Below are 288,358 nucleotides of genomic sequence, written 5' to 3' on the forward strand. Positions count from 1 at the left end.
TATGTTTATCATGCATGTATATATATATATATATATATATATATATATATATATATATATAGTGACCTTTACTGACTATAGTACAATATAGTAAACAAAATTAGATTCTTTTTCAATTCTTAAACGAATTACCGATACATGCAATTTTCACTTAATGTTTATAATTATTTAATTATTATAGCATTTTCTATATACCATAAAATGTTCAATATATTTTGATTTATTTTAAGTTATTCGCGGACACTTACAATTTTAAATTATTTTATTTTTTTATGTTCTAAAAATATCAATATAACGCTATTCATTGGGACTAAAGCTCTGAAATTTATTACAAGGCTCCTAATAAGTCCAAATTATTTTGATTTAGAAATTCATAAAAATGTATCTATATAAAATTTAAGATTTGAAAATTCAATGCAAGATTCTTCATAAGTTTGTCAACTTTTATAAAATAAAAATATCCTAGACTGACAAATCACCTCCGCTCAGAATCTTTATTCGTATACAATGATATTAGATCATTAAATTCAAATGTAATCCCATCCATTACAGTAACCTACTGTACAGCAGAGTGACATCCACCACTTACCCGCTTTATTATATTATATTATGTTACTGATGCTACACAATATTATATCAATTTGATAAATTAAAAAGGACCAAGAGGTCAATACTCAGGAACTTTATACTTTATTAAATAATTACTTGTAATAGCACTATGTGTGCTGAAATATTTTATGATTTTAATAAAAAAGCGGGTAAGTTGTGGATGTCGCTCTGCTGTACAGTAGGTTAGTTACTGTAATGAATGGAACTAAATTTGAATCCAATGATATTAGATCATTGTATACGAAAAACGATTTTGATCGTAGACAGTTTATCTGTCTAGGATATAATATTATATAGATTATTAAAAATATTCAAATCTTAGATATTAAAAACGAAAATTTTATGAATTTCTAGCTAAAAATAATTTGCGAATTTACGAATTTCTACGTATGTTGTCAAAATTCAAACATTGAATGCTTATAAAAAAAATTTTACCATGTTTAGGTAAAGCTAATATAAGTAAACGACCCAAATTTCAAGTTTTTACGAATTTTTTTAACCGAATTACAGCAAAAAACTCCCAAAATTAAAAGTCTATAAATACCTCAAAAATTGCTAAAATTTTTCGAACTTTAAACCATATGGAACAAAATCCAAAATACAACAATTAAGATCTTTTGTCATTTTTCATTTGAAGCAATATTTTTGATAAAAAACGTCGTCCATAATTATTTAATATTATAAAATTGTGACATCGTACGTTTTTTTCTCTTTTAACCGCTTTTATTTCGAGTGCCGTTTCGAAAATCAAAAAATTACTTCTCTAAAGTACCAGCTCAAAAACATTACTTTTCAGAAAAGATGCTACACTACCTATTGATACTTTTGTGCAAGTTTAGAGGGATAAAAAGTGTTGACAGAATAAAAAAGAAAAAGAAAAAGATATAATAATATCATTGTAAAATGGAAAACCAATAAATTCCTCGCTCCGCTCAGAATCTAAAAAATAAAAATAAAAATAATTTATTAAACATACAAATACTCATAAAAATAAACGGCGCATTCGAATTGCGTTTCTAATTGATATTTTGTCCGAGTTGCGTCCGCGATTTTGTCACGACACATCCGAGTTGTGTCCGCGGTTTTCTCGTCACATATATAAGAGTTGCGTCAACAGGTTTTTCAGCGACTAAGAATAATGTTAAGTGATAAACTCGTAGATGGTATAGATATCTCAATAATCGATACCTTATATGTCCTGGAAATTATAAATACACCCTTACAATTTATTGTTGGAAATGAATTCTGTCATGTTAGCATCAGTCACACTTCGACAAATCAACACAAATTTAACAGGTCTTAGTTCGTTCAAAAATCGGCATACACAAATTTACCCATTTTATAAAATAATATGCAATTACAGTTTTTAACTACACCATTTCATAAAATTAACATTTCATTTTAGAACAATAAATAATTTAATATATATGTATAATCATTAATAACAATACATCATTAAACCACACCATTTATACAAATGGCAGTCCTCAGTCTGTAAAAGCGGGAAGGAAAATATGTATATGGCGTATGGATATGTACCTATACTATTAACCAATTAATCAATTATTAACCAGGACGCAACTCGTACTTGTCGCGAAAAAATTGCGGACGAAACTCAGATGTGTTGTGCAAAAACCACGGACGCAACTCGGATGTCGCTATAAATACTATTTTCGTATTTTGGGACGCAATTCGTATGCAACCAAAATAAATGATTAAATATCCACTAAAACAAAAATGTATTTGTATAATTATATTAGTTCTATAGCAATGCCATCTGATCCTTAAATAAAAACAAAGCTAAGTTATTAGGTATATTTTGATGGTAATCGGCGTCGAGTGGTGCAAAGATATTATATCATCGCGAAAAAGGCACATAATGTTGCTAATTATAATGTTATATTTATATTTTTTAAATAGATCTCTATGAATGATATTATTATTTTTGGCAGAATACTTTGAAAAAAAAATCTATAAAAACTTATATACGAAAATATGTTCAAATAAATAAAACCATAAAATATGCTAAGTAACATTTTATATTTATATTTTTTATATTTCAATACTTCTATAATTGACCCTGCTATTTATTAGATTATCAAACATAAACATACAAGTACTAAAAATCCATAACACTACCTACAGTAAAAACTAATAAGTATCAAGTAATCAACTAAATATTTGATAAAAATACCATATACCTATCATAACATTTTGCGATAATAATGACTAATGAATATTTATAATAGTTTTTTAGAATTTTTTTGATTTTCACAAACTTAAAAATTTATGTTTCATTAAACATTGTAAATTTAAAATTAAATCTCTGAAAAAGGTCATCAATATCCAAAATGTAATAATATTTCGATATTTCCAATATACAAATAAATTTGTGTTTATACATAAAGTCCAGACAATCTCAATCTTTCTGACTTACGATGCCTGAAGATCAAGAAAATTCAGTTATAGGTTTCATAAATATACTTATAAAGTTATAAAGCCATAAAACTGAAAACAAATTCTGATTGAGATCCAACATTCAGTTTTCATATAAATACAACTGAAAAATATGTCCTTATAATGGGGGAAAAGCCATGTTATCCGACACTCTGAAATTCTATACCGTATAACGTAACTCAGTTCATATGCACAAGTCTTGATTAAAATGAAATATCAACTATTAAAAAAGCTGGTAAGTCGTGGATGTCACTCTGCTGTACAGTAGGTTACTGTAATGGATGGGATTAAATTTGAATGCAATGATAGGTATCATTGTATACGAAAAACGATTCTGAACGGAGATGATTTGTCAGTCTAGGATATATTATATTTAAATATTGTCATATATTCTATTTTGAAACAAATATTTTATTTTTCAATTAAGACGCATTTTGCATAAGGCACGGTTAATCAATTAGTGTAGTTATCATATAGTTATCATAATTCATAATATCTTATATTATCATAGATATACGAATACCTGGTTTGAGGATAAATCGTTATATCATTACGCGATTTCATAAAAATTTAAAACTCAAACGCTTGAAACATTTTTCCTATAATGACACTTCAAATTTTCTCTATAGCTATTTGAAGCAAAACTTATGGAAAACTTGGTGTTAAATTGTATAACCTTAGATATAAATACAAACAATATTATGAATTTTGAACTACAAAATAATTTGCAAATATTCATGGTTTTGACGAATTTTAGTCAATATTTGAAATTCAAATGCTAATAAAAATTTAATTTGAATTTCCGGTGGACATTTTTTTTGTGATAAAGATTGAAAAACTTGTAAGGAGCCTTGTATTAAATTTCCAAATCTTAGGTATAAAAGGAAATTTTTTTATGAATTTCTAGAATAAAATAATTTACGAATTTTCATGATTTTTACGTATGTTGTCAAAATTAAAATTTGAATGCATGTAAAAAAAAATGTAGCTATATATATCTTTTATTTTTCAACTGCTTTCGCAAAACTATATTATGAGCCTTGTATTAAATTTTCAAATCTTAGAATTAAAAAGAAAAACTTTTATGAATTTCGATCTAAGATATTTTGAAAATTTCTGTAATTTTTACGTATTAAGTCAATATTTGAACTTCTAATACTAATAATAAAAATTGTGCCTATGTATTCTTATAATTTTTTAATCACTATAATAATAACTTATGAGGAACTTTGTATTAAATTTTCAAGTATTTTGATAGGGGCAAAAAATTTTTTCGACACTTCAAAAAAAAATTTTCAGACAAATTGCAAATTTCAGTCGTCTATAAATATCTTAAAAAAAGTCAAAATATTTTTGTATGCCAATCCTAATAACTGGTAAAATTTTCAAGTATCTAGGACTTATACTTTTTGAATAATAACAAATATTTAAAATCGTTTCAGGATAAATCGTTATCGGTACGCTATTTCGTAAAAATTTAAAATTCAAACGCACTTAAAATTTTTCCTATAATGATGCTTCGAGTTTTCTCTATAGCTACTTGAAGGAAAACTTATGGAAAACTTAGTTTTGTATTTTTAATCCTTAGTTATTAACGCAAAAATTTTTATGATTTTTCAACTTCAAAATTAGTTGCAAATTTTCGCGTTTTTGACAGATTTCGTAAAAATTTGAACTATAAACGCTTATAAAAAAAAAATTGTGACTAACGATTTTTAATTTCGTTTCATTAAAATGAATTAAAATGAAAATTTTTAGTCGTCCAACATTTTTTTACCGACTAAGTCGAAAATTTCAGTGGTCTATAAATCACTCAAAAAACGTCAAAAATTTTTAATTTAACTGTATATAGATAGCACTATCATAAACATTTGGTGAAAATTTCAAGTATTTACAGTGATTAGTTTTTGAATTACAACCATATAAAAAAATCGATTTCGTCGAAAACTGATTTTGCGTAAAAATTCCCGTTTTTCTGTCATTTTTTTTTTTGTTTTTCTCGATTTTTTTGAAAACTGTTGGAAAATGTTTACTTTTGACCTCTATAATGCACCAAGGATCTTCACTTTTACATCGGAAACCAGCCCCAAAGTTTGAAATCGAAGCATTATTTCGACTAGTTATGCTGTACACAGACACAAGAACAAACAAAAAAAAAAAAAACACACATCATTGTAAAATCAATACATTCATCACTTCGGTCAGAATCTAAAATAAATTATGAAACGACGAGTAGTTAACAATACTTTTACGAATATTATGTTTCTAAAAGTCGAATCACATCAAATTTTACATATAAGTATTTAATTAGTACCTAATATTACTAAAGTGAGGATGTTATTTATATATTTTTCGATATATTTTGTCTAATAATTTAAAATATATAGCCACATATACTACAAATAATAATTTTATCAAATAAAAATATTATTTTAATTTTAAATTAATTAACTTTTGTTCCTCTAATTAGATACCTAATTAATTGCATTATGACGTGGAATTATGTACAATTTAATTAAAAGTTTAATTATTAGTTAGAACATAATATACAATAATTATTATAAGTTAGTAAATTTAAAATAATAATTATTGTATTAAATCAAATTATCAACGAGAAAACAGCGTGAATTAATAATAATTTTTCAGTAGATTTAGTACGAATAATCTAAGTTTTTAATCTAATTAATACCTTGAAATACGAGACTTGATGAAGCATTTAAAAATAATTTAATGTTAAAGCGGTGATTTCATAAAATAAGAATAACCAACGGCTAAGTAATCATAATATTAATAATCGAAACTTGTTAAGAAACTAGAAATATATAGTGATATATAGTGATATATCTAACAGAAACAGTTTTTACAACGATATATTGTGGACAACATATTATTGATAGGTACGGCGTGTGCTTGCAGTTTACCACTTGACCAACAACTCTCTATAATCTATCACCCACTGATAATGTCAGAATTATTCATTTTTCATAATTCAAAAGTTTTTTTTAGGAGTGTCTAATTAAAAAAAAATATTTAATTACCATTAATAAAATTAATTTTAATTTGTAAATAAAGTTAATACCTAGTTAATTTTATCAAAAAACAAATTCCGGCCGACATTGTCTTGACCCTTCCATATTCCATTTTTCATCGGTCATTGGTAGTGGGTATTACCTGTACCTAATTAAACTTATTATTACGCTAAAGAAAGGTTACCTCCTCCGCAACCTTCTGACTTACTATCATATTATCATGTATAATATTATGTTATTAATTTATGACAATATTGGTACACGATTTTTGTTTAAAACGCGATTGCTTTATCTAAAAATTCGTCGTTAAAACCGTCGCGTCGTCGGCAACGGGCACAAAATATAATTCAGGTTATGGCCAAACAGTGTATCATAATCGCGTTCGTCTCGTTATCTACACAGATTACGACAAAATTATATCGTCCGTCTCGTTCGCCCCAACTCCCGAACACGGCAAACCGTATTTTATTGTTGTCAAGATAATATTATTATTGTCATGTATTATTAATAGCCCCACGAATGTTATTGCACAACTGTCTATCGTCGTCCCTCTCACGTTTTTCGGTGAATTGCGCGATACGCAGGTAATACAGTGCGTACCTCCACCGCGGACGTCGACGCTTCGATCGTTCGATCCGTTTCTGTCATTTCCGCTCGTTCATCCGCCGTCACCGCCGCTTTCCCTATATGATATAGTAATAATATTTATAACAATCAAAATATCATCAGATGATATTATTTTGCCGAACGTCGTTTTGTAATAGTCACTTGTCGCGCATTGGTCTCATAAAACTATTTATTTTTTTCACGTTTTTCGGCCGCCGATTTAACCATAATAATACGCGTCTAGTATAATATTCTGCCTTTTAATAATCATAATATCAAAAAAATATTATAATATTATTTTACTAGTAGACCACAACTATCGTCAACGCGTCCCACTCGGTTGCTCATCCGCCCGCCAGCGATTCCGCGAGTAAAATAATATATTATAATAAGAATATTAATTACTTGACACGACGATTTCGGACGAACATGGCCGACCAAGGATGCATCGATTTCTTGGAAAAGGTACGTGCATTTGTTGCATAATATTATATATTATTATAGTGGATAAAACGATTTAATTAGTTAATCAGAATAGATTGTCATTTTTTGTGTCCACACACTTTTTAGTAGAATACTTACATGCTATGCATACATCGCATTAAACACGTGAGGCTTCGCACATTTTATTTAATAAACATTTCACCGAAAATAAATCATCTATATTCATTTTACACTCTAAATTGTGGGTATACTACTCTAGAAATCTACCAATAATAAATTTTCAAGTACACATAGACTAGCAGTGAGACGTATTACTGACAAAAATAAGCCATGTCACTTCTATGGATAGATAATTAGACGGTTAATTATGTTGTATAATAAAACCATCGATCACAGTATATTGTAATTCCTACTAAAATAAAGCTCGCGATAATATTATTATAATATTATTGCCCCTTGTTCTGACTTTCTTCAGACATATTTTTATGCCGTAGGTACTAGGTACCTTAAAAGAATAATATATTATACGGTTTTTATCCGTACTGAACACGTGGTTTGTTGCGTTAATTGTTTATTATTTTTATTTTTTTATTTACTATCAATAAAATTATATTAATATTATATTATAATTAAATCATTTCGATAAATACAAAAAACAAACTACTTCGATACATCGACTAATGTAATGCGTAATGTCATAAATCATAACTATTATAGTGATCACTGAAAAATAAAATATTGTTTAAAGGTATTGGTGCTCGTATAGTCTAATGACGTGTTGAACTATTGACGTCACCCAACGTAGGTACTAGAATCAAACTTTTGACTGTGGTGTATTGGAATTGAGAGGACACTGCTGTGTGCATTTGACCATTGGCTCGACATTATAAGTATAGTCTATTATAGTTTTCGTAATTATCGACTTATCGTTTCGACTGTTTCGATCACGATTAAAGATATACTGGTTGCCGAACGAAGAATGATAAGAAGACCGTAAAATGTTCTTATCAAAAGTACTGTGTACTTTGTCGCTATCTAGTGTATATTTTCGATTTTTTTTGTAGATACCTACTCAAGATATTATAAATAATATATTAAAATAAAATAATATAAAACCATTAAAACCAATGGTAAATACTAAATAGTAATTAATAATAATAACTAATAACTAATAAGTAATAATTAGTAATACTCCGTTCAATAATTTAAGTTATAAATTATGATGAATAGAAGTCAACTCTCAACAGGCTACAAGGTATTGTCAGTTGAACAGAAAAAAAACTACAATGTACAAAATACAGTATTACAGTAAGCTTTCTGGGTTTACAGAGTACAAGCACAAACACTTAATTTAAATTTTAAATATTTCAGTCAAACAGAAAAAAAAAAATAGAAAATACGATAAAAGTTAATTTATTTTTAAAGGTTTATAGGTTTTATTTTATAAATTATGAATAATAATATCTAGGTACTTATGTAACTACTAATTTAGCAATTTTTTTTTTTGTTTTATTCATTTTTTTTGTCTCTTGGTTTTTTATCCAACTATACTGCCTCATTCTCATTGTAATGTACATAACACATATATCAGTTAAAACTTCAGTTTTATGATCTACACATGGAAAACACAACTTTAAATTTTCGGTGCTGAAGAATTCTTCAAATGTGTCATCAAATGGATTCGCTGAGCCTGCATGTTTCAGAAAACATAGTTCCAAAGCTTGAATAATTTGGAACAATTTTGGATTTACGTGAGTTAAGAATCCTCTAGTTTTTAAATTGACTAAATCTGCTGCTGGATTGGATGATTTACCTTTAACTACTTGCAAAATGGATTTACAAACTTCACATTTAGTATGTTTCAATTGTCTCTTTGTTATATACCTATGACACATATAAAAACAATAGGTAGATACTGTAGATAATAATCTAAAATTATTATTCAAGTAACAGTAGTAACACTGTTACAGTTAATTTGATTTACCCAGCTAAGAAATAAACTATACATTCAAATACTGTTGAATCTAAATTACTATAGCTATGCTCTTTAAAAATGTCATCTAAAGTCCAATAACCCTCTTCAACAATATCATCAATTTTTTTTTCTAGATTCTTAACTTTTTCCTTTCTTTCATTTGTACCATTTGGATCATTTATTATACTTTTTAAATCACTTATGGTGATAACTGGGACATTTTCTATAAATAAAAATAAGTTACTAGGTATGTATATTAATGATTTTTCTTTTCAGATGTAAAACATTTGCTACCTTCCAATATACTACAATTCCCCATTTTAGGTGGTTTGATAATTGAATACATTGAAAGCATACGGTATAATTGCAAGAAAGTCGGAGTCTTTTAAATTATTTACTTCTAGACAATCTTGATTTAATTTACTAGTTAAAACATAAGCAAAACCACAATCATTAAGAAGATAATTGACTAAATCTATTGTTGACCTCAGAGTCACTCTTAAACCTTCTGCTGTTTGTTTTGTCAAAAATTCTTCTTCCTTTATTAAATTATTATTTAAATTATTTTCCCAGTTGTCCAACCATTCTAATGCATCATTCAACACCTTAAAAATTACATGTTTGTAAATATACAACATAAATAAATATAATTCAATAAACCTACAAAATTATAATATGAATTACAGAACTATAAAAGAATTTTTTGTTTAATAATTTAGAAAATTGTGTTAATCTTTAAATAAAAAACTAAAATAAGCATTTATATAACTGGAATTAAATAGAGATGAACAAAACATAAAACATGCAACACATAGGACACATATATATTTATAAACCTTGATATCCTGACTATTTTTTTTAATTCCTTCTGCACTAAATTTTCGATTAAGAGCATCAAAAATACTATTTAATAATAATGTAAATTTTACGGTTTCTTCACTTTCATCAAGTCCTGAATAGTTCTTGCTCTTAAAAAATACAATCCCATCAGCCATAGACTTACTGAAGATCTATAAAATAAATAAATGTTAGAAATAATACCAAATAGTGATATAGTAATAACTTACATGTGAAGCAAATTTAACCTTCATTTTTGTAAAATTATTCAGTTGAAAATGACTTTTGGTGAGTTTTGGACATACTTTTAAATATGATTTAGAATCATGTTCAAAAACAGTTTCATATATTTTCCATTTAATTGAAGCTTTTTTAGGATGAATCTAAAAATTATAATTTTTGTTTAAATTAATAATTTGTCTTAATTTTAATATTTTTAGTCTTTAACATACTTTAAGTTCTTTCTTTGTAAATAACCGATTTCTTATGGTTTTGAGTAAATGTGGTGCATCAGCAAACACATATACTCTTCTACTACTGTCAGCTGGGTTTTGAAAATAATTTTGAAGTTTGTCTACTTTTCCACTAATACCCAAACTAGCCCACATTGTTCGATTTGTCGATGCTCCATCACTTGTTAATCCAACCACTTCAACTCCTGCATTTTCTAACAGTAGTATTGCTTTCACAACAATTTTAGCCAAATCGATTCCTTTTTCAAATTAAAATAATATTTTACGACCAGATGCATCAATATTTATGTGATTAAAGTAAATAATCAATATATTATTATTTATTAGAAAATAATAACTTTTAATATATTCATTATTCATTATGTATAAATACATATCATATTAATATTTACCTTTTATAGGTCCTTTGGATGCAAATACTGCAATAGGCTGGTGTAAATTTTCTGCTAAGCTTTGTATCATCAACACCAAAGCATGATTGGCCAATTCAGCCTTATTATCAAAATCGTCCCCCAAGTCTTCCAATCCCAAATATGTCAAATTTTTTGTATTGACGCTTAAACTTTCTCTGAGAAAAATTTCATCCAATACCAAGGTCACTTTTTTTGCATATGATGTCTTGTTCACAAACTTTTTTTTCAGTATTTTGAAAAAATTTTCATCAAAGCCACATCCAATCTTAACGGCCATTAAGTGTCTTCTTAGTGTATCTACACAAGGAAGTGGTAAAAGATTCTGCTCTCGTAGAAATTTATACCCACTAGGAGATCTAAATAGTAAATATTATGAAAACAAAACTTAAATATAGGTATCAATGATAATATTATGTTTTACCTTATTTGAAACAACAAGCATAAAAGCATCCAATTTTCACTATATTTTCGATTTCTTGGATTTTTTACCTTAGCAGCTGAAATTATTTCAGTTATCAATTGATATTGACTGTGAGAAATACTTGAATTTTCCAATAGTTGTTCAAGTTGCTGTGTCTCTATATTTTTATGTTCATTTTGAACCCGATTCAAACGATTTTGCAACCGATCAATTAATCTCATTGCACAACTATGTTTTTGTCTAATAATATTTGCAGATTTTAATAGCTTTTGGTGGGCTCTTTTTTTATTTGGTGAATAATATGTCCTAATTTGTTTATTTTTATTTAATTTAGTAATTTTTTTACGAATTGAAAATAATAATCTTTTACACCAAATGCATAAATTACAGTCACTAAAAAATATAAAAAGTGAAAAATTAAAAACTGAGGAGTGATTGGCATTAAGCATTTTATTTTTAACCTGTCATCATCTTGTAGAACTATTAGACATTTTGAATGTCTCCATTGTCCATTGTATTCAACATACTGAGTTCCAAACGACTGTCTAATATCAGGATAATCGTAACTAGAAACTGCACCACGGCAACATTTAATTTTATCATATAAATTTAATTCTGTTTCTAAATGCTTAATATTTTGAAAATAAATTTCCGACTTGATTACCTTACCATTAACATGCATTATTGTAGTGTCTAAAGAAAAAATTCCAAATGATCCAATTTGTTTAATAAAAAACATACATTCAACCTACCTTTTGTAATTACTAGCTGTTTTTCAACATATCTCATACTATTAAGTACAAACGGGCATAGTTTATGAAAAAAAATAACAGAATTATTGCTTTTATCTTTTTCAATATTTACAAACCAATTAATTGGAATAGTAATTTTTTTAATATTTTGAAGTACCAACTGATAAAATTCCAATAAGCCTGGTTGATTTACTAAATCAATCTAAAAATAATAATAAGTTTATTATATAAAGAAATTTATGTTTGAAACATTTTACTGTAATGTAAAATAGAACTAACCTTTATTTTTTTAGGGGCAGGAGGCTCTTCTAAGAAAGAAATCAGATGCTGTTTATTATTTTCTGGAGTGCTCGAAGAAAATGAACTATATGAAATATTGTTCAATGAAAGTGAATTTGAGTTTTCAGAAATGGTAGATTTATCCATTGTCAAATCAGAAAATTCAATTGAAGTTGATGTTGATGTATCATTATATGAATAAGACTATAGTATAATTTATTTTTTAATAGTTTTTATTTTCAATGTATAATTTTTGAATGTAAACCTAACAAATAGATTAAAACAAACCTCTGTGTCTGTAGATTCTTCATTTGTATTAACATATGGTATTGGTATGGCATCTTTTTTAAGTTGTAATCTTTTCAAACATACCTTAATAGGTAATAATATATTTAATATAATCGAAATTTTTATTTGTAAATTAATAAATTTTAACATGTTTGAAAATTGAAATAAACATATATTATTATTAAGTGTAGTACTTACAGTGTACTTGTTTGATCCTTCGCCAGATTCCCAAGTGCTTTTAACGTCACACATTTTAAAATGGTTTGCACAAATGTGATTATTTTTCTTAAGTGATATTCCTAAAGAATTTTCCCACATTTTCTTTTTTACCTCATCTTTAGGTATTCCAAAAAGAGTTTTTGAAACCAAATGAGGGGTTTTTACACAACAGCACCTCGGCATTTTTAAATAAGGATAGTTTGTATAGTATAAATATTTAAATTAAATGAGGTAATAAATAAAAACAATTTATAAATGTAAATTCAGTTTATTTAAAAAAATAAATAAATACAATGTTAGATATTCACATATCACATAGTTAATAATAATATTTTACTATAATATACAATCATGATATATGGTAAATCATGTATACATAAGACATAACATATACAATATACCTAAGCTATTAATATTATATTATTTATATTTATATTCATATTAATATTTATTTTTGTATAATTTAAAATGTTCAACACCGGATGCGCTAGTAGTCAGAGTACTTTGATAAGAACTTATAAATGTCAATAAATATCGAATTATTATTACTCGTTCGGCAACCAGTATATCTTTAATCGTGGTTTCGATTAAGCGCCTACAAGACTATCAATTATTATTTTTAGTATAGGTAGAGTAATACTAACGATGTATTTTCGAGGAATAGGATGTGATACCCGTATGTGTTGTCTCCGTCTTACAAATGCGTAACATCCCAAATTTTACGCTCGGCAGATCACGCTTTGCTCAATTAGTTTAAAAATTAAAGGGAAATCACCTTTTATAAAATTTAAAGGTAAGAATATTATTTGAACGACCTCGTGGGTTTTTTACTATATTTTAATTTTGAAGTGAGTTTCAAGTATTTTCTCAATAGCAAATTTTTTGTACATCTTAAATAACTTATAACTCGCTTTCAAAATATAGTAAAAAGCCCATGAGATCGTCCAAATAATATTCTTACCTTTAAATTTTATAAGAGGTCGATTCATTTTAACTTTTGAACTAATAGAGCCTTACGCACTTGTAGGACACCGACAACACATGCGGGTATCACGTCCTCTTAAGAACTTAAGACAATGTAATAAGATGTATTAACCAAGAGTATAAGAATAGTATGTTCAAAGAGGTATAAAATATTGTTGTTTCGGATTTCATGCGACCTATTTATACTACTTATTAACTTATTAATCAGTAATCACCAATCTGTGTTACAGTCAAAATATTTTAAACTAAACGTCCACTCTTCCCACGGTTGTTTGAAAATATTTGGAGTGTTTTTGTCTTTTATTTTATTACCTACTATTGTGGTCTGGCACTGACAGATAACATAAATTCGGTCTATGCAATTATTATGTCTATACGGTCGTCCACCACTTGTGACCTGCCATACGCACGGTGTCAACAAACGCAAGCACGTGATTATATTTTAGCCCTTCCTTAAGCTCTTTGCAGTTGTCAGTGTTACAGAATCGTACTTACACTTTATAAGCTTATTTTAAATATTACTTTTACCCATCACTGCAGCGATTGTACCCGTCAATGCCGCGGCCCGTGACAAGATAAACTGGAAATCGTGTAGAAACTATATTAAGCAAAAAACTTTGATGTATTGTTAAAAATACACTTGAGTACACAATGCAGTGACATGTATAAAAAGTATATTCAGTGTAAGCTAATTACATTTATTTAAATAAAAGGATAAGTAGTTGGAGACTCTCAGTGGAGAGGGAGGGCATGATTATGTGTTACTACATCTACGTAGAGCTATAAATTTGAATGAATATGTTATGGGATTTCGCTATATATGGACCAGAAACGTATTTAGGAATTTTGCGCCCCAAGTAAGAAAAAGAAACGCCTCCTTTCAACCTACATTTCTCTAGTAATAGGTACGTTTGTAAAAAAAAAAAAACCATGATAGTTTATTAGTATCTCGGTGCTTTTACTTTTTTTTTCGCCCAAATGACCTAGGTATCGTATTATATCAAAATGCTCTCCAAAATGTAACGTCCCTAAAAATCTACTGCCCGTGGCTCAAGCCCCTCTTGCACCCCTCCTAAATACGTCACTGCTATGGACCATAGCCCTGGTGAACCACCAACTACCTCCCTATACAGAATATAACCGGTCTATTTGAATAGTGGTGGTGGTAGGTATGTATCACGTGGTCATTGGTCATGTTAAAAGGGATGTTAAATAATGATAAAATATATGTATTTGATTAGCAAGAAATAAATTTTAATTTTAATAAACTTTGAAAATTGTTTAAAAATCAATGGCATAACCGAATTAAAAGTTTTAAACGCTAAAACTGCTTATAAATACTTATTTATAAAACAGCTAACTTGGATTATAAGAAAAAATTTAAAGTATTTAATTTTAGTTTTAAAAATAAAATAAAATATAGGTAACAAATTATGATGCAGAGCTTTAGAAATCATAAAAAACAAAAATTAAAAATGTTGTATAAAAAAAAAAGTTGTAGCATTAGTCAAATAGCCCTGTTACACTCTATACTATATGCAACTAAGTGCCATATATAGCCATATATATAGTATGTTATATCTAGGGCCCGGAACTTGATGACCTAAAAATCTTTAAAAAATGCACAAAAAAAAACTATTAAAATGACTTAAAAACATCAAAAAATGACTCAAAAAAATGACCCTAAAAATACCAAAAAATATTATAATTTTCAAAAATTTTGTTTTTTAACAATAAATCATCGTTTTAAAATCATTTATTAATTATAATTTTATTCATCTAAATAATGTTAATATTTTTATACATGTCATATCTTTTTAGTACTTAATCATTAAATATTATGTAAATATTTTTAAACAATACTTGTGTTACATTGAACTATCAAACTGTGTTTAATATTTTCGAAAAGGAAAGATCACCGATTGTCCGATAATAGAGTTTTGTAACTAGAAAAACTTCTTTCCACTTCCACAGATGTGATTGGCGCATACTTGAAAAAAGTGATGTCATCTATATTCAAATCTTCTGGCAAGCCTTCTGTTGTCACTTCTTCTCCTTCTAACATTTTTGAAATAATCTGCATATTTTTGTAACCACTATTTTTTTCTAAAACATTATTGAATTTATTTTGAATTTCAGTGTCTAATAACGCGGTCTAAATTTAAAACGGAGATAAGAAATAATGTCAGTAATACAATATGCTGCACAATATGTTAGTTTTTACAAATATTTAGTTTTGTCAAAATAATATATTATAAGAAAAATGTAAAAAATGTAAATATATCTACAAAAATGCAAAGAATGCTCCAAAATTACTATAAAATGACCGTATAATCAAAAATTGATGAAAAATGTAAAAAATGCAAAATAAAAATGGTTCCATTGAACTATACATAACATAAATCACATTTATGTACAGACAAGCCTCGTATAAACGCATTAGTTATAACTAACGGGCCCTAGTTATATCTTATTATAATAGGGGCAGCCCATAATTAGTATAGTTATTTCTAAAAGTCATAGATGCCTATTCTAATCTAATTTAGTAAAAATAAATTAAGTTGTGAATACGCTATACAGGGCCGTATTTAGGGGGGGGAGCCATAGGGTACTGTTGCCCCAGTTGGCTGAGTAGGAGAGGGCAGCTAATTTTTTTATAACTTAAATTTGTATTTTGTATTTTTTTGTTGCCCCTTGGTGTCAAAATTCCTAATTACGGCCCTGACGCTTACCGTATTTGTTATAGACAATATTTTTTTCACTTTACGAATCAAATTACAATAACATTTTTCTATGGTGAACTTGACTTCATGTTGAAAATCAATGGTAAATTAACATTCTGCCCCCTCCCCAACTTTTTTTGGTGTTGTAGGGACATCTTTCCTGCACATTTTTTAATAATTCAGAAATCCAAACATTTTTATTAATTATTATTTATAGTACCTACTCGAGTACCTATTATAAATAAAATATTATTATCACTATTTATTTAGAAAATCTTTTAGCTATCTTATTTATTTAACATTTTGCTTCATTTTTTTAAACATTTTTTTTTTATTTACTGTGTCAAATAGATATTGTGCATTATAATACTTGTTTTGAACATTACTTATTATTTTAATATTAAATTTATATGATATAAATATGTTTATATCGTTTTAAGTAAACAATGATTGAAAACACACATCTATAATTATTATTATATTTATGAAAATACAATTTGAAAATGTATTCTATACTCGGACAAAATTAGACAATAAGCAAAAAAAAATTCATATTACATGATAAATAATATGATATTATTAAATAGTAAACTTTAAAAAAAAAAATGGGGGAAAATGTCTTTATCAAAAAATATGGCGGGGAAGATGATCACTACACCAAAAAGAGCCGGGAAAAATGTTCACTATTCAAATCTAATACCAAATAAAGTCAATCAATATGGGTACCACTATAGGAACATTAATTCCTTATTAACGAAAAAAAAGCAATCTAGTAACCATCACAAAAATATTCTTTGTACGCGTCCTTATAAAATATTTAAATAGAACCATAATAGGAAATCCGATGAAACTTTTTTAACTCAAAATATTTCTTTTTTTCTTTTAATCATTCATAATTTCTATAGGTAAAGGTAATACCTGATCAAAAACAATATTTTGAATTTTTCATCTATTTATTAAATATTTTTATTTTGAATTAAAATCCACGCCGATCAAATTTCTTTTCAATTAAAATTATATTTTTTTAAATGAACCCAATGAATATTATTCAAATAAAAAAAAACTATAATTACAATTTTGTATTGTGGTTAAGTATGAGGTGCATAAAGAGTGTTTATTAAAATCGGACGATAAGAACGACGATTTTATTGTTTCTTTCGTAGAAAATGTGGTAAGATAATAATATATTATTTATATATTAAGTTATAACCATATTATATTTATATGATCCGATCATCGTCGAACTGTATATTTGTATATTATTTTACCGGGGATACCTTATAGCTGATATTGTAATAGCATAATGTGTGTCTGTCAAATTAAACTACCCCATTAGTAAAATAATTATTGAATATAAATGATGTAACTAATAATTTGTATTTGTGTAGGTCAATAATTATAGTTATGGTGGGGAAGAGCTCTTCGCCAAACTTTTTTCAAAATCAATATTACAGGCGAATTAAATCGCCGTAAAGAAATTGTCCTATAGCACGTATAGCACTTGACTCTTTCCTTTTTTGTTTTCTAACGGTCAGTGTTATTAGTTATAAGAGGTTCAGTCGCTTATACAATTATTTATATAATATAATATATATTTTGTCATGTATACGATAATAATCGTACCTGCCCTTACTCGTCACTTCGTCAGTGTGCGAAAGTTCCACGGCAGTACGGCACCACCCCTCAAACCCGTCAACTACGACTTTAGCGCCCAATTATCATATTATTGTATTTTTAATTATTAATTATATCACTGCAGAATTTTCACCTCTTCAACGGACGACGGCTTCCTTTTCCGTCCTCGCTTTCTTTCTCTACCGCTCACGGAGAAACAACTGGACAACAGAATTGTATCCTTTTGTATATGCGAGACCACTGGATTTATTTGTTTATACAATTTATAACGGTACCGGCTGAATGAATTTTCGCAATTTCGTGAAAAAAAAAAGTCTACTGGTTAATTACTATATATTACGGCTGTGTGATACGTATTTTAGTGCATATCTATATTCTATACTAATGTATTGTCATGTTTTAATGAAATCAGTTTTACCTTCGTCTACGGAAAATAAGATTTGACATTTGACGCTGGTGGCGTGTACCTATGCTTTTACAATTTTAACCCTTTTTCTTTATAATTGAATTTGTTGTCAAATTCACCATATAAAGCGTCACGATTTATTATTCTGTGACACAACACTATTATAATATTATCACCTCGATTGTAACCTTAACTCTTAATTCCATTATACTAGTCGCGAAGACGACTCTCCACACATATAGATTGATCGTAAAAACCGTTTCACTCCATCCTAACCACTTAATCCTCGACTTCATCTAAGCTATCATAGTTGTAAAACATTAATGTATATACCAAACGTCCAAGCAGAATATTTGAATAATATTTACTGTGTAATAGTATTTTTTGTTTAAACATAAATTTTATTAAAAAATGTAAATATATGTAATAAAAATGTATTTTTTTAAATTTAAAATTTTTATATTTTTTAATTTCAAAAGAATCGACACACACATTGTTTTAAAGAGGTATACATATTATATGCAATTTTCTATATGCGAACATACATGTTGTGTAAATGTTTCAGAGTAAGTTATACCACTTATACCTACATTAGTACATTACCTTTAATAGTCTATTATAGTGTGTGAATTTTAATTTTTTCTTTTCTAAAAATTTAAATTTTCACAATTAAATCTTTGAAGCATAAGGTTTTTCTGGATGCAAATATAATTTTAATGTTATATAACGTTTTTACTGTTTATAAGATAATTATTTTCGATTTTTAATTGTTCTATCATCTAGCAGATAATTTTAACCAACATATATACCTATAAAACCAGATATAAAGATACTAGTAAATAATATATATATATATATATATATATATATATATATATATATATATATATACCACCGTGAATGAATATAGTAGATTAGTAAAAAAAAATTAATAAGTGATATTTGTGTAATACAAATATCACTTATTAATCATATTAATCATGCTCAAAGGGAACAAATCAATAAAGCACATACAATTTTTAGAATCATATTTTAATTCGTTATGAAGTTAACTTGAAAACAAATTCCTTAAATTTTTGATTATTTTTTTATCAATAAATAAAAAGTAGATTTTAAGTACAAAAAATCTTAATATTCAATATAAAAATGAAATTTTAAAAGGTTTAATAAGAGTCATCCCAAATTCAAATATTTATTCACCAATAATCTTATCCAATTTCTAGGATTGTCACAGTATGTGTATTTGATATAATACATCTAGATTTATTTTGGTAGAAAATCCACCCGAGATAAAATAACATTTGTTTGTACAGCTTTTTTTTTATTTGACAAGTTTTTTTTTTACTTGTTTTGAGTTGCTTGTGCTATTGAATAAAAATGTATCTTATTGTTATTACCTACGTGCGTATAAATAACAACATTTGAATGTTAATAAACATTTAATTTTAAGCTATTGTCAATTTATTCCAACAACCTAATAATCACTATATTATGATAGTTAAATATTAATTGTACGATAAATGCGACGTATTAAAAAAATTAATTCAACCTACCGTATTAAGAGAACGTAACTCAGGCATTTGCGGTCCACGTCTTACAAGTGCGTAAGATAGTAAATTAATGCTCAGCACATCACGTGTAGATTCGTCAGTTTAAAAATGAGATTAAACCGACTTCTTATGAAACTTAATGGCTAAGACATTATCTGTGTTTGTGTGTAGGTTTTTTTACAATAGTATAATTTTTAGCAAGTTTTGCGTGTTATTAAAAAATAGCATAAATTGAATGCTCATTAAGTTTTAACTCACTGTAAAACTGGACTATTGTAAAAAAAACCACTTACAAACATAGATAATTTTCTTGCCATCAGGTTTGAAAAGAAGTCGATGCACTCTAATTTTTAAACTAACGAATCTACCGATATGCCGAGCGTTAATTTACTATGTTACACACTTGCAAGAGAGAGATGCAAACAAATACCAGTATTACGTCCTCTTAACAACAGTAAAATAAATTACTATAATAGCAATACGATTTTATCATAATATAAACTTGGCAATATTTGCTGACATACCGTCAGAATAGATTTTGATGTGTAATTTATCATTGAATTCAAATTTGATACATAAATTACAATAACTTTTCAATGACATGGTACACTTCACACTTGATACCTTCTGTATAGACGTATAGTAGATGAGCGGTTATATTCTTTCACCATTTTTCTTCCTTTAAATCGATAAGGTATCTAACTATCGACATGGAATCATATTTTGTAATTTATTTTGTATTAAATATATTTAAAATATTTAATTTATATTTTTCTCAATATATCATTAAAATTGTATATGAACCACTCTAAAAAATTATGGAAGAGTGCGTACTGGTGTGATAATTATTCCTACATCACTATCGTTATAGTCGTGTAGTCGTGTATCAGCGTTCTTGATAATGTACATACCTTATTCATCACAATTCGATAGCCTCTCTCTCGGCCTCTCCTCTCAATGAAAGTGCATAAAGATTTATTTAACAGTGCTCGAATCGAAAAAAACTGCAGCCTTCCAAGTAAATAGTCTTGGCTACCTACACGAAGTTAGGATACGATGATCGAAAAAATTTACGACTCAATAAAATTAACCAAACGATAATAAATAAAAATAATGGAAATCGAAAAACCTGTGCAGTACCCTAATATTGTATTATCGATCGACATATTTCATTATGAACTTCGTGAAAACAAAATACCTTCCCATACATACCAATTATTGCTATTATTTTTATACCGGTTATAAACCTCGATATTTGTTGTGTCACAAACATCGAACATATTTTTCCAAGAGAGCTGTTTTTAATTATTTAATTTGTTAAAATATTATGGGAAATTTTGTTAATTATACTGTCAGAGATCAATCGCCTTATTTCAATATTTTGGTAAAATTAAACGTAAGAAAATCTATGGCAACCATTAAAATACCTACTTAGATATTTTTGACTTCGTATTTTTTTACAGAATATACTAAAAATAATTAATTTTTTGCTACAAAATATACACAATAATATGTACAAATTTCAGGGTTTTAATCATAAATATAATATAAAAATAACATGCCTGGTCGTATTATTATTACGATTATTAGGTCGTAAGACATTTTATTTCCCTCAAACATAACAGCCAACAGGTCCAAAATTGGTTGTTATGAGCGTTTTATACTTACGTCGAGGTAAATATTTAATAAAATGTACTTTGTACGTTGGCTTATTCTATTTGTACGCGTGTCAAAAAATATAAGCATAGAAAATACACTGGGAAGTCATCACCGTGGTGTATTATAGTATGTGTCAAGACGTCGGTGTACCTCGGTCGTCATTGAGTAAATCACTGTGTAATGGTTGTGTTAAGTGTAAAATTGAAATTAAAAATCATTGCGTACAAAAAAAAACATTCCATAGCAGAGACGGTGATGTCAAATTACTGCTATTATTGCTATATATTTTTTTCATCGGTTATAGCAGGTACAACATTTTAAACTAATTTCAGTAAAAATACCAAATTATTATAGGTACTTATAAGTCAATATTTCGTTGAATAATATGTCGATGTAAAACCGATAATTGTTTAATTAATCTAAAAATATTGAAGCTTTTCGCTTAATTTTTTTTTAATTCCAGAAAGAAAAGCGTTTGAAGAATATTGTTATAATAGTATTATACGAGGTATTATATGTATATTAAATTTAAAATTTAATACATTTTCAACAGCATAATAATTTGAAAATTGTCATGATTTTAGCGAATTTTGAGAAAAGGAATTTTATACTTTGTATACTATTAATAGCTCAAAGTACAAATCCGGTATATTTTACAACCAAAAACACCCTTTACATATAGAATATTTTTCCTTTATAATTAATGTCTTCAAACCCAAGAAAAAAATACACGCATATCATTGTACCTAAATCCAATACACTTATCGTTGCGTTCAAAATCTAAGAGTAGAAGATACTAAAATAATAGTTTTAGACATACTATTTTATCGAGCGACAAAATCAACCAATTCAATTACGTCTAATACATAATTTTAGATAAAACAAAAAAACAATTTCGTGCAAAAAATGTAAGAACCTACAATCAGTGACGTATTTATAGGCACTTACCTACAGTGGCAATTATTTTCGATATTGACTCAGTGAGACTTATAAGTTATAAATTATATTCGTTTTCTGTTATTGTAAAATACTCTAATAACCACAACAGCCTACCAGATTATTTTTAATCATTGAAAACAATAGCTTTGGTTTCAAATTAAATTTAAATTTATCAACGCTTTAACGCTGTCTATCGAGAATATAATATAATATAATAATATATAATATAATAATATATAATATAATATTATATAATATAATATATTATGTAATATAATATAATTGTATAATAATCAAATAATCTAATAATATATTGAAATATTTCCTAATATTGATACAGCGTTGAGAATTTTTGTAAGTGTATCAGAGTCCAATTATAGTATCAAGAGATTGTTTTCATGCTTCAAATAATGCGTATAAAAAGCAAGAATCAAATGTATTGACGTAAATCGATCGTTTAAGAAGACGTGATACCCGTATGTGTTGTCTCTGTCTTACAAGTGCATTATATAGTAAATTTTACGTTCAGCAGAACACGTGTAGCTCCGTTTGCTTAAAAATTAGAGTGAATTGACCTCTTATAAAATTTAAAGATAAGATTATTATCTAGACAACCTCGTATGCTTTTTATTTTATATTAAATTTAAAGCGAGTTATGAGTATTTTAAAATTGTAAATTTTTTGTGCATCTTAAAATACTCATAACTTCCTTTAAAATTTAAATAAAATAAAAAGCATATGAGATTGTCTAGATAATAATCTTATCTTTAAATTTTATAAGAGGTCAATTCACTCTAATTTTTAAGCAAACGGAGCTACACGTGTTCTGCTGAGCGAAAAATGTACCATGTTACGCATTTGTAAGACTGAGACAACATATGCGGGTATCACGTCCTCTTAATAAGTAATTAATTACGTAAGACATTTAGAATGTATCCAATGTGTATTTTGTTACTCTTTATTTTTTTTCTGTTTTTCAACTCCAATAATTATTGTATTTTTGTATTTAAGACACAAATAAATTTTATTTAGCATATACCTACCTAATTAAATTTTATTTTATCGTAATCGAGGCCTCAAGGGTGGCAATTTTCCACAGACCTTACAAGTGATAAATTTATAAAAACGTCTCTGCCTACAATACTATAAGCTAACCTTCAAATTATTGAAGTACTTAATGAAAAACACTAAGAACTCCGATCGTCAGGTTCCACTCTCAGTGTTTTATTTCATTTAGTAAAAATTGATAAGAAGTCATAAATGTGTAAACATTTTTTTTGCTGAAAATTTGGAAAGTTGGTAATGCAAAATGTACTAATAGTGATTTGGATTTCGGCACGGATAAAACTTCGAGGCCGTCGTTATTTTAAAATATGTAATCTAGACATTATGTCATACAAACTTTTCATAAAAATTCAAATAAATAAATATAATAATAATAAGTACACAAAATGAGAATATTATGATTTGTAATGCGCGTAGTGTACGTTTTTAATGAATTATTAACAAAGTTTGGTACTTTGAATTCTTAATTTCTTTGCAGACATCATTTTAGATTTACTTACTCAAAACATGATCTGATGATTTATCAGGCAACTTTTTATTAGTTTAAAACAAAAATTTAATTCCATTATAATACTATTTAAAGCTTATTATTTTGCGTTTTCTGTTGTTCTAAATTCAGTAACTTGGTAGGTAAGTAGGTACCTATATGATATTTATCAAACAGTTGTTTTAACAAATTTTAAACTGCTACAAAAGCTTAAGTGTTATACATACAATATTCGTGTATGATACAAAGTTGTTTGAAAAATATAACACGCGTCTTGTCAAACAGAAAATTTGGTTTGAAATGTTGAATACATTTTAACTTTATTTTCGTAATTTCATAATCGTATCAGCCATAGTAACATTTTTCATAAGTCGAGTGAATATTTCTATAATTAATTACCTCTTTTTCTGTTAAAAAATACAATGATCATACACGCGTATTAAAAGGGGCTTGATGAGCGCTATGGCTTTTACACCTATCTGGCTTAATTTTACGTTTGAATGACGAACATCCATTTTGTCAAATTTGAACTTCAAATGTTCATAAAACTATTCTGGCTTTACGTTTAACTCTTTTTAAAGCTCCAGTAATTGTTACTTCCGAGTAATGGAAGCAATTCTACTAATATGTAGCCAATGTAGGTATTTTCATTTTTCACATAATTGTAGAAAATCATATAATCGCTCCGCTAAATCTGATGCTCTTAGTAATGTTTATATTGTACCTATAGGTCCAAATCATAGTGATTGTTTATTTCTTATAATTATCATAGGTATTATTAATCGAATTTATTTAATCTTAAATGAATTCCAACATAATTTTAAAATACATAAATAATAATATAATATATTTGAGTAATACATTATACTCTTACCTTTTGTATGAGATTTTATCAATTTACATAACATTAATTGTTGTTTATGCAAATGTTTTTTTCTTAATAATGTTATGTTGGAATTAAGACTTGTAGGTTTGTACCCTAAAAGCATAAAATAATTACTAAAATAGTACATTTATGAGTTAATGACTCAAAACACACGAAGAATATGGTCTAAACTTCTAAACATATCACAGTCTATACTTATTACATTGCGAAAAAAGGAAATGTCACTACAGTAGAGGTTGATCAATGTAATTATTTTATTATAATTTATTAGGTATAGTTTTGATATTAAAGTTTACTTGGTTACGCAACGAAATTTAGAAATATTTACAATATATTATTTCCTGTAGTCGCTATAAGTAATGATGTACATAATATTTTTTAAACAAGATAACTTTTAAATAGCCTATATACGAGTAGATACCTGCAACTTACATATACAATATTACATTTCATAACAGCATCAAAGAAAAATTGTACCGGTGTGTAATGTTGAACTTATATTTGTATCGCAATATACCTACATTTTTAATTATTTATTGGTTCTGTTGCAGGAAAGGATTTCAAAAGAACTTAGAGTTAGCATGAACGAATGGAGAGAAATTATTGTATTGTTGAATGCAATAATGTCGTGGCAGAAAAATTGGTTTCCCGCGATTACGGTTTTATGTGTAACGAGTTTATACCTGTAAGTATATTATATGATACATATACTTACCCACTCATTCGTGTGCTCAATTTTTTAGTGATCTATCAGCTATTATCTTTTCAAAATAATAACCTCGTATCATTCGAAATACAAACGTTTAAGAGTGCACCACTGACATGTGTGGTCTTCGTTTAACAAACTTACAACATAGAAAAACTGAAGTTTTCCGCCGAAAAGAACCGAGAAGACTACAGTCATACAATAACTATATTGAACGAAATTTTCATCACTATAAAGAGGAGAAAATTTACTGTACAACATCGTTTTTTTTATTTTTAAACAATAAGAATTTTTTTCATATTATTTTGTGATATCGAACAAATAAAAACGGTGTTACACAGAAGTGTTCTCCTCTTTATAGTGTGAACATGTCGTCTCTTAAATATGATGACTGCAACCTTTTCGGTTCTTTCCTGCGGAAAACAGTTTTTGCTATGTTGTACGTTTGTAAGACAGAGACAATTCAATATGCGGATGTGGCATATTCTTAAAATGGTGTAAAATAATGATAGGTACCTAAATACCTAATTGTTATTTATAATATAGAAGTAGATACGTACAAGATAACGCACGATGTTAATACTGCTATGAAAGTACTTACCTATTAAAAGTTAGATCTAAAGACTAAAATTAATATTAGGTACCTATACGAGTGTGATTTGACTTGGCTGATTAAAATTACACGAATATCCGGTATAATACTCAATATCCATGTCTATTCGAAGGCATTCGTCTCTGTTGATTTCTTTTGATTTAAATGATATACGAGTAATACCAGCCGCTTCTATAGATACAAAAATAATAAAATAATTTTCACTTAATCAAAGCATTTAACCGAATTACTGCACCGATGTTGTATATTACCGCTTAACTTTAAATCACAGTGGAGAGACATTAATATTCTAGAAGCTTGTATAATATTTCTCGTGACATGATTATAATTTTATAATGTTCTATTAACGTCCATTTATTTTTCCCGGAACGTGTACGGATTTTAAATTACAAATTATATGTCCTAGGTTGACTATATTATGATGTTTTATAAAGTCACCCGATCAATTATTACTTATTATTATACACATTTACATTTATAAATATTATTATTTTTTATTACTTTACCACAATAGAAAACTTAAGCATCAGTAGCCCTTCAACCCTTATAGACTACTAAAGTCTAAAGTCCTTCTATTTTTATATACAAATTTATACATAAAAGCGTTACTGAAGAGAAAAAATGTATTTTAAAGTGTACGAAGTCGGTTCACTTGGCAAAAATACGACGAGTAAATATTTTCGATTTTCAAGAGACGAATAAAAAGTTTCAATTAGTTTTTTCTTTTTGAGTATTTTACATTTTGATATAGGTATATTAAATTATACCATTTTGAAATCGCTATTTCCAAGAGTTAATAAGTTTTAGTTTTGATTGAAATTTATCAATTTATCATTGGATCTTCTTTAAATAGTAAAAACTTATGGTTTTCAAAGTAGTATGACATTTAAGTAAACTTCAAAAATCATAATTTGAATAAATGTATTATAAAATAAAAAAGTGGTGTTAGCATGTTTTGCATAACATTTATATAAAATACTTCATGGTTTTATACTTTTCTTTAATTATATATTAAAATATTCGTTCGCTTAACATTGAGAGGAAGGGAATCCTAAAAGGGACGGAATTTATAAGTGCTGTTAATAATGTTATTGACCCGACTCCGACTATTCATTAGGTATTTTAAATATGCCACTGCGAGATATTATACCTATAGGTACTGCAAGTGATCAAAAATTGATTGTTTGCACACTAATTATTGCATATTAGTTAATACTTACGGTATAATAACTGAGATAATAACCTCAAACGTTAAATAGTAGCTTTCGTACAGATTACAGCTGATAATAAGTATACTACTCCGACATATAGAGTTATTAATTTGTTTCTATGGGCAGACCCCGTTTGGACGTTATATGGTTTTTTTAGGTTTTTATAAATTGCACACCAAATTTGGATCAAAATTAAAAATCAATTTCATTAAAAAAAATTTGAAAAATCATATACATATATATTTGCATTATTTTAAAATACATTTCTGCAGCTTTTTATTTGTATTAATTTAAATTCAAATCATTTTATTTTCTCGGTGAACTAGCTCTTTTTTAAATTTTGAATCGGATTTCGATACATTATTTTACTGATTCAATTAAATAGATATTATAATATTAATTATCACTCGGATTTTAGGTACGTGTGGCTGGTCAACTGTTCGATACTAAACATGATATGGATGGCCGGCCTATGCGCGGCTCTGTTGGATTGCATCGTGTGTGGTCCATTTCAAAGAATCTTGCCACCTAGCAGTTGGGATCAGGATAAGGAGCGCACGTTCACGGATATCTCTGATTGGGCAGCAGATTGTTGGGTGACGACAAAGCTGTACATGAGCCGATTTTTCAATCTCAGACAAACACATCCAAAACTGGTAAACGTTTCGAACATCACGGATTTCTATATTTTTATACCAATTCAATGTAATATACAATATACTAATATATCGTAACGCTTCAGTGAAGATATATTTTAGGGAAGGCGATAACATGATGCCATCTCCCTGGAAGTGGGCTTTAGGTTTTTTTCAATCTCTATATCATATAAATAATAATAATTATTATTATTATATAATTATAATAATTCATTTAAAAAAAAAAAACGGAAATCTCAATTTACTCACTACTGTACTGTAAGTTATTTTAATTAACTAGTTATAATCAGAATATATAGATTATTAATCAGTGATTCCCAATTAGCATTGAGCCACGGACTCTTAGCTAAAACTTAAACTAACATACATAAAATACATGAATTGTCGACCTTTTTCGTGATAATCAAGATTCAATAGTGATTGGCGATTGCCAAAAATACCTGAAATTTCAAACCACTACGCGCGTGTTTCATAATTCCACTACATTTTTTTTTTTATATAATAGAATATATACAATCTGTAAATTGGATTTTTTACAATAAGAATATGAGCTATAGTATATTCCACTAAAATAAAATAAAAATATCTCTTTAGTATTACAATATAACCATCACGAGCCCCCTAACATCAACACGTGGACACTTGGGGTCGGCAGACCATATATTAGGAACCAATGGATTGTTTTATTATTGTTATTATTATTATTATTTTCAATATTTTCTTAGTTTCGTAATTCAATTTTTTTTTTTTTAATCATTACCATAAACCATTACTGAAAAACCCGAGTAGAACGTAGTATAAATACCTCAAAGCCTTAAAATAAGTCTAAATATTTTGAAAATTGTGTATAAAAACAATAATATACGTAAAAGTAAAAAGTTTCATTACGGCTTATAATATTTTAAATACAAATTTTCAAATATTCTTAATTTGGACAAATTATGTTAACATTTAAACTTCAAATATTTATAAAACAGTATCGTGCAAATGTATCTTTAATATTAATTAAATCTTATTATAACAACTTATTATAAATATTGTTTTAAATTTTCAAGCGTTTGTACATCATGCAAATATTTTTATCGACATTTAGACTCAGAATAACTATAAAAAAGAAATAGAAAATTTAAAATATCTGTAAAATAATCCAAAATTTAAAAGTTTTGAAAATTATATCATGTATAGAAAATATTTATATAAATATAAGATGAATATTTCAAGACAAAATCTCTACGGTTATTCTTTTCTAAATCAACAAAAAAACTAAATTTGATTTGATCGAAATCTTATGTTGTGTATTTCGTATTTCACTGTTATAAGAACGCTGCCCAAATCGTTGACAGAAAAACATCATTGTAAAGCCGAATTTGTGTTAGGCTCTCCGTAAAGAAAATAATTCAATAACTTGATTAATGTTGGGCGTGGAGGGCGTGTCGCTGAATCAAAAGTCCTATGTGAAAGTAGCTTAAGTGATATGCTGATTGTTGATATTTAAACACCAGGAAGGGTCTGAATTTCATATTAAAATTGTTTAGCTTCAAAATACTTCGGTGACAATAATTTCTGTTGTTTTTTATTTTATCCGGCAGTGCATAACTCTGAGTGAATAAAAAAATTATATTTATTTTTTTATTTTCGCATAACCCACATTATATAAAAAAACTCGTCTGAGTCGGGCTAATAATTTATACGTATATTCCTAATGCTTTTTTAGTTTCTATTAAGTATTCGCATATAATAAATTTTTATTGTTAGGTAAATATAAAAGTTTTGGCTGCAAAAGGCGGGCGTATAATATAAAAGCATAATATGATATATAGGTATGTCGTATGTAAGTGAATGTATGAATTGGATCGGAAAAAAAACAAACACTAAGAGACACATATGCCTATATCATATGCTATAATAACTATTTTATCTAATAGGCATTTTTCGATAAATGTAATTGTCTTAGAAATTATTGTTTTTAAGTCATTACAATAATCTTTAAAGGTTCAAGTGTTTTACTGTCTTATAAAAGAGCATTCACTTCAGAACCATTTTTCCAAAAAATTCTATGTATACAACTATAATATCTTACAGTCCAATCAACTCAAATATTAGTTTGTTCAACAGCAAAGTATCTAACTGCAGCTATTATTATACATGGAATTGAGTTTTTGAATTTTTATGACAGGTCAGCAGACCCTTAAATCAAACTAAGCACCTCTAGCCCTTGACGTTTGAAACGAAAAATGCGTTATCGGCCATGTTCGCGTATGTTAAACGGAGATAAACTACAACAGACGCTCCCTGTAATATGCATAGAAGTTCTCTTAAAAATGTTAAATATACCTATCACGTCTTTATATTATAGTTTTCAATAACTATATATTTTTTAATTACCGTAGTCCGTATATGGGATAAGTGGGTGAGTGCCTACATTGACTACTGTGTATAATTGCTTTTTTTATACGCAGCAGCAATCACCATTTGCATTTAAAAAAATTAAATTCTTTATTCTCTTAATACGGTTTGAATGTTATTAAATTGTTATAATCGTTCATAAAATAAAAATAAAAACTGCGCCTACATACTTTAATACAGTGTAGGCTTTTGCGACATTTTATCTTTACATTCCACAATTAATAACCCAGTTCGTAATAAATGTATTAAAAATTTAATAACCGCCCTCTCCTGCACTCTCATTACGCGCATGCGTAAAATGTTAGGCATTTATGTTGATCTTTGTGATGACGTGCAACAGTGCAAGTACAAAATTATACAAGCACTATACCACTGTAGCGATCCGTCAATGTGAATTAAACGTTCACAATGAATCTCATCCGCATTGCAGAATATTATTATTGTTTATTTATTTCCATAAATCCTTTTTTTGCTTGCATACTAAAACGTGATGCAGTGTGATGACGTTGCAGTGCAGTGAGAAAAATTTTGAAAAATACGCACATGCGCTTCAAATATAATGCGGGTGTACACATGCAGTTTGTCGGTTTAGGTTTTGTCGAAATAATTCGAATAAATAAGTTCAAAACTATTTATAAACAACCTTTGCAGAACATTTTATAACATTATATTATTTATAGTGCCTACCTAATATAATTTATCTCTAATTAAAAAAATATAAACAAAATATTGATTCGTTGTAACCGGGATTATTTACCCCCGTGAAATTTTACCCCCCCCCCCCCCCCGGTAAATATTCACTAGTGAAATTTTACTCTCCCGGTAATATTTCACTAGAGAATATTTACCTCCCGGCAAAAAATTCTGGGGGTAAAATATCACTAGTGAATATTTACCCACCGGTAAAATTTTCCTAGAAAATATTTACCTCCCCCCCCCCCCCTTCGGTAAAATGTTCGGGGGTAAAATTTCACTAAATATATTATTTTAATAGTTTTACATGAATATTTGTACAGATTGCAGGTTAATTTATTATTAGCAGGAATTATGTTAAATTTGTTTATTTATTTCTCAAATTAACTATACTAATTAACTATATTAATTAGTTTTTTTTAAGTTTTGACACGTGTATAAAATATAAAAAAAAATTAAATTATATAAATAATAATAAAGTATTTTGTATAAAAAGAAAAAAAATGTTGAATTATATAAATAATCAAAATAATCAAAACAATGAAAAATACAAAGTAAAAATAATAAACATATAAATTAATAATTTGTGATTGTCAGGTAAATATCATCATCCTGGAAGCAAATAATATTATTAGATAACTGAAATGTAGTAATAGTGTTCTTATAAGTTTAAAATACTTTACTTGTTTATCAAAACCAGCTATTTTTTTCACTTTCAACACAACTTGAAAGTGGTTAGAATTTTTATGGTTGAGGTATATTGCCATTTTGTTGTAGTCTGGTTTAGTTGATAATTGCAACGAATGTGAAAATCCAGCCAAATTAGGTTAGGCCATTAGGCCAAAACATACGCGATTCTATTAAAGATATACACGCATCTCTGCCACGGTGAGCAGATAAGGATATTGATTCTACACTAGATTCTGTACCTCGATGAGTCATTGATATTAGTTCATTTTGTTTATTTTTGTCTAAAATAACTGGTAAAAACCAGGTATCAGATCGCCTTCATGTATTCACTGGTACAAAACAGCGACTGACATCAGCTTACCACCCTCAAAGCAATGGGCTTGTCGAACGACAGAACCGAACAATAAAGAACATGATCTTAAAAACATTAGGTATATAATGAAAATTATGTTTCTAGATGGCCAGACATAATTGACGGTGTTCTTTTTGCTCACCGTACAGTTCGTCACGAAAGTACAAAATATTCACCATTTTTTTTGTTATATAATCGAGAACCAACATTACCCATGGACATTACTTTGGAAGAAATCACTTCAAATGAAATGAAGGAAGATGGAATTTTAAAAGAAGGAGATACAAATATTTTATGCAATGAAGTTGATCAAAATTTGTTTGAAAAACGATTAGCACAAATTTTGCAAATTAAAAATTCTGTTTTTACTCAAGCAGCAAATAACATTAAAAAAAGTCAAATAAAACAAAAAGAAGCATATGACACACGTCATTCTAATAAACCAAATTTTAAAATTGGTAACTTAGTACTGCTTCGTAATTGTATCAGAGACGATCGAAAAGGTGGGTGGTCTAAAGCTCCTTTTACAGGACCATACACAATTATAAAAATTCAAAAAAATAACAACTGCATTTTAAAAACAATGAAAGGAAAATTAATTCAAAAGCAACATCCTATTTCAAATTTAAAACATTATTCGACTAAAGGATCCATGAAAAAACTTTAAAAAAAAAAAAAGATAGATACACATCGGATGCAGATAAACCAATAGTGGCAATAGAAGAACCGAATTTACAAATATCTGCAGAAACAATACAACTACAAGACAACAAAATACGTAATTTTTTTTCAGATGGATCAAAATTTCGTTTTCATCCTATAAATAATAAGTGGCAAAAAGAACAGTGCAAAATAATGAACCTGGCTTATGTTCAAAGCGATGATTTTAAAACGACAAGAAATAGTATTCTTCATTTTCCCAATGTATGTGCTTCAACTATACCTGATGGTAATTGTTTTTTCAGAGCAATTTCGTTGTGTCTCACAGGAACTGAAGTGCAACACTCTGAAATTAGGAAACTAATAATACAGTTTATGAAAAATCATAACAAAAAAGTAGATGATTTTTCCAACACCCAGAATTATATAACTAAAAGTAACATGGAAAGTGACAAAGTTTGGGCAACTGAAGTAGAAATGCACTTTACTGCTGCATTTCTTAGTGCAGATATATATTCCTTCACGGCAAATCAATGGTTACGATTTTCACATTCGTTGCAATTATCAACTAAACCAGACTACAACAAAATGGCAATATACCTCAACCATAAAAATTCTAACCACTTTCAAGTTGTGTTGAAAGTGAAAAAAATAGCTGGTTTTGATAAACAAGTAAAGTATTTTAAACTTATAAGAACACTATTACTACATTTCAGTTATCTAATAATATTATTTGCTTCCAGGATGATGATATTTACCTGACAATCACAAATTATTAATTTATATGTTTATTACTTTTACTTTGTATTTTTCATTGTTTTGATTATTTTGATTATTTATATAATTCAACATTTTTTTTCTTTTTATACAAAATACTTTATTATTTATATAATTTAATTTTTTTTTATATTTTATACACGTGTCAAAACTTAAAAAAAACTAATTAATATAGTTAATTAGTATAGTTAATTTGAGAAATAAATAAACAAATTTAACATAATTCCTGCTAATAATAAATTAACCTGCAATCTGTACAAATATTCATGTAAAACTATTAAAATAATATATCTAATGAAATTTTACCCCCGAACATTTTACCGAAGGGGGGGGGGGGGTTAAATATTTTCTAGGAAAATTTTACCGGTGGGTAAATATTCACTAGTGATATTTTACCTCCAGAATTTTTTGCCGGGAGGTAAATATTCTCTAGTGAAATATTACCGGGAGAGTAAAATTTCACTAGTGAATATTTACCGGGGGGGTAAAATTTCACGGGGGTAAATAATCCCGGTTACATCGTAAAAGTGAGTTACAAGGTGTTATCTTTTAAAACAATAACAACTTTCGTACCTATCATTTTATTATATCTTTTTATTTCATGTTTTATTTGGAGTTATACAGCATTACTATAAAAAATTCATTTCATTCAATCGATTGTAGTATAGAGAATGTAAAAAAGGTCTATTTGAAACTTTTAACTTGGTTTCGGCATTCGGCATTGGTTTTTAAACTATTTTCAAAGTTTGTTAAAATTCAAATTTATTTCTTGCCAATCAGTGTATTTTTATCATTAAAAGGTAAGTAATCAATAATATATACATATATTTTATCATTGTTTAATATGACCTTGAGATATGCATACCATGACGTACTGATTGGCCCAACAAATCAATTCACCGACACAATAATATTTTGCCGAAATCCAATTTGTATTCATTGAAAATCAATTACTTATATGTATTTAAAAAAATAATTTTTTTACTGTTTTAAATTTGTATAAATCACGAACATTGTTCAAGTCAACTACCAAATTATATTTAATTCAAAATGAGCTTCTGTTTTCTAAATGAAAATGAAACATTATTGCGTCCAAGTACTCCAAAATACAAATCGTATCATTTTGTAACCTAAAATCATATTTTAAAACGTCATTAAAAAAAAAAAAAAATGAACTATTATAATATGTCATAAATGCTTTATCTTTCTTTTGCAAATGATAACCTTTCTTCTAATTTTCTATATAATTGTCAATACATTTATAATAGTGGTTAGAATCTCTTATTCTATCAACTCATCGGTACATAAATTTATCCGCAACTAAAAGTTGACTATCACGCTCAGAATTTATTATAAACCACGATATTTCAAATTTAATATTATTAAATAATTGACGATGCAACTGTCGTTGCAATGGTTAGGTACTATAACTATATCAACTGACAAATGCCGTAGTATGCCATAATATCGTAGTATAATAGTTTTATCAACATTTTGATTGAAGATTGTAATATTTCCACTTAAAAATTATTTTAATATTTTATAAAATTACGTTTGTCGGACCTGAATCGTGCATACCGCCACCACCATTATTCAAATAGACCTATTTCACCCTGTATTAGTGACCGGTCACAATTATCTTTGGACGGACCAGCAATAAAAATGGAGATAAAATAAAGAAAACTTAGATAAACTAGATTATTTAGTTAATGCACACGTTTTCAGGGTATAATTGTCAAATCATATGTTACTAAAAATATAAATTTATACATAGATAACGGTAGTCATATATAAATAGAATAATTTTTTCTTAGTTTTTAACTTTTTTTTTTTAATGTACTCATTTCCCTTACATTAATTATTATTTGTTAGTATATTTAATTTAACATATCTAATACAATATAATGTGATGATTTTAGTTATAATATAATTTTATTTTTTTTTTCAGTTTCATTCTGTCTTGTCGGTATCGTTCTTCAGCCTTTTGTACATTGGAACCACATTCAACAATTTGTTCATGTCATATATTACAAGTATGTCATCTCGCGATCATGGAGTGTGATTTAAATATTCGGTAGACGTACTGATAGCATTTCTGTCATTTAAATATAAATTAATAATATTATGAATACATACAAAATATATGAGTAGTACGGATTTTTGGTAGTCGCGAGTCGTAATAATAATCCCTTCCAAAAATTTATTTTTGGCTAGTTCTAAATTATTTACACTATTTGTATAATTTTTAATTACTTTCCAATCATCTACAAGTGTAATGTAAGTATGATTAAAACAAAAAAAATGTGGTAGCAATCAAAATAAAAACATAAGATAAAAATTACGTAAAAATGTATAGGTTATAGGCTAAAATTGAAAAGGAATTCGTTTCATTTTTTATTATTTTTTTTTTTCTAAAGAATTTATTATTAGTCAATTAGGTATTTTAGTACCTTTCTTAATTCCGAAGTCTGTTATAATCTATGTATTAAAATAATTGTGAGAATAATAAATATAAGCTTTCTCATCATTAATTTATACTGGTTTTGTATAAATTAGTTGATGATATAACATTTTTTAATATTTGAAACTTTTATTCTTGAGTCTTATAAATATATTCTACCCTAATTATGTGTTTACCAACTTTGGGTTTAATGTTTTATGTTAAGTACCTGTAGAGTGCACTCACGAGAAGATCAAATTTAGATACACTTAAGCTCTGACACTGGAAATTATTTTATCACAATAATGTCGGATTTCTACTATACCATCTGTCGTGTAAGGTTGAAATGTTGAATATATTAAACTTATAAGTAATATGTTACTGAAATTTTGTTACCTGCATATTAAATAGGTATACGGAAAATTACACTACCTGGTGTATAGTTTAAATTTGACTTAACAGTAAAATTCCGTTTTTTGTGGATAAAAGAATTTAGTTCCATTTTTTATATTTTTACTATGAAAATTAATTATTCCAAAATGTACTGTTCTTTTAAAAAAATCTTGGTTTCAGGAATTTATTTCTCTCGAAACTCGATCCTTCCAAAGTTCCAAACTCTTTTAATCCGCATAGTTGCATCAACTCTTTAGATACCAACAGCTATAGATAGTCTATTTAAACTATATAATATTATAAAGCTCTTTGCCTACACCTATATCTAAATTACCATTCAAAATAATTGGTTTTTTGTTTCTATAATTTTATTCTAAATCCAGTATATTCCATCCTTTACAGGAATTATTAATTGGTCTATTCTGAAAACTCAATTGTATATTGGTATATACCTAGATTACATTAGTGTGGAAAAAATACCGAACTCCTAGACTTCCCGCTAACATAATAAAAACGTTGTCGAAATATTTTAATACTGGCAACTGTTGTCGAGGTGTCATTGTATATAATTGCATTATTATATACATGATATATTAATATATTCCATTAATTACTGGATTGTGATTACTGGTAGTTGATTCTAAAATTGATGTTACATCTATATAGAAATCGAATTGCTAAACTTAACGCAACTTAGATTGACATAATACCTACAAGAAAAAAAAAACCTTAATTTACAAGCTGTCGCGGAATACTTAATTTGTCGCACACATAGTAGCAATTTTTAAATACATAATTATATATTTTAGTTTGGAATTTTGAGAAACTTGATAACATTTAACGATAATCAATAACCTGTTAAAAACAAAATATTTTTAACTGATTAGTAATTTATAAACATGATATTATATAGGTACTAGGTAGTGCATTCATAAAACAAGACTTTATTTTTATATCCTTCTCATATTACGTAAAGTTGTTGATAACTATTTGTCTAACATTTAAATGCAGGTACCATATTTTAAATTTAATTATGTACCTACGACAAATCTTCACCAAAATTCTAAATTTTTAAATGAGTTTATTTTTATTTATAATTATTCAAATAACTTGTGTATTGAAATGCGGGCAATACCTCTTTATTTTATTAGTAAATATAAATAAAAATGTAATATGGAAAAAATAATATTAAAACTTACAGGTTTAATCAAATTAGTAGTTTTTTCCACGAACATTTTAAAATTTTCTTGTAGCATTTTCATTATTTCTAAAAATTCCATTAAAATATTTACCATAATACTTTAAACTCACTGCTCATTGACTTTCAAAAGTTTCCACTATATTTATTACAGATATTCGATATCGTTTTATTAAATTAGAATATATAGAACTTTAATTAGAAATAGTCTAGCTGTTACCTATTACCTAACTACTCGTAGAATATCGGATTTCATACCGATGGAGTAAGAGATTTTAAATAATGCTTTTTATCCTTTTCATCTTACCTGAAGATATTTGTTATAAATTATAATTAACACTTCTGATTGTTAGATCTCCAAAAACACATAGATTACTTTCATGACTAGTGCATAAATAATAACTTAGTAATTAATAATAATAAATGTAATTAATAATTAGGTATACTTGTACATCATTTTCTCGAGCACGTTTGCATATAAACTGTCATAATTCTATTAATTCTATGCTGTATAAAAGATTTTCGTGTTATTTTTCTACTGGCCTATTGTTTAATGATCATATTAATTATATTAATTGTAATAAATCAATGAAAATGTTTGGGTTTGCAAATACTATAGGTTTCTCTAACTCAACTAATGTATGCATTAAACACCCTTTATATGTCATTAGTCTGATGCTCGACGCTCGAATACGCTACTATTATTTGGTCTCCTCTTAAAATATCTTATATTAATCGATAAAATAAAGTACAAAACAAATTCTTAAAAAATGAGCTTATTTCGTTGTGGTGCAAGCCCATATAAATTAAAATCTTTAACTGAAAGGCGATTTAAATTTAATATAAACTTTAATTATAATCTATTAAATAACGAAATTGATACTTCAGATTTACATTCTAAATTATTATCAGCTGTTTTTTCTATTTATTCAAATCTTTAAACTTTAAAACGAAATTTCATTCCACTAACTATGGAATCGACGCAGCCCCTCTTGATCGCGCTTGCCGCACTATTAATAATTTGTCAAGTATTGATATTTTTTACGATACTTCGCCATCTATAATAATTTAAAAGTTGTATTAATTCATAATTATCTTAACTTTTTCTTGTTACCTAGTTTTATCTCTTTCTACCTTGTTTTCGAATGCATTATTAGAATCTGTACTGTACCTACTTGCACTTTTAATGCGATGATATTTACTCAAATAAATTTATTATTATTGTATAACATATATAACTTTAAAAAAAATCCACCCATATAATCGATACCAAGTAAATAACGTATGCTGAATTGGAAATTATAATAAAATAACTAAAACTGATTATTGAATATTATACGGTTAAGAGTTTCAACATTATATACTAATACTACCTATACCTATTCGATAATAGTTTTTATTTATAATCGATTTTTTTAACGCATACCTAGCATGTTGAGTATTTGGTAAAATATAATATTTCTGTGTATGTTATAAATTATAAAAATAAAACGTAACTGTAACTGTTGGCATATAGGTTAAGAAAAATATAATTATCATATTGTTGTAGGTACCTATATATACTTATCCCGGACTGAACATCTATATATATTTAATAACTGATAATTTATTTTCAAACATATTTCATAATACGAATATGAATTTAATTAAAAATGACAATAAACTAAAATTCAAATAAATTATTAATAAATAAATATTTAAAAAATTGTCTGTTGTCTTTTTTACATTTAATTTAAAAACATATTTTATAGTAATAATATTCTAAGTTTAATAACTAATAACAAGACATTTATTAAATACAGTTTTTTTTTAATATTTAATATCAGAACTAGCAACTGCTCTAAACAAAAAATACGTTTGTGATGTTATTGATTTTGAACTATATTAACTTTAAAATATTCATTAATTTTTTTTTTAAATAGCTGTGTTTTTGGGTTGAGTATAACTCTTTTTCTAACCGATTTTCAATAATTCCTAACAAAATATAGTGCTACTTAATAATTTTCCAATATACTTTATCTAAAAATATATCTGCGATTCTTCGATTTTGCTTACGAAGGAAAAATATCTAGTAGCATGTTATAACTATCATGTATACGAACGACATATTTATTACTGTATTTAAATACCAATTATTTGATTTTATAGCTTTATTTATGAAAAATTAGATATATGTGATAACAACAACTGATACATTTTGTTATACTAGCTGTCTTAAAATGTATCCTTGGCTTATTACTTCCGTTCTATAACATAAGTTTTCTCGTATTGTTATATTCCATAATAACATGTGTTTTCTCACACCTGTGTATTACAAATGTCGTGTTTTTAGAACTTGACTTTCCAAGACAAATCCGTAGACAGGACACACGCCGACGACCGATATACCATACGTTCATGTATTATACCTGTGATAAATTAATAATAGTTCTAAAACAAAATGCGACCGTGTAATAAACATAATAAATAATAATATATTATTATTCAGATATAGTAATAACTAACAAGTAACCATTTGTGTTTTTATTTTTAAGTTTTGGGAATTTTGCTGTTTCCCGGATTCAAAACAAAATCGGAATACATCGAAGATAGTCTACAGAGGTACGCTCATCAGATGCTGTCGGGCCACGACGACGAGACGTCTTCATAAGGCAAACTCCTCAAATCCAATTATATCTATTTAACCAGCTCATTTAACGTTTCAGTGTAAAATAGATTGGTGTATAGAGTTCATTAAATAATTTTTTCGCCTCTTAATTTCCATAGATAAATATAGTTTGGCATATACCCCTACCATTTACAGTAGGTAATATTTTTGTGTGTACGTGTACCTATGTTATGTTAATTATTATAATAATCGTTAACTGCAAAAGAACAATTTGTGAATCATAGAAATCGTGGTTTATAGTGATGATAAACAGATTAAACATTTAAATAATTATATTAATATAATTTTGTAATATAACTACGATAATAATATAGTAATGGAGATAATAGTTTTTTTTTTTTTTTTAATAATTATTTATGTTTTACATGCAGTGTTTTTCGCGTTCATGATACAAACTTAACAATAGGACGGTCGTTGTTTAATAAATACAAACGACTAACGAGATATTATATATCTATTTTGCAGCGTGTTTTTATTTTTATTTATTGAAGAGATTCGAACTGAACTGTTGTTAGTAAATTAAGTACAATGGCTTGAGTGACTTGTGGGAAGAACCAGCCAGTGAAAGCACTTCTTCGAGAATTTACGAATTGTCAGGTTTATTCATATGTTTAATTTATAAGATGCACGGGGCCACTGTCACTCGAGTCTTCTGGATAAATTTCATGGAATGAAGCTAGAGTAGTTTTTATACTATAAAGTAGCTTTTTAACATGAGGATTGATATGATTTTGAAAGCTATTTCTAAATTTAAAATAGTATAGCTTATAGCTGTATCGAACTTTAAGAATGTGAAGAGTGTGATTTGAGATAAAGGAAGAGCCATTAGTTATGAGTCTGAGGGTTTTTGATCGGAGCATTTGTTTTTTTTGTGTATTTGATATTTTGGCAGTGTTTCTGAGCTGAATACCGTACAGCCAGATAGGCTAAAGAAGAAAGTTATAGAATTTTGGTTTTGAAGGATAGTTTTGAGAACTTACTGAGAATGGGTCTGAGAGTATAGAATCATTGGTTTCATTTTAATTCCGTTATGTAAATACTAAATGTGTTTAACCCATATTATGGACGTTTGTCGAAGGTTAGACCTTGATATTTGTCTGTGTCGAAGTTTAGTATAGGTTTGTTGTTTATATGTACCGTGAGAAGTTGTCTGAGGGCAAAGGTAGTGTGTACAAATTTGTTGTTTTCACTAATTTTGACGCGCCAGAGGGAGTACCAAAGTGATAGATCATTCAGGTAGCTTTGGAGGGAAGATTGAACCAAGTCAGGATCGGTGAGGGTGGAATAAATTGCTTTTTCGTTGGCGTACTCGGCTATTTTAATATTCGGATTGGGAGTTGGTCAGACGAGTAGAACTGCAGAACATTTTTTATACAAATCTTACATTATAACTACGTGATATGGATTTTAAAAAAGGGTTTGGATTCCTATAGTCGTGTTGTCTTCTTTTCATACGAACGGCTTTCAAACAAATTTTGTACAAATGCTTGTACCTATACCCACATTTGTTTATTCTATGTACACGCTTCTTCAGACGAATCAATGAAAAAAGTTGAATAGTATGATTTGGGGCATTCAGCAGCTCCTCTTCCTTAAATTTTACATGTAAAATCATAGGGTCCTCGTTAGGCAATTCGTTGTACAGATCCTCTCAAACTTGTATGAATTACTCAATATAGGCAACCATTGGCGTAGCCAGGGGGCTGAGGGGGCTGCAGCCCCCCCCCCCCGAAATGTTAATAAAATTTAAAAATTATTTCAATGGTCTACAATATTCACTCAAAAAGTCTTAAATTGTATTTTACTAATTTTAAATTGTCATCTTTATTTTGTTAGTTTTCTATAGCTTCGGCCGTGCTAATAGGTATTTAATGCACCGCTGTGTAAAAAATTGATCAGCCCCCCCACCCGAAAAAAAATCTTGGCTACGCCGCTGTAAGCAAACCGCAACATACATTAACCTAACTGAATTATTATCATTAATTTTAGAATCAATTGATAATATACATTTTAAAAATTTTTACTCGCGTATTAATATAGTAGACACACACAAGCGTATAAAAATAGATCACCTAATCTATATATAATATTTCTTTACATACAATACATACCCCTTATCACACGCATATTATTATACAATTTACATTTATACTTACATAGCAATAAGATAGACGAAGTTACATATTATAGTTTTACCCAAACATATAAATATCATGGCCATTAATTTACAGGCAACAAATAGATACGTATTATGCACATTAGTTTTCCATTTAGTACATTATAGGTAGTTAACCAGTCCTTTGTTCGTTCGTGGCATACACACACACACAAACTCGCACATAGTCACAATTATAACAATAAAACATTCCAATCCAACAGAGTACCAGCCTAGCCTAAATTATATTTTACACTCTGCCACACGTCCTAACAACATCATCATCTGACTACAGACCTGTTTAGACCTATAGAGACATGTTCGAATATTGGTGGTGATTACTAGCAAGAAATTAATGCATAAAGCAAAATTTAATTAGTCCGTATACTGCCGTCTATGTGTATTGTTGTGTTTTGTCGTCCGAGTTCTAAAGTGTTTTCAAGTGTATTCGAATATTTTAAAAGTATTATAAAAATCAAATTATTTATTTTACTTTAATGAACACCGTCGTTCATTTTTCTACTGATATTTTTAGTATTGTGCGCATGCGCTAATAAATCGCTTAAATAAAATCATTTCACACTGATATTTAAAGAACAAGATATTTTACACTATATTTCATTACATATCTATCCGTTGAAGGATAAAGTCTTATTTTGCGAGTTCAACTAGTGTTTTTCATCATGTTCTCATGTAGTATTTGTGATAAAACCTTTACAATGATTAATAATCTACGTAGACACGCCAAGTCGCATGATGTACCTAATAAAATTTCATGTAGTATTATTATGCTCAGAAATATTCACACGGAGAGATGACCTTATCAGACATAGCAAGGAAAAACATCGTAAGTATTTAACAATTTAATATATTCGTAAACTAGACGACTAGTGTATCTTAGTAAAACTTAGTTTCATTACACTATCTAAATGTAATATTATTTCAAATTATCTAACTCTTAACATCATTTCTATGCTTAAATATTGTAATTCAACAAGAACCAACCATAACCAAGCAAGAAATTCAAGATTTTTTTAAACCAGCTAAACACATTTACGATTTAATGGTAAATAATAAATATCTTATTAATATGTTTATTAACCTCCTATGATATAACAATAATATAAATATATATAATACAATAATATTATGAACACCACTCATATATACATATAACATATTTACTAGTACTATTATTTAATGGTATACATAAGTATGTATATATCTAAAATAATCTGATAATATTTCAAATAAACATATTTAAAGGTATAATTAGTTATTAATATTATTACACAAAAGAATAATGTGTATTATTGCTATAACTGAGAGCTCTATATAATTTTTGTTTTTACTTTTACATATATAATATATTTACATAACATATGCATGTATGTAATACTATAGCTTCACAACTATCTCTTTTTATTAATATATATTTTTAAAAACCGTGTTTTCTATATGTTAATTACCAACGGAGATAAAAGCCACTACACATATATATCAAATTTCTCTCGACTAATACGCTCACAGAAAACTGCTCATCATGATAGTATCATTTTTTACAAACGGTGCTTCACATCATTTGACACTCGGCCTCGAAAAAATACGCTATGCTGACAAGCAGCACTAGAACAACACAAAATGATATGTGGAACACACAAACCTATCCTACCTCAGATGCCTGCGCCCGGTACAATATTAGAGTTCGATGGCTGGAAAAGAACTCAACGACACCCGATAGTTATATATGCCGACTTGGAGGCGCTTCTCATTAAATGTAACGAGAAAAAAGGAAAAAATACAACTGTAATTCAAAATCACGAGTTATGGGTTTTTCGTAAAGGCCAATGACCACATACCAAAAGAACTGCTTGAAGAATTTGAAATACCAACATCACCAGTTATATACCACGGAAGTAATGAAAATAAAGAGGTAGCAAAACATTTTGTACAAAGTATTGTGGAAATAGCAGAAAAAATAGACAAACTGCTCAAAACCAACACGCCAATTATATGACACCGGAACAGCGATGCACACGTGAATTATGTAAGTAATTTATGCAAAAAGGGATTTTCTAAAGAAAACCATAAAGTAGCTGATCATTGCCATCTATCAGGAAAATTTAGAAAAACTTTATGTAACTCTTGTAATCTCAAGCTTCAACAACCAAATTTTTTACCGGTTTTTCACAATTTAACCAACTATGAAGCTCACTTTTTGGTAACTGAGCTTGGATATGACACGAGCTCAATTTCTGTAATACCAAACAGCGAAGAGAAATTTATTTCGTTTTCGATATATATCAACAACTCTTTCACAATAAGATTTATAGATACATTTAGATTTATGGCCTCCAGCTTATCGACGTTAGCCAAAAATTTAATAACGTCCGAGTTTGAGAAGTTCAGAGAAACCACAAAAGCATTCAAACATAATGATATGAACCTTATCACACGTAAAGATGTATATCCTTACGAGTTTACCAATAGTTGGAGCAAGTTGGAGGAGACCCATTTACCGAAGAAATCGGATTTTTATAGTACGTTGACTGAAGAACATATATGCGATAGTGAAACGAACATGCAATCTCAGTATGGAACCATTTCAAATGCAAAAACTTGGGAGAATATTCGGACATATATCTTAAAATCGACATAATGCTGTTAGCTGATGTGTTTGAGAACTTCCGAGACCTTTGTTTAGCAACATACGCCCTAGATCCAGCATTCTACTACACTTGTACAGGGTTCTCTTTTGATGCGATGTTAAAACATACTTCAATGAAGCTCGAACTACTTCATGACTATGATATGTTGATGATAATCGAAAACGGTAATGATATAATATTTTATAATATAATGTTATTATTTAATAATATATGATTTATTTTAGGTATACGTGGTGGTCTTACGCAAGCAAGTTTGAGATACGCCAAACTGAACCACAAAAAGAATCCAGATTATGACCAGGCATATCCAAAATCATGGTTGATATACCAAGACTGTAAGTATTTTTTATAATTTTAATTTATTCAGTTAAATATATTTTTCTTGATTTAAGGTAATAACTTGTATGGATGGGCCATGTCACAAATACATGCCTTACGGTGGGTTCAAATGGGTTCCCCAATGAAAAGTTTGAAGCCAATAGCGAGTATGAATATGATTCTGATGATGGAGAAATTTGTAATTATATTAATCATGTTAATATAATATTTTAATAAAGTGTATTTATTTATTTTATTTTTAATAGATATGATGGTATAGAACATGTATGGAACATGTTAAATCTCATGCCGATCTATCTTACTACTCGCAGCTAAATCTGAACGAGCGTAATATGATGGTTACGAAACTATGGCAAGAAATCATGTTGCATTTCGAAGAAATGAACTTGGAACAGACAGTAGGTCTTCTTCTGTTCCGCGGATCCAATTACATCGAATATATAGATTGCGATATTGAAGGCGATGTCGGAATGATTTTAAGGGCCGAAAGTGTTGTAAGTATTGAAAATAACATTTAATTTATATTATTTCTGAAACAAATAATTGCATAGGCGTACTTAACTGGATCATCATCAGAAATGGAAATTAGAGATGTGGTTATGGCTTATACACAAGCTGAAGTTTTACTTCTGCTTAAATTTGAAAATAAATTATTAGCTCAGGACGAGGACGAAGTAGAAGAATTTCATATTAAAGTTCGAAAGATAACCTCAGTTTGGGGATTATCCGATGTGGTTTCATATGGTATAGGTAGTAAGCAAATTGTTTAACTCATAATATATTATATATATATTTTAACTGAGGTATGGTGGTACATTTAGCGAAAGTAATTATTGAAAATATAGAAGTAGTATCAGTAATATTATATTATTTTATCAAATTCATGATGTTTTTTTTTTTTTTTTTTTGAAACTATGATATACCTATTTTTATTTTTACATATTTAGACTAAAATATATAATAAATAATTATAAAACTGATTACTCAATGATTAAAAAAAAATAAAAATATTTACAATGTATTTAAATAAAAAATAAATAAATTTTATTATAAAAACAAACAAAGTAAAACATCTATTATACAAATATTTTAACACATATAAAGTTATTTTACATGTACACACATCGCTCCCACCTCGACTCTAACCCGTTGAACAATATAGTCATACAAGTATTCTAAGCAAAGAAAAAAAATCTTGGTGATTTTAGTTGTAATTAAATTGGAGACATTTATTTTCATTAGGAGATATTAACTAATTGATTTTCGACAATCAAACATCAATTTTGAAATTCGTATACTGTGTTCAAGCTTCTCGACAAAAATCCAAGATCTCCGGTTTATACTTGTTCTTTATCATTCCTATACAATTCAAAAATATTACAAAATAAATAATTTTAAAAACATAAATTGTATTAACTTACTCTAAACTATAATGCCCATGAGCTAAGGTACCTATGGATTTTGTCCTCTAGAATAACTCTCTTACCATCAACGTTATTGTAGGTTAATTTGTTCGATATTATAGTCCTGAGCTGGTGTTTGAATGATCGGATGGATACATTTTGACTGAAAACGTCTAAATCACTGTCATCAAACAGACACTTCTTATGGTCATTGAATGTCATGTGGTTCTTTACCACATGCCCACGGATTCCCTTGGCTTTGATTTTTTCCGTCCCATTAAGCTTGTATGCATATGATTTTGACTGTAACGCACAAGACTCTGTCATAACGAGTCCATCCGTCTCGTCGGAAAACAAACCTGGGATCTTCTTACGGTCGGGAATGTAACACGGATGGTCTTTCGGGAGATTTGCTGTATCCATCTTGTCTAGAAAGTTTGCGTTATTTGCCAAGTCCTGGTAAAAGTCGTCCGTAATAATATAGTGAATCTAAAAAATGAATGTTTTAAAATATTTACCTGCATCTGTATAGGTACATGAGTTCTATTTTTTTACCATAATGTAGTATAACGTTTCTTAAAATGTATATGTTTACCTCTCGTGAATTTAAAAAAAATGCAGTGAAAAGCTACATCAATTCATTATGAGTGTACAACGTCATACTTTAACGAAATTCGTGAAAAATCACCAATTATACCTATCGTAGACATCATTTACCCGGCACCACAACCAATCTGATCAGCTACCTATAAAATAAACGTTTGTTCTTGTATGATTTATTATTGAACTTAAATTTACCAAATTTGTATTATTTGTAATCATAATCTGAAATCTGTAATCTATAATCGGATTGATTTTCAACAGCAGTTGAATACCGATTTAAAAAAGATTCTACATTCACTGAAGTCAACTAATCTATGACAAATTCAGAATATAGATAGAGTTATTATTATAATTATAAATTAAAAATGTTTAATGAAATCATGTCTTAAGTGTTACAGAAGTTAAGGACATATAACATACTGTATAATTATGCATTATCATAAGTTATAGTATTGTTTATTAAATCAAGTAAACAATTATTTGCTTAGTAAAAATCTTAAAAATTGAACGTTTCTTTAAACCTCGTAAATTGTTATTACTATATATTTAATAATTAGATTAGAATATAAACATCCGCACAATTTTTTTTTAAGAAATTTTAACTACCAATAGAATTAAATTATTTTATTGTAATTCAAAATTATATTTTGCAGAACTTGAAAACTTTTAACATTATATATCATTATATCTTATACAAACAATTACATTTTCAAAACAGTCAAGCTGATTTTAAGCCAATTAAATTAATTAAGCCTACTAAGAAATGTTGAAATATATTACTTTAAAAGCAGTATTATCATTGAATTGTTAAATATGAGGTACCTGCCTACTTATAGTATTAGGTATATAGGCCAGGTCTTTGCTCAGAATCGCTTTTGTATGCAATAATTTTTAATTGACTTCAAATAGGTACCTACATATTACAGTTAGGTACTTATTACTCAAAGACTAATTACTCTTGACATACAATTATAATATAATTTATTTGAGTTGAAATTATTATTGTGAAAAACACATTTTACAATAAAGATCATGTGAGAATTAGTGAGATGTAAAACAAAACTTATGATTTAATTATTCCTAAAACATAGCTATTTATTACTGTTCACGGCAAGAAAATAATAGGTAAGTACTTCATAAATTATACCTATTTATTAGATTTTCTATTTTTTGCAGTGAATATTTGATACATTTATAAGAGCAGTCGGTTATGATACATGAAAGTTTTTTTTTAATTTCTTATCTAATTAGTAATTTATATGTGGCTAAAAAGCGAAGTATTGCTGTGAAAAAAAAATTATTATATTATTTTTTTTTTGATTTTATGAACATACATACTGATTATATACTTTATTTATTTAATTTGGGTACAATACTTGATTTAAATTATAGAGAACTCAATTTATTGAACAATCAAAAATTAATAGAATAAATAAAAGTTTTATTATAAATTTATAAATATATGTGCTTCTTAATAAGACCAATATACCTAATATACATAATATACATTGGTTATTCATAAATTATGGTGACTTATCAACAACTGTTGCACTATAAATTTGGCTTATAAATACTTTATCGACAGGCGTCAAATAAACTCAATTTCAGTTTTTAAATAAAATATATTTATTGACATGGATCAATATAGCTGGAATAAAATCTATAGTGTATTTTTCCTTAGGTATCTAACTTCATCCATTCAAATACAGTAAATTCATACTATTGTCTATTATATAATTAATTAACTTTTTTTCTTGTGATATCGCCATATGTGGATGAACAGTTTGCATAATTCTTACCTTGGAATTACAATTAGTTACTAATTCGTACCAACATCAAAAATGATTTATCTTAATAGTTTGTTAAACATGAATACTGAACACTTTCATTTTACTTTTGGATTTTAACAAAATATTATGGTATTCAACAAATAATAATATATGGAATTGAATCTAAAGATTGTCTAATATTAAATAATGATTTGTTTAAATTTTAGATTAGTTTACTTGATATATTTGGTTAATAAAAATAATATATTTTTAAATATTTTATCCACAAGGCGACTGGCGACTAAAATATTCAGATTAATATGCGATAATTGTTTTGCCTAGTATATCTACTATTAAAAATATCCATTGCAATATATCAGTACTTACCTATCCATGATGATCTTTTGGATTTGGATAATCACTAACCATACACAACTTTATAGCCCATTAGGCGCAGAAGGACATAACAACTAAGCATTTAATGTGGTTTTGCTGATCACGCTACGAAAAATAGGCATAATATTTTTAAGAGTATTAAATTATAATTAACAGTAATTACACTTTGAAATTGCTTAGGAACGTCCAAAGGGGCCTATTCAGACATACATTAAATCGCAATTTAATTATTTATTGCCTACCAACAATAAAATAACGAAATTTGTTCAAAGAAAAATTATCATTCTTTGATTAAATCTCATCTTGTAGATAATATAATTTCAAACACCTTTAAACAAATTTAATATTTTTTTTTTAAGTTAAAATATAATATATTCAATATAGCAGCACTTACCAAAAAGTTTAAAATTTAATATTATTGGTGAATAGTAAATAGGTAGCAGTCATTCCTATTTGCACCATTATTTTCTGAGTGCCTGAGCAATAACAGTTGTGAAATGTGATATCTAGAATGCTAATTTAAAAAAATTGAAATTCCCTAACATTATATTAACACACAATAGTTCCTTATAAAACTATAAATTGCTTAAACATTCAATATACCTATAAAGCCTTTTTAGACAACTATCTGGCTACCTATGCTTTAAATAACTCATTTTAAGGTATAAATCATTATAAATCTAGGTATATGCATATTGCATAATTTATTTTATTTAAATTTCTAAAACATGCAGATTTAGAACAAAATACAACTCTATGTTTAACTTTATTTAGTTTTGTTTATAATTATGGATTTTTTATACATGACATAATAATTTGAATTAATAATATTATGCAATAATGTTTTAAATTTGATTTAACGCATTACTTTAGCAAAATAAAACCAAATTTAATAAATTCTTCAAAAAAAATACATGCATTGTTTTTCCATTGGCATCCTGAGTATTAGTTACAAAAGTAACTTTCGACCTAAAGTAAACTAAGTTATATTTACATACAAATTTGTAACTTCACTTAGTTACTCAATTTCATTTATATATTTGAATATTTTAAAAGATGATATTATTAGTTAACTTTTTTTGGATGATTAACAAAAACTAGTTTTTAAAAAATTGTCTGCATAATAAATTTCCCAGCTGGAGCTTTGGGCATTTGCCTACTACATAAAGACATTAGAGTCAATAAGGTAAATATTTATTATTATTTAAAAATATAGGTATTTAAGAATTATTATTAAAAAAAAAAGTATATACAGTAGAATCTTATTAATCCAGACTAATAAGGGCTCTAGGTTGTACAATTTAATGAAAGTCCGGATTAGACAAAATAACCAAAAAAACATGTCTCTATTATAGATTTAAGAATATTATATTAAACTAATTACTTTATATGATATATTGCAACAATGCAACATAATATTAGATCCAGCAAAAACATTACATATCAATGTAATGCATATAATCATAATTATTATATATTTAGGCACACTTTCATTATCTGGTTTGAAAAAACTGGTAGTCTTTTGTTGTCTTCCTTTCGCATTTATTTATCATATTAATAATTCACGCAGATGTCTCAAATGTTCGTAACATACAGATATATTTTCATCGTTGTTATTTCAACATATTAAAGGCCAATAATTAGATGGTCTTTAATTCACCAAGTTTTAGCTTAGACTTGATACTATAATCTACTTCATCTTGTTCGTATATTCACCCGTTTCAGAGTTTTCTGCAGTGGTGAGGCTTTCAAAAATCTCTTCTTCTGTTAAAATGTGATAACTATTATGTTTATTTTAATCTACGGCATATACTGCGTATTTTTCGTAATATTAGAAAACTGTCCGGATTAAGCGAAGTCCGGACTAATGGGGTCCAGATTAATAAGGTTCTACTGTACATCAAAAAGGATCTAAATAACAAAATTCAAACAGAAATATGGAAATATGATTAACAATAATAGTTATATATATATATATGTAGGTACAGTATATTACTTATATTATATTATGTATATGAATATTATTACACTTATGTTGTTTGATACATTTTGAATCTACTCAATACACATGCAGCTTAATATAAATATGCTTACATAGTTTATATTATAATAAAATAACCATAGTTGACAATAATAATTAAATATGTAAATTAATCAATAGAGTACAGCATAATAAAAAATTTGAAATTACTGATATATCACAATATGTTAACATTGATAGGTAAGGTTTTGATAAATACAATTCAAATAATCATTTATACAAAATATTATTACAATATACTATGGTAAGAGAATAAATAAATAGCGTAAAAAACTATCAATAGATTATTATATAATATTTTGTAAGATTAAATGGTTAATATAAATAAATACTTAATACTGATGATGTTATGTTCACTTGGAAGACTTCTTTTTTCCCTGAAAAAACGTATTTATTTATTTAAATGTAATTTTATAAAATTGTTGATAAAACTGTTTAGTCTGGTTGTTGAAATAAGTTAAGAGGGCGATGGGAATACATCCCTCCAAGAGTTTTTTTTTTTTTAATGTTTAATGTATTGACTTATACTTTATATAAGATTGGACATATTATGTTATAAATTGTAATCATGGATATAATCCATCACCTCCGTATCTATGCTTTCAAATTATATCTACCCCTTATCACAGTATTAAACAAATCCAATAAATTATATCCCCCTCCCCCCAGAACAAAATCATAAATATGCCACTGTACAATAAAACTATTATTTTACTCAAAATTATCAAGATTTTAGTTTGATTTTACAATTTTTTTCTCATTTACAAGTTGAAATATTTTAGTAGTAAATACTCCAAGAATTATTGCCCATGTTCTCAATTACTAATCGATTAATAGACTAATGAATAATGTAATGGTTTTAAAGTGGTTCATGAAAAAAATGTTTTTTGATTAGGTCACAGTAATGAATGAGTTTAATTTGGATTTACTTACAATAATATAAATTTGTTTTTAATTACACTGATGACAACTTATGAAGAACCTTGTATTAATTCAAGTTTTTTTTACTGAATAAAAAAATTCTCATACATGGACAATGGTTATAAATACAATTGTAAGTATCTACAATCATTCTTTTTTCAGTTACACCAGAAAAATAAATTAAATTTTATCAAATCCTCTGTTTTTTTCCCATAAGCATTAGAAAATTACTTGGATTTTGACCCTCCCAATTTCCAACTAAATTCACTTTTCAAACATTAAAGATGCTTAAATAGAAAATTGAAGCATTTTTACTGTTTCAAGAGGTAATGACATACAAAAAAAGCACATTTTAAATCAATACATCAAGTTCAGAAGCTTATACATACAAAATATGCAATAAGTATTTATTTACATTTTAAATTCAGAATTATGAAACAAATTTGCATCAAATCAAATTTTCATCATAAATTGCTAGTATGTAAGTCTCAAAACCCTTACAATTACACCAATGATTAAATGATTTTTAATTTAACTCACTGCTTTTATTTTCAACTGACTGTTAAGATCATCTATATGCCGCCGCTCTAACACAACGGTCTCATTTAAACTAGCCAAATGTTCGGTCATTGCTCTGAGTTGAGTCTCGTAATTGGTAGATGTTAAATGAAATTCTTCTTTCAAATCATCAATATGCTCTGATGCTTCATGTAACTTTATTTCTAGATTGTTACGCACAAATATGCTGTGGTCCAGTCGAGTTTTCAAAGCAGTGATCTATGCAATTTTAAATTTTAAAGTTTATCAAAAACACATTAAATTTTGGTCGACAAAGAACAATTGACATATAAACAGAATAATAATATACATAATCTAACCTCCATAGCATACGCATTCCTTTGGCTAGATAATTCTTTGTTTGTGGAAATTAAATCGTTAATCTTTTTTTCATAATAACATTTCAGTTCCTTTTCTCTTGCCAATATTTCATCATTAAGCTGTAAACTCGACTGGCATTTTCCCAACTGAAAACAAACGACATATAATATTGATTTAGATATAACATAAAACATTTATAAAAAATTTAATGAGTAAAAACTAAAAGTTTCATATTATCAATTAATGTAATATTTTTCACCGCGACAAATATATACAATACTTTCACGGTCTATGATATTAATAAATTATTAATATAAATCTACCAATATAAATAAAAGAATATTTTAAAAATCAAAGTAGTTACTAGTAGGTCATCTAAGTAATATACAGTTGAAAATATTTGAATACTCTGAACTCTGAACAATGAAATAAAATATGAATAATAGAAAGTAATTAAGTAATAATATATTATGTCTTATTACTCTCAGGTCGGTTCTTATAATGTTCAATTAAGCGTCTGTTAACAACTAACCAACAGTTAGTGGGATTTTTACAGGTAAAATTCTGCCGGTTAAGTGTCCGTAACTTTAACCAGACATTGTAAGAACGGCCCTTATTGAAGAATGGACTGATCATTTCTTTAGGACTGGTTAAAATTCAAACACTTAGTAGGCCGATATCCTAGTGTGTATCTTGTCACATTAAGCACCCGCGCTAATAAAAAAGTAAAATTTAAAATTCAATGATAAATCATTTTACATAAAAAATGGTTCCAGATAGATACAATATCAGCTCATTGACTGGTAGTATAAGTAAAATATAAATACAATGTTTGAAATTTTAGATTTGTTAAAATGTAAAGGATTGGAGAAGTTTCCAGAAAACGTCATCTTTTGGTATGCCTGTGGACTGTTACATAATCACACACCTATGATCATTGCAATACTAAAATGTGATAAGAAAAAATAATTATCATTATTTTGATTAGAACTGTTAAAACAAGAATTTGTAAATTTGTAAAAACATAATATAAACTGTTTAACTTTAGAATGCAATTATTGCATTGTTTAACTTTAGAATGCAATTATTGCATTCGTACTTAATGTTATTTTAATGGATCAATACATATAAAAATATAAGCAGAAATCCAATTATTAAATACATCAATATGTAAATATTAATACTTCTCATTTCTCAATTGGTCTGTTGGGAACTGGGCAAGGCTGGACATTAATAAGTTAGAAAGTAAAACTTTTCACTAATTTACAAAACAAGTTACTAATAACAGTAAATTCAAAGAGCTGAAATAATGATTTTCTATGTAGTTCTTTATCGCCAATCATTTGATTAAGTACAGTCACGCCGAGGTAATTTTTTTCTTAACATGAAAAACATATTTGGTTTTGAAAAAAATATTGTTTTAAAAGATATTTATAAATATTAAACACTAGAATGCCGAGGTTATGAATATTTAAATACACTGTAATCAAATCTTCATATAAATTATAAAATACACACCCTTGTAAGATCTATCATTGGCTACTCTTTCTATTATTTATTCTGTTTATTACTCTTTTATGTATTGTATAAGTTTATATACTTCTATAAAATTAACTTTTTTCAAATTGTAAATATTCAACTAAACAAATTTAATTGACTTTTAAATTTTAACTAAATTAAGTTACTTTTATCTTTATACGTTAGATAGAAAAAAATTACTATTTGCACTAAATTTGGCACACATTTTTTTTATTAAAATTTATTTAATTAGAAAAAAAAGTCAATTTTCCCAGCCTTACAATTAGATTATATTAAACCTAATATTTTTTTTTTGAAATTTATTGCATAGCATTATATCATTTCAGTTATAAAGGTAATAATGGGGAATTGTTATAGTCACATGTTGAAATTATTGTACAACAATGAAAATAGCTAAAATTTGTAATTAAGAGGACACTATACACACATTTGTTACCTCTGTCTTACAATTGGAAAACATACCAAATTTAAGCTCAGTAAATCACAACCTATAATGAAACTTGATGGTAAAAACATTATCTGTGTTTGCATGAGGGTTTTTAAAATTTAAAACTACTATTTTATACTAAAACAAATATTATTGGGAAAAAAAGATTTATACTATATACTTAGTTTGTGCATGAGTCACTTATACTTTGTACGCCATAAAATTATATACCTTATAAAGGTGCTTTAAGTATAAAACTACTCTAAAGAAGTATATAATTTATATGCATAATTATTACACATAATATAATTATAGATTTATTGATGCTTACTTCATTTTCTACTGTAAATGCTCCCGAACATGAAGAATATTTGTCATTTGATACCTATCAAAATATTTAGGAAATTAGAAAGATAAAATATCAATTTTAATTTCTTATAGAAAATTGTTATTTATACTTACAATTTCTTTTTTTTTACATAAAAGTTTATATTCATTTTCCCAGTGCATTTTTTCTTGTTCCAATGATAATGACCGGTTTATCTCTTCATTTAATTTTTCATTATAAACATGAATAATACTTTCATAGCTATTTTGAGAAATTGAAGTTGAATTTAATTCCTCTTTAGCCTGAAAATAGTTTTATGATAATGAAAACTTTATCTTAAAAACTTAAACTAAATGTTAATTGTAACTGTTACTTGTTTTGAATGTTTTACGTGTAACTGGGGATTTCTCATATGCCAATGCATATCCTCTTGGCTATATTTATATAAATATTCAAACTCCAATATATTTATGGCTCGTAACAGCTATAAAATGTAAACAGCCTAATTAATAATTCAAGATTTAAAATCATAATTAAAACATACATTGAAGGAATTCAATATAATGTATTTTTATATTTGATTTATCTTCATATAGTAATATTTTTTTACTTACAGTGTGTACTGTATCATAAGCTCCATTTAGTTTTTTGATTATGTTGGCCGAATCTAAACATTCATCAGAGTTTACTAACTCTGCAAATTAAATTAAATTACATAAAATATACAATGATATATTTTATAAATATTTAAATACCTCCAATAGGAAACTTTAATGCCATGAACGATATTATATTTTGACGTAAAGCTGAACAATCAATGTTAACAGTATTATCTATAAAATAAAAAATAAATAATTTATATACAATTAATTATAAGTACAATATAAACATTTAATTGTAAATTTTAAAAATTCAAGTTGGATACATTACCTGATTTTATGAACTCTTTAATAAAATTAACACATTCAATATATTTATTTGATATGAATAGCAAAATATTTTCCATAACAATGTGTTGAGAATCAAATCTAAAAAAAACACAATACTATATTGTTATATAACATTTTTTTTTTTATTGTTTCAAATGACATCGGCATCCAAGAACATTAATTTGAATTATATTTATATTTAAATTACAGTGCGCATTTATTTTAAAACTTAAATTAAGTTGTTTGATTTTTTTTGGGGGAAGTTGATTAATTATGTTTTTATGTTATTTATTATTTGTATGCTTATAAGCAATGATGTATATAATATAATGGGCAAAATTTGAAAACAGGCAAACCTCAGTACTGTCTACAAATCCTTGGGAAAAATATCATATTTCTGCCTTTGCCTCTTTGCCTAGGGAAACATAGTTGTGACCAACCTCATTTGGGCAAAACTGTACAGTGGCTTTAATCGTAAGTGAAAAACCATAGTGTTCACTAATATTAAATATAAATAATACTTTTATCTAACAATTTTATTACAATTATTAATTTAATTAGTTATTAATTATTATTATTATTTATTTTATTGCATGTATCTTGTTAATTTATCATTGTTATACACTTTATCTAATTGGTATAATATTTTAAATAAATATATTTATTATAAAAGTCACTATTTATATTTTAAATAATAGTGAACGCTAGGATATTTCAATTACGATTTTTGAGCTTTACAGCCATGCTGCTGTACAGTTTTACCAGGTTAAAAATCAAAATATGACATTTTACCCAAAGATTGTGAACAGTTCACGTTTTACCCGGAGAGTTCTGAGGTTAGCCTGATTTCAACTTTTGCTAGTAACATATATACTATAATTGATATATTTTATGTTGAGTGTATTTGATCTGACTAAATTTAAAATCATGGAAAAATATTCAGCACAATGTGGCACATTTTATTATTTCTATAAAAATTCAAAATACTTTGTTTATCACTATGAGTAATAGTTTATACTTACTTAAATGTTTTTAAATCAGCACTGTAAATTAGAATTTTTTCCAATACCAGAGAATTACTATGTAATTTATTTATCAATGGTTTAATACTTCTTTGCAAGACAAGGGAAGCCTGCAAATGTTTTTAAACTAATTAAATATTTGTAGATTATGATCAATGTAATAGTTCAAAACTATATAATGCATTAAACTATGTCTAACAATCCATAACAAATGTAAATACAAACATCTTTTTGGTTAATATTTTTTAGCAAATCTTCCAAGACATCATTGAGATTTATAATAAAAGAAAGAAAAAAATGGAGAACCAATGACACAAAAACTTTTTGCAATCTGTCTTCATCAGATTTATAGTTACTGTCCAAACAATCTAGAAATACAAAAATGTACAAATTAAAAAACTAAAATTTAATTAGATTTTATATTTAGTAATAAATATTTTATGAATAGAATATAAAAAATTGTTTATACCAATACTGCTTGGATTTAGTTTAAGGGGAGACAAATCAAAATTTTATTACGGTAATAAGTGTAAATTTTTTTCTGCAAAAAATAATAATATAAAAATCGTACATATTTATTATAATATTTAGAGTATATATTGTTCACATTTTTACTGATAAAGAGAATGTGTTTAAAATTGTACAAATTCCATGAAGAAAAGTAATCTTCTAGAAATATAAACAAACTTTTCATAATATTAAGAACGTACTACACCTGAATGTGCTGTCTTCGTCTAAAAAATTTAAATAATAGCAAAAATTATTTTGTGCAGTAAAGAAGCAAGAAGACTACAGACATAACCAAGAAACAAAATTTCTACCACATAAAGAGGAGAATTTCGACTGTAAAATATCGTTTATAATTTTTCAATGTTGAAACAACAAAAAAAGTTATTCAAGTTTGAAAAACACAAAAACAATGGATTTTGAAACAATAAGAAACTTTTATGGTATAGTCTGCCGTCGTAAGCAAAAACGCTGGAAGTTCCTAAAAATATAAAAATGAGGTAAAAACAAACAAATAATTGTGAAGTTCGGCCTATGCAGAAGAAAATGACATATATCTGAAATATTACTCCAAAAGTATAATAATAAGCAATAGTAAAATAACTAAAATGCCGTAAATCATACTATCTAGTTTATATAAAAACACTTTTTCCTCAAAATAGTTCCATGGTGACTTACGGTGTTTTCGCTTACAACGGCAGTAGTGACATCAAAAAATAAAACAATATTTCACAAATAATGTTCTCAACTATATTGTTATGTTGTATATCAATTTGTAGTCCCCGCTATCACTACGGCCTGAGTGGTTATATTCTGCGCAAAACAATTGTTGGACGGAGACAACACATACTTGTGTAGCGTTCTCTTAAATGTTTGTGATACATGTGTCTTTTACATCCTTACTGTGCCCTTATTTTCAGGTACCAACCATAAAACATGTTATCTAGTATAAGACTAAATTCATTGTCACAGCTGGCAATGTCTTGGTTGGTTTTGTCTCGTCACAATTAAGTTAGACTGATAATCTGTTTATCTATATTATGCATATAAATATAATATATATATAATATAATATATATTATATAAATTTTAAATAATATACAAACACAATAACTTAGATAGAAAATATCTATTCCTACCATTGTTAATTTTGCAACTGCATTAATATTATTTTAAACAAAATAAAGATTTTATTTTATTTTTTTATACTTATAAATTATAACACTTTTGGCTGTAAACATACTTACGATGATTAGGATAAATAACGAGGCGAGAATCTTCAGTGCTTATTTTAGTTCTAGATTCAAGTTTGTTATATAATATGTTATACAAGCAAGCAGTAATTGAACATTTTAATGCCGTCAATTCTTCATTGAGCTCTTCACAAAAATTATTCGGACAACTATTTTGTATACCTTTACAATGCTCAATTTCTGTCATAATGAGCTAAACATAAATAAAATAATATGGTTACAGATACTACTAAAAAAAGATTAAATTAGGTTAAATAAAAAAATGCACAAACATTGTAATTAATTTGGTTTGAATTTGTGGAGTCTAATACACGACGTATATATTGATGCATTGAGTTGATATCTTGTCTCAAGAACTGGACATCTTTGGATTTGAATTCATCTATTCCTTTTATCTTTAAAATAATTAATTATAAATATAAATCAAAAAATAAATGTGTAATGCAAATAATGTAAAATACAAAAAAACAATTTATTTTTATTTTTACAGCAGTAGAATTTAATAGAAGCATAAATGTGATCTACAGCAAAAAAAGAAATATTTAGTCATAATGATGTAACTTTAACCTTCCAAATTATTATCTATATTATTTTATAACATAATGCATTAAATATTTTATACACAAACATATTTATTACACCCTGCATCTGTGATTCTAATCTAAATAAATTGTAATTAATGTAAAAACACCTACTGATATTATTTTATTTTTTGTTAATATATAACAGTGGTAAAAACTTTTAGCTAGAAATTGCTACAAAGTATTATTAAAAATATTCATACCATTTTAAGAACCAGAAATTGATCACAATTAACCAATAGTTAAAGACCTATTAATATTAATCATTACTAATTTATGTTTTTCAGTGTAAAATATTAACATAACTTTGAATATACTAATGAATACAAATGCTTTTACAACGAACTGTATTGTATCATATTGATTATATTTAATAGGTTAATAAGATCTTATTTTAAGTTGAATTTATAGGAATGTATAACATTATAATACTGAAAGTTGTGAATGCCCCTTCACTCAAAAAATTATGATCCATTATCCATGTCTAATTTAGACTAGAAAAAATATATAACACAACAATATGTACAAAAAAATGTACAAAAAAATGTATAAAAATTAAAATAATATAATATAATTTATGATAAATAAGAAAATAAAACTTACTTTAGAATTTACTTGACTTATTTTGTTAAAATTATCTTGGATTTCTGAACTATTTGTTGACATAGTATCATATTTACAGTTTTCAAACTAATTATAATAGGAAAAATTGATAATTTAATATCATATTAAAATGTATTTAAAACAAATTGCATACTTGGTCCAGGGATTCAATACTCCTTTGATCCAATTTTGAAGTTTTTGCAGTATAAGCTTTTTTCAATACATTCAATTGCATTCTGGCCTATAAATCCATAGTTTCAAATAAATAAAATTATAATCTATTGAAGCTAAATATATTATTTATTTAATACCTAATGTTTTTGTATAAATTATTTTTTATTATATACCGATTATATTGAGAGGGAACTTGTACGGGAGTTTATAATATGTTACATACAAATGACAGCTAGGTACAATATAAAAATATTAAAAACTACAAAATTGTATTATTATATTTTTTATAAAATAATATTTCACCATTAAAATATAAACATAAGTACATAACAAATATATTACATCAAATTTTGTCACTATAGTTTCTCCACCATAATCGTTAATAGGTATAGGTATAGCGTTGTACATTGAACACTGATAAAACAGTCTAGTCCAGAAAATCAAAAACATAACAACAGAACAAGTAAGATAAGCACCAAATGACTATTTAAAAAGGAAGGAAAATAAATAAATAAAATTTATAATGTCAATTGGCAATATTTCATGTTATAATATAGATACTTAATTTTATATATAATGCATTCCATTATCTGTATTAACCTATTATATTAAAAATTAGAAAAATTATTGTTATTTAGGTAAGCGATATAGGTATTGACAGAAGCACTCTCGTTTTCAATTACCCTGCTCGTATTATTAGAGTAGTTATAGGTAGTCAAGTGTGGTTAGACGGGCTGACCACGGTTTTATGCAGCAATTAGAAACACTGCTTCGAGAAATTATAAATCCTTTATAATATAATAATGTTAATATTGTCGACACAAAACATAAGCTTCTATTACAATTAAACATCATCTATGCATTAACATTTTTTTTTTTGGGCGGCTTAGCAAGTTTTTACCACTGCACGCCACTGATACATAACCTCTTTCAAACACACTAATTAATTTTTAGTTTGTCAAACACATTAATATATTTACTTTGGCAAACTCCATGGCCAATTTATCATACTTCTGCTGCAGATCTGATTGAGATTTATCGGTTTTGATGGAATCCGTGTCCGACATTATGTGGCTTGTGGCTTCTAAATGAAAAAAATTTACATTAATAGGTACTGCACGTCGAAAAAGAAGGAAACACACAAATGGTACCCGATGTAGAGTGCCCAATAGAGCCGCACAACAACAGTTTAGTTACGTGTCAACCTATCAATAGTGTACAAAATACGGTTTCAGCTAACACTGAATCCCTGGAGTTTTGCAGTAATCGAGACAGCGCTTACAAACCATGTTATTACCTATGAACGACGAGTGATCGTGAAGGATTGCTCTAAAAGCTGCGAGCAAGCATACACCGCAACTACCGGGTAGACTATCGATAAACAAACAATTTCATGAGGCAGCTGACTGGACAACCCAAACCAGGCGGTCTAACGATCGTTAAGATTTATCGCGATGAACCCGGTCGAACCTGACGTGTGATAATTCATGAATTTGACAAGAACAATACAATTTAAACACTAAATAATTATAATAACTTTAAACATCACGGTTCAACTAATTAGGCAGTAAGTACTTAGTATTTACATCACTAAACAATACATATTAAACCCGTAAGCCGTCGCTTATCGTTACAAATTAATTGTCGTTATCAAAAACGGAAGAAAAATTACAAACAATTTTAGATAGTCGTATCAGCGCTGTAGTTTTTTTAAAGCCTTATCATACATGGCTGACGTCGCACGGTGATCGGTAGGCGTTTTTAAATGGGCGAGAACAGCGAAACGGTGACACAGTATCTACTCACCTTTTCGACCGACTTATATGATTAACACTAACTATTTTAAAACGCGTTTGTCAATAATAGTCACTAGTTCTCACTGTCTATCCAAATAGATTTATTAACCTATTAAAAACTTCAAAATTATAATGTCATTGGTGGGTTTCAAAATAATAATCAGACAATTTTTAAATAGATATTTTTATATGAGGCATGAACCTAAATCATAAGAATTTAGAAAATAGTACACCACTTATAGGCCGTATCCTGTAGCAGTATAGTATTTAAAAAATGTCTAAGGGATAGGGGAGGAGCCGGAGGGGGGTATATGCGTTTATCCAGAACTTGCTTACTTCAGTGAAATTTTCTATTGAACTTCATATTTTATAAGCTATAGGTAGGCATCTACTGTGTCTGGTCGTGTTTAGTTCAGTGGATTGGATTCCACATGGCTTATAGCAAAAAATCTTAATTTTGTATTTTTAATTATTTTTAAATCCTCTTACTATAAGAACAACTTGTATGAAATATTGTATTACATTTTAAACCTTTTTTACCAAGCCTACACATTTATACCAACACTTAAAAATATTAACAATAACATTTAAAATGCTTATAAGGATCTTAAAATTAGTGTAAAATATTAAATATATGCAGGGATGTAGTGGAGGGTATGCGTGAGTATGCGGCGCATACCCACTTTTCAAATTTTTAAAAGAGAGCATACTAAAGAAAAAAACTTTAGACCGGAAGTATGTGCTGAAGAACATGCGTATTCCCACTTCACAAAAATTGTTTTAAACTAGCTGACAGATTATTATTATATTATGTATTAGATAAATAAATATACTTTATAATAATATTAGGTAATTACATTGTTAAAGTTATTATAATTTAAAATCAACTGAATAAAATAATAACTAATTAAATATGTTATTAATTTATATAACTGAAAGGATGTGGAGGTGGAGGGGTTGATGCAGGCCGTAGCCAGACCAAATTTTCTGGTGGGGCAAAGCAAGCTTTAGGGGGGGGGGCGTTATATATAAAACAATGTCTGTCTAATATTTTTAAGGTGGCAACGCCCTTTCCCACCGTGGCTACGGGTCTGGTTAATGACAAAAGCTGCCACATATGTAGCATACTCACAAATAACTTTAGGACTACATGCCTGAATATATGTTCAAATTTGATTACTTATATAAAATAATTATTGAAGTGAAGTGAAGTGTTTAAAATTCGTGTGCCATTGTAAATTATGTAAAAATTATAATTTTAATACAACTTTACCCTTGAAAAAGGGCATTGTGCACAGCGCCCGGACATTGTGCATAATGCCCGACTTCCTACTTTACCTGTAACATATAGGTACAAGATAACTCTAGATTACTTTTTTGTGTCCTGTACCTAGATGGCTTGATACCCACGTCTTAAAAAAAAAATCATCTTTTTTAAATATGTATTTAAAATGTTGTGCATCAGTGCATCTTAATAGAAGTATTTGAGATACGTTTTAAAATTTAAAATACACCAATTATTATTGTCACATACAGTATGTGACAGACACTTGGTTACCAGCATTCGCGGCATTTCCTATATACCGATAATTTATTATTTTATTATATTACCCAAATATTTATATGGAAAGGTAGGTATGCCGTATGTGTCGTCTATCAGCTGCTGTCTATAGCTGCAATTATACATTATCTATAGCATTAATAATTTTTTTTTCCTATCTAAGTGAAATTCTATTAATAAAAAGAAGTTTTAAAATAGCGATTCATATTTGCTGCAGCATATACTGCATGGTGACTAGTCATTAGTGGTTTCCATCTAAATCCGGTTAGAAAAGGAATCTAGTTAGTGCATAGGGGAAGTTAGATTAAGTTAGGTTTGAAATTTCCAGTAATTTTTAAAAGCACCGATAAAACAAAAAAAAAAATTAAGGGAAAACGGTAAATTTTAAGCAAAATCAGTTTTTTAGATATTGTTGTAACTCTTAACTACCGTAGACACTAGAAATTTTCACTAGATGTTTATATTGACATTTTATATACTTGATAAAATTTTCAAAATATTTCAGATATTTTTAAGTTATCATAGACATTTGAAATGTTCAATATTTTTAGTTTTTTTTTATGAATGATTATACAATTTTATTCGTTGGGTAAAAAAGTTTTATAATTTAATACAAGGCTCCTAATATATTTTCACAATGATAGTAAAAAAATATTAAAAATACAGTCACAATTTTTTTTTAGTAAGCATTGAATGTTTGAATTTTGACAAAATACGTAAAAATCACGAACATTTTCAATTTGTTTTGAGTTATAAATTCATAAAAATTCAACTTTTTAAACCTAAGATTTGAAAATCCTGTACAAAATTCTTCATGAGTTTGCCTACTGTTATCAAATAAAAAACTTCTAGCGAAAAGTTCAATTAAATTTTTATGAGTATTTGACAACATTGATTATAATATTATTATTCAACATTCATTAAATTCCTCTTGTACCGATATTCTTATATTTTTTTAATTCAAAAACGAATAATCCAAAAAAATTGCAGAAACATACTGCACCATATGTTTATTTTGTCAATTCCTATACTTGATAAATTTTTTTAAATATTTCAACGATTATTAAGTTATTTATAGACATTTGAAATTTTTCGTTTTTTTCGTTTTTTATTTTATAAATGTGAATACAATTTTATTCATCGCATTGTGTCAAAGATCTTGAAAATATAATACAAGATTCAAATCGTTTATTATTATTTAAATTATTTACTCATGTAAAACCCTAATCAAACTAAAATCCTGCGTACGCTACTGAATAAAATATCCTAAACTGAGGCAAACCGTCTCCGATAAGAATCGTTTTTCATAATATAAAATGATATTATATCATTAAATTCAAATTTAAAACCATCCATTAGTTATTACAGTAACTCATTTGTAATCTACACTGGACAGCAAAGTGACATCCATTTACCGAATACACTAACCTACCGAATTTTTATTATTCAAATTGAATATTTTTTTTAAACTATTTTGAAATGTATGTAAAATATAAATACATTTCATGATAAACATTTTTCGAAAAAATCGTATTCTAAAATATTAGTTTTTCGTGGATGTTCTATTCATGACATAAATTAACCATTGGAAAATATTAAATGCATTGAAAATTAAAATTTCAAATAATAAACGCAAGCTTTTATATCAAAATTTACGGACCCGTGTGAATTTAAAAAGATTATAAAGATTTAAAAATATTTTTACACGTTAAATAGACAATAATTAGAGACCTCTATTTTATACGTGCATTGTACGTATCGAAACACTATAGATAAAAAGATGCCTTTGCATTAAAATCCCAAGCCTAATTATGGAAAAATTATTATTGCGTAAGGGTCCATTATTTTCATTTTTCATGAGTATCAAAAATAAATATTTTATTTAATCTTCGATATAATTTTGTCACTGGTTCATAAAATAATTCAATCGACTAATATTTGGTCGAACTTTTTTTAAGAAATTATATTAATTTTTTTAATCTTCTAGACTTGATTTTAATCGAAAAATATTTTAGTCGAATGCGATGATAAATAATAATCATGATTCTAGAATACCGATGACTATTTGATGAAACGAAGCCGGTGGTACTAGGGTCGCATGAATCGCACGCGCCGGCCGCTTCAAAATAAAATTTACATTGCCTCCACGCGGCACACATTAGTGGCGACGAATGCACTCACCGACAACACGAATACATCATAAATTCCTGTTACATATATTCCTTTGTTTCGCGTTATAAACGTTAATTCAACGTTTAATACACGTTTCTTAAATGTCTTCACAACGCTGTTTCGCTATTGATTTTAATGCTTCTGAAAACTGATCCAACATTTAAATATTATGCTTATTATAAGTTAATATTTTACATACATTCTATGTATATATTTCTTTATCAGTCATAACTAATAGTATCTATTTCGACTAACAAACTATATTATAAATATTATGTAAATGAAAAACGGAGATAAATATAAAAATAAATTTAGGTAGCGGATAATTAATATTCCTGTTTTTACAATTATTTTTACATTGTATACAATTGTTTTCAAATTAAAATGCTTATCCAATTTGAAAAATCATGAAAATCAGAAAATTATTTGTTAATTAAAAATTCATAAAATGTTCAATTGTTATAGATTATGTTTGGCAGTTCAATAAAAGGTTCCTCATAAGACGTCTAGTTCATACTGGGACCAAAAATATGTTACATTAAAATTACATTATGTTATGCAATTTTTTCCGAAATTAAATCATCTACATACCATAATACGAATTGTAAAATAAATTACTAATGGACAATGACAATATAAATATATAATACAAAATATTCTATGCTAAATAATACGATCAAATATACTTAGTAGTTAGAAAATATTGCCTCATATTGGCAGTCTCCCCTCAGAATTGATTTTCGTATAATATGATATATCATAAATAATTAAATTTTAGTTTAACACATTCATTATTACAGTGATCCATTTGACACCTCTGTGGTTTTGTATAGCAGTTGGAACTTAATTTACCACCTTTTTATTTTTGAACCCCTATCCGTATGACCCAACAAGATCCAAGTTTAGTACTCAAAATCAGAGCCACTCTTTCAATGGAATATTGAATAATTTTTACTGGTCCTTGCTTAAGGTGACCATAAACAAAACAAAAACAGTTTATGGTGAATACAGTACACAGTATCAATTATTACTTCATAAATGATTTGTCTGCAGCATGATAATTGATCGTAAATAATTGATCGAATAACACAAAACATTTCGTTTGTTATTTATATATTTTGTAATGTTGAAATTCAAAAAAACTAGTTGTCACCCATCACTAGTACTTATTCAAACTTTCTTGTTCATAATCAATTACACTAAAATATTATTTATTTTACATTTATCAAACTTTTAAGCTGTTAAATAGTTAAATTTGTTTCAAGTTATCGTTATCAAAAAGTCGATTTAACAATTTACATTTTTTTTTTTTATTAGGTTTTCTTTTTAAAACTTTTTTAATTTTTATGTATTTGTAACATATTTCCACGATTTTTATTGCATACTATGTGGCATATTGTGATATTTTTTCTAGTATAAAAATCTAAGCTTTCTTATAAGACATTAAATGTGTTCAGTGTTCAGATTTATAAAAATATAACAATCAATTTATTTTTTTAATACATTTTTTTTTTTATATTTATACAACTACAATCTATTTTTTAGTACAGGGATTCTCAAACCGTGGTACGCGTACCCCTTGGGGGTACTCGAAATTTTTTAAGGGGTATGAGTCTGGCTAACAAACTGAATGAAATAAAAATGTATGTAATTCTTTAAATTTAATATACATATATATCTTAGTTTAGTAACTAAGAACGCCAGAAGGAATAGGTACCCAAAACAATTAATTGATAAAAAAAAGGTAGAGTGTTCATAAAAGTTTGAGTATCCATATCTAGTACCTATAATATATTATAAATTATATTATAATAATATTATGTTCTACAACTATAGGATATTATTTTTAGGACTTGGGAGGAAAACAAAAAGTAAAACACTTTCATAAGCCCGTATCAAATCATTGGCTTACAACAATTCATTTTTTTGTAGAGAGATAAGAGAGATAAAAGACTATTGAACGGGAAAATTAAGCAAGTACTAAACAGAACGTACATAACTTAGTTATACCTGCAATATATCTAGACACCTAATTCAGTATCTACTGTCATATGACATAAATACGAAAGCTATTTTAAAAATTATTTTTAGTAGCAACATTTAGATATAATTCCTGAATATGAGGAAAATAAATCAAAGAGATGTATCAAAGTAAATTTGGTAAACGATAGAAAATTACAGACGAAATTCAATTTTAAAAATTCGTTTTGATTCAATTAAACAAGAAAGTCCAATGCAAATAAATGTGAATAATATTTTTTAAAGTACCCTCTATTAACACATTCAATGCCGTCAACGAATTTACGCATTAATTTCTAATGTGAAATACATTAGAAATGTCATCATTAAACAAAATAATTAATTATTAAAAAATCAATAAGTCTTAACTGTTAGACCAGCTAGATATTCTTTATAATCGTACTATAACGTATCTATAGTACTAACATTCGCATTTTAGAAATACTTATTTTCTTTTAGAAGTACTGAATTTCAGTACTGTAAATAAGAGAGTTCAGATGATAATATGTTGTACCAGTCCCAAACGTTTTAAGGGCTCGAAAGCAACACTAATTTTTGTATGTATATATATATATAGATATATAGAGCGAGAGCTTACAGTTACTTTTGTTCTAGCGCCCAAATTTTGAAGTTACGTCACTGGCAGTGATTCACTGCTGAATCTTGTAATTAATTAAATTATTGAAGAAATGCGACCATTTTGCACAGTAGAAAAACTTAAATTGAACAAAAATTAATTACGTAGTTCTTTATCAAATGTAATACCACTTTGTAGGCAAACATCAAAATCACAGATTTATACCCGTAAAATTAATTTAGAGGCAAAAGATAGGAAATATATTTATAAATAGAAATTATATATGAATCACTGCTGACATATGATAGAGCTGCAACAATAAAAGCTATATAATATGAGGATGACCATATACACTTTTAAGATGAAAAAAAAATTGAAATAGAAAATCTTAGTACAGTTATGAAAATAAATCGTACGCGGTTTATTACGATTAATATTCTTCGAATATCTAAGTAAAATATTTAAGTCCATATCGATATTTAAATGTCAGACACACTCATAAAAAATATTTGTGGTATCTTATTATTCATATTCATTTTTTTCTATAAATCTTGAAAGTAAAACTTATGACGAACATTACACCTATTAGATTTTCAAGCTTTATTTTATGATTGCCATTATTATAACATAATAGGTACATACAATATTATTTGTTATCGTGATCGTATCCATGGTGAGCAGTGGCGGCTACAGTAAATTTACCATGTGTATCCAAATTAATAAAATCTGTGGACACCCACCCACCCACCTTTCCTTACACACATACATATTAATGTATTATTAGGTAATAATAATTTATTATACATTTATACACCTATATATTCTAAATTCTAATAGAACGTATCACCATGACTATTCCCCAAGCGTCAGTGCATGTTGCATGTCTCGTGACTGCATTACTACTACTGAAACCATCGTTAATTAGAGCAATACAGCAAGATAATTATGTATACTATTTGCTATTTACAGTGTATTATAATATAATACCTATAATATGTCAAGCAGTTAACCACCTACTCACCCACCCCAAAATCATGTGTATCCGTCGATACACTTGAGGTATAGGATAGCCGCCACTGATGGTGAGTTATTTCAAACGTTTTCTTTTGTCAAATTCCATCGTTTTTTCAGTCTTTACAGTTTTATTAGGCATTACTAGCTTATAATTATATCCGATAGGTACTGCTTGCTTAAATTAAATTAAAGTTTTCATGTGTTTAGTATATTTAAGAAATTTATTGTTTTTTGTTTCTTGAAGTTGGATTTTTCATCGATTAAGAGTATAGGTACATATAGACAGTATGTAGCTTTAAAAACCAAACGTACCTATCATCTGCCTATTATTATTTATAAATACAGTAAAACCTCGATTATCAAAACTTTCATTAAATGAGACCTCTATCATAATCATTCAAACTGCAATTTACGTATTTATCCAAATGCGTTGTAATTTGTAGTGCATTAACGTTCGTATAAAATAATAATATTATAAATAATGTTTTTCGTGATATATGATATATATATGCAAATATTACATACACTCATATAGTCATATTAATAAATTTTAATATATTATTTAAGTAATATTATTTATATTATGTACTATAATAGTAGTATTAACGAGGTATCTTGTATTCGTTTCTTTGTGTTTCCGAACTAGGTGCACTGGTGCAGTCTCATATTATCGGATAATCGAGGTCCTACACTGTACCTACTCGTTTCAATTACCTAGTAAATTTTGTTCCTACATAACTAATTGTGCCCATACTAAACCAATTACATTTTAAACAATTATAACACTTAGAACGTGTTATAACATTCAATTAAATTAAGATTACATTTAAAAAAAAAAATATTGTACCTAGGCAGTTTTAAAATATAAGATATAAGACATAATATTATTAAACTAGGTATAATCTTATTTTCACTAAAAGATAATTTATTTTGAACTTGTTTTTTATTAGTTAGTAAATTTCAGTATTTATATTTAATTCTATACAGTGTACTATAAATTGTATTGCCTAAACCTAGGCGTATTATATAACTTTATGTCTTTATCTATCTATATTGATGTTTAATGAATTTTTTACTGGGTAATGGCAATCTCAGAAACTACTCTGAAGTCAGTCGATCACAAGAAACGTTAAGTACTTACTTAGTTACTTATAACTTATAAGTAAGTAATATACCATATAGGTACTTATATCAAAAGATTTTTCGGGGCTCTTAGAGTGCTCTTAGTTTGTTTTTTCAACCATTATGGTTACCATAATGATATAGGTAGGGAGGCTCACGCTCACACATGAATTTCGTTTTTGCTCGAGAAAATCTAATAACTTTTAATACCTATTATTTAATTTATTATTTGTTACTGTTATTGTTACCTACTTGTTAATTGTTGGTATTCAAATGTTGGTACAATAAAAGGCAATGTGCTAATGTAGAATGTAGTTATGAATGAAGCCTGAAGACTCAAAATGTCTACAACTATACTCTACCAATTTTTACGAAAGTTTCAGATATCATTATTTGAGATATTAGGAAAGTTTAGAGAGTTGTAGTTTGAATTTTTGAACCCTGTTATAAAATACACCATGTGTTGCCATCCAATTCACACCGGTCGGATTTCAAAACTCGATTGATTTAGTTCACAAAACTAGGTGAAATGATGTACCCCGTGGTCCGTGAACTGAGGTAGGTGTACTAAAATCATAAACTACTATAATATGTATCAAGATACACCGATTCGCCTAACTATTTTTTTTTAAATAATTAAAAAATTATTATTATGAATGTATTTGGTTATTAAGCTAAGCTAAGTACATTTTAGACACTAATAAGTAATAAGTACCTATAGTACCTACATACCTATTATGTATGATTTTTAATAATTTAACATACTCTTCTATTATTTTATTAACTTCAAATTGTTTTAAAATTTATATTTAAGTGCAGTAGGTATATAATATCTATAATAATAAATTATGGTGATTAACTCAATAATTTTAAGATTAATATTTTACATTTGATTTGTATTCATGTTAGTTTGTTTTCTATAAATAGGAATAGCCAATAGGTACAATAGTTTAACACTTATTTAAAAAAAATATTTTGAAGAATTCCAAAGAATATTTTTTTCTTTTAACAATTTTAAGTATATAGCTTTTCTTTAATTAAATTAAATTAAATTAATGATAATTACAAACTCTTTGTACCAACTTACATCAAATAAAGGATCATAGTTCAGAAATACTGCTAAAATTAAATCCCTATCTAATTCTCGATACTGATCTTACATTGGGCAATTTAAATTATCAAATACATTACCAGATTTCCCCATTCATCAGGTAAGTAAGAAATGTTCTAAGATAAGAAATTATCAATCAGCTTATTAAAAGTTCTTATTTAAAATACATATTTTATTAATGGTTATTGGTTAATAATCTGCCAAATATAGAAAATTTGTTTTTGCCCCTATTCAATATACATATGAATAAAATAAAATTATCTCAACCACTTGATACGCACCAACCACATAATGTATTTTTATCTGATGAGATTAAATAACAGTGTTATTTTATAGATTTTTTACGAACATACCATACCAACTTACATAAAAAAAAATAGATCAAAGTTAAGAAAGACTGCTAAAATTAAGTCCTTTTCCGATTTTGGATACTTAACCTACACGACTAGATAATTTAAACTACTCAAAGAAGTTATCCAAATCTCTTAATTCATTTGGTAAGAAGGAAAATTGATTTTTAATTAGTTTATTATAAATTTCTTATCTAAAAATAATATTGATATTATTGGTTAATAATCGACCAAATGTTTTGCAATCTACAAAATAGCAAATATTACAAGTCAATATTTTTCAAAACTAATAAAGTATTTAGATATACTAACTATATAGTAAAACACTCAAATGTTTAGGGCATGTTACACACAAATATAATTTGTATACAATAATTAAGTAGATGTATAAGCATTTATTAATAGGCAGGAACACTAGGAACCTACCATATTAACTATTCACTTGAAATAATAAGTAAAAAACGTAAATATAACCCATATTAATGTGCTCAACCACGACAGTACAATAGATATAATTAACAGTGCCGACGTATTAATCACGGAATCGCGTGGATTGGTCTTGTGTCGATGGATCAGTTCATATGTCACCTGTCGCGATGGTGGTTGTAAGTAGTCCATGAAATCGTAAATAGTCCCACAAGACATACGGTTTGTTATCAATTCTACCATGTTTCCGGAAACCTATAAATCGTTTAAAAAACATTATTTATATAAAATATTGATTGTTAAACTATAGTTAAGCTGAATTCACAGCTATGTCTTGTCGATCAAATTGTACCTATTGTAACTGAACGTTACTTTTTCGGTATCATGTACTAACCAAGTTGGAGCCGAGTATACCAATAATATTCACTAAAGCTCAACTGGTTTCTCATATAATTTCCACGCCCTCTAACGACCGACATACGACGTAGCTGTGAATCCGGCTTTAGTTGTTGTGTAAATACAAATTACGGTCATTTACTAATCAAGTGTATAATCATATGGTACAAACTCATAACCTACACAATAAAATATATGAAGTTAAAATATTAGGTACCATCAAAAAACTTTTCACTCGATGCACGTACTGCAGACAGGTCGAAATATATCCGTTGCTCAGTACAATCGATGTAATAAACATATTTAACGCCATGACTGCGAGAATAATTGCGAGACAAATCGTTAAACCATTTATCTGTATCTGTGGACTAAAACATTTATATTCAGAGGAGCATGCCTGCCTGAGGGCCGTGTCGCCGTGGCAAGTAGGAAGTGTTAAGTTAATGATTTTTCCTAAAAATCTTTTTGTTTTCGTTTTTGATTCGATTCAAGCGTATTGCAATCGGTTTAAGTTTAACAAGTATTTTTTAATTCGAGATAAAACAGATTTTTAATTTTTAATTGCATGTACAGGTACAAATACATATTTTAACACGTCGTTCGTATATTTATTTGTTCAAAAATAATTTTCGGAGTATGTATGATAAAATTTTTGTTCATGAATAACAAAGATTAAAATTTTGTACAAAGTTTCTCATAATATCTGCAACATGTTACATGTTATCATGAAGTAGTTAACCAGCATGTGATTTTTCAAGCGTATATTTATAATGTATAACAATACGGTATTGTCAATACCTATATTGATGTTACATTGTTACATAACTTACATAATAGGTACCTAAAATTATTAAGACTGTTATGCACTTCTTAAGATTATGGAAAATTGAATAGGTTTAGTGGAAAAGAGGAAGATTTACTATTGGCGAAAATCATCTATGCCTTTTTAGAGTTAAAATTAACTTTGCCGTTTGAAATACATTTTGATTTTATTGTGATGAATAGCCCGATAGGTATTATCGAAATTTAATATGTGTAAAAGTATCTAATGTGCTGGACGCTGGTATAGTTATTGCGTTTTTTGCTGCTAGATCTGATTTTTTATTGCGCTCCATGACGCTGCAGATATCCAGCAAATATGGTCTATGCCTCTATGCCTCTATGGGTACATTATATACATAACAGGTAAATAATTTGTTAACCTGTTGTTATTTAGGGAATGACAAGTAAACACTTCTTAGCTATACAGTGGTTGTGGTCAAAAACTCGAGGTTTTATACAGAACTTTTGTTAGACGATGAAACCAGCCCCCAGCCGCTCTAGGTATGGGAATAACCTACTTAAAGCCAGTAGCAGATCTTAAGATAATTTGAGAAGGGGGCGAATTGGTATCATAGATTGATAGGTACTAACAAAGACGTAACTTAACACACATTGCCGATTTTCATATTAAAAATATCTTTTTGTATTATTTATTTATAAGTTTAAAGTTGTAATTATGTCTTATGAATTCAAGTAAAAAAAAGCCCTAGGGAGGGGAAATCACCACGTCACACCCACCACCCTCAAAATCGACACTGCTTAAAGCCTAAAGGAATAAATATAAATTAAATCTTATACCCAAATTAAATTGCAAAACAGTATGTCACCTCAACTCCAAAACTACGATAAATTCTTCAATGGCGTTGTGGACAATGGATTTTACCTTTATGGATTTAAAAAAAAAATCGATCGGTAAAACCTTAACTGAAATGATGCTAATTAGTATTATCAAATTTAAATGTTTATATTAATTAATGATTTAATATATATGTTACCAGAAATGACAATTTATTCCAAATAGAGGAAGGAAATGATATCATCGCCTAGGAATTGTAATCATTTCGTACTTTATTAGTCAATGTTATCATGCATAGCTTTCTTACATGAAAAAGCATTAGCTATTATGATGTTGACATGTTCCAGGTCACGTGGACCGACTTTACAATGTAACTATTAGAACGATAACTAACTCATAACGCTGACATGATGCTAAAAAAATGTATACTACCTACCACTACTAACTGTCAATATTGTCCGTGTTCTAAAAATTTAGGTGCTGAAAGTGGATTTTTAAAACATATGTCAGAGATATCATACACGAGATCAGAAATTAATCCTTGCAATGCAAATTTATTGGATCTAACTACTATTTTAGAATTATTACACAAATTAAAGTGATAAAAAAAAGGTTTGACAACAATGACAACACTTGATTTTTATTGATTAAGGTAATAAATAGGGTACCTAATTAATAATTATGTTTCATGAAAGTAATATTTAAATTAGACAGATCAAATTAAAATATCTAAATAAAGTGTATGGGATCCTTGCTTGATATCGTTAGGAAATGATAACATATAATAGGCAATATTATTTTCTTCCTCTATTATAAATTGCTAATATTTCCTGTTATCATTTCCTAAGTGTCAAAATTTCCGGTAACATATATAATAGGTATTACCTGTTGGTCCTGTTGCATCCCGTGGTGCCGTCCTGAGGTCTAGTCTCGGCCACTGTGCTAACCGGCCGGTGGTGCTGGTGCCGGCGGTGGCCGTGGCCGTGGCCCGAGCACAGTAGCAACGTGCAGCCGTAGTATACGAATGTGTAGGTTGCTAGCCCGGCGGACGCCAGCAGCGAGTACACGACGTACTGGCACGCAAACCGGTCGCCGCCCACGAAACCGCCGCCCGCGAAGCTCGTGCCGAACAGCAGACACTTGCAGTCGCGTGCCTGCACACAGTCGGCGTCCAGTTCGTAGTACCAGTACGACCACACGGCCAAGAAACAACACGCCGCCGCGGTGGACACGACCAACGCTCCACCGCTCAGCGTCAATCGGACCAAAGTCCCGCCGCCGGCTTTCATGACGGCGGACTTTTATCTGGATGAAAATTTATGATTATCAGATTATGTTTTTATTTTTTTAAATTGATTAATTTTTTTATAATGAGATATTCCTATATTCGATATCTATACATAGATACAATATTAGAAATAGGTAGTCGTATATATTTTGGCTTGTTAAGTGCGATAGTTAAATTAAATTTTAAAATTGTAAATCATAATATTAACAATAAATAGAAGCTTACAATTAGATTACAATGTTTCTTGAGGAATCAGGTCATGCGGGGGTCCACGTTGAAGGCGGCATTATTGTAGATTAAAATTAAATTAACAAAACAGTATAACACATAGGCGTAAATTCATAGAAGTTTCTGGGGGGGGGGGGGGGCTAAATTTACTAAAAACAACTATATTCAAATAAAATCACATTTCACATGAAACCTGACAAATTTTTTTGGGAGGGGGGCTTTTACAATATTTGGCTTAGCCCAAGGGGCTAGCCCCCCCATTTCCGCCTATGAGTATAAGTTGACTTAATTAGACAAGATACAAATAATGTAATAGTCAACAGAACATCTAAAAGAGTAGGTACAAAATCTAATTATACGAGGAGATAAAATAAAGTATATATAGACAATGATTAGAGACAAATGTTGAAATATGATACAGGTATAATAACTGAAATTAAATATTATCTAAATCAATTTTTTTTATATGTTTTCAAAGTATTTAAATTCTTAAAATTCATAGGCGTGCGCACGGGTGCAGCAGAAGGTTCATATGCTGCATCTGCCACATTTTTTGAGCCGATTGATTAGTCTATGGGCCGGTCGGAGCAATTCATTATTTAATAATTTAATATAAATTATAATAATTAATAAGTAAATAAAATTGATGTGAGCCATAAATAATATAAATATTTTATATTATAACTAATAAAGTCTGATAGTAATTGTAACTTGGTGTTTTCAAAAGCAGTGAACAAATGTTTCCTTAAATTTTGTATGTGAACATTTGTTAATTAAAAAAAAAATAAAAATGATTTTATTATAACCACTTAGGTAACAATAACACTGCCTGTGTATAATATGATCAATAATTATAATTTTGACTATTCAACATTTATTTGGCCGATTGTTAAAAAATGGGCTGCTTAATTGTATATGTTGCATCTGCAATAAAAGTCTGCGCACGACTATGTTAAAATTCTTGAAATTAATATTAAATAAAACACACGAGTGTTAGCCAACATATTGTACTTTTTTGACCAAAAATTCTGGTACAATTTGCTAAGCATACGTAAAATTAAATTTTGTTTGAATCTAGTTTTTTGTTCATGAAAAAATGTTGCTTCTTCTTCTCTCGTGTCCGGAATCACCAAATTAAATGTTGCTAATAATATTGTTTATGTTTAAATAAATTTATCAGTACTGAAAAATTGATACAATTTTATATTCTATCAAATCTCAACAAGTCCTATTTTAATATCTGCTTTTCTACAGTGATGATTTATTAAATGAGAAATATTTTTGATATGCATTTTAATAAAAGAGTTATAGGTATTTAATAGTATACACCTATAAGTATTGATCGTTCTATAATTAAACGAATAAACTACATTATACATGTAATATATGAGTTCAATTAAAAAGCAATTTTTGTTTGAATTCCATTTTGATTATGTTTATAGACTAAATTTGCAAGATTCACCTTCGAATAAGATATTTAATTATGTTTTAATATCTCTTAAACTAGGTTAAACTATAATACTTATAGGTATCTATTACATTATATTATATTTGTAATTACCTGCAGCAATGCGTTAGTACATGTAGACTGATTTTACGATTAGGTAAACGAAAAACCGCGTTTTACGGATATAATAATATGTTATAATATAATTATTCGGGTAACGTGGAAAGATTCTTTTTGAACAGTTGGGCGCGTACTGCTGTACCCAATTGGAACTTTAATATTTTGACGTAGGTAGGTATATCTACGATATCAATAATGTTTACGGATGTACTTGAGTGATGGTGACTAACTTCGCCTATGCAAGCGGTTGCGCTGGCATAGCGCGCTCAATTATTATCTTATAATAATATTACGCGATGTCGACATTACAACACTCAGCAGAGATAATACAGTTTCGGCGTATTAGACTGTCGTGGTAACTGGTAAGTATACACTATTATTCGTTTTATTATGCGCTATAACAGTAGGTATAGCCTTATTATAAGATAATATCCACGTAAATTATGCATATGTATATTAAGGAAAACAATGCGATGATACTATTATTTACGCTGACAAATGATTTTTTTCGTCCATTTAAATACATAATATAGAGTCATAGAGATTATTACAAGGTGTACATACAACCTACTACCGGTAGGCACCTAGCTTTATGTTAGGCGTTATCGATCTGAAAGTCTACTTACGGACTAGGTATTATTATATGCGTCATCCGAGAAGCGAGTGCTGGCGCAGTATAAACGGTTAGCTGCAGAATATATTAATTTGTCAAATATTATGTTATTAACTATAGTATTTAATATAATAATTATAATCTATTATTGTATACTGACATTTTGTAAAATGTCACGAGCCAATAACGTTGTTGTAGCTTTAAAATAAATTTAAAATATTATAATAATTTTTCGAGGTGTCTGTGCGAACATTTTTGTATCGTTTCAAATAATAATACATGTTTTAATATAGCACATAAACACGTGGAAGGATAACCCTTTTTTAAAGTAAAAATTTATCATACATATGTTTTTTAAGATTCAAGTAGAGATTTAGCATTGTTGTAATTCTTAAACAACTAAAATATAATTATATATATAGGTACCTATTCATTTTCGAAACTGTAGTGATCCTATAACTATCGTAACCTTAAGTCTGTAATTTAAAAGTACTACGTAATACCTAACTATTATAGCAGCTAGCTGCCATATCGAATAAAAATCATAAAAGCTCATAAAATATTATCATTTATAATGTCATTATGTCATTAGATAAAAAAAATCTAATTTATAACTTATCAAATTAAATATAATTATTAATTAAAAAATTACTAATTTGTCATTATAAACTTTATAAATTCTTACTACCCATTACAAATTAGCGTTTTATCCATAAAAATAAGTCCTGAAATAAGGTTAATATTATAGATTAATACACGGTATAAACTATAATTACATCTATATAATATATATGTCTGTAATCACGTTTTGGGGCAGTAAAAATGCTTCGATTTTTGACTTCAGTAACTCGTTCGATCAGAAAGGGAATCTCGTTGGTACTTTGGGGGGGTCAAGAGTAAAAATTCTTAATACTTTTCTAAATAATCGAAAAAAACAAACTAAAAATTAAGGGAAAATTTACGCACACTCATTTTTCGACAAAATCGATTTTGGTGTTTGATGTAACTTTAAAACGAATGATCATAGATACATTAAATTTTCACCGAATGTTTAAATAAGTATATTCTATCCACCATGCAATTTTCAAAAATTTTCGACTTAAGTTGAACTATTCATAGGCATTTGAAATTTTCGATCATTATTAGTTTTTTTTAAATTAATATCGATAAAAAGTTATTTGTTAGGCAGAAAAGCTAGAAAATTTAATACAAGGCTCTTAACATATTGTTACAATAGCGGTTGAAAAATAAAATAAATTCATAGTCACAATTTTTTTTTATAAGCATTCAAAGTTTGAATTTTGACAAAATACGTAAAAATCACAAAACTTCACAAAATATTTTAAACTAGAAATTCATAAAAAATTTACTTTTTAAATCTTATATTTGAAAATTTAATACAAGATTCCTTAAAAGTTTTTCGATCTTTATCAGAAATAAAAAGTCCACCGGAAATTCAAATTAAATTTTTATATTTTATGAGTATTTGAAATTTAAATTTTTACAACATTGGATTTTCACTTTTAGCGATTTCCTTATTTTGGTGTAACTCTAAAACAAATGACCGCAGATACTTGAAATTTTTACTAAATGTTCATATAGGCATTTTATATATTTGATAAAATTTTCAAAATATTTAGATTTGTTTTAAGCTGTTTACTGACATTTTAATTTTTCAACTTTTTTAGTTTTTTTTTCTATAAATATCGATAAAAATGTATTTGTTCGGTAGAAAAACTTGAAAATTTAATACAATGCTTCTAACAACTTGAAACAATAGCAGTTAAAAAATATTAAAAATACATAGGCACGATTTTTTTTTATAAGCATTTAAAGTTCAAATTTTGACTTATTACGTAAAAATTACGGCAATGTTCAAATTATTTTAGATAGAAATTCATAAAAGTTTTTCTTTTTAACTCTAAGATTTGAAAATTTAATACAAGGCTCCTAACATATTTATACAATAGCAGTTGAAAAATAAAAGAAATACATATTCATAATTGTTTTTTACAAGCATTCAAATTTTGAATTTTGACAACATACGTAAAAATCACGAAAATTCGTAAATTATTTTATGCTAGAAATTCATAAAAAATTTTCTTTTTATATCTAAGATTTGAAAATTTAATACATGGCTCCTATCATATTTTTACAATAGCAATTGAAAAATATAAGAAATGCGTTCTCTTAATTTTTTTTTACAAGCATTCAAAGTTTGAAGTTTGACAACATATTATGTAAAAATTACGAAAATCACGATAATTCGCAAATTATTTTAAACTAGAAATTCATAAAAAATTTTCTTTTTAAATCTAAGATTTGAAAATTTTTAATAATCTATAATATATCCTAGACAACTATATCTTTCCGTACTCGGGCTATTTACCTCATCATATGAATTTAAAGTGTTGAAATGGGGGTTGAACATCTAATTGCATTCACAAATATTATTGTTTTCCTTATTTTCAATGACAAGCGAAATGTGAACTACGATCCAAAACAGAAACTGAAAATATGAATGGTGCACAAATGATATTGTTTAAATATATTTAAAAAATTTAATACTTTTAGGAAAAAATCTATTCTAAAATATTCTAAAATTCTAGAAAAAATGTTCTTTTTAAATCTAAGATTTGAAATTTTTTAATAATCTATAATATATCCTAGACAGATAAACCGCCTTCGCTCAGAATCGTTTTTCGTATACAATGATATAATATCATTGGATTCAAATTTAATTCCATCCATTACAGTAACCCACTTGTAACCTACTGTACAGCAGAGCGACATCCACGACTTACCCGCCTTTTTTTATATTATATCTAGGGCTCAAACCTTAAAGCATTTACTTCTTTTTATAGTTTGTCATAAAATCTAGCCAAGTACCTAATATGGAAATGTATGTCATATTACGATACGAACATTAATGAATTGTGAATCTCAACTTCATCATGAATTATGATGATACGTACCATAATGACATAAAGCTAGACATTTTAGTTGATTTCAGGTTTTTCTTTTGTTTATGGCGTTTATGCTTACCACTGTAATGTTAGAACTAAAATAATTTTTCTTCTTTATTGAATCATTCTTCTTAATAATAAAAACAAGGACGCGTACCTATTTGTTCTTTTATCTAATAATCGGCAAGATAAATAATTTTTTTTCAGTTATCCTAAGAAAATCTATAAGAAGGAAAGTAAAAAATTAAAATGTTTTCAAAAAGGTCTAAAAGTTTTTGATTTTTTCAAAGGTGAAATTTTTGTTTATGTTTTAAATATAACAATTTAACGATAATATAGAAAAAATATTGTGTTAATAGTTATTGTCGTGCTTTTTTACTAATTTCAATATTCTTATTTGAGTTCTTATAATGAAGTAGATATTTTAACTTTTTTTATTGTATGTATTGATGATTTTAAGTGCTATACAGAGTGTCCCGTGAGGATTTACCCATTGCGATATCTCCCGAAATAATGGTGATATCGAAATTCTGTTTTCTAATAAGACTCACAGGGGTAAGAACTATAATTATATTATATTTTAATTTATTTTAATGTTTTGGTAAAAAGGTTAAAAAATATATTTTTTTATTTAATTATTTCTAAAAAAAATAAGAATAGCAATTTTGTAGAGTTTATTTTTCTAAAAATATTGACGTTTCAAAATTTTATTTTCATTAACTACCCGATTTTTAATATTTTTTCTAGTTTGAAGAAATAAAATATGATTATAAATGTTTAGGAGCACGGAAAGTATTCGGCCGGCCGTATGGGAATGCGCGCGGCGCAGCGGGTCACACGTTTGATAACATTACGGTGTTAAATAATTCACAATTTTTCTCGAAACTAAAAAAAAAAAATATTAAAAATCGGGAAATTAATGAAAATAAAATTTTGAAACGTCAATATTTTCAGAAAAATAAACTCTAAAAAATGGCTATCTTTAATTTTTTGGAAATAATTAAATAAAAAAATATATTTTTTAACTTGTTTACCAAAACATTAAAATATGAAATAATTATAGTTCTTATGAGTCTTATTAGAAAACCATAATTTTGATATCACCATTATTTCGGGAGATATCACAATGGGCAAATCCTCGCGGAACACCCTGTATAAGTCCAGAACTCTACATTTATACAGGAGCAAAGCTAAATAAAAAACCGTATCACCCACTTTGTCAACATATCGTTAAATTGGCGAGACGCGTGTAAGTAAATACAAATAAATGATCACCGTTAAAAATTTCATAAATTATAAATAATTATTAATACTTTTAATATTATAAAATGACATTTTACTTAGTTTCCATATTATTATATCACGTATGTTAAAGTTTAATCAGATGATTTTTTTAAAGTTAAATTGTATACATAATATGCTACAGATATAACGAAGTGTTTTTAGTAATATCTATTGACTATTACTAAAAAAACCTGCAGTAAAATATTCACACAATTACACAGCATCATAAACTAAAATTATTTATCAGAATTTTAATTAATTACATCATAAGTATACACTATTATTAGGTACCTACAGCAGTATATTATAATTAATCCGTATAGCCATCAAGTATCAATTCTAAATCAAACGCTCAATTTTTACAATTTCCTTTTCGGTATGTGAAATTTTGATATTTTACTTTTTTAATATGAATAAGAAAAACAACATCGTGAATTTTATGGACGTCCTAAAAGTATTCAATTTTTTAAATATATTTAAACAATACCATTTGTGCACCATTCATATTTTCAGTTTCTGTTTTGGATCGTAGTTCACATTTCGCTTGTCATTGAAAATAAGGAAAACAATAATATTTGTGAATGAAATTAGATGTTCAACCCCCATATACAACACTTTAAATTCATATGATGAGGTAAATGGCCCGAGTACGGAAAGATATAGTTGCTAAGCGACCAACCGTACAACACACTGAAAAGTTCTCAAACAAAAGGTACCTATATTGTATACAATACATCAATACGTCATATATACAACGGCTGGATAAAAACACTGCAGTATATTATAATACGTACTCAAATTAATGTATGCTCGAACGCTGTTAATAATAATATTACGATCATTATAAATTTATAACTGTTATTTCGTGTGGAAAAAAATTTAAAATGTAAATGAGTTAATTATTTTTCAGAATATAATATTATTAATTATTCACTGTTCTATCATAATTTATTAGTATTGTCATTAAATGAACGATCGTTTCACAGGAATTCGACGTGGATAGACGTGGACATCAACCCACCGATCAATCTGCAAACATACAATTGCTGTATGATGTTGTCCGATGTCCATGGTGACAACGATAATAAATTCGTGGTTGTAGATTTCGGTTCAGGAACGTCCAATCCGCAATTAAAAGTATTAAACGTTTCATAATATTATACAATATGTCAACATCTATATAGGTTCCAATATATTTGCATTTAAAATTTTTCGTTTTTTTTTTGTTTTAAGATATTCAAAGGGTTGAAACAAACGCACGTGATATATTTGAACGAAAAACCATCAGCAATTACAACCGTTTATACGGACAACAGCGAACAACATATACCATGTAAGTTAACACATTAAAAAAAAAAAGCGGGTAAGTCATGGATGTCGCTCTGCTGTACAGTAGGTTACTGTAATGGATGGGATTAAATTTTAATGCAATGATAGCTATCATTGTATACGAAAAACAATTCTGAACGGAGATGATTTGTCAGTCTAGGATATATTATATTTAAATATTGTCATACATTCTATTTTGAAACAAATATATTATTTTTCAATTGGGACGCATTTTGAATAAGGCATGGTTAATCAATTTTTCCAAAAACATTGCATGTAGTTATCATAATTCATAATACCTTATATTCTCATAGATATACATATACCTGATTTCATAAAAATTTAAAACTCAAACGCTCAAAACATTTTTCCTATAATGACGCTTCAAATTTTCTCTATAGCCATTTGAAGCAAAACTTATGGAAAACTTAGTGTTAAATGTTATAACCTTAGATATAAATACAAACAATATTATGAATTTTGAAATACAAAATAATTTGCAAATATCATGGTTTTAACCAATTTTTGTCAATATTTGAAATTCAAATTCTAATAAAAATTTAATTTGCATTTCCGGTGGACATTTTGTTTGTGATAAAGATTGCCAAATTTGTAAGGAATCTTGTATTAAATTTTCAAATCTTAGATTTAAAAAGAAAATTTTTTATTTTATTTTTTTAATGCTTATATAAAAAAATTGTGACAATGTATTTCTTTTGTTTTTCAACTGTTATTGTAAAAATATGTTAGGAGCCTTGTATTAAATTTTAAAATCTTAGAATTAAAAATAAAAACTTTTATGAATTTCTATCTAAAATAATTTGAACATTGCCGTAATTTTTACGTATTAAGTCAAAATTTGAACTTTAAATGCTTATAAAAAAAAATCGTGCCTATGTATTTTTAATATTTTTTAACTGCTATTGTTACAAGTTGTTAGAAGCCTTGTATTAAATTTTCAAGCTTTTCTACCGAACAAATACATTTTTATCGATATTTATAGAAAAAAAAAACTAAAAAAGTTGAAAAATTAAAATGTCAGTAAACAGCTCAAAACAAATCTAAATATTTTGAAAATTTTATCAAATATATAAAATGCCTATATGAACATTTAGTAAAAATTTCAAGTATCTGCGGTCATTTGTTTTAGAGTTACACCAAAATAAGGAAATCGCTAAAAGTGAAAATCCAATGTTGTAAAAATTTAAATTTCAAATGCTCATAAAAATTTAATTTGAATTTCCGGTAGAATTTTTATTTGTAATAAAGATTGACAAATTTGTAAGGAATCTTGTATTAAATTTTCAAATCTTAGATTTAAAAAGAAAATTTTTTATGAATTTCTAGCTTAAAACAATTTGCTAATTTTTGTGATTATTACGTATTTTGTCAAAATTCAAAATTTGAATGCTCATAAAAAAAAAATTGTGACTGAATTTCTTTTATTTTTCAACTGCTATTGTAACAATATGTGTACAAGAGCCTTGTATTAAATCTTTAATAATTTTTACCCAAAAAATAAATTTTTATCTATATTAATTTAAAAAAAAACTAATAATGATCGAAAATTACATATACTCATGAATAGTACAACATAAGTCAAACATTTTTGAAAATTTCATGGTAGATAGAATATACTTATAAAAACATTCGGTGAAAATTTCATGTATCAATGGACATTTGTTTTAAAGTTACATCAATAATTAAAATTGATTTTGTCGAAAACTGATTGTGCGTAAAATTTACCGTTTTTCCCTTAATTTTTAGTTGGTTTATCCCGATTATCTAGAAAAATATATAAGAATTTTTTACTTTTAACCACCAAAGTACCAACTAGATTCACTTTCTGATCGAATAAAGTACTGAAGTCAAAAATTGAAGCATTTTTACTGCCCCAAAACGTGATGACAGACACACAAAAAAAAATATTCATGGTTTTGACGAATTTTTGTCAATATTTGAACTTCAAATGGTAATAAAAAAAAATTGTACCTATGTATTCTTATAATTTTTTAATTACTATAAGAAAAATAATTTTTATGGGGCGAAAAAAAAATTATCGACACTTCAAAAAACAATTTTCAGTAAAATTGAAAATTTTAGTTGTCTATAAATATCTCAAAAAAAGTCAAAATATTTTGAAAATTAAATCATGTAAAGAAAATGCCAATCTTAATAACTGGTAAAAATTTCAAGTACCTACTACATATGCTTTTTAAATAATAACAAATATTTAAAATTGTTTGAGGATAAATCGTTATCGTTACGCTATTTCGTAAAAATTTAAAATTCAAACGCACTTAAAATTTTTCCTATAATGATGTTTCGAAATTGCTTTATAGCTACTTGAAGGAAAACTAATAGAAAACTTAGTGTTGTATTTTTAATCCTTAGTTATAAACACAAAAAATTTTATGATTTTTCAACTTCAAAATTACTTGCAAATTTTCGCGTTTTCGACAGATTTCGTAAAAATTTTAAATATAAACGCTTATAAAAAAAAATTGTGACTTACGATTTTTAATTTTTTTTAGTTACAATAAGAACAACTTATAAGGAGACTTGTATTAAATTTTCAAGTTTTTTTGGTCGTCCAACATTTTTTTATCGACACTTAAAAAAAAAATTCTCAAAAAAATCGAAAATTTCAGTGGTCTATAAATAAATTAAAAAGAGTCAAAAATTTTTTTTAATTAAACTGTATATAGATATCACTAACTAATTTGGTGAAAATTTCAAGTATTTACAGTGATTAGTTTTCGAATTACAACCATATAAAAAAATCAATTTGGTCGAAAACTGCAAGTTTTGCGTAAAAATTCCCGTTTTTCTGTCATTTTTTTTTTTTTTTCTCAATTTTTTTGAAAACTGTTGGAAAATGTTTACTTATGACCTCTATAATGCACCAAGGATATTCACTGTTACATCGGAAACGACCCCCAAAGTTTGAAATCGAAGCATTATTTCGACTAGTTATGCTGTACACAGACACAAAAACAAACAAACAAAAAAAAAAAACACATATCATTGTAAAATCAATACATTCATCGCTTCGTTCAGAATCTATAATTCTAGGACAAAGGTGATATGATATTATAACGATGCGTATAATAAGTATTTAGGTATAATCGTAATTAGATTATTTGAAAATTAACTGCTGTAACGTAATTTATTGAAACTTGCGTATGGTATCTTTCAGCTATAAGTTATAACATTAAAATATAAAAATTTACAAGTGATAGAATCATGCTGTAATGGATGTGTGAAATTTGAATTCAATGATATACAATTATTGTATTCGAAAAACGATTCGACTTCTGAGCGAAGACGGTCTGTAAGCCTATATCAATAAGTATATTTTATATTCCTAAATTATAATAGTTGCTATTAATGTTATTTATTTTACTAAAATTGGTTAAATTGATTTTTACCGAAAACATTGCATTTTAAAATTATGCTATCGACTTATCGTGTGTATGAATTGTAATGACATACATTAAAAGTTTCAAGTACCAAAAAATAATATTTTTAAATTACAACAAAACAACTAAAATTATTATTCTTCGTTTAAATATAGCTATCTAAATTTGTCAACATTTGAATTTTAAATGCTTATGAAAAAAGTCCTTACAATATTATGTATCTTTAATATTTTTAAACTGCTATTATAACAACTTTAAAGAAACCTTGTACCAGTTGTACCTACTTAACACTTGCACTTATTCTAACGTTTATAAGCTTTTCGACAAGGTGAATATTTTTTCATAGATGTTTATATAGAAATTTTTTTTTATTTCCACAATATTTTGAAGTTGTTTCGCGTATAGAAAATTATAAAATAAACATTTGATAAAATGTTTAAGTATCTACGGATATTCATTTTTAAATAGCTACATAATAAAAAAAAATCGTTATTTGTGGTGCATAGCCAAAATTTAAGATTCAAACTCATAAAAAATTAATTTGATTTTCCTATGAAGGTGATGACAGACATAATAAACGCACTTCATCGCTCCACACTTATCTAAAATATACTGACCGAATGATTTCTTGAAATCAAATCATTACATTGCCATATTAGTTGTCAAAATAATTTATAGAAGTTGCGGGAACAGGAAAAATATTATTGTTGCGGTTTGGGTAAATTTCTTATGTACTGTGTACTTGCTGTATGGTGAAAAACACTATTTTATTTCATGAATGGAAAAAATTATTAAAAATAACTTACCACTTTTGCTAAGATATTGAAAACCTGGAGTCTTTCTTTCTTTATTTTATAATCAATTTACAGAATGTGTGCAATATACAATATTCAGTATACTAATTATAAGATAATATAACTATAATAACAATATTACAATAATAGAAACAATAAATTTAACTTTTCGACTATTCAAATGTAATTAAGCTACATAAAGAAAAAAACAAAACAAAAACAATGTCAAAAAAATTATTAGAATATAAAGAATTTCAAACATTTAACATTATAATAAAAAATAAAAAACCTAATCGAATAAAAAATGTTGGGAATTGTTAAATTTTCGATAAATTAATTTGAATGTTATGCAATTCAATTATAATCCCATACTTATTGCTATAAAAAGTATAAAAATATTAAATAAGAAAATAACTGCATTTAAATAGTATATTAGTTTGCCACGGAGACTAGGAATGAAACGGGACTTTTGGGACAACTGTATGGTATAATCTAATTATTAAACATAATTGACTACCCTATTCCCTCCTATATGGATATATCAAAGTACATTTTGAAGTTCCGCCACGTCTCACTAAATACAGTTTTCTATGCTTTTTCCATTTTCTTCTTTTAATAATTATTGATTCAACTGCCCTACTCATCGTCTGATGCTAATATCTTATTTAATTGTTAACCTTTAATTACCCTTAAAAAAAAAACCGTCAAATGGGTATTTACTATAACATTATTTATTAACAGTATTAACTTTACTTCTAATTATATTAATTATTATCATTTGTAAACATTTATTTTATAAGTGTTTCACATTGTTTAGGGCCCTAATCTGTATGTTATTAAGAGGACGCCAAACCCGCATGTGTTGTCTCCGTCGTACAAGTGCTTAGCATATCAAATTTTACGCTCAGCAGATCACGTTTATCTCCGTTATTTTAAAATTTAGAGTGAATTGACCTATTATAAAAATTAAAGGCAAGATTATTACCGAGTGCATCTCATAGGATTTTTATCATATTTTAATTTTAAGCCGAGTTATGAGTATTTTTAGATATAAAAATTATTTACAATTTTAAAATACTCATTACTCGCTTTAAAATTAAAATATAATAAAAAGCCTATGAGATGCACTCGGTAATAATCTTGCCTTTAATTTTTATAATGGGTCAATTCACTCTAAATTTTAAAATAACAGAGATAAACGTGATCTGCTGAGCGTAAAATTTGCTATGCTACGCACTTGTACGACGAAGACAACACATGCGGGTGTGGCGTCCTCTTAAAATAAAATAATACCATCATTGATTTTATAATACAGATGTCAATATTGGAAGCGACAAATTGCATTCAAACACTAGGTTCGCTGTATCCGTTTGCATAGACTATTCTATAAATCAATGGTCATATAATATGGTGTTATGATATTATGAACGTGTAGACGAGTGTAAAAACCGGGTAACTGCTCGTGTACACGTTTGGTAGAACTTTTCCAGAGTAGAATGACGGTCACGATTTCACATTTCGGAGTCGACGGTACCAGGATTGCATGTGGTACTTGCAAATCGTTCTTTAATTTTACATCGTCGGCAACAGCAGCTGCAGCTACAGTAGCTACTCGTTCAACAACCTTCGCGATCACAGCATACATTCCTGTTACACGTATACTAATCATTCGCTTTAATACGCGTTTAATACTCGTTTAATACGCGATTCATTTTCTCTCACTACGTTTTTCATCAGTAAATCAGTAATTCTACAAATTCAAATTGAAGCGAGCCGCGTCTGACACTTCAGCAACTTTTATTATTTAAATTACGCCAATTGTATAAACATCAAAATCATTAGGTACTATTGTAACTAATATTATAATATACGTAGGAATTACTTATTGTTAATATGTAACTTGATAATTTAAAAATATATAAAATGCATAAAATGGCTTCAAAATGTATATTTTACTGTAAAAATTGATAAATATTGTTTTGATACAAGAATTCTTAAAATAATTATATTAAATATTTTATTACTATTATTTATTATTAAAATTATTTTTATTTAATTGAATAAATATTAAAAAATACTATTTTTCGTAAAATTTCTTTTTTATTCGTATTTTTTGCTTTCGCGACAACAAAAAAAAAAATGAACGTTGATAATTTATTGATAAGCTAATGGAAACTGAATGTGTAACTTTCAATAAGAAAAATGCAAATACATTATGTATAAAAATCCCAAACTGAATAAAATGCATCAAAAATACTAAAAAATTACTATAAGTCATAAAATTTCCTGAAAATAAAAAAAAATGCAAAATAAAAATTGTACCATCACATTCTATACTTCTTGAATAAAATTTCTGTATAGACCAGCAATGAATGTGAGCATTAGAAAAAACGATGCAAATGCATCAAGTTCCAATAAAACGTTCCTATATATACCTACATATAAAATTAATAGTAATAGTTATTTCGACTTCCTACTCCCATTACTATCATTAATACGTCATATTTAAATCACCATTCATCTGTCATCATATAAAAATACATATTGAACAATACGTCAAATAAATAATATAATTGCTGTTTGTATAATTATTTATGTTATTTATATGCCATTATTTTTGTAGACTTTTGGGTATGTGTTATAATATTATTAATTAGGATGATTTCATAAGAATATTCTTTGAAAACATTGCATTTATTTTATTATTATAATAGTATGTACTAAATATTTATATCGTACAAACAATAAATATAAAATATTGTTATTAAATTTTGAATCAATAGGTACCGACTTATGATGGAATGGTGTGAATAGATTCAGGATTTAAAGACATTTAAGCAAAAGCAATAGCAAAAATACATTTTAAATGTTTTGAAAAAGTCATTGTATAATATAAAAAGTTAATAAGCTTAATAATGTACGTTAAGGCTAAAATACCCGTGAATAATAATTTTAAATTACAATAAAATAACTGAAATCGTTATTGTTTGTTTACCTAAATATCTAATTTAAATTATTAGCTTTAAACATTTTTTAACTACATAATTATTTAACCCCAAACGCATGTAAAAAAACATGTCTTTACTAAAATTATTTTAAAAACTTTTGATACAGGTACTTTAATACATTTTTAATCATTCCAGTAGAATTTAAAATATAGTAGAATTCACGGATAATTGAATTAAATCTATAACTTTGTATAAAACTGAAGAGAAAATGCATTGAAAAAATAATGCCCAATTGAATAAAACATACTTTTAAAACAGATCGTTAAACACATAATAATATTTTCATACAAACCCGCTCAAACAAAAACCACTCAAAATAATACCAATAAAATAGCCTATATGATATACGTGCTCAGCTGTGATGTTTTATAATGCAGATTCAAGAGTCCAAGACTCTATTCACATGAAAATTAATTATTGTGTTAAAGCCAACACTTGTATTAGATTAGATTAGATATTCCATTTATTCAGTATGACTATTTTACTATTTTAGAACAATTTAAATACAATGTGATTCAATTTAAGTTTGTGAAAATCGCAAAATAGAATTAACTATTACGAAGTAAATCTAAAAACCTAAGCTTATTTTTAATAAAATTACTTGAAAATTTTTTTTTTATTATCTTATTAGGTATTTTAATTGTTTATTAAACTCCAAAACGGCAATTTTACATAGTATTACAAATACGGTATAAGTACAATAAGGTAGAATACATAAATAATTTAGATAAAAGTATAAATAATTCAAAGTAGGTATACATGTTATAATATATAAATAAATAGTATAATTATAAAGGTAGAAGTATAATTAGTGCCCTAAGGAGTAAGGACTATTGGTTGTTTGCAACTCTAAGCATGCGATGTAGAGTGTGGTTGTGCCCATAAGAGGTCTTGTGAGTTGGGACATAACATTTTGATTGGTTTCTAGAAGAATTAGAAGGAACTCTGAATGGGATGGCTGCAAGGAGATCAGGAACGTCCAAAGAACCATTTAGAATTGAGTTTAGAAAGTCTAAGTTTGCTTTAGCACGACGAGAGGTAAGAGTTGGGGTGTTCAAAACTTGCCTTATGTTGGAATAATCATGATGGTAGTTATTGACTTATTGTACCTATGTATATTGTATAACTACTTTATGAATAATTGTGACTTGTGAGACTATAATGATAGGTATTACATTAGTTAAATACTATATAATCTATGTATGGATGAAATATTTACTGCTGCAGGTGTAGCTGTAGTGATAAAAAACGAGATATACTTTTACCGAAATTGTAAGCCCTATCATAAATATTCAATTCAGTCGACGACAATAAGAGATACCGAAGAATGTAAAATATGGCAGGAGTGCGAAGATGCATTCGATCTGTTGAAACGTTTGCAAGTGTTATCGTCGACCATAGGATTTGTGAGTCTTTCGACAACGTCACAGCAAATGTTATGCTTAAACGAGTGTCATATCAACGAATATTTTGAGAAGTACAGAAAAAGTAATCTAGTCAAACAGGCAAGTATTACCTACATTATTCATTAACTAAAATAACTTCTTCCGTGACGCCCGCTGTTGATAATACTGTGAATGTATAAATGTTTAGCACACCATAACGTGTGTTACGGAGTTGAAAAGGAATATGAGTGATATACACGGGGTCAGTTGTCTGGTAATAGCAACCACCGACATGATCAGCATACTCGATACTGAATCGTTTAAAATTCTACCCGATAAATATGAGGTAATATTATTTGAAAATATATTATCATTATGTTTTAGAATGTTGATATATACGTATAATATTTTCTCTTGCAGCTTCCCCGAAGACTGAGATAGTATTTATAGTTATTTAAATTAGGTGTAGGCATAGGCGCAACTAGAGGCCAAACACTAGGGGTGCTAAAATTATGTAGATGAAAGAGGTCCGTGGAGGCTACGCCCCCACACCCCTAAGTACCATTCTTCAATTTTATAATTACTATAACCAATCTTAAATTCACTGTAAAAACATAAGCACACTAATATTAAGTATCTAAACAGTATAGCATACCTCATAAATACATTAGGTATATGACCTATATATTCATATAATAACATAGTACCTATAAACAGATAAAAATGCCAATGTTACATAACTAATATTTGATACAACCATATCATATAACAATAATCATCATAAATAATTTGTGTTTCCACCAAAAATGCCAAATACCCCCTAGTTGCGCCTATGGGTGTAGGTAGGAGCATTGATTATACGTAGTAATTAGATATTATACAAGGTTGTCTGCAGAAAAATAAACTAGGGGGGGAGGTAAAGTAAAAAATCTCAGTTAATATAGCACATATCTTTTTTTTCGCAAATGATAAAACGATAAATATTAACTAAAATAGATAGAGGGACATGCTTCCCCGTACCCTCACGAGTGCCCTTGTATTTTTATGTATAATCTATTATATTATAGGTACATACATGTTGTATAACTCAAATTTTCCCGTGAAAAAATGAAAAAATATAAAATATAGTACTATATATATAGGCATATAGCCATAAAGGCAGTGGTGTATTTACGGGATAAAGTCCAGGGATCTAGAACCAAAAAAAAAGATAACTTAAGATATTAATATTTTAATTTGATTTTATGTTGTAATATAAAGCAGATGATGTTTGTACAAAAACTATGTTGTATATATTTAAATGTTCTGATAAGAGTTGATGAAAATAAATATGATATATAAGGAATATATTATATTACACGAACCATTTGTTAAAACAACACAAAATTGAAGGAATCATTCAACAAATTTGGAAATCGAAAAACTATTTTATAGTTGCTGTAAATTATTGTAAAGAGTATAAAATTTCAATACTTACGTTTGTCATGTTTTGAATGTATATATTTTGCGTTGAATTCGCAAATAAAAAACTGAGATAAATTAATTTTTTTTTTTAATTTACGATATCAATTTTCTATTCATAATGTAATCTATATCTATTATCGATTCTATAATCAATATCAATATTCTAATATCAATGCCTTTAAAATGTTAGAATTAAAACAATTATTGGATCCCGATCCCCTTACCCAGGAAAATTTTTAAATACGCCTCTGTATGTAGGTATAACTTGGTTTTGTATCCTAGGACCTACACGGCTACACCTAACAATCAGTGTTGTATGATACCATAAACTTATTATTTTCAGTAAATAGTTAGTTATTATGCTAACGAGTTAAAGATCTGTATATTTTGCTGTGTTAAAGGTATTATAAGCTATTAAAAAATAATATAAATAATAATATATACGATAAGCTATAGTCGTAAGTAATATTAAAAACAAAACTGATTCACCAGAATAATGAATTAAATCAGTTATAAAACAATTTTGGAAACTTTTTGAATATAAAATAATATAAAATTTAATATTATTATGGTAAGAAAACATATTCCATGCGCCTTTATATACAGTTACAGGGCGAAACAGCGTATATGTCTACTACTGGGCTGTACGACGTTGACTATAAGATCCTTGTAGCTACAAGAACAGGTCGGCTTTACATTTTTTCTAAATCTTCGACGAGCGGCTTTAAAGTCGAAACGACACATGCCATTGTAGCCATTATACTACGTATTGACAAGTTCATCTGTTGCACTATAGATGGACTTTTACAGTGTTATACGCTAAAGGTGAGATTATATTTGGTATTTTTTTTTTTTTTTTTTTGTAAGGAGAACCCGCGGCAACATAGGCCATTGGGTGTGGGGTGGTACGGTAGGGATTATTTTTGTATGTTTGTTTGTAGGTTTTTAATTGGGTAGGGTTGTAACACGTGTTTGTGAAAGTGTGGCAAGGATATGTTGCTAAAAATCCCTGGTGGTCACCCATCCGGGAGCTAGCAATTGCGGCCGGTACGTACGCTCAGTGCGTTTCCGCAGATTGAGCGTACGACCGCGCCTCATCAAGCCACTATATTTGGTATTATATATTACAAAAGTCATCATCATTGTTGTCTTATACAGTTGTCAGCTATACTTATTATATTTATATATACTTAATATACTTGTATTGAGTTTTATTTATTATTTGTAATTAGTTATTATTTTAGATTGGTTTTTAAGTCATGTAAGTGTGTGTGTGTGTTTTTTAAATAAATAACCGTGGTCTGTAAGCATGAAGTTTATTCGAAAAACGCTTCAATTTTAAAATTTAGGATTGATTTATGGTAGCAAATTGGATTTGAATTTGGTACTTTTAAAACTAGAAAATGTCCAGTAATTTTCATAAGCGTTGAGAAAAACGAAAAAAATTAAAAATAGGCATGTTTTGAATTTTAATTTTTAACCTAGAATCAATTTTGTATTTTCGTAGTAATTCGAAAACAAATAATTGTAAATACATTACATTTTATAAATGTTTATAAATGAACAAATTGAAAAATATCGAAAATATACACTCACAACATTTTTTTTATAAGCGTTTAAATTATAAAATTACCTAAAATTTGGAAACTATTTGGTAGTTATTAGATATAATATAATTAGGTATTTATATACATTTTTCAAACAATAACAATTTTAGTTGTTTTGTTGAAAATTATCCAAAAACACTATCGTGACTCGTGAGTGCTTGTTGAAACTTTTAAAGCATATTTTTATATTTTGTATACAAAATGACATTTTCAAATGCATTATTTAGGGAAAAAATTGATTAGATTTACTGTATTACTAGGTACCTAATAAGAAATAGTTAAATACATTACTTTAATATCAATAATTTCATAAAATGTAGGTACTTAGTAATATAGGATGACAACTGACTAAATTTTTGTCAAATTTTAAATCATTGGGCAAACGTGACCAAACCTTCGAACAATTATTATTGTACATATTTATGTTATATATTTCTTAAATTTGTTGTTGTAATGTAAAACGTATTATCGTACTGTATTTTTAAAACCTATATAGTTCTTACTTGATTACCATATTGTTATATCAGGTATAATAAAATGTCAAAAAAATGCAATTTTATATACCTATAAGTTTAGATGAGATGATATTATGTCAGAGAAACAAAAAAACAAATATTGACATTTTTTTTTCATTCACGACTTTGTCGGTCTATTTCAGTGTGTGTCTTTGTGGAACGTTAAGTTACCGGGAGATCCTATGTCAATGGTGAACATGTACGTGCAAAGTATGTCACTTGAGATGACAGTTGTATCGTGCAACGTGATCAACGCTGATGGACACTCCAGAGGATTAGTTCTCATGTATTGCGGTTCGACGATAATCCACAGGATTTCCATGCCGGATCCAGTGACTTGCATCACGTTTGGGAAATTTGGACAAGAAGAAAATGCTCTGATCATGATTACTACTAGTGAGTACCTACTAATGGTGAATTGGTGAATTGGGTTATGAATTCAATGATATGCTTATCTATGATTTTTGTTTTGAATTCAAAATAAGTGTGAATATAATTATAAATTTATTTTGTATCGTGCAGTTTTTGGACTGTTTGGTACACATTTTTCTATTTTTAAATGCATTTTATTTTGCAAGCATATTTTATGGTTTTATATGTTTAACTCGCAGTCCTGACGATAAATGATATAATTAATAATTATATTGTATAATATACGGTATAATTATTAATTATGATATGGGTTATAGCCACACATTACAGCTAATTAATAAGTCATTAGATCTATTATAGCTATAGGTGTATAATGTTGACTGACTTAAATAATTACAAAAATATTATTAGACGGAAAAGTAGACATAAAACTCTTGAAACGAACAGCGACGTTCGATTTGAGTGTTCGTCCTATGTTGACGGCACACATCCAAGGTAACTTGAACATACCCAAAAGAAGTAATGTATTCATAGAACAGACTTTACGAGAGAGAGAACACTGTAAGGGTAAATAATAAATAAAATATAAATTCGAAATTCAAATGAATCGCTTAATATTTTTTTTTTTCATAGAAATACATATACGAACTCAACAAACATGGCAACTACTGCAAATTGTAGTATCAAACGAACGATTGAATTCGATCAAACAAAAAGTTACAAGCCAATTTTTACACACGTCTGCTCAAGTATAAAATATTTAACAGTAACGATCAGTGGTGTTCGCTGAGGGAATTCAAAAGGGGCTAAATTTTTATAGGAAATTGTGAAAATTCTCAAATAAATTTTTAAATAATTAAAAGTGAAAATGGGAGGTCCTATTTGGAAAACAGAAGTTTATATTGTCGTAGAATCATCCAGAAGTGATATAAAAATTCTCAAGTATTCGAAAATATGGTCTTCAAGTGTATTTAAGCATATTATTCTAAAAACCAGAATTTGAGTATCTTGATATTATGCATAATCCAAACATGAAAGTGTAGGGTGAGAATGCTTAAAAATCACCTCATATACCTATGTTTAATATATTTCTGAAACATTTTAATTGCATTATTGAATATGATAATGTGACATAAATATTATATGTATATGGTTTTTATCAAACATAAAGATAAGTTAGTTCAGCCCCTTTTATCAAATCATACGGATACGCCACTGGTTACAATATAATAATAAAAATATATAATACAGTACTTGCCTATTACATGTACCTACACATGGTAGCAGGACCGCGGATAGGCCAGTCAAGCATTTGAGAAAATCTGGCCACAATGTCACGTTATGATTTTAATGACAACTATGTAACAGTGTATATAGTCAATGAATGTGATGAGGTCGTTATTAATTATTAATAGGTTTTATAATTTGGCTAATATGGGCTAGTAGCAAATTACGGGCCAGTATAGAAAAATATTTCTCGAAGTGCTGAGACTACCCAATCCGGTCTTGCAAGGCAGTCGTATTCGGTAGGAACAGATACTTAATCATTGCATGTAATTTATATTTTAGCTTTTAGGTTTGGGTCCTCGTTTCAAAATCCGTTTCTTTTTAAAAAATTTGGGTAAAGAACCTTTGATGGGCATCAACGTCGCGTTTTTATATAACGCTCAGTATCATAGTATAGAATCACCTAGCTGCAGGGTAAGCATGAAAATTAAGAGGTCGTCATACCAATACATGTGTTGACTGGTCACCGTCTTATTTACGCAATTACGCATCATTATATAACATATTATATCAAAATATCTAAACTTACATTCCAAAGCGGTTCCAATTGCATGTTGAATATTCCAATGGATTGACCTATGATCAAACTTAGATAAAAACATTATCTGTATATTGTCTTTTTGAGTTTTTACGACGAGTTAATTTTTAAGCAAGTGATGAATGTGTTAAGTATTTGTATTTAAAAATCATAATTCACTTAAAATTTTGTCCTTAAAAGGTTTTAAATGTATGTTAATATGTAAAATGTATATAGTATATGCTATGTGTGTACTTTATTAGCATATAAGAAGAATTCTTATTTTTATTACGGTAATATTTTAGTGTTTTACTTGAGAGTAAAATATGGCAATATTATTTATTAACGATGAACTATTGTAAAGTTATGTACCTATATTTCAAAGGCAATACAATTTACAATGATCATTTTTTTTTCATGAAAATCAAACATAATTTTTTTTTAATTGATTAGGGGTATAGCAACCATCTTACTTTTGGTCCTTGGGCTCTTACAAAACTTAATCTAAGCTTGGTATAATGTTATACATTATTGAAGTCCGTGAAGTTAGCATGCGATTTTATAATACATTTAAACCTAAAATTATTAATTTGAACGATGTCAAAAATGTTTGCAAGACAGAGCCAGCTTTACTGGTAGACGAATATTAATAAATTATTTATTAATTATTTACAATAGGTGCCAATAATTGTTCCGGGAACGGAAATCTATTGTGAGACATTCGTTGCTTGTTGCACGTACGGAGGTTCCGACGACCGAGCAATAGATATCATAGTTAACCGAGGAACCAACGTGATATATAGAGCAAAAGTAAACATGCCAGTTTGTGAGTTGATAAGAACATTTGAATACAAAATATATTTATTTATTACAATCAAAACGTTTCCATTTTTATAAAACTTTTACAATAATATTTATGATTAAGACCTTATCATACCCCATGAATTTATATTTAGGTACAAATATCCTATTTTATTCGTTACAAAAGTAATACATTATACGTATTTTTTTACAGTCAATATTCAAACCAATGATCTTGGTGAGGATTTAAACGATATTAAGTCATAGTAAGTAACATTAACATAATTTTTGTTTAAAATTAACATAAGTACTTAGGTAATATTCTAAAATCAGTTCTTCTAATACAAAAAACACATATTTTTTACAGATAGAGTCTCAAATAACTAGTGTTATATGATCTATAAGAGTCTCACTTCGGCATTTTACAAATTTGATTGTGTAATGGAATGGCCAATAATCCGGCTAATGAAATACCGATTGCGTCAGAAAGTGACGTCATGGCCATGGAAAATTCTTGACGCTCCTTCGGAACCTGCAAGCAATAATAAGACGTAGTTTGTTTTCATATATTTTATGTATAGGTACAAAGTAATCATTAAGCATGCCCACCCATTTTACCCTTTATAATGTGCTTATTTAAATTTTGATATTTTGAATTTTTAAGTATAATAGAAGACTATTCTTTCAAATACTTAGTAAATTTTTTATACCATTTAAAAACTCCTCTGGTGATACATACTTTTTTCCATCACCCTTTATTTTTTCTATAAATTGTTAATCAGATGACTATTTTGAACATTTTAATTCATTTAATGAGTAGTTTCTGTGTTATTAAACTTTATTTATCAAGAAACTGGACTTTAATAATGGTTCCATTCAAAATATAAAATTAATTCCATATTTGTAATACTCGGTCAACTTTTATAAATTATATAATTTTAATGAATTTGTACTTATATTGAATACATTAATTTTAAAATCATCATAGCCTTCCTACCTAAGTAGTAATAGTAGGTACGTACCTATATCAAGTTAGTGCTTTAAATTTAATGACTCAGAAAATACTCATTCAAATTTAAATTTACATACTCTCATAAAAACATTTAAAAATATTGTCACTTGATATCATTAAGAGGACGCTACACTCACATGTGTTGTCTCCGTCTTACAAGTGCGTAACATTGCAAAAACTGTTTCACGCGGGAAAGAACCGAGAAAGATACAGTTATAACTAAGAAACGAAATTTTCACCACATAAAAAGGAGAATTTTATCTGTGCAATATCGTTTTTATTTTTTCGATATCAGACCTACAAAAAAGTTATTCATGTTTAAAAAACACAAAATTTATGTATTATAAAACAATAAGAATTTTTTTTAGTATAAGTAATATCGAAAAAATAAAAACGATATTGCACAGACAAAATTCTTCTTTTTATGTGGTGAAAATTTCGATTCTTAGTTATAACTGTATCGTCTATCTTTCTCGGTTCTTTCCCGCGCGAAACAATTTTTGCAATGTTACGCACTTGTAAGACGGAGACAACACATGCGGGTGTAGCGTCCTCTTAAGGAGAGATTTAAAGTTTAAAGGTGTGGTTAGCATTTGAAAAATTATAAGTTTGATGCAGTACACTCCTTAAATTAAGTATATAAAATATCAAATTGTTTTAAAATAGTCCCTTAAATATCCACATTTAAAAATTCCAAAAATCAGAATTTTAATAAATATATTTTTAAAAGAAAAAAGTGTGCAAGAGGGTTCCGCTTTGCTATACATTAAGTGTCGTATATTTGTAATGGATATGATAAATTTGAATTTAATAAAATAAAATCACATGGTGATGAAAAAACAGTTCTGAACAAAAATTTTTGTCAGCCTATATTTCTTGAAGTATATTTTAATAATATTATTGCTATTAAACTGTTAAAGTACCTTATTTCAAAATAAGTAAAATAGTAGGTTGAATTAATTTTTCTCAAAAATATTTAATTTGATTATTTTACAAGTTTCAAGTACTTAACCCAAGAATATATTTTCAAATTATACAAAAATAACTAATTTTTATTTTCCGTTTAGATATTTAACTTTATCTAAGTTTAAAATGAAATATCTATTTACAAAAACTATGTTTGAACTTTGTTTAAATTTTCAATTCTAAACTATAAAAATTAATTATCATATAAACTTTTAACTAGTCACTATAAAGTTATTTACAAATCTAGGGATTTTGATGAAAGTTCTTGAGTATGTTTAATATGTTTAAATTGATATTATAAAATCTTAAGATGAACATTATATTAAGTTTTTTAGTTTTTTGACTTAGCAACAAACTTAGTATCTATAATAATTTTTAAAAACTAACAAGAATTGAAAATTTCTTATGTGTGCCAATAAATAGCCCAAAACGTATCAAAATATTTTAAAATTCTATCATGAATATAAATATTGATGAAACATTTGGTGAAAATGTCTACGATTTTATTCGTTTTTTAATTACCTACGCCAAAAATACGAACTCCCGTTTTCCTTCACTTTTTTTTTGTTTTTCTAATTTTACTTCTTAAATGTATCAACCAGAATTATTTTACCTCCAGAAAAGGTATACTGATGTTAAAAATTGATGCATTATTTCGACTACTTAACATGTACACACACAAAAAAAAATAAACATAATTATAAAACCAATATATTTATCCCTCCACTTAGAATCTAATAAGGGAGTGTGCATGCTTGGTTAATTATCTTGTGTGATATAATAAAATCTTTTATGTAACATAAAATATAACATAAATAAAATGATTTCATACTTTTTTTATGATGTTATGATACGATTTTGCATATGCTCCTCCACCTAATAAACCTTCGAATGCTATCATCGCAAATATAATGAATATATTTGGTGTGAAAGAATATAGTGTTTCGATTAAAAAGTAGACGAGATTGAGGCCCTGAAAATGAAAAATGCATTTAATTGTGTTAATTACAACCACACGTTTGTAGAAATTATTTCAATTATTTTATCTTTCATGATGTGTACAAAACAATGATACCTGCAATATTGTCAGGATCCAAATTTTTTCAATCGGAAACAGGCTCACTGAAGTTCTTGATACGAAAACGCCCAATTGATATATGACTTGGTACCATCTGTATTGCTCTGAATGTGTCAGCCATATTTTTTCAAAATAAACCAACTCAAACTGAAAACCATCAAGTCTGTTAATAGGTATAACATGGATTTTAAACCAAATGTAACGTATATTATGTAGAAAACTTACTAATCCCTGATTGATCAAATACTCGAAGAAATACACTAACCCTAAAGGAATCATAAACTTCAGCAATGTGGGTATGTACGATATCTTATTTGAGAAGGTCTGACTATTTGTACTGGGATCTGAAGAAATGCTAGGCGTCGTTGGAATTTCATCTTTTTTCGGGTGTTCTAATAATATCCAGAATCTTAAAAAGAATAAATTATTTTTTAATTTTTTAATTTATAAAATCAAATAATTAATAATAAATATGTAAAGTTTCGATTATTTTATTATTGTAACAAACAAAAACCGATAGGTACTAAAACCTGCATCATACATTCATGCATTTATTGTTCAAACTAAGCTAATTCATTATTGTTGATAATAAAAATAGATTATGATTAAACAAATAGGTACTTACGACACACCCATTAAAAATGGTACTGAAAGCATTAAGTACATCGTCGTAGACGGAGATAAATGGAAAACGCCAGTCAATCCCGCATAAGTCAACGCTCCTAATATACCAGCAGCACCCGTTCCAGAAGACCAAGATGTAATTACACTTCTGTAATATAAATATTTTTATAAAAAATAAAATCGTATTTAGCCGTTTAAAAAAAAATAACATAGTTTCTGTTGTTCCGTCAACATTTTTTCTGCAAAAACACGTTTCTACGCGTAATCAAATTATTGCATAGAAAACAAATATAAATATAGAAATGTTAACATATAAAACCGAATCTATATTTATGCACTGATGACCGAATACTTATAGTCATGAATTTTTATGACATTTTAATAATCATAGATAGTAAAATCTCGATAGTTGGGAATGCCAGCAGTTAATCAAAACACAAATAAAAGAAATCGATTTTTGTGATCAGGAATATTATATTAGAATTAATGTATTGATTTATTAACCATTAACGTATTATTATACATGTTAGGTGTACATCAGCTAGTCAGTTAGTGTAATAACTCAATTCAGATTCTTAGGTTATTATGACATATCTTCATTGCAGTTTGATAGTAGTGAAAAATTAAAACCATTCACTCACTTACATAAATAGAAAGTTCAGAAATGTAAGTTTTTTTTGCATATCTGAGAATGTTTCAGTAATTAGAGGGTATTCAGATTCTTTTAGCATAATGGGATTTGAATTTAAGGAGTTCGATGTTGGCAATTTTCTCAGTGTATAGTCATGCTGTAGATGTGTGCATAGTAAGTGATTATTAGTGTATATTATAATTATTTATTTATTTGATTATTTTTTACTACCATTACAATCAGAGTAGTTGAATGCACTTTTGTACCTGAGTTTTGTTGGGTTATCCATGTATCCATATTTGTTTATAAAAATATAAAAATAATATTGTTATGTTTATTTATAATATATCTCTTGGTGGTTTTGCCAGAGACTTTATGCAAATATACAGGCAATCTAATTATTTTTTTCTCTTAAGTTATAATACCTAAGAATGTGATACATTTTTAAAATTATTATTATTTAGACTATATTTTTAGCCTATTTGGCTATTTATATATTAAAGGTAGCACAATATTTTACTTTATAATATGTTCATACCGTTCATAATTGGTCATGTAAGACAATAGTGTTGATTCTCCTAGACCTGAAGCCATGGAAGTTAGTGCTACGCCGATGGCGGCAACAAGTTCAGTATTCGCTTTTGCTACAGTTAAAAAACTAGCGATTGTCAGTGCAATACACAACGATAGTCTACGGCTGTAAAAATAATATTTCTTATAGCATCAAAAATGTTTTAGCAAGGCAAAAAAAGTTAATGGTATATTTTAATTGAGTTAAATTAAGTTGATAGAATTTTTTTTAACCATTTGGTTAAAATAGTTAATACTAACTTTATATGTAACTGAAAAAATGGTGAAAAAATCTTGATTATCAGTCCAGGCATAATATCGGCCAAAAGTATAACGCCTGTCGACAAATGGTTACACTCTCTTTTGAATACATCTTGAGTGAAGCTAATGCTGACAGTCTTTAAAGAAATTTAATGATAATTATACAAATGCAAATTTAAAAATATTAAAAAGTTATTTTTTTACTTCATAACTAAATATTTATATCAACATAATGAAAAATAAATACATATTATTATTGTTTTGAAATCATCAATCATTGAATAGCAGAGTGCATTGAAAGCAAAATTCGATCATTTTTTTATGAACGTTTTAGTATACACTTAATATAAATTGTAATATTTGGTCTAAAAGTTTGTAACGTCACAGAATTTTAGGCCTTTTTAATATCACCAATATAATCCTCAGACACACTTTATCCCATAATTCACATACCTATAGGTCTGTGACTATAATATTAGTTTAAAGGTTGGTTTTCTTAAAGCAGTTGAGGGCTTTTTTGTATTTAGTGATTGCAGTTCTGAAATCTTCATTCAACCATGGTACTGTTTTTTTGTTGAGGGGGTTATTAGATTTTCCGATTTCTATATTAGCCGTCTTTATTATTAGTGTTGATAATTTGTTTATCAGTTTATCAATATAGGTTTGGTTTATGGATGGAGTATGTTCATTGAAAAGATCTAATTGGTTTTCTGTGATGTACTGGTCGACAAGACTGGAGAATAGATCCCAGTTTGGTGAATTGAGTTTCCATTTATTTATAGGATCTGATTTAGAAGGTTGATGAAAAAGTTATAACTGTATAGGCCAGTGGTCGCTACCATTATAGGCTGGTAGGGTGCTAAATTCAATACTTGGGGCAATGCTTGTACTTGCTATATATAAATAATAATAAAATATAATGTATATATAAACAGAAATAACAATTTCTGATAGATTTCCGTTAACTGCGTTATGTCTAGTATGGCTACCATTTTTTTGGAATATTATGTTCGGTTCTTCGAACATTTTCTCTACTATTTTTCCTCTACTACCTGTGTAGGAGCCGGGAGGGGCTGCATAGTATATTTCGACTGTTAAAGTCACCAATCAATATGAAGGGTTTGGGTAGTTTGGAAGTAATGTGAATAAGGTCACGAAAGCTGAAGTTGTGCTATCAGGGAGATAAATGTTACATATGCATATTTAGATTTGAAGTTCTATTGAAACTGCTATGACTTCACGATGTGTTTGAAGATTTACTTGATGGTATAATATGTTGTTTTTTATGAGTATAGCGACGCCGCCTCTCACTCTAATAGGGTTTGCTCGGTTCTTACGATAACTAATATAGTTTTTTAAGTGTGCGGTTTGTCCCACTCTCAGATTGGTTTCTTGAAGGCATAGTACACTGGGTTGTAGGTTGAAAAGGATAAATTTCATAAGAAATTTAATTAAATTAAAAATTATATATACAATAAACAGGTACCTAAGTGTAGGTACGTTATAGGTACTTAAGGCAATATTTATTTTTATTATTACATCTACCTAAGTGATATTTTTATAACTTATATAGGTACAAGGTAAAAAAAGTCACGAGTTTCAAAAAGTGATTTTACCTTTAAGTATAAAATAATAATGGACTAATACATAATCTACTAATCACCAAGTTAATTCTAAAAAATAGCTCTGGAAAATGCTGCATTTATTAGCTTTACATTTTTTTTTTTTTTTAATATTTACATTTTTTCATATCATACCTAGGTAATTAGTAAAAAATCTTAAGGACTTAAACTCAAGTAAGTTTCTTCATTTTTATGTCGTTTTCTCTGTTTTGCAAATAGGTATCAATATTAAACAATGGCTACAAATATATTAGAAATTTAGAAATAACATTATTTAATTTATGTATTATTTATTTATATTTATGTATTTCTTAGATAAAAAAAGTACGCGCTAATTGATATCTTATACTACCTATATATTAGTATAACACTTTCGAAGAAATATTATATTTTGTGTCTTTTATATTTACTTCGTTGCCTCCCGGCGCAGCGGAATTGGATTTTAAAATGTCATGAGCACTACTTAACATCACAACGTATCCAAAATTATTGCACAGACCCAAGATCCAGAACGACGCCAAAGTCAAAACGTTTGACTTCACCTGGACGTCTGCCATCCCGCGCTGTATAGATGTGTTCCGGCGTATATGAAATCTATTTATCGTTCGGCGTGGAAGTCATTCGCGATCGTCTAAAACTGTCGTAAACGAATTAAACTTATAATCATTCAATCAACGAACTGCGGGTGTGGTGGTTGCCTAATTATTGGACTGTGCATACACACAATGTCACCGTACGTCTGCACATAATATAATAATATTATGATGTGTAAACGTCGTTGGTATGAGTACGAAAAATCATAAACGAAGATGGTCATGGCAAGGTTTGGTAATTTTTATGGAACAAGGACAAGGCAAACCAGCCGATTGAAAAGCGTTGAACTGAATTTGAATGTCCAGAATGCATAATAAGCATACTTTAGTGTGTTCAAAATTGTATAACCACTTATAGGTACCTCATAGATATTAATATTTTTTGGTAAACGAACAAATATTTACCGAATTAATTAGCGTAAAAACATTTAAACATTATAATATTATAAACTGTGTAGTTTATCTAGAAATTAAATTAATTATTATAATTAATAAAGTTGCTTTAATATCCAACCACAAATTTTTACGTAGGTATACCTAGTCAAACCTAACCAAAATTAATTTTAATCAAAATGAGTTTTCTATAAGTTGTACAAGCAATAATTATTATCTCAACATAATATAGATAAGTTCTAATCAGTCATTAAAATGTCAATTTTTATGCTAGATGAGTGAGTTATACCGACGTTGTGATTTAAGTAAGACGAACAATAGTCAGTTATAAAATTATAAAAATTAAATTTCGTCTATCATTTTATTTTTATTTTTTTATAGATACAAAAAATAATATTATATAGCATACCTGTGAAAACGTTAAGGTTCTTCTACACTACATTCCAGAATCCACTTAAAAATATCATCAATTCATCAAAATTTACGATACAAGATGTATATTATATTGAACTGTATTTCAAAATGTGTAAGAATTACATTTTAATTGCCTTTTAAAGACGTACATTTATTTGTAACTCTTACGATTAGCGATTTAATATTAAAAACGTTTGAATATAATGTTTGTGTTTATCCGACTGCAAATAATCGCTATAAATATGTACCTATCGGTATAGTAAGAATGTAATATCTGAAAGAAAAAATAGGCTAAACATTGTACTAAATTAATAGGTAAGTCGCCGCCTATATAAATCACTGGTAAACACATTTTATTCGAAAATCATTCAATAATTAGCAAGAAAACAATTTTTGAAATAGTTGAATATTAAGACACTTAGATAATTTACTTACGTCTAACGATAGTAGAGAGTATACCTACGTACTAGAGGTATTCGGTGCAGTAGGAAGATATCAAATCAATAGTGAATAATTATAGTGAGTACCTATAGGTAGGTACTTGAATTGAAATGTGACGTTATGACTAATGAAGACTATAACAACAATAATTTTAAATCCAACTTAGATAAATCATTTAAATTTTAAGCTCGAAATCAATAGCTTTTTACATAGGTTACGATGTTACATATATGCGTATACACTATACACTACAAAATGAAGTGTTAATTTATACATAATATATCAACTATCAAGTATACATTTATAATCTACTATGTAATGATCTTTATAGTAATCACTAATCAATAATCATATTATACTTTATCTGAGTGAGAGTGACTGAGTGGTAAGTGGTAATTATATTATAATCTACAAGTATAATTATTATTATAATTTGTGAATAGTTGTTACTATTTGATTTATCGCTTCCTAGAATTGAGTTATTATAATTTCAAGACGAAGCTACTAATACATAACAACATAATTATTTATTTATTCAATCGATTCATTAATACCTCTGTGCTATATCCATACTATTATAATAAACAGTGTTCAAATATAATGATTAATAGTGATATTATAGAGTGGTTAAAATGTATACTTAATATTAAAATATATATATTATAATAAATTATAAAAGTTTCATTCATTCAAATACCTAAATACATAGGTAATTAATAAAATTTTAACCTTAAGTATAATTTATCTATATTAATTTAAAAAAATATGTTATTGTTGGTTATAGGTAAGTGAGTAGAATAACAAAAAGTTTACTAATAATTAAAATAAAGTCGATAATCTGAATATAGAATACGTTTAGAACTAACGACTATTAAACTTATAACACTTATAATTTACATAGTTTATTTAATGCGTGTTTTGGTTTTTAAGTATTTTTTAATACCTTCTTACTGAAAACTGAAGTTTTTATATCACGCAGATGAGTGGAGACAAAAACCAAAAATCAAGTATTTTAACAATGATGAATTTGTATCATGCTCAAAACTTTATTTAGGAACGTTACATATAGGTATCACCGAAATGGCGAAATATATGAAAACTTTTACGTGCCTAAGTTAGATGATAAAAAAATATTTACCTTTTTCATAACTCTAATATATTTATAATATTATTTTATATATCAATGGATATTTAAAGCTGAACTATTGAGGTGGATTATTATTGTAATATAGATTTAAAAATAATCCTGAATAAGAGTAGGCTACTTACTTATCATATTATACAAATAAATAGGAACGAAATAAATTTAAGGATTAACAGTAAAGTTTAAAAGATTAAAAACTATACTTATACATATTTGTATTTGGTGAACATTATGTACCTAATATTACGATTTCAAGAAGGTATCTGTATACAAAAAGTCGATATTTTAGTACCTAAGTTTTAATTATGTTATAGCTATACTTAGCGAAATAAAACATTAAAAATAAATAATTATAAATATAAGTCCCTACATCTAATAATTATTCACAAATGTAACATTGGCCACCACACAAGGTGAGAGGAAGCTGTTGGGCCTGGAGTAAATGCAGGAGCCCGTTGAAATGAATTTGTAACTTTTAAAGATTATAATCGACATATTTACTATGTAGAAAATAATATTTTATAGGGCCCGTAAAAACACATTTCAGTACAGAGTAAAAAAATTTGATGTGGGGGGTTGGTTTGGGTGTAACCTTTAATTAATGTTAATATATATTTCAAGGCGAAGTCTTTACATATTTCTTTTAAATTTATTTAGTAAGTTGTTATAAACAATATTATGTAGTAGGTATGTTGTATGTACAATGTACTTAATATAATATAGTACATACCATTGATTATATACATATTTACTACCTATATATAATTAATGACAGCAGGTGAATAGTACATACTCGGGGCCGATTCATGGTGAGCACTTTATAAATAGGGAGCTGCCATTTTCAAAACAGTGATATCATTATTTTAGGGACGGTGAAATTTGATTTGGCTCGTGTTCTATTCTCTATTGAGCCAGCTCTGTGCCTACATAATATACTTACTAATTATGTATTAAAATATTAAATATTTAAGAAGTGTTAGGTAACCACTTAAAGTAAAATTCTAGATAAGTTCATCAAACCAAGGATGTTGCTCAATGAACCATACTCATGCATACTTAAACAATATTTACCTAGTTAAAAATCATTTTTCATGTGAGCACCTAGGTATATACAATTACCTATATATCATAACTTAATTAAAATGTAATATGTTATATACAAAAATATGCATAAAATGCGAATTATAATTTTAAATGAATCTTAAAAAAAAATATTCGTCTGTGGTTGTGGCAATTAACACATGCATATCGGTAGGTAGATCATTTTTATATATGCGCAAACAAGGGTTAATTGGAGGATATGCCCCCCCCCCCCACTCCAATCACAAATGCACTTGTCTATGGTCATTATCGCTGATATTACATAAGTATCACAGATCCCTAAGCATATATACTCTTAAAGTGGTTTTGTATGAATATTTATAATTTATTCATGAAGGTAGCCGGTAAGTATTGAGGAAAAAAAAAACTGGAAATATTAATAAACATGCGGTCGTAGCAGCCTCGTATACATATAAGTAGTTACACATAAAAAAACAAACCTATATAGTTGTTCATTAATACAGGTTTGAACTTAAAACGTTTACTGGAACAAATTAAAATTTGTCTGATCTTGTGATTCATACCTTATACCTATATAATATATTATTTATGTATCTAATAGTCTAATATATCTATACATTATTAAAATATTATACGTATATGTAGGTAAGCGGTGAAATTCAAAAAACATCGATTTTAAAATGGGGGAATTATTGATTCCGCCGAAACTACCTGTTTAGAAAAAAGGTTTGTATCGATTCCGCCGGCTACTGTTAATATTATTTACATATTGATTCCGCCGGACACTGTTTACCCCCCCCCCCTCCCTTGTATATGTATTTTATATAGTAGAATACATAATCGGTAATATACGATTTACAGCAATACGTACGGAATAAAATAAAATACCTATATTGACTCGTTTTATTTTTATTATTTTATACAAATTAGATTATACATTTTAGTTTTAATTAGTATACAATTATTATCATTTTATATATAATTTATATATTATAAAGTATATTATGTAGGACTGTAATTTTAAAAATACATTTACAAATTATAAGGGCTGGATAAACAGTAGCCGGCGGAATCGATAGACTCGTACGCCCTTAAAATGTGCGCTGTGCCCGTAATATACTGATATAGGTACCAGTGATACCTAACCTAATATAGTTAAGGTTGTTTGACACATATTTTACCTGCCGATTGTCTGTAGTCTGTATACTTTATTGCATTTATTTTATCATTAAAATAAATTCGTTTGATTATAATATAAGTAAATATTTATGATAATAATTAATAATGGTTATTATGGGTGAGTAATAAAACATTTTTTCTTAGTAGGTGGAGGGGGGGGGTTGAGCCCTTAAAACCTCTCTTTCTCTCCTTGTGTACGCTCTAGTTATACAGTATACTCTCGTTAGACGTGTAGAAACTTAAGGAGGACAGAAAAAAAGTCCAAGTTATTGAATTTCACAGTAATGAATAATAGTGATTATTTTAAGAAAATTTAAAAAATATGTAAAAAAAATGAAATCATATTTAAAAATTTTTCTATCAAAGTTAGCATATTACAAAAATAAATATATTTTATTAAATTGAAAAAATATATTTTTTAACATTGAATATATAAGAATATCATAACCACAATATTTTTGACATATATAAAACAATTAAGCTTCTAAATTTGTTTTTACTTTGTCAGATATTGCCGATATTGGTTTAAAAAAAAAGTGATAAGTCAATAAGTGCAGATGAAATACCAACAAATATAAAATATCAACAATTTATCATAGTCTCACCTCCTCTCTACCATAGTTTTAAACACAATGGGTAAAAAGTATTTATTTTTTGTATTTTATCTCGTTAAAAATTGACTCAGAGCTCAGAGTTAAAAATACTGTTTGGTACAATTTAAGCATTAATAATATATAAGTTACCATGACCTGTTTGATTAAAGAGCAAATTTTCAATAATTTTAATGAAAAATTTAATCACCAATGTCTGGATATTTGTGATATCAAAAATATTCTACATTGAAGAATATATGTTTACTTAGTGTTAACTCAATATAACAGAATCACTTATTACTTGTTATTTTTGTCTAACGATAAGTTTTACTTACTTGCTACCACCTTCAATCTTTAATATAAACAGTATCGTTTACTCTACTGAAATATTTTTGATTTATATTAAGATTATACTGATTAAAGTTGTAAATACTTTGACAAATTTTTTAAGGCCTCGCAAACAATTACTAGTTTTTACACAGGAAATTAAATTTGATATTTTTCAATTAAAATAAAATATATACAAATTGTAAAATCTTATTTTAATAAAAAAAAAACAATTGTGTACAAGTCATAAATACATTATGTTTGAAAAAATTGTTCAAACATTACAAACAATGTTGTACACTTTAAGACATGACTTTTTTCTTTAACTTTTTAGTCTTTTTCAAACTACTTAACGAATTTTTCAACAATGTGCAATATTCTTCTTGAAATGAACTCACTTCATCAGCAGTTATCTATACACACAAATGGTATTACAGATTTTATTAAACAATCGGCATCCAATATTACATCAAAGTCAATACTTACTCTAGTGCTTAATTTTTTGTTTTTGTATGTAGCCCTGATTAAACATACTTTTTCTTTAGGTACTTCAATTTTAAGTTTTTGATCCTTTGGGTCTTTTTTACTCAGAAGCACTAGATATGCAAACATATGTCAAATTTGTATATTCCAAAACATAAATTTAGATACAGCGAAACCTCAATTTATAGACAGCTACTTTTGGTCAAACATTTTTAAACTAAATTCTTCAAAAAAATATATTTTATTATACATGGAGTACACCGTTCTATATAAAGCTTTAAGTTTCTAATATAATTTTTAATCACATATTGGCTATCTATAAACAAAGATTTCACTGTATTATGAAATAATGAGCAGCTTACATAATTTCATTGTTATTCTCACTGATCCAGATGACTGAGATGTATTAAACAAAATGTTTAGCTCTTCCAAAAACTGTTAAACAAAGAACAAATTTCGTTAATGAAATGCTGTCTATCAATCAAATTTAATAATATATTTACAACTACCTAAACAAAATATTTTTATTTATTTTTTGATTTTAATTTAAATGATTTCATTTAGTATATTTTTTTAAGCTTAAATATGTATTTGGGCTGTATACTACACAATAAAATGTATGATTCATGGATTTTTCTTGTAAAACAAAAATATCAAGTAACGTGCTATGGTTTTTAATTATAGGTTGTAGTATAACTGTATGACGTAGCAGTTTTTATGCTGAAAAAATTACGTTTAGCTACATTAGTTTAAAAATTAGAGTGAATTGAAATCTTATAAAATTTAAAGGCAAGTCTGTTATTTAGACAACCTCATGAACTCTTTATTATATTTTAATTTTGAAGCGCATTATAAGTATTTTAAGATGTACAAAAAATTTACAATTTTTAAAATACTTATAACTTGCTATATAATAAAAAGCTCATGCCGTTGTCTAAATTATAATTTTACCTTTAAATTTTACAAGAGGTAAATCCACTAGTTTTTTTAACTAACAGAGCTAAACAAGTTTTTCATTATAATTGAGGAACGGTCTAAATATTGTGAATACACAAAAAAGCCATGGAATGAAAAAGTTTGAATACCTCCGTAGTATATTAATGTATACATAGGCGCAAATAGGGGGGCTATGGGGCTTATCCCCTTAGAATTGCTATAGCCCCCCCAAAAACAAATGATTTTACTACATGATACACATTATAAATTACAATGTAATTTCGAAAGAAATATCACTTTTGCGCGTAACAAATGATTAGATAAATTATAATCGAATTTCAATTGATGTGTCGAGGACCACGTGATCACGCTAATCTAAAGAATAGTTGGTGGGAAATGTGCAGTACTGATGTCTGATAAGAAATGGCCGGTGGACTGATTGTTCTCGGCTTACGCCTTCACATATTATATTTTATCTCATGCACAATGCATTTATGCCACATGGTTTTAATTTGTAACATTTTGGTTTGATTTAGAAAAGAGAAATGAAGAAAAGAGCCTATGGTTCTCAAAGGTTTTGATGTTACAAGTGCAGCTGGAGCTCAGGAAAACAATAGATGAAAAATCTATGGTTCTATGGTCTAACCTATGTAATTGATGAAAAGACATATGATGTCAAAAAAATACCAATGTGTTAATATAGGAATTAGATGATGGTGTCAATTTTAATATAGATGGTATATAATATATATATATATATATACCTATAGTTTATGTTTATTTGTAATTCATATTGCAGCAAGGCAAATTTTTTTAGTGGTTTTGTAATAATTTAAAAGCATCATAAGAGTATTCAGTATCCTGATCTGAGCTACAACTTTAACCTCTCCCCAGATTTCAAACACTATTTGCACCTATGAATGTATAATAAATCTAAAAAAAAAAATGTAATACCATTCATGTCTAGATTACAACTAAAATTGATTATTACTAAATAACTAAAACTAGAAATTATATAACTATATTTTTTCATGAAAATAATTATTTAGAGAAATAAAGCACTTCAAAACATAACATTTAACTATTAATTCTGATCATTATAAAAAGTTAGTATCTTACTTATTGTTGTAAGTATAATGTATATTGAATACTTTCAAAAGTTACAAAACAATAACTTGTAATTAGAAAATGATTCTGTATTAATGACAAATTGAAGTAATTGGATCAATTGAATTAACAAATACAATATTACACTTAAATACTCTGAAACAATTCTGATTTAAAATAACAACGTTTCATTACACCTTCAATAAAATGTTTATCATAAATATTTTGGTGTAAACAAACATTTTAAATATTGCATCAATATTTACATATTTTGTAAATATTTTTTTTTTTCATACCTAGGTACCTAAACAGTTTTAATTTGAATTAAAATTAATATATTGGAATTTGGAAATTTTTTTCTAACGACTTCTATTAATATACAAAGTTGTAATAAATAAAAAATAACTGATAACGCTCGTTAGCGTGGCATAATATAAAAATAAAATGTGTGTACAAAATATATCTCATCACTATATTTTATAGTTGTAAGAAATGTTAATAATTCATCTTTTTTTCGTACATGATAAAAATATGTTGTGTTCCTAGTGGAAAGCATTCCATTTAAAAAAAAAAAGGATTTTTATACTCCCCCAAATTCAATCAATGGATTCCGCTTGATGTGGATGTGTTGGGACTATACTCATTTTCCCATATCATGGGGATGCTTGTATCAATTGATATCCACATTAGGCAGAATCCACTGAATTTAATAATTTATTTAACGTACCTACCTAAGACAAAATATTTTATAAAATAAAATAATAATACTTAAAAAGATTGCCGCATAACTTTTATTATACACGTATCTATCAAATTCATTATAGTAAAACCATATTTGTAAAATAGAAAAGTTTAACAAATATTACCAAGCAAAATAGAATAGTCTACATAGACATTTTCCATAGATAATATAATAAAGAATCTATTAGTATTAATTTATTATAAATTTCAATTGGTCATAACTATTTAACTAAATACAATAAATAAAACATTCTTGGTCAACTTTACAACAACCAATGTTAGCTGTGCCTAATTTGTACAGTTCAACTACAAAATATAATTTTGCTGAGACAAGTGTATGTGTAAGGATGGAGACAACAATTAATGTCAAGTTGATAGGATAACCAAAGTGATATAATAAAAAAACGCTCTAATAGGTAGCCTCATGAATAATTTAAACAAAGAAAGAAAAGCATGACATTTCAGATTAGAGTAATGAAACCGCAAAAACAGTCTTTGACCGATCAAAGTTTATGATAATTAGTCAATTAATAACCAACAAAAAAGTGTAGGTCGCTAGCATGTTGAGAAGATTATTTAATAATTTTTGTTATTAGATGGATTTTGTGGCAGTTTGTTGGAGATTTTTTTCTGTTCAGCATTAGACATTTAAGTACAGTTTAAAAAAGTAAACAAAAAATTGAAAAACACTTACTTTGGTCTTTTCGAGGAGAACCATATTTCTGACAGAATATAAAATACAGCAGTAAAGATATGACGTCGATAAGCTGACACTAACAAGCAATAAACATGCTTCCAGAAATATAAATATTTGTAAATAATTATCGTGCAAAATATGTAAATTTTAATGATTTGATCGCGAACGGATTTGTCTTGAATGAGTATTGTTGTTTCATGCTATCGTCTGATGACGAGACTCTTATTGATAATTTAATTTGATAAGAGTGTATAGTACGCTTCGCCGAACGTCGATTTATCCCAAAGACATTACTACTGTCTATAAGGCGGGAATCAAGACGTCGAGTTGGAAACCGTTTCATGGCAGTACAGACAATTCGCGCTATTCGAAATTCAGAAAAACTCATTTATTATGCAATACCAGATGGAATTGATAACCCTATTGATGAAGTCGTGCGATCAAATGCGTATTAGAAACTAGTCACTTCATGGAAAATTTCTGCATGGAAATTATATATTAGAGTTGCTTAATTCTTAAAAAAAAATTAAATTCATCAAACAATAATAAGACCGCATTACAAGAAAATTTATCTGGATTATTGCTTTGAAAACGGAACCAGTGTCAAACTTTAATTGAGATAAAAAATTTTATAATAATTTTAAAACTCAGTCACCCGTAATTCATTTAAATCAGTATTATTATAATTTCCATATAATACTCACAGTAGTAACAGGTTTTGGTTTAACTTACTTATGTGCTTATGCCATTACAGTGTAAAATTACCACATAAGACTTTCAACCACCAAAACAAAACACTAATGTTTAGGTTACAGCATTTTTTTGAAATACCGACTGATAACAGAATCTATAGTTTTCATTTATTTTTACTTTTAATCAAAATCAAAAATAAAATAATTTAAACTTCTTTGAAAATAACTTCAGAATTTCTTAAGTTATCCACTAGGTATAAAATATAATATAATTGATCCAAGGTTATGATGTTACAAATTTCAAGTGAATAAAATGTAAAAAAGTTGCTTTGTTAGTATGAATACTTTTTATATGCACAATACAGCAAACACCTACAATAATATAATAATAATAAACAAAACATTTCTGTATAGTTGGGTTTTCATTTTTAATAATATAAAAAGACACATAATAACTTTAAACCAATAATACAAAATAAAATAACATATCAACTACATCATAATATTACACTTAAAAAGAATTTTGATATATTGATTTAATATTCCAATTGCTTTCAAATATTCCATTCAAAATTTAATAAGTCTTATTTTATATATAGTATATATAAAAAATAATAATTTATTTTAGTTGAGTTTAAAATTTACAATATCATATTCTTCTGGATTACAAATAATAATTAAATATAAATTAATTAATATATAGTTTCTTTTAGGTTACATTTATATTTATGATTATTAATAAACAAATATAATGTAATCTATTCGTAACAAGATACTACCTAATAGGTTCTAAATTTTGTTACAATTTTATCATGAAAATGGTAAAGAATTTTGATTTAAAACCACTAAAATAAAGTAGGTAGTTTAAAAATATGTTTCTTAAACACCTAAAAAAAGTAACTTATATATGTATATAACAACTAATGTTTTCTTTTACTGAATGCAATGAGTGAATAATTTAATACTAAAATATAAAATATATATTGGCCATAAAATTATCCAACAAATTAGAACAATTAAATACTTTATAAATATAATTAAAGAATTAAAATTACATTAAAATAAAAGTATACAAAAATGATTAGTATAATAATATTTCGTACTTTTAAAAAAACAAAAATATTGATGGGTTGATAATAATAACTAAAATATTCGATCAAGACATATATTAACCTTGTAATAGTGTATATATAAAAAAAGAAAAAGGTACAACCGTTCATACTAGAATTTTGACTAGTTAAGCACACATAGAAATTATTAAAAAGTAATAACATTGTGGAATATGACATTATTTGTTTAGGTACATAAAAAATAAAACGCAATAGAAACTATTTCCAACATACTAAAAAACAGCAATGAGTGGTAGTTTTAGAGATTATAAGATTTAAGTTGTCTTACCAATCATTTTGGCATGTTTTCCGATTTCTAGTTATGATTATATTTTAATTTATGTGGTTTCTTACAAAAAACATTGAAATCATATTAAAAGTAACAGTAATGAAATATAATATGAAAAACAAATATAACTCAGTCAATTAGGTGGTATGTAAATAAATTCAAATTGGATTTAATAATGGTATAAATAATATTAAACTATTACAAAAATGAAAACTTGTTTTATAAAATATTTTGTACAGATAAATTGATGTAAAATAAACCTACCAGTCAATGAAAATGATCATATACTATAAACCTAATAAAGATATTTATATATACATTTTAGCATGTTTTATTTAGGATCAGTCTAAATTGTCTAGTATAAATAATATTTATGTACAATGGTAATGATAAATTAATTTTAATTAAATAAAATTATATCCATTTATGTAACCTATTTTTTCATTTTACTTATTTTAAAGTAGTTGTGTTTTTTAATAATAAAATTTAAAATAGTGTAAACTTTGTCAGTAGAAGTAATTATCATTTTTTTGGGAATTTTTTACTAACACAGTTTTTTTGGACAATACAGTCTTCGAATAATGATTAACAAAGCATTTGACACATCATTAACTGTGCTGTTGTTATCAAAATAATTCTATTGTTTATTTGATTGAGGTAAATAATTAAACCATTTGAGTATGAAAAATATTATCCACATTTGAAGGGAGAAAATAAAACTGAACACAATACATTTAAACACAAGACAACATAAGCCCTGATTACAAGAATTAAACAGATCTGATCAAAGAAAAACATTCAAAATAAAATACATCTATGATATTTATAAAATATATCTTTCATATTTTACAACCACCATTTAAGATATAAGAAGTTTTTTAATTAAATTAGCTGACAATATTAATAAATGATCACAGCCTATTTGTTTTTGTTTTAATTCAATTTTTTATTTTAAAGTGTTATTACTATTCTAAAGTACGATAATAATTATTAGTTATTCATTTGAACTATAATAGTTTTTTTTTTTTAATTATCACCTTTTGCTTGTCATTTTTTCATTTTTTGTGGTTATATACACACAACTTTAAATATTACCATAATTTGAATAAATGAGTATCGTATAATTAGTAGTATATTATTCATTAAACTGCAGATGCAGGATTCAATGAAGGTAGATCTAATGATGACATAATGGAGTTAGGATCTGAAACTAAATGTGCATTGAGGCTTGTCTGAAAAAAAAATTAATTTTTATATTATTATTATGTATTTTATTTTAAAATTGAAACAAATTGTACTCATAGAACACTTACAATTGTTCCAGGACGTGCCCAAGTGTAAACATATCCATTTTGACAAGCAGCTACAAAGCAATCTTCACGAAAAATTAGAGCTGTCAACCGATCATGAGCAATTTTTTTACAAATTAAAGGTTCAAGTCGTGGACATTGATCAAAACGTGGACACGCAGTAGTACCAATTAATCTCATAGGGTCTTGGGTTTGTTTTTGTATATTATTAGCATTAACATTGTTTTTCACATTATTTATGACACCGTTTTGTTTAGATGTCATAGGAAGTGGTGATACTAATGTAACATGATGTAATATATCGTCAGTGATGTCCCATAAACATATTTGAGTGTCGTGGCCTACGGAACCTAGTCTGTAGTATCCAGGTAAACATGATTCCATAGACGGTGGTGTACTCGTGTATGGATCAAATGCCACCACACTAACCCAACTATGGTGTCCTTGACCACGGGCTATGACTCTATCCTCAGAAATACTATAGACTGTAACTAAATCATCTTCTCCGCCGACCACTATGTATCTGAAAATAATATTTGTTCATTATTAGAAATTAGCATATTCATACACACATAATTCCATACACAAACAACAAAATTTATAATTTATATTTAAATTAATTTGTTAGGTTAAGTACTATTACTGCAGTATAAAATCTGCATTTAATACCACTTGGGTTGAGAAAACAATTGATTTATTCATCAATCATCAACAATATTTTATTAAGAACAATAGAAATTCTTAAGATATTCTGTCCTAAAATTTGAGTCTTTTAACTGAAGTAAAAATTCAGGTATAATGATTGGTTTTAAAAATTAAATTAGGTATACCCTTTTTAATATTTTGGATACCGACTATCTAAATTTGAACTTAGATATTGTATGTTTAAAGGAGCACACATCACAAAAATTAAGTTTTTTTTATTTGAAAGAATGTTCAATTATAAGGATAATGTTATAAGTTGTACGTTTCTACTCACATTATTCAATAAGTTATGAGCAATTGAAAAAAGACGCATGATGTCATTGGGCCTTACTCTTCGTAATCGCCTATCTTATACGTGTAAAAGTTCCTTGCTTCTCACAACGATTTACCCACCTAAACATTTTATTTTTGAAATTTAATTTACGTATAAATGTGTGGTTTTGTGTGTTTAAGAGGACGCAAGAATCAGAATTTTTATATGACGGTTAGTTTTTTAAATATTTAAAATCTTAAAAGAGAAATTTTAGAATTTTTATTTCGTATTTAAATCGCCACGGAGCGCCGTTTACCAAAAATATCACTTTTAAGATTTTAAATATTTAAAAAACTAAATGTCATATAGAAATTCTGATTCTTGCGTCGTCTTAAACACACAAAACCACACATTTATACGTAAATTAACTTTCAAAAATAAAGTTTAGGTGGGTAAATCGTTGTGAGAAGTGAGGAACTTTTACACGTATAAGATAGGCGATTACGAAGAGTAGGGACCAATGACGTCACGCAGCTATTTTACATTTTATAATATCTATTACAGTAATGATTTTTTTTTGCATCAGATTTTCACTAAATCATTTCATATAGCCATATCTACAATAATTTAACATTTAAAAATAATTTAAATATTTTTTTTTTTTTTTTGTGTTGTGTGCTCCTTCAAGTGTTTTTAAAGTGTTGTATACTCAGCATTTATATTATATTATATTACACATATACTGTTTATATACAAAATTATTATAAGTATTATATTACGATCAGTGGGACTGTACATCGGTTATTAGCAAGTAGAATTATAATGTACGTAATGTAACTACGATTATTAACGTTAACCATAAAAGTTTATAGAACACATTTGTAATTATTGATATTAATAATACTTAACATTAAGTATGAAAGATATTAATCTTTTATTTTATGATAAAATTGTTGTACCAATTTAATAATTTGTTTTGTTTTTGATGTAATTTTACAAATCAATTAAAAAATCTTTTTTAGTATAGTATGAATTTATATTCTTTTAAAAATATTAGTGGTATTTTAAAAAAATAAGCATTTTATATGAATATATTTTTTAACATCAAGTTGCATTTTTATATTTAAAAAGTTTAATATTTTAACATAATGAATAATACAAATAAAATATAAGTTAACAAACATTATATTCTGGAAATGATAACTTATGATTAGGGCTCGGAAGTTGATGACCTTAAAGACAATAAAAAATGCTCTAAAAAAATATGTTAAAATGACATAAAATGGCAAAAAATGTCCTAAAAAAATGACCTAAAAATTACAAATATTAATATTATACATTTTTTTTAAATATGTTACTCTATTTTACTATAAAATTCAAAATATGACATAAAAATGACAAAAATGTCCTTAAAATAGGAAGATAAAAAAATAAAAAATATTTGTTTTATAAATTTATCAAAGCTTACAAATTATTTAAAAATTAAAATCATTGCATTCAACAATTAGAGCGTATTTTAAGTTATCGAAAGTAATTGAACGACGATTATCTGTTAATAAATATTTATAATTGGAAAAAAATTTCTCTCTACGTCTACTGAAGTGATTGGGGCAAATCTGAAATGTACCAAATCATCAGTTAAAATGACTAAAAATGTGGGAAAATGACTTAAAAATTTCAAAAAATGACTTAAAAAGTAATAAACACCAAAAAATGCAAAATAAAAATTAGTTATTCAGATTCACATGCTTATGAAACAGATTTTTAGCCAGGAGAGTATCGTCTAAAAAGTTCCAAAAAAAAATGCAAAATGCATCAACTTCTGAGCCCTACTTATGATCAATGGAGGAAAAATTTTAGATTTATGTAATCAAAAACCAATACTTGTGATAATTGACACAGTTATAAAATATTATATGTCAATCGTATCATAATAACATGTGAAATAATAATAATTTTTAGACTTTATTATCAAATCGTTCAGGCATTTAAGACTATTCAATAAATTATAAAATAAACAAAAAATGATCGTAACAGTCAAATGTTAATAGTAATGATAATAATAATAATTCCTGATAATGGAAATACTTTGATTAGAAAATTATGTGAAAATATGAGAATATATTTTCTCATAAACAAATAATATACACTATATTACAAATACCTTTTTTTAAATTAAGCTTCTTAGTACTTTGATTTGTTCACATATTTTATACATCCACAAAAAAGCATGGTTTTAGATAGAAATCTGAGCTCTAGTTATTAGAAATAAATAACATATTGTTCATAGTTTTACTAAAATAATATCCAATATAAATTTTTTAAATTTTATGATATATTATCTTTTATGATATCTTGGCAAGTTAACATTAAAAATTGTAATTCATATTTTTATCTTTGAATTTGTATGAATATTAGCTGTTTTTAAAAATATTTAAACAATTTTTAATAATATTTTAGATCTTATTCTTCAGTATTAGTTTGAGTACAAAATCACAATTAAAAATCAATAAAGCATTTTATAATTACTATAGTCACTTATGAATCATGAATTATAATATTCAATTTGTATATGTATTAAGTTATATGTTTGATGACGAATATATTAATTATATATTAAACTTCGTACTAAACATAAATACATAATCTATAACAGTTTAAGTTTTGTTGTTTATAATGTAATTTTAAAATTATATAACTTACATATTATTATAAAACTATTTATTTTTTTGCATGGTGCTCATGCACATTAATATTTTAAAAACTGTACCAAAAGTAAAATTCTATAAATGATAATATCTAATAATTATCAGATCATTATCTTTATTCAACATATACTAAGCATTATATTATGACTTGTATGCATTTTAAATTTTGTGTGGATTCAAAGTACCTAAACAATATTAACCTATAAACCTAATATCAAATTTTGCAAATTCACTGTGTTATGCCTTACCATAACTCACAATGCTTATGAATTATGATATACAAAAGACTTGTCTACTAGTATAAGGTCTAAGTTTAAAATATATAATGTTATATTTACCGACTATCAGGAGACCAACAAACGCACAAAAATCCACCAAAATAGCTTCTAGCCATTCCAATCAATTCCATTTTATCATAATGGAATACTCTAAGAAATCCATCTTGGGAAACAACTGCCAAGTAAAGATTACACGGAGAAAATGCAAACTCATTGATACTGTTGTAGTCACCACCAATTAACCAACGATACATTGGGTTTCGTGTGCTTTTTGTTTTGCATGTATATACTGTATAACCTTCACCAGATTTCACTTGTTGATAACTTGGTGTTGTAGTGCCACAAGTAAATGTTTTGTTATACAAATACAACTGACCACTAGCATGTGATGCAAGAAATAAATGTTTTGAATTTGGTACCCATTTAAGGCATGTGACTTTTGTTTTGTCAATTATTTTCTAGAAAAAAAAAAAAAAAAAAAATGATATGATAAAAATTGGTTAAGAGGACATAATAACCAGATGTAGTGTTCTTTCTAAAGCATAAAATAGATGATTTTAAACTTAGAAGAATCAGCTTATAGATATATATATATATATATATATATATATATTAATAGGTATAAGAATGAATTATATTTAAAGAAGTTTATTATTATTATCAAATAGAAAGGTAAAAATAAATTGTACGTAGTTCGAAAGGTTTTTTTCAAACTTTGATTTTGAAAGAAATTATGAGTATTTTAAAATTGTAAAACTCATAACTTCCTCTAAAATTTTAATATAAATAAAAATGTTTGAGGTGCTCTAAACAATATTTTTGCATTAAAAATTGATAATCAGTCAATTTACTTTAATATTAAAATAACATGGTAAATAGATTTTTATTTACATAAAATTTACCATGTTGACATTGGTAAGGAGACAACACACATGTGTTACCCACACAAGTGTAACATCTCTCTTAAGAGGACACTACACCCGCATATGTTGTCTTCGTCTTACAAACGCGTAATGTAGCAAATTTTATGCTAAGCAGATCACGTTTAGCTCCGTTAGTTTAAAATTTAGAGTAAATTGACCTCTTACAAAAATTTAAGGTAACATTAATATTGAGGGCATCTCGTAGGCTTTTTATTATATTTTAATTTTAAAGTGAGTTATGCGTATTTTAAAATTATAAATTGTTTGTATATCTTAAAATACTAATAACTCACTTTAAAATTAAAATATAATAAAAAGCCTACGAGATGCCCACAATAATAATGTTACCTTAAATTTTTGTAAGAGGTCAATTTACTCTAAATTTTAAACTAACGGAGCTAAACGTGATCTGCTGAGCATAAAATTTGCTACATTACGCGTTTGTAAGACGAAGACAACATATGCGGGTGTAGTGTCCTTTTAAGAGATTAAGTTACATTAAAGGGACCAAATTTTTTTAACCCATTTACCAGTAGTTGGTATGAAACACAATACACAAATAACATAGGAAATTAGGCTGGGACTTGAAATTTTGAATGAATTAACCAACATACTGGACGACTTCTATTTTGGTTACATAAAAAATATCCAGCTTAAACTGAGCATATCTATCAAATAATTTTCATTAGGTGATTAAAAATATGCAAAAATATTTTTTTTAAAGATTGCAGAAATCATCACTTTTAGATTTTGATAAAATGTTTAATATTTAAATAAATTACTAAAATATATGTCTTACCTCTTCATTAAATAATACGCTAACATCTTTTCTAACAGGATCAATTAGCTGTACCAATCCTGTTGAAAATCCCACAATTAATGGTAATGAATCTTCAGTTATGGCAGTTGAATTGAAGTCATGACATGTTGGACTTATTCCTTTGTATAATTTTTTATCTATGGGCTTAGTCAAATCTGCTCCCTGTAATTACCAATAATATAAATATTTATTTGAGATATGTTGTAGTACCTACAATTCAAGCTACACTTGTAACTATATGATTGTTTGAACTGCAAATCTGATTTTTAAGTATGTATGTATAAAATTAAAATGTATTCCAAAGTTAAGTTTTTGCCAACCCAAGTGAATGATGAAATTGAATGAGCACATAGGTAATGTTTGAAAAAAAATAAGGCGATAGTTAAAGTGGGCTGTTAGTCATGAGACATCGAAAGTTTCAACTTGAAGCTAGATTATACACCCGAAATTTCTCACCTTTTTCGTTCCTTTGTAATAGAAAACGTACAGCTCACGTCCGATGTTGAAGCACATGCGGTCGTTGTTGCCGTTGGTATCTGACGACGAGTAACCGACAAACGATACCCGCACAGAGGTGTTGGTCTGCACGTTGTAGCCGATGCGGTTTGGCCGGGAGTACGTAGCCAACGTCAGCAGCTTGTAGACACCTTCTCTGGTGACGAACTGCGTCTTGAGCTGCTCCTTGCCACTGCCTTCCAAACTCATTGACATGATGCACGACGAACCGTAACCGTCGGCCGCCGCGTTCATACCTCTTGGACTTCTGTCACATCTCGGCCGTTCAGCTGCGGGACACACAGTACACTGTCGATCACCACCGGACGCGACAAGACGCGAACGTCAACGACGAACACGCGCGGCACATCGCGGCCGGGCGATCTCTCGATCACAGACGGATTGTATTTATCAAACAATTATCGCGCAGTCGTCTCGACTTGTCACGTCCCGGGTAGACCATCAACTACGACCGTAGCACTGACGACATTGTCTCGGACACCGGGCGACTTTCGTTACGATATTGACCGTGATGATCGATTGGCGACGAAAGAATAATCGCGATATTATTATTGTCGTTCATCACCGGTGAAAATATGAACAACGTGATTGATGATAAACAGTTCGTGAAAGAGCTCCGAAATCATCACCATGATAAAGTAGCACTTCTTTTATCATGGTATGGAACTTACGGATGAAAAACTCATCGTCGGCGACGATATCGGGTCGCGTTATCAGCACATCGAACACAAACTAGATAGGAGCAAGCTGCAGCAGCAGGATCTGAACATCGTCTTTAATGGTTAAATAAAATTATGAGTGATAATAATTTGTCATGTGCATTCACGCGGCCGTCACCGACTCACTGTGTATCGAAAACGGGCTGTAGATGATAATATTAAATTTGATTTGGATTTTGGGTGGTCGCCCACGAAATGCTCTAGATTCTAGAGTTATCGGCGAGTATGGGTTATTTGATATTATCAACATTCAACACTGTCTAAAAAACCTCAGCATAATGATTCTACGGCCCACGGCTTAAAAATATATCATTGTATATTTATTCTTAATATTTATCCATAAACCTTTGACGTGTATAACAAAAATGGTTAATATTATTATTAATATTAGCATTGATAATGAAGTAATGATTATTAGCAGCTGTTATTATTTATTAACTTTATTAAAGATAAAAAAAACGTATTTACAATCTATACGGTATCACAGTTAATACATTATATTGTGACCAAGTAAGTTTGATGACAAAATTAGTTATTATGGAATAGTTGATGATGATGTATTTAAGTAGCACACGAACTACGAAGCAACTCTTGTCATAAATCAAAATCACAATCGATTCGAGCCTCGCGGACGTAAAATAATGTTCGTGGATTATTCATCATCTATTTGGCGGCAGCGGCAGTGTTGGTACCACTGCCGCCACCGATATCACATAATTCTCGGACACCAGATTTATTGTGCATTCATAGGACATTAGATAACAAATAGCGTGCGTTCAGTTCGAGTTTCGATTTCGAGAAACGTCAGTTTCAGACTTTCAGTGTTGTGTACTTACTACTTGTTCGATACGACTTAACGCTTGTGTTCACCTCTTCTCAGATCTCTGACGACAATCCAACTTACGATTTGAACAATTTAAAATTTTATATCTGACGGCCAACGATGAGTTTTTCACAAGTAAGTTCCATAATTAATATTTATCCAAACTTATTGTTGTGGGTTAAAATTTTTGAAAAATTATAGAAAGTTGGCGGAAGCAGTACTTCTTATATGTCACCAACTATAAGTACTAAGGAATTCACATTAAGAGTACCCAAGTGAGTAAAATACAGTGATACACGTTTTATTATTCATTACGCATATGTGCACAGGATTACAATTACCGATGTTGTATACCTACTTATGTATACAGTATACCATATTAGTGTGTTTGTCACTTAATCATTTTTAAATGTCATATTATAAACCAGATTTTAAATATTAAAATTAAATATTATTGTTTGTAGAGAAGATCATCCAAATTTAATACCTAATTAAACGATTCCAAAAATATTTTTAACTTTTAAATAACATAGATGTTACAACATGTAATATAATATGCATTTTAAATCATTTTTTTATATAAGCCAGTTTAAACTTATAACAAAAATTAGGTAGCAACTAGTGAAAAGTATAAAAAATTATATAACATCAAAATTCACTTTAACAATGATTGTCTGATGAAAGTCTGTTCATTATGATGCACTCAGTCTTAAAATAACTGATTACTTCTATGTACCTACCCAAAATTACACTCTACCAGTTTTTAATAATATAAATCCAATAATAATTAATTTATTAATAATGCATAGTTAATATTTTTTTCAAACAAATCTAAATTTACCTTTAATACCTAGCTAAATATTTTCAAATAATTTCATTGTATAGTATATAAGTTCTCGCATGACATTAGTACAATAACAAAAAATAAAATATTTGTTTATTAAAATAAGTAGGTACCTAAACAGAATATGTTTTATTTGGTAATTTTGAAGTCTACATTAAACTCTATCGCACTGCAATAAATTAATAATTGTCTATACAAATACAAATTACAATAAATTTAAATAATAATTAAAACAGTAAGTATTTACTTATGTATTTTTATTTTTTTTACATGTTAAGAATTAATAAGACATATTGGTGATTAAAATTGTTCAATAGCTATTCCAGTAATCCCGGGAGTTGTTCTAAAGTGTGAAAATGAGGCGAATTGCCTGATGCCCTACTAACAATGAAAATCATATTTTAGAAAGAAAATTTGCATGGGAATATTTTGGTCATATTAAATTTTTTAAAATTTTTTGGTTTATTTATCATCTAAATATTGGTGTGTATTTTTCTTCCATTCCAACAAAGATGGCATTAACTTTACTCTGCTAAAGAGGCTATAAATTAAATCAACAAGTAAACAACGATGTATCCTGAGTTACAATAATTTTTAAATGAAAATTACTGGTGACATTTTGTACAATCAATTAATGGTACTTGTTTGTTATCGCCCTGCCAGTAAACCATATAAAATTTACCTCCTCTGCCTCTCATTTGCTATTGTCCTGACGTATAATTGTATAATGTTGGACATATTTTGCCACAACAGTGGATTTTCGGAGGAACCATAGTGTGTTTAATAATTAGAGTAGCAGATTGATCAAAGAAAACATTGTTACCTATAATTAGAGGTCGGATTTTTATGATTTTACATATTTGTTTCTAGTCTATGCAGTTAAGTGGGAGTGAGAAATCTTTACGATTCATGAAACACAGAATTCATAGGAAAAAATTTATGCTGCATAAAAAAGCATATTTTATGGGATAGAGAATATTTAACACGTTAGAGAATATTTGAGAATATTTTTGTAATATCGGCATATAATGAATATATTTCACGTATATCAGCACTTTGATAGGTAATATGTTCACTAAATAATTCTGTTTATAAATAATTAATTTCTGGGTTTTAATAAAAATTAATCTCCAGGTATTCCTTATCGATTGCGATAGCACGTAGGTTATTTCGTTAGCTAAAATAAATTTAAACTGAATTTTTTTTAATATTAAAAGAATATTTTGCATATTTAAGGACATAAAACATCATATATCTCAATATCTGGTATTTTAAAAGAATATTAAGAGAATATATTGCCTAACTTATGCGACATAAAAACGTCATATCTTAAGGATTTTAAGAGAATATAAATCCAACCTTTACCTATAATACAAAATTATATAAGACCCGGTTCAATGATTTTGTCAGATTGTTGGTAAGCAATTGGGTTTCCAATATATTACTGTTAACCACGCCTATAATTTTATTCATCCGGACACAGGGGCCACACACCCAAAACATTGAAAGGTTGTGGGGATCTGCTAATTGGAATAATAAAAACTAATAAAAATTGTCTGGAATCATATTTGTTAGAATTTATGTGGAGAATACATCTCGGGGAACTAGATGCATTTGAAACTATTTTAAAAGGTTAAATTATTTCAGAGTTCTATCCCCCTTTGTAATATATATAATTTTAACACATATTATAAATTCAAGTTTATGAGTAGGTAAAATATATTTTTTTCATATTTTAATTGCTTATTTTAATTTTATTACATTTGTTTTATGTATGGAATGGCAATAACAAACAAGTACCCAATTAATACTTGTATTAAGGATTTTATACTTAAGTTGGAATTAATTTTGTTATTAAGTTGTTCATAATCAGGGAATACAGTGTGATCACAATTTAAGGTATCACCAGGCCCGTCGCTAGGGTACAAGCAAGCCATGCGTTGCTTTAGGGCGGCATCACATTTAAAAAAATTAAGGCGGCAAATTGTAATATTAAATTTCCAAAAAAGACAGAAATTTAACTATTAATTTTATTCGCTTTAGGGCGGAAAATGTCTTACGACGGGCCTGGGTATCAGTAAATATGTCAGGTGGATCTTGTATTGCAATTGGGTTTTCAGGAGGTGTTAAGAAGTACTTAAATACATATGTTCAGATAAATTTAAAATTTTTAACACTATTGGTGTGCGCATGCGCAATAAAACTTACATTTTTTTTAAATGGAAACACTATTTTTTTTCTACATATTCGGATAGATCATTTTTTTAAAAACATTTTTTGTATTAAATGTTTTTTTCTATTTAAAAAACTGACCAAGTTAGAATTTAGTTAGCAAGTCAAAATTTGGATTTATGCATAAGACACGTTTAATGCAATTGTCATTTATAACCACTGGAAATAATAACATAAGTGCCAAATAAATGTTTAATTTACTTTATCTGTTTACAAGTAATAATTTATTAATACTACTAACAATGGAATTATGAATAAACTAAATCATAGATATTGGGATGACACAAACCCTTACTGGTCACATGAAAAAAATTTTCAAACGGTCTGAGGAATTAATGTGTGGTGTGGGTTAGTAGGTGGACAACTAATAGGACTGTTTTTTTATGACGGTATGCTCAATTGTAGACGATATCTTAATTTTTTGACCGATGAACTACTGAGACTATTGGATGATGTTCCACTAGATACAGGAGCACATTATGTATTTCAAGCAAGATGGAGCACCATCCCACAATGCAATGATTGTTAGACTAAAATCAAATCAAATATTTCCGAACCGCTGGATTGGAACTTATGACGTCATTCCTTGGCCTGCACGATCCCCAGATTTAACAACATTGGATTTTTCTGATGGGGATATTTGAAGCCCGAGGTTTATGCAAATCCACCTGTTAATCTTCAGGACTTAAAAAATAAAATACAGATAGCATGTGATATTTTAAGTGAAGATCAAATCATTTCGGCAACTTCTTATGAATTTTTGAGACGACTGGAATCACGTTTAGAACATAATAACAAGAACTTTGAAAAATTCATACGATCAATTAATTAAATTCATTTTAAGTTAAACTAACCTAACTTGCATTTATTACTATTATCATTATAGGCATTTTGTTATACATTTAATTAATACAGCCGATGAAATATCTTATGCTAAAAATAATGTTTAATTATTTCACACTTATTTTGTTATTTGATTATTATTATCTTATTATATTATCGTTATTAGAGCTATAGTAAAATAAATGAAATTTCATTATGAAAATAGTTAAAATTGTAATCCTATTACAGCAGATTACTAAATAAAAATCATCACATACTTGAGATACTCATTGTAGTGACCAACAGTATTAATAAATTATTATTTTTAAACATAAAAAATAAATCAAAAGTTTATTTGGCACTTATGTTATTATTTCCAGTGGTTATAAATGAAAATTGCATTAAACATGTCTTATGCATAAATCAAAATGTTGACTTACTCTAACTTGGTCAGTTTTGTAAATAGAAAAAAACTTTTGATACAAAAAATGTTTAAAAAAAATAATCTATTAGAATATGAAGAAAAAACTAGTGTTTCCATTTATAAAAATGTAAGTTAATTTGCGCATGCATACACCAAAAGTGTTAAAAATTTTAAATTTATCTGAAAATATGTATTTAAGTACTCCATATTACCTCCCAAAAACCCAATTGCAATACAAGATCATCCACCTGACATATTTAGTATTACCTTTAATCGTAATCTCACTGTATTCTCTAATTATGTTTAACTTAATAACAAAATTAATTCCAATTTAAGTATAAAAAAGATTCTTCATAACTATAATGGTTATCGCAAGTAACATATAATAATAGTTTTTGTTGATATTTTTGATTTTATTCATATTATTACAACTTTAAATCATGTCACAACTGCATGTCTGTCTTATTAACACATATGTTTACCAAAATGTTCCAATTTTGTGTTGTTATATTATATTGAATTTACCTAATATTTTAAATCACTCATAACTTATTTAAATTTAAATATTGTAAAATACCAACAAGAGAAGTCAGATGATGTTTACCTTAAGGTTTGTTCTGTTCATTCTTATATTAACACCAAATTGGAACTATTAAACTCTAGTTTTCTATATTTTTCTTAGCGACACAAAGATTAAACATTTGATTTCTATAAAAAAGGTATCAATATTTTTATTTATATTATTTAATAGGAGCTCTGATGTAAAATATCAGATGATGAAATTCAATAGTAACTTAAACATTGACTTTGACAAATGGTCTCACGCTAAGATGGAGAGAGACACCAATAAAGTAGATGGAAAAATTGCAGAAGAAGATATGCCCAAGTACGTTTTTAGTGTTATATATATATACATATATAACATTGTGATATTAAAAACCATTTTTTAAAATTTATATTAGATTTGGGGCTGGAAGTGAATTTGGTCGTGAAGCTAGACAAGAAGCAAGGAAAAGAAGATATGGAGGCAACAAAAAAGTATCAGAATCTAGTCCTTGGACATTGAAAGTTGGGGGAAAAAAGTATGTCCATTTTTAGATTTTATTTATATAATAGAAATATAATTGGTTATTATAGATTTAGGGGTGTGCGCGAAGGAGGAATAACTGATAATTCTTCATATTACTTATTTACTCATGGAGAAGATGGTATAATTATTGCACATAAACTAGAAGAGTGGTATAACTTTCAACCAGTACAAAGATACAAAACATTAACTTCTGAAGAAGCAGAAGAAGAATTTGGAAGGTATTTAATTAGAAAATTATTAGTTGATACAGCAATAATACAAAATTATAAAAATCAAAAAAATGTTATAGACGCAATAAAGTTTTGAATCATTTTACTCTCATGGTACAAAAAAGACTTAAAAATGAAGAAGAAGAAGTTGATGAAGATGATAAAACTAAAGGGAAAAAAACAGTAAAAAGTCGTAAAAGCAAAGGTTTGATAAAACCAAAGTTACTACTTATTAATATTTAATACTGATACTGATATTTTGTTTAATTTTATTAGAACTCAAAATATCAGAAATGGAAGAATGGGAAGAAAGTGAAGAAGACGAGTCTGAAGAAGAAGAACAGGACGAAGAAAAAATTGAAAAGAAAAAGAAACAAAAACGTAAGTCAGCATTTGTTCAGAAAAAATATATGTAATTCACCCATGACTAAATAGTAAATAGACAGGCATGATCACATTTTTACTGATAAGCACATTCCTTTTCAGGCCCAGTTTATTACTCAGTTCTCAGCTTCTGATTTGCTATTCATATTATCAATATAAAATTCTATTTAAAAAAATAATTTAATTTAATATAATTTTTTTTTATTATTCTTTGAATAATTTTTACTTATGAGCATGACTTTACTACTGAAGTATTAGGTATACTGTTATGATCAAGGTTATAATTTATCTGTATAAATCATGGTGTAATATTCATGTATTATGAAATTTCAGCACCATAATTATTATGGATGATAAAATAATGAGTACTATCATACTAAATAGGACGAGAACATGTTTAATGTGATTATACCTACCTATTTAGTTATAAATTTACTTATGTTTTATCTGTGTAATAAATAATTTTAACATCAAAAATTTAGAATGTTCACAATATTTAATAGCTATTGTCCTAACATAATAAAAAGAAATACCTAACCTAAAAGATTATGTTAGTTATCATAAGTTACAATTTTATTTTAATACATTTTTGTCATATAACAACAGTTAGATTATGTTATGAGTTATAGTAACCAAATTAATAACACTGTAAATTATTAATTTATAGAAAAAAGCAAAGTCAAAGCTAAACCAAAAAAAAAGGCGAAAGGATCTGACGAATCAGCAACTGAAGAAAGTGATGATGGTGATGAAGAAGGCAGAGAGTTGGATTATATATCTGATTCTTCAGACGAGTAATTATCTTGTAGTATTTATACATAATAAGCTTATAACCAAATTACCATTATTTTTTCTATAGAGTGTCAGACGATGAAGCTAAAGTTACTAAAGAAATGCAGGGAGTTTCAGAAGAAAAGGCATTACATAGTCTATTGACATCTGATGAGGACGAAGATGAAGATGCAGAAAAGAAAGAAGAAAATAAAGATGAACAAAATAATACTGATTTGGAAGAAGAAGACAAGACTAAAAAAGAAGAAAATAAACCCAAGCAATCTTCACCAAATAAGAAAAAGAAGAAAAACACTGATAAAAAATCAAAAAAAGAAACAGGTAATTAGTTATAATTTTTTGAGATTAAATATTTTTAAGTTTTTTTGAAATTTAATACTAAAAGTATAAAGCTTTATTTTCATGTATATTTATTTTATTTTTTGTAGATTCAGACAGTGATAGTTCTGTAGATAGTTCAGATATAGACAGTGAGCCGATTAGAAAGAGACCATTTAGTTTAGTTGATGGAATGAAAAACAATGATCTAATTAGCTTCCCAAGTGATTCATCAAATCAAAGGTAATATTAGCCTATTTTATGAGATAACTTTACTGTTAACAAAAACTCAAATTTATATTTTAGCATGGAACCAGCCCAGAAAAAAGCTAAAGTCGAATTTTCACCAGTCACAATTTCTGATACGCATGGCATAACTGAGGAGGCTGTCCGTCGATATTTGTCACGAAAACCAATTACAACAACTCAACTCGTGACCAAGTTTAAAAGTCGTTCTAATTTAAGTTCTGAGCAATTGGTTAGGATTATAGCATTATTGTTAAAGAGAATCAATCCTGAAAAAAAAATGATAAAAAACAAAATGTACTTATCATTAAAACACTAAAAATCCTTATCAAAACCATATTTAATCATAGATTTATTTTGTACTTAAATTTTGCTCACGCAATGTCACAAGCACTAGTAGTAAAGAAACAAGCGCTGTTTTGATTATTTGATTTGACTTTCTATGTATGATCTTCTTATAGGTCAGTGACTGATGTTACTATATTAAATTGTGATTCATAGTCAATTCATAATATTTTTTGATTGTTAAATTTTTTTTATCATGATATTAAGTTACTTAAAAAAATTGTAAAGTAATTTGTTTATGCAAAATTAATTATATTTTTTTAAGAGGGGACCATATCCGTATTGACCATATTTGTTATTTTTGTCTTTTAACTATGTAGCATAGAAACATGTTTTATAGTAGTTCTTATTTTAGTCAAACTAATGTGAACTGTTGAACATAAACTTTTGTTACATAGTTGCAAAATAGAAAAATAATATGAATGTGGGGTCCTCTTAAGTAATACTAAAGACAGCAAATATTGATTATTATACTTGTATTATCTTGTTAAGGAATTATTTTTATCATTTTTAAAAACAAATTCTAAATGTATTCTTATTTTTAAATCAATTTTTCTTCCTTTTCTTGGCCTTTAGTTATATTAAAATATTATTTATTATTTAAAGGCCAAGTTATGATTAGAATTCAAATTAGTACATTTAATTTTTTTTAATTTTTTATAGGTTAAATAAATTATAACGATAAGTGTAATTCGTAAATATTTTAATAGATATAATAAAAGGTGATATTTATATTAATGAACAATCAATTATAATATACAATACAGGGTCAGATTAGACGAATTTATCCTACCAAGTTTTTTGTGCTTTATTTAATTATCTTAGCCCACCGAGTTTTACTCTATAAATCACTTGGCCAATCCAGCCCTGATATAATCACAATAATTATTATTGATTATTAAATATCACCAAGCACGCTTATGTTTAATATCAGAAATGTATTAAACTATTTTATAAGAGTTATAAGTGTTATAACATATTGTATACTTTTAATTTCCAAAAGTCATAACTTGTTCTCAAAATACCAACTGTATTTAAATTTATTTATGGAAAGTGCTTTTGAGGATTTAATGTTTGCTGATAGTAGTCTAGTAGCTACAGTTAGGTCAATCCTCCTAATGAAATGTATTCAATAATTATGGCAAACATAATATTGATATCTTTGACTTTCCTTTTTTCAATATAATTAACTGCTTTATATTATCACTAACTCCTTGAGATTTTCAATAAAAATGCAATGAAATAAATAACCACATTAGGTATGATAATGAAAATGCAATTTTTGTATTTAGAGATTTTAATGTATATGGAATCATTTTTAATGTTGGTACTTAATTGTTGTCAAGTATTATTAAAATAATAACTATTATATATTATAATTCATGTTTAAAAGTACCTGTCATTGGTTTACTATATAGATAAGCCATCCTATTTTTAATATTAATTGCTGATAGCCGCTAGATTTGCTGTATCTGTCTATCTTGTCTGCATTAAGTACTTAAAAATAGACTGGCTTACCCATCAATATATAATAAAATTTACAGTACATTCCTGCATTAACATTTTTAATTAATTTTCAAAAACAACTATGTTCAGAAAGTTCAATCAAATCTTTGAGGTTAATGAAATCATTTAAAAATCATTTCTCTATATTTTTAAATTATTTGAATGATATGGCAATAAAGAATCCCATATTTCCATACACCTTTGTGACTATTTACAATATACTTGCCGTCAATACCATTTTAGAATTATATTAATATGCTGTACATAAACATCTTGCTTTATATGAACTTAATAGACTTAGGTTTTAATTATTTTAAAAAGGTTATAAAAGAACATATTTGTTAAAAATGGACTTGTGTTACTAAACTTCTGTGGTACCTATAACCACTGATATTATAATATAAAGATTAGCCATCGCATAGGAGTTATTGATGGTTAAAATTATACTGTCAGCCACTAGGTTTGCTGTATCTGTTTACATATAACTTTATGGGATCTACAGATCTGTATATTATAAAATCATTGTTAAAAAGTGCCTTCTATATTTTTTTCCAAAATAAAATTTTTGTAACATGTCCAAGTTAGATTCATTTGAGACTAAAAACAGATTTCTGTTTCCAATAATAAATTAATGGCTTTACCATAATATAATGTAAAAATGATGCTGTATTAACAATTTAAATGTTAACATACTGTACACATTTTATAAGTATTTATACCTACGAAATCATGTATTATAGTTTAGGTTAGGTACAAATATCACAATTCAATGACACTAGTTGTTACATATTTATAAGTATTTAACATGTAAATTAAAACATTTTTTTTTTTAATATAGACAATTTTTTCTTTTCTCGGTACAGTGTATATAATTATCAAAAATCTTCTATATTATAATTCCAGCCATGTAGGTACCACATTTCTTTATTACCTTATTATAATTATGTACCTTGTAATAATTATTAATATTGTGAAAAATTGAAAAAAATAAAATTCTAATAATATTTTATGAAGTAAATATGAAATATTGTACATAATGGTAATCTTACAATATTTAAATATTTATTTTTTAAGCTATATTCTCAATAATAAGATTAATATACTTAGGTAGGTACTCCAATAAAAACAAAATAACATTTTTCTTATGTAAGTAACCTCAAATATTTTTCAATTTCTTATATTATTTTATATTTTTATCACAGTTTTCAAACACAAAAGTGTGAATATTTGCTTTTTTGTTATTTTTAAGGCAATGAAAATATTGCATTAGAAAACTGACCAAATTGATTGCATTTTTGCATTAAAATATAATAAAAGTTGCATAGAAAAAAATTAATTATCATCAATAAACCAAAATTACAACAAATAGGTACCTATCATAATAAATAATAGTAATAATAATTAAATATGAATGTTGCTTACATTATTGAATAATCAATATCAAAATCGAACGATCGCCTGTTATTGTGATCACTGCTAGCTTACTTACTTTTATTTTTATATTAAGTTATATATAATAATCTTAAATGTAAACAAAAATTATGGAAAATAGTTAAAATTACAGTAAAAATTAAGAACGCATTTATTGCAATATAATTTTTTTTTTTGTTTAAATAAAGTGGTTAACAAAACATAATGTTAAGCTAGGTACTCATTAATCAATATAAGCATTTACAAAAAACATGCAAATGCTATAACTTCATTGCCCTACCTACAGTGATCATTAATATATCTTTTGAAAATGCCCACTTTTTTAGTAAATATATTTTTAATTAATATTTAGGTAGTTAATTTTGTTTTGTAAGTTCTTATATAGATTTTGGTCCAAAACGGTCTATTGTTTATATAATTAATTGCCATAGTCAAATATTGAGGGGGTACCCCTTTATTTGGTACCACTATAATTAGTGGAACAAGATACCCGTTAACTGTAATAATGTGTATTTAATAATGCAAGATAATGTGGATCACTAAATACTATTTTTTTTTTTTTTTTTTGGGCTGGGGGTTAAAAAATAATAGTTGAAGATACAATGTTAAAGCTACAAGGATGTGAATTGAATGCCTCTATTTAGAAAATCATCTTGAAAATATCAATGTGAAACGCATTGTAAATCTCACTATATCGTCTATAATATCAGTGAAAGCACTACAAAATCAAAAATTTAAAAATCAATTGAAAATAAAAAGCTACATTCTTAATTATTATGATCAGTTAAAAACAATTTATAAGACGAAAGTTAAAATAATATTTATAACATGTGTGTAAAAATATTTAAATGACGGATTACAATAAATCATTAAAAATTATATAAAATATCAAAAATGCAAAATAAAAGTTTGGAAATTGAATTCGATTGTAATGTTGGTAGGTATTTAGGTAGGTAGTTCTGGTAGTAGATACCTAATTCATACTTTATCATGATACTTTACGTTTTCAATAAGTTAATGAGTATATTATGCAATTTTACATATAAATGCACTACAGCCCTAATTATCACAATATTAGATACCCACGACCTACCTAATACCCATATATATACGATGATTTTGGAAATATTTTGTTCAATCTTTATTGTAGAACCAATGGAAAAATAAACTGCCAAGTACCTATTGCCAAATGGTAATTAATTTCAGTTATTCACTTGCGCTCAGGAACTAGGTACCTACTTCAGTAACTATTTATTATTGAATTTAAATTGAACAGGTCGATATTACTGTGATTTTAATTATACACAATGACGTAGATAGGTACGCGGTAGCGTATAGCGGTAGCTATTTAAATTTAGGTAGGTATCATACTAAACATTTATAGTAATTGTATACATATAGAGTATACCTCTCTCAGTTCCTCGTTTTTTATTTTATTATGATTATACCCTCTTCCCATACAAAATTAGTGCTATAATATATACCTATTTATATTAACTTCAGTTTAATAATGTTAGATAATGATATTTATATTAAAAATAATATTTAGGAGGAAGTATAGGCACCTACCTTGTTATGCTCAATATATAGTATATATTATATAGGGTTCATCGAAAATTTAAATCTTATTAAACATTAATTTTTCTCGATGATATTATTTTTGTTTCGGTCAATTTCTATGGACCATAGTATATACCATAATATATAGATATAACATTTTATTTTATTATACCTTAACGTTGTTCATTATTTCTTATCGAGTAATAAAAGTAATACATTAATAGTTAACACCTATTTGTATGTATAATTATGTTAATCACCTTACCTATATTTAATAATATCACTTTACTGACTACTAACAACTGATAAAATTCGTATATGCCTTAAATAACTAATAAGTCTAACTACATCCCGATACTATACCAGACCCCAGAGGTCATCTGTATGACTGTATAAATATTAAATGGGCATCATATTATAAATAAGCTATAGTTTACAGGTTATAATCAACCTATATAGGTATCTGTCTATCTATCTATATACCCATAAGTATAGGTGTATATCGGCTATCAATTTATGAAAATATGACCTACTTACATAGGTAGAAATATAGAACATATTATATTTATTAGAATAATATTATATACTTATTATTAATTAAGTATATTGATCTTTTCAAAATTCAAAAGTCCATTTTTTATGATTTTGTATCACCTAATGCTTTTGTGATGACCTTCTATAGTTCTATATTATCAATGTAATATTTATATTTACTCGGTAATTGGAAACACGGGACACCAAAAAACCAAGTATAGAACAATGCTCACAGCCCACAGGATGTCAAACAAAATGAAATTTATTTTTTATCAAATAAAATACGGAAATTGATCTTATGGCATTCAAAGGTAAATGTCTGCAAGGAGTGTTTTTAAAAATTAAAAAGCGGTTTATTGCTTCTTAAAGACGTAAACTTGAGGTCGATAAATGCATAATGACGTGTAACTATCTACTTAGAATAATGTTGAGTTAATAAACATTTTATTCAAAATACTCCAGTAAATTTTGAATTTTGATCAGTGATTACACCTCGTATGAAATTATCCATTGGTAGGTAACTAATAGTTTGGTGGTAGGGAAACCCGTGTTAATATATTATGTCAATGTTTGAATGGTAAATTAAATATAGGTAGATACGATTATTACCTGTAGGATTACGAAAATTGATCATCATCTTGAAATGTCTTGGTAAGTATTTAAAAAAAAAGAAAACCAAACACGTTTTAATTATTGTTGAAGTACTAACAAAAAACAGATTGCACAGATAGGTAGGTATCGGTTTTAAATGTTTATCATAAATACATAAAATCCAAATTTTTCTATCAAAGACTAACACGTTATCCACGTCACATAATATAATATAATTTTTTCTTAAACATATTTCGATATAAACGAAATTAATCAATCGGTAATCGCATTTTCAATTCAATTTAATTTAATTTCAGCCATAAATCATAATATTATTTACTAGTACAGTTGTACACTACCTAGCTATTCAGCGTAAGTGATATATATGAGTACTGTTCATAGTATAATGTTTTAGTGTAAGTAAAATCGTAAAAATATGTTTTATCATAACTAACTTAGATACGAGTTCAATGGAAAAAAATAATTGGTAATGTTTATTTAAGATTTATGTAACACGATAACCGGTTCGATTTAGTCTGTACTTCGTAGTTTAAATAGGTACTTAGAAACATTGCAACATAATAATACATAGTATTTAATATATTATACAGCCTGTGTGGTTTAATTTCATTAATTAGTCGTTTCTACTTTCAATAATTGAATTTAGCAGTTTTATTATACTTCAGGATAGTTGATTTTCACATACATTTTTCAAGTTTAAAAGTGTTATCCATATCCATAAAAAAATATAAATAGATCATTACAAAAAAATATGGATAAGTTAAAGTTAATTTAGGTTGGAATATAATAAAATAAAATCACATAGATATTAGATACGATAAACGGTTCTGAGCGAAAACTGTCTGTCAGCTTATATTTTATTCAGTATGGGTTATGATATAATTGTTATTAATGTAATTTATTTAACTATTAATAACACAGCGAGTTGAATTGATTTTCGGCAAAAAACATTACATTTGATATAAGTACTTAATAAGTTTCAAGTACATATATACGAAAAATATTTTTAAATTTAAACAAAATAAAATTGTTACTCTTCTTTTAAATGTCTAATTTTGTCTAAATAACTTAAAATATTTGTAAAAAAGCTGTATTCACAATTTTTAATGTTTTTAGTTACAGCAAGAACAAAAAACACTTACGACTTTACGTGAAACCTTGTTTTAAATTTAATGTTAGGATTAGAAACATTAAAATTTAGAGGTACAACAAATATTTTATTAAATGTAATATTATTTAAATTGTTTGTTCGAATTTTAAGTAGATAGGTTGATGTAGTTTCATTGGCCCTTGTCACGATTCGCCACTGCAAAACAAACGTTACTTGACGTAAAATAAAACAACAATTTCATGAATTCTTAATATTTATCTATGTATATGTGTAAGAGTGTTAAATATTATAATTTGATGTTAAAATCTAAAAAAAGACGGGGGAAATGAAAAAAAAAAATGTAAAAAAGCATACGTTTGTGTGATCTTATTATAATATTATATTAACCATTAGGTATAAGTACAAGTGTACAACAATTTAACAAACGATTAGTAATTTAACGAACTGTGTCTTAAATTACAGTCGATAAACTAGATTTTAATTGATGTTTTTTCACTTTGTATCCAGGTGGCATCGACAGCCACAGTTGTTATCATAATAAGTGGAAATTAAATTCTATTTCTAATTGTTCTCGATTCGTTAATCAGTTGTTTTGATGTTTATCTTCAAATTTTACTTTAAGTTTTGGATATGATTTAATTTCTATTGCTATATTTGAAATATTTTTATCATCGTTTAATTTCTCTTCTACGCTTATCACTGAATCATTTATTGGAATCTGTCTTTTATAAAAAAAAGTAGGTATTGATATTTTGCTGAATTTATGATTGATTTTTCTAGTTTTTCTCATAGTCAGTGTTGTTATTGCCATGATTATACGAAACGGATTTATATGCATTATCCATATTTTTTTGGTTTTCCAAAAGATTGCCAAGTGAGATAGAAATCCGTTTTTATAATAGAGATTAAAAATGCACTACTTTTATTTTGCATATCTGGGCATTTTTATTACCTAATAAATGCATATTTTAATACCTTATAAATTATGTAATTGATTTTTTTAGGTCATATTATTGCAAATATAATGATAAAAAAATTTTTTTTTTGATTTTTTAGAAATCGTTTGAAAAAAAATTAACATTTTTTTATATTATTAGTCCTATTTTTTCTTGCCAACAAAAATTGCTAGTATTTTATTATCTTCGTTAACTATAATCGAAAATAACTATATATGTATACAATGTGATCACGATCCTAAATCCTAAATGATTTACTAATTCTAATTGATACCTCGTCATACTAAAAGGTGTACTTTCGACAGCAATATTTCAAAAAACACATATTGACGGTGATACAGCAACAAGGTGAACTTGACTACTGAACCTCGAAGGACCACTCGATAATGTTCGAAAACAATTATTTTATGTTGGCGCCTTAAAACACCTAATTAATAGACCAATTGACTTCACTGTTCAGTTGTGGAGAATAGGCAACCTAATGTGCATGATGAAGATTACAATGAGAAGAAGTGAAAGCACACTGAAGTTAGGAAAGTTCAATTTAGTTATAGGAGAGGTGTTCTCTGAAATCAAATGGGCATACCTAGTGCAATTACTACAGAGTTCAAATGAAATAGTTCAATACTTAAGATTAACTAAAATTATGTTACTAATTCTTGTATATGAATAATCCCTCCCTTATATGAATAATCAAGTATTTATATTTTTTATACTGCTCGATTCAAGAAATCTGTATGAATTCGTATGCAACCTCTGTTTAATCGAAATGCCTATTTATCCGTATACTAAAATCTATTAAGGTTATGTTAAAATTAGGTTTAAGAAAACCTTACAAATGTCTTCCGAAATAGTAGTCATATATAGTAAATTCGCCGACAATTTTAAAGTAAAAATTACCATATGAATGTACTTTGTTTTGCAAAAAGAGAGACAACAAGGTAACCGAGTATAATTCTAAAAATATTAGGCCAGTAATAGTGTCAAATGTCCATGTAAATTTTTTTGCAGTACATGTTAAATTTTTGAACTTTGTATGTTCTATCGATCATTTTATATCGTTAATTTCATACCTAGGTTACTTTGTTAAATCCGGACCTCATTAATTCAAACAACCTGGAGCCACAATAAGTTCAAATTAATGAGGTTTTACTGTATAACCACTCATAAGTTCGAGCCATTTTGTTGAACGAATTAAGTTACAAAATAGCCATAAACGAACGTTTGTTTTAATGTTTCGTTCAGATGATGAACAAAATTCAAATTTCGTGATCTATACGAAAAATATAGGTACGAATGAACGGATGTCAATACTTACGATGAGGTTTCGTTTACTAAAGATGTTATAAAATACCAAATGAAAACGAAAAAAATTAAAAATATTCATACAGCGTACAAATTAGACCTATGCACACTGTAGACTTATGGATTATTATTATATCCATTTTAATATTATTGTTTAACAATGCATTTGATTCACATAGTATGATAATTTATGTTTTTAGATGAATCCGTATTTTTGGTTAAAAATAAAAATAGCTTCATTTTTCAAATAATTCATATAATATGCGTGCGTGTAATATAATGGTGTGAATTGGAGTGATTTTTTTTCTCATATTGGTTTGTCATTATGGGTACTCAATTCATGTCTGCTTTTTTACGGGGTGCAACTAAGGTGACCAACCATTTACATATGAAAAAAAAATACCCAGTACGCAATTCATATGAAAAAATTAGGGACACTCGGATGCAACTTACAGTCACCCGTTAGTAATATCATTTATAATCAATGGTAATATGCACCAATTGTAGTTGATTATTTCGTCAATACGTATTTTTCGGGATTTTTAATTATCTGCCGACTTATATACAGCATATACCAGGGATGCAGGTTACCTGTTGGTAAAGTTAATATTCAATAATATGCGCTATAAAATATGTGACATAATATTTTTTAAATATAATTTCTTGAACTTGTTGAGTTATTTATAGTATTTGAAATTAATTTTTAATAAATACAAATAAAATTATACAAGAATTTAAATTTGAAAAATATAAGCTTTATTTTAACACGTCATCTCTTTTAAACAGTGCACTCTATGCAGTGCAATGTAACATTTCAAATTCAGTCTCTTTATCATTTAAAAATAAATATTTTATTCAATATACATAACATTTAATATAGATATATAAAATTTAAAAACATTGAAAACAATAATTATTACGTATGCCAATATTATTATTACATTTAAGAAGGAAGATAAAATATATTATTGTTTTAAAAACATTAAAGTTAAGTTTATATTTCAAATAACCTTGTTGAAACTTGAAACATCAAACATTTAGATAGACTTAAATACAATTCAACTATCACTCGTTTTTTTCACACGATTGCAGTTCGATTAGTATCTTTTTTGTTAATCCAAATGAAATTCGACTTTACGAAGTCGATAATTAAAATTAGTCAATAAACTAGTTATTGACAAAATAAAAAACATACTTAAAATACAATCTCATTTAAAGATGTTATACATATAAATCGATCTAGGACAAATCGCCGTCGATACTTTGCCGTCGCAACTTCACCGTTAAAAAAAATTAACTCATAACAAAGCATAGACTTGTAAATATTTTATAATAATAATTGATTGTATTGATATATTTTAATCATTATAAGTATTTACATATAACATTAACATTTTATAAATATGTTTACAATACACATTTTTTTCATTCATAATATAGCAGCATTTTCAAAATCACACGATATAAAATCAGGGAATAAATCGGGTTTTAAGTGTTTTAATGTATGAAAAAGTTGTTGGTATGTTTTAGCTTGTTTATTTGGTAAAAGTGCATGGATAAGAGGAGGCGCAATCTTAAATGTTCCGTCACAAAACCATATTTTTTACCGTTCTAAAATATCTAAACTGCTTAATCTACCAAAAATTAAAATTCTATCTAGACCTGGCCCACTATCATCAAGTAAAAATTTCTCATTCATGCCTTCAGATGGTGAATAGATTGTGTATGCTTCTGAAGTTATTAGAGAAAATAAATCTTTAGGTGCAGAGGGAGCTTTTACAATTTGTTGGCGTATACGCCTTATTTTTTTCTTTCATGCACAGGTGGATGTTAGCGTACCCTAAAAAATATTATAATAATATTTATTTTTTATTTTTCTATTTGCACAGAAATATTATATTATTTACTTTAGCTGCTTGTGAAAGTCCAGTCGTACATTCGTTCAATACTATTGATGTAGATTCTAGCATTTGTTGTGATCGAATTTTAATTTTAGTTACAGCAACTTTTGCTTCAACTGCTGCGGCATCTGAGTCATGAGAGTGCTCATTGATTCGTTTTAACACGGTCAAATCGTCTACATTTATGTGAACTCAAGATTTACAAATGTTTATTCTTTTCTTACAACGCCAAAAACGTTTTTTTTCCCGTCAGCATAAAACCATTATCTACAAAAACGTTACGTAACCCACCCTACAACTTCTGACCTACCGATCAACAACATACAATCATCAATTAAACTCAAAATATATTCTAAATGGCAACATTTTTGGGATACCGCCCCCCCCCACCAGTAAACTCAAGATAACAATAAGAGATACAAAGAAATGGAGCTCACCTTATCACCTTAACAGACGACAAGAAGTCGCAATCACTAGATGTAAAATCGGGCACACATTCTCTACTCATTCCTACCTCATCAATAAAAGTCCCCCACCCACCTGTGATGAATGCGACGCTGACTTCACTGTCCAACACATCATATTACATTGCACAAAATACCGCCACATAAGAAACCACCTGGGAATACCACAGAATATTGAAGAAGCGCTTAATGAAAAAAATATCAATAAAATTATCCTATTTCTAACCAATACTATCCTTATAAATAGGTACATTTTAACATTGTACAAATCCTGCTCCGTATTTTAACACCCTAAAATTTGTAAAAATTGTAATTAACCTTTTTTTTTCTTGGATTGGAAACTACAAGCAGTATATTATCATTCGTTATATTACTTTTACTTAAGCATCAAGATGTACAAGATAAAGTATACGCAGAGATAGATGCAATAATTAGTGATCGATAAATTCAACTTGCTGATAAAAAGAAAGTATAACGCTTACCTACTTAATTATTCGAATAATGTTTTTACATACATATTTGGTACTATATAAAGGTTGAATTATCTTGAGGCTGTATAGGTTCAGAGACATAGTAACGTGGTACCGTTAGCAATCGCTCTTAGAACTATTCGAAAAACCAGCCTACAAGAATATTATAATACCAAAAGTATGATATCGCTGTTGTTAAAATGTATATATTATGTGTATATGTATGTATTATAAATAATTATTTAAAACAATTTTTAGGATATGTACATTAGTATTGGCAAGTATCTGGAGTGTTCATATGGACGAACATCACTGGGGTAACCCCGAAGTATTTCGGCCAGAAAGATTTTTGGATACTACAGGAAAAATAATAAATTTAATGATAGTTGGCTCATGCTATTTGGTGTTGGTTAGTAAAATGCTTTTTTGGTATTTTTATTAATATTAAAATCAAATATTAAACGAGTTGTTTTGAATTTTAAACTACAGGTAGACGAAGGTGTCTTGGTAAAATATTGGCTTAGACAAATGTATTTATGTTTATTGCTAAATTAATTCAAAATTTTAACATACAAAATCCACATGAAGTCCAATTGCCTGATAGGCCTCAAAATGGTGTCACTATTTTCCCATCTCCATTTTATGCTGTTTTTATACCTAGATGTAGATAAAAAAATAAAACTTAACAATTAAAATTTAAAAAAATCCATATTCATAATTTTAAAATATAAATCAATTATACTTACTATATAGGTACATTTAACAGTTAGTTATAAGTTTTGATTACATATGTGCTACGATATATCTAAATTACATGAATGAACCGAGACCTTGGAGCCGAAGGCATTCATTACTTTCTAATATATTTTTTTTTTAGCTTCTACAGGTCATTAAGGCCTTTCGCTGCTTCTACTAAGCGTCTTCATCGGTCTCTGGTTGTCTGCATCCTCAATTATTGCAGTTTTATCTACTTGCATTACTTTCTTTACCCGATCTATCCAACGCTGACGTGGTCTTCCTTTGGGGCGTGTTTTATTTGGTTTATATATCACAACTTGTCTCATTTGGCTGTCCTTATCTCGCCATATGTGACCAGCTCATTCCAGTATCTTTGAGACAAGAGATTTTTGGATATTTGGTCCATTAAAGATTCTTTCGATATTTGCATTTGTTCTCCTTTCGTACTCCTCTGTTTCCGTATTATATTATATGGGACCATATATTCTTCTGAGGGACCTTTCTTACAAATATTAAAAGCTTTGTCTCGTCCCCTTTAGTGGTGGACTACGTTTCGCACCCATACATTACTATGGGCTGTAAGTAGGAAATATAAAGCTTTTTCTTAGTTTATCTGGAAAGAAGCTTAGATCGGAATAATTTACTCAATGCATAATAGCCACGATTTTTCGTATTTAGCCTCGATCTAATTTCGTTATATATATTAAATCATTCCTATAATTCAAATTGACTCCCAAATATTTAAAATCTTCTACTTGTTCGAATGTATATCCATCTACCATGAGATTCTGTACATTCTTGGTCACCTACTCATGATCATATACTTTGTCTTATTCTCGTTTATATTGAGGCCCATTCTTTTACAAGAATTTATTTATTATTTTTTTTCTTCCTCTTCGGCTTGAGAGTCTCCAAGAATGACAATGTTGTTAGCATATACAAATAGTGTGCCGCTACCAGTTAGATCCATTTCTCGCGTTTCATGCATATCTATGACCACGTTTTCCAAAGCGATATTAAAAAGAATGGGGGATAGCGCATCCCATTATCTTAGACCTGACATGATGACTTCAAAATTGTATAAGTTATATAATCCACTATGTTGTTCTGTCTACCTATTCTTAGTTTTTTAAGAAAACTGGTATTCCTGAACCTCCTTAATGACCTGCCACATTTTTCTTTCACTAAATAGGATCTGGGTTCATTCAGTTTTTTAACTATTGTTCCATCATGCCAATTTTTTGTAAACTCGTCCTAAATATAAACTTTTTCACCCTATTCAAAACAATTAATATTTTTATTTACAGCAGAGGTGCTGTTATAATACAGAGCTTGTATCTTATATGATATTGTAATAATTTTAATATGGAATGTGGGGACAGAGACTTTTTATCGTTATATTAAAGATCTGAGTAAAAGCGCAAAACCAAATAACCGATTCATTGGGAGGAAAAGTGCTATATGAATTTTGGGTGTAGTTGTCCGAATGCATGTTAAATATTGGCACGGAAAAAATTCTGATATAACAATAATTACGAGTATATGTCTACAATGCTAAGAGTTGTAAATAAAGTGGTACTAGTGGAACAAAGTATGAAAAAGGTGATTTTTAAATGTGAGTATAAAAGTAAAATCGGTGAAGACATTAAAAGAGAAAAGGAATACGAAATTGTAATCGTTTGAATAAAATGTTCACACAAAATGTTCACACCTAATAACAAAAAATAACAATGAACTGGTGTGAAGAAAGAATATATCAAAGCAACAATAACTCTACGGGATTTCAGTCTACCCTTTATGAGGTGTTTCGTATGCCTATTCTCAAATGTATGTGTTTAATCGGCTGAAACTCATTTAATAAAAAGTCAATTTTCAAAAGGCTCCCTTGTACTAATAATAGTCAATAGCCAATTGGGAATTTATAAATTCTTGAAACCTTTTTTAACGGGAGTCGTTTGGAAACCCGCGAGCAATCTATGTGAATTGTTTGGGGTGCACCGAATAATAATTAGGCGAAGTTTACCTTTATGTAATAAACATCAATAATTCACAGTGACTGGAAAATAATATTTTTTTTTAATTGTACGTGTGTTTGTGCATGTGTATATGTTATGTCAAACCAGTTTGACATAATATATAATATATAGGTTAGGCTAGGCTATTTCCTATTTACCTATATATAGTCGACTTGTTGACCTAACCTGTGTGGTGGCAGTGGTGCGTGTAGGTAGCGAGGGGTGGTAAACTCTCCCGATTTTATGGTAAACTCTCCCTATTTTTAAAAATAGTAAACCGATTATAAACTCTCCCGGGTTAATATTATGTTTACCTGAAGTAAATGTGTAAACTCTCCCGTGTTAAAATTATGTTTACCTAAAATAAATGTGTAAACTCTCCCGGGTTAACTTTATAGTTACCTGTAGGAAGTATGTAAACTCTCCCGAGTTGTTTTAAATGTTAAAACATTTTTTTAGGAAAAAAATAGATCCCCTAACTTTTTTAAAATCTATTGCCCGGTTGCACAAACGATCAATAAAAACAGTTCAATAAACTGTGATAACGGTTCAATAAACAGTCGGATAAATAACTTTATTGGTTCCTTAAAGTGTTGGACTGTTGCACAGAAAATTCTTTAACATTTTGATGGTTAGTGCTCTAACCATAGTTTAGATACCATAGTTACAAAAAATTATCATTCCATCATATATTTTTAATGTTATCAGTGTTAATTGTTATCTGTTTTATACTTTAAAATTAAGTTGAACTGGTATCAAAAATATTTGATTAAATGATAAATAATAATATTACCTTATCACAAAATAATTCGATATTATCAGATCAATAAAGTTATAGAACTCTTTTGAATATTTATCGAGCCGAAATCGGGTCTACAACTTATCGAACCGATAACACAATATTTATTGGATTGATAAAACTTATCGATCCTTTGTGCAACCTGTCAAATTGTTATCGATTCGATAACCCAGTTATTGGTCCGATAGCTAGTTATTGGTCGTTTGTGCAACCGGCATATGTGTTCTTATTATCAAAAAAAAATAATTTTAATATTTTTACGTATATTTTGTATTTAACTTATATTATTATTATTATTATTATTGATTAATTTTAAAAGAAACTTAAATTTATATTATGATTTTTACTAGCCCCGGGAGTGTTAATTTACTTTATAGTTAATCGCCCCTGATAAATGTAGTAAATGCAACTTTATATACCCAACTGTATGACTTCTAACTATTGATCGAAGATACATTTATAAACCACGATAAAGATACAATTTACATCTTATTTACACCGAATATTAAATGACGAATTGAATAAAGCTTGAATCATAAAGATTGGGCACTTTTAACGAACGAATACACAAGGTCTGCGAGTTAGATATATAAACTTAACTCTAAAATTACAGGTAGATAGATAGATTGGTAGTCATGAACAATGTTAAGGTTAGGTATTATGCATATTGTAACGTAGGCTTGTTTAGACGTATTAGGTCGTTTTATAATTGTTATAAAACGACATAATTATTACTACTATATACCTACTTACATTTTTATATGTAAAAACCTATGTGTGTTGTAAGACGCACGGATGAATAAGTTATACTTCTTTCGGAGTTGTGTGTTATGTAATAAAGCGTGTAAGATGTGTTCCATAAAATAATAAATGTGTGTTTGTACAAGTTAGTTTGAATTAATTGAAACTGGGATACCTTAGTTGCGTCCCGTTAAAAAGGTATATACGAATTTCGTTGTAAAAATTAGTAAGTAAAAATTTTATTTCGTTGGTATCTCTGTGGAGTATTAATTATAAAAAAGCCTAGGCTCTGATAATATATTATTTTTCAATAGGTATATTTTATTACGTACCTAACATTAGATATAAATTACATTAATTATTGTATTTTAATAGAAAGTGTCAACTGAGGAGACATCGCAATATTATCATTTCGCTTAAAACTATATTTTTAACAGGTAGGTATAGGTTAGGTACTTACTTAGAATCGATCAAATCAAATCGATAATCACAATTTACCTACGTCTTACATAATAATCGGGTTGTTAGTATAAAACCTGACAGCCATCACATTGCCGTGGATGGGTAGTGCAGTTATTATCGTTTCGAGACGTTTCAAAGCACCTATTATAATAATATTATTTTTTTTTTATGAATCTTTTGTTTTGTGGGTGGGTACACCACACATAATAGATACCGATTTATGGGTTTGATTTGTTTAGCATGTCATTAAATTGGATTTATGATTTGCAATTTTGAAGTGTAGAAAACATAAAATTACTGTATGGTCAATTTTACACCCTCTCCGCCACCCACTCATATGTCGCTACTTATAGACTTAAATATCTAGTGACTTAAAGATGGTACCAACGTTTTGCAAATATTAATTTAGAATTTCAAGTTCAAATCAATCAAATCAGTACCAATCATTAGTATTTGTAAGTTCTGTATAGTTTATGTTTTGGAGTTATGGACACGATATTTTAAATAGCAAGTACCTACAATAAATAAGGATTTTTAATATGCATAAATTAATATTTAAATAGTCAATGTAAAATTAATACAATTTGAAGATTTGAAAAGTATAATTTATTAATTTAAAATTATCGATGAAGTACCTAAATTAATGATAAAGTAAAATATTTAACTTATTTATATAAGCCCGCATCATTGATGAACATTATTTATGAGCTTATAATTCTATAGTCACGATAAGTATTATGTATAATAATTGTAATTATTAAATAATATAATGTGTATCATTATATAATTAAAATATAATAGTAAATTATACAATAATTAAATTATGTTGAAAATTGGAGTTCTATTTTATTATGACTGATACCGGATTGTGCCATTAAAATAATACAGAAACAAATTTTCATATATTTGCAAATTATTTACATAATGTTGATATCTCTCCTTATTGGGCTCTATAGGTACTAGGTATCTTATCTATTCATATCCCAAAAGGGAGGGACTGCGTGGCTTCTTTTTTCTTGTTATTTGTACATTAGACTAGAAAATGTTTTGCAAATTTTGAAAATCAATTAGCAAATTATTTCAAATCGAGTAAATAGTTTTTTTTAAATTAATTGACCATGGGGTGGGGGTGACTTGACGTATGTATCCCATGTTTATGAAGCCACGTTCAAATCCTAAATGTTTTCATGATAATTTTGACTTATCATTATCGATCATCGAACCAATATTTTTTTGTATTTATACCTATATATAAGTGTGATGACGCGACACCATATCTTATTTCTTCCATAACTTTTCTCAACTAGTTTCAATAATTTGTTCCCTCACGAATTTAATTTTTATTATAATTTATGGAAGTATTGGTACTATATATAATTATAATCACTCATAGCTACTCCAATATCCTATAAAATAAAGCAATTCGGGTTTAATCTGATTTAAACATCAAGTATTAAAAAAAATCTATATTCTAAAGAGTCATTAGAGTTCATAAGAGTTATTATTGTTTTTATTATGATGTATTATGTATTATTATATATTAATATTTTAACTGTAAAAATAAAATTAATTTAATATTTGTATGAGAGGGCTTTAATAAAAGAGGGGGCCCAAAATTTGCCCTTTTTTGTGAATCACGGAACCGTAAGTGGAAGGGGGTATTTTGCCTGTTCAGGTCATTCTTTAACACGGCTTCACACGGAATTCAGGAAATACGCGTTTCCAATGTCAATATTATTTTAATGTAAAAATCATATACTATATTATGATTATTGAATTAACATGGGTTATGGACATATTATAATTTAATAAACTTTACTACGACAAAGGCAAACACATATTTTACAATACAACGTCACTTTTAAAAATTGTTAATATATCATAGGTACATGACTGTACTTTTGTCTTATTAATACTCTCTTCTCTAATAATGTAATCATCACGAAATGCCCTACGTAGTTTTCCATTGCAGACAGGCCTAAAAATTGAATAGTTTGTTCTTTATTCGTTTTCTTCTTTTATTTTCTGTCAGTTTTATAATTGTTTTTGCTCATATTGTTATATGGTCGAATTATAAAATTGATATTATGTTACAATCTCATTAAAAAAAAGGTAGTATTTAATACTACAGATATTATATATATATATATATATATATATAAGTGTATATCGATTAACGAGTAAATCGATCTTATCGAAATTGCGTTTCGAATGTTTTGATATTTATCAGTTACGTTGTAAATCATCATTTCCCTTGCCAACCCTCTAGCAAGTAAACGAAGGTATATAATATTTTGTACACAAAAAACCATATTTTAAGCGCATACCTTACTCACCTGCCAGTGGTGGAATTGCTTCAAATCGACATTACATACAGTAATAATACTATTCCTTGGGTTAATTCCATTAAAACTAAACTACGCATTGAGAAGGTTTCGACAAAAATGACAACGTCGCATTCCGAACGCGCGTACACGTATCAGTAATTCCTGTGCCACTGCACATGCACATATACAGACCAAGTATAGGTGTATATCTCCTGTTATTGTGAGACCCCTGTGTTTTTTTGTATTTACCCATACTGCCATATGTGTACCTAACATATATTTTGTGGGGATTACGACCGTCATTCGAATCATGATGCTATAATATTCCCTATATATTGTATGAATTCCTTACCTACATCAACAATAAAAACGACTTTTTTTTTTTAAACCGTCATCTGTTATTTGATTTAATGGTTTTATGGTTTCCTGTGTAGTTCTGAAAATTATATGGAGTTTCTGTCAAAATATATTGCTATTTATACGCTCTCCGATATAGTGGTTAGATACAAGTTACAATGAGTGTAATAGGGATCGTATTATATTTAAAAACCCAATGCATATATGTATAATTACAACAACTGTAAAGTGAATGCATGAAAGGGGCCCGCTCATCACGATAATAAAAGATTATTGTAGTATAATATATTATTATATACCTATACCCATGTACATTTTGGTTCTCTACGTTTACCGTTCAGTGTATAATAAACCATAATAAAATGTTTTCGTAACCGTAAACTGTTTTCATTATTCATCACTAAGCCTAAAAAATTATTTTTTCGTATGGAGAGGACAAAACCTTTATTAAACGTAGTCAGGTATACGGTATACCATAAATTATATAAGTGCATGCATATGACATAAAAAAAATACCGTGTATGTAAAAATACTTAAAAATTAGCACGATATAATATTCCTATCAACATACGAATTACGAATTACTTATATAACTATATAATATCTTGGTGAGTGGTAGTGATATCTAAGCCATCGCCACACACTACTTACACGTAAATTATATAGGATATAAAGGTGCATCAAATTTTGGCCTTACAAGGTATAAAATCCTGGCGCCCCCACTGCTAATAGTAACAATGCTGTATTAACCTTGGGTACAAACAGCAGGCAGTAGGTGACAGATTGGCGAGACGGCCGTCATTAGTATCTAATGGCATATAAATAATAGGAATACACTACACCCTGCAGTACAGCTATTATATAGTAGAACTTATATATTATATTGCGTCGTAGAAATTATAAAATAGGTATAAAGGCAATCGAACACGCCGGATGTCTTTTATACGAATTTTAGGATTAGATATCCAAGGACAAAATATCATCCTGCACTAAAATATCTAAGGGCAAATGATCATCTTGTACCAAAATATTCAACGAATAAAATATTAGAGGTAAAATTAATCAATGAATTGGACAAAATATCCAAATTAAAAAAATATGAAAGTAGTCTGATTAAATAATAGTATTGATAATAATTTCATTATTCAATGTTATAAATCACATTTATATACCCAAAGAGTTGGTACGTTGAAAAAAATTGCTAATGTACATTTTAAATATAATATATTTATAACATTATCGACTGTCATACTTTTCAGATATTATTATATGTTATCATGTAAAAATACATCAAAATACTATTAAACCTATTTTTTTTAAAGTGTTATTTTTTTTTTTATTTGGATATTTTTTTCTATTCATTGGTCTTTCATCATTGAAAATTATAATAATTTATGACCTATATTCTTATAGGTACCTTTATTCGATTTGGTGGTAGATGTCGCAAGTATTTTAAGTAACTAAAACAAATACAACTGTTGTGAGCTTACTATGTTGTTATAAAAGTAGATACCTATCTATCTATTTTAGTGATTTTAATTATATCTTAATAATAATAACAAAAAAAAAAAAAAATTGTAATTAAAATTGATATTACTTTTTATATATCAGAATAATTATTTAATCATTGATATTTTATATAATACAAATATTAATAAATAAGTTAGGTATACCAGAAACTCTTAGATACGCACACCACTTATTGTATCATTGTAGTCTAAAATCTTATTATGCAGTTATCCTGTGTATATTTATATAATACTATGTTTTATAACTTTGATAACCAATGAAATCTGGATAGCTATGAGTAAGTAATGGTATAGTGGGTAGAATGGTGGGGGCACATATGCTCCAATCAGACGAATACTGGATTTTGTGAATATGCCTATAGGTACCTATATACTTTGCCATGCATTCGAACGCGTACCGGTGTATGGTTACAGTCTACTTGCAATTGCGCTTGCCCATATATTTTTAATTTTTCCAAATAAATTTTGATTTTCGTTTTCGTTTTAATATATTTGTCTTTTTATTTCTCTATAATATTTTGCATTCACAGAAACTACGTTGTTTTTTAAATTATAGCATTTATCCTATAATATTGGGATTGAGAAAATACTACAGAGGAACTACGTTCAGGTAAATATATTTTAATCATATATTTTTAACTTTTATTAACGTTTATTAATTTATGGTTAAATATTTCTACTGCCTGTACATAATAGACATTCAAATATTTCGGAGAATAGTAGGATTATCTAAATCGTTTCATTAATTTTTGATTAATTGATCAAATCTACAGTATAATTTTCACCTTAAATATTTTCATATAATAAATTGTGTTTAAATATTGTAAAAAAATCGTTAATTATATCCTTTTTTACTTTTCATATTAATCATGTTTACCATAGTTATACTTATTATAATATAATATTACTGTACAACTGTATTTTTATTTAACCATCATTTTGAACTATGATCATTATTATTTATAAATTGTAATACGGGTATTTATTTTAACAGGACATCGAAAAAAAAATTAAATAATTTTTTTTAAAAATAGGTAAAACGATTCAAAGTTAATTTCAGAGACTTTTTGGTACTTTTAATTAATGTATTATTTTCAATGAAAGATACGATTATTTAATACAATGGTACCTTGCTAGTTTTTATATCTTGTTACTAACAACATTTAAAATGTGATTTGTACATGTACTAATCGTTAATAAGTCGGCCCTACTAAGACGCACTTAACGATAAAAGATATATAATTTTTATAAATGTAGCAAGTAGAAAATAATTTTCGTATTAAAATCTTAAAAAATGAATAAAATAAATATCTATAGTTATAAAGCACTACATAAAGTTATTTAAATTTATAATATTGTATTTTGTACCACGTAGGTACCATTAAAATACAGTTTGTTTAAATTTTTAAATAACTTTTTACGAATGCCTTCATATTTTGAATTTCGTTTCCAATTGAAAATACTATTTCTACTACTATATTAATTATTCAAAGACAATTTTGTTTAATGTACTCAATTATTTTTATATTTATTTTGTCGAGTTCTAATAAATATACAATAGAAAGGCCATAGAGGAAAAATTTAAAATACTGATTTCATAACCAATTTTTAAATATAGTCTATAAGTTATAAACAAAATTGTTTTTTAAACAATTATTTGTATTTATATAATTACAAATTATGAACTAGGTACTATATAGTACTGCTTTTACTCGCTTAACGATCCTTATAATCCTACTAGAATATCTATGTTGATCAGTGAGACTTTTGAATACAGGTTATAAAGTTACAAACATTAATGTATGTTAAATTTTCAAAGATTAATATTTCCATAAATTTGAGTAGATATTTAAGTAGGTATAATTATTGTAAGGTGGAAAATGTTAAGTTTAGGGCTATGTTTTTTTTAAACTTAAATGAGCATTATATATTTATAAATAGATACTAGAGTAGGTAGTTATGGAAATAATACATAGTAAGAGAACGAAATTATTATATTTAATAATCTTAATAAAGATGTCTACGATCACCAATAGGTAGTTGTACATATTATAATAATTTTATTTATTATTCGTAACATTACAGCCCTGTAAGATAAAAAAAAATGATAATAAATGTTTATAGAACTATTGTCTATTTCAAAGAATATAATAGTTAATTATAATCATTTTAATAATAAATTCAAACTACCTAATTAATAAAAACTAACAAAAATAAAAACAAATTAATACAGTATAGATACCACTGTATTAAGATGTAGGTAATAGGTTAAACCATATAAATGCAAGGGTCCACTCATTAATTGGGTCAATAAACATTTCTAGCCTTTTTCGATTTTATTCACACAAATGTGTCTTGCGCTAAATTTTGCATTTTATGTATATTTCAAAATACGGAATGAAAGTAATAATATTCTAAGTTTAATAATGATCACAAATAAAAACACGCTATGTCTACGGATCCTATACATTTATTTTTATACTCTCCCATCACTCCTTTATTGCCATTTGACATTAGGCCGATTTATAAGAGCCATATCTAGGTACCTATATAGGTAGGTATCACGTGAACGAATGTTATTTAACCTACAGCTTATAGTTTATACATCTTAAACTATTATGTTCTCATTTCTCACACTATTTGGAATACCTATATCTGATCATTAACATACCTCAGGATATTTTTTTTTATATTAACAAACGCCACATGCTTAGAAATGAATAATTATGGAAATTGTATTATGTTGTATAAAAAATTAAAGACATGGCTTGTATATTTGTATTATGTATAGTTGGAGAAAACTTGTAATATAATATAATATATATATATATATATATATATATATATATATATATATATATATCGTTTAGAAACTGGTTCTTAGTTTTAACCTGCATTTTTGGATAGCAAAAGAGAGACAAAGTGGTTTTTTGGATTCTGACACTCGTGGTTTTATAATTCATAGGCCCTACCTGAGAAGATTTAGTTGCATTATAGTAATAATATTATGTATAAATGCATTTTACGTTTGAACGATAACCGATGACGAAATAAGATTATGGCTTATTTTATACGTAGGTAAATCTTCATCTGTTGAAAATTTCGAAATCAACTGTTTATTTTGAATAGAAAAACTACATGCATGTTTATTTCTTTTTTATTAAACTAAAAAGTTTTATTTATTCTTATAAATATATAGCTACAATGTATAGACTCTATACCTACTAAAATATATTAATACTGCATCTCGTTAGTAAATTTAGTTGTAGTTATGCATATTTAATTAGGTATGTATCGAACAATTAATCAAAATGATTTTAATATTATGAACTTACTTGCCTCAATAGAATAGGTATATATGCTAATAGTTGTTTTTAAAACAAAAATCTTATATTAAGATATTATTTTTGTTTATTACTACCTACAAACATTATACATATATATTTATATATAATATATAGTAGGTAGGTATACTATTAATATTATAATGCATTTTCTATCTTACCATGCCTACTAAAAAAATCGAATATGCTCTTTAGAATCTGCCACGCCCTCCAATAAGTTGATACATAGTTTGTATTAATTTATTATAGTAGGTATAATAGGCAATACGTGATACATTGGTGATACACTGTACTACTGCAGTTATTAATTCAAGTATTTATTATTAAGTATACGATAGAGTACGCGGGGCATATTTAACGGTAGTCAGTAGTCACCTATAATATATTATATAATTCCTATTTGCATGCTAATTTCTAAATAATTAGTGTATCTATTTTTAGACATAGTTGTTCACCTGTGTCAATCCACGTAACTGTTTTTTTTTTTAAATCATAATATTTAACTTACAACTATGAACGCATTACATCCACACCCAATATTTACAATATATTGTTAACTAAAAAATATCTATCTAAATATCTAAACGCATCAGCTTATTTTTAAGTATTTGATATTTCAAATATAGCATGTTTCTAAAAATATCTTCCTTAAGTATCATCCCTATACCAACACATTTCAAAATTTGAACCAACACTGAGGATCCACAAATCTCGATGCACGACCGCAGTCAATTTGTGGCTGCCGTAGTAAATAAGTAGCATCGTCGTAAAAATAAATTATTTTACCTCCGAACCACTTTTGACACAGTATTTAATAATTACCCATAACATGCACTTAGTTAACGACCGGTAGGCTTTTAGTAGTGTACTCGCGTATACCCGCAATCAACCAGTGTCGACGCCACAAAATCCTAGGCTTTCGCTCGACGAATCAGCCGTAGCTCCAATAAGTTTTAATCCTGTAGTCACAATGTATCAACCATTCGAATAATACATATTATATAGATATATGTTGACACAGCTCTTGGGCAGAAGAGTTTTTTTGTTCGTTCATTTCACTCGCGTCCGTCATATGCCAAGAATCAATTAAGTATACACGATACAAATATAAAATACTATATCACAGCTGTCTATCTAATATTTAAAAAATGTTTATATTAAATAAATTATAATGTCTGTCCGTCTGGTGTCTAAGCGTACACACACTTACTATGCCTAAAGAGTTTATTTTTAAAGACGTACTCGTTTCTTGTCGGCCGAAAAACTTGTCAACGATCCACCTTTTTTTCCTCTCATTCTTTCTTTCTGTATCTCGCTCTTTTTTTGTCGCTCTCTCAGTCAGAGCCCGGCATCACCAAATATCTCTGTCGCACAGTGTACTGATTGTATGCTATTGCCTATTTTATTGAACACAATGAACACAGCATATTCCTGTAAAAATAATAACTGTGACGTTGACCAGCTCTAAATACTCTACCTATATCAAATATTTTAGTAAAATATAGGACCTTCTTGAAAAATAAATAATTAACGTGGTTGTTGTTCGTATTTCAGAGTTCGCAAGAAGCAGCACCGAAACTCCGAACGATCTTATTTTACGATATGTCAAAGATGAAGGAAGTACCAGCTAACACGTCGTGAGAAATATTAATAATTTTTTTTTTCTACACACATTTTTTGTTCTTTCTGGAAACATGCATGTATAGGTTAAATTTAAACTATGGTAAATAGGTATATTATAGCTGGAAAATAATGTAATTCAATGGTTGTTACAGTATTATATTTTATATACATGATAAATTAATAACGTTCAAACATATTTAGATTTATGTTATGACATTACCTATAATATGATATATTCATACAAACCTATTTAACCCGTTCTATGGTAAGTATGTACCGGCAGCTGCTAGACATTTTACTTAGGGCGTGTTGTGGAGAACCCTCATGTTATGTTAGCAGCACAGCCATCAATTAACACAACGACACTCAAAAATACATCTAACACATTTTACTCTGATAAAAAATGTCTAGCTTACATTGTTATTTGTTGAAGACTGTGTCACTTCTCCGAGATTTTGTAAGACTTTATTTTCACTGGTAGACTATTTTTAAAATTGTGCAGCATTGGAGATCTATACCTATATGCGAACTTCTAGTCTTTTTACAAATAAAAAAAATCATTTAACAAACATTTCAATATACTTTAATTTAGTAGAAAATGTGTGTTTTAGAGGATTTATTTTTTATTATTGCGAACAACTTATTTTTTATTCTATTTTATAAAAATTAAAACCTTACTCAGTGTTTTAGTGTATTATAATTTTGCGTATAAATAAACTGAATTTTTATAATGTCTTTCAATTTTTCAGAATTATTTTGTTAAAAATAAAAACTGTTTAAAACACTTCTATAAAACACTCATACTTTATGGTATATTATTTTTTTGATAAATAATATGGTACTTAAGCAATTTTAAATTTTTGTGGAGCAACATGATTATATTCCTAATAATTTGTATAATATAAATATATAATTGAATTTAAAAAAAAAAATGCGAAACAATAATTTTTTTTGACAGTTTTTAGATAAAATGTTGACGAATAGTAAATTAATATGTAATACACGCTTCATTTTCGGCTAAAATTAAATCGACCTATTTCTTGCCATAGTGCAAATATAGTTAAATAGGTTAGTTTATAGTTTATCAACAATATCTATAATCACATCATAAAACATACTTAAAAAGTAAATATAGGTATATTATATATAGGTTGATAGTATTCACTCAGAAGTCAGAAGTCAAAATTGTTTTTGTATGGAATGAATTATCTATTTAAATTCAAATTTAACACTTATTAATAATTATTGTGACTATAACTCATAATACGAAGAATATTCGACATCTACTATATACATTTTGGTGTGCTATGTGAAATAAATCATCTAGTTTATCTAAAAAAATATATATATTTTTTTAAATACTCAGAATTTTTTATAGTAACCTCATCTACTCGTCTGTAACTAGAGCTGCGTTTTCGTTCAAGTTCAATTTTTCCATTCATATATTGTACATTAAAACTTTAAAACAGTACCCTTGCTATGGTTGTTAATTTACTAGCAGTATTCTAGTATTTCATATAACCAAGAAGAAAAATTTTTTCATGTAATGGAATTTTAAATAAGTAAAAAATTACAATATATATAATAGAACAGTAACTGAACACAAATAAGTATATTAATAATATTGTCAGTAGGTTTGTAACTTGCCTCATTGAATTGATACTAAATAATATACTATCGGATTTCAATCATTTTTTGCTAAATATGAATATAAAAAAATATGCCATAATTGATAATATTATGTGTATTTTCACTTGATATATTATTCATTACAGATTAAAGTCATTCAAAAATCAAGCAAAGAGTGAAGTTGCACATCTAAATGGTATCGATTACTTCGATCCATTCCTCGAGAGAAACTTGGAACACCCAACCACGTAAGTATATAGTATTATAATATATAATAATATAGTAACGTATAATAATAAATCCACTTTTAGAAATTGCGAGGCCCGAGCAATGTATAATTTTGAGGCCATTTTATAGTTGTATGGTTCTGCTTCAACATAACATTAAAAATACTTTTTATTCGAATTAATAATAACGATTGGAATCATATAAATTGTATATACTCATAATAAATATAATTACTTTAAAACGACACCAACATTAATATTTCTTAATAAACAACTAATTTAAATACTGAAATATTGTATGTAGTATGTTTACTGTAAAGTACATTAAAGAACAATAATAACTATAAATTACCACAAGAAATGAAGAAAATTAATTTAGAAACAATATGTTACCCATTTAAAAACATAATAAATTATAAATAAACAATTTTATTTTAACTCTTTAATCATTTAACTTAAAAGTAGTATAACACAATTAAAAAAAGTAAATATTATAATAATAAATCTAAATAATATTAATTTTTTCTGTCAATAATTAAACATTGTTAGTAATAATAGAAATAATTTTTTACACACTAATATATTATTTCAACTTTTACAGCAACGGTGAGACCCTGACTCATTTACTCAAAGCATCTCTAGGAACTGGCATCCTTGCCATGCCGTTAGCTTTCCAGTGTTCAGGACTTATAACTGGCTTATTTGCAACAATGGTCGTGTCATTCGTGTGCACGTATTGCTCGTATCTACTGGTTAGTTGTCGAATATCTTATGTTTTTAGTTACGTTCATAACCAATTGTCGTCGCCTTTATATGGAAGTATTGGAAGTTATGAGGCACGACACAGATATATATTGATTACCTACATAATAATGTACTATAAGTATATCATAAAACTAAGTCTTATTGGTTTTGTTGGTTAGGTTCAAAGTCTGATTATTATTTTTATTATTGCAATAGTGCATAGAAAAATAATAACTAAACGGTTTTTTATTACAATTTTGAGTACTTTACATATAATATTACGAATTATGTATTTATTTCATAATTAATTTGTTAGTTGTTAATATCTTATAATATTTTCGTAACCTTCCAATTTTATGCGTTACCTATATTTTTTTCACATCCTACCTATTAAACTTTACAATGCACACCTATATACATACAACAATAATTTTTTGATATTTTTCACTCTCACATTTACACATTTAAACATATATATAGTTTATAAATACTACATAATTTTAAGTTATAGGTAATATTGTTAACATTATTAGATATTTGTTAAATTATATTAAATTATATTTATGTAGTACTATTGATTGCAAATAGGTACTAGAATTGATGATAAATAGAAATACTTACGACCTACTTGTTCTACATAGGTACGTTATACCTTATACATATCTAAAGGCTATTGAGCATATTATGTTGCTCAATTAAAAAAAATGTTGTTGAAGAATTATTTAAAAAAAAAAGTTAATTAAATTGATCTGGTTTTAAGTACACTTTATAAAATATAATTTAAGTATAGAACGTTAAAAAATATAATATCGTTATATTTCTATAATAACCTATAATAATAAAGGTATTATTGCTAATATGATGTAGCGAAAATACGCGAATTTGATATAGTATACAACAACTATACTCGTTATATACACTAGTCACTAGTATTTAATAGTTATAGTATACACTAGTCACTAGTATTTAATAGTTATAGTATACAACCTATAGCCTATATAGTATATAAGTAGTGTTATACGTTATAATTATATAATATAATGTATTATAATTTTTTTAAATAATGTTCTTAGATTATGTCAATGGTATAATACGTATATTCTCTCGTTGTTTTACAGGTGAAATGCGCTCACACGCTTTACAGGAGGACAAAAGTGTCATCCATGAGTTACGCGGATGTGGCTGAAGTGGCGTTTGCAAACGGACCCACATGGTCTCAAAAGTTCTCGTCACTTACCCGACAGTCTGTGCTCTGGCTGTTATTCGTCACATACTTCGGAACATGCAGCGTGTACACAGTGATAATCGCCTCAAACTTTGAACAGCTGTTCACATACCACATGGGTTACGAGCTGAATCTCCGATACTTTATTGCGATGCTGCTCATACCGCTTATACTGCTCAGCTACGTGCCTAATCTCAAGTACTTGGCGCCCGTATCTATGGTGGCCAACCTGTTGATGGCCACCGGCCTGGGCATCACATTTTATTATACATTGTGTGATATACCCAACATTTCAGAAAGACCGGCTATGGGGACACTTGAAACATTCCCAACATTTTTCTGTCTCACCGTATTTGCCATGGAAGCCATTGGAGTGGTACGTTATGAATATTACCGATCAAAAAGTGCTTCAAATTGTATGGGGAAAAATAGGCACCTACAAAAATGGTTTGTAGGTGATTATTTACATACTTATAAGCTTTGAGGCATAATAATTCAAATGGAGGAAAAGTTGTTTTAGAAAGTATATTTTTTTTCAATACCTACAATTTGAAGAATTTTTCAATATCACTTTTCATTCACTTGTTATTTTTTTTTTGATTATTTTTAAATCATAACCAATATTTTTATTTTTATATTTGAAATAGATACTATACAGATCAACATGGGTATTATATTATAAATTATGAGCATTTGCCATTTATAAAAGATTGGTTGATAAGGTATCTTATATAGGCTGATTAATTCTCAATAAAACTATGAATAAAAATATATGGTTTTACTACTTTTACTGAATTTTTTTTTAAAATTATTTTGTTAATACTATTGTAAATAATTTGTCTGTTTGTCTTTATATCTTATTTTTTTTTATTGAAGGTAATGCCGTTGGAAAACAACATGAAAACGCCTAGAAACTTTTTGGGAGTTTTTGGAGTGCTGAACGTCGGCATGGGCGGTGTGACCATTGTGTACATTCTGCTAGGTTTCTTTGGTTACTTGAAATACGGTGAAGCAACGAAATCAAGTATAACGTTAAACCTTCCTACCGAAGATGTGTGAGTGTATAACGTGCAGCTAAAAGCTAAAACACATATCTAAAAATATTGTTATCCGTGTACCTCGATTTCAGTGAAAATAGTCACATATATTACTTATATAATATTTCTATTTTCATGATTTTGGAGGTGAATTAATCTGTCCAGTATGAAATTTTATTTTTTTTATTTCAGATAAGAGTATCTTAAACTCAACTATCATTCATTATATCAATCTTATCATTTATTTAACGTTTCTGATATTGTTTGGCGATGTAGGTACCTACATAAAAAATAACGATGTATTAAATGTAAAAATTGGTTTTTTTCTTAAAAATATTCTTTTAAACATAATATGATTAATTACTTTGATATATAAAAAATAAATAAAAATGAAAACGTTCTACGTATTTTTATGTTTAATAGTATCGTATTTTGGTTTTTTTTTTTTTGGGGGGGGGGGGGGGGGTTCGTATTGTTTTGATTGCATCTCTATTCATTTGGATTGTAAAAAAGGTTAACTATGCTCAATCGTCTCACATCTTTACGAGATTAATTTATTTCAATAAAATGACTTCTGAAGTCCATTTCCTTGTCCCCATTTCAATTTCAAAATTTTAATTTTTGACTAACCCATACATTTGTGTTAATTTTATGAATTTATCCCCAATTTGTGATGGGATATATTGAAACGGTAGATTGAAGTATTATTATATGCCTAATGCGTTAAAAACTGACAATTATTTAGATACAGATTTTTAGGGAGTCAATATATTGTAAATCCCTTGTTTGTGCACCTTTGAACTATTCAATATTATAATGTATGTTTTGCGTCGAGCGCGTCGAAACTACTAAATTTAACCTTTTAATTTTTGTGTAATTGTTTACAGTGCTGCACAGATGGCTAAAATATGCATCAGTTTAGCCGTGTTCTGTACATACGGTCTACAGTTTTTCGTTTGCTTGGAGATAATATGGACCAAAATCCAAGAAAACTTTGAAAAAGCTACAATTTTCCACAACTATGTCTTGAGAACGGTTCTGGTGACTATTTCAGGTGAGTAATGCTTATACCGTACGAGTGTAGGTACCTACATTTTAGTCGCAGGTAGCTGAAGTTTGACTTTTTACTCGTTCATATTTTGCAAGACAAAATCAAGATTCTTAAAAATTTTGAGAAATGTATAAAATCATAAATTGTTCATCTACCCGAATTTTTGTATAATTATTTATTATATATATATATATTATTGATTTAAGGTTTTATGGCAGTTAGTATAGTAAAACAAATTGCATTCAGTCTAAAACATAATATTATATATTATAGACAATATTACTGTTGATGTTTAGAAAAATATTTAATTTTTGTGAGTTACCTATTAAAGAGGTTGAAAAACAGAACTATAATATTGCTTTCCAAGTGTCAAAAAATATATTTAAAAAATGTTGTGCCAATTATTTTGTATTGTTTTCTAATTTATAAGATTTGTCCAAACGTACATGTATTTATGTATAAATGTATGTAGGTATTTAGATAACAATATAGCAATTTTATTGAGAGGATATTGGGCATTGGCACGAACATCAAATGTGTTATTGTTACGTTTAAATTTTATACAATAGGTATTATAATTTTTATGCACGTTTAAATTGTGATATTTCACATGTTCATAATTAACATGAAAATTAAAATATTATAAAAGATAATGCCTAGTGAAACACTGAATTTATTAACTTGAATCTTAAAGTAAGATAATTAGGGAATTCATATTCTATTACTACAAGTAACAATATAGAGTTTGTTCTATTGAACATAAATTTGATATGTTGTTCGTTGGTTAGTATAGAGAAAACAAATAGTGTATTGACGTCCGACGAACATTAAATAATTATTTTATATTTTTTTAATAGACACTTACTGATATTATCAAAACTTTCGTGTTAAGTTCATAATTCGACATCCTCTCAAGTCTTGTAAATGTGTTTTTGAAAAAAAAAATTTATTATAATCAACTCAAGGAATTAATTTTTAAAACTGCCAGGTTTTTCAATATAAATCAATCCTATACTTTAACAGAGGGAACTATAAATGTATGGTTATAATACATAAATTTAAAAAGAACTTTTTTTCTTAGTGAGAAAGATAGCAAAACTACGCTTGGAATTACAAAGTTTGATTAACAGAATGTACAATATAGCAGATTTGAGTTCAGATCTTATTTTGTATTGTTGGTTTCAGTATTAAAAGTGAATTTATCAACTATTAAATTTAATGGTAAGAATATTATCTGAGTACAACACTCAGAGTATTTAAAATCACTCAAATATTATTTTCAACAACACAAACAAGTTCTGATGAATGCAGTAGCGTAACCAGGGGAGGGGGATGATTAACTTTCAAAGCGGTGGTTTATCTAGGTTCTTCCATAAGTTTAACGTGAAGAAAAAAAATAAAAATAACAATGAATTTCCTTTTTATATTGTGACTTTCAAAGACAATTTTTCTAAAAATTTCAGGGGGGGGGGGCTGTAGTCCCCTCAGCCATCTCACTGGCTATACCACTGGATAGATGTAAATTGTCTATGCTGTACAATTGTAAAATAGTGGCAACACACGTGATTATTCTCTTATATAGGCTTAAATTTTTCTAATGCCTATAAAACCTAAATTGAATCCTCTATCCTTGCCCCCCTTAAAAAAAATATAGATCTAACTACGCCTTTAACCGTAACCATAAGTTTTAACATATTTGTTATTTTAATGATAAATATCTATATATTATGTCTTGTTTTCGTTTCACAGTGGTGATCGCGGTGGCTGTACCGACAATTGGTCCATTCATCGGACTCATCGGTGCTTTTTGTTTCTCACTGCTCGGCATCATTGTGCCCTTGATCATAGAATTTGCCACATACTGGGATGAAGTGACCGTCTGGATGACCATTCGGAACGCATTACTGATTGTCGTTGGAATTTTGGCACTGGTCTTCGGCACAGCCAACAGCATAGCCGATATAATCGCCGCTTACGGACCAGCTCAGTCCGTCACGTGCGCCATCAACTCCACACTGACTCAGCCTATTGCAGAATGACCGGATATCCGGGCACATCATCGACCACCCAGCCACACATTTGAATTTGAAACATAGTATATCGTTAAGATAATTATTTATATATATATGTATACATAGGCGTAATACCAGGGATACTTTTCCAAATGCAACCACCCCCACCTAAAAAAGGCCTATTATTTCTATATAATACTTCGTATACTCAAACTCATAATTAAATGAATAGTATAATAAATTTACTACTTATAATTTCAGTATTTTAGTATGTTATAAAAATAATTGAAAGACGTGTAAAATGTCATAGTAAAAAATAAATTGTATTAATCGTGTTTTTTTGATACACAATACTTTATACATTAGGTATGTATAATATACTTTAACAAAAATATTTTTGATGTCTAAGATAAAAAACGTTATTTGTTTTTAAAATTAAAATTGTTTATTTAACTAAACAAAATTTTGTGAACAAAACGGGTTACAAAAAAAACAGTTTTTTACGTAAATAATATAATTACTTTAGATATTTTTAAAATTTGTAATCACGTCACTTGCAAAATTGCAAATGAAAATACATACTGGCTACGCCTATGTATATATTATTATAGTTATTAAACGCGTTTACACGTAAAAATATAGAACTTGTGGTCTGTGTGGTCGGAATCGACACTGACGAAGCAACTTCCACGATTTATAATCGTCGTCGTTTTACCAGCACCCCGTCGAGGCACCTGCCATTAGAACATAATATAACTGGTGACAGGCATTTATGAATTTATGATAATATTATTTTTTAGTGCGAATTCGTTCAAAACATTTTTTATAATTTTTTTTTTACTTAAAATTATTTTTCTAAGCATGTTGTCAAATTTATGATTAATCATTTTTATTATTAGGTATGGTTGTATCATCGTTTTTATGTATTCGATCTAAATAGGCTTCAAATTAAATTTTATATATATATATAATATTATATTTTCCATTTCTTTTTATACATTTTATATTATTAAGTATTTAACTCATTAAATATTATATTAAAATAGAGTGTTATTATTTGATTATTATACTTGATAATAGTTAATGGATAGGTAATTTTACAATATTGACAAAAAACTTGCTTATTTTTTCGTAAAAAAGAATTTTATTATGCTATTAAAACACAAGTTTTAATTTATTCGACTACTTTCAAAATTTGCGCGATACTGGTTTAACCAAAAATAAAAAATAGAGAAGGGGGACTTGAGAAATATTCCACAAATAGTCGTAACAAATTCACACTAATGTTTAGAGGGGGAATTTGAAAATTGTTGATTATTCCATGAGGGGTTCTGGGGAACATTTCTCTAGCCCTTCCTCTATTTTTTAATTTATGGTTAAACCAGTATAGTACAAATCCTGAAAGAAGTTACACAAATTCACACTAATAGCGCACTAATGTTTAGTCGAAAATAAATTTGAAAATTTAAAAAATGAGGAACTGAGGAAATGTTCGTAGTATTTTTTTTAGTTTTTTTTAAGTTCAAATGTAGACGAAATTACATATTAAATAACCAAGAATAATGATTTATGTAATTTTATTGTAAACTAAAAATAGTATTCGTGGGCACTTGAAACCGTTAAAGTATATTTTTGTATTTGTACAATGACTTTTATATGTTTTTTTGGCAAAAATTAATTTAATCTACTACGTAGTACTAATGCAATAATCACAATACTATCATCAAATATACTAAATTACCAATTAAAATCATAGACTGACAGACCTATCCACACTCCATTAAGGGCTTCTACATGATACGAATATTGATACATCACTATTTTGTTGAATGTACTAGGTATTAAACTAAAATCAAATAATGTAAAAAATATAAATGTAAATGGATATGTTCAAATGAAAAACTTTACGAAAAAGTAAGATAACAAGAGGAGGAACCAGGTCTCTTTGACTCCTAATGGGAAAAATGATCTTGGTCATATTATCACCCCTCACAAAAAAAAACCTAGATATGCCACTGGGGCCTATTTATAGTCATTAGGATGAATACGTTTTGTAGCATTCAGGAAAATTTCACAAAATTGGAGTTAGTACTTGGAAGGGTTTTGAAGGTTGTGTGAAGTATGATTTTGGTTGTATAATTTTTTACAAAATTAAGTACGTAATACTGCATTGTTTAAAGTTGAAATTTGTGAAAAAAAAACATATCCCGGTGCTGGGGTAACTTTACTAGTTTATATCCGTTAGAAGAAATTGGATTTTGAGGAGGTTTGAGTCTTAAGTAAAATTTAAATTTGGTTGTTCACATTTGTAATAAATTAAGTACATAATACTATTTGATTACAATTTCTGATTTCGGAATTATGAGTACTGGGGTAACGCGAAATTTACAAGCCCATTTTTGTACCTGTATTTTTTTTTTTTTTTTTTGTGGTATTAACATGACGTACCTACCTTTTTTTACCTGTAAATTTTTCCGGATGGAATTAACCATAGGCATTGTTTTTACCTGTTGACATCGGGTAGAATTTACAATCTCCCAATGTATTATTCACCAAAAAATATTAGTGACGTAACTAACATAATATCTGAAATAATAGGAACCCTCTATTATAGCACCCAAAATAAACCCAAACCTATTTAGAAGCACCTATTTTTTAATTTTTCCCCAAATCCTTATTTTGACCCCCCCCCCCCTTGAAACATTTTTGCTCGAGTCTATAGAGGGAGAGTTCCTGTGCTAAATCCAATGATGAAATTACAGGTTAAATTAAAACATTTGAATTTTATATATAAAATTGATTTTTTAATTTTAAATGTAATTATATTGATTCTTTCGATATTTATGTAAGAACAATTTTTATTAGACTTAAGTAAATCATTACCTATATAGTCTGAGATATTTTAACTTTATTATAATTTTATTATTAAGTGTATAGTTAATTTTTCACAATGTTTATTTATACAATATACTTCTACGTATTTGTTGTCCAAATAGATAAAATAATTGATGATAAACAATTTTTAATAATTAATAAAGAAGAATGAGATCCAAAATTCAAAAAAGATCCCAAATCGGTTTGGTATACTATATCGAAATGCATAGAAAAATAATTTAAAATTAAATATTTAAGGAAAAACATAATTGTTTTGCGTCATTATTAAACGCATATTTTTAATGATTTGATGAAAATTACATATTTTTAAATGTATATTTGATAATTTTTTAGCTCATGAAAGTCTTTGCTCTAGCTATAAAAATTAATCCAATAGTCATAATATTATAATAATATTTATGTTAGTAGATACATTTTGGAGTGTTGAGCTCAAATATTAAGTCAACATAACATTATTAGATAATTTTTTTTTAGTTAAAAGAGTTTAAGGATTTGAGTTCTCAAATGATTATACTGGCCAGAATTTTTGACAGTTGTTATTTTTTCGGAATTTTACTGGCATCCATATTGAATTCTGTAGTGGCCAGACACTAGGTGTAAAATAAATATAATAAAATATAGGTACCTATACATTTCTGCTGCGTTGCAATTAAAATCTAATCAGTATTAAATTACATATACTGTATTTATCACATTTCTGGTTATTGTAAATGTAATTTATTTTAGGCCAAATGGCATTCTTCAATAAAGACATTAGCATTGCCATGTAGGTAGATACCTATTATGTAAGTTACATATCATCATAGACGGACTCAGGAAACAATTTATATTAATACTCAAACTACTAATCGAAGTTTCTCACGGTAGGTATTTATATCAATATAATGTAATATTATAGTAGCATAACACTCGTGTGTTCACTGCGGAGAGTGTCACTTCGGTACCTATTACAGTAGTGTTGCATTCTCAAATACATTGTATTCAATTCGTAGCGTGAATAGGAAGTTACTGCCTAATACATAATAGTGCACCTATAATAAAAGGTGGATAAGATTATTAGGTATTTCACTGTTATGCCGTCGCCGTGGTTGTTCCTCTTTTAATTTTTTTTTTTTTTTGCTCAGCACTTGGACCATATAACATACCTAAGTACAAATCGCTCAAGATCCAAATTATACAGTCGATGATATGGATCAAAATAGATTTCGACTCAAGACGTCTTATCCCGAGAGAAACAAACATTACGTTGAAGCTAACCGTGAGTCAAAATATATGTACAATTTACCGAGTACCTCAAGCTTTTCGAAATCTTCCCTTGAAGGTTCGCAAGTCCAGAGTAAGATCTTAAAAGATCTCCAATTAAAAGTTTCTTCATTAAATGTCACTTATGAGAAATTTAATGATACGTTACATCAATTCAACACTGAATTGGCTCAAATTAAAATGGAGAAAGATAATATGGCTGGCGAAATTGCTGTGCTAAGAAATTCAGTTTTTGATATTAATTACTCATTAAGCTACCAATACCGTGATAGATTTAACACTGCTACGGAGATCCACGAACAGTATCAAAGATCTAAGAATTTATTAGTTTTCAACATTCCTGATTCTATGTACGAGACACCAAAAACGCTAAATGCTATAATAACTGAATTACTGACGGATATGGGATTTAATAACGAGTTCCCAGAAGTTACTCGGTTTGGTCATTATCGTGGGAAGGATCGTCCTATTCTTTTGGTCTTTAAATTACCTGATTATGTCCAAATGATTTTGGAGCATAAAACTAAACTTGGGTTTTTTAAACGCTGGCATAACGTTAAGATTGGCAAGGATTTGACACTTAATCAGCGGCTTCAAATAAAATTTCAAAATACTCAATTCATGGGGACTGTGGTAAAGAATCAAAATAAACAAGATAGATAATTTAAAAACAATCTGATTTATATATTATTATTTTTTGTATTACTTAATATATTTTTAGCAAAATATTATGATAATATCATTTTATTATTATTTTACATTACAATTACTGACTATAAGCACTATTCAGGAGTAGCTATAGCTTCAACGAATATTTATTTTTTTATGGTTATTAATAAAATAAAATATATTTTGTAGGTGTAACATATTATTATATTTTTTAAATAAGCATGTCGATCAAACTATAATACTTTTTTTGGTAATATAAATGCCGTAAAACATATTAAGATTATATAAGGTACTCATCAAGTATATAATATTATACTTTTCTAACAAGGTACATAATAATTATATATCTTAATATGTATTTATTGTTAATACATTTTGCTAATGAATTCTTGAAAAACAAACTAAATTATTAAATGCAAAAAATTGGTATACCAAAAACAGTTCAAAAAAAATTGAGAATAAATATGATTTATATTTTTATTATGTGTTTATGTTTATTTCAATTTAATTAAGATTAACTATTTTATAACTTAATTGTGAATTATGAATTATGATTACATAATATAATTGAGTAATTACTAATAATTGGTATCCATATTTTTACACACACACACATCTATATTTATTATTGTAATTTTAATATCTAATTACATATTTTGAATTAAATATTTTGTCAATAGTAGGTAATAGATATGTAGTAATTTTAAGTCTGTTATAACAGTGTTTGTTCATGAAATTATAGAAATTGCTTTATTGTAATTCAGTAACTGAGTTTTATAATTTCATTTGGAACCTTGTAAAAAATGTGTTTAATCTATAAATACTTAAACTTATAGTTTTAGAATATATTTATATATTTTTATAATATATAACATTATATTACTTTAGAATATATGTATAGAAAATAAAAAGAAATAAAATATTATATTATATATTAATTCAAATAAATATAATACAGAATTTTCCATGTACTTACCTAACTAAATCTTATATTGATATTTGAATTTAATTTTGTCATTAATCATTATCCATGACGTTTATAAGTGTACTAGTAACATGTCACCTTTAAACTGTTCTGCTAAAAGTTATTGCAAAAATAATGATTATCAATGAAAAAGATTCAGTATTATCATAAACTCATAAGTTAGTAAAATTAGCTGTAGGTATTATATAATAGCTGCACCCAATTTTTACATTTAAGCTGAATTAAGAATTGTTTAAATTTACCTTAAAGGTGATACTCAGAACTATTTGACAATAATTTATTATAGTAGTAACATACTTAAGTTTTTTATGTTCTATCCCTTTCACTAGTAAATGGCAATTACTTAAAAATGTATAGTTAAATATAATTTACAGAAACTATATAATGTTATATATATACTCAGTTATATACTAAATCCTTTACTATTAGATACTTAAGTAGTAGGTACACTCATGACTCATAGCATTAGTCAGAGAAAACTTGAGCACAACATATTATACAATATACAAATGATGAAAAGCTGGTTTTTAGTCTTAGGTAACCTGAATGTTTTGACACCAAAAAAAAAAAAAAACGATTAATTTGATCATGCTAGAGGTTCATAAATTTTACGTGAAATGTTAGATACATATTACATACATATTATATATTATGTCATAATGTAGGTATTTTTATTTGATCATAACATAAAGTTCAGCTGAGATAAAATTTTTTTTATACCCCCCCCTCCCACCCAGTATATTAAAAATGTAGTTATATAGAATAATGAATGACATTAAAATATCTGAAGTGAATATTGGAGAGTTGATAGACAGAAAGAGCATTGTGAAGGTGTAGTAGAATTGTGGCCAACTAATATGGCATTTAGACTATAGTTGGTAGAGTAGGTGAATAAAAAGACAGAAGGTATTTCCTCTCATTCTCTTCGTCAAAAAAGGGACCCAACTGCCCAAGATAGTGGTCTGATATGCCTGATATTATATGCAAATGGATATAATTAGTGGTTTATAACATAATATCGATTATTATTATAAAGTAGGTATATAAACATGTGATCTGTTTTATAGGTAAGGAATATGGATCGATTGTTTTAACAACAAAAGGCCCTGAGCCCATCGTACCTATCAAAGAATTTAAATAATCTAGAGTTATTCTTCGAATGACTTATAGTAATTTTTTTAACGCATCTCATTGGCTTAAAAATTCCATTTTGTTTCTACATATTTTTATAATGGAAATTTTTCGTTGCATCACGCATGCTGACAGACTTATAACATAGGTATATTTTGTACACAAAATATAAGTTTTCGTCATTTTACCCAAACCCAAAATAAATATTATTTGTTAATTAATATTTATTTTTAAAATACTCAATTTTATGTTATAAGTTTAATTTAATCCACATGTGTAATGATTAGAAATTTGAAATAAAAAAACGTGATTATACCTACAACATATAAATATCATCGACTGTTGTAAGCGCAACATAAGTGTGATGTGTAGCAGTTCTGTAATATCTCCAGATAATAATAATTATTTTAATTCTATCATATTCATTAAAGACGCAATGTAAATATTATACAAGAATGTCAACGAAAATGTTATCGCACATACGACTAATGTCAAAGGCCGTTTTCTAGTGCATTCGTAATCGGCGGGATAGCAATGAGCCAATGACATTCATTAGATGGTGTACGTGTAGGTACTCTTTGTTCAGTCTTACGCGATTCCCCATTTTGTTGAATGTGTGTATATTAATTATAGGTACCTTTTTTTTATAGACTGTATCTTGAATATAACCTCAGAGAAACTGTACAGTTTACAGCTCTAGTTAGTCACAGAGATCATAATATTATATAAATTAGTGTATAGTCGATATCCATAAATACGGAGTCGAGGTACTCATTTCAACGTGAAAAGAAGCAAACCGTTTGGATCGCAATTATGGTTAGTTATATTTTTGTTTTATTATAATATTAAGACTCATTTAAATATCATGATTATCTCCATTTGTAGTATTTGGAGTAAATTGAGCCTATTACATTTTAAATACTTTTTTGCAATACCTAAATTATGCTCAATAAATTTCTAGTATATTTTTATATGCAGTGTTAAGCATTACTATATAAATTATCTTTTATCTTATTTAAATAATAAATAAAATTGATTATCTTGTGATTTATCTTAGATGAATAATTGTGTTATATACTTAATGTTATTTTTCAAAAAATAGAACTTTAAAGTTTTTTTACATATTATATTTTCACATATACATTTGGATATATAAAATATAAATAATTTTCTGTTGGTACCTATCGCTTATTCACATAATTATATACTAATTTCTAATTTAGATACCATGAGTTATATGGTCGTAATAGGTTGAGACATATAATGCTGTGTAAACTTTAAATCAATTATACACATCACTTACATACCCAACACAAGTAGATACACAAAAATGACATTTTGATTGGCTCTAATAATATATTAATATTTTCAGTTAAACTCTAAGTTAACATCTATAATCCATAAAATATGTATAAATGAATTAATTTTATAAAATGGTATAGGTACGAGGTACCTAGCTATTTAGTTATTCTATAAACGTTATTTATACATATTAATTAGAACCAATAGAACCTATCTGAAAGTAGTACCTAAGTGGCTATATTTAAATATAAATAGTAAAGTATGTGTGTTGTATTCCTATTATGATGGTGTGTATACTTTTAATATATTTAGTATATACCTACTGTGTATTATAAATATACCAACTTTGAATTATTGATAATAATTAATAAATAATATCCATTCCGCTAAAGTAGTTATAAACTTATAAGTTACTAAGTATCAATATTCTTCATAGTATGAATTGTAACTGATCAACAGTGGTGTGTGTCAGAGCGTATATCTTCAATTTTGTGTTCAGTTTTACCAGTTTTGGTTTGATTTATAATTTTATAATAATGTTTTATTTCAGTTAATAAGATCTACATTGGTTAAATATTTATGATTTATCATGTAAGAACTTTAATATGAAGTTAAATTTTAATATTTATAAATTATTAACCAACCTTTAAAAAAAATAATAATCAGATAGTGGTATCATTTTTAGAAAAAAATACAAATTTTTATGAATTAATATAATTATAAAAATAAAACTGAACTTTATAAATTGAAGGAAACAGTACTTTTATAATTATAAATTATAATAATAATTTAGGTACTCATTAGATAAAAAGAGTAGTTGAGTTATCTAAAATTGAAATATTTATCTAGATGAATAGTTTTATATTTTTTAACTTGATAATTTAGCTATCAACCATTTTTTATTTGTATCCAGATAAATTATTATTATCTTTCATTATTATTTAGATAAATATTTAGTTAACTTTGCGCAACACTGTTTATATAAATGTATGTAGTCAGTTGCACCCAGTCAATTTTAGGAATAATAGGATTTTAAATTGTTGGTTAAAATTAAATATTTAATAAAAAATTAGAAAAATATAAAAATTGTATAAGTTAAATAAAATGTTTGTACGTGTCAATATTAAGTTTTTACAATTGTTGGTACCATATGAAGTAAACCACGATATATTACCTACCCACAAAATTGTACTCGTGTATTTATATTCTAAAATATAATGTGTTCTGCCTAATAATTAATTACAATTTATTAAGCTAAATTTTACTTGATTTATTGCTCATGATTACCATTGTCAGGTATTATAAAATGTTATATTATATTGTTACACAACATGTAGTTTTGGCGTCAATGGTTTCGAGTTTTGTTTTTAAAAGAATACAAGGCAAATATTATAATTTAAAGTAGATACTTATCGATTTTTAAATTAAAGCATGTGCAATGAAAAAACATTTTATATTATTAAGAAAAAAAAAAGTATAATAATAATTAAAATTAAATTATATAACAAATAAAATAAAAAGGTTTGGTAAGTATAAAAGAAGTAAAATACAAATCATGCAAAGTATGAGTGATTATAATTAAGTTTGAAATAAATTTTAATTTCAATTCCAATTGTTTAGGTAAAAATTGAGAAGGAAGTGTTGGAATTGGCAAGGGATATACAATGTACCAGAGTTTTATTTGAGCCATATAGAGTGTAGAGGATGGAGGAATATTAAATGGATATGTTTGGCATGTCCTATGGGAAGGGACATTGAATGATAAAGATGAAAGGAGGATATGAGAAGCAATATATCCAGATATAAGCTTAGATAAAAATTTTAGATTGGCATGATGCGTCCTGTCGGCTGATGAAGTAAGGCTGAGACTATTTAGGACGGGTGAGTAATTGTGGGACCCCCTCCCAATTTATCTTAAGTATGTAACTGACAAAGTTTAAAAATTTATGCTGAAAATATTCTAACATGGAAGAGCATATTGCTGCTGTAGGGTCCAAAATTATATATCTGTATTCTAATAAAAGCACAATAAATGACTTTCAGAGGAGAAATGAATTCAAATTCAACAGGGATATGCTTAAAATGAAATCGAGGGTCTTGGGAGCTTTTCAGTAAATAGTCTCGATATGTATGCGTGGATTCAAGGTGACATCAAATACAAAACCTAAGTCTATAACTGACTTATCAAGGAGAGAGATAGTTGTTCCATTTTCCATCAATGCTATTTGACATTTTGAGAAATATAGATACTCATAGGCACAAATAGCATTTGAGATTTGGGGAGGAATGCTACTATAATAGTATTGAATAACCTTAAAACAAAATGTAGGAAACGTTTGAAAGAGCTTAACCCCCCATAATATTTATACCTATGAATATACTGAATATAATTTATTATCTTATTGATATAGTTTTTTGGTATATAATGGTATATTTAATGTTGTTAATACTTAATTTCTCAATATTAATTGCTTATGCTTAATTAGTAGACTGACCAAACTGCCTAATGTATATTACATATTATTGTACATTAGTAAGATCAGCAAGAATTTGTTTAATTATAAAATATTCCTATAATTTGAACAGCTTTTTATAAATAGTTGAAATGGCATGATCCATGATAACTTATTATTATGAGACATGAATTATTTTCTACATTATCTATTAAATTTATAATGTTTTATACTTTTATTACTACCTAATTAAATTTACTATAAATAGATCTTATGCAACTGTCTAGCAATTAATTATTTTTCATTATCTCTTGGTCCAGTTGAGTAATAGATTTTCTCCCTATCCAAGTATCAATATTCTATTCTATACAGTATACAGTTTTCACTAATTCTTAAAATGTAAAAAGTGTCCTGCTCTGTTCAGCTAGGAAACACGCCTTATTTCACTGATTGTTTCAGTATCCCCGTATACTACTATTATTATAATAACATTTAAGAACTTTGAATATTGAATTTAAATATATTGGAAAATATTTGACTTTTTGATGTCTGTGATTTTTACAATAACATAAGAATAAATACAGAAAAGTAAATTGATTAATTTTTATTCAAATCTCCTAAAATTTGTACAAATATATTATAATTTCGTATTTTTATTTATTTATTTAAATTTAATAAATGGGATAAACCCTTGAAAATACAGATGGTGTGAAGTAGATAATATAATTTGATTAAAAATATATTTTTTTTTCTAAAAACCATGTTAATGGCACAATAGTTAAGGTTACAACTTCTAGGACTTAATATGTCAACAGACTTCAAGCTATTTAATATATAGTTTTAAAAATCTTTCTGCAATGTGGAGAATCATGAATGTTTTTTAGCAATAGTAGGAAAAGGTATAGCATTATATCAAAATAATTTTAAATATTTAAAATTGAAAAAAAAATCTCATATAAAAATGTTATTATTATATTTTTTTTAAGATAACGAGTAAAGGGATAAATGTATACAGGGATAAATCATTTTATATTTTTTGTACCCATCAGCTTTAGGAGTGAGTGGCTGCTAGTAACAAATTTGTTCTAGTTGATACTTTTGATAATGCTCAGTACTTTTAAAAATCACTGGGAAATTAAAAAAAAAAAACATTGCATACAATGCAGAACAATGCAAACATACCAGTGTTCAACAGTCTACTTTTTTTTAACCTAAACTATTTAAAAGACAAATAAATAAATTATGAGACCATTTGAAATTCATACAATTTAAAAATATTGATTTTTTGTTGTTCTTTATAATTTTCAAATTTTTGATTATGTTTTAGGTAGTATGAGTCATTTTGGTAATAAAGCTTTAAAATGTAATACAAGGTTTCATATAAATTATTTGTTCTCCAATAAAAAAGTATCAAAAATTCATGTTACACCTTATAAGCATTTTAAGTTAGAAAAATGTCTTACAAAATGAATCTAAATTCTAAATCATTATATTTTGCTAATTATCCAAAGTGAAAATGTATAAAATTTTAAAGTGTAAAACTTTAGCCCTTTAGGTTGGAAAATTGAATTTAAAATCTCTTATAAGTTTTACTAGATACTGAATATTGACAAAAATAAAATAAAATTAGGCAATACAATATTTTTTTGAGTGATCAAAGTTAAAATGTTGATGATATTAGGTGTTACATATAACAACGATTTATTTTTAAACAATTTTTGTTATTTTGTTGTAATTCAAAACATTTATAATATAATAGATGCTTGAAACATTTTACTAGTATCACTTTTCATTTCCTATGTTCAACGAAACGTTAAAAATATTTAGACTGACTTTTAGCCAGGTCTTTAAAAACATGGGACATTTTAAATATCTTGTATTAAATATTATATTAATTTATATTATTATCTTGAAAAAAAAACTTAATAACATGGTTTTTGCTTGAATTTTAGGGCTTGGAAGGTATCAAACTAGAACTCCAGTCTTCGTCACTAGATGAAAAGTCCAAGATGAAAAAATTATCGCTAAAAATGTGAGTGATTTTAAAGCTTTTTTCTCAAATTGTGTGTAGGTATACTGTATAGATAACAAAGTTGGTGGTTGTTAATCTACATTTATGGTTTAATAATAAAATATAAAATAATCAATAGCTGGTAGTTGGCATATTATAAGTTATTAGACTTAATGTGGATAATATAAATAAATTGTTTAACTTGATAAATCTCTTTCTAATAGAGATTTAAATTATTCCTCATAGATGTATTTTTTAAAATTTTATAATTTCACTTTCTATTCATTAAATTTGAAAACATATTTGACGTTTTGTTATTTGATATAAAACTCAATAAGCAAAATAAATAGTTATCTTAATCAATACTAGTTTTTTTGGGTTAGTTTTATAGAAGGGAATTCATCATATTTTATCTGTTATCATATTCATTAACGACTAAAATATATTTTACTTATAAATGTGTTATTGCTCATTACCATATCTAAGGTTTAAGAATCATTATTCATAAATTATACTTGTAAGTCATTATATTATCTAATTTTATATTTAAATTTTCACTTTGTTTATTTCATTTCCGACAAAACCTAGCAATACTTTAGAGAAGAGCGAAGATGCATGCCTCAATGGTATCGACTACTTTGATCCATTCACTGAAAGAAACTTGATACACCCAACTATGTAAGTGTTCACAGTGTAGTACCTATGTGCTTATATACTTTACTCGTTAGATGCAATACTAAAATATTATAATTTAATGTACTACATCATTTGTTGTTACTCATTGTGGTTCTGCCATATAACACAAACTTATTTAAAAAAACAGATTTTTTTAAATAAAAGCTGTGTTATTCTTTATATCGGATCTAAAATGTTGTTCAGTGTTTAGTATACATATCATATATTATGTTAACATTTTGTTTTTTACAGGTGAAATGTGCTCACGCGCTCTACAAGCGAACAACAGTGTCGTCCATGAGCTATGCTGATGTGGCTGAAGTGGCATTGGCCAACGGACCCAAATGGTCTCGAAAGTACTCGTCACTAATCAGGCAGTCAGTGCTCTGGCTTCTATTTGTCACATACTTTGGAACATGCAGTGTGTACACAGTGATAATCGCATCAAATTTTGAACAGCTGTTCACATATCACATGGGTTATGAGCTGAACCTCCGGTATTTTATTGCAATACTGCTCATACCGCTAATATTGCTGAGTTATGTGCCCAATCTCAAATACTTGGCACCTGTGTTTATGTTGGTCAACTTTTTGATGGCCTCTGGACTGGGTGTCGTATTCTACTATACGCTGTGTGATATACCAATCATTTCAGAAAGGCCGGTTGTGAGGACATTTAAAGCATTCCCCAAATTTTTCTGTCTCACTGTTTTTGCCATGGAAGCCATTGGAGTGGTATGTTATTATAAAAAAGTTATTCAAAATTATAAATCTTACTGTATAAAAATTAGTGCATGATAATTAAGTGACAACACCAGTTATTTTTGTACTTTTTTTCCATATAGTACTTTTTCATATTAATTTTTGTTGGCTCTTTCTAAATGCATTCTTTATTTTTAATTACGATCTATATTTTTAATTTTACTACTTGAGATACTACAGCGATCATGAAACTGTTATTTGTGGTATTTATTATGTTTTAATTATTTGTATGATTTCATTCTTTCTTTCCCTATCTTATTTTTACATTTTTTTAATTCCTTGATGTATGAAATTAACTTTGTGCTTGGAAAGCAATGTTTTTGGACATACTAAAAAACCCAAGTTTCACACTGAACTATCACATATTATATATACTTTACGATAAGCGCGTAGTAACTTTAATGTTTTAATATTTGTCTGTCTGTGTTAACAGTGCCGCACAAGTGGCTAAAATATGTATCAGCATAGCCGTATAATTCAAATGCGGTCTACAGTTTTTTGTTTGCTTGGAAATCATATGGACCAAAATCCGAGAATACTTTGAAAATGTTACAGTTTTCCACAACTACGTCTTGAGAACTGTCCTTGTGACCGTTTCTGGTATGTAATGCTACTATGAATATAAATTTCATTTATATTATATTTATAATTTTAGATTCCCAAAGCTCAAGTCTTTAAAATAATTTTAATATCAGTTCATTGTCAACTATTAGGAATTATATTTCAATAGCATTTTATCTGTATTAATTATTTTTTTAATAAATACCTTTTACAATTTTCTCTATATTTTCTTTAATAATTTTAAATGTATGGTTTAAATTTAATATATTACAAATATTTTTTTTTTAGTAAGAGCGATGTAAGAACAATATGTTATTAACGCATCAGGTGCCTACGATATTAGTAGACTTGCCTGTTTCCTAACTGTATAAAAAAATATGTAGTAAGTTAATAAGGCTTCAATAAATACAAATAGAAAATAATAATATGTTCTCGACTACTATAATAACAATTAATATGTTCACAATTGGAATGACAATAAATAATAATATATTCACAACATCACAATACTTGATACAATAAATAATAATAAATAATAATATGTTCACAATATCACAATTGATATAATAAATAATAATAAAAAAATATATGCTCAGAATTGGTATAGAAATAATAATGCAAAATTGGCAAATAATCAAATAATGTAGGAATAATAGTATAGGGTAACAATTTGAGCAGTATAGAAATTTAGAATTGCCAATTTGATTAAATTTTCACATAATAATAGTACCAATTTGTATTAATATTAAAATAATTACAAAACGTTGATAGATCTCTGCTAACAATAATATAAACTAATTAAGTAATAAATCTAATATAGGTATATTAGTAAATAATAGTGGTGCACCACCTAGCTAGGTATGGTTATGGGTTGAGCAATGCCGTGATCCGTAGTTATAATAATTATACAATATAAAAAAAAAACAGGTGTGATTCGCACATGTGCTTCAACACCGCTAACCACACAATGACTATACTCACTCAGAGATCAAAAACCAAATACGAATGTTGATTGAATGCTATGCTCTCAACAATCATGAACCGACAGTAATAATGATATATCCTAATTAGGAAAAATAATATAAATACCAATACATAATATGAAAGTATAATGGAATAATATTACCAGATGATATTGCAGTGGACACGCCAGTGAATAATAATAATTAATAATGAAAAAAAGGAGGCTTGCCCAGACTTAGCTGCAACAAGACGCTAACAAACAAAACTTCAATAAAAAAACGTACAAGAAAGAATCATGTGCTTTGTCCAGACTCGGCTGCGACGAAGCACAAAAAAAAACAACTTCAAAAGAAAAGTTTGAAGATACTACATATGATGACTGCTTGGCAGTAAAGTTGCAAGAAAAAGAATGAATTATAAAAATTAACCGACAAAAAAGGAACGTTGACCGACTTTCACCAGTGGACAGTGGTTACCGCACAGCTGTTGCTGCTAAGTCCACTGCCACCAATATAATAATAAAATAAATATCAGAATAATAATAATGATAGTGTTTGAGCGCGAACACAATATTTTAAGTCAAAAGTCTGACCGAAGACGTCACACCCAAAAGAGTATTGGTTTGTGTCTGTACAACAAACAATTTGTGTCAGGCAAAACCAATTTTGTATTTTTAACACTTTTGAGACTTATTTAGATAAAAATAACTCATCTATTATCTTATCTAGATAACTATTGTAAAATTTATCTATCGGTTATCCAATGATTTATTTACTTATCTTGATACATTTTATTTAAATCATATCCATTTTTCATGAACTTATCAATTATTTTTTTGTGTATCTGTATCCATTAATCCATTATCCCAAAAGGGGACCAGAGTGGCGCAGTGGTCACGCAGTTGACTACGACTCACACAGTCATCGGTTCGATTCATAGCAAAGTGCAAAAAAAATTTGTGTGATTCTACGTGATCATCGAATCCCCAAGCTGTCGTCCGATTGCGTCATCCGGTTTCCAATTAGATCTCACTCTACTGGGAGTGAATACCGCAATGTCTCCTCTTGGAGGAGGGGGGTAGTATCATGTATATAGTGATATATAACATAGATAAATGGATCACATGGACCCTTCTACCCACTTGTGATACGCGTTGACGAAGACCTAGAGGTCGTTTCAATGGACAAATACAAAAAAAAAAAAAATGAATAAATATTTTTATCAATAAAAAATAATCTATTATTCTACAGACATAAAAAACACATGCCGATGTCCTTTTAAATAGGTTTAATTTTTTTGGTTGTTTCTACTTTAATGTATTATATTTCATGTTGCAATCATTTGTATATTAATTGGTGGTGAGAAATGACCTGGCATTTAAAATTGTTTGGATTAAGAATTATTTTTCCATAAGCTTTTTCTTTTGTTTTGCGAGTGTCCCTTATATTTAGGTTCATACTTGAATACTTCCTCACCAAAAAAAAAAAAAGAAAATATTTCCAAGTACGCCAATACATTACGAGTCTGTAACGATAAGCTTATAACATATTATCGTCTATATTTTATTAGGTATAATGTATAAATGTATAATAATAATAATACTATGTTTGCATGGTTGTGTTTTCGCAGTGGCAATCGCGGCGGTCGTACCAACAATTGGTCCATTCATCGGACTCATCGGAGCCTTTTGTTTCTCGTTGCTTGGTATCATTATGCCCGTGGTTATAGAATTCACCACACATTGCGACAATGTAACTATTTGGATGACCGTCCGAAACCTAGTGCTTATTTTCGTCGGCGTAATGTTTCTGATCTTTGGCACAGCCAATAGTATCGCCGAAATCATTACCACGTATTAGCCTGTCTACAAAAATCATAATAATATTATTTATAACCTTAATATTAATTTTAAAAATAATATTTTTGTAGGCATACCTATAGGGTAAAACATCATCGTAACAAGACCCCTATAAAACGGAAATCTCCTTACAACGGAAAATAATAACAGTAGGTACCGTATTAACTATATCTTTTATATTTTAGTCTCGTATATAACTGAAAGTCCTTTTATAAAAAAATCCGTTGATACCAAGTTATTCCGTTTTAAAGAGGTTGTACTATATTTAAAAAATCAAAATATTAATTTAATAAAAGACATAGAATCGTTGAATGATGTAAGAAATAAATTTAATATTATTGTAAATTATATTTTTATCATACGATTAAAAATGAAAAAAACATGTACAAAAAATAAATTAATTTAAAAGATCAATGTTTTTTTTATTAAAATTGATTTGTTAAGGTTAACAAAAAAAAAAAAAAAATATTGTGAAAATAAACGGGCTTACAGACATGTTTTTTTGACATATTAAATAATACTAACTCAAGAATTTGTTTAGGTTAGTAATTGTGGCTCTTGCAAACAAAAACCTTGTCTACACCAGGGGTGTCCAACCTTTTGTGAACACTGGGCCACATCATATCGGTAGAAGTTGTTGTGGGCCACATACTTTTTTTTAAGAATAATACATTCAAATTTAATGATTAAATTATATTCTATAATACAACAATACATTTTTTTATAATTTTACTATAGCGAATAATAAGCAGAAATATTTTTACAAGTATTAATATTAATTATAAGTACACAGAAAAATATAATTATTTATAATAAACGTGTGCATAGGTCTTTACAGTTTATTTTATGTTTTATAATTTTATATTCTTAAAATAAATTTGTTCTCGTAATATTAATATACAATTAATATATGTATTATATACAATTAATTCATGGTTTTTATATTGAAGAGAGAGCCTATACACAAAATTACAAAATAAGGTACCTACTTGATGGAATAAGCAAAGTTAATTTTTCATGTAACATATTCTGATCTGATTTATATCAAGGTACCCACGGGGGGAGGGAAGTCGTAGAGCCATGCCTTTTTCGGCTATTTTAGTCATTATTAATTGTATCGTCCCTTGTAAAAAAAAGAGGGTAAGTGGGTGATGTAGAAATTTTATTTATTTTCAATAAATACTTATTAATTAACAATAAAATTATATAATATGAGTTATTCACAAATGTAATGCATTTTTTTTTAAAGTAAGGCTTCAGTATTTTAACTTGAGCGACCTAGCTGTAGAAAGAATTAAAAAAAAGCAAACAGAGTAAATCTGTGTTCAGATAATGCAAGTAATTTATACAATGAAGAATACTATAGGGTTACATTCTTTATCCATACATAGAGTTTTTTATAAGCGGATTGACAGAAAGATTTTTATCTTATGCATCTATTTTTAATAGTATTTGATTATTAATTTAGAATTTCTTTGCATTTTTATTTGAAAATTTGTCAACTCTTAATTAATTGAATATTTGATTTAATTAATGATTCTTTGGTTGAATTAAAACTGTGGCGTACCTTGATACAACGATCTAAAAAAATATTTCGAGGCTCTAGATATTTGTAATAAAGATATTTACCCTAATATTTATTTTATCCTAAAAGTGCTATACACTTTACAACTGTCAACGTCATCACCTGAATGTATGTTTTCAACTCTGAAATAGTAATTATTATTAAGTTATTTGTGCATAAGTAATTATGTCTTTCAACAAAAATATTGTTCTAATAATCCAAAACAAATTGCTGTCACGGACGCAACCAAAATTTTTGGTTATAACTATCATATTCTAGTTATTATTGCTATAAATATTGTTTTTCCGTGAGACCCATTTTCCCCCCATTATTCGAACACATTTTTTTACTGAAATTTCAAATTATTTCAAATATTTCAAACGTGTTTTAAAATTAACAATAATTTCATTATTAGGGAATAACTCAATCAAGCCAGACATTAAAGAACACTGTCTGAAGACAACGAAAAATAATACAAGCTATTCCAGATGCTCCTAAAGATCTGATTTCATTGCAGATTCCCGAATTCTATAAAATATTTTCACCATCTAAAAATATAGAAGAACAATTTTTATTGACTGATTGTGGTCCAGGGAATGACAGAATTTTAATTTTTGGAAGGCAAAAAAGCTTAGATGTTTTATTTCACTCAAAAACATGGTTTGTGATGGAACATTTAGGACAGCACCTCTCTTTTTTACACAAGTTTATGTGATTCTTGCTGAATAATTTGGCGGTGTACATCCCATTATTTTTGCGTCATTACCAGATAAACAATCTAAAACGTATGAAAAATTATTTGATATGTTACATAAATTGAAACCGGGTTTAGATCCTATTCCAATATCGTTAGATTTCGAATTAGCCGTAATTAATTCGGTACAAAAATATTTTTAAAATGCTCAAATATTTAGTTGTTTTTTTCACTTGACTAAAAATTTTAGAAAAAAAATGGGTGAACTTCATTTGCTTTCAAAATATGCCAACGACTGAGAATTTAGTATAGCAACTAAAATGATTATTTCACTAGCATTCGTTTGTTTAAATGATCTTAATAATACAATAGATGTACTTTCAAATTATTTACCTGAGGAACTACACTCAATGTTGGAATGGTTCGAAGATAATTATATTGGTAGAATGAATCGAAATAACCGAAATCGAAGAAACCTCGATTTCCACCTCAAACGTGGAATTTATATCAACGTGTTTTAAATTATCAGAACAAAACAAATAATCATGCAGAGGCAGCGATACGTAAACTGAATATTGAAATGGGATGTGATCACCCTACGTTATGGTCATTTATAATAAATTTGAAAAAAATTCAAGATGGTCGGGATATATATTACAACCAGCTTGAAGCTGGGAGAAGTCCACCAAAAAAATAAAAGAAATATTGTGATACGGATAATAGGCTGTTAAAAATAGTTCAAGATTATAATAACCGAGATATTTTATCATATTTAAAAGGTATTTCTTTAAAGTAAATAATAATATATTTCTATGTTCGGTTAAAATTTAAAAAATTTTTATTTAGTGTAATGTATTTTTTTAATTTAGATTTTAAACATAATTTTAGACAAAAGAATATTTTTTGGTAATTTTAATAAATATTTTTATAAGTGTAATTTTTTTCACGCCAAAATGGTCCTACGTCTTAAAGTTTCTCGCAAAAACAGTCCTACGTCCAAAAGTCTCACGCCAAAACAGTCTTACGTCCAAACGGTAACGCCCAAACGGTCACGTCCAAATGTCCTAGACCCGACGACGACTTACATACCGGACGATTTAGCATAATCAATACGGTCTTCAAGGATCCTTCAATAAGTTCAAACCTGCACACACCGAACTACATAAGGATTCAAGACACATAAAGAGTTCATCAGCGCAGCGTTCCAGCCTACACCGCGAACGGAGTCATCGATACAGCGGCGGCGAAGACACTCGTTACACGAGGCGGCAACCGACGAGCACAGCGTTCCTGCACACCACCACGGACGGAGTCATCGACGCAGCAGCGAAGACACTCGTTGTATGAGGCGGCAATCGACGATCACGATGTTATGTCACGGACGCTTAGTGGCGAAACACTCGTTATACGAAACGGCGACCGACGAGCGCAGCGTTCCCGATCACGCCACGGACGAAACAATCGACGCAGCGGCGAAAATATTCGACATACAAGGCAGTCTCTGGCGTTGATGAACACGTGCACAACTACTAGCATTGTTAATGCACTTACGGTCGATATACCATCGCGATCAATAAGAAACGGTTCTTTTCAGAACCAGCAATCTGATAACCAACCCTCGGTGTGCCTGCTAAAGTATCACTGTGAGATAGTATCAAATCAAACACGACTTATAAGAGACCGTGGGAGAGTGATTCTAACTCATCCCCTTTCTTATTATATAATTTTTAATAATACTAAATTGTAAGTCCCATCATTTGTATATTAAATCACGCCTCTGCAGGCCCGAAACCGCCCGTCATCGCGGCCCGCTTCTTTAAGCCAACCGCACGGCTCGGAACCACGAAATGTACATAAAACAATTGTGCGTATAATTATTCACGATCAGGGAACGTCGGGAATCGACGGACCGTATCAAACCAATATTAATTTTACAAAACATGATCCAATATAGAAATATGTAATAAGAATAATTTAGTATTTTCATTGATTATAGAATGGATCTATTTTATAATGAATGGTATTATGTTTTTTCGCCAGTCTTTATTTTTTTAGATTTTTTTGGGGTTGGGGGCATTGCTACCATGCTCCCCTTTTATCCGCGCCTGGAAGAAGTGCTTAATGAATTAGCATTAAAATCACGCAGAGTGGATCTTTTATTGTGATTTAATTCGTATCTAACTGTATTTAGGTAGTAGGTACTAATAAAGTTAATGTTTAAATGTAAATGCGTGTATCTAAATATGGTGTTTCTTATTTATTTTAATGTTTATCACAATGGTTATATAATAAGTGAAATGTATAAATATTTCATCCCCCTTCCCATAAGCATGACCAAATTATGCCAATAATTATTATAGTATTACAACAGTTTTTGTTGCTTTGATGAATATTTTTAATAGATTTTAATAAAAATATCAAAATTAACTTAAACATTTCCTTTCAGATATAATATGGTTTAATATACAATATAAAATTATTATTTATATTTAAACATACGATTTTATCGTAATAAATCACTAGGCACTTAATATACACGGTTAAGAATTGTAATATTCTATGACTTCACCATGTTCTAACTAACTTGACATTGCTGCATGATTGAATGACAAAAATGTATTTATTAATATTAATTAAACAGGAAAATATACATGTAAGAACACGATAGTATGTTATTAGTAAGGTTGTTTATTTAATTGACTATAGTTGATTGTGGACTGTCAAAAGAGATGATAACGTGCCCTACGGAAAAATACACTAAACATCAGTGCTTCTCAAATTTTGTTGTATTGCGGTCAAATGAATTTATTATAAATTGTTACAGTTCCCTATATGACCATAGGCGTAATCCAGAGAGGGAGCAAGAGAGGGCAAGCAGGGCAACTGCCCCCTCAGATATTTGCTGAGGGGCAATATTGTCTTTTGCCTCCCCCCCTATCAATTTTCATAAGTTTAAATTAACTTTATTTTAACTAAGAGTATACTATAGTACTGTACCACAATATATCGTATATTAATTATGGCTACATCAATTTTATTTTAAGTTTATTTAGCTATGATATTATTATTTTTCAGTATAATTAAAAACAATCCACAAATTAGTATGACCACTAATAGTTATCACGTACTACGTAGTCAATCAGAATATGGGCTCCGTAAAATATAGATGTTTGTCGATAGTCGATAAAAAAAAGGGATCCTGGCAGTGAAGCAGGTAAAAAATAATATACAATTATTCACCTTTCTTTAATTCTAAATAATTTCTTTTCCTCTGATTATTCGAACACTCGGTAAATCGAAAACCTCTATAATCAAATGTTTAGCTCGGTCCCCTGAATTTCGAATCATTGAATGATTACCGTATACGTTTACTTTGTTAGTGCGTACGGTTACATACGCTTTTTAATATGGGTATACATTTTTTTTTTTTAAATATTAAATGATCGACCATTCAATTTATCAATCAAAAATAGTTATGATTTATTTTTCGTATACGAATTCGAAAATATGTTGCACACAGACACATAGATTAAAAAGCATTGCACTAAAATATAATGCACTATAATAATAGTTTAAAAAATAATTATTACAAGATACGATAAGAACTTATGACAAATGTAACATTTAAAATCACATGGAAACAATATCGAAAACATTAAAATTTATTTAAATAATTTAATTTACTGTAATTTCTATGTAGATACAAAAAAATAGACAAAAATAATCCAACGTGTGGGTCATATTTACCCTCAGATACCCCCGTTAACAAGCGCTTGGTCGGGTAGATACAACATGATTGCGATTACCAACAAAAATATTATAAAGTTCGACAAGGGTGTGTAAATGAATTGGACATTTCTGCTAGTTGTCTGCATCTTGTTCAACTCTTCCGCTCTAAGCAGCACTATTCGTTGACCAACTTCCGGCCATATTGGAGACCTTGCGTGAAACTGTTCTTCCACAATATCCAAATCTGATTTACCTGATTTTATAATTATAGATACATCATATTATTTATATTATAATATAGTAACCAGGGTTAGGATTTTATAGGATTTGCATATTTTTTATGCGATGCTTAAAAAATAGCAGAGTAAGCTAAACGTGTGTTTCATGACATAGAGAACTTAAATTAAGAATATTGCGGTTTTAAGTTTTTAGTGGTTTTTTAGATTTTTTGGAGAGTGTTTTGCATTGTTATCTGTTTTGAATCAAGAATCGATCATATTATATGAAATTATATTTTACTGAACGTGTTTTTAGATTTTTGTCAATTGAATATTATCAAATAAATTTGAATGTATATAGATTAAGTAAATAGGCCGATACACTGATGCGACGCCGTAGAATTACAGTGATAATAAATAGGTATAAAATAATATTCTGATAATTTCTTATTAGGTACTTTGTTCTAATTTATGTCATCTGCTAAATTTGTTTGGGTTTTTCGTCGATTTCTACTGTGATTATTAATCATCGATTATCAACGAACGAGAGTTGAATCCGTTGTAAAGTCAATTATAAGTGTTGAAAAAATTAATTAATACATTTCTTTTTTTTTGCATATTTTTAGTGCATTATATTTAGAGATATTTTAGGTTATATTGTATAGCGCATATTTATGTAATTTTAAGTGCTATAAAATCCAATAACCCTGATAACAATAATAACATATTATAATATTTGCTCCACACTCACCAAAACTCTGGTATTTTATTACTTTATTGAACGAAAAACCATCCCCGCCTTCTGAAAGATAATTACTGATAATTATCGTATAATTGGCGTTTAAATCCAATTTCTCGTACATCGGCACAACGCAATTTCCACACCTAGCGTAAATAGATTGTACTCGATCGCCACTGGGCCGACCAAAGTCTATTACAACATTTAATCCTATTGGATGATTTATAAAATTGTGTTAGAGTGGTCAGATTACTGAGAAATGATTTTTATTTTATTCTAAATATTAAATGCACAATATATTTTAATTCATCAACAACAATTATTACAGCGTACAGATATATTATTATCAATCACTACAGATAGATCGTATTATTAGACCGTATGCGTTTTAAAATAGAAGATAAATATAATTAAGAATTTTTTGCAATTTTGTTTGTTTACCTGAGACTTGTAGAAATTCACCATTGGCCACCGTTTTACTATACCGTCGAACGGAGTACTCAAAAGCTGTCCAAATGTCTGAACCCTTAGTCGTAATTTTACCTATATCATCTTGAAACGGCAGCGATGACAGTAAATCGCCAAAAGTGATGTTACCTAAAGTATACATAACAACCATTTATAATTTTTTCATTCAATATAGAGTACATTTTAGTGTAAATAGGTAATTTTATTCTATTATACTTATAGCTAACCTCTTTTATTTATATTATTCATGTTTGTCCGTATGCCGCCAGCTTGTAACAATGCTATCGGTGCGTCGGTCCAGGATTTTGTCGAATCAAACGATTTAATATTGTTTCGAATATTCTGTACACCATCAATTTTTTTCTTTATTGTTTTTAATATATTTTATTATATTTTATTACTCACATAATCTATAAAAGAGTCCGTTATGAAATTTCCCAGGTTACATTCTCTGAATCTACAATATTCATTAATTCCTTCTAAGAATACGCTTGTCGAACCAATCACTTGTTTAGTCTTGACCTCGATCACCTTGTTCATGATTTTTACTTCGTTTAATACTTCGGTATCTATCATAACAATACAATAATGATTGCCTTATCTTACAACATTAATAAACAATGTTTAAAAGAGATATGACCGTCAAATTGAATACGCATTTTGAGGTACTTTAACAATGTGTCGGTGCAACGTCAAGATATGACTGGAATGTTTATTTATGGCGTTTAGAAAAAATAAGAAAGTATAAAGTTTTGAAAATCACTTATAAAAATTTAGCGAATTCGTAGCAAAATACAGATATTTATTCAGAGGTTGTAATAATTGAGTGCCGATGTCAACTTGATGGAAAATTGACATAAGCCTTCACATCACAACCATTAGAAATTATAGTTAAAACTTGATTTGAATATGAATACCTAGGTTATTGTTGGAAAGTATTTATTTTTTATAATAAAAGTGGTACCCACTATGATAATTTTATTTTAACTTTATTTCATTGGACTCAAATTAATTTTAGATTCTGAGTAGAGTAATGAATTTATTAATTTTGTGTGCTTAAAGGCACATTTTCTAGTTGAAAAAATCCTCAGACCATCATATGACAATCAGACCATAATATTAAGGTTTTGGTAACAGATTAGATTTAATTGGCTCATCTTGGGATGAAAAGTAAATATTTCATAGGACTTTTAATAATAGCCAGTAAAAAACATCAGGAATTCTTTAGTTAAATCAGTTAACAACGAAATTGAAATTTTGTTATTTTTGGAACTCAATAACAAACAACAGTAGATAGGTATACGAAAAATTATTTATATTAGCATTTTTTATGTATGGTTATTTTAAAAGTTGTATATGCATTAGTTTTATAAGTCGGTGTTCAATTTTTCAAGCTTAAAATTAAAATTTAGTAGTGTTCCCAAAGAATAGTTTATGCTGTAACCAAATGTATAAACACAATCTTTTTTATACGCATATCAAGTTAAAATTTGGCTGAAATTAAATATTTAAATAATTGTAAATACGATTCTTTCGGTTAAAATAATTTAATCTAGAAAAAAAATGTTTGCGTATTAATACATGAATAAATTTCAATCTAAACCAAGATTACTCAACATATAGGGAAAACAAATTCGCAAAGTGTTTAATATACACGTAAATATTGAGTTTCATCAGTATGTTTATATTGTGTTTATATTTTTTCTTTTAACAGTTATCCAACTTTATTCATAAAATGCTAGTAATAACTAGAGTAAGTTAAAATACTTTTTAATAAGTTTGCTACTTTGTAGAGCCAACCTTGCTAGTACCTCTACAAGCGATTACAATAGTATCTAAAATATTTAAGAACATTATAATATAAAATATTACATTGATTATAGCGCTTTACCTTGTCCAATACTGGAATCTAATAAAATCGGGTTCCCGTGACATTTGATAATTTCGCCGATTTCATCAAAATCTAGCCATAATTCACCCAAGTATTTGGTAACGTAGTATGCATGAATGACAGGCACCTTTCTTTTAGAGTTTGGTTGTTTAACCCAAAGAGGATATGAGCCGAAGGGCTTATCGATATCTGGTGGATTTCCTGCAAGAAAATAGCAGATTTATAACTTTAAAATAATCATTTATGTATAAGAATTTAGTATCTACGTATATAAATGCCTGTATTATTTCAATATATATATATATATGAATGTTTTATCATTCAGTCAGATTGTAAGGATGATGATATGACGTGGTTATTGCACATACGCAGTAGATATATACTGTCCGGACTCCCGAATAATACGATTTGTATATTATTACAGTAATAAAACTGGAAACTTACAAGACTGCATATAAAATATTATATGAACATTTTATTTAGATTAAAATGTAATTTATGACAAATGGTCGTCCGGTGTACCATAATTTACTATAATTATTAATATAATTCAAGAATAACCATTTTATAAAGCTAGGTACTTATTATTAATAATATTGAAACAAAATAATACATTGTAAAATCATAAGGTTTAACAATATTATCTGCCAAACTCTACTATAGAGCATACAGAACTGTATTTATAAGTGAATCAACTACCTCCGAGGTGAATACAAAAGTAAATAAAGGTTTCTAAGGAATAATTATATATCTTCTTAATCACTACAAGTGAAGAGTTGACAAAGAAATGTATAATGGGATAGTCATATACAATAGGTACATAAAACACAACAATAAATATTAAGTGCATTTACCTGTATATAAAAACGTATGTGAATGTCCACCAATCACCAAATCGATGTCCTCGACATCTCTGGCTATCTGTGTATCCATTTCTATACCAGAATGTCCCAGCGCAATGAGAATATCCACTCCTCTGTTTTTCAAACGTTTCGCCTCGGCCACAATCGATGGAATTTCTGGCATTATTTTCACGTTGCCCACTCGTGTTATGGCCTTAAAATATACGAATACAAAATAATAGTTTTAACCGAACGTTTAGTACCTAGATTATTTTCTAGTTCATTAATATTTAAAATGTGCTTTAATGTGCCAGACTTTTAAAGGACGAATTTAAACGTAAAAATTATACGAAAATATACAGTTATATGGACATTTTATTTTTATTCCTTGTAGACTAATTCGTAAAATATGTATTCATCCTAAGACAAAACAACATGATAAATAACTGTTTTTTTGTCATGTTTAAAGAATGTTTAACCATTGCGACTGACGACAAGAAGAACTGTTTATGTAATGTAATCTAAACTTAATATAGAACTATAATTTTGTAAATCTTAATAAAATACGAGGCCATGTAAATCCCACGCGTAAAACCTATACAAAGTAGGTACCTAAGTTTTAATAATAATATGAGTAATAAACTAATAACATGGATTAATCATTATCAGTATTTAAATAGATATATATTTCACATATCAAGTTAATAATTTCTATATAAATCATATAAAAATCATAAAAAAGTAACAATTATTTTATTATAGACTTTCAAAATATAATCAATAATTATCACATATATATGTATCTATCACACATATACACATAATATAATTAATAGAAATCGTAAAAATAGTAATTATAAAGCTGAGTCAAAATATAATGTAGGTAATATGATATATTTTTTTTTTTTTCAAAATTCCTCTTATAATGATGCAACGCGCATGGTTCCTACATAATTATTGATAGATATTTCATTATATTTTTATATTTTCTAATTATATTTTGCATGTATATATATTTAAATTTTTATTTTTCCGGGTGGAATTAACATGCACCTTTTTTCCCCTGTTCACTTCGGATGGAATTTACAATCTACCTGCTATAATACATAGATATTACGGCTATACTGGTCAAAAATGGTGACTCAGATACGAGACACATTCAAGTGATATCACATTTCTGTACTTAATCACCAGACCAAAATTATGAAATAAAAAAATAATGCCTTACATATAAATACCTGAAAATTAATATTTTTAAACCAAAAAAACATTTCCAAAATTTCGAAATAATTAACATAAAAAATTAAATAATCAATCACTTACTTAAAATACACCAAACAAATTCCAGCATAGAAAAATGCCAACATCGTAAGAATAATTTGATTAAAAAAAACTAATAGGAAAATAATAAAATAATAAGTAATAACTTTAACGTCTTAAACAAAACATATTACTTGCAACCGCATAATTATAAGATAATAACTGCAATAAATAAATAATTATCACAATATCTAAAGAAAAAATAGCATACGAGTACCGCCAAAAACTCAACCACAATCAGCATAGAATGCATTAATGTGCAATATGGTATTCATCCAGAAAATAATACTAAGAAAATTGTTCTTAGCAATCAATAAAACACAATAGATTGCACGAATAAATACATATATAATTATTTTCAATAAAAACTTAAAAACGAAAATAATGAACAATAAATTCCCACAAAGAATTTAAAATATGTATAACACTGAAAAACACTTTGTATAATATCGATCATTGAAGCAGATATTGATATACCTACTATAAACACCACACCCAAAATATACTCAATAATACCATCTCTGCTGACCTTCAACACAAAGTAGGTATAATTATCAAACAAAATAACACAGGTGTATGGAAACATGATAATATACCAACTTCATATTTTAGACATTGTTGTATGCAATACATAAAGATAAAATATAAAACTATATTTTGCACACTATAATAAAATACCTACTCAAAGCAGCTAAAAAACAATATAATTGAAAAAAATATATATATAAATTATAGGCATACCTTTATACTGGCGTCCAATAATGACTCAGACACGAAACTGCACATTCCAATTGGCTGAGCACCATTATTTATACAAAGCACTAGGTATATTATATAATGTAATCACAATAATTTTACATTCTCTCATTTTGTTTTACCTCCTATATTCACACGCATTAAAACCTTACTCCTTCCCATATCTTCCCCACTACTCCTTTTTACGCATCTTTTTAAGTATTTTATTCTACTACAGCATATTGCATTCCTTCTAATAAGATACCAACTTAAACAATCAAACTTATTTACTTTGTAGCATTATATATTACCTATGTAAATGTGATTCATGATTCAATAATAATTTATATCATTTTTTACCGCGATCTTAGCAACAGTTACGATAAATATATTATTATGGTCATCTACCGGCTAGGAGGTCACGCCCTCCAGTCAAGTAGCCAATCAGACTGGCCGATAGCAACAACCATAGAAATACGCGAATACAATGCATACACTTTACACTATAAGTATATAATATATAGATACAATACTAGACGGAATATTTGGTATGTTTACATCATTATGCGTACCTACCAAGGTGAACCTTGTTTTGATTTGGCTAATTATTCTTAAAAGCTGAAGCACTGTAATTTCCTTCATTCTTGTATCATGATAAGACTCGAGTTACCTCTTTTAATATGTATGTCATGACCACGCTTCACAATTTTCGAAGTAAATGATCCTTGGTTTAAGGTCGTTATTTGGCTACCTAGCGAAAACTGAATTAATCTATCCCAGTGGTTAGTTTCATTTTCAAAATTAGGGACTTTCAATGTTTCTAGTTTTCTACCATCACAGGAGACCGTGGGCATTGGCTTGTGTCTGCAGTGCATAACCCACAAGTCCATAAATAATATATAAATTAACATTATATAGACAAACAATAGATACATCGTCTTTACTGGAGTCAAACAGTCAACTGATCAGATTCATTATGCCGTTTATGTTATTAATATTATCATTACTTCAAATTATAATATTATTATTTTAATGTTTTTCATCTAATCCATTAGTAAATGTGCACAATGCGCGAAGATATGTTTTCACACACTTCTGTGCACCGTAGAAAAGCACAACTGTAGATATTAAACCGTGTAAAAAATATATAATAAATTATTAAACTATAATATCAAAAATAATTTTGATATGAAAAATGGTAAAATTTTTATATAATTATTATTAATTAAAAATCCATATTTTAATAAAAATTATTTCGGACATTAGTTTGTACCATCTCCCCGTCTAAGTAAAAAAAAATAGTAGGGGTGCGCAAACAAAAAGTAACAATAGTAGGGGAGCTCCCGTCCCCCTGTGCATCCCCTCCCAACCAATTCGAGCACTGTAACCCAAGTTGATAATAGTTATACGTGTATAAGTAATGAGTATGTGCAGTAATACTCACCGCTGTCTCCGGTGTCAAGTATCCAATAATTCCAATTTTACGACCATTCACCGTCAGAACTTTTGATTTCATTAAGTTTGGCTCATTGGCCAAAGACGGTTCGTTGGTTAGATCGAGATTACAAGCTACTACTGGAATGGTTATGTTTCGTATGAACATCGCAAGATCTTCCACACCGTCGTCAAATTCATGATTTCCCAAACACTATAGTATATTATACGTATAAATGAACAATAAAAATAATATAGTTATTATCAATAACTATGGTGATTTATTTCTAGTGGCGATCAAATGGGGAGGGGGATAGATCTTTTCGTGACATTTTTTCAATGCTTTATAACTGATAACCATAAATCATATTTTTAATAATTAAACAGTGTATATGTTAAATAATCAGCTATATCGTCCCCTAAATGATAAAATCATTTTACCACCACTGTTAACTAGGAATTCATTATTATAATTTTAACTATCCATTAGGAATTGTATAATTAATTAATTTACACATTGTATTTGTATTGCGTGGTCTACAAAAATGTTGAGTTGTAATAAAATATAAAATTTAAAAAAAAAAAACATTCCTATTTTTTTTTCTGGATCATTATTTTTAAAATAAAAATATTAGCATACATGCAACATGCATAATACTATTAATACTATACTATAGTCATATTATGCTGCAATAAGAAGTTCAAGGTATAATAAAGCGGGTAAGTCGTGTATGTCACTCTGCTGTACAGTAGGTTACAAGTGGGTTACTGTAATGGATGGAATTAAATTTGAATCCAATGATATTATATCATTGTATACGAAAAACGATTCTGAGCGAAAACGGTTTATCTGTCTAGGATATATTATAGATTATTAAAAATTTTCAAATCTTAGATTTAAAAAGAAAAATTTTTATGAATTTCTAGTTTGAAATAATTTGCGAATTTTCGTGATTTTTACATATTATGTTGTCAAAATTCAAACTTTGAATGCTTGTAAAAAAAAAATTGTGACTACGCATTTCTTTTATTTTTCAATTTTTATTGTAAAAATATATTATGAGCCTTGTATTAAATTTTCAAATCTTAGATATAAAAAGAAAATATTTTATGAATTTCTAGCTTAAAATAATTTCTGTATTTTCGTGATTCTTACATAATATGTTGTCAAAACTCAAACTTTGAATGCTTAAAAAAAAAATTGTGACTATGTTTCCTTTTATTTTGCAACTGCTTTTGTAAAAATATGTTAGGAGCCTTGTATTAAATTTTCAAATCTTAGAATTAAAAAGGAAAACTTTTATGAATTTCTATCTAAGATAATTTGAACATTGCCGTAATTTTTACGTATTTAGTCAAAATTTGAACTTTAAATGCTTATAAAAAAAAATCGTGCCTACGAATTTTTAATATTTTTTAACTTCTTCTATTGTTACAATGTGTTAGAAGCCTTGTATTAAATTTTCAAATCTTAGAATTAAAAAGGAAAACTTTTATGAATTTCTATCTAAGATAATTTGAATATTGCCGTAATGTTTACGTATTTAGTCAAAATTTGAACTTTAAATGCTTATAAAAAAAAATTGTGACTATATATTTCTTTTATTTTTCAATTGCTATTGTAAAAATATATAATGAGCCTTGTATTAAATTTTCAAATCTTAGATATAAAAGGAAAATTTTTTATGAATTTCTAGCATAAAATAATTTACGAATTTTCGTGATTTTTACATAATATGTTGTAAAAATTCAAACTTTGAATGCTTATAAAAAAAAATTGTGACTATGTATTTCTTTTATTTTTCAACTTCTATTGTAAAAATATGTTAGGAGCCTTGTATTAAATTTTCAAATCTTAGAATAAAAAGAAAAACTTTTATGAATTTCTATCTAAGATAATTTGAACATTGCCGTAATTTTTACGTATTTAGTCAAAATTTGAACTTTAAATGCTTATAAAAAAAAATTGTGCCAACGAATTTTTAATATTTTTTAACTTCTATTGTTACAATGTGTTAGAAGCCTTGTATTAAATTTTCAAGCTTTTCTACCGAACAAATAAATTTTTATCGATATTTATAGAAAAAAAAACTAATAAAGTTGAAAAATTAAAATGTCAGTAAACAGCTCAAAACAAATCTAAATATTTTGAAAATTTTATCAAATATATAACACGCCTATATAAATATTCAGTCAAAATTTCAAGTATCTGTTAATTTGTTTTAGAGTTACGCCAAAATAAGGAAATCGCTAAAAGTGAAAATCCAATGTTGTAAACATTTAAATTTCAAATGCTCATAAAAATTTAATTTGAATTTCAGGTGGAATTTTTATTTGTGATAAAGATTGAAAAACTTGTAAGGAATCTTGTATTAAAATTTTTTATGAATTTCTAGCTTAAAATAATTTGTGAATTTTCGTGATTTTTACGTATTTTGTCAAAATTCAAACTTTGAATGCTTATAAAAAAAAATTGTGACTATGAATTTCTTTTATTTTTCAACTGCTATTGTAACAATATGTTAAGAGCCTTGTATTAAATTTTCAAGCTTTTCTGCCTAACAAATAAATTTTTATCGATATTAATTTAAAAAAAACTAATAATTATCGAAAATTTGAAATGCCTATGAATAGTTCAACTTAAGTCGAAATTTTTTGAAAATTGCATGGTGGATAGAATATACTTATATAAACATTAGGTGAAAATTTCATGTATCTATGGTCATTTGTTTTAAAGTTACATCAAAAACCAAAATCGATTTTGTCGAAAAATGAGTGTGCGTAAAATTTCCCGTTTTTCCCTTAATTTTTAGTTTAATTTTTCTCAATTATTTAGAAAAGTATTAAGAATTTTTTACTTTTGACCCCCCCAAAGTACCAACTAGATTCACTTTCTGATCGAACGAGGTACTGGAGTCAAAAATCGAAGCATTTTTACTGCCCCAAAACGTGATGACAGACACAAAAAAAAAAAAAAAAAAAACACACATCATGGTAAAATCAATACATTCATCGCTCCGCTCAGAATCTAAAATTGACTTGCTAATAACGAACGTTTTTCTTTCTATCTATAATTATGACAATTACCAGATAACATTTTAATATATATCTACAACATACCTACAATTCATATTCTATACTAAATATTTTTTACTAAAACATTAAACTGTAACTGCCTGTGTGTATAATACAAAGTAATTTTATTTACTAATGTTTATGGTATGTAATTGTTATATTTAAATACATATAATATCATATGTAAAAAGTTAAAAGTTATAGATTACAAAAGCAAAAAAATTAAATATTCGGCGGATAACAATCGCAATCTCGAGGTTTCGGGTTGACCGTGCGTGTAAGTGCAAGACTCGCTGTTTGTAACAGTGGTGGTAAAATCTCAAATTGTTTTCTCATGAGTAAGAGAGAATCACTGATTGAATGCAATATTTGATACTTAAAAGTATAATTTAAGTTGATAAGATCATAAAAATTTAAAAAAGTTATATATATCCCCCTCACTGGCCTCATTCCTCTACATTTACCACCATCGTGACTGCATATCAACTGCGTGGACTCACCATAACGTCAATGCCGAGTGTTCGGACCATGCGCTCGACGGCCCTCCATTTAAGTAATGTGTAGAACGCGGTGCCCTGAAACGTGTCGCCGGCGTTGAGGAACAGCGCGCCGTCAGCGGTGCCGGCGTCGGCAAGTCGGCGCTCCTGGTCGACGGCGGTCTTGAGCCGTGCAAAACCACCGTAACACGGCTGTCCGGCCTCGACACATTCTGCACCGGTGGCGTCGATCTGGTCAAACCGAGAGTGCATGTCGTTAGTATGCAACACGAGCAGACGGTAATGAGTGGCCACCGTTGACTGTAGCAACAGGAACAGCACCACTATACGGAACATCCGTAGAAATTGCAGGTTAACGGCCATATCTATAGCTCAGAACCGTTTAAATTAATTATACTAGATATATCGTATTTATAACGGTAGCGAATATTTATTTATTGGACGAGAATATTTTCGCGCAGTGTAAAAACTTAGTAACGCCGTTCGAGGTGTCACGCGCGAGTTCGACTGGCCGCATGGCTGGGCGGCATCAGGATTTCAGACCGATTGAATGAGCCCCTTCCACAACACATACGCCTATCAAATACTTTTTTCCCATACCACTTTTACGAGTGATCATGAATGTGCCAACCATATTTATGGTAACGTTATGAGGAGAAAATGTGGTGGGGGATATTTTTACGCACATTTTATCTCGTTTATTTCACTAATTCAAATTTAGGTTTGCTGGAAATAATTCAATTGTAGGAGTATATCAGACCATTCATTTGGGTTGGTTTGGTATAAATAAAAAAACGGTAATACCTACCCACTAACGAACATCCAAAATAGTTTACTTGAAAACATGCAACTCGTTTTCAGAAAGTTCTTGCCGTTTTAGGGTACGATTTCCTTTTCCCCAAAAACACGTTTCCAGAAAAAAGTTTGGAAACCCATTATTTTAATTTTTAAGCAATTTATGTTGTGGTATGTGTACCTATCGTTTTTACATTTTTATAAATACTTGCAGACTAAAAATTAATAATTATTATAGTTATAATTTTATACCCCTCCTCCGGTGATATAACTGAGGGGTAACAATCGCCTGTTTCTGTAAGGAACTATAATAAATAATTATATATTCAGTGGCCACGAAACAGTAATAAAACAGTCAAGCAAACTTTCCAAAATAGGCATTATAAACCAACAAGTACCCAAAACAAAAATTTCTGAAAATTAATGAAGAGCTCAGTCTCGTCCCCACCATACCCCCTTAATATTCTATTATTTACTACAACACATATTTTAGATTCTGAACGAAATGATGAATGTATTGATTTTACAATGATGTGTGTTTTATTTTTTGTTTTTTTTTTTTGTGTCTGTGTACAGTATAACTAGTCGAAATAATGCTTCAATTTCAAACTTCAGGGGTGGTTTCCGATGGAAAAGTGAATATCCTTGGTGCATTATAAAGGTCAAAAGTAAACATTTTCCAACAGTTTTCAAAAAAATCGAGAAAAACAAAAAAAGTGACAGAAAAACGGGAATTTTTACGGAAAACCAGTTTTAGACCAAATCGATTTTTTTATATGGTTGTAATTCAAAAACTAATCACTATAAATACTTGAAATTTTCACCAAATGTTTACGTTAGTATTATCTATATACAGTTTAATTTTCAAAAAATTTCGACTTTTTTTAAGTTATTTATAGACCACTGAAATTTTCACTTTTTTTGAGGATTTTTTTTTTGAAGTGTCGGTAAAAAAATGTTGGACGACCAAAAAAACTTGAAAATTTAATACAAGGTTCATTATGAGTTGTTCTTATTGTAGCTAAAAAAAATTAAAAATCGTAAGTCACGATTTTTTTTAATAAGCGTTTATAGTTCAAAATTTTACGAAATCTGTCGAAAACGCGAAAATTTGCAAGTAATTTTGAAGTTGAAAAATCATAAAATCTTTTGCGTTTATAACTAAGGATTAAAAATACAACGCTAAGTTTTCCATAAGTTTTTCTTCAAGTAGCTATGGAGAAAACTCGAAGCATCATTAAAGGAAAAATTTTAAGTAAGTTTAATCATTAAATTTGAATGTATTATTATTAAAAAAAAGTATGTGGCCTACAACAACTTCTACCTATATGATGTGGCCTAGTCTTCACAAAGGGTTGGACACTCTTGCTCTATATTATTCTGTAACATGGCAATTACAAAAATATACGTATGACTTATTATCTATTTTTTTTCTCAGTAGTATCAAATTTTTGGATAACTAAATATGTATTGAAAACATATAATTTACATTATTAGAAAATTGTTTTGAATTTAAAATTGAAATAAACATCTGAATTACGAACAGAAACATAAAAGGATCAGCAAATAAGAACAAATAAAACAAATAATAAAATAGTAGATGTTTTTTAAACTTCACTTTTCAAAATAACAAATATAAAAACTGAATTTGAATTAGCAAAATTAATTCAATTGAAACAAATTAATAGTGAATAAATAATTATAAAAGCTATTATTATTTACGTACGATTTAAATAATGTTATATGAAGATTCGGTATACCTACCTATTTGAATGGCTATTATAAATTTTAAATTGTTAATATGTTTAGTGACCAGCTAATAAGTATAATAATATAAATGATATTATTCATATATTATTAGATATTTGCTACGTGTATAGCTTCGTTGTTCATTTTCTCAACTACGACCCTTGCTTTGAGTTTACTTGCATTGCATTGTATCCAAATACCATTCGCTTTGCTGTTAGTCCGTATTTATTTCTTGACTATTGTAGGTACATATAAAGGACAGGATATTCGGTATAGATACCCATTATTATATCCCATTAGTAGACAATGCTTATGTTGTTGGTTTACCTATAAAAATGTAGGTATATAACATAACATATAATAAGTTTAAGAAGTAGAACATATTAATGTATACTGTTTAGTAATGATAACAATTCATTTATTTCCGATTATAATTCGTAGTAATTTGTAATAAATGTTTATATTTTGTAAATTATTTTTAAATTGCCCTAACACTATATAGTAAATTCTTGTATTCTGTTGACTTAATTGTACCTACGTACAAAAGACAGGATATTCGGTATATCCATAATTATTTTCCATTAGTGTAGTCGTGTAGACCAGTGATATCAAACTCAAATTACCTACGGGCCATACCTATATTTTTTCAAAAAAAAATTGCGGGCCAAATTTTAAGTTTCATTTTTATACTATATTATACGAGTACACTAGAAACTAAAGACAAAATGAAGGCAAAAATACATACAAAACCCATTTATTTAAATGTGACTTAATATACCATGAACGTTAGATAATATTACTATTTAATATTTTATTAACAATTTTAACAATTATTTTTATATTTTTGTTCAAAATGTATTTTTATTACGAGCCACATAGAAAGGGTTCGCGGGCCGTATATTTGAGACCACTGGTGTAGACCTATATAATGTTGGTTTAACTATAAATGGGTATTAAAATAAGTATAATATAATAAATAATAAAAGGTTTAAAATGAATACCTAATATACTAATTTAATAATGTATACCAATTAAGTAATAACAACTACCTATTAATGTATTTCCATTTCTATTTTATAGTTAATTGATATTTTACACATCCTCCGAACAGTCTAAACTATAATGAAAGTGCCTTAACACATTTAAATAGTTAGGTGAATAATTTAATTGATAATCGTATTTATAGATTTTGACTATTTTTTCATAAGAAAAAAATATTTTTTTTTACTTTTGAAATTGTTGTATCAGTACAGATTTAATAAGAAACATAGACAAAATAAGTTTGATAACTTAAAATCATGTATTCATGTCAGGGCAGTATTAGTTTTTTCTCTCAGATCAACACCCAACATAGATCAAAGGATTTCATCTACAATCATTTTTTTTTTATGATTTTTGAGCAGAAATTTTAAATAACCTAGATAACTAACTCGCCGATATCATTGAAGCCACAACATACCGGCCAACTGATAATGCCGCCATTTGCAAAAAGGTCAATATGTCAATATCGTGTAATGAATCATTACTAATGATGTACCTACTGTCAGTGTCAGAGACTGACTTTAAATTTAAGTAATAAATAATTTAAAATCTTTGTGTACTAGTGAAAAGTGAAAACAAAATAATTTAGTTTCGATTTCAATCATGCCAGTTGCCTGTGCAGCTTACGGCTGTAGTAATAGGCGTAAACCTGATGGCGGGTTGTCATTTTTTGGGTGAGTTAGTAATGATATATTATATTAATAATTGTACTAATAAATAAGGAGCGATTAATGGAAAAATTGTGTGATTTTGTTATTTTTTAATTATTTAATATTTTTTGTTAATTATTAAATATTTATTTTACAGGTTTCCTTTGGGCAATCCTGAGCTATTAAAACAGTGGTTACAGGCAATGAAAAGAAAACAATTTACTCCTTCACAATATTCCAAAATTTGTAGTGAACATTTTTTATCTAGTGACATTTTAGATAGACCTGGTACGTACAAAAAACATTTAAAACCAGATGCTGTTCCGACTGTATTCCCTGCTATGCCTTCATATTACCAACCAATTCCTAAAAAGCCTAGACGTATAGTTCAACGTACAATACCAAAAGAAGTCACTGTATTGACAAGTAATGAGAACCATCAAGTTATGTCATCAATTAATGAAAATAACACTGAAGTTGAAAATTTTACAAGTGTACCAACTGAAAATCAAAATCTTAAAATTGATAAAAGTGTTCAAACTGAAGAAAAGCCTGTAGATCACACTGTTATTGCTTTGAGACACAAAGTAAAAGTTTTACAACAAAAAGTTAGGAGGCAACAGTTAAGAATATCAAATTTGAAAGATTTAACAAGATCCTTAGATTCACACTGACTGATCAAAATGATAATCCTTTGTATGTAGGTAAAAAAAAAAAACATTTATTATTGGACTAACTATTGCTGTACTTTCTGTATTTTCTGTTGCTAAAGAATTATTGCCTAATAATAAATTTTTGAAATATATCTTGACTTACCGTTTTTCGCAGGATCATATAGAATTATTATTCTTTCGTATAAGAAACAGGTATGGCCTAAAAAACAACCCAAACGTACTCCAATTTAAAACTGCTATGAAGCAAATAATTTAAAAAAATAGCATTACCCCTTCACCAAGTGCAAATAGTATTGCTCTTGATGATGATCCTGTTGGGAACATTTTTGAGATTAAATGGGCACAAAAAAAGGTACACCTTACTGAGTCAGATGTTAGTGATCAAGGCATTGAGAGTATAGAAAACAATTGTGATGAGCTAGGCGATGAGATGTTATTAAATAAAATATCAATTATGAATAATGATAGCTCTAATTTATATATGATCAAAAATTAAATATATTATATAGCAGGCTTTGTTGTAAGAACAATTTCACAAAAAGTCTTCTGTATTTCCTGCAAAAAAAGCTTATTACAAAAACAAACAGATCATAACTATGTTCATATAATGATTTTTATACAAAATTTGTTGATATTAAAAATTATGGTGGTTTAGTTTCTGCATCATCTAGTGTTTTTGAAATAATTAAAGAGACTGAGAAAAGAATTTTTATTTTAACTAATAACTTAGGCAAATGAATATTACAAAAATATCAACAAAAATTATAATATTAGTTAAAAACTATTTTTCTCAGAATTCTCAAATATTTGGTGAATTAGATTGTGAAAATGAAAATATGTTGGCAAGCCCACATAAATTAGAACTAATTAAATTAGTTGTTAGCATGTACTTAAAAATAAGATTTCATGCATTTGCAAAAAATCATTCTTTGGCTATAAATTGCACTAGTAAAAGAAATAAATTCAATAAACTTGTGTTGTTTTTAAACCAATAATTTATAACATGAAGGTAACAAATGTATAATTTGTGGAATGTATATTTTATAATTTGTATAATGTATATTTTATAATTTGTATAATGTATATTTTATAATTTGTATAATTTATAATTTACTATGTGTAGTACGATATTCTATATAAACTATAAATTTATACCTAATCTGTATAAAAAATAATTAAGGACATTTTTAATCTAAATAATAAAAAAATCAGTTACCATAATAATATTATGTTTTACTATATCCAGTGGGCAGCGGCATAATATCTTGACCTCTTTACAAATGGCGGATGTTTACAACAGCTGGATTCAGATTATGTGATAGGTGATATTGATTGTTAGTTATCTAGGTTATTTAAAATCTCTGTTTTTGAGTAATCTTGAGTAAAATTACGTAATCAACTAATAGATAATTCTATATTAATATATATTTTACAATCATCATTGATTTGTAATAATTTTAATGTCCCTCAATTACAAAAACTGTTGATCATGTATGGAATAATCTCCCTTCTAAAATGGAATTAATATATTGTAACAATTTAAGTGAAAATTGCTAACATTCAAGTAAAAAGCCCCGCCAACAAAAAATATATTATAAAATTTATAACAATATATAAATACAGTTTGATGAAAATTATAAAGTACCTATTTAAGCATATTAATGTATTATTAAAATATGGAACTTGATGACCTAAAAATCGTTTAAAATAAAAATCTTAAAATGGCCTAATATTTTTAAAGAATTCCATCAACATTTTGTTAGCAATGTTTATGTCTACATAATATCTGATTTTGTCAATAATGTCTAAGTATAACTGAAAAACAAAACATTGTCTTATAGCTGATTCATTGGTGATTATTATTTTATTTTCAACAATTTTTAAATGTTCATTCTATATTTTTTACAATGGAATATTCGTTGATGATGATGTCTGACATAGATCATGATTAAAAAAATCATTTTTTAGATAATTAAGTAATTACATTAATGTTACTTGTACATTGTACTTCTTGATTTTCTTCAAAAAGTTGTTTAAAACACGTAATATTTGCTGCGGAACAGTAAATCTGAGAATTGGGCTACATTTCATGTTAATTTTGTTCTAATATTTAGTTTAATCAAATAATGTGTTACAAAAATGTGTAACTTTCAACAGAAAAAATTGCAATTATATCTACTAAAATTAAAAAGATACACCAAAATTATGTTTAACCGTAGATTACTGAAAAAATTCAATATGTATTAATTTTATTTGGTATCTATTGAATTGTACATAAATTACTTAATATGAGAGTTGTGTAAAAGCATTGTTTCGGCCTGTACTTATTATATTAATTTTAATATCATAACCTTAATGTTCACTTGCTAAAACTGTTTGTTTTGTTTAAATTAAATTGTAATTTAAATTGCACATGCTTTTGTGTTGAAATTACTTCTAAAAAATATCCATAGATTGTTTCTTTTATTAGTTTCTACATAAGTTTGTTTTAATATCCGATAGTTATTAATAGTTTATATACTTTTTTATACTAGGCACTATTCCTATTATACAAATATCATTATATTCCCTGGTTATTTCCCTATTTTAATTATATTATTATTTATCATTATTCACTTTAATTTCTTTTGTGTCAATTAACAATTAATATTTAACAAGCATAAGTTAATAAACACAGCAGTATAACATTAACAATATTAGTACTAGTAATTATATTCAATAAGAAAAATATTTACTTTATAATTTTGTATTAATTAGTGTTATATTTTGATTAATTACAATAAATAGAGTTTTAAGTTGTTGGGAAACTTATAAATATGCATAAACTCTTTATCATAATATTTATAATATCATATATTTAAACAGTACTGTTTCAAACTTATCACGATTTAGCTAGGTAATTGAATTTAGATTGAATTTTTTTTTTTTTTGGTGTTGATTATTATAATCTTTGTTTTTTGTAGTTACTAAAGTTACGTATACTTTCGGTATTCATTTTTATTTTCTGAGTGCATTTATTTATTAAATAGTTAATTTTATGTAAGTATTTTGTTTATTTTTTTGTAATGATTATTTTTTAATTTTGTGTAAGTATATTGTAGTAAAACTAATAAGTCGATATTAAGCTCGACAAAGGTGTAAGTCAAAGCTTTTGTGAAATTCAGATTAAATATTACAAAGCGTTAAATTGTTGAGACAACAGGGCCGGATATGCCAGTCAAACATTTGAGAAAATCTCAAAAGGCTGATAATATTTTGGAAAGGTATGAGAAATTGGCCACAATGTCATGTTACAATTTTAATGACAACTATATAATAGTATATTACAGTCAATAATGTGTTAAGGTCATAATTATTATTAATTATTTAGTAATCTAATAACATTTTAAAGTTGGTAAAATTAATGAAAAATGTCCTATAATAGATTTTAATAAGTTTAATAATGTTCAGCATGAGCCAATTTGTTTTGAATAATTACAAATTTTTGTTTAAATTTACCCAACTAAGAAAAATCAATGACTATAATTAAAATAAATAATGCAAAAACCATAAGTTAAGTACAGTCAAAAAACAAATTTAAAAAAATACATGATATTATTAAATAATGTATCAAGAAAATAATTTCACAAGTAATTATAACTGCATCTTATGTACAACAGTATAAGGCTTATGAATTTATATTTCTTAGTGTAATAGTAGATCAATACTTTAAGTAGAATATTTAGATTGGTTTTTCTAAAAAAAAAAAAATGAAGGAATATGTTTTGTAGGTTTAAAATATTTGATTGAACTTAAATTATAACCTAATACAATTAAAATGGTGTTATTGCACAATCTGCATAATATATTAACAAAATTTGTTTCTGAAGTTATGCTTTCGAAATATTGTACATTCAATTCAACAATTTATTAATTAAAATAAACAAATAAATTACCGGATTAGATATCCTGTTAGTTATATTTGTTATATTATAATAAGCATATGACATTTTTTAAGACTTTTTCAAAGATTGTGTTTTATTGAAGTGTTTTAATTAAATTACAACCAAGGTTATGTATAACTTAAAACTTAAATAGTTTTGTTAGATATAATTTTATATTTTTCACAATAAAAAAAAAAAAGTAAAGGTTTGTTATAAAAAGTAGTTAATTTATAAGTTAAAAATATATTATTTATTATTATGATATAATTCATACTCTGTTTATTTTATACGTTATATAGTGCTATCTAATAGATTTATATGAGTTTCTATAACTTGGATGAGGAGCATACCATAGGGTATATCGTAGACATATACATAGACATACCATATGATAAGTTCATCGTATGAATTGACAAGACTATGGCTAATAAGTGGAAATCCTTATCAATGGCTGAGTTAATTGCTAACTTCAGACACGTTTCAACTCCTTTTATTTGTGATATCTTTCTTACTATTGAATTAAGAATGAAAGTATTAAGAAACCGTGATAATGCAATACATTTTTGTAAAAATGGTTTTAAGAAAAAAAAATGATTTAAGTTTAAAATAATTATTTATAAGTAATAAATTAAGTTGTATGATCAAAAAAGTAATGACTTCAAACTAAAGCCTATATTGAATTATAATTGTTAAATTACACTATTAAGTATCATACCTAATCACTCATCTACTATGCTGGATAGTAGCCAGTAGTCTAATTTTCGTTGAGTAAGTATAACTGTAGATGTCTGTAATTTAAATTCAACGATAATCTATAATTTATTGCATACAAAACACAATTGCGAGTAGATAGTTTGTCAGCATTTACTATGTAGATTTCACATTTTCATGGTAAGTATATATTTTGATAAATTATATTGTTAGGTATTTAAGTAATTTATAATGAAATACTGCAAGTTGATTTAATTTTTATCAAAAATATTATAATTACTATTTAATTATTATAATAGAGTATATAGTAATATAAAATATACAGAATGTAATCGATAAACTTAATAAATGAAACAACTTTTGTTAAATTCAATATTATTAATTTTTTTTTTCTATTTATACAATTTATGAGCTCTTAGACTTAGAGCTATAGATAATATTGTAATACAACATTTTTATTTTTATTTTAAATATTGAAAATCAAAAAAATTTTATCCGATTTAAATTTTTTTGAAAAATTCAAATTGGCTGATTTTTAAAAAATCCAGAGTTTGAATAGCCATCAAATGATATATATACTTTTTGTGTAACTGTATTAGTTTGTATACCGCATGTATCGAATTATAAATTATATAACATTACCTACCAAGTTGATTAAAAACTATAGTATATTAGCCTTAATACTATATAATACATAACCCACTAGTTATTTGTGTTAATAATAAATAATAAAATAGTCAAACAATATTTATCAGTTGAATCTATAAGATAAACTCATTTATTGTATAATGTATTTAATACAATATTTCACAGAATAATCTCTTATAAAATATTTTATATAAAAAAAGTAGGAAATTTAGTGATCAGCAAACTGTTTTACTTCAAATATTAATTTTATGGAAATTTTAGTTGTACCATGTACTTTAATATTTACTATCAAGGAATGAAAAAATGTATGTCAAGTGTATTTCTATTCACTGAACTTCTGGAATCCCCATTCTAAATTATCAAGTGGACATACTTTACGAGTGGTTAACCAACGATTTATGCAGTGAAAATGAAAAGCATGGTTACATATGCCCCAAGCAACTTTACATCCTTCACTAGAAGCTAATTCTTGATTGACTTGACATTCAATACAGAAATCCATGATGTGATTACGACAAATGGCACAAGTTTCCGTAGGAACGTCCCAACTCCACATAGCAGCAGCATTCCATTTCATTACTTCAAATCTTTTCTTTCCTCTACGACTACTGCTACTTGATGAAGGATCCATATTACCTATTTTAGTATTTGTTAAAAATACAATTAAATAAAAATATTGAAAGTTAAAAAATATTAAATTTAAAATTAAATGTGTAGAGAAAGATATTGGCAACTGTGAACTATACTTTTCTAAGACAACCCATTTTAATTAAGCGTTCAGCCATAAGAACATCAGTCATCTTATACTATGTTCCAAATAAGAAAAGAACGCTTTTGTGCATACACAATGGCCTCTGGAAAACAGTCAGTTTCGTGTTCATGACAGATCCTCCTATCATGGGCAACATTTGAATATGATGACAGGCCATTACTTATTGTCTGTTGGATACACAAAACTGAACTAGTTTTGACAATGACTGTTACTTCCTTATTTGAAACAATATAGTTCGAATTTTTCAAAAAACCAATATTATTATACACCTTCTAAGATAATTAGGTGATCTAACGTTTAAACACAGTAAAAATACATATGTAATGTTAGTACCAAAGAATGAAATTGATAAGTCAATACCAATGACACCACAATAAAGAAATTTAACTTACCTTCAATCTTTAAATTTGGAAATAACTCTGTACTTGTATTGTTACTATAAACAATTTTAAAGAACAAGAAACAGGAATAATGACTAAAAAAAACTAAGCAATCAAATTTTTAGTTCATGAAGTAAAGACACCTACGTGGTTATTTTATTAATGATAAATGATAATGGGAATATGCGATATCAACAAAGTAATAGCTTATTAACCTCAAAAATCACCTAACCTAAAAAAATATGTATATACCCATAGATAATAAAGAAATGGATGGACCATCCCTATACCTTATACACGGAGCGTTCTGTGATCGAAGAGAACTTATGTTACCACAGTGGTTACCGGGTAGCAACATTTTAAAGCATAACGTCTCGGCGCGCGAAATTTTAAAATATGTCAGCTCATTAATTACCATTCGACTATCAACAATCAGATAGGGCAAAGAACCATAGATAATTAATAATTTTTAATGATGACAATAATATTGATATAATAAAATAATAATTGTTCGATATAAATACAAATTAAAATAAAATGGGTGATCTGCTATAGGGCACTATGTCAAAAACTTATAATAATATAATGTATAATAATATCACAGAATAGAATCTATTCAATAGATAAATAAATATGATATAACTAATATTAATAATGATAGATAATGATATTTTCGATTTTGTTATTGTCAATCATAGACTCAAGGTGGATTTATAAATAAATAAATAAATAAATCCACCTTGCATAGACTTAGGTTAAGTCTAGCATGAGGTCTATGTTGTCATTTTGTCAATAGATAATAATAAAGTACATTACAAATAAGAATTTATTTAATTTATTTGTCATGATAAAGTATAAACATAGGTTAAATAATAGTTCAATGAATAAGTTTAGTTACATTAAAATTAAAATTAAAAATCACATAAAAACATATTATTAAAGTTATTGGTTTTGAAATAAAACAAGTTTTGTGTATTTAGACCTAATTGTTATGGTATCATTTTTATTTTTTAATTCGTGATACATTTGTATATCTAAATATTTGAAGATAATTAAATTCGTCAATTGGTCCCTGTGAGTATCTAAAATGGATATGTTTTCGCTGCAATCGTTTTTATTAAAATATATGTTTAATTGATGCAAATTAGTACATCATTTTTAGTTGTAATTCACAATATTATAACTTAAGAGTTAAAACTTTAATTATTTGATTTCTCTATTCTAGGCAAGATACGAATATAGTAATATAATGATTTATTATTAATATTCATGGTGATAAACTGATAAAGCCTATGATACCAATATTCAGTAATTTGTGCTACATTTTGTAACCAAATTGGTAACTTAAGTTCTCTTCCGTCACAGATGAGAACAAGGGTAGAACACGATTGCGTACGTTTGTCCTTTTTGGCAACACGATTGCGTATGTTTGTAAATGGGTTAAAAGTACCTTTCAGAAAAAAAAAATAAACACGATTGCGTATGAAATTGTATGCAACGTTGTCAAATTTACCAATTTCATCGTATATAAAATAAATAATAATATAATATAATATGTAATAATAATATAATAAATATCGAATAATACATAAAAATAATAATAAAATAATAAATAAAACGAGATTAACTTAATAATATAAAAGTAATTAATAAATAAATCTTCAATTATTATTTTAATAAAATTTTAAATTATCGTAAATAAATAAATAAATATGTGAAAAAAGGACGTTGCATCAGCGTAATCGTTCTATATACTTAATCTATACATTTACAACTTACTTGATAATTCGATTGACAAAAAAATATAATTTCATAAAATAAGACCGATTTTAATTCAGAAACAGTTAAAAATCAAAACAAGTCTCAAAAATCCAAAAAAAAGCACTAAAAATTAAAAAAATCATTTTCATTTTGTTCATAAGCAATCCAACGTTAATAATGTCTTTTCTATTTTTTTTATTACAATATTATCTAAATTAAAAAAGAAAAAAACAAGTACCTATATTTTAATTTATATTTAATATATTTTTTTAAGTTAAAATGTTATTTTGCGGGCTTTGAGCTCAGCTTAATCTATGGTTAAATATTAAATGACTATATAATATATATATTTCATAAAATGTTATTTTACAATATTAATTAATATAAAATAAGTATTTCTACTAAAATTTCAAAAATTACAAATAAATTTCAACGGTCCCACCGGCACTTAAAGTATTCGGGCCTCTGTACTCAAGGTCCATCAGACCCTCTTGTGGGGGTTCTGTATACCGGTATGAAAATTGGCAACAACGCTTAAAACTTCGAACGCAATCGTGTAGTTAAAAAACAGGTAAAATCGTACGGAATCGTGTTGCTTAAAAAGGTATCGGCGATAACGAACGTACGCAATCGTGTTTTACCCGAGAACAATAGCATGGCCCATCCATTTCTTTATTATCTATGTATAATGTATATACCATGGACCTATAAACTAATGGACGCGCATTCCAAGCCCCCATCTGTGCCTTATTATTCCAGTATAACTGAGAGAGACAACAACATGAATTGGGAATATCACAGAATAATAAATTATTATTAATAATTATTAATTATTATTATTCCATGATAAATCTGAAATCACAATGAAGCATGGTGCTTGCTAGAGAGCCTCGATATTAATATCAATGCTCTCTAGTGCTTGCCATTCAGTATTTATTATTATATTATTGTTACATAAATATGTAAATTATTTTGGTTTCTACCTAACTCGTACTTATTATATTGTTAGTCAATACTCAATACAAAAAAAAGTTAAGTTTGATCTGTTTTTAAAATAAAAATCGTTTACAATGTTAAGCTGACAATAATTTGAGTTTATATTAGATATATAAACATTACATCGTCAAATTAGTAAGTATAAAACAAATTCTTAACAGTATAATTACTAAATCTACGTTTATGAGTTAAATAATTAGGTATAGTATATAATATGTATTATTATGTATACATAAAAATTAATTAATTACTGATTTTTAAAATTAATAAATTTTGTTAAGTGTGACCGAATTCTTGTTTTATGTTGAATTAATTCTTTATTATAATGATGTAGGGGAATATGGGGCAAAGTGGAGACCCTAATGTCAGTAATTTGCTTAAAAATCAATTTTTTCCTTTCAAATGGTGTATACTTAATCTATAGATTATGGTTATTGACTAGGCATTTATCATGAAAATACAATTTTTTTTTGAAGTTTAAAAGGATGTTAAAAAATTTACAACTGACCCCACTTTGTGGTAAAATTTACAGTTTACCCCACGTATGGGGAAAAGCGGGGACATAAACAAAAATCATTTAAATTAAAATATTTTAATACATTTTCCAAACAAATCAAATTATTTATAAAAAAAAAAAAATACAAATTGCAACTTTTTGAATGCAATTACATTTAAAAACGATTTTAGGAACAAAATTCACTCTTAAATATTGTCTCATAATCTTTTTCTTTGGTTCCAGCACAAAGACAATGAGCCCACCTGTTCTTGAGGAAACACTGTTTTGAATCTTCCAAGACCTATAAAATTATAAATTAATAAGCATAATCATTAATCCTTCTAGTTTTATGATGGAATAATATATAATTTAATATCTAAAAAAAAGCGGGTAAGTGGATGTCGCTCTGCTGTACATAAGGGGATGGGGTGGAACTCTGATTAAACTAGTATAGTTTAAATTTAATTAAATTAGTAAGTACATTTAATTAAAAATTAAAATTAAACTGTTAAATTTAAAAAATAATACCATTGCTGATGAGTAAACAGTTAAGTATGAATATAATTAGTATAAATTCATAATTATGATTAAAATATAGAATTTAATTTTGATTTAAGGTTACTCAATTTCATAACATTTAATAATAATTTAAATATTTTTCACAAAGCAACAGTTTAAATTTTTTTAAATTAAATCATGTTTGCGTTTCTAAAAAAAATGTGTTCTAAATTATTATTATGATACTAATTTATTTGTGGTTAATTTTTTTCGAAAGGATTTATTTCTGTTTTCCTGGAACGTAAATCAATTTTTATTTATTATGAAATATAAGCTATTAATACCTAATACATATTTCTTATTTTTTTTTGTTTTTGTTTTGTTTAAGAAATGTATCGATTAAAATGTATTTATCACATAAACTCAAGCTATCAAAATTAAATGTTTTATTTCACTCATATTTTTTTAAATATTTAAATCTTTTACATCATCAGATTTGTTCTTAATTTACTGGTTACTGGATTTACTTTGCCATATGTTGGATCGTTGTGCAATTACAAAGTACCTGAAATATGTATATCCTTTGAGAAATGTAGTTTCTAATAAAAAAGTTACTCTCTTTATGTTAGTTACACTTACACAGTGTCGATTTTAGATTATACTCCATTATAATCTATTATCTCATGTATTTAAGTAATTATTTTAGTTTATATTTTATATTTCAACTTCTTAACACTTTCATTTGTTTTTTCCATAGACGGATAGACATTATACTAGTATACTATGGTGTTTTCCCTTCTAATTGTATGTAGTATCAATAGAATTATTGATAAAAATATAAGAAATTATTTATTCATAAACTAATCACTATCTATGTTTTCTGTTGTAAAAATTTAAGAATCTGGTTTTATTAACCTTCTGACCTTCATATAAAAAATTTTTGAAGTGTAGTGTGTACTATTTAAAATTAATATTTAATAATATTAACTATTGTAAAAGCTCAGGATTTTTTTTAATCAATAAAGTATTAAATACTTCAGACTTCAGTATTTCATTTTAAAGGGAAGTGATGATTTTAAAATATAATATTTAACATTTAATACTTAACAATTACTATGTATCTAAGATTGTACTTTAATATATATATTAAGATACTTTTTAGTATAGTAGACACATTATTAGTACTTATATCTTAGCTTTGAGCTTTTAAAAGAATTCGAACGGTGCAGTTAATTTCTGTTTTGTCTAACATATGGTTGGTATAGGATCTTAGAATTGTTCTTTATCAAACGTATCGATTGATGCAGTGAAGTTATAAGACTTCTGCAAATAGATTTGAATTTGCCATTAGGTCTTATTGAGATCAACTTTCCTGCATATTTTATTTTATGATTTTGATTTTTCCAAAATTGATATAATGACAATTTTTTTTTATAATTACTCTTTTGAAGTATAATTTTTTTTAGAAATGTTAGGGACAATATCAAAAATATGAGTAAGTCAATCTCAAGAAGTCTTGATGACACATTCTAAGTGATAAATAGTAGTACCTATTACATAAATAGCTTATGCAATGTTTGTGTACCTACTAAAGTTCAATACATGCAACAATAACGATAAATTAACTATATAACTTGGTATACGAAAAACCATTTTAGGTACTATTTCTTGAGTCTTAACTCTCAAACATGTCTATAATGATGACTAGATACCTATAATTTTAAACTATCCGTAAGAATGTATGTAAACACTATTTTCATGATAAAATCAGGGAACGCAAACACTTGAAATCACAAGTTTTTTAAATAACTGTTTTGCAAACGCAATTTATGAAATCAATGTTGACAAATTCAAATTTCTTATTAATTAAAATACAAAAGAAAAGGGATCTTTGGTAGATGGGTACAATCGTTCATTACATAAAGCAAACGATTTAGATATGGATGTAGGTGCCGTAACATTTCAAAATGCACTGACTGAAATACATAATACTTCTAAGTATAATTTATAAACCTACCATGCTTACAACATTTTTTTTTTCAAGTAAATTAAATAGGTATTTCAAGAAAATAAATTTTATGAGATTTCTTAAAATCTAATATTCCATATTGCAATTATATTCATACTTAACTGTACTCATCAGCAATGGTATTATTTTGTAAATTTAACAGTTTAATTTTAATTTTTAATTAAATGTACTTACTAATTTAATTAAATTTAAACTATACTAGTTTAATCAGAGGTCCACCCCATCCCCCAATGTACAGCAGAGCGACATCCACTTACCCGTTTTTTTTTAGATATTAAATTATATATTATTCCATCATAAAACTAGAAGGATTAATGATTATGTGTTGTGATAGAGTTATGCTGTTCTTTTACATCAGAAACTCAAATTCAGAGTGATGGTTGTTCCAGCTGGTTGTTTATTTAGATTAGTTTAAGAATTGATTTTCAGCAATCAAAATTGTGTACGGATTCAAATGGGAACTTGGAGTCAGACACTACCATCATACACAGTCTGAATTAAATACTAACAAATCTCCATGATCCCTGCGTAATAGTTATTTTTATTATATTATATTATTTTTAAATCAAAGATTACAGTGAATGCCATGAAGTATTTTTATGTATTTAAAACACCAGCTTATAAAATATAAGCCATAGTTAAATCATTCTGGTTTGCAGCACTATTGCTCTAGTTGATATTGATCAACCCCCTGTTACAAAGATACCTACACTTAATATACACTTTATGTAAAGTTTTTTTTTAAATTAATAATAAAATAATAAATAATACCTTTGATGAACAAAAAAAATGTTTGCATCATACCTAGTGGTGGAAAACTCCGTATTTTATTTTTCATTCGTATAATACATATATTATAATTTATACATGTATTAAACGTGTATAATACAGTATTAAAAAAAAAAATTGACAGCGTCTGCATGATCATAAAATATAGCTACACGAGTGCAGTAGCCGAGCGAGCTAATAAATACTTTTCATCGATTTGAACTAAGTTAATAGTTGATTGGATACTTTTCAATACTGGTAGTTAAATAAGTCAAGATATGTGACTCAAAATTGAAATAAGTCCATGATTTTTGACATACCTTATCACCAGATTTAAATATAGGTGTGACCGTGCTAATCTTAAAAATAGAGGGGGAAACTTCGATATTGATGAAACACATTTACGGTTATCGATAAATTGATGCATTTTTCAAAGAGCCACAGATTACATATTAAAGAGCCGCAGGTTCCCGAACCCTAAACACATCCCTATACCTTTCCCAAAGAAAAATCCTAACTATGCCACTGTTCATATGAAAAGATTCAAGTAGCAGGTACCTATAACCTATATTATAAGAACCCTTATAATATAAGAGGTGCTTGTGTGGGCTTTAGCCTTCCAGTTTTGGGCGATTGTAATTGTAAACTCCCCCGATGGTAAACTCTCCCGGGTCTACTCCAGTACTACCTGATGGAAACATATCCTTTATCCAATAAATAGTCACACGTATGGTCAGAGTCAAAACATTTAAAACTTTGTTAATCTAAAAAAAATAAAACATGTTTCCGCTTTACAATTATAATTATCAAATACAATTTTAAAAAAAAAGTAGGGAAGCGAATGTCGCTCTGCTGTACAGTAGTTTACAAGTGGGTTACTGTAATAGATGATGGTATTAAATTTGAATTCAATGATATAATATCATTGTATACGAAAAATTATTTTGAACGGATACGGTTTGTCGGTCTAGGCTATTTTATTCTACGAGTAATATACTCGTATATTAATTATATTGTTATTATTTTTAAAAAAAAATGTAGGTAGGTACCTCTATGAATAAATTTCAAATTCAAATCAAATTCATTATGTACCCGACTCACTCAGTCATCCATAGTGTACCTATACAATTTATTATAATGTATTAATATAAGTCATTAACAACATTAAGTATTAAAATTAGAATATAACGTATGGGTACTCTAGAAATTTCAAGTACCCACGGAATATTATTTTTAACTTACAAAAATATTACTAAAATTGTTATTCTTAGTTACTTAATATGTAATTTCATCTAAAATTGTAGGTACTGTATAATTATAAAAAAAAAACTGTGTTTATATAGTTTTTAGATTATTTTTATCGCAGAATTAACAACTAACGTGAAACCTTGTTTTAAATGTTCAATCCTTAGCGATAAAAGTTAGACGTTTTTAAAATTTTTGGATCGTTTGGGATCTTTTTTTTCATCAGATTGTACTTTCACGATTGGTAGATTTCGTACAATTAGGTCTGCAATGTTGGTGTTTTACACGTAATTCGTAATTGGTATAAGGTTATATTTTGTATACAGTGTGTTTTCAACTTATTTTTAGAACATTATCTTAAATTTATAAATAAACATCCTAGTTCTTCTCATATGAACCGAGGTGTCATATCATCTTTACACTTGTCACGCGTTTTTCACGCTCGAATCGCCGACTAAAAAAAAAAAAAATGGTGAGGCATGTCGATTCATATGAGAAAAATACAAGGTAAGCAATGGTGATAGTTAGTTATTTGTTGTCATTTAACAAGCACGATTAATAAACTGTGTTAATTATTAAATTATTATAATTAAATAATCATAATTAAAAAAACTATTTTTAAGATCAATTTTTATCTATAAAATATGTTGTTCGATGTGACCCCCGTTAACTTCGATGCACTTTTCCACACGACGATGTAATGAAGTTTTTTCTAACAAATTTGGTGTATGACGAATAATATCTGCTACATTATGAATTTTCATCAAAATTTCATCTCTTTTATTAACTTCTTTAGAATAAACTTATTCTTTCATAAAACCCCATAAGAAAAAGTCGCACGGGTTAATATCAGGACTACGGGGTGGCCATGTTATGTGTCTGGGCGATATTGAGCATTGTTTCCAGCTTGTCTACCAATTAGTTTGTCTGGAAAAAGATAATGCGATTATTGTCGGATTGCATTTGTGTGATCAGGAGGTTGCACCATCTAACATAAACCACATTGTTTCTTGTACTTGCAATGGTACCTAGTACCTACGTTTTCTAAAAGTACCGGAAAATCATAAATAATAAAATGTAAACTTCTTGACCATTTAATCTAGTCGGTAGTTCGTGTGGGCCTGTGGAAATAAAGTATTTCCAACTAATCCACACCAAATATTTATACTAAATTTGAACTGGGAACCCCTTATACGAATGGCATGCGGATTTCCCTCAGACCACAAATGTGAGTTGTGCTGGTTAAAAATCCCATCTTTTGTAAATACAGCCTCGTCAGTAAATAAAATATTTTTTAAGAAATTTAGATTTATTGTGACTTTATCAATAATTGTTTGCGAAAAAATCAACCTTGCAGGATAGTTACGTGGTAATAGTTCTTTAACTCGTTGCCGATGATAAGGGTACATGTTGCTTTTGTGTAATATTCGCCATACTACTGATGGAGAAAATCCAGTTCTCAAGGCTATGCGTCGGAAACTATAAGTTCCAGATCTTCGGGTACTAAATCAAGTACCAATTCTTCGTTAGCTATATTACGTATAAATCTCGGACGTCCACGATTAATATTCACAGGTCTCACGTTACCTGAAAAATACAAAATTTTAAACTTGTAAGTCCAACTTATTAAAAATGAAAAATAAATATTTAGGAGTCTTACCACTTTCTCCCGAACGACGATAAGTTGCTGTAAAAGTATTTGGTCTACGCTGAGGAAACGTTCTGCCCATAATCTAGCTGAGAGATTTCTATTTCCCACAGCTAAACTTATAGTCACAATTAATAAACCTAAAAAATACATATTTTGTTTCCTGTTACATGTCACTTACGCCACTTAAAATAGTTGACGGGTATGTTTTGTAATAAAAAAAATACAGTTATTTATGCTACATAACACATAGGTAAAATTAGTTAAATAAATAAACTAAGTTATTAGATAAATTGATAATTAATTAGTACTTACCCAAAATAAAAACTATATCTGCATATTCAATACTAGTGTACTCCATTGCACAAAATTTAAATTAAATTAAAATCTTAAAAACAAATTTAAAGTGTTGTTGGTTGTTCAATGGCAAGTATTGGACTCAGCTCTCATCAAAGTATCTAAATATTCTTTATGTAAGATTAATTACGGTAAATTTAATATTAAAAATAAAAGTTTAATATTACACTAATAATGAGTACAAAATGAATTACTGTTTATCTTATTGAGTCAAAATAATTATGTTACTGTAATATCCAAAAACTGGAATTTCAGTTTAAAAAGGAACACAAATAGATAGTTTCATGTTTCATTTATTTCTAACTTATGACTTATGACATTGCGGATACAGGTTACCATATTTTATTACATATACAGCTAAAACACATAGGTACCTGACTTAAATTCGATCATTTGCAACTCTGTTAACACTAGTTTTGTTATTATTTTATCATTTTTATAAGTTGAAAATGTAAAATAATGCACTAATTAATCATGTATGTTGAATCACAACAAATAATTATCACCAATGTTTACCTTTGTTGCGTTTTACACACCGAACAAGCTACACGTATGTTTCGCTTTCGCAGTTCGCGAGATAGTGCTGACTAAGTTATTACAATTTTTTTTGTTAATGCTTACAATGCAAACCACGGCCTGTCGGACGGATAGTAAGTTTTTATAAACAAATATTTTTTTTTAAGTGGGTCACACTCAAACTGACCGAATGCACAATGTATGCAAATATGGAGGTTGATTCAAATCTGCCGCATAATATAACAGTTGATGCTAGTATTTGGACACAAATACAAAACGGCAATGCGACCTTGAAACAAATGGTAACGGAATTTCGATTAAACTTCAGATTTCTGAAATGAACGCTGGGAGCTCCAAAGAAATTTTGAGCTTGCCAAAAAAAATAATCAAAGTGAAGAAAGAAGTAGCGAAAACTTCTGTAAAAATCCATAAACCACCTCCAATATCAGTATGTGGTGTAAATGATTTAAAAAAATTAATGATTAATTTAAAACTCGAAGAAGCTGAAGGACACGAGCAACAAATAAAAACTTTGGCTAATGGTGAAATTAAGATACTAACAGGCGACGAACACCAGTTTCGACGAACTATAAAAGTATTAGAAGAGCAAAAAGTTGAGTATCATAGATACCAACTTAAAACCGAAAAAAAGTTTCGGGTGGTAATTCGTGGATTACATCCTGAAACTGATCTCTGTGATAAGGCGAAACGAATTAATAGGTCATATTTTAAGACATGATGGGCTGCTATTACTAATCTTAGAAGGTGTAATCGACGGAAAAAACCATAGGGGAAGACCAGGATTGCAATACATAAGTCAGATAATGGAAGATCAAGGATGTAACTCATACCAAGAATTTAAGAGAAAAGCTAGTGATAGAGAAGCATGGAAATTGCTGCAAACCAATCATTAGATTGAATACTGCAGAGAAAACACAACATTAGCTATGTTTGCCAATGATACAGCAATTCTGTCAACACGTAATAGTCAGCTCACTGCAACCAATAACATACAGAGGTCAATCGACAATATCTTTGCCTGGACAAGACGTTGGAAAATTAAGATTAATGGCGATAAATCGGTGCACGTTACGCAAAACCGAAACCATCCAAATAGTATTGAATCAATCACCAATCCCACAAAAAGATTCAGCAAAATATCTTGGAATGCACCTTGACTCTCATCTAAACTGGACCACGTCCGTCAGAAAAAAAATTCGGATTAAAGAAAAAATGCGAAAACTTTATTGGTTAGTCGGACCTGACTCCGAGTTAACCATCGAAAACAAACGTCTACTCTATGTAGCAATTATAAAACCGATCTGGATATATGGCATTCAATTATGGGGTTGTGCCAGTAAGTCTAACATCGATGTAATACAACGCTGTCAAAATATTGCACTTCGGACCATCACTGCAGCCTACCGGTTCGAAAGAAACAACGCAATTCATCGTGATATGATGCTGCCTACAATATCAGACGAAATCCAAAGGTTTGCTCGCAAACACGAGACGATGTCAATCCATTGGCCATTCAATTATTAGATAACTCCAAGGATATCCGACGTCTTAAGCGTCTGAAACCATACCACTTAGTTTAAGATTTTAGATTAAGGCTGGAGACACTTCATTGGAAGTGACTCCATCGACGTGTAATATATACAGGGTGATTCTTTTATCAAACAACACTCATTATTTCAAAAACTATTGACTTTTTCAAATTTTTTTTTTTTCAAATTTTTGAACCATCTTGTTCTAGAACTATATATTTTTTAAATATTTTCACCCTTATATTTATCAGGTTAACCATTATCAACTTTTGATTTTCAAATGACAACCTATACTTAAAATTTCATAAATTAAAAAGGCTATTTTTCAATGAATTTTCACGTTTAAATTTTCATTTTTCGTTAATCCGTTTACAAGATATAGCCTCCCAAAGTTGGGTGGTTTTGGGTAGTGTTTGTGTGTTATAGGTGTATGTTAGGTGGTATTTACACACAGACACCATATAAGTGTTGTTTGATAAAAGAATCACCCTGTATATGTATTTTATGTCTAGTATGTAAAATATGTGTAATTGTCAAACATATTTATAAAGACCTTTTTGGGTCGTTTAAATAATAAAGACCCCGGGAATTTAAAAAAAAATGTTTACCTTGTAGTTTTCTCATACGAATCGACGTGTCACACTATTTTTCTTTTAGTCGGCGATTCGAGCGTGAAAAACGCACGACAAGCATAAAAATGATGTGACACTTCGATTCGTATGAGAATTTTGCAAAAAAAATACAACTTGAGTGTTAATTTTCACATTTAAGATAATGATCTAAAAATAAGACGAATAAACCCATATTTTGAAGATTGAAAAAAAATTTCAAAAAAATCTTCATTGGGTCATCACACTGAGTACGCATATAGGTACTAGTTATCTCAACCATTTCAGAAATACTTGTTGATGTGATTTATATTTCACGTATTTTTTATCAACCAATTTTTTTTAGTATTAATTAATTTATATTTTTAATATTTAGCTAGGGTTTTTACATGATATAATAATCAATCTAGTACTAAACGCTTTTTGATCTAACACTATTTCTAATGCATTTTTCTTAAAACTTCATTCTGATATAATTTTATTGCGATTTCGAGATGCTGTAATTTGTGATTGTACTTTAAAAAAAAAAATTAATAATAATTAAAGTAATTTAATATACCAAAGTATAGATTTAGGTTATATTATTAACTCGACAAATAATCAAATAAATCTCAATTGAAATGAAAATTCTATTTTATACCTATTAATTATATAATAAAAAAAAGGAGAATGAATGAAAACACTGTAACAATTAAAACTGATACCTAATTTCACTGGATCTGCGGACGTTACAGTATGTAAGATTAGCGACATTAATGAATGGAATAAAAATACAAATTAAATTTCTCTTCTATTTTTGTAACAAGCACAGCCAGTACTTTTTTAGAAAATCTCGAAGACCAATAAGAAATTTTTCAATGGAAAGAATTAGAGAACATATTTTTAAACGAATTTCGTCCATAAGACATAGCAAAGTATCAAAATTTAAGCTAAGGAAACGTAGACAAAGTGATAATGAATCTATCATAAATGTCTTGGTCGAGATAACAAAGTAGGTACACTAAGATTGTGTAGACAAGGTAACAGTCTTGTAAAGTACTTGAGTAAAAGTATTTGAGTAAAAGTATTCAAATACTTTTTAAGTACTCAAATACGTATTCTAAATACATTTGAAAAAAATACTTGAGTATAGTACTTGAATACTTTTTTGAACGTACCTATCTGTATTTAAAATCAAATACTATTTTTAAATACTTTTTTCGTCTTACTCAATTGCCAAATTTAAATAAAATAATAAAAATTTGAAATTGTACAAGATTTTTAGTTATAGATCGTTCATGGTGTGTTTTGGTAGGTAGAGTGTAATATTTTTAGTGGCCTATACTAGGTAATGTGTATCCATTTAATTGAATGTATACAGTCCGTCGATTTCCTAATAAAATTGGAAATACCTTTACACGAATTATGTATAAATAAAACATAACGATAGTTGATTGATAATAATGATAATATATTATATCTGTACATTATACACGCAACCCGCATTCGGTTATTCCTCGTAATCCGTCATTGCATTATCGCAGAATATCGTTGAATAACATTGTACTTTTATAACCGTGTTAAAAAAAAAAAATGTATGATTTAGACATTTAGTCTATTGAGTGCGTACCTAGTGACTAGTGACTAGAGTAAGACGTAAGCAGTGGTACTGTGTACTAGTTAAAAGTAAAACTTAATGGCATCAAGATCAAGATCAAGAATTCAAGAGTCTCAAAACATAATTTTTATCGTGCTGGTTCTATTCAATTTTTTAATATTTATAATTCAGTTATATATTAATAATTATTGTTGTTAAATATTAATCAATATTTAATAATAATGAATGAAGCATTGGAAGAAACCGGGGATGATACCCACTGTTCAGAACCAATGGTAAATATGAAATAGACACACTATATTTATAAACGATATACCTATATTTTTATTAAATAACCTTTTTATCTATTTTATGTAGGTTCAAACTGTATTAATTTCATTATTATTCATTCAAATGTATGAATAGTTATTAATTTATGATTATATATTTTATAATACCTAAAATTGTTCGCTTAGTAAAACTATTAAAAAAAAAATGAAGTAGGTTCCTACTTCCTAGGTATTGTATTATTAAGAATATTGTATTTAGAATATGTAGGATTTATGTACACAAAATTGTATAACTGATTTTTTTACAGGGTAAATTGGAATTGCCATTTCCAAAATATACCAAGTATTTTAAACTTTCAAAAATGATTGAAAATAACTTGACATATAAGAAATTTGAAGTAATTTGTAAACTTTGCATATCAAATAAACATATGATTATGGATAGCAGATCCAGCTCAAATATTATAAAACATCTGAAGGTAAGTTTTTTGATTATTTTCTAGTTGTAAAATTATAAACTGTGTTATATTATTTTATGAATAAATAATAATACATACATCTTGAAATATTATATTTATATATACCATGTACCATTGTACTTATATAGTAGTAAACTTACCTATATTTAAAAATTAAAATAATAGAAATAGGAAGTCATGAGATCTTGTTTTACTTTTTGAATATTATTGAATCAATAACAATTGGCTATTATTTAATCTTGTGAACTATACTTCAGAGTTATTTTGTAGGCATTGTATTTTAATCCTGTTTTTAATTAATAAAGTGTAAATTGAATATGTGTCATTTTGTAGAAAAAACATGGCAGTATTTTTAAAAACATGAATCGAGATGTTGGTGTAAAGAGAAAAGAAACTGACCATGTAGATGAGGGTAACGAAGTTCCAAAAAACAATTCATTGACTTTTCAGCCAAAGCTTGATTTTACTAAAAGAACCATCTCCCAAGGTAACTATTTTTCACGATGACAGTAAGTACCTATATTTTAAAATCAATCAATAATCGATATAATATAGTATATTGAACTATGACATTGTTATTGCTTTTAGATTTAAAATTGGAACTTTAATATTCATTAATCATTGATTTAAAAAACTCAATTTTGATTATGATAAATAAATTAATTTATAGTAAAGACCTACCCCTGAGGCCCTGGCCTATCTCATTAGTTATTACTTTCCGATACACAATTTATTAAGTTATTCCAATATTGTAATAGTCTGTGTGTGTAATGTTCTAATGTGTTACAGATTATTTAAACAATATGATCATAAAATTTATTATGAGTGCAACTATTCCATTTTCTATTGTTGAAAATGAAGATTTCAAAGAATTTATTAATTGTGGTTTTCCAAACAAAAACCTTTTAAGTCGGCCGACTTTGATGAAAAAAATTAATCAAATATCTGAAGTACTGGTTGACAATTTAAAAAAGGAAATGGATTCAATACAACATATTACAACAACTGTTGACTGTTGGTCGATATTTAAAAAGTAAGTTGATATTTTATAAGTTAATTATATAGCTAAATTCATATATTTTTTTAAAGTGAACAATTATTAATGTTTTTAATATTTTTTTAGATCTTATATTGGTATTACGGGAAGTTGGATTGATCCAAGTAGTTTAACTAGAGTATCGTGTTTACTGGCCATAAAACGGATTAAATTAAAGGACATCATAGTTATGATGTATTAGCACAAGAAATGATAACGGTATATGACAATTATAAAATAAGTGAGAAAATTTCATATACGACAACCGACAATGCTTCTAGTTTTGTGAAATGTTTTCGGTAATTATGTTTATTTATTTATATTTAACTTATAGGAGTTACAACAATACAATATGACACAAACTTATTGGAATCAAACACATGTTTTTATTTAATATTAATTGATTTTGTATTATAAAGAAATTATTGTTAATATTTTTATCAATTATGTGTTTTAATAGAATTTTTAACATTCAAAATCTTCCTCCAAAAGATGTAACACCTGAAGTTGATGACACGGTTTTATTGTTGAATGAAAATTCAGATGAAAGTGAGACTGAAAATGATGCTGACGATACTGTTGATAGTGAGGGTTTATCAAATCCTACTGTTTCTAGTTTAGACATTCTGTCAGAAGACCAACAATTCTATGTTGATGCCGATGGATTACCAATTGATGATCATGACTCATTTGTGTTGCTTAAACATCAGCGCTGTGCAGCGCACACTCTTAACTTGATTGCCTCAACTGTAAGTTTTTTTTTAAATTGTTAAATAAGAGTTACTATTAATTTCTAGAATAAAATAACTTTCATATATATTTTAATAACATTTAATAACCTTTTTTTTTAAATTTAACTCATTTTATACCATTGTTAAATATATTATATACTTATTCCATTTTTGAGATAATTATTATTTATTGTATACAGGATATAAGATCAGCTCTTGAAACTCCATCTTACAAACGACAATCTAGACAAACTTTTGCTAAATGTAATAATATTTGGAACAAGCAAAATAGATCCACATTAGTAGCAGATTCTATTAAAACTGCAATTGGCATTTATTTAGTTACACCTAATGAAACAAGGTGGAACTCCACTTTTGATTCCGTAAAATGTATTCTAAAATACCTTCAATCAAACATCACAAAGATGAATATTTTATGCAACTCTTTAAAGATTGTACAATTTTCAAAAACTGACATCCTGTTCCTTGATGAATTTGTCAAAACAATGTCACCCATTTCCATAGCCCTGGATATATTACAAGTAAGTAAAGTTGACATTTAATTGTATACAATTAATATTACATTGGTTTTTATAATAGGGAGAGAAATATATGTATTTGGGATATTTGCTACCAACTATTACTCAACTTCAAACAAAGTATAAAGATTTGTTGAGAAACAGAATGGATTATTGTAAACCACTTATATTTTCAATAATTGAAGGTATAGATAAACGATTCCATACTCAGTTGAAAGATCCATTTTTTATAATATCATCTGTATCGCATCCATTCTTTAAGACAGTTTGGATCGATAATCAAGATCACAAGAGTGAAGCTTTAACATTATTTAAAGAAGCTGCCATTCTTTTAAACTCTCTACCTATATCAAATAATTCTCAAACATCTTCAAGTAACCAAAATGTTGATCAATGAACCATCTTTCTTTCATTGGAACTCACCCCAAGAATCATCAGAAATTACAACCGTAGAAAATGAAATTAATATGTTTTTAAGTAAAAGTCCACAAAAAAATTTAACGTGTTTTCAAAATTTACCGATTTAAAAAAAAGTTTTCATACAGTATAATACACCATTGCTCAGCAGTGTACCTATAGAGAGGGTTTTTAGTGTAGGTGGAGCTGTCTTAACAAAAAAAAGAGGTAGGATAACTGATGAAAACTTTGAAAAAGTTATGCTACTTAAATGCAATAAATTATTTATTATAGATTGAAAAATCAAAATATGATTAGAATAATTTTACACGTAACTACTGTAAATTTAATAAAAAAATTGCAATTTTTCTTGATGATAATAACAATAGCTACTATGTCACATTTATAAAATTACTAATGAGTAATACACTTTATTTATAATACATTACATTGTTATCAACTTGTCAAAGTATTATAATATTTGAAGGACATACACTAAAGACCAAAAAATGCTGAATTATTATTATTCCAATTAATTTAAGTAAAACTAGAGTGCTAAAATAAAAAAATTATTTAATTGACTAATAATTCAATTTATCTATATTCTATATGGTCATTAGGCCAAGGTAAAAAGGTAAAGCATATTTAAAAAAAAAAAAAAAAAAAAAAGTATTTGAAAGTATCTGTATTTGTACTTAAATACTTTTTTTTCGAGTATTCAAATACGTATTTTAAGTACTTTTGAAAAAAAGTATCCGTATCTGTACTTGAATACTTTTTAAAAGTATCTTTTACAAGACTGCAAGGTAAATAGGCACATAACACATTAGTGAAGGAGATATTTGTGGATAAATTTTTAAAAGGTTTAAAGAATAACATTTTACAAACAATTTCGATGCAGGATAATAGTAGGTTAAAAATATTAAAAGAAAAATTGAAAAAATTGAACTAATGCGGTTTATGATATAAAATAGAATAGATCAGTGGTTCTTAACCGGTGTGCCGAAGCACAATACTGTGCCGAGAGATCGACTAGGTGTGCTGCTGGAAGTTTCTGATATTTGTAGTTATGCTGGTAAAAATATTGAAAACAGAAATTTATTTCATTACATTTGGTTTTTGAGTGTACCGCGAAAACTTGTGATGTATAATGTGCTGTGAACCAAAAAAGCTTGAGAACAACTGGAATAAATGATATACATAGACATTTTAAATAAATGGGTATTGCAATTAAACCTAAAAACATAAAACAGAGAAAAAGAGAATAACAAATTGAGAAGGAAATTAATAAGAAGAAATCGAGAATATAAACTAAGTGACGACTTATAAAAAATTAACCTATAAGCAAAAGTCAAAATCATCGGTATATTTTAATGAAAATAATAATTGTGATTATAATGAAAACAGAGGACGAGTTGTAGTAGGAAAAGAGACTATTATGAGGAATGCAATTCCTTAACCATCAAGGTTAAACAGAAGGTATTGTAGAGAAAATGGCAAAGATGGGAAGTATAATAGAGACAGATCATATTTAAGAGAAAAAATCTGAGAGTTATTTGTTATAGGTGTAACAATATAGGACACTACATAGATTATTGTAAATTTCCAAAAAAACTATTAGGGCCCGAGCAAGAAAAGAAATCAAAGCAGCTAGCTCGGAAAAACACATATGAACTAAATAATATACCGACTAATAAGATAAAAGAAAAATAATAATGTATATTTTACTAAAAAAGGTACAACCAAAAATTAAATAAAACTAGTGTTAATAAAGACCTATATATAAGGGAAATAGAAATTGAAACCATGAATTTAAAAAATAGTACGGAAACAGTGAACAATATAAAATTTTTACTCAGTAATGCTACTTAAACGTGTGGCTATTTAGAAATAACCGGAAATATTATTTCACAAGAAAATAACTGGACTATAGGCTACTATGTCAGTAGTTACATTGCACAAAAGATTAAAAATTTAATATGACCATTGTAATTTAAAAAATGTATAGATAATATGTTGATTCATTAATCTCTTATCTAACAATTATTGTTGAATAAATTAAAGGTATAGTTTATAAAAATTTAATTTTAATCAAAATTGTATGAAATTTCATTAGGTACTTATGTTTAATTTATTACTAATATAAACTTAAATACATTTTACGGTGAATTTTACAAAAGCTTGACAACAATCTTTTATTAATTTCATATAAATTGTTAATAATCTCTAAAATATATAGTTCTATAATATGAAAAAATAAAAAGTCCTAACTGTAGACCGTGGTTCCTTCTTCAACATTATATTAAACTATATTAAAATAATATAAAATTTAACATGAATAAATAAATAAATAAATGTTTAAACCAGCAATAAGTATATAAAAATAATATCTACTTAAACTTTAAAAAAAAAGTTAAAAATATGTTACATTTTGTGATCATTCACAATAGCAATAGACAAAACTGAGAAATAAACTATTATTAACTTTAGATTCCAATAAATTTAACACAGCCCAAAAATTTGTTAAATTTTAAGTAGTTGGCCAAATCGTTTTTACTATGCATTCAACTTATTGAATGATAGCCTTATACCATCCTTTGCCTTCAGCAACATTGAGTGTTTGCTGTATTCATAAGGCACAGTCATTTGGTTACTAAGATCAATTGAAAAGTCTTTTAAGAGATGAACCATTCCTCTCTTTGTACTCATCAAGGCAAATCGTAGACCTAATAAAACACATATAAGAACTTAGAACATTATGCTATAAGTTTTAATAGGTGTGTTGATGAACACGCTTATTTGAAACACATACCAATGCAATTTCTTGGCCCAGTTCCAAATGGTAAAAAAACATAATGTGAACGTTTAGCTTTTTCTTCTGGAGAAAATCGATTTGGATCAAATTTGTAAGGATCTGGATAATATTCTGGATCATAATGTAACCCAATGACAGGTATTTGAACGGTCATACCTTTTTTCAGTAATAAGTTGGAATCAGGCAGCGTATAGTCTTGGGTACTCACACGTTCTAATTGTGCCACAGGTGGATGCATTCTCAAGGTTTCTAAATAGAAATAAGTTTTTTTTTTCAAAAAAATATATATGAATTTGATAATGATTTTTGATTACAATTTTAGGTATGAGACTAGCATGATACTACATACCCATCAATACCATGTCTAATAAAGGCATTTCTTGCATCGCTTCATAAGTGCATTTGCCATTAAATCGTTTTAAGACTGAACATATTTCCTCTCTTAGTTTAACCTGTATGGTTTGATTTATTGCCAACTCATAACAAGTGAAAGTCAACAATGTACTTGACGTCTCAAACCCAGCAATCAAAAACAATACAGATTGAGCAACTACTTGAGCTTCAGTCAATACATCTAAAATCAATCCCAATTCACTATTTTTAGTTGTTGGTAAATAAGTTTTATGATCATTATAAGATAAATGTTTTGTGTTGGGTATAATAGTTATTTGTTATTATTTTTTTAAATTAAACACAGTATCTAGTAAAAACTTAAAAATGTATTTACCTTCTTTTGATTTTGATTTATCATTTTTATCTAAATCAGTTTCACTATCCAGTAATAACTGCAAGAAATCGTTTCGCCTTACAAAAAATCAGAAAAAAATTATTTTTAGCATTTTTAGTCAATGTTTCTATAATTTATTAACTATAAGCAGAAATAATTAATTATAACACTATTGTTTTTTATAATCATAAAAGAAAACTTTATTAACATTTTATTTATGATACTTTATACATTTTGAGCAGTCAAGTTAATAAAACAGCTAACATTTAGGTACAGTAATTAAAATTAAAAAAAAACCTGAATATTTAAAAATAAATAAATTTTAATTGTTGTTAAATTAGAATATTTTTTATAAACAATGATTTATCATTAGGTATAACAAAGCCATGTTTTAGATTTAACAAGCATAAAATATGATTATATACATACTTTTGACCAGTAGATTGTCGGCATTTCTTTGCTTCTTTGATCACATTAGCTAAGAATTGTATCACTTCCATGTTAAAAAAAGATAATGGAACGAATCGAGCAATACCAGGCATAAAGAGTAGTACTATGTACAGGGTTAGACGTTTCATAATACTCAAGGTAGCAAATTTAGATACACGACTGGCAAAACCACCATTCGCATCTTTTAATGAGTTCGATTCTACGCCAAATGCACAAGTTGCAATAACATCCAAGGTGAATTTGCCAAAAAAATCTTTCATTTCCAAATCATAACCTTGTTCTACAAATAAAATTTACATAAAATTAATTTTATTGTATTATTAAAATTTTAAATGGTTAACCCTTTATATATATATATGGATATACCTTTAGCATCTTTAGAATATTAATTTTATATAAAAATCTATAATACCAGGTATAATATAATCTAGATTTTACAGACATAAATAAAGAATCCAACACAGACATTAATCAATATTGTTACTATTAACATTTATTTTATAATATATAGATAAGCCATCCTGTTGTTAATACTGGAAGCTACTAATTGCTACAAACCACTATATTTGCTGTATTCATCTGCATTAAATGCAATGGACTCCTTACTGAGGACCGATTTGGTATGAGGAGAAAAAAAGACACTAAAGAAGCTATTTTTGCATTAAGACAAGTTATATTTGTCTAGAAATATGGGCATAAAAGTAAAGAGTAATCTATTAAAAGTATATGCTTGGAGCATAGCGTTTCATGGATGTGAGACACAGACTATTGATACAACAGAAGAAAAATTGCTCTTAACATTTGAGCATAGATAATAAAGAAATGGATGGGCCATCCCTATACCTTATACACGGAGTGTTCTGTGATCGAAGAGAACTTATGTTACCACAGTGGTTAGATAGTGGTTGCCGGATAGCAACATTTTAAAGCATAACGTCTCGGCGCGCGAAATTTTAAAATATGTCAGCTCATTAATTACCATTCGACTATCAACAATCAGATAGGGCAAAGAACCATAGATAATTAATAATTTTTAATGATGACAATAATATTGATATAATAAAATAATAATTGTTCGGTATAAATACAAATTAAAATAAAATGGGTGATCTGCTATAGGGCACTATGTCAAAAACTTATAATAATATAATGTATAATAATATCACAGAATAGAATCTATTCAATAGATAAATAAATATGATATAACTAATATCAATAATGATAAATAATGATATTTTCGATTTTGTTATTGTCAATCATAGACTTAGGTTAAGTCTAGCATGAGGTCTATGTTGTCATTTTGTCAATAGATAATAATAAAGTACATTACAAATAAGAATTTATTTAATTTATTTGTCATGATAAAGTATAAACATAGGTTAAATAATAGTTCAATGAATAAGTTTAGTTACATTAAAATTAAAATTAAAAATCACATAAAAACATATTAAAGTTATTGGTTTTGAAATAAAACAAGTTTTGTGTATTTAGACCTAATTGTTATGGTATCATTTTTATTTTTTAATTTGTGATACATTTGTATATCTAAATATTTGAAGATAATTAAATTCGTCAATTGGTCCCTGTGAGTATCTAAAATGGATATGTTTTTGCTGCAATCGTTTTTATTAAAATATATGTTTAATTGATGCAAATTAGTACATCATTTTTAGTTGTAATTCACAATATTATAACTTAAGAGTTAAAACTTTAATTATTCGATTTCTCTATTCAAGGCAAGATACGAATATAGTGATATAATGATTTATTATTATTTAATATTTATGGCGATAAACTGATAAAGCCTATGATACCAATATTCAGTAATTTGTGCTACATTTTGTAACCATATTGGTAACTTAAGTTCTCTTCCGTCACAGATGAGACATGAGAACAATAGCATGGCCCATCTACAAGGTGGATTTATAAATTATAATTTATAATTTATAAATCCACCTTGGTTGGACAAAACACATAAGAAATAAGGTTAGGTTTATCGAATACCTGTAAAAACAAGAAGCTTTTTTCTTCCAAGTTAACTGGATACATACTTTGTCACAACTATCTTCTTAATAGTATAATAGAAGGTGTCATTGAGGAAAAACAGCAGAAGATGACCACAATTAGTCAAATATTTAGAGATTTAGACTGCAGATCTATTGTAAAATAAAAAGGAAAGCTGAGAAGCTTCAGGAGTGGAAAGTCTTTGGGTTATTAATAAAAGAAGAAAGGGATACAACAAATCTAATGGCTGACAGCAATATGTAGCTTCCAATATTAACAATAGAATGGCTTAAATCAATGATACTACCAAATTTAAAGAAGAAAATAATAGCTTAAGCATTGTTATTATTATTATTTTTTTTTTTTTATTAGTATAAATTAATAATAAACACTTAATAAACATATCAGGTAACTGATTAACCTATTAAAATTATATACCTCAATAAATATTAATCAGAGCATATAAACACCCTTATAAACATTTGGGAACTTAAAATATAATTTATTGATCCTTATCATAAGCAATCTATTTCGCTATTTCAATACCCTATAATTGAAGGAAGTAAAGTAAATTCTCAGATATAACCTTAAACGAGCCATTTTTATTTTTCATTAAATTGCTAGAATCTTTAGATATGCAAAAATTTAAACAGAAAAATCCATATAATAAATCAAACATTTGTGTTTCAATAAACTTTGAACGTTAATAAGTATGATAAAATCAAATGCTTATAATTACCACTTTTGATATTTTCATTTAGAAAGTCGCTCATATTGTTACAACAAACATCCACAAGATGCTCCATGGTTCTAAGTTTTCCAGAAGTAAATGCTGGTGTTAATTGACCTCTCATTCGTTTCCATTTAGAACCTTTAAGATTAATTAACATTTCGGTAATATATTCTGATGTTCGAAATCTCATTGTTTGACGGTCCGTAAAATGATTAAAATCTTTAATCATGATACATTTGATTATTTCTGGATCGAGAATAACCAATGATGCTCTGCGGCCAAGATAATATCCTAAAATAAATGCAGAAATGATTTTTTGTAGTAGTTTGACATTTTTTATATGTTATGTACCCATGTTTAATGTATATGGTAAGTTAATACAATATAATGAGTCCCAACCAATGTGATCTTATTGGTGCAGATTATTTCGATCCTATTATCTATTATCTATAAGTAAATTATTTATTTTTTTGTATTTTTAAATCAATACTTTATAGTATATACGGTATACTTCAAATAAAATTACAATTACATTAATAAAGTAGGTAATACATTTAAAATAAAGAATATAAACTATTGCTTTGGGAGTTGACACAAGTTGTATCTTCAGTATTAGTTTTTACACTAACTCTAATAAAAGGTAAATTTAACTTTAGAAATATAATATTTGATTAGAGTTTTTTTTTTGTATTCTACTTAACAGTTGATTCTATAAACCAGAGCCGCAGCTAGATATTGGCATGAGGGGATTATCCAGTTATACAAAAGGGGCAATTTTATTGAGAGGCATTCTCAATTCAATTATAATAATTTACAAAAATAAAAATAAAATCTGTTGTCTACTTTAAGCGTGATCGGATGTGGAGGCGCAAATTTGGTTTTCTGCCAGATGTGCTACGGGTTTTTGTTATAGCCCTGGTTTAAACCAGTGATCATATTAGTGGAAATTTACTGTACCCATGTCATAATTTACAATAATTTATGAGTTTATAATTTAGTTATAAAATAAAAATTTAGTGATTCATAATAAAATGGAGTACTAACCAGCATATCTATGTCCTTTGAACTTGAAGTACAAATCTCTGTGAAACTCATGGAAAGATTTTTTAAATAGAACACGATCCTTAGCATTACCAAAAAAAAAAGTTGGTTCTAAGTGATACACTCCTAATTTTTTCCAGTAGTTGTATATATTTCTATAATATAAATACACCATAGTAAATAGAACAACTATTGCAGAAGCCGTGTACACAAATATTGTTTCCTTTGAAATCATTTTGAATGGAACTCTAAAACATTATGTTTAATTAGGCATATTTATAGTAACATATAAAATTAATACATTTGATCATAACAATAAAGTAAAATACCAACACAAGAGTTGAACATAGATAAGTGAATAACATTGTATAGTTACATGATATAAATTAATGTAGGTAGTATAACTACTATATAAACTTCTATAAAAAAAATAACATAACATAATATAGATTCAGATATTAAATTTTAGAACTATATAATATTGGACAATCGGGGATATTATATTATATAAATTATAATCAAACACTTGGCCCCGACCCAGACAACATTAAAAAAATATTCAGCTTCTTAAAATTAATTAAACTACACAACTTAATTTAACTGCTCTCTCATGTTTTTACCGTATAATACTGTTCCCTCTTACTTTCTTTATGTACGAAATCAATTACTTTTTTGAAATATCATATAATATGTATAACTACTTAAAAATATCATAGAATAACGTTAATATTGGGGTAAATATCATGAGCTAACAATCTTTGTTGTTGTGGCTTCAAATAAAAATTATAATTCATAAACAATAATTACAATTGACGCCAAACGCAAAAGGAAAAAGCATCACTTCTCAGTAGGCAAGTATGTGAACAACGATGTGAGATTAAAATTAAGTGTTACCATCAAAATATAGACGTTATAATTATTATAATAACGAACGATGGTCATATCTACCTATCTGCAAAACGGTGGTCCACGGCGATAATTTTTCGCAAATCGTGCCGCGACAAATTTTAGCGAAACAAAGACTCTCTTTCAGACGAACTGGATTTATCGAAAATGTTTTTTGACATTTCAGTTGACCAACAACGCTATCTTAATCGTCGTATAAGTGTAGAGTCGCTGACGAATCGTTTAATCCTCAGACCGTCGTCGATACGTAATAACACGGAATAAAAGTAAATAATAAGAATAACGTCGAGACAGACACATCTCTTCAGTACGTGCGATGCGCGTACAGACTACAGACTGGTGACTGGTGAATGTCGACAATAACATGTAATAATAGCGAGTAGTAACAACAAAACAATTATTATTGTTATTACGACTATATTTAAAGTACGTACAGTAATAATATTAGACTGATAGTATTATATTAAGACCTATAGTCACGACTCGCAATTGCATGATAAATAAAAAATGATAATAAAGTCGATAACAGTAATAATGTTACGACGAATTACATAAAAACATTAAAAACGGCTGTTATCAGGAAAAATCGTAGCGATTATGTGTGCGACTCGAACGATGGCTAAAATTTTGTATCGGCTTGACGGTTTCCTTGTCCGATTCAATGTTCAAGAATTCAAGAAAGAATAATATAACAAATTAATATTCGTGATGACTGTTTTTACTTTTTTCAACATATTAATTTATACTTTATTTTGTACAGCGGCCACTTTGATATTATAGGTGCTCAGGTATTTAATATGTAGGTATATATTATAATATTACTACAACTTCTAAACGATACCTAAAGCTTATGATAAATTTGACTTTATGCTAAAGTGGTCGTACGTATTATAGGTATGGGTAGATTTTGCCGAAATTAATTTTTTACCTGTTAAAGAATTAAGAAACTTATTGATCGCACCAGATATCGATTCAGCCAAGTCGCAGGCTATCGATTTTTATAATATGTTGAATTCGCTTGTTCAGTCGTTCTTAATATTACTTACTACACAGCTGTGCACAAAGTCACTAACTGAAATTCTTACCTATATAATTCTAAACAACTTTGTTGAACACTTGACAGAAACATACAATAGCGGGTATACGAACGCATTAGAGGAATTGAACACACATACAATTAGTATAAATAAAAAGTGTATTTTGAAATATATAGTTGTATGGGAATTATATAATTATAGCATCCATTTTTGACGATTTGGCACCAACTTAAATAGAAAAGAAGGAAAATTTACTTCGGCATATTCAGCGAGTTAACGAGCATCAAACCACTATTTTTAAAAATGGGTATAGCTACAGTTTGATTAACGTATTTGACGTACCTACGTTTAGGTACCTATATTATTCGATGAATGTTTCGGAAGATACATCGGCGTATCTTTAAAAGCGATAATCGAAATAAAAATTCCCAAACTACAATATTACTCATAACCACGTGAAAATTATTTTAATATTGAATTACAAATAGGTGTATTGTGTATTACATAATATATTATACTTCTCATTCAGAAAATTAATACATTATAAAATATTATGAATAATTTTAAATAAATTCATAATATATATTAAAAAAATATTTCGAATGATCAAGTTAATATGATATCAAATATAGGTGGGTAATAATAATTTATAATACATCTTACCTACAACCTACTCACAATAGATTTTTAACTGTTAAAAAAATACTTTATAAAAATATTTTTATCATAATAATAATTATAATAATAATCACAGTTAGTTATTGAATTGAAGTTAATATTTAAACTTATGTTCAACATACATTATCGTCAAATTATTTTAGAAAACATAATATTTTATTTCAAGATAAATATACACAAGGCCGTATATAGGGGGGTGACCCCCCACCCGAAATATTTTATAACTAATAAATTTAATTTATAATATTGTATATTGTATATAATATAAATTTACTTTAAAATAATTATAACGCATTAACATAGTAAAATGTGATTTTTTTTTAATTACTTAAAATGAAAATATTATTTGATTTAACCCCCCCCCCCCGGAAATAGTTACTGCGGAAATAGGCCCTGAATATACATAAATATACTATACAGTATACACATTAATTTTTTGAATGAAAAGTACAATACATAACTAATACCTATTTGTAAAAAATATTTATATACCTAAATCGTTTTCATATGAGTGATAATGAAATCTGGGGATTTTTATTCCGGGATTCTTAAAAGCATATATTATAGAATTACACTTAAGCACCCGTTCGCAATAAATCTGACATAACAAAATATACTTTCTTGTAATAATACAATAGTATAATAATATTATTGCTTTTAAAAATATGTATTTTCTTTGAAATTTAAAAAATTATTTGAAAAATGGCCTATAATTTACAAAAATAGAAATTCAACACTATATACATATATAATATATAATATGAAGAAAAAAAATTTAGAAATTATATCTAAAAATAAAAAAAATTATTTAGATAATATAATATTCTTAAGCAGGAAGGCATGAAAAAAGTCTTTAGTTTAGAAAATATTATTGTAATGGTTGAAGGGAAAAAAATACATAAGTCATAGGTCACATTATGCCTATTTGATATTTCTAGCTATTGTATTAATTATTCGTTTATTGGCACAGTAAAAAGGGTATATTGTATTAAAATGTTTATTTATTACATAGATACATGCACTTGCACCTTGCAGAATCACACAAAAATAACGTATAAATACGAAATGATTTTCCGGGAAGTCATTCGAATCGTCTGATTTGAAAACACATTAAAATAGACGAAACATTTAGAAATTAACAACTAGTTGAATCAGAAACAAGCAATAAATTATAAGTTAATGATTAATTTATAAATATATAATGTGATTACTTTTTGTAAAGCTCTTGCAATTAATTTATACAACCGAAAATCTGGTGACGAATTTATACTGAAGACAACAAAAATCTTTTGAGCTTAAATTAAAAAAATTTAAATTGTTGGTAGACATTTATTTTTTAACAATATTATTTTAAATACGTAACAACTTTACATGTTTACGACATAATATCAAGTATATGGAATATATAATGTAAACATCATGTTACATAGTTCATAAGAAATCGCTGGTACAAAAGACACTAAAATGTATAATTCATAAAATTATGAACAATAATAATACAACAATATTATAATGATCATTATTGGTATTTGATTTTAATTTATTACCATTAATGTAGGGTTAGTGAAACAAATGGCTGGTACATATACTGACCTTATCTATTAAGTCGTATGATCTTATTGTACGTGATGGTGGAAACGGAAGTATTTCTGGGGGCCAATTCTTGAATTCGTGATATATTTTATCGTTCGCGATACATCCAATTTATTTACTTATCAATTGCGACAAAATGTTGTTCGTGATAAATAATTTGTACTATCGAATGAAATACGATATAAATATATAATTTTATAACTTGTTTTTTTTTTTTTTTTTTTTTGTTAAATGTGTCGGTAGAAACGCATTATAGTAGGTAGTAGATCATATTATATTCTGATCTACCTTTGGTTAAAGTAGCTAATTGCCATGAAAGAGATTTTGAATCAGGTTTTCTAGCTGCTTCTATTATAGAATTCACATTATTCATTATTGCAGTATCACGACGTCATCACATTAAATTATTATAAAAAAATTGAATTCAAGGTTAATTGTCTATAGTCTATCTAAATATTGTAAATACTGTGTATTATTTTGTATTACATAATACTGTAATATTATACTAACGTATGTTGGTAGCCATTACCCGGTAAACAGATAGGTAAGTATTTATAATAAGTTTGGTTTACCTACAAGTTTTTTTTATGATTATTTCAATTGTTTGAAAAGTGATACAGACATTGCAGTAGTAAATATGTAGCACACTTAGTGTACCTAGTCAGTCTGCTGATAGAATACTGACATATTACACTAAAAAAACTATGAATATTACATTTACCACACTCGCACTCGCTGTACTTATTCTTACTCGGCCTGTAAATAAAGAGGCCTATCATTCACCACGTGAAGAAAAATATCCTTTTTTGAATGAAGTCCATACATGATAATAATAATAATGCTAAAAATGTTATGTAAATTATAATTTGTACCTACATGTTTTAAATTTTTTTATATATAATATATATTAGGTAGGTACCTACTCTCCAAGTTACCTTACTTAGATATTTGGTATAACAAATTTGTATTCTACATTTAAATATTTATTCATAAACATGTTTAGATACTATAAAATAATTTTATAGAGTGCCTATATTAGTAAGATAGGTATCAAATAAGTACGTAAGTACGTTTTATACGTGTACCTAATACATTAAAAACTTTAATTTTTTATTAATGTTAACCGTTGATAGTCAAAAATTTGATTTTATAAAATGATATGATTTATCCAAATACAACACCACGTAATTTGGTATAGGACAACTTGGTCAGTCACAAAAATAAAATAAAATGGAATAAACGATGACTGGTATTATGTATCTATATATATTATTTAAATTTTTAAATTTTATTTATTCTTATAAAACTAATTAAGATTTGGAATGGAACTTGGTGAAATAACTTAAATATAGCTGTTTTACCGCAATTTCTAATTACATTTTAAAACTGACCCAAGTAACCCCGATGGTCTGTACAAATAGGCTGGTTTATATTAAAACTAATTTTTAATTGGTGAATGGTTAATAGTATGATAGTAAGGAGGAATAATAATTAATGGCTTATACTGATATAAATAGCTGCATATTGCATACAATACCAATATATTACATTAATTGTCGACGTTACATACTCAACTAGTTAGTATGTGTAGATGCATTGTATTTTATACAAAATCGTTTAATACTTCAGCAAATAATATATTAAATTATCATGACTTGTTGACATTAATATGTTTTATAAAATAACTCAGACACATAGTATTTACTATTCTATAGGTACTCCTCGTCTAACGCGTTTACATTTTGTACATACATAGTAACTACTTATAACTGTGTGTTAATACTAATCCGTATCTAGTAATAACTAACAACAAGCTATATACTTACAGTTTAGGTTCGTGGGTACCTGAAGTTATCTATTCACATCATACCTAAAATACTGAAACATAATTTATAGACTACAGCAGCTTATGGGTAATACAAATTGCATATTATAAAAATGAGACCACCCATGCCGATTATGCCTTTATATACAGTGTCTTGCAAGTGACGATTTATATACTGGGTGATTCACTAATATAGGTATGCTGAGTCTAATTTTTTCTTTAATAATAAATTTATTCAAATTCTGATTTTTGAATTTTTCAAATATACTTAGAGACCATATTTTAAAATTTTTGATATTGTTTGTACTACTTAAGGCGAGTGTTCTGTGGCATTACAAAATTCTGTCTTTTTAAATAATTAATTGAATCCCCCGTTTTCTACTGTAAATTGTTAAGTGAATTTTTTTTTTTGAATATTTTATGTAGGTAACTTCTTAACTTCTTAAAATTCGAACCAATAGAATTTCAGTAATACAATTTTCATATACTAAAAATAATAATTATAGTATTTAAAAATGATTTGACAAAAATGTGAGATATATATATATATATGTTATTTTGTGTCTAGAATTTGTTATACTTAGACCATTTTTACAAACTTTAATGTCATTAGATTAATTTAAATAACTATAAAATGTATAAATCCCCATTGCACATGCAAGCTCGGTGAAAGAAAACCATAAGGCGAATATAACATAATAATATTATATTATCAGTATACACTGCACGACTACCTAGTACCTACTTTCAGGAATTACATAACGTGACATGATTGTTATAGGAAACTATGATTTGAACACTTTACAACATTATTAGAATTAGTATCAACATAATATTATGTTATGACGAAGCTACCATGTTTAACTCCAAAGTTTGACAAAGAAAGTCTGAAAATATATAGTCTATTATTATGACATATCCTATCATAATATATTAGACCAGGTAGGTATGTCAAACACGCAGCACTCGGGTCAATTTTTTGTGGCCCGCGTCTACCAATATTAATGAACAAAATATAATAATAAAAAAATAAAATATTAATACGACTATCATAGACTCTTAGAGAATGGTTTACTTGGTATACATTATTATACTGTCTTATCTTCTGATGATAAACTACTGTAATCGAAATATCGAATAAGAATTTTTTTAAATATTTTTTTTGTTAAATTTTATGTGCGGTCCGCATAGGTATCCAAGCTTTTCAACATGTTTGGCCCAATTGATACTTTGAATTAGACTATGACATGCCTGTACCAGACCATTATATTATGAGTTGTGACATATTTGTTAATTTTTCTACCTGTTGTAGGTTTTGAGTTTATTGGAGTGGTGAATGTATTAGTTTTATACTAATATCTGATAATTTTAATACTAAAAAAACATCCAATCATCAATTAAGTATAAGTGATTACCGTAATATTTTCAAAATAAATAATTATTGTAGAAAAAAAACCGAAAACTTTTATTTTGTTGTAATTTAAAAACAAATTATTTTACCTATAGACTAGAGTTGTTAACATATGTTTATATAATGTACTTTTAATTTTAAGCACTTTTTTAACTTTTTTTACTATGTATAGTTGAGCTGCGATGGTGTAATTCGATAGTTTGCTTCCTTACCTCTCTTATAGATCACAACCTTGGATGCATCTGATATTATATTAAATACCACATATTTCCTTTCTTTTTTAACCAGAGACTATTCTATATTCCTCATTCTTACACACTCCATAACTAATGGACAAAATCACACTCTTCCCTGAATAAATCATCTCATGAATCATAATAATTACTTAGCTTGAACTAATTTTTTTGATTTTTGGCGATTAATGAGGTTTGTTAAATATGATGCAAATTTATCAATCGATTTATCGATCGAATTCTATAAATAAATAAATAATAGCTATTAATAACTATTATTTATTTCAAAATGTGTTCACATGTTATAATAATTAATAATTTAATTTTTTTGGATTTCAGGCCATTCTGGTATCTCAGTCGACGAAGTAGCTGTTTTCTTTGCTATATTTATCAAATATAGAGTAAAACCATTGGTTAGATAAATCCCGTCCTCAGATCTTTTAAATTGTCTACAAATTAATTACAAACACGCTTGACAAGATAGGTGGTCATCAGTAGCACCTGATTTTACTAGGTTATTCAGATCCATAAGCAGCCCCTATAGATAGGTTCCACATCATCCGTTTTACAAGGCTCAAATTTGGGTATAATTTACTTGCCACGCATACCTTTTACCTTGAATTAAATGACTCTCCTTTGTGCACTTATCATGGAGAGAAAGCAATTCGCGACTTCTTTCACATTTTCGTCAATTGCCCATCACTCAACATGCGTGAAGTTGGCACCACATCTTTGTGCTACAAACTTCCAACCTCTTTGCTTAGCAATTTTTAAAAATTTGCATACTCACTCAATCCACGAAAAAAAAATTTTCCTCTTGGTGGTGCCAATTTCACGCTGGCACTACAACTTAATGCTACAAACTTCCAACCTCAGCAAATATTTTGCAAATTATTTGGTAAAATTTGCTAAGCAATGTTGACAATTTATTATGCATTATTAAAAAAAATGATTATAATTGTTAAATCAATAATAACATATTAATTTTGAATCAAATTTAAAAAAAACATAATTAAAAGTCAGTAACTTTTTTGTATAAAATAATAAAATTCAAAACCTTTCACTTTTTTAAAATATGTATTACAATTTATAATATTATAATAATAAAAACATACTAAATTAAACATATTAATTAAAAACATTTTAAATATAAATTTAAATAGGTTCAATCTATAAAATTAGATACAATTCAACCTAAATTATACATAGGTTTATATGTCTTTTTTACAGTTACAAAATATTAAACAAAATTATTATAACTATGTCTTTAAATCGATAAATATCATATCAATTTCTAATAAACTTAAACTTAAAACACAAGTTATGTTTTTTATAAAATAATAATTTTAAAAATATTACGTCTGTAAAATATAAATTATAATAGTTAATATTATAATAATAGAAACATAGTAAAAAAGTAACAATAACAATAAATCCTTACAAGATTTTGGACCTTTAAAATCAGATACATTTCAATGTGAAATAGTTTTTTTTTATTATTATTTATGAATTAAAATAAGTAAATCATTTTATAAAAATTAACATATTACAAAAAATTTTAATTTATAATTAATTTTGAATGTAAACAATAAGATGAGGGCATATTTCTAATTTATCAAAGTTTTTAATTACAGTGATTGTTTTAAATAGATCATTATGCATTTCCCACTTGTTATTTGATCGTCTAATGTATGCAACGTAATGATTTGCATTATAACCAACAGCACCATAAAATGTATAACTGAAAAACCAATTACACTTTAAATAATAATGATAATAATTTTAAATAATTTTAAATATTAAATACCTAGTGTCGTTTACATTTATATTAACAGGGAAATTGTCCAATGTAAATTTACTTTGATCAGCATAGACATCGGTTTCAATAAACAAATGGTTTTGGAGATGTCTCATTGCAGACAGTGCATTCATATTTCTTTGAATAGATATACTTGTTTGGACTGCTTTCCAAGGACTTAAAACCATCTGTAAGACTTATAATTATTGATTTACAAGATATTATTTTTGAATTATTTTCGCAATCAATATTTGAACAAGAAATATATTCTTTTGTTGAAGGTTCATTTTTTAAAAGACTTTTTACTAAAATATTACATTCCGAATTTATAAGTTTAATGTCTGTAATTCCAGTATTTTCTGTGAAAAACAGTACGATTTTATTGAAGTACCATTTATGGCCAAATTTTTGTAAAATTTAAAAAAAGAGTTTTTGCTTTCATTAATAAATTGTTTATAAAGAGGATTATCAATATATGCCATTGTAATTATTACTGGTACTGGGTCAAATGGGCATGTATTGTGAATCAAATATTTTTATTTTCCAATTTTTACGGGAGTAGTAGATTTTCCATTAATCAATAAACTTTCTGCTGTTGAACGAGTAACTTGAGTATTCAGAATTCTATCAATTTCGATCATTATTAGTTTTTTAGATTCTAATCGAAGTGATGAATGTATTGATTTTACAATGATGTGTGTTTTTTTTTTTTGTGTGTGTACAGCATAACTAGTCGAAATAATGCTTCGATTTCAAACTTTGGGGGTGGTTTCCGATGTAAAAGTGAAGATCCTTGGTGCATTATACAGGTCAAAAGTAAACATTTACCAACAGTTTTCAAAAAAATCGAGAAAAACCAAAAAAATGACAGAAAAACGGGAGTTTTTACGCAAAATCAGTTTTCACCAAATCGATTTTTTTTATATGGTTGTAATTCAAAAAATAATCACTGTAAATGCTTGAAATTTCCACCAAATGTCTATGTTAATGTTATCTATATACAGTTTAATTTTCAAAAATTTTTGACTTTTTTTGAGTTATTTATAGACCACTGAAATTTTCAATTTTTTTGAGAATTTTTATTTGAAGTGTCGGTAAAAAAATGATGGAAGACCAAAAAAACTTGAAAATTTAATACAAGGTTCCTTATGAGTTTTTCTTATTGTAGCTAAAAAAAATTAAAAATCATAAGTCACAATTTTTTTAATAAGCGTTTATAGTTCAAAATTTTACGAAATCTGTCGAAAACGCGAAAATTTGCAAGTAATTTTGAAGTTGAAAAATCATAAAATTGTTTGCGTTTATAACTAAGGATTAAAAATACAATACTAAGTTTTCCATAAGTTTTCCTTCAAGTAGCTATAGAGAAAACTCGAAGCATCATTATAGGAAAAATTTTAAGTGTGTTTGAATTTTAAATTTTTACGAAATAGCGTAACGATAACGATTTATCCTCAAACGATTTTAAATATTTGTAATTATTCAAAAGTATAAGTCGTAGATACTTGAAAATTTCACAAGTTATTGAGATTTGGATTTTCTTTACATTATTTAATTTTCAAAATATTTTGAATTTTTTTGAGATATTTATAGACAACTGAAATTTTCAATTTTTCTGAAAATTTTCTTTTGAAGTGTTGATAAATTTTTTTGGCCCTATCAAAATACTTGGAAATTTAATACAAAGTTCCTCATAAGTTATTGTTATAGTAATTAAAAAATTATAAAAATACATAGGCACAATTTTTTTTTTTTTAGCATTTGAAGTTAAAATTTAGACTTAATACGTAAAAATTACGGCAATATGTTCAAATTATCTTAGATAGAAATTCATAAAAGTTTTTCTTTTTAAATCTAAGATTTGAAAACTTAATACAAGGCTCCTAACATATTTTTACAATACCAGTTGAAAAATAAAAGAAATGCATAGTCACATTTTTTTTTACAAGCATTTAAATTTAAATTTTGATAACATACGTAAAAATCATGAAAATTCGCAAATTATTTTAAGCTAGAAATTCATTAAAAATGTTCTTTTTTAATCTAAGATTTGAAAATTTTTAATAATCTATAATATATCCTAGACAGATAAACCGTCTCCGTTCAGAGTTTTCGTATACAATGATATAATATCATTGGATTCAAATTTAATTCCATCCATTTACTTACCAGCTTTTTATTCTAATTAACCTACTGTAGATATGAGATTAAATGTCAATTTTAATTGTTTATATACAAAACATAATTTTCATAATTTTTTTTGTAAGGTGAGTTTACTAATTTCTCCGTCAATAAATTAAAAAAAATATTAAGGCAATTATTTGTATATCAGACAAAACCGAGTTAAGTACTAATCCTATACAATTAAAATGTGCAAATTATTTACATAATTGAAAATATATTTTACTTAAGTCTATAATCATTTTAATTGTGTCTTAAAGAAATTTATTGATTAATTTATCGCTCTTAAAGCTTCTTAAAAATCATAATTTAAAACTAAACTTACCTTCTTAAGTTCAATTTTAATTTTACTCAATAAAAAATGTTTAAAAACACTTGGGTGATAGCACTAGTCAAAACACACACAGCAAATGACTGTGACAAATTATTGTCGAACTCTTAATAGTTCAATATTAGATTGTTGCACGATAAAAAACATACCCAATATCTATTTTTGCTCACGAAATAAAAAGTAAAATAATAATATAAAAAAACATACACACATTTACTAATAACGATAAATTACTATAATATTATATATTGTTTATCAATTGAATGTATAAGTTACGGCCAACGACAATAGTTGGAGATGTACGTCAAATAAAACAATAATTAGTTGTCAATATCAAAATTAGATAATAATATTGTGCAGGAGGACACTTTTTTACAAACTTCATTGTATCTGCAACGATTTCGTAATTTACCGCTAACTGACGTGAATTCCCAAGATTGAAGTGTATGATTTTAGCTTTAGGTCGGGATAATAAAGGTTGTTAGGGATATAATAAGTAAATATGACATGGATACCAAAATACGTTTCTAAGTTTGAAATTTGATATTTTACCTGCAGATGCAGTTAACAGGGCTAGATCATTTGTAGTGGTGAGCGGAATAGGAAGGCGCCACAACGCCCACAAACGTGTCTCGTTTTTTTTTTAGTTGAAAATATGTCTTTGCCGATCTAGTCACATAGAAATATTTCAATGTATGTGCCGTAAGATATTTTTTAAGATTTTAGTATTTTACCCATCGTGACCCGACGCCTATAACCGTTCAATGGACTCGTCTATAATAAAACAATAATATGCACTTTCGTATTACTGATTATATGGGCGACTCGCTCGCAAGATACTTCAGACTAACTGTCTTCACACTGTTCACAGTTATATATTTATTTAATTGATTTATTATTTATAATTTTTAATTGATTTTCAATAGTATGTTTCATTTGAAGAAGTCATAATACAATTTACAAAGGCTAAATCTTGAAAAAAATTGTTTAAAGATTGACCTGATCAAACATTCATTTGTTTTAAAATTATAGTAGGAATTATGTTATTTTTCTATATTTTATAATCGTTGACTAACAAATATAAAGTAATATGTTGTTAATTGTTACAATACTACGATATACAAATATACCAAAAACATTATATTATAGCCCCTTTATATTATGATTTATGGCGATATTCCAGTTAAATAACTGAGGCTCATCAAATAGCCTGGTAGTAATTTCATTATATTCTTATTATCAATGACAATGTAACATTAACGCAACTAAAGCAAAATTTAGTTTTGCACAAAGTAACTTGTTTTATTTTAATTCTGTTTTTTCAAAGTTGATTCAAAATTAATATGTTATCTATTGAATTAACGACATTGTTATGATCATTTTTTCAATAATGCATAATAAATTGTCAACATGAGAGGTATACTATATTATAGTTAAAATATTTATAAAATACAATAGGTATGTTGGTAAATTTATATTTGAATACCACTTGATATATTTATTGGACCAGCGTGAAATTGGCACCACCAAGAGGAAAATTTTTTTTTCGTGGCTTGAGTGAGTATGCAAATTTTTTTAAATTGCTTAGCAAATTTTAGCAAATAATTTGCAAAATATTTGCCGAGGCTGGAAGTTTGTAGCACAAAGTTGTGGTGCCAACTTCACGTACACCATCACTCACTAGTTCCCTATCAAATTTACTTCGCTCTTTACATAAGTATAATATTATGTCATTAGAACCCAAAATTATTCTTAATTCCTTCTCAAGACCCACTATTATTATGATATTGAAGTGTTTTGAAAACGCAGAATTCTTAATTAAATTATACTGTATTAAAGTTAATCAAATGTCTGTTTCTTTTTTTCTTTTTATTATTTTAGGTTCCAGCTATTTACAGCAACTCTACTAGTTATAATATGTTCTTTAAACCTATTAAGTACAGCTTTGTTTATTGTTAATTTTTTTTTTATTATTGTTTATTTTAGCTCTTGTTTCATTCATCGGCTTATTATTTGTTATTGTTAATTTACTTGTAACTGTTGAGCTGTAATAATTTTATATTAGTAGCTTACATAAAAAAAAAACTATTATTTATATAATTTCATAAGTAGGTATACGAACGTGTACGGGATGTTGAGTAGAAAGTTTTATTTTTATTTTCTGAACGATGGGTTTATAAGCCCTATAATTTTACTGTTTATATTGTTTATATGTTTACAAACAATATATCTATAATATACTCCGTAAATATGCAATAATATTTTAACCATTATTATAAATTATTATTTATAACTTATTATATTTATAAATATTATTTGATACCCCTGATTAACTACCTACATGGGAATTTATTTAATTAACTTATAAGTTACTCCATAACATGGAATAAAATTTAAATCATCAAGTTAAAAGTTAATTCTGATAAAAGTTACTTTCATTCGTTTACTCGTTTAATGACCAGCTTAAGGGCATAATATAATATGTAAGACATTAAGACAGGAAGGGGGTGACTGAAGTCCGTTCGTCATGGTAAATAATCACTAATCAATCTATTAATAGTTCCCGTTGGCTGTAGGCTGTATAGAGGGATGGATAAAAAAGTGAATGTACTGAAAACTGTTAAGTGTAAATGTACTAATTTATATAAAATTACTTTAATATGTTTTAAAAAAAAATATTGACATTATTGTGTTTATTTTTTAATGAAACTAAAAATATTTTAATAATAAAATTATATTTTTAATATCTGCACAATAGTCTAGACTAAATTATTTACGTATATCTATACTGTTGTCTGTTATTATTATTCATTTTATTCAGTTTAAACTTAAAATATACCAATTCAAATTTAAAATCAGTACGCTATGTCATAATAATAGGTACTTATATATTTTGATATTTATGTTTTTGTTCACCGACTTTAGCACTACTTACAATATTATTAACCAACAAATATTATTATCTACGAAAAGAAAAGAAAAGAAAAATAATTGTTGAAATTAATGGAAATTCACCTGAAAAAAACATCTGCAGTATGATTAGTGATTACAATCACTTGATTAATAATAAAAATTAAAAAAAAAAAAATTTCAAATAATAAACATTTTTTGCTTAAACAAAATTATTTAAAGAAAGATTTGGTGTTAGCTTGGCTTATCACTCTGTATACGTATTGGCTTGAGTGGCAATATTTTTATAATATTCAAATTCGTATTGCGTATAGGCTATAAGGACATAGGGAATAGTATATATATTATTTTGAACTATTTATTTTTAAGTATGATGTGAATAGATAACAACGGGTATGCATACCTACCTAAATTTTATATGGAAAGATTATGTATAATACACTCTCGTATATGCACTATAGTTATAGTAGTCACCTGCGTCTTAAAATGATGTTACTCTTACTCTTGCGATTGCTGCCTCCGTCTTACGAACGTATGACATTTCCAATAAATTGTAGTTCACTAGTTTCAATATGATGTGCTGTTAGTTTTGATATTGAAGTGAATTGATCTATAATCAAAATTTTAGGTAGGTAAGTACATTATCTGTGATTAAAAGTCTGTGATATTTTCGATGTTTTAATTTTAAAATAGGTAATAGAAATGAATATGTGAAATATCACAAGTTAAAGATGATCATATTATATCATTCTTGACTATTGAAATATCGGATAAGAATTTTCGTTTAAGCTAAAATAATGTAATTACCTAAACGTTTGATAATATAGCAATTTACTCTAATATCAAAACCAACAGTACACTATTGACACCAGTGAACGAAAATTTGCCATTTTGTACGTGTGTTCGACGGAAACAACAAATACATGGGTATATACCTATAGCGTCCTTTTAATAAATAATATAGTTAGTACATATAGTAATTAATGTTTAGTAATATAGAACGATTTGTGACATGGAATGTAACTTCTTCCATAAAGTAATTAGAAAAACATGTAAATTTTTATTATAGCCTTGAGTTAATACTTAATACCCCATGTGGAAAAATCACTATATTATTGTAGTCGATGGTTTTTATTAGGTACTAGGGTGTGATAAAATAAAATAATCACTTTTTTTAAATAGGATTACTCCCTGCCTTCTTATTTATAATAATTTGTTGTCACTTAATACTAATCGTGTAATTTAAAGTATATACAGAAATTATTTTATCAATGTATATTTAGTTAGCAAATATACGCACAACCAAAACATTTAATTTCAGCAGCCAGTAGTAAAAATATGTTGCCTTTATGTAATTATTAAAGATGACAAAGCCAATATAATTTATAAATTGTAATTTTTATAATCTGTGATAGGTACTTAATAGATATTTATATTTTATATCTACATATGGCTGAACTGGCCAGGTATGTATAATGTATATTTTATTTTGTTTCTCTTTAATTGCGTTCATGAATTCATGACCCGTTATTTAAAAAACCAAATTTGTTGTGATATATTATTCACGTCGCTAATATTTTATATCATAATCTTTTTATTGGATATATTCATTACAAATTATATTATATTTATAACACACAAAATTTCTACAATTACTGATTGAGTGCATACAGCGAGAATTTCGTCGAAGATGTTGTTGGTTGAGTCGCTCATTACAGTTCTGATAATATTTTGTTGATCAATTCACAGTAACAATATGTAATTCATCGTAACCTATCATTTCAATGTCTAATTTTTTTTCATCGAGTTTTAACGGATTGTAAAATAAGATAAGACATAGCTATATTTGAGTTTTATTCTTATGATTTGCGATGTATACACTTTATATTTTTGACCTAGTATAAGAAGGTTAATAGGTCAGGGATATATTATACTAAAATATATTATTAGAGAACCCTACCATGTTATTTAAAATTCGTTATATACATATTATACTAAAATCTTGTAATAAAAATACATTATTTATTATATTTTTTCGCGTCTTAATGTATATGTATATGTATAATATATATATGTGTATATGTGTATCTCGTATATGTATTATATATTTTATATAATTTATAATAATACATTATTTTAAAAGTTTGAATTTTTTTAAATTAATTTGTGCGATGATTACAGCCATTATTTATACCCATCAATTTATCGTATAATAAATTAAATATTAAGGTTAAGGAATTGATTAATATAGGTAATATATTATATTGTAGAGGAGGTCTAACTAAAAAATGACTATAATATAACATTTATTAAAATATTGACTTTTGTAACTTTATATTGATTATTTAAACGTAATATAATTTATTCATAAGAACAAATACCGTTAGATAAAATTTTAATTTTGATAAATATCCTGTAAATTTTAGAAAATCTAGGTTTTCTGTCAGCTTTAATAAGACACCCAGGCTTAATTTGTTTAATAAGAAAACGATAGATCATCTTAGTTAGTATTAAATACATTCCAGGTAAAAGTTATTTCATAATTTTTACTCATAACATTAATACAAAAAATATAATACTATTAATAATACATTTTTATTAATTAACAAATAATTATTAATTACATTGGTATCTGAGATTTAAATATTTGTGTGTATAAATTCAGTTTCGTTTTATCTTAAAATTATAATATTTACTAATATAATGTGATCAATGTCAATTTATTCATAAGTACGGGTATAAACTACTTTACCCCACTATTTTCTTACTTGGGCTGTATTTTCCAATATTCAAATAATGTATACAATTATTCCAAAAAAATGAACCTTCTCCAAGAAATCTGATCCTTGGTTATCATCATCTGTAGTCATCGTATATAATATGGTTTGGGTTCTAATATAAAATATGTAACCATTGAAGTTGGAAAATTTCGACTTTATATTAACTTTCAATACTCATCATTGTCAATATAGATATTGATTATTATACACTTCGAAGGGATATTAACAACGAAATTAGAAACTGAAATATGATACACTGCAGGAGATTACAACTATAGTATAACTTATATAATACAAACATCTTCTGACGTTAGAATGCTAGATCGAATTTCTGAATACTTCATCATCAAGTAATCGTAGCCGAATCCGTATTTGAAAATGTTTAGTATGTGCCTATGGATAACATCATTCCTTCTAATACAAATTACAAGTAGGTAGCTTCTATAGGTGTATAATAATTAATATTGTATAGTATGGACGTATGGTCATATTATGAATATTTTTATAAAACGATGTCTATTATATTAAGTAGGACTAGTAGGAATAAATCGGGGATGGGAGTGCGGGGCAAGAAGGATAGACCTTTCGTGTACCACACGATTTTGTACGTTAACACGATTGCGTACGTTAAACCATTAACTTTAATATTTACCCCAAAAATCAAACGATTGCGGATGATTTGCTGTGCAACGTTGCAAAATTTATGTTTTTATGGCACCGATTTCAAAATCCAAATGTAGTTTAAGAACCAATAAATTTTTATAAATAATTTGTTCGCATAGTTCTTGTAAAAACAACCACATGTCTGCGTACATTTGCTTTGATTTATTTGTTAGTAAAAAGTATGCCACTGGTACATAAAACCCATTTTTAAAACAATTGATTGCATAAATTTGGGCAAAAATTTTGGTGCATAATTGAAAGTACCATCAGCGAAAAATTCACTTGAACTGGTCATAAAAGTCAGATTTTGTTCTGTAGTAACACAAACAAACAATTTATTGTCGAGAATAAAAACAAATTATTGTTTACCTTGAAATTTTATTACCTATATCGTCATCTCCTATTGCTTTAAGTTGTTCAATTGGCTCTCTTAGTGATTTTGGAAAAGCGGGATAATTTTTTCGACGTTTATCGTACATTGCTTTTCGAATCGACCGTACATCTCTGTGCTCGATTTCAAAGTGTTTGCTGCACATAACTTCGATTCTAATTATTTTTATGAGTCTGACACAAATAGTATTATTTGATTTTCTTTTACAAGCTTCTCGTAGTACTTGTTGTTCAATACTCTGTTGTGAATTTTCAGTGTGGTGGTGTTCATTAATTGTTTTATGGACATACTTACTCTCCAATTGTCAAAATTTTAGCATAACATGATTTTTTTGTACACAGCCTTTTTTAAATTCCGTCTTTTCTTTCCCAAATAAATAGATTTAGTAAAACTAGTGGTTTACCTTTTTCAGAAGTTATAAACTCAATTTTATTTTCCATATTTAACTCGAAAAACCCGAAACACGCTAGGAGGTTGATAATCCAACAACGGTTCTTCACTGACTTCGTTTATTAAACAGTATACATATTTTATCGAGTGCGAGTATCCTAAAATATCCTAGTAAAATACCTGATTTCGTTATCACTTATCGCCTCCCTTTTAATTTTAAATTGTATGTTCTATTAGTTCAAATGGCAACAGTGCTTCAAAGTTGCAGATAAAAATTGTACGCAACCGTGAACATTTAATGTTCACGATTACGTACTATGTCGATAAAAACCGTACGCAATCATGTTTCACCGGATCTCTCTATGACCGTTGTTCAATGTTTAGATCTGAAAATCATATTATATTTTTAATAATTAAATAGTGCATATTAAAAATCAGCTATCCTTCTCAATGAAAATTTTTTTTCGTTGGTTACTGATTATTATATTTTATTAAAGAGTAACTGGTTAGGTTTAATTATATTGTCAAGTAGGTAACTATTGCATTTGCATTCCTAATTATTCAAAAATGTATTTCTTAAAATGTTGATAAGTGTCATTCAATTTTGTCGATTACTCACAGACTTAAAATATCTAATCCATACATTAAAAACATTTCAAATGGAAACGTTTCCTTTCGTAATATTGTGTTCACAATACAAATCGATAATAATTATTGATTACCTTAAAATATTTTTGTTTGATAAAAATTAGTCTTCACATTAATCTGTAGATAGGTAATACAGCAGTCAAGTTATATATCATACAATTATTCTAAAAACCCCTTTGTTATAAAGATATTTACTGTCCAGTCTCATGTGAAAAGGTATGTATTGTATACTGATCGTAAAGCTACGTTGGAATATTAAAAAAAAAGAAGAAGGAAGTACACAGATATCTCGTTCACTTTGGGTTTGTCTTGATTGTAATGAGCGGAGAAAACAATCGTGGATATTATGCCAATGAGAATTCAGTTGTGGGAATTATCGTGTGTGTAGCTCGTGCAATTTTACCCAAAGCACGTGATCTGTTTGACAACGTCTGTAAACGTGGACAAAGAGCAGTTCAGAATTTAAAAACATAAAAAAAAAATCATGGAGTCACAATGGTCGTGAACATTTTTATATAAAAGATATATTCGCTTGAAGTAGATTTTTGATACTTTAAAAGGTAAAACGCACACATATGATAATGAGTCGATATAGTTTTTTCTCAAAAATAAGATAATTTATAATGCTTTTGTATTTATTTTAATGCACTATGTAGGTATTCAAGACTCAAGTTTGAATAATAAGCTCCAGTATAAATTAACATAGTAAATATAATATAATTCTAATTTTATTTTATTATGTCAGTTAAATATTGAAGTAAAATAATTGTACTCAACTTGTATAAATAAAGTCCAGTAGGTATATATTATATTCATCAAATGTTTCATGATTGTCTTTTATAAGTTTCAAGAACAATGACGTTTAATGGTTTTAATGGTTGTGCAGAATAAAATTATTATACATTATACGATGTCGACGAGTTCAGTATATATACATTGTGCGTAATAATAATATAACGATAGTTATTTGGAATTTAAACAAATAGTGTTTAAAAAGTAAACAATCGTCGGATTAAAAGTTAGACAGTCGGGTATAAACCAGACTGAACAAATAATTACTATTCTATTTTTTTTTATTTTGTAGTAGATGAATATGAAGTGAATCGAGACAAGTCAAATTTTGCGTATAATATCGCATATATTTAGTTCGTGTATTATATCCGGTACAATTGCAAATTGGAGCTTTATATAGCTAACAAATTGATGAGTTGCCAAAAGGGATTTAAAATAAACCTATACGATAGTTAATTCACTGCTTTTGTATTTCAATCAAGTAGATGATCGTTTTGTGTTATAGGTACCTATATATAATAGTATATAATATACAGTCATAAATCTATAAAACATAATATATATGCAATTTTTTATTTATAGATTTGTTAAATGGATACGCAACGAATAAAGCACAACAGAATTAATACCTATTTTATCGAAGTATATAAGAATATGAACAACTTTAAGCATTATTGACATTCATGGTATTTTGATCATCTTTGACCAAGTATAATTCAAAACCAATAGTCTATATTTTTAAATACTTGACTTTTAACGTACTCTTCAGAGTATACTAATAACTCCTGATTTTTGATTAAACCAGAACCACCTTTTTATATTATAAATTGATGTGAATATGTGGTCATATCCGTACCTTGTAAGGGCTTAACAATAATAACAGGCTTACATAATAATTTTTAAGAAATCGGGATCTTAATAAAAATTTAATATATATTCAATATATTTTCTGTACTACTATATTGAGTATAATATTACATACTGAACGAGTCAATATGAAAACCCATGTTTTATTATTTTACTATGAAAATGAATTTGTTATTTTAAGTAAACTACTTAATACATTAATTTTCATATTTTTAAGTAAGGTAAATATGAACTAAAATTTTTATTTAGAATCTTATATTAATTTAATATTTAAAAAAATTCATTGCTAAATATATTACATTATATTCATTATATTATGTCAATGGCTTAATGCATACTTGTTAAAAGTCAATTTTTTCCAAAATACACGTTTTGATACTAATCAAGCAGCTAAGATAATGAGCAGCTAAACTTATTTTTGGGATGGAAATTTTTGTTTATTTATAAATGGTTGATATATTGACGGCTATTATTAGTGATGGTTATATATATTTAAATGTATAGATTATGATAGCCATAAACTTCTCTACAATAAATTATAAAAGGGTTAAGTGTTTGTGACTTACTAAATATGCCTCCTATAAGGCGGTGGAGAAACTTAGTTAGAAGAACCCGAAATTCAAGGATACTAATTATTTAATTAATGGCAATGGTGGGATTTACTTCTTATACGCTCCTGGTGGTACAGGAAAAACTTTTTTAATTACTTTAATATTGGTGACAATTCGTTCAAAAAATGGAATTGCTCTAAATCTTGCTTCGTCAATCGTCAGGCATTTTAGCAACTTTGTTTGAAGGTGGTAGAACAACAGACCACATTCAGCTCTAAAATTGCCATTGAATATACAGAGCATCGAAAATCTAACTTGCAACATTTTCAACAATTCGGCAATGGCAAAGATTTTGCAGCAATGTAAACTAATAATAGTGTGAGACGAATGTACGATGGCGCATAAAAAATCTTTAGAGGCTTTAGATAGAACCTTAAAAAATCTACGGAACAACCAAAACAAATTTGCCGCAATGATTTTATTACCAAGTGATTTTCACCAAACATTGCCAGTGGTTCCACATTCAACGCTAGCTGATGAACTGAATGCATGTTTAAAGTCCTCCAATTGTGGAAACATCTCGAGATATTACATTTAAGCAAGAATACGCGTGTCATGTAGCAAAATGATCAATCTAGAGACATATATTCTTTAAACAACTCATTGATATTGGTAATGGCAATTTTCCTATATATGTGCTGACTGGCTGCATCACCTTTCCTAAGAGTTTTTATCAATTAACACAATCAAAAGCTGAACTCATTCAAAAGGTATTTACAAATGTTGCTCAAAATTACTTATTCCATGATTTGTTGAGCGAATTCATAAACTAATAAATCACAAACGTTAGTATGTTTAATGGGAAATTCATATGAAAATAAAATATTTAAAAAAATGGATTTCTGTTTATTCATCCTTTATGCATTCCAATTCCAATTGATGGACCGATTGCGACGAAATTTGATATAATTATAATTGCAGTATTTATCCAAGCGTGATTATTGGAAAAACGTATAAATTAAGCATATATATTATAAAGCATTTAAATAAAGGATAAACAGACATCATAGATATAGAGATACAGCTATATAGATAGATGGCTATATATGTATATATATGTCTGTTTGTCCTATACACATTTTTAAACAGCTGGACCGATTGTGACAACATTTGGTACATAATTTTATTAGACATATGGGCAGAAGATAGGTTAAGTTAGTAAGTGATACCTATGCCTAAATATTATTAAATTTAATATTTAAATTGTTAAAATTATATTGATAAAACGAAGAAATTACACAATGATATACGAAATTGAATATCGCTGTAAGATTATAATATATTTTAAATACTATCTACCATTATATGTATAAAAATATTCTACAAGCATCATCACATGAAATTAATTTAACACACAGTATGAACCATATAAGAGGTACGATTTTTAACGGGCTACGAAGTGCAAGGGTTCAGCTAGTTATTTATATATATAAAAAAAATAGTATTAATTATTATTTATATAGCTGACTCATTATTCGTTGCTGTGTTAATAAAATAATAGTAAATATTAAATGTTAATATTGTTCGTTGTACCAATATAAAACGAAAGCAACGTCCATATTTTTGTTGCTTATAAACTCCAAAGCTTCTCAACCAATTCAGACGAAAGTTCATCAGATTGTTTTTAGGGATTTATAATTACACTAATAATATACAGACTTAATTGTGAACTACTAAAACTAGTCGGTAAACAAAAAGAAACTGTGATTCTGTGGCTACAACGATAGCGGGATGTTTTATGTTTAACTGAACTATTATGTACGTCTTTGGTCATTGGGTATCTACCCAATAGATGTAATAATATCCCGTGTGTGAATGCAGTAAAAGAGAGTGAATTTCAAATGAATCGAAATTATATTCTTGGTAATAGTTCATGAGGATTGTTCTTCATGAGGTTATAGGTCTATTGCCTACAATTGTGAAAACTGTACGGGTCACTGGAATTTTGCTGCTCACCTTGGAGTATTCAAAACTATTTTACCGAGAATATTTATTTGAAAATACCAAAATACCAAGTTTCATTTGAAAAGTCTGTAAATCAAAATATTATAATCAAGTTTATACAAAAAGTCCCATCATATTGATTATAATATTAATCATGTTACCATAGTAAATTTAATGTTATGTAAAATAAATTATTAGAAAAATTAGGTATCTATCTTCTATAGGCATTTACTTGATGAGAATAATTCAATTTTAATCACTACAAAATAAAAATTCTTTTTTTGGCTTTGATTTAGTTAAACATTTGATTTAAGATTATTGTAATTTAGTAGTACGAAACAGTTTTTAAAACGTAATCCATGTCTAATACACAAACACGTTGGGACATATGTATTGTGTAACTTTAAAATTATTTTTAATATTTAAATTGTGGTTTAAAATATTAAAAAAATACAATATTTATGTCGGTTAAAATAGTTTTAGATTACATTTTTATTTTTATTCAATTGAAAGTAAGGCATAATATACTTACTGATTATAATATGATTGTTTGGTCGTTTGGTGCCTACTGTTGTGTCATTAAAAAACCAATACGTTTTTTGAAATCGTCCAAGATATAAAATAGAAATTTTAAGATTTAAAATATTTTATATCAGTATAATTTTATAAATGAAACTGCATATTATACATTTTTCACTTAGACTTTCAATGATTATAATTTAATGAAATGATTATTTCTTTTAAGCAAACTGTCAAAGATAAAATTATATTCCATAAATATAGTAAATAAATTAAATGAAGAATGAAGTCTATTAAATTGTGTAGTTAATGAATACCATTAGAAAAGAAGCACTTAAATTAATTAGTTTTATGGTTCAAAAACTGTGTGCCAATTTCTCAGATTTTGTTGATATGTTTAACATTTATTATAAAACAGAGGCGTGCCTTTGATGGGTTTTGAGAATTAAATCCTCTTTGAAATGGATGTATCTGTTTTTTTAAAAGCTTATAAATTGATAAAATGTAGTTTTTGATTTATACTATTATAAAAACAGGGATAATATTAATGTTTATTTTTACTAATCATGTAACTTTTACAAAATATTAGAACTAATGCAATAGTTGTTGTTACGTAAATATTGGCTTAGATAATATCTAATGTTGTAGTAAAACATATTATTAGGGTACCTCAGAAAAAATTGTTAACACTTAAGTAGGTACATAATATTGTATTAATATAAAATATAGAACATAATTTCATAAGCTGGACTTATTAAAAATAAAAATAAAATAAAATAAAAGAGTAAATGTTTACAGTTTCTGAGTTCCATCTATTCGCTAACCATTTATACCATATACCCACCTTCACGCTACTGAATAACCCTTCATTTAAATCGAATTCCTCAGTTTTAGTAAAAGATTTTGTGAAATTTCCGTTTATGTTACAGTGGATTGAATTCAATCATTTATTTGATTATTAAAATAGTTGATTTAACATATAAAAGTAAAAACTTTTTAGATAAATTAGCTTGAATGTATTGTTTTGTTATTATTATTATTTTATGTTATTATACATCGTCATTTTAAACAAAAATTTAAATTATTTAAAAAAAAGTTCAATTTAAATTTAGATGTTTAAATATATTCAAGGAAGTCTATGCAGATTATTTGATGTATCAGAAGAAAATATTTGGACTATGCAATTGGTTGATAAATTCTTAATACATTATATAATTTATGAACAGAAAAATTATATTATTAATTTGTTTTTAAGTATAAAAAATTAATATAGTTACGTATTTATCAAAATTGTTCACTAAGTGTAGATCGCAATATATAGCATTTAAGTTATTGTTTAGTTTTAAAAATTTTCTGAATTTTTGGTCTGTGCTATGTAACTATAAGGTTACATAATATGCTATATAAGGGTTTCAATTTGAAATTCATAATTTAATAGTTTGTGAGATACATATTAAGTAGTATAAATTACATAGTATTTTAACTTTCAAACATTCAATTTGATGTAATTTAAAACGCGAACAATGAGTAAGTATCAGTAGGATGAATTAATAAATTTGTGGAGCTCTGTTCGTTAAGCTGATTAAAAAATGCGTAAATAAAAATGTATCGGTGTCACTCAGTGTACATAATATGTGAAATAGAAGTATAGAACCATGTGTTTTTAGCGTGCTTAGTATATACGATTTATTATAATGTACATATTACACACACACAGGGTTTTAAAATTTCATTAAATTTTTATGGAATTTTTTTGAAATATTACATTCGTGGGAAAAATAAAAACTACAAAAAATTGTTTAAACGTACAGTTTAAATTTCAAAAGTTTGTTTATTGTATTGAATAAAAATAAATAATAGCTAATTCAATTGATATTTGATAAATTATATAAATTATCTGATACTACCTACATGTAATTCATTATTGTTATTTTTATCTATGACAAAACATTAAAAAAAAAAAAAAATATGTTTCATAGTTTTACATAGTTCCATTATTAAAATACTTTAAGAATAGGGAAATTTTAAATTTAGTACTCTGTATATACATGGTGATTATTATTATTATTTTTAGAAAACACTTATCTTCAAATGAAAAATATACTAAAATTTTCAAATTTATATATTTTTAAATATAGGTAATTAGAAATCATCACAGGCGGTCATAAAGTGGTGCTGTGAATGTACCTATATGTAATTACTATATAATAATATATTAGTTTGATACTCCTCTAAATTATTAGTTTATATTTTATTTAAATTTATATACTATACTATACTGTTGAAAAATTATATGTAGGTACTTTTAGGAATATATTATGACACACAAATGCTTCGTAAAATGATAGTGGGCCAATTTTTATAAAAAAATCAATCATGTAAAATCAATTTTGTAAATTGAGTTCAACTATAATTTGACTTATTGCATAATACATCTCTAACGTTAAACAAAGCTTACAAATAATTTAAGCGTTAATATACATTTAAATGTACAGTAAGAATTAATTTAAATCATCATATTTAATAGTTTTTTCTGAAACAAATGAGAACTTCATGATTATATTATTATCTTTCTAGTCTTGGAAAGCTTGTACTTCGTACCTACTACTATTAGCACACCTATTTTCCCTCATGAAATCATCAAATACTTAATAAAATTCTATTTTTGTAGTAGTACTCGTACATCAATCATAGACGTAGCTGTGAAGCCTAATGCTTTTGGGGGATTTAGTCTCACGTCATTTTTGTCCTACAATCCCATTAGAAGCCTAACGCTCAATCTCGCTACTAATTCAATACCAAATTAAAGATTTTATTTTTTTCCCAATTAGGAAGAGGATATCATTTATCTTTAAGAAGTAAATAAGTAGATCTTGAGGGGTCACATTTCAATTAATATCTAGCATATGTTATTAAATTTATGTCGGAGCCAAACAATTTCAACCAAATATATTTATTTAGAATAAATAAATTATGACAGTTTTATTATGAACATAATAAGCTTAAAATCTACCTATTTATATATTTCATTGTGAATTTTTTATCATTATTTATTATCAAGGCCATAACTGAAAAAAAATTATATTCAAAACATAAAAACTCTTTATTCTCCTTATTAACAATTGCTTTAATGAAAACAAAATTATTCTTAATACAATAGATAATAAGCAATATTCACTAGGTGTGAAACTTTTTGAACACTTTTTAATTTTAAAAGATTTTAAGTTCTAGCCCCTAGACCTCCCCAGTTACAGCCTTAGTTAAAAATATTAAATATATATTACCTTATACAATTATAGTATGATATACAGACCTGTATTTAAGGCTAAGGAAGAGGCCAGTATGAAATATTCTCCCCTCAACGTGTAATTTGGCAAGAGGTAAATATAATTTTATTTTATTTTTGTAGGTATTTAATATAATTTGAGATTCTGAGTGGAGCGAGGAATGTATTGATTTTACAATGATGAGTGTTTTTTTTTTTGTGTGTGTGTGTCTGTCATCACGTTTTGGGGCAGTAAAAGTGCTTCGATTTTCGACTTTAGTACCTCATTTGATCAGAAAGTGAATCTAGTTGGTACACCAAACATTCCCAATATTTTTCTTAATAATTGGGATATGCAAACTAAAAATTAAGGAAAAACGGGAATTTTTATACACAAATGCACAATCAATTTTCGACAAAATCGATTTTGGTTTTTGATATAACTTTAAAACAAATGACCATAATAGATACATACAATTTTCACCGAATGTTTATATAACTATATTCTATCCACCATCCAATTTTCAAAAAGTTTGACTTAAGTTGAACTAGTTATAGGCATATGCAATTTTCGATCATTATTATTAGGTTTTTTTTTTATTAATACCGATAAAAATTTATTTGTTGGGTAGAAAAGTTTGAAAATTTAATACAAGGTTCCTAACATATTTTTACAATAGCAATTGAAAAACAAAAGAATTTTTTTATAAGCATTCAAAGTTTGAATGCTTATAAAAAATTCTTTTATCTAGATATTCATGAAAAATTTTCTTTTCAAATTTAGGATTTGAAAATTTAATACAAGATTTCTTAAAAGTTTTTCAACCTTTATCATGAAATAAATACCCACCAGAAAGTCAAATTAAGTTTTTATGAGTTTTTGAAATTTAAATTTTCACAACATTAGATTTTCACTAGATTTCTCATTTACCAATTTTTTTATTTTAGTGTAACTCTAAAAAAAATGACCGCAGATACTTGATATTTTCACTGAATGTTTTCGTAGGCATTTTCTATGTTTGATAAAATTTTCATTTTTTTTGAGCTGTTTACTGACATTTTAATTTTTCAACTTTTTTAGGTTTTTTCTATTAATGTCAATGAAATTTTTTTGGTTAGATCAAAAAGCTTTAAAATTTAATATAAGGCTTACAACATATTTTTTCTATAGCAATTAAAAATATTAAAAATACATAGGTAAGATTTTTTTTATAAACATTTAAAGTTCAAATATTGACTAAATACGTAAAAATTACGGCAATGTTCAAATTATCTTAGAAATTCATAAAAAATTGTATTTGAAAATTTAAATCAAGATTCCTTATAAGCTTGTCTACCTTTATCAAGAAAAAAAAATTACAAAAAAAAACTTATTATAATATTTAAAGTTTTCTGAAAGTTATGTCTTATATAGAATAACTCACAATCCTGGGGATTTGTCCAAATCCTGAGGAACTCGTCGTTCCTCGAAATAATTGTTAGTACTAATTATAAAATTATACTGCTTATCATCACTGTTATCAGTCTATGTACTCAACTCATATTCTTGTACTATAGATGCTATTTCTTAAGTTGTATATTTGATCTTTCTTGTCAGTCGATAATAGTTATTAGTTCACATCAAACTTTTTTTGAAATTAAATACTTACCTGATATCTGTTTTAGAACACTCAGGTAAATTTAGTTTTTTCCAGTCCAAAGAAGGCATTTAAAAATAAATTGGTGCGGATGTACACTCCTTCCCGAATGACACCCATCATGGTTGTTATTGTATATATGTAGTATGCCAACCATAGTATATTGTGTGTGGTATTTCAAAAACGGAAAAATAGACAGTGTCAATATTAAACTGGTGTTCAAATGTGGAGGGTCGGTAAAGTGTTTCACATAAAAATATATAATAAATGTTAACACTTATAATAATTATTTTCATAACACACCATGGGAAATAACTATGTGATAGTTCAGTTAATTTTTATAGCTATTATAGCTATTAGCATAAACTAAAAATAATGTTTTAAAAATTTTTAATAATAGAATTTCTAAAGCTTTTAGTTCTGGTCACACATTCTACTAACAACAAGAAAAAAAGTAATCATTAAGTAGACTTATAAATGTAATTAATCAGATTGATCTGTTGATAACGAATTAAAAATATATATATGGAATACCCAATGTGGACAATAATAGGTAATGTATTCTAATATCATAATATTATAGCAATATTTGAAATCAAATAAATTATTAAATTATTATTAATTAACAACTTAAAGGCATATTTTATTTTACATTTGAATTTATAATTTATTATTTAAACTTGACTTGAATAAAAAATACATTTTAAATATAATAGATTATTCTATCAGTTATGAGAAATACCCAAAACAGTTCTGAGCCCTCGACATAAAAAATGTATTGATGTTTGGAAGTTTTTACAATAAAAACGTCAATAATTTAATTTTAATCTATCCACCAACTGAAGTTTTGTATACGAGACCTAAACCATAAAATAATCAGTAGTAGACATCCAACTATACTGTCCACTGCTACCACTGACTAAAAAAGATATATTAAACTCATTGTTCGGTGTAAAGGTATAGCGAGCGTACCAAAATCAGTGTGATGAAAACATGCACCATATTTTTCAAACGAATTTAACTACTAGGCGTATTTAAAACCACTTAAAATATTGTTCAAGTATATAGAAATGTTATGTTAGTACCATAATAGATTGCCTACTATTAATTATAAAAATGTGCAAAATGTAAAATCTTAATATTAGATTCTGCTGATCATCAATTTAAAACGTTTAATAGGAATTTTTAATTATTTAACCAATTAACTTTTTGTATAAATAGAAACTCGTGAAAAAATATTCCAATGAAAAATAAAATAAAAAATAATTGATTTCGTATAAAATAAAAGAATACAAATTTAAACAATATAAATATATAAAATGTTTTTAAAAAAAATTATCATACAATAGCTAAACTATGTACATACTTTTTTTAATCGTTAATTTTATCAATATTAAGGATGTTTTTATTCCTAAATTAATAACCGAGTAATCAGTAAAATAGTTTCTTACAATATTATTATCAGCGTAATTTTTATAGATTTTGCCTATTATACTTATTTATACCTGTCTCTGCTTATGTGGCTGAAGAGATGAAATTGTATATAATATTATACTATAATATTATATGGTACTATAGTAGGTATTTGCTTTATGGAATTCTTCCACTTTCTTTACACAGTTATAAATAATTATAACTTCCGGTTTTTCAATTGATTCAAACGATAAACAAATAGACAATCGTGTCATTCAACTCTGTACTTGTCATAACAGAAATAGAACGTGAAGATCGTTTGCCGATTGCTTGAACATAATATTGTACGTTCATAATATAATTACGCCGTTAGATGTTGGAAGTCAATTTATGACTGGAGAACATCTCTGCTCTGTGATAATAATCGTGTGACACGCATCCTATAACTTTCTGTTAATCGGCACAAACCATAGAGTAACCATAAAAATAAACAGGTTATTAATTCTGCCCCATTGGCCATTAATATTATTTCTAGTAGACGTAATACTTATTACACGAATTGTATATAGTAATTATTTTTTGTGTAAAGAAGGATAGTTGCCAGTTGGTTAGTTTACAGTGGTATTTAATGAATGTGTACTATTTAAATAATTCAATCATAATTAAAAAAAGATTCGGAGATGTCAATTTCTATATTTAATGATATTTTATAATGTTTTAGTATTTTATATTTTTAGTTATTGTTCTATATGTTTTTTATTTAAAATTAACATAAATAATATACTCATATAAGGTAGGTTGAGCTAATTTTTGAAAAATAATAACAACATACATATATATTAATTATTAAAGTATAATATTTAGTATTGTTTTTGACTTCTAACTTATTACCATGTACGGTATCACAATATCTACAGGATAAAATAAATAGCTTAAAATATACTAAATATTTGAAATAATATATTGTGTATAACAAATAATTATGTTGGTATGTGAGTATTATGATGAAAAATTTAAGGTTTTACGATTAATATTTATTATATTCATGAATTAGAACAAAATAAGTACCTATAAACTAAAAACCATCGTTGTAAAAATCATTATTTAAAAAAATAAAAATAACGAATTCGTTTAAATATCCAATTACGTAAATATTTTAATTGTATGAAAAATTGAATAGTGAGTTTGTGTTTACTTTTTTATATTTGAAAGCGCAGTGTACTTAAGTGTTTTAAAGAACAACTTATGAGGTAAGTATTTAGTATTAAATTGTCGAGCTTATTGACCTATAATAAATAACTAACATAAATCGAAGTTTTAATAGTTTATTATAACAATAATATAATTATTATTATAAACAATTTTTTTATCAAAAACTGTTGTTTTAATGTAAAATACGAGTATGTTATTGTTTTATGTTTATTGTTTGTTTTGGAAACTGACCTTCTAGTAAAGTTCTATATTTGATTTTTTTAATTACTTAGATCAAATTTAATGCCAAAAACTAAACGAACATATTAGGATTAAAGTATTTTTCTGATGCAAATCGAAATGATAGAAAAAAATAGACATGTTGTCATTATGTGAAATTAACACATTTGTCAGTCACTGTTGATGAGATAAAACAAAATGTACAATTAATACAGTTGCAACATGCTTGTTATTGAAGAATTTTATTATGTGTTTGATCTTGTTTGTATACATGTGTATAGAATTTAATATTGTATACATGTATATATAATTTAATATTGTATATTAATAAATAATAATTATTTATATTGTATTGAAAATTATTTGAAGTGAAATAAATTTTTAATTAGTAGTAGGTAAATAGTATTATTGTAATTATTGGTGGAACAATTAATGCTATTTTAACTTGTTCTTATGGAACATAGTACATGAATATGATGTAGATATATTTTTTTTTTTTATCACTTTAAAGCCTCAACAACTAAGGTTATTAGCTTACATATTTTAAAATATTACTTATATATACAGGTTATATTATAATATCCCCACCATTAATACCACAATATAATTTTTTTTGACGTACTAACTGAATATAAATAGCTATTATATTTAAATCAATATGTACGGAAACAAGACTCTTTAATTTTTTTTTCTGTAACAGTAATAGAGTCTCTCTTTCCAATAGGTAACTAATAATTATTAATATCGATAAAAAATATGATCACACGGCGTTTTAGATAGGCTATTTAGATACACATATACGACCTGTACGTTTACTATATTATTATTGTCGCAGGTTTGGTTTCCAGTTAAATTATATGAATGGTTCGTCAAATGATAAAATATCTCAGTTTTGATATACTAAAGTAAATATAATTTATGTGAAATTGTTAAACAAAATAATTTATTTTTAAAAATGTATATTATGTTGAAAAATAATTCTTTAGTCACATACCTACCTTAGTTTCAAATTGAAAAATAACAATTCTAATAGTAACTACTTTTGTGGGTTGCATGTGACACTTATAATATAAAAAAAAAATGTAATTTATGTGCAAGACACATAAATATATATATATATACATATATTTGATTAAAGCTATTATATATTGAGTTTCATTGATTTGGCCAGGAATCATGTAGGGTTAAATCAAATAATTTAGAATGGATATAAAACCATTATATATTGCTCGCGTATCTATATTGTATTATTGTATATTATACGATTTACATCTGTTGTTTTCCATCTTGAGCAAAAAAGTTTCCCTAGGGGTCACTTATATATTATACTGTGATTCTGGATAGTCTCACTGTTTTTGTAACACATAATTATATTATAATTATATATTTATTCTTCCATCGTTTCTATTCAATATGAATCACTTCCAAACTGCTCTATACATATATTATAAAGTATTTCAATATTGATTTATCTGGCTTCTGGAAATTGTTCATCCATGAAGTTCTTCAAATTTCTAAGAATACTTTCCAATATTTTTGTTGATATTATGTTTCTCATGCAATAGCACATAGTTGTATAATAGAGATTATATCAACCAACGATTGGATGTATCTTAATAGATAACGAAAATGCATTATATCAATTATTATTTTATTGTATGTATAGCTACAAATATAACTTTGTACTTGTTCAGTTAAAACGTTAACGTTAATTTAGAATAGGTTTATAAAATTAAAGTTATTAACGGAGTTTGCTCGTGGTGCAAATAATGTAGACTGCACAAGAAATCGGTTGAAAAAATATTTTCTACAAGTTTTTTTGGGTAATAACGTGTTAGAATATAATACATGATTATCATATAATAATATTATATGTATATCCTAAAAATAGTCGTGACATAAAAAGCATATTATATGTGACTTTTAAAAAAAATTTTAATGATCCTGGAGGCGTTTGATTATAACCATTATGAATTATGATGTACCATTGTATATTTTCTTTATTTAAAGGGAATTAATTCAAGTTAAATTCATTCGACATTTCGACATTTTTTTCAGAAGATCATATTACTTTATTAAAGTTTGATTTGAAATTGGAAAAAATGTAAATTTCTTTGTATAAAATAAATCAAAGGCTTAACAAATTGCTGAAATTTTTTTTAACTTCTTAACTTAATTAGTTAGGTAGTTAATTTTCCAACTAAATAAATCACTTATCACTTAAGTTAAAATATCCATTTTATCCATTTGTTTTTTTTTCATTGAATTTGAAATATATTAAGATAAGTTTATCAAGATATTTATTACTGCAGTTAAAACTAATTAATTTTTTTAAATATCAAAATAAATAAATTGTCCTTAATTTTATAATTTACATAAGTGTGTAATTGCTTAAACCACTAGAGGTTAATGTTCAATATAAAGCAAAATTTTAGTTTTATTTAAAAATTTGAAAGTTACATAATGACCATATAATATGTGATCCAGAACTCGAGGGAAATTTAAATAAAATTAACTAACTTTTTTTTTACTTTTTGAGATTTATATTTTTCTCCATATTAACTTTAAACTTTTATAGTTGAATATATAATATATTGTAAATGTTAGGTAACTATTAACTCATAACTTCACATTATTAATATTGACTTAACTAACAAAAGTTGATTTTTTTCATTAACTTGACTATTTTCAAAGACAATGTTTACCGTTTGATATACCTTAAAGTCATTTTATCACTATTCGATTTCGTTTTCATCTTATATAACATAGATAACTGATATCTCTGCCACGAGTGCACCTCTATAGATTTAAATTCTAAGTCCTTTATATATATATATTCAGTCTGCTAAGCACGTACAACTGTTGTTATTTGTGCCAACGTTTGAAATAAGAAGTATACCACTGGGAAGGAGCTGTAGTACAGTTAAGATGGGAAAATAGGTGCTCTTTATATTTTAATGAAATACACAATTAATATTAAAACACATACACTGTATGGAGGGTCTGCATAACTTATAATATGATCGTCTGTAACGTTTGAGATGGTATGCTGTCATATATCTATACAGACACGACTGTGTATCAACGCGTATACCTACCCAGTGCACAACCGAAAAGCGCTCGCGTCAGCAAAATATATCACTCCACACAAACCCCATAAATGATCAGTATCTTAAAGTTGAGAACGGTATAAATGCGATAAACCTACGGGAACAATTAAAAATACACTAAGTGACATGACTTTCAAAAATGTAATTTTTGACTGCAATACATCGTTGTCCAAATGATTGTTTTAACATTTTTTAACATTTACCAAATGAGAATGCGTTTTCGTAAAATTAAAATAGGTATCTAATGTATCTTTAATAAAGTAAAATATAAATTTTAGTTGAGTTTCTTCGTCACCGTAGAATTTAGAAAATGAAAATTTAAATACAATAATATTATTATGTTCATTTTAAAATTTTTATGGTTAAAATCTAGAAAATATTATATTAACTATACAGGATGTCCCACAGAGATCTGACATTCTTACAAATGAAATAACTTTTGTTCTAATCAATATTTTTTAAAAATTTCTTTTAAATATAATCCATAGACACTTGCGCTACATTTTTAGAATACATTTTTTATTTTTTAATACTGAAAATAAAAAACTTAAAAATTGATAAATGTTTTTTTCGAAATATTCAATATAGCCAATTTGTAAATTTGATTTTCAGAAAAATGTATATGGTAAAAACACTTATTTAAGTCAAAAGTCTGATTTTTTACAATTTTTAAGTATCAATAATTTCGTTAGGTAAATTATAGTAATTTATAGTTCATACATCACATATTATTTAAATAAATACAATAAAAAAAATAATTAGATTTTAACATGCACTTATTTAAAAATGTTCTTATAAAATATTTTTAAAAAACTTTATTATTATTTGAAATTACAAGGTTTCTAACATAAACTAGATCGTAATTTACTTAACGAAAATATTGATATTTAAAAAAATTGTAAAAAATCAGCCATTTGACTTAAATAAGTGTTTTTACCATATACATTTTTCTAAAAATCAAGTTTACAAATTGGCTATATTGAATATTTCGAAAAATTTTTTTATCAATTTTTAAGATTTTAAAAAAATAAAAATAAAAAATGTATTCTAAAAATGTAGCGCAAGTGTCTATGAATTATATTTAAAAGAAATTTTTTAAAAATATTGGTTAGACCAAAAGTTGTTTCATTTGTCAGAATGTCAGATCTCTGTGGGACACCCTGTATACCTATTGTAATAAGTATAATAATTATAATAACTAATAAGTAGAATGAGGTGTTTTTTGAGTAAAACTAAATAAAATGTTCATGCATAGTATAATATCTCATGTCACCCTCCTGTGTAGTTCGTAACAATAAGTATACCACGTATTTGAGTATTTCACTGAACTGAGCATGTTAAATTTGAACACAATGATATAATACCGTTGTACGTAATTAAAAAATCCGTTCCTTGAAAATATAACTATTATTATTATTTCTCGTATGGTTTAATCCAACACTAACACTTATTAAAAATTAGTTAATACTATAGCAACAACAATAAATATCACAATAAGAAATATAAAATATATATATAAAATTTTGATAGGGAAACATAAAACATCAATATAACTATATCATCTAGGTACATTTGTACGAACTCGTCCTGGTACCCTATCACGACTTCGTTCATGAGCCTCACGAACGTTATAGGACTATTTTTGAGACCGAACTGGATGACTCTAAATTGGAAAAGATCTCTACGTGTTTAGAAAGCCGTGTATTTCCGTGCCTTTTCATGGAGTGGTACTTTCTAGTACCCACTCCGCAGATCAAGAACACTGAAAATTTTCGCACCCCACATTTGCCTAATCATTTTGTTTAAATCGGGTATTGGGTATGCGTCGGATTCCGTCACGTCGTTAAACCACTTGTAGTCGACACAGAGACGGAGTGAACCATCTTTTTCTTTGCCAAAACTACCTATGTGGCCCACGGTGAGGTGCTTGGTTCCACGAATCCTTGGAGCTCTATATAACGCATCATATGGTCGAATGCAGTTAATTTTTGCTGTGGATATGGGTATGGTTCTAGCGCGATCGGAGTTGGGTCTTTGAGCAAAATTTCGTGTTTAATTAATTTGGTACGTCCTACTTTTCCACTGAATACGCGGTAGTATTTGTTTAATACTTTGGTGAGTTTCGGTGTCGTTCCCCCTCCGTTTCCCGACCTGGTTGGTTTATGTGAGCACTGGTTGTGCCAATAGAGTTCCCGCAATACCTACACGGTCGTGACAGTTCGGTGAACTGACCAAACCTTTTTTCCTGACCGGGAGGGTTTTTTGTGGGGGGTCCCACCCTTTTTTGGGTTTAGGGGTCTATTATTTGGTGGGTTTGGGGGATTGGTAGTGGTCTTCACCGGGTCCAAAACGACTGCGATGCGTCGTAGCTTGCTGAACGTTAGCGGCCGGTGTAGACGTATATGCGTACGGAAGCTGTCGCGCGTTAATCTGGCGATAATACCTTTTAATTCCGATTCGGATGGGCCAGTATTTACACGGCGTGAAAGGTGGTTTTTAATCAGCACAGATTCCGTTAGCGATTGCGTTGGCGTTCGTCATGTAGTACTATCTCGGCGTGTAATTGAGGTTGAATTTCGGAATTATTGAAATTTTTGAAAAATTCTACCTTAAATTTTTCTCAGGATAGGTCTAGTACTTTGGTATACTCCGTTCCATGAGAGAGTGCGACCGCCACGCGCATCGAAATGATTTAGCTTCGACTTCCCGAGGCCAAATTTCTCCCACCATGTGGAGTTAAGCTTTGTATACAGCGGGATGCGCGGAAATGAACTAGTTTTGGTCGCCGCCCAGTCGCACTTTCTCGTGGAACGGAGTATAAAAGTATACCAAGTACCTGCCGTTCCTTTTAATTGCGTTTCGACTGCCTTGCACCAACCCACGGGGTGAATACGCGCTTGCTTTAGAATAGATTTGGTGTTGTGTATATCTAACGGGATCCTCAGCCCTTGTTCCTGAGAACTCGGGTAGTGAGGACCTTGCCGCTCGTAAGTCGTCGTATGGTATTAATACCGATCGTTCCTGCGCGCGCGTATTGTATGACACGTAGTGTGACACGCCGCCGGTTGCATGACCCGTTTTGGACGTACGTTTCCCCAGCCTCCCACATATCACTTTTACCAAATTTTCTTTTGCCAACATTTAGTAGGTACATAATTTGTTTGTATTTGTTTGACCAAACTCAGAATTTGTTTGATGTCGGTTCACCTAGGAAAATCGGTTTTCCGTGTGGAGGGCTGCGGAAACATTTCCATAGCCTCCCGCCCCGTTAATTATTGACTTTTCGCAAATTTTCTGATGCCAACATTTAGTACGCCATTTATTTGTATTTGTTTGACCAAACTCAGAGTTCTTTTGATGTCGGCATGCTCTGGAAAATCGGTTTTCCGTGTACGAGGCTGGAGAAACGTTTTCTTAGAAGCTCTCCCCCTCCTTACCACTGTAAATAATGGACTTTGCAGACATTTTCTTTTATCAATATTTAGTGCGTCATTGGTTTGTATTTGATTGACCACACTCAGATTTTTTTGATATCGACACGCCCCTGAAAATCAGTAAAATAGCGCAAAAAATTCAAAATATTTTGAACTATAATATTTTTGAGATAATCTATGAAATAATTTTGACTGTATATAGATAACACTAATATAAACATTTGGTGAAAATTTCAAGTATTTACAGTGATTATTTTTTGCATTACAACCAAATAAATCGATTTATCCAAAAACTGGTTTTGCGTAAAAATTCCCATTTTCTGTCATTTTAGATTCTGAACGGAGCGATGAATGTATTGATTTTACCATGATGTGTGTTTTTATTTTTATTTTTTGTTTCTGTAATCACGTTTTGGGGCAGTAAAAGTGCTTCGATTTTTGACTTCAGTACCTCGTTCGATCAGAAAGTGAATGTAGTTGGTATTTTCAGGGGTCAAAAGTAAAAAAATTGTCTAAATAATCTGGATAAACAAACTAAAAATTAAGGGGGCAACGGAAAATTTTACGCACAATCAGTTTTCAACAAAAACAATTTTGGTTTTTGATGTTACTTTAAAACAAATGACCATAGATACATGAAATTTTCACTGAATGTTTATATAGGCATTTTCTATATTTGATACAATTTTCAAAATATTTAGATTTGTTTTGAGCTGTTTACTCACATTTCAATTTTTCAACTTTTTTAGTTTTTTTTTCTATAAATATCGATAACAATTTATTTGTTCGGTAGAAAAGCTTGAAAATTTAATACAAGGCTTCTAACACATTTTAACAATAGCAGTTAAAAAATATTAAAAATTCGTTGGCACGATTTTTTTTATAAGCATTTAAAATTCAAATTTTGACTAAATACGTAAAAATTACGGCAAGGTTCAAATTATCTTAGATAGAAATTCAAAATTTAATTCAAGATTCGTTATATTATGTTTGTCTACCTTTATCAAAAAAAAATTGTTCACTGGAAAGTCAAATTAAATTAAACAGCTCTGAGCCAAGATTCACTAGCTCTCCAAATTTTTCAAATATATTACAATTATAGTGAGCTATATAATAAAATGTCATAACTAAAGACCAGATTTATTAGTAATGTAGGGGATGATACTTCGGGAAATATAAGGGATGATTATCCGGAAAAATTAGGGAAGATTATTTGGGATTTAGGGATGATTTTCCGGAAAACTCCAAAGTATAACAAATTCTACAATACACATTCGACGCGCCCAACTGGTAATCCTCGTGTATACGAGTTGGTACTTGTTCGGTTGACGGGTGTATTTCGAATCTGCGGGACTGCGTTTTTGAGTGGCTGATGTACGCTTGTTGACCGCAGTTCCAATAGAAACTACGAAAAACTTGCCTCCAGTGCCATCAAACGTGCCTCGTGTCTTTCGTTTGCGGCAACGTTTGCTTCAACATATTATGCAGCTGTTCCGCTGCGGTTTGAAAAATGTTGTTGGCCGAACTATGTGCGGACTCGCCCTGTTGTATGATAGCCTGTGGCTCGCTCTGTCCTGGCTGTCCGTCCGTCGAACAGGCTTGTCACTGTGCCTATCTGTGTGGATGCTGCACACGGCTGTTCTTTCGCACCGTTGATCTTGTGATCAACGGCTGCACGGAGAAGAACCTCTCGTTCTCAGGGTCTTGTCGGTACTCCCGAAGATTCTCTTCAAGCCTAATCACAAGATCTGGTTTTGACCCGGATATGCTGATACTACTGGCCGTACACTCACCACGTAGTTCAGCCGACGTCAACTGCTGTATCGTTTTACCAGTCATAATGTTTTACTACTTTTGACAGTTGTATTACAAATATTATGGTCGATAAACTGCTGCGTGGTGAAGTAGTGTGGGAAGAAAAAAAAATTCGGTGGAGGTACGTGTATTTATCGTGGTGTATACGGAAATACGTATTATCTATTTGCGAACGCAGAAATGGGTCAGCCGGCGGAGGCGTCGGAGGCGTGTTTTCAAATATAATTTTGCTAGGTCACGGCATTGGCGGCGGCAGCTATAATCTGTTTCTGAATTACAGTAGGGTCTCGATAATCCGAACGAGATTGGGGAAAGGGGTCGTTCGGATTAGCGATTTGTTCGGATTACCTATGGCTTAAAAAAAAAACATCAATTTTATTTTTATTTAAAATATGAAATTTTATTTTTATTTGTATTAATCGTGTAAAAACTCGTTATTTCAAAAGACATTGAATACATAAAAATATTAATATTAATTATGAACTTTACCATTTAAAATATTGATTTTTTTTTTGTACATTGGTTCCCGTTATGAATTGGTAGCCTTGTCCCACATAATTGAAAAACTTTATTACCGGAAAATATTATTTATAAATACATACATAATATGTACATATTATGTAGTATGTACATATTATGGCGATAAGATAATTCTCAAGCCCGTTCGGATTAGCCTGTGTTCGGATAATCGAGACCCTACTGTACGATCACACGCCGTGTGTACCTAACCTAACCTTGCCTAGGCGGGGTGGTACGTTATGTAACTACTTCCCACACCCTTATCACGGTGCAACATTATGGTTACTGACACACCGAACAGTATTATAAGTCGCCAACCTAAGACTCATGAAACACCATACTGGTGAAGGAGGTCGTAGGGTTTTCTTGTTTTTGGAGTGACGAAGATGTTAATTATTAATAATACAAGAGTTTAGGTTTCAATAAGTTGATTTATTTATTTGTGAGGCATGGAGAAAGCTGACGGGCGTAAAACTCCAACAGAATTAAAAGTTAAATAAAACACAAAACATTTCGACAGAGCTTCCGTCGCTCCGTAACGAACCATGTCAATCAATTATCCATATGATGATATTGTAGATAACATACACGAACTTTATGAGGGGCCGTCGGTCCTTTGGACCGGTTGAGTACGATTGCGCGCGTTTTACCTTTTTGTTGTTATTGTATTTATTTCTAATAACATTATAAACGTGTCAATTAATCAGTCAAAAATAGTACAAATAGTCACAAAAATAACAGATACTTTATATCCACACTCAGTCTACCTAAAAAGTTCGGATATTTACCATGTACCTATAATCTGTATATTTGGCAACGTTGCTTAGAATCAAAAATAATTTAGCACGCGCAATCGTACACCTTAAAAGGAAGATATCGGGGTGCCAACTTCACGTACGTTAAAAAGGTACCGTTGATAAGGACCGCTCGCAATCGTATTGCAGCCCTTTGGACACAATCGGACAATTACCACCAAAATAACGACAATTGCAATATAATATACACCAACACTCAGTAGGCATAATAATATAATGCCGGCCAAAGCGTAAAAGAAGTATTTATATCGTACATTACCCGATGGAGGTATCCACGCGCCTCGATTTCATTTACCTCTCCTTCTTGCCCGTCGGTGGAACAGCGTGGTACTCAATGGTCATTTGGATATGCACTTTTGACAAAATAAATACTACACCGTAGGACACCACAATAATAATAATTGTAAAATCGAACCTTAGCCGGCGTACAACTCACTACTAACTGAGTAAAAAAAATATACAATAATAAAAGGCAATTTGCAACCGCATCATTGTTGCGGGAGGCCATACAAAAACAGGGTAGGGGGAATTCAGCGGTTGTCGCCGAATCCGAGCACACACATCGCGCGGCGAGAACACAACACCGGGTAGGTCAACGCGACATCGGCGCGGGGTGCCGGTTAGATTGTCGAAGTGCAAGTCGTTGCGTTACAACGGTTATTCTCGGTTGCGTGTAGTTCCCTACTAGAATACTTATTACGTAATCCTAACTAGGGAGTCCTACCTAACCTACCTAACCAGAAAACCTACGCTTGGTTAAATGCCTTAATACTAAACAATTTAAGCAATTAATCCGAGGTACGTGTCAGCGTGAAAAACTCTTACCTTTACGTTGTTTTGAGGTGTTCACAATTATTCCTCTGCGGGGAGCCAGTTTGACGCAGTCTACGGCGGTGGTGTGAATAGTGTCCGTGGCAGGCCGGTCGTTAGGTGTGATGATAGTTTCCGAGATTTGACGTAGTCTACGGCGGTATGTGGTATTTGATGTCCGCGGCAGGCTGGTCTTGGGAAGTGGTGGCTGGATCGCACCTGATGTTACAAAAAAAAAAAAAAGAAAATCCCAAATTGTGGGATTGTCGTCATCGGGTATTAGACGCGATGTGGATGATGTATATCACAGCACGGTCGGTCAAAAAAGTCACCGATCGCCGGCGGCCGGTACTTGTCCGGCACGACCTGTATTTCCGTCCCGTCTAGCCTTTACGGCGTGGAGAGAGAGTTGACGGTGTCGCGTCGTTGTTACCCGCGGGGATGGTTGATTAAGTCGTAGCCGGGTCGCTGAGGTACTGGCTGCCGCTGCGTAACGTGTCATATACACATACTGGTGGTGCACGGAAATGCTCGAAGTTGTTTCACCCCGTCTTGTAATGGCTAGTGTGGCCTTGACAGTGTATTATAATATTATCATGCAATATATACGGTCGCGTTTCGTAAATGGCGTAAACCGTATTTTATACACTCACTTATATATATAGAGGAAGAATGAAATGATAAATAAATATAAAAAATGGAAAAATAGACCCACGGCGGTGGCGGCAAGGATCCGGAAAACATCATCAACTCGAGTCCGAGGGACGGTGAACAGCGGTCTTCTTGGCGAACTATTCGCCAGACCGTAATTTACATACGGGATTATAATAGAACGTATACACATAATAATAATAATATAAAACATGCATAATATAGGTATACATGTATACATAATATATACGCGCATAATTTATATATATATTGTGTACACACGCACATGTATTACAAGTGTATGCGAGAAAATCGCTTGTCGTGTTGTCCTTTTAAATATTATTTTTATTTTTCGTTCACCCTCGTCCACGAGGCTTGTATTTACGTATACATTATACACACACACACTTACGTGTATATATCATATATACATATATAAAACTGATAGCGCCCGCAAACGAAAAACAGACAACGACACATATTATAATAACGTCGAACGAGTTATGTGTGAGGTTGCCAAATGCCGCGGACGTGTATATGTTATTATTATTATTATTATTATTATTATTATTATTATTATTGTCGTCGTCGTCGTCGCACTCGTCGTAGTACGCGTTGTGTGTATAGTGTATATACTGTGTTTATATGCGCCACCGTGCAAAAGACCGACGTCGGTCCAAACTAATGGGTCTACGCCAGATCGTATCGCGGGCGCGGGCGTTATATTTTTTTCTCTCCCCCTTCCCACAACATGCTATATACATACCGGTACGGGCCAGCCACCGGGCCGGTGATGTTTCACGGTGTGTGTGTATATATATAGATAGTGCGTCTGATAGAAAATATATAGAGGGGGGAGGGAAGAATATATAGCTATATAGACTTTTGTAATAGGTAGTAGGGTGTGTGGGATGGGAGATCGACGTGGGGTGGGTACGTTGTGCATGTGCGTACCGAGATGGTTGTGGCTCTATGCAGGCGGTGAGAGTACCCCTTCCTTCGAATGCAATAGGCTCACCGCGTCGTATATATATATAAATACATATGTATGTGTGTGTGTGTATATACTGCACTCACACCCACACTGATTTATATACGCGGGTGGGTGTGTGTGGGTGCGCACGCGCGCGTGCAGCCGTCCTCGTTTTGTAAATGATTCCAACGGCGGTGGCGGTGGCGATGATATAGGCCGGTGAAAAATCGTCTAGGCTCCGCGTGTCTGCCGTCCTATAACCCTCCTCCGGCGCTCCAGTCCAAGTCCGGCACATGCAGACTGCACACGTACAACACGCTCATATATATACGCACACACATGCATACACACAAACACACACACACACACACGTACAGGATATGCACTTGGCCGCGTTTCAAGAAAAACCCAACGGCGGGACGGCGGCCATTACGCGTAGTATACATATTTATATACGTGCATTATACACGTTGCAAGAGTATAATATCGTATATTATTATTATTGTTATACCGAGTGCCCCCTGATAATATTTTACAATAATATGCGATTATATTATTATTGTAAGCCGCGCGGTCGATCACTATATTACACGATTCGTATGTTATATCGGCGTGTACAACTATATATAAGTCATAAAGTGATAAATGCGTACACAGGGCGTGTAAAATAATACATTTATTGTTAATAAAATAAAATAAATGTATAATGCTCGTGGTGATTGTGTTGATGATAAAATACCATTCGAATCGCTCAGCTACAATCAGAACGCGTGCGTCGCGTAGATCGACAACTTTTGGCGCTTTAATTTTGATTTCTACAATAATTATCTGTATTCAACTGTACATCATCGGTTTTTCGTCTCCGGAGCAATGATTGGTTTTTCGTTACCATCGTGAAAAAACGCCTTTAAACGGTTAGAATATACTAACGTCATGAGTCATGAAGCCGCACAGTCTTGTTTATTTTTACGTATTTTTGTCACAAATTCGTCTCACACGACGATAAAAAACATCAAAATATCGACATTTGTTTCACTAATATTATTCCATTAGTCATTACACTTTTCAATACGGGTGGTAATTTAGTTGTTCCGCACTCGATCAGTTCATAACTGCTATTCATTTCACTCCCACGAACGCTCTACAATATTTTTTGTATGATAACGTGTACCACGTGCAAATAGCTTAATTTTGTATTGGATTCTGTGTGGAGCAATAAATGTGCTAGATAGTTTTGAAATAATATGTGTTTTATCGTATGTATATTTTAACTTTTTTTCATGCGACAATTTGTATGGTATGCAGAAAAAAGGCTTAGATCTTCAACAACAATACAGATCTCTGGTAACAAATAACAATTACAGAGACCTAATCAATGATGAAATTCAATGGACACTTTTTGTACAGCATGAACGGCTTTTTTGATTTTAAGCATTTTAATAATAATAATAATATTATTTTATTAACAGAATAAAATAGACAATTAATATTGAACTTATACACTTTTTGTACATTTTAATATTTGACGGACGTCAAGTATTTCGAAAGACTTTCCAGACTTTAGATTTCTATACAAGTAGACCCCCCCCCCTCTATAGTAAAATATATATTTATATAAACGGAAATGATGTCTCCAGACGAAGTAAGATGAGTTTTGGACACCAGAAGATATCTTGTCTTCTTTTCATAAAAATTATAACACGGCGTGATGTATAGGCAATATAGGCACATAACAGTATCGAAATTCATTTTAAAGCCAGCATGCATACCACTATATTTTATTTTTAACTTAATAAATTTCCAGGATCTGGTCGGTAGGTATTTTGTGTAATACTGTTTTTAAATGTGAAAAAACTTAGGTATGTACTGTCCTAAACCATGCTGTTTCTATTTTAATTTTTTTCAGTTCAATCATTGTTTAATGTCTATAACACATTTATAAAATAATGCATTTTATACCATAACTGTTCTTGGAATCTGCATGATTCGCAGGTTATTTAATCCTTTTGTGATTGAATATTAATTATTATTTCATCGACGTTATTGCAGCAACATTTGTACGTGCAATATTATATAATGGTATGTATTATATTATGTATTGTGACAATATAAAACTATGTGTTAGTTTTTATTTGGATTTTTTTAATTATTCATTTAATTAATTTTTTTTTAATCTCTAAGAAGATAATGAGCTTCACTGAACATGTTTGTTGTTCATTATACATTATTAAATTATTATATATTCGTTATACATTTTAAAAAATGATACAAACTGGAAATGCTGTATTTAGAAGTGGTTGAAGCTGAATACAGCTCAGTTCAAAATGATTTTTATGTACACATTCATAATTTAAATACATCAACACCTTTAAATTATGATTTATATGTAAATTAACAGTGATGTCTTTCAAAGTGGAAATTTTTTTAATTTTACTTAAGTTTATGAGTATTATAAAAACTTTAAACAACAAGAATCATTATTTTGTTCAATTTGAAAACTATATTGAACCTACAAATACATGGAAAAATATGTATAATTATTGTACGATTAAACTAAATGATTTAACAATACTCGTATTTATTCATTTTATAAATTGTATCAATATAAACGGTATAATTATTAATATACGAAGTATATTTGTATATAACATTATTAAATCTAAATATTACATGCATATATTTAAAGTAAATAAAATACTTTTAAAAATTTAAAGTAGGCACTCGAAATCATTTGTCTTAAAAGCTCGTGGACCATATATAATTAGAAGTGGCATGCGCAATGTATAAATCATTAGTGGACCGAGACGATCTCTGAAGCACCTTAAATATACCCTATTTACAAGGGAGGGTTGGACTCAATTTTTCAATTCAACAGCCAGCTAAAGAACCTAATACCCAGTACACTTACTCTTAGTCGAAGAAGATTGGCCAAGCATAGTATTAGCAGCTGAGTCATATTCATGTGGCGCGTAAGGAATTTTAAATATACGACTGAAAGCACAGATACTTTCACTAAACTCTTTTAAGCTTCTATGAATCAGTTACAACTTATTTTTGCAGAAATATTTATCTCGTAAATAGCATGGGTTTTGCACGATACATATTAGAATTTGAATGACATTTGGTTTAACACAAAATAGAATTATTATCATGTAGAACAGACAAAATGTTTTTCCAGCCCCACCCATATGAAAAAAAAAATAGTTAATACTTTAGTAGTGAATTGAATACCACCATAATTAGCACATAATTAACACAATTTTGAACAGTTTATTTTAAAATGTATGCAACATTATTTAACATATAAAATCCAATTTCTACGTTTTTATAGTTTCACCATCCTGACCTATTCGGTAATGTTCTGATTTTTTATTTTTATTTTGTGACTAATAATATTTATCATTTAATAAGTGTGCATTCATAAACTAAA

General features: G+C 27.5%; 16 protein-coding genes and 2 pseudogenes across 32 annotated transcripts; 9 read left to right on the plus strand and 9 right to left on the minus strand.

The window, feature by feature from the left end:
• Nucleotides 1-6,669: 6,669 nt before the first annotated feature.
• Arl6IP1 (ADP-ribosylation factor-like 6 interacting protein 1) lies at nucleotides 6,670-40,927 on the plus strand. Its single transcript, XM_015512868.2, has 5 exons — nucleotides 6,670-7,166; nucleotides 25,688-25,821; nucleotides 28,085-28,322; nucleotides 35,849-35,933; nucleotides 40,466-40,927. The coding sequence occupies exons 1-5, from the start codon at nucleotides 7,131-7,133 to the stop codon at nucleotides 40,579-40,581; spliced, it is 609 nt and encodes a 202-aa protein (XP_015368354.2). The 5' UTR covers nucleotides 6,670-7,130; the 3' UTR covers nucleotides 40,582-40,927.
• On the minus strand, nucleotides 8,577-9,439 carry LOC149060889 (uncharacterized). Its single transcript, XM_089226202.1, has 3 exons — nucleotides 9,415-9,439; nucleotides 9,130-9,343; nucleotides 8,577-9,029 (listed from the first exon to the last, which is right to left on the minus strand). The coding sequence occupies exons 1-3, from the start codon at nucleotides 9,437-9,439 to the stop codon at nucleotides 8,618-8,620; spliced, it is 651 nt and encodes a 216-aa protein (XP_089082328.1). The 3' UTR covers nucleotides 8,577-8,617.
• Nucleotides 40,928-45,264: 4,337 nt separating the features above from the next.
• On the plus strand, nucleotides 45,265-46,637 carry LOC149060890 (uncharacterized). Of its 2 annotated transcripts, XM_089216298.1 has the most exons (4): nucleotides 45,265-45,587; nucleotides 45,648-45,758; nucleotides 45,816-45,940; nucleotides 46,008-46,149. In XM_089216298.1, exons 1-4 carry the CDS (start codon nucleotides 45,413-45,415, stop codon nucleotides 46,011-46,013), a joined length of 417 nt encoding a protein of 138 aa, XP_089072424.1. In that variant the 5' UTR covers nucleotides 45,265-45,412; the 3' UTR covers nucleotides 46,014-46,149. The 2 variants fall into 2 exon arrangements, with proteins under 2 accessions (XP_089072424.1, XP_089072423.1); XM_089216297.1 differs by lacking the exons at nucleotides 45,265-45,587; nucleotides 45,648-45,758 and adding an exon at nucleotides 46,314-46,637 and having other exon boundaries at nucleotides 45,823-45,940; nucleotides 46,008-46,256.
• A 4,468-nt stretch (nucleotides 46,638-51,105) lies between these two features.
• LOC107164873 (uncharacterized) lies at nucleotides 51,106-62,766 on the minus strand. Of its 2 annotated transcripts, none has more exons than XM_089216639.1 (17): nucleotides 62,435-62,766; nucleotides 62,118-62,221; nucleotides 61,118-61,204; nucleotides 60,964-61,050; nucleotides 60,052-60,174; nucleotides 59,774-59,972; nucleotides 58,245-58,387; nucleotides 58,020-58,129; nucleotides 56,999-57,096; nucleotides 56,824-56,901; nucleotides 56,683-56,762; nucleotides 56,442-56,552; nucleotides 56,203-56,370; nucleotides 56,072-56,125; nucleotides 53,774-53,920; nucleotides 53,436-53,672; nucleotides 51,106-52,351 (listed from the first exon to the last, which is right to left on the minus strand). In XM_089216639.1, exons 2-17 carry the CDS (start codon nucleotides 62,202-62,204, stop codon nucleotides 52,328-52,330), a joined length of 1,833 nt encoding a protein of 610 aa, XP_089072765.1. In that variant the 5' UTR covers nucleotides 62,205-62,221; nucleotides 62,435-62,766; the 3' UTR covers nucleotides 51,106-52,327. The 2 variants fall into 2 exon arrangements, with proteins under 2 accessions (XP_089072765.1, XP_089072766.1); XM_089216640.1 differs by lacking the exon at nucleotides 62,435-62,766 and adding an exon at nucleotides 62,289-62,415.
• Nucleotides 62,767-73,193: 10,427 nt separating this feature from the next.
• On the minus strand, nucleotides 73,194-78,595 carry LOC107164880 (uncharacterized). 2 transcript variants are annotated; one of them, XM_089216725.1, is made up of 4 exons: nucleotides 78,377-78,589; nucleotides 76,185-76,604; nucleotides 73,899-74,049; nucleotides 73,194-73,540 (listed from the first exon to the last, which is right to left on the minus strand). In XM_089216725.1, the coding sequence occupies exons 2-4, from the start codon at nucleotides 76,586-76,588 to the stop codon at nucleotides 73,298-73,300; spliced, it is 798 nt and encodes a 265-aa protein (XP_089072851.1). In that variant the 5' UTR covers nucleotides 76,589-76,604; nucleotides 78,377-78,589; the 3' UTR covers nucleotides 73,194-73,297. The 2 variants fall into 2 exon arrangements, with proteins under 2 accessions (XP_089072851.1, XP_089072852.1); XM_089216726.1 differs by having other exon boundaries at nucleotides 73,235-73,540; nucleotides 73,865-74,049; nucleotides 78,377-78,595.
• Nucleotides 78,596-78,623: 28 nt separating this feature from the next.
• BBS1 (Bardet-Biedl syndrome 1) lies at nucleotides 78,624-102,560 on the plus strand. Of its 4 annotated transcripts, XM_089216721.1 has the most exons (13): nucleotides 84,001-84,131; nucleotides 84,232-84,382; nucleotides 84,479-84,578; nucleotides 93,026-93,303; nucleotides 93,392-93,529; nucleotides 95,254-95,472; nucleotides 96,913-97,165; nucleotides 97,553-97,708; nucleotides 97,775-97,890; nucleotides 98,711-98,842; nucleotides 99,624-99,771; nucleotides 99,961-100,012; nucleotides 100,114-102,560. In XM_089216721.1, coding segments are annotated over exons 1-13 (1,746 nt in total). In that variant the 5' UTR covers nucleotides 84,001-84,129; the 3' UTR covers nucleotides 100,115-102,560. The 4 variants fall into 4 exon arrangements, with proteins under 4 accessions (XP_089072848.1, XP_089072847.1, XP_089072846.1 ...); XM_089216722.1 differs by lacking the exon at nucleotides 84,001-84,131 and adding an exon at nucleotides 78,624-78,744 and having other exon boundaries at nucleotides 99,961-102,560; XM_089216720.1 differs by having other exon boundaries at nucleotides 99,961-102,560.
• Cln3 (CLN3 lysosomal/endosomal transmembrane protein, battenin) lies at nucleotides 99,789-116,758 on the minus strand. 6 transcript variants are annotated; one of them, XM_015512876.2, is made up of 10 exons: nucleotides 108,346-108,602; nucleotides 107,906-107,949; nucleotides 106,921-107,147; nucleotides 104,889-105,025; nucleotides 104,596-104,754; nucleotides 103,428-103,574; nucleotides 103,028-103,211; nucleotides 102,800-102,949; nucleotides 102,557-102,697; nucleotides 99,789-100,278 (listed from the first exon to the last, which is right to left on the minus strand). In XM_015512876.2, exons 3-10 carry the CDS (start codon nucleotides 107,065-107,067, stop codon nucleotides 100,156-100,158), a joined length of 1,188 nt encoding a protein of 395 aa, XP_015368362.2. In that variant the 5' UTR covers nucleotides 107,068-107,147; nucleotides 107,906-107,949; nucleotides 108,346-108,602; the 3' UTR covers nucleotides 99,789-100,155. The 6 variants fall into 6 exon arrangements, with proteins under 6 accessions (XP_015368362.2, XP_015368360.2, XP_015368363.2 ...); XM_015512874.2 differs by having other exon boundaries at nucleotides 107,906-108,184; XM_015512877.2 differs by lacking the exons at nucleotides 107,906-107,949; nucleotides 108,346-108,602 and adding an exon at nucleotides 116,618-116,758.
• On the minus strand, nucleotides 112,851-116,796 carry Srp14 (signal recognition particle 14). Its single transcript, XM_089216727.1, has 4 exons — nucleotides 116,618-116,796; nucleotides 113,502-113,574; nucleotides 113,143-113,252; nucleotides 112,851-113,069 (listed from the first exon to the last, which is right to left on the minus strand). The coding sequence occupies exons 1-4, from the start codon at nucleotides 116,639-116,641 to the stop codon at nucleotides 112,959-112,961; spliced, it is 318 nt and encodes a 105-aa protein (XP_089072853.1). The 5' UTR covers nucleotides 116,642-116,796; the 3' UTR covers nucleotides 112,851-112,958.
• Nucleotides 116,797-118,122: 1,326 nt separating this feature from the next.
• On the minus strand, nucleotides 118,123-141,299 carry LOC107164877 (WD repeat-containing protein 20). Its single transcript, XM_089216724.1, has 6 exons — nucleotides 141,112-141,299; nucleotides 126,164-126,492; nucleotides 125,687-125,869; nucleotides 124,025-124,422; nucleotides 120,024-120,543; nucleotides 118,123-119,942 (listed from the first exon to the last, which is right to left on the minus strand). The coding sequence occupies exons 1-6, from the start codon at nucleotides 141,137-141,139 to the stop codon at nucleotides 119,853-119,855; spliced, it is 1,548 nt and encodes a 515-aa protein (XP_089072850.1). The 5' UTR covers nucleotides 141,140-141,299; the 3' UTR covers nucleotides 118,123-119,852.
• Nucleotides 127,543-136,437, plus strand: LOC107164885 (transcription factor IIFalpha). The gene is made up of 11 exons (XM_015512880.2): nucleotides 127,543-127,900; nucleotides 127,967-128,040; nucleotides 132,839-132,973; nucleotides 133,050-133,169; nucleotides 133,225-133,395; nucleotides 133,467-133,591; nucleotides 133,663-133,767; nucleotides 134,438-134,564; nucleotides 134,630-134,883; nucleotides 134,991-135,123; nucleotides 135,187-136,437. Exons 1-11 carry the CDS (start codon nucleotides 127,886-127,888, stop codon nucleotides 135,443-135,445), a joined length of 1,518 nt encoding a protein of 505 aa, XP_015368366.2. The 5' UTR covers nucleotides 127,543-127,885; the 3' UTR covers nucleotides 135,446-136,437.
• A 15,377-nt stretch (nucleotides 141,300-156,676) lies between the features above and the next one.
• Nucleotides 156,677-170,226, plus strand: LOC107164878 (proton-coupled amino acid transporter-like protein pathetic). Of its 2 annotated transcripts, none has more exons than XM_015512866.2 (8): nucleotides 156,677-156,899; nucleotides 161,188-161,270; nucleotides 163,032-163,133; nucleotides 163,714-163,864; nucleotides 164,975-165,457; nucleotides 165,958-166,136; nucleotides 167,006-167,172; nucleotides 168,919-170,226. In XM_015512866.2, exons 2-8 carry the CDS (start codon nucleotides 161,236-161,238, stop codon nucleotides 169,206-169,208), a joined length of 1,407 nt encoding a protein of 468 aa, XP_015368352.2. In that variant the 5' UTR covers nucleotides 156,677-156,899; nucleotides 161,188-161,235; the 3' UTR covers nucleotides 169,209-170,226. The 2 variants fall into 2 exon arrangements, with proteins under 2 accessions (XP_015368352.2, XP_015368353.2); XM_015512867.2 differs by having other exon boundaries at nucleotides 161,188-161,267.
• Nucleotides 170,227-182,758: 12,532 nt separating this feature from the next.
• LOC107164874 (proton-coupled amino acid transporter-like protein pathetic pseudogene) lies at nucleotides 182,759-186,612 on the plus strand (annotated as a pseudogene). Its single transcript, XR_016192465.1, has 4 exons — nucleotides 182,759-182,770; nucleotides 182,818-183,300; nucleotides 183,761-183,927; nucleotides 186,481-186,612. The product of XR_016192465.1 is annotated as a proton-coupled amino acid transporter-like protein pathetic pseudogene (transcript).
• Nucleotides 186,613-192,643: 6,031 nt separating this feature from the next.
• On the minus strand, nucleotides 192,644-204,278 carry LOC107164875 (protein 5NUC-like). The gene is made up of 9 exons (XM_015512864.2): nucleotides 203,919-204,278; nucleotides 200,354-200,557; nucleotides 196,867-197,068; nucleotides 196,013-196,213; nucleotides 194,527-194,690; nucleotides 194,349-194,463; nucleotides 194,095-194,250; nucleotides 193,666-193,863; nucleotides 192,644-192,949 (listed from the first exon to the last, which is right to left on the minus strand). The coding sequence occupies exons 1-9, from the start codon at nucleotides 204,276-204,278 to the stop codon at nucleotides 192,717-192,719; spliced, it is 1,833 nt and encodes a 610-aa protein (XP_015368350.1). The 3' UTR covers nucleotides 192,644-192,716.
• Nucleotides 204,279-208,103: 3,825 nt separating this feature from the next.
• LOC149060892 (THAP domain-containing protein 1-like) lies at nucleotides 208,104-208,824 on the plus strand. The gene is made up of 2 exons (XM_089230771.1): nucleotides 208,104-208,174; nucleotides 208,308-208,824. The coding sequence occupies exons 1-2, from the start codon at nucleotides 208,104-208,106 to the stop codon at nucleotides 208,822-208,824; spliced, it is 588 nt and encodes a 195-aa protein (XP_089086897.1).
• A 5,168-nt stretch (nucleotides 208,825-213,992) lies between these two features.
• LOC107164876 (E3 ubiquitin-protein ligase RBX1 pseudogene) lies at nucleotides 213,993-215,403 on the minus strand (annotated as a pseudogene). Of its 2 annotated transcripts, none has more exons than XR_016189390.1 (2): nucleotides 215,271-215,403; nucleotides 213,993-214,742 (listed from the first exon to the last, which is right to left on the minus strand). The product of XR_016189390.1 is annotated as an E3 ubiquitin-protein ligase RBX1 pseudogene, transcript variant X1 (transcript). The 2 variants fall into 2 exon arrangements; XR_016189391.1 differs by lacking the exon at nucleotides 215,271-215,403 and adding an exon at nucleotides 214,853-214,984.
• Nucleotides 215,404-229,995: 14,592 nt separating this feature from the next.
• Nucleotides 229,996-231,326, plus strand: LOC149060893 (uncharacterized). The gene is made up of 4 exons (XM_089215985.1): nucleotides 229,996-230,075; nucleotides 230,409-230,562; nucleotides 230,865-231,108; nucleotides 231,199-231,326. The coding sequence occupies exons 1-4, from the start codon at nucleotides 230,028-230,030 to the stop codon at nucleotides 231,311-231,313; spliced, it is 561 nt and encodes a 186-aa protein (XP_089072111.1). The 5' UTR covers nucleotides 229,996-230,027; the 3' UTR covers nucleotides 231,314-231,326.
• On the plus strand, nucleotides 231,317-232,992 carry LOC149060894 (uncharacterized). The gene is made up of 4 exons (XM_089215984.1): nucleotides 231,317-231,410; nucleotides 231,572-231,860; nucleotides 232,043-232,384; nucleotides 232,443-232,992. The coding sequence occupies exons 1-4, from the start codon at nucleotides 231,322-231,324 to the stop codon at nucleotides 232,776-232,778; spliced, it is 1,056 nt and encodes a 351-aa protein (XP_089072110.1). The 5' UTR covers nucleotides 231,317-231,321; the 3' UTR covers nucleotides 232,779-232,992.
• Nucleotides 232,993-233,859: 867 nt separating this feature from the next.
• Nucleotides 233,860-244,780, minus strand: LOC107164881 (cytochrome P450 6k1-like). Of its 2 annotated transcripts, none has more exons than XM_089215983.1 (8): nucleotides 244,762-244,780; nucleotides 240,551-240,795; nucleotides 239,513-239,797; nucleotides 236,749-237,049; nucleotides 236,320-236,396; nucleotides 235,942-236,166; nucleotides 235,590-235,841; nucleotides 233,860-235,503 (listed from the first exon to the last, which is right to left on the minus strand). In XM_089215983.1, exons 2-8 carry the CDS (start codon nucleotides 240,780-240,782, stop codon nucleotides 235,334-235,336), a joined length of 1,542 nt encoding a protein of 513 aa, XP_089072109.1. In that variant the 5' UTR covers nucleotides 240,783-240,795; nucleotides 244,762-244,780; the 3' UTR covers nucleotides 233,860-235,333. The 2 variants fall into 2 exon arrangements, with proteins under 2 accessions (XP_089072109.1, XP_089072108.1); XM_089215982.1 differs by lacking the exon at nucleotides 244,762-244,780 and adding an exon at nucleotides 241,496-241,916.
• Nucleotides 244,781-288,358: the final 43,578 nt, after the last annotated feature.

This window comes from Diuraphis noxia, unplaced genomic scaffold, assembly GCF_037042655.1.
Source record: "Diuraphis noxia isolate RWA-SAM2 unplaced genomic scaffold, SU_Dnox_SAM2 contig0001, whole genome shotgun sequence".
Classification (NCBI taxonomy): domain Eukaryota; kingdom Metazoa; phylum Arthropoda; class Insecta; order Hemiptera; family Aphididae; genus Diuraphis; species Diuraphis noxia.

Excerpts from the sequence above, each read along its gene's own strand:
- Arl6IP1 (XM_015512868.2), top strand. The coding sequence starts at position 7,131 with ATGGCCGACCAAGGATGCATCGATTTCTTGGAAAAG. Across the intron at positions 7,167-25,687 it reads GCATCGATTTCTTGGAAAAG|GAAAGGATTTCAAAAGAACT; the intron begins GTACGTGCATTT and ends GTTCTGTTGCAG. Across the intron at positions 25,822-28,084 it reads TGTGTAACGAGTTTATACCT|GTACGTGTGGCTGGTCAACT; the intron begins GTAAGTATATTA and ends CTCGGATTTTAG.
- LOC149060889 (XM_089226202.1), bottom strand. The coding sequence starts at position 9,439 with ATGGGGAATTGTAGTATATTGGAAG. Across the intron at positions 9,344-9,414 it reads GAATTGTAGTATATTGGAAG|AAAATGTCCCAGTTATCACC; the intron begins GTAGCAAATGTT and ends TTTTATTTATAG. Across the intron at positions 9,030-9,129 it reads ATAGTTTATTTCTTAGCTGG|GTATATAACAAAGAGACAAT; the intron begins GTAAATCAAATT and ends TATGTGTCATAG.
- LOC149060890 (XM_089216297.1), top strand. The coding sequence starts at position 46,029 with ATGGAACATGTTAAATCTCATGCCGATCTATCTTACTACTCGCAGCTA. Across the intron at positions 46,257-46,313 it reads TTTTAAGGGCCGAAAGTGTT|GCGTACTTAACTGGATCATC; the intron begins GTAAGTATTGAA and ends ATAATTGCATAG.
- LOC107164873 (XM_089216639.1), bottom strand. The coding sequence starts at position 62,204 with ATGTCGGACACGGATTCCATCAAAACCGATAAATCTCAATCAGATCTG. Across the intron at positions 61,205-62,117 it reads TGGCCATGGAGTTTGCCAAA|GCCAGAATGCAATTGAATGT; the intron begins GTAAATATATTA and ends ATGGATTTATAG. Across the intron at positions 59,973-60,051 it reads CAAACCAAATTAATTACAAT|CTCATTATGACAGAAATTGA; the intron begins GTTTGTGCATTT and ends ATTTATGTTTAG.
- LOC107164880 (XM_089216725.1), bottom strand. The coding sequence starts at position 76,588 with ATGAAAGCCGGCGGCGGGACTTTGGTCCGATTGACGCTGAGCGGTGGA. Across the intron at positions 74,050-76,184 it reads GGATGCAACAGGACCAACAG|TCCACAGATACAGATAAATG; the intron begins GTAATACCTATT and ends TAAATGTTTTAG. Across the intron at positions 73,541-73,898 it reads GAGTGAAAAGTTTTTTGATG|GTTTCCGGAAACATGGTAGA; the intron begins GTACCTAATATT and ends AACGATTTATAG.
- BBS1 (XM_089216720.1), top strand. Across the intron at positions 93,304-93,391 it reads AAAGTAATCTAGTCAAACAG|CACACCATAACGTGTGTTAC; the intron begins GCAAGTATTACC and ends ATAAATGTTTAG. Across the intron at positions 97,891-98,710 it reads TTTTACACACGTCTGCTCAA|CTTTTAGGTTTGGGTCCTCG; the intron begins GTATAAAATATT and ends TTTATATTTTAG.
- Cln3 (XM_015512877.2), bottom strand. The coding sequence starts at position 107,067 with ATGGCAGACGTCCAGGTGAAGTCAAACGTTTTGACTTTGGCGTCGTTC. Across the intron at positions 102,698-102,799 it reads GGATCCTGACAATATTGCAG|GGCCTCAATCTCGTCTACTT; the intron begins GTATCATTGTTT and ends TTTCATTTTCAG. Across the intron at positions 100,279-102,556 it reads ATCATAACATCATAAAAAAA|GTTCCGAAGGAGCGTCAAGA; the intron begins GTATGAAATCAT and ends TATTGCTTGCAG.
- Srp14 (XM_089216727.1), bottom strand. The coding sequence starts at position 116,641 with ATGGTTCTCCTCGAAAAGACCAAA. Across the intron at positions 113,575-116,617 it reads TTCTCCTCGAAAAGACCAAA|TTTTTGGAAGAGCTAAACAT; the intron begins GTAAGTGTTTTT and ends TTTGTTTAACAG. Across the intron at positions 113,253-113,501 it reads GAGAATAACAATGAAATTAT|TGCTTCTGAGTAAAAAAGAC; the intron begins GTAAGCTGCTCA and ends TTGCATATCTAG.
- LOC107164885 (XM_015512880.2), top strand. Across the intron at positions 132,974-133,049 it reads GCAGAAGAAGATATGCCCAA|ATTTGGGGCTGGAAGTGAAT; the intron begins GTACGTTTTTAG and ends AATTTATATTAG. Across the intron at positions 133,768-134,437 it reads AAAGAAAAAGAAACAAAAAC|AAAAAAGCAAAGTCAAAGCT; the intron begins GTAAGTCAGCAT and ends ATTAATTTATAG.
- LOC107164877 (XM_089216724.1), bottom strand. The coding sequence starts at position 141,139 with ATGATGATCAATTTTCGTAATCCTACAG. Across the intron at positions 124,423-125,686 it reads GCGTATTATTTAATGAAGAG|AAAATAATTGACAAAACAAA; the intron begins GTAAGACATATA and ends TTTTTTTTCTAG. Across the intron at positions 119,943-120,023 it reads GGGCACGTCCTGGAACAATT|ACAAGCCTCAATGCACATTT; the intron begins GTAAGTGTTCTA and ends TTTTTTTTTCAG.
- LOC107164878 (XM_015512866.2), top strand. The coding sequence starts at position 161,236 with ATGTCAAAGATGAAGGAAGTACCAGCTAACACGTC. Across the intron at positions 161,271-163,031 it reads GAAGTACCAGCTAACACGTC|ATTAAAGTCATTCAAAAATC; the intron begins GTGAGAAATATT and ends TATTCATTACAG. Across the intron at positions 167,173-168,918 it reads GGTTCTGGTGACTATTTCAG|TGGTGATCGCGGTGGCTGTA; the intron begins GTGAGTAATGCT and ends TTCGTTTCACAG.
- LOC107164875 (XM_015512864.2), bottom strand. The coding sequence starts at position 204,278 with ATGGCCGTTAACCTGCAATTTCTACGGATGTTCCGTATAGTGGTGCTG. Across the intron at positions 194,464-194,526 it reads CGGACTCTTTTATAGATTAT|AATATTCGAAACAATATTAA; the intron begins GTGAGTAATAAA and ends GATGGTGTACAG. Across the intron at positions 193,864-194,094 it reads TGAATTTCTACAAGTCTCAG|GATTAAATGTTGTAATAGAC; the intron begins GTAAACAAACAA and ends ATCATCCAATAG.
- LOC149060892 (XM_089230771.1), top strand. The coding sequence starts at position 208,104 with ATGCCAGTTGCCTGTGCAGCTTACGGCTGTAGTAATAGGCGTAAACCT. Across the intron at positions 208,175-208,307 it reads GGCGGGTTGTCATTTTTTGG|GTTTCCTTTGGGCAATCCTG; the intron begins GTGAGTTAGTAA and ends TTTATTTTACAG.
- LOC149060893 (XM_089215985.1), top strand. The coding sequence starts at position 230,028 with ATGATTATGGATAGCAGATCCAGCTCAAATATTATAAAACATCTGAAG. Across the intron at positions 230,563-230,864 it reads TAAAAGAACCATCTCCCAAG|ATTATTTAAACAATATGATC; the intron begins GTAACTATTTTT and ends AATGTGTTACAG. Across the intron at positions 231,109-231,198 it reads TGTTGGTCGATATTTAAAAA|ATCTTATATTGGTATTACGG; the intron begins GTAAGTTGATAT and ends ATATTTTTTTAG.
- LOC149060894 (XM_089215984.1), top strand. The coding sequence starts at position 231,322 with ATGATAACGGTATATGACAATTATAAAATAAGTGAGAAAATTTCATAT. Across the intron at positions 231,861-232,042 it reads TTAACTTGATTGCCTCAACT|GATATAAGATCAGCTCTTGA; the intron begins GTAAGTTTTTTT and ends TATTGTATACAG. Across the intron at positions 232,385-232,442 it reads TAGCCCTGGATATATTACAA|GGAGAGAAATATATGTATTT; the intron begins GTAAGTAAAGTT and ends TTTTTATAATAG.
- LOC107164881 (XM_089215983.1), bottom strand. The coding sequence starts at position 240,782 with ATGATTTCAAAGGAAACAATATTTGTGTACACGGCTTCTGCAATAGTT. Across the intron at positions 239,798-240,550 it reads CAAAGGACATAGATATGCTG|GATATTATCTTGGCCGCAGA; the intron begins GTTAGTACTCCA and ends CATTTATTTTAG. Across the intron at positions 235,504-235,589 it reads TGGGCCAAGAAATTGCATTG|GTCTACGATTTGCCTTGATG; the intron begins GTATGTGTTTCA and ends GTGTTTTATTAG.